The following is a 288,358-nucleotide window of genomic DNA, read 5'->3' on the forward strand; positions in this document are numbered from 1 at the left end:
ACTGCTTAAAATTGAAAAGTAAGTCTTGGTAATTTTTTTTTATCTTTTTCAGTCTGAAAAAAACATCATTATTCTGTGTCAAAGTAAAACAAACTAAAAATACAAGTATATTCATAAATAGTGCATATCTAGTGGCGTGTTTATTGTACAAAGGCCTGTCTTCATTTACAGTTTCATGAATGAACTAGTTGGCAGAGGGGAGAGGTCTGTAATGCAGGCACCAGTTTTTCTTTTGTATTTAGCCACAAGACTGTGCATTTACCTCCAAGCTCCATAAATTGTGTTGGGACTGTGCCAGTCCATGGCAATTACAGCCAGCCCTTGCTGTCCCCAGCTGGGTCAGCCGCTTCCATTAGTGCCCCTTCCAGCACTCTCATCCACCTCCACAGCATGGTCCACAGAGGAAGCTCTTCCTCCCACTTCCCAAGCAGAAAAATCTTCATTTTGGCTTCAATGCCACAATGGCATTCATGACCTCCAGACTGAATTTTTGTGTTTTATAATTTGACTCAGAGTCAGAGAAGAAAAAAAGCATTGAGTAATCGCTTCATGCCACGATGCGCAATAGGGAAGTCACTTGAAACTCTCTAGACAGATGATTTTTAAATGCCCTTTCAGTATGTATTAAATAGTAATTCAGTATGTATTTAACTTAATTCTTTCATTGATTGTTTTACTTTTCACTAAGAGGTCAGAGTCCTTGAAGCAAATATTGGTTTAAGCCATTATTTTCATAGTGTTAGAAACAATAAGGAATAGACAGGCCTAATATTGTCAAATTGTAGCTTGTTCTCAAATTTTCTCTTGCTTTGGATAGGAGCTGATTTGATTATGTATCAAAATAAAATTTAAAGATATTGCATGCTGTCTGCTAGCTCATACTTTTTCCATTTTGACCAGCTAAAAAGATGTTATTATAACTCCTGGCTGCACATTACATTTTAGTGTAATATGTACAACAGCATTTTACAAAATCTTGATTACTTGTTACAGAATCTACTCTTACTTTGTAGTCTCCAACACTTGAACTCTTCTTCATATAGACTGAAAATATTTCTAGTAACAATGTAAGGTCAGCTGGTTAGTACTGGGGGTTTGCTGGATAAGCTGAATGCCACAGTGAGAAGAAATTACACGAAACAAGTAATGTCAGATCAGAATCCCTGTTACACACTATAGCTAGTCCTATCATAAACAAGCTTGTAGAGTCCTGAGGAGCCTGTAAAATATTCTTGGAGCTCTGCCAAATATGTAATAGGTGCTGTCTGGACTTTGACCATCTGCAGATATTTTTTACAAGTTATTAGGTCATATATAGTGTCTGACCCAGCTGTGTTCTGCAGCAACTGTTTCTAACAGTAGAGAGTTTTATGTTTTAAAGTTAGGAGAGCTTTAAGTTGCATTGAGGAGAAAAGGGGATTGGTAAGCAAACTGAAGCAGTTTCTCCAGTTTCAGGTTCTGCCTCCTGGTTTGCAGAGAGGATCACTGCTGTCAGCCTTATGAGGTCATAAATGTTTCCCAACTGCTGGCATTTGGGCAGTTTATTTTCACTTCTGACCATTGTTTCTGTAGGGGTCATCACAGGCTCCTTCCTCCTTCTCCTCATCTGGTGGCTCTGCAATGCTGCCACTGCCAATTGAATTCACTGCTCCATTTTTTAATCTGGCAAAATATGCAAACTGCTGTACTTTTTATTAACTGACTGGTACTAAAGAAACATGTCTGAGTTGGAGTGGAAAAGACAAATTTGAAGTTAGCATATTGTATACCACATGTTGATGGATGTTAATGAGCTCCCTGTTCTCCTAGCCTTGTCACCTCTGATTCATTCATTAAATGAGAAGGCTCCAAAAAATAAAATAAATCCAGAGTACCAGCAATTTGTTGTCTGCCATCAGAGAGGATTAATCTCTAGCCATCTTTGGAAGAAAATCAACTCAAATTAAATTTTGTACTTGTCTTATAGGAGATAAAATTACAGCAGGTGGTGGTATTTTCAGGACAAGGAGAGGCACGTGCTCCTGCTTGCAGCAGATGTCTGGGAATAGGGCATGTGTGGGACCCAGTCCTCTGGGGGTCCATGGCCATTGTGGTACTTAGCTTCTCCTGTGTATCTGCTGCTTCCTGCCCTTGTAGCCCTTTAGAGAGGGGAGTAGGCTGTGTGGTTTGCTCTTTGTAGTTGAGGTGATACAGATAGGTCGTGGCTGGAATGATCCAAGACTTTTTTCTTTGTCTTGTGTGCTCTGGGTCTATCTCTGCTTCAGCATAGTTTGCTGGAGTTCCTTGTGACCAAAGACAGGACCTGGAAGCAGAAGCTGGCAGTAGTGCCCACGTCTGTCAGCAGCCTGGGCAGCTGTGAGTGTGGCTTGAAAAAGAGAGAAGCCCCTTCCCTGCCCTGGTGCCCCTGTGGGGACTGGCCTTCATATCTCATCATCTGCAACAACACAGGCAAACCTGTGCAGAGTCAAACACAGACACTATCCCACTAAACTTTTTGTTTTCCAGTCACTGTTGAACTTGTACTAAAATCTTAGGTGAGGCCAAGGCTTTCCAAGTGCTTTGCCTTATCCGAAAAGAGTGTTTTCTGGAAAGCTTGAGCTCAGTCACACAGCTGGTCAAAGTATTATTTTTTTCTCTTTAGTTTGGTTCTGCCTGTGAGTCTGAATACCAACTGCATTATTAGCAGCTCATATTAACACTATTTGTGGCTAATATATTATTTAAGATGAAGACTAGAGTAAGTGGTTATGCATTTCCTATAAAAATTATAATCCAAGTTTATTAGATTATTTCCTTGTTTTAAGAGTTTTGATTACTGTGAGATAATGATGTTTTAATGCAATGAATAAAACCCTAAGTAATATGCAAAATAAGTTATGTTATTTATTTTATACCCCTCTGATAGACACTTGCCATTATGTGGAACATAGCCCAAAGTAACAATTCTCATTCAGTGGTGGGAATTTAATTTCACATAATTTTTCAAGGTCACACTAGCTCTTTCACTTGGGATTTAAAAAAGAAAAATGATAGTGAGCTCATAAAATCATATTGAATTCACATATACAGTTTTTATACATATGTTGGATGACTCTATAAAGTAATTGTAGTGTTTTAGAGATATTATTCTTTACTAGTATTCATATCAAAATGGGGGTATCTTCAAAATATTGTGTCCAAATTCAAAATTCAGCCTTTATGGTGTGCCTGTTTTGGATTTGAATCTATTGATGCATAGCATCCACAAATCTCTTTACTTTGGTGCATGTCTGCAACTAATCAATATCTTAAAATTTGGCTCTGTTGCATTTTTTATACTTCCTCTTTGATGGAATGAAACTTTTGAGAAACACATTAAGCAGTCTCTCGTACTCCTCAGAAAGGCTTTTTCGCTAGATTTCTGAATAATTATCAAATTATAAAATTATCAAATTTTTTTTAAAGATAAATTCTCTATTAAAATTGTGAGCCGTTGGTATTGAGCAGTTAGTGCATTTCAAAGCAGGGTGTGCTCATGTGCACACGTACATGAGTGTCTCCAATAAAGACACGGGTGTTTTCAAAGGCACAGATGGCAGCTAAGCTGTTCAGTCTCTCTTGGCCCAACCTAGGACCAAATGTTCTGTCACAGATGTGGGAATTAATAATGTAGCAGGAAAATTGATCAAATGTTATAAATGAGTCAGGTTTTATTTCTAGGAGTCAAATAGGGAAGAGAAATGTCTTTGTGAGTACTGGGACTTCATCTGTTTGACTTGCTTTTTTACCTTCCTTCTGGTGATTTGGAGGAGGGTATAACTAGGTGCAAACTGTAGTTCCATCCACTTTTAGGTATCTTTCTGCAGATGAGGCAGGTCAAGGGGGATTTTAGTTAAAGGGTAATGGTTCTATTAATTATAATGTCCTGCCCTGTGTTGTTTTAATGAAGAGAAATTTCATATAGGAGTGTGAATTTGCTCAGCTGTAGGGGATGTCATCTATATTACCCTTTCTTGAAGAATAACCATGGCTAATGCATGTAAAGTGCTTTGATTAGGGAAGGGGCTAAACTTGGAAGGTGCTAAAAAGCACTCTGTGATGGATGTGGCAAGTGAGTTTTATGAAGGCACTTACAGAACATCACACACCTCATTGCCTTTGCATGCAAATTTCTTCTGTGTGAAAATTGAGAAGCAAGGGGGAGTAAGTGTAATTCAGGATCATTTCCTAAATCTGCAAGCAGGGAAGCACAGAAATCAGAGCGATCTAGTGATAGAGGACTGAGTGCTAACCCTGTTTTGATTCGGAACATCTCTATAATTGCATAGCTATCTTTTCAGACGATGTGTGTATAATTCTGCTGTGTCATCTGCATAGTGGTTTAGGGAATTAGAAATAGATTACAGTATTACAGGACTCAGTCCTGCAAAGATTTATGTGGAACATTTTGTTCTCTTTCATTACGGGGTCATCTCTGTCATTCTGTAGGAACAAAATTTACATTTGTTTTCCTTACGAGGAGACTACTGCAGGAACAATAGTGAAGAGTATAGTAAGAAAGAGATACTTAGTAACTGGTCTTCAAGTTTTGTTTCCACTAAAAACAGGCTTAAGTAATATGTTTGAAAATGAAGTTTTATTTTCTGATATTTTCTGTAAATGTGTTTGTACTGCTCTTTTTTTTTTTTTTTTTTTTTTTTTTAATTAAAAATAAAACCTACGGTTTCATTCTGGAGCAGAAATGAGTAACCCAAAGTTTCAATAACCTTGAAGTTAGCCACCCATCCAGTTAATTCTTCTCTGCAACCCTTTCTAATCTTCACTGTTCTCCTGCTCCTTCTCTGAGATGCCTGGAGAAAAATAAAAAGCAATACTTTCTCAGAGGCTAATAAAAAATTCTTTTCCCCTGACTTTCTCTAGCAAAAAGTCCAAGTGAATTTGCTGCTGGGTAGCTCCTAAAAGGTGTGGCATTGAGAAGAAATCAGTCTGACCTCCTGAGTGGGTGCTAATATATTTGTTGGTTTAGCAGTCTAGTAAAATTAAACTAATATTTAAAGATCCCTGTATTGCTTACAATTACCTCACTGAAAAGAAGTACATAAATCACATGGGAAATCCTTATGCTATTTTCTTTCTGTGATCTGTTTTGATTTTTTTTTTAATGAAAAACTGTAAGGAAGCTCCACCCTTTGCATAGAGACTTGCTGGTTGCATTGGCTTCCAGGAGGACTCTTTAGCTTCTGAACACAAGCATAATTTACCCTACATGCCATACCTTTTCTGACCTTGCGAGTTTATGCCCTGTTTTCCGAGCTGGGAGTGTGTCTTCCTCCATGGTCATCTGTCAATTAAGTGATTAGCATATGTCAATCTTCTGTGGCTTATAAGAGAGAGGGAAAAATGCTCTATATCGAAATTGCCATTCCAATGGAGGAAAATTTTTAGAAGACACTGCCTTTGGTACAGAATTAAGGCATTGCTTTAACTAAAACTCTCATTAAACTTGAGAACAATGAAAACCTTAAGCAGAAGTGATATTGCTTTCACTCACTTTCTGTCTGCAGCAGACCTTTGGGGACTGCAGGGCAAAGAGGTGTATTTGTGCATGGCTTTTCACGCAGTGACAATAACATGAAATTAGTATGTGTTGGTCATTCAGGAACAAAATTAGTAACATTAGTGCTCCCCTTGTATGTTGATTCATGTCCTATGAACATGAACAATGTCCTCCACTGCACTAGCTGACTTTGATTTCAAGTGGACTGGTCACAAAGTTGACAGAGTACTCAGAGTAAAGAATATAAAGCTGCTGCTTCTTGTGCATGCTTTTGAGTCATTCAGCCTAATAGATTCCAGTAGTGTTCCCAGCTCTTTATAGAGCCAATTCGTGTTAGTGAAAAGTGAAAGCTGCAAAACTTAGGAATTTGTCTTTGAAAAATTGTTGACATTATGCAAATGTTTAACAGTATCACCCAAATAGCGAGTGTGACAGCTGTACACTGGTCTAATGAAGTTTTTCAGGCCAGGTGTGCAAAAACAAAATAACAAAAGCTTGTGTCATCTTCTAATCTTGTGTTTACCAGTCCTGTGGGCTGAAATTAAAGGGTATCCTTTCTTTATTCTGGACTCTGTCTGATCCCCTCCTTGTTTAATTTGGACAAGTCTATTTTACACATTCAGCTGTTGCTATTGGACCACATGTGGCTGCACATACTCAGTGTCTGTCATATCTGTATCACTGGGCAGAATTTCCTATTAAAGGAAGCGTCCTTATTTCATGGATCCTTCACAACAAAACAGAGACTTCTGTGGGGACAGTAGCAGTAAAGTCTTTGATATGACAGAGAATGAGGACTCCACTCAAATCCAGCTTTCCCTTTGGAAAAACCTAGTTATACAAAGGGAAAGGATGATGCTTTTGAAAAATTGTGCTATGAGGCAAAGCAAGTAGTAACTGGTGAATGTGTGTGTGTCATGTTATCTGTTGTTTAATTATTGCTGTGGAAATATTCACTGCAAAGTTAGTGTGTGGCATCTTACCTAGATCCAGGAAAGAGTATGGAACAGATAATAAGGACAAAAGTAAAACAGGTTTTCTCCAAAAAGAATTTTAAACAAAAGGCTAATCAAAAAAAGCTTTAAAATGAAGTGTTACCATTCCATCTCATTCTCTAGGTATGAGAGATACTATTTATCACTTACAGTATTTTGTCTTGCTTTTTCTGACCTTTTTCATACCTAAATCCTTCTGAGCATTGAATCTTTAGTGCCTGGATTGTTAAGAAAGTCCCACAGGAACTGTCATGAGCTGAATGCTGTGATGACATGAGTCTGGCATGGCAGCTATAGAGTGACTCTGCATCTACTTAAACACGGTGGAGGTCATGTGTATGTATCTTGTTATATGAGGAGGTCATACACTAAAAATACAAGAAAACAACAGTCCTGCAAAAGCTAATTCTTTCACGAATTTATGTTAGAGTCTTTTTAGCATGTCCTGACAAACCTCTGTGAGCTGACAGAAGCAGTGACATAGGAAATCTTAAATACATTGTCGGACAATAGAAGTACTCATGGATAATAATTTCTCGTGGTAGACTTAGTATTTCTTCTTTTTTTTTTTATTTTTCCTTTTTTTAACTCATTAAGAGATTAGGAAACTAAAAGTATTATTTTAGAACTCAATCTTTACTCAAAATTTTTCTAGGCTGAAATGTAAGGATAGTTACTATCAGTTATTTTCTTACATGCGAGCTTATTGCATCCAAAACAAATTTTGGAAAATGGTTTACAATGAAGCTGAATCAGTCGCTTACATAAACCTCTTTTTTAGTATAAAATGTATCTATTGGAAAAAATATTTTTTAAGGGGCAGTGCATAAAGACAATGATTTTTGAGATTTGAGGGGTTTTTCAGCCACCTAAACTTTTCACTGAAAAAGGAAATCTTCAGTTGAAGCTATAATAAACTTCCAGTAATAAATGAGAAATGCAGTGATAGTTCTGCTGCTTATTTGAGCATTAGGTGTGCTTGAAAGCTCAGTATAGCTTACACTCAAGCATGCTTTCATTATCTTAGAATTCCCTGAATAATATTCAGTTGGTTGTTAACTTAGGTTGAAGAAAGATATTCATTAATTTGGGTTCTGGTAAGACTCAGATCAATGAATAAGACAAAAATGCATTTGAAAGCATAATCAACCATTATTCTTGTGAGTGGGGAAAAAAAAGGTCATGCTGTTAAATATAATGTGTTATTATTAGATATTCAATGAAACCAGGTTTACAAAATGAAAATTGTTGGGACATGCAGTTATTAAATAACCTGTAGCTGTAAATATGTTTTCCCATATTTGAAATAATTGAAAATTCTGAGTTCTTTATCTGTGCTTTTCCGCATTAGTAATAATCTTTGATTAGTTGTTTCTACATTTCTTGAAATGTTGTAGTTTCTCAAATTCGGTTGCAGTAATTAGAGATTTTTTCACTGTCATTTGTGCATTACTCAAACACCTAATATGTGCTTAATGCTTATATAGAGAACATGTGTGCTCTCTGAAGAGCTGCCTGTAAAAAGGCCTTGATCCTGGGAACACTGAATGATGCAGGTAGCTTTTGGTAGAGGAGTAATCCCTTCCTAACCAAAGTTCCACTTGCTGATATTTCACTCTGTAGAATTAAGTAAAAAAATGTCAGTGTGTTTTGCCATGAGTCCTAAATGAGAAATGAAAAGGCTAAATATTTGCATTTATATTATGTGTACTTCCTTTTCTGTCCACTTAATTTAATCCGAGATTTAAATCTGCATCCGTTTCAGGGAGAGGACACATGGTGGTGTTTGGTGTTGGTTGGTGTGGGTTGGGTTTTGTTTATTTGGTTTTTTGTTTGTTTGACTTTTTCTGCATACCCTACTGGACGTGGAGACTGAGAGAGATTTTGTCTGGTGGTTCAATTGTTCAAGTTTTTTGCAGATTAGTGTGTTTCTTTTCACCCAGTAATTCATAATATTGAATCCTGCAAATCTATATAGTGGTAAGAAATCTTAGGGAATTTCGTGGTGAACTTTAAGAAGGCAAAATGCCATTGCTGGATGCAAGTAGTCATTCTCCATTCCTTCTTTTCTGAAGAGGGGAAAAGGTGTATTGTCATTGCCTGTATCAATTGGTAAATTAATAGCTTCTCATCAAGTGTTTTGAATGCAGTAATTAATGTCACTTCAGGTCATGTTTCACAGCTTGGCAGCCCTGCAGTTCAATAATGTTTTGCAGCTGCCTGGGGTCACAGCAAAGGGGTATGGTGACAGAATGGATAAAAGAGGTTGCTGTTGGTCCTGGCCTGTATGCTTGCATGCTCTGGATCTCTACTGTGCATAAGCACAGTGCACCCACAGTGAATTGTGTGACTGGTGTGAGCTGCTGTGTGCGCTCACTGTACACAGGCACATGTGTGTATTTGCCATGGGAAATCCTAGCAGCAAGTGTGGTAGCCCCAGCCTTCCTCCCCTAAGTCAGCACTGGGATCACCAGGGCCACGGGGCTACTGATAACTACTGGCATTATCTGTGTGGCTCTCCTGTGTGCTGCTGGCTGCACAGGCTGGCCTGCCTTGCCTATGGAAAGCTTGGGATAGACCTCTGACAGCTCTGAAATAAAACACCGTGTTTTTTATCAGTGATACGAGTAATTATTTTCAATTCAGTTTAAAGAAGGCTTCAAGTAAAATATATGCTAAAAAGGTAAGGTCCTGTTTGGCAGTGCAGTTAAGGCCACTCCATGGGCAGCTGTTTTGAAAGGCCAGACCTGCCATTCTGCTCCTGCATACTGCCAGCATCTCCTTTTGCTCAGGTACTGAAGCTCATCCAGATCCTTGGGGGTCAGTTCAGAGGGCCTAAACCAGCAGAAACTGTGTATATGTAGAGTATCTCTGTTCCTTGGACCAATTAATTGTCAGCTCCCCAGCAAAAGGCAAGAGAAAGTGGAAAGGGAAAGGGAGAGGGCCGGTTCCAGAGTATGGGAATCCCTTTATCAGTAGCAATGGGTCATTATAATGCCAAACTGTACCACTGTAATGATCATAACTAAAGCAGCAAATGCCCATTGGTGTAGCAGATGGTGCTCTGTGATGAGGCATGGGGATGTAAGGGGATAATCCTGTATTTAAAATGAACCTAGTTCTGTTCATAACTCTATCACAGACTTACTGAGAGGCCTTGAGCAAGTAGCTTCTCACCTCACTGTGTGTTTCTCCAATTAAAGAAACAATCATATTCCCTTATTATCAACAGCTGCTATTCAGGTGCTTAGCTGTCCTCTGGTAGGGAATATTATGAAAGTAAAACTGAAGTGCAGCACTCTAAATATGGAAAATTAGTAAAAGATGCTAATTTTCTGTACTTCAATATTGCTTGGACCTACAGGCTAAAAAAAAAGGAACTTTCTTTTAATTAAAATTAAAGCTTCATTACTCCTGAGTACATAGGAGCTCAATATGAAAATATCATTGCTATTCAGAACTACGATAATCTATTGCAAGTCATCTGTGAATCATCTCTAATTAACAAGGTGCTCTATTACAGGGCTTTCTGAATAATAGCAGGCTATTCTTTGCTACCCTCTAAGCTAGAGCCTATTAGCTTTTCATTATCTCAATTGCTTTTAATATTCTGTAAAAACTGTTTGGGGGGCTTGCCTGATGAAAAAATCCAAAAAGCAAAGTTGGCACAGGAAAATATCGGCATCAAAGTTTGCTTCCCAACTCTCCAAGAAGGATTCAGGTTCCTTAAATGTCTAGAAATCAAAGTTGACATGAAGTTTTTGAGAAATCTTGGTGTATGAGCCATAGAGCCACTGTTTATTTTCAGACGGTGTCATCAGAAGGTGGGCTTTGGTCCCTGAAGGCTTAAGGCAGCTGCATACCCACTGTCAGATGTACCTACACTGGTTGTTCTTGTATTTTCTAAACTATGTTTGCCCAATCCTCATGTTGTTCACAGCTGTTCTCAGAGGTTTTCTGAAACTTTACAGGAAATTTTGCAAATGTCTCTTTTGACTGCCATGTCGTGCATATTTTTAAGAAATATCATTTTAACCAGCTCTGACTCAGAGTGTTCTACTGAGCCACTGGCTTTGAACCTTCCAAGTTTTAAGAGTGATTCAAGAATTGTACATTTATCTAAGTAGTACTGATGGTATTATCTATACTGTAATTGCTTAGCTTCATTCTATTTCAAATAAAAATTCCCAGGAAGTATCCAAACAAAACTCAAATCAGGGTTAGGGGAAAATTCAGTGGTTGCATTAGTGGTTGAGCAGGGGAATTTTCTCACAGATATATTGGAGCTGTCACCAAAATAAGCACTACTGTGTTCCTAGTCAATAGTATGCTGAAAAGATATGGTTATTTATCAAGGGAAGAGAATGGAATCATAGAATGGTTGGGGTTGGAAGGCAACCTAAGAATCATATAGTTCCAGCCCTCTGCCACAGGCAGCAGTGCCACCCACTAGGTCAGGTGCCCAGGGACCCATCCAACCTGGCATTGGATGCTTGCAGGGATGAGGGAGCCACAACTCTGGGCAAGATCTTCCTGTGTCTCATTACCCTTCAAGTAAATAATTTCCTCCTAACATCTAACCAAAATAGTCCCTCCTTTAATTTAAAACCATTTCCCCTTGTCCTATTGCTATCTGCTTATGCAAAAAGTCATTTTCCATCTTCTTTTATCCACCCTCTTTAGGGACTGGAAGGCTGCTGTAAGGCCTCCCCTGAGCCTTCTCTTGTCCAGGCTGAACAATCCCAGCCCTCAGCCTTTGCAGGAGAGATGCTTCAGACCTCTGATCCACTTAGTGGCCCTCCTCTGGACTTATTCCAAGAAACCCATTTCCTTCTTAAGTTGGAGGATCCAGGGAGGGGATCAGAGAGTTTCTGTCTTATTCCATTGAGTACACAGGTTTAGAAGTTCCAGTGAGAGTATTACCACCAAGGAAGTTTCCTGATTATTTACAGGGCAACAGTGAACTACAAATTTGAAATCGTAATGGAAAAATTGGAAGAAAACTAATTGGAAGAAACTGTAATGGAAAACTTTAGGAAGAAAATCTTAGAGTACTGCTTGTGATGAAGAATTACTAATTATTGCTACTACTGAGGCTCCAATAAAAATCCTTCTGTTCATGACATTGACAAAGAAAATAAACACAGACATGGTCAAGTCTAGGACCGGACTGTGGTTTGGGACACAAGCAGGGAGAGATGGTTGAGAGAGGAGAGGATAAAATCTCACACTCATTTGGCATAGCCAAGTCAAAACTGTGAGGAGATATGATTGCCCTTTGAAAAAGAATCTGCCTGGAAAGATACTAGCATAAGAATAAAAGATTTTAGCTGTGGTGCATCAAAGGCTGTGTAGCTTTTAGCTGTAGGCACTAGAGTGAATAGGAAGTTGAGTTTCTAGACAGCCTCCCAACAAGAACTGAAAACTTAAATAACTGTGTGATGATTTTGTGATGACATGAAAACAGCTTCATAAGAGTCGAAGAACATTGTGTTGACTGGTTGCCTGTGGTTACATCCGTGTTGCATTTGATAGTGGTTCTCAAATTCACTGAGCAGTGTGCATCAAACACATCCAAACTGTACAGTTTAGGTCATGCTGCTGGCATTCACACCCGTGTCTCAGACCTGTGGCACCCAACCTGAACTCAAGTTCTGCATATGTGCTGGCATAAATACTACATACCTACAGAGATTTGTAAGAGGTGCATACTTGTGTGTGCAGTTATATGGTTCTGGGAGAACATGGAGTTGCCTGACAGGGAAAGTATTAGCACCCACAGAAGATTAAATCAGATAAGTGCCAGAAAATACTGTTCAGAAAATCAATTAAAGTGGTGCCAGTTAACACCACTGGAACTTCTAGTCTCAGTTCTAGGAGTCTTGCTACACTCCCAGTGGTTTGGCTTCACCACTAAAGGGGAACCCAGTCAGTTCTAGTATGGCTCTTGGCTTTAAAGAGCCCTCTGAATTTCTGCAGTGCAGCTATGGGTTACTTTCTCACCCATTTTGGGATCTTTTTCCTTTCAAGCAATCCAAGAACCTTTTATAGATTCAGCTTTTTGGAAGGCACATTATCTCAAAGCATAATTCCAAGTTTTGCATGTTTTTAGCCAATTCCCTTTGGCTAGTTTTATAATAAAGAAAAATACTTCAGGAAATTTTAAAATGCCCTTTCTATACCAGAGCTGTTATTTTAACCTTAACTGTGGTCAAAAGGATAGTTTGAAGTGGCCTGCTCAGTGATTCCAGTTGTGCCAGGCCAGGTAGCTGCAGCGTGCCAGTTCTGTGTCTGGGAAGCCAGCAGTTAGTGTTGGCATTGCCCATCCCTGCCAACGGAGGAGGCAGAGCTGCCTCACAAGCACACACATTCCTGCCCCCACCACTGGCAGAAGTATTGAGTGGGCACAGATATTTGTTTATTGATTCAGATCAGGGAACTGAACTGGTTTAATATTAGCATTCTGGAGTGGTATTTGGACCAGTTCTCCAGTTGGGTTCATTCTGTGGCTGTGAGAATACTTGTGCCAATGGAGAGGAAGAAGAAAATGATGGCCTGGAGATGGCAGAGTGAGGCCACAAGTGAGGGTTTGTGCCAGGACTAATGATGTTCCTCTAATGAGCCAAGATCTTTTTGTCTACAATATGATGAACCTCTACTCAGCCTCCAAACCCATGTTTATCTCTGAGAAGCAGGTGGCTTCACTCCATTCCTCCTTCCCATGAAGAACTTTAGTTCCTGTTTCCCAGCATCTCTTACAGCTGCACCCATCTTCCAGCAGGTTAACTGGTCCAGGGCTGTTGTATTTTCTTCTTCAGTGAAATCATAGAATCATTTAGGTTGGAAAAGACCTCTAAGATCATTGACCCTAATCATTAACCTGGTACTGCCAAGTCTACGACTAAACTATGTCCCTAAATGCCGCACTTACGCACCTTCTAAGTTGTTTGAGCATTGGTGACTCAACCACATCTCTTGGCAACTTGTTCCCATGCTTGACAACAATTTTTGTGAAGAAATTTTTCATAAGAGCCAATCTGAATCTCCCCTGACAGATCTTGAGGCCATTTCCTATTGTCCTATTGCTGTTGTCCTCTCTATTTCCTGGGAGAAGAGACCATACAACCTCCTTTCTTCAGGTACTTGTAGAGAGCAGTAAAGTCTCTCCTGAACCCCCTTTTCTCCAAGCTGAACATCCCCAGTTCCCTCAGCCAATCCTCAAAGGAGTTGTGATTGTAACCCTTCTCCAGCTCTGTTGCCCTTCTTTGGACTCGCTCCAACACCTCAATGTCCTTCTTGTCCCCAACTTGAACACAGGATTTGAGATGCAGCCTCACCAGGGCTGAGTACAAAGCACTGCCCTTATCCTGCTGATCACCCTGTTCTTGATACAGGCCAGGATGCCATTGCCCTTCTTGGCCACCTGGGCAAATGCTGGCTCATGTCCAGCTGGCTGTCCACCAGCACCCCCACGTCCTTTTCCACTGGGCAGCTTTCCAGCCACTTTTCCCAAAGCCTGCAACAGGTAGGCTGGAATCCAGCCCTGTAGCACTGCAACAGGTCAGTGCTCTCCCCTGACTTGGTGTCATTTGATGTAAACTTGATGGGATGCACTCAATCCCTCATTGAAATAATCAATAAAGATATTAAACAGGATCAGCCCCAATACTGAGCTGTGGGAGATGACACTGGTGACCAGACACCAGCTGGATGTTTCAACTCTGATGTTTCCCATGCATCACTATGATATCAAAAGCCAGTAAATTTTAAAGCTTTGTGTGCTCAAAGGCACACAGTAATGCTTAAAAATTCAGCCATGCTGATAAAAGGATTTCTTTCCATCTATTACCAGTTTGTGTTACTACATCACAGGTACAGCCCCTTGAATATCCCTTTATGATTTGTTCTCTCTTATATTTCTTCTTGCTTGTTTTTGGATCTTCTGAAGTCCAGAGACATGCCATAAAATTGTCCCTAAAAATCAAGTAGCAGGAAGTAATCTGCTTTTCAAGCTCAAGTTTTGCTTTTTAAAATTCTTTTAAATTGCTATTTTTTTTATTTCAACTTTCTTGAGTTAAGAGGAGTGAGTCATGCATTTGAAGAGAAGATCTAGGGAATAGGAAGTAAGAAGAGATGAGGACTCTGGAGTGAAGGAAGGGACAAAATATGTAAATATTAGCAACACAGTAAAATCACGGTGGAAAAAAGGTTAAGCATTTTTCAGTCCTCAAGGCATACAACAGCAAGGCTCTGCTGTGCCTTTTGGAAATGCTCCTTGATGTCCTTGCTTGCAATTCCTAAGCAGCCCAGCTAGACCAAGATGCCCCTGAAAAGCTTTAAGGAAGCTGTAAAACTTCTCTTTTGTCTGTGGTGATGGGAGGGAGAACCTTGTTACAAGTCTGTGTAGTAGTTGCATTATTTCTTCCTCGTATCTGACATAGACATCTATTTTCTCCTTTGGGAGTTGAAACAAAAGAACAGTCTCAGTCTCCTAATTGGTTGATGCTTTGCTCCATATCACTGTGCATGGTAAGATTTCATGTGTTTCAGATGTTAAAGGAAGCATCAGAATATGAAATCAGATCCCAGTAGTGTATTAGGGCAAAGGTGTCACATTCCAGTGAATGTATACCATGCGAATCACACGCTATCCATTGCAAACTTTATGAATTTGAGATGACTGGTTTGTGACATTAACAGAAGTTTATGGTTCAAAGGTAAGTGGTCCTTAGAGGATTGTTGATTGGTTAAAAAAAATACTGGAGTCAAACATCAGCATTACTAGTGAAGTAACGGATTTAATATTTTTGTTGTATGTGAAAAGAAGTTTCATTTTGTTTGAAGAATGTCATTGTATTTAGCTAGATAATGTCACTTGGGAAGCATTTTATAATATCTTGGCCACAACTGTACATCTTCTCTGTATATTAAAGCATATGAATAAGTATTTGAACCTTTACTAAGTAGCACAGCTTACTTTCTGATAGAATTAATTGCACAATTTAATCTTTAGTTGATGAAGAACAGATAAAACTGCCAGTTTCGTGTTGTGCGTATGGGGAGTTAGATTCTTGTTTTGTTTGTGTTATACATAGTGTTGCTTATTTCTCTGTATACCTCATATTAAGGTTTTTTTTCAGGATTTGAAAAGATTTATGAAATTCACAGAAAGATGTCAAAGGATTAAATTGACTTAATATGATGAGTTGCCTTTTCTTTTTTTTTTTTTTTTTTTTTTTTTTTTTTGGTCCATTAGGTTAATCAAGAATTTGGATGTTGAATATTCCACATGTGCTCTTTGTAGCTAATTTCACACACTTGTCAGATGAGTAGGAAGACATATACAAGGTGTTGAAATTTCTTGCAGATGTTTGTTGATGCATCAGCCAGGAAGACTCACTTCCAGTGTGAGCAGGCTCAGTTATGCAGGAAGAAGCTCATGCAATTCCTGCTGCCTGGCGACGTAGGTGACAGAAGCAACACTACACTTAAGAGAAGGTGATACAGTTTGTGTATCTGAAATTAAGCAAAGAAAAGGTCATCTAACATACTAAATGTATCCAAATAATAGTGCATTTTGTGACAACAATCAGTCCTAAACCAAGACATTTTATGTTTTGTCTTTCATGCCTTTACTTTTCAGCAGTAAAATAGGACGTTGGACTATATTGTTCTGGATTAATTAAGAAATCATTATGTCTCTTGGTGAATATCAAATGGAACCTAACTAACTTTTTGAGGGTTAAAATAATATTTTAGGGTTTTTTCCTAGTTTCACACTGCCTCTGTGGCTGTATTAGACACATTAGACACAGAATTTAGATCTTTTCTTTTTTTCCTCTGACTGTTTCTTCAGCTTGTATTTCAAAAACAGGCAGGGATAGATGTGCCTGTAGTCTGGAGTTAAGCGTTGTCGCTACATTAATTTAAAGCAGTCCTTCAAAATTTGTGAAAAAAGCCATACAAGTCTAACAAGAAGGAAGTTAATGCTAAAGATTTCAAGAGTGATTAATGACTTTTTTATTTACAAATCTCATTTTTGTTGTGTCTAACATGGGGTAGGTGTTCATGCAACCTTAAGCCAAATTTTCAGTGTGTTAGGTGTGTAATATATTTTGGAAATATTCCATGTGTCATTTGTCCTACTAGATGTAATACCTATCAAGGTAAATTTGCATGCCCCATTGATTTATTCTTTGACATTACTCACAGTTAATCTGTTTCTGTAAATAAATCTAGCAAATATCTGACAGCCTTCAACTAAAATTTCAGCTGTGAAACACATAATATCAATCATTGTGTTTTCTCTGAAAGAGCTGTCATGCAGTGGCAGAATACTCCAGCCCCACTTTATGGAAGGAGATTTGAATGACTGTTTTTCCTCTGCATTGCAGTGCAGGTTCAAACCTTTAGGGTCCTGAGTTTACACACCCACTTGTCAGAGTGCACTCTGTCTTCCTTCTGGCTGAAAATACCAGAATATATTTTCTTCACTGGAGACAGGAGATGCCAGTTGGGAAAAAAAAAAAAAGAGGGAAATGGTGCAATCTGTACCCCCATTTTGACAGAGTCCAGGATGTGGCTGGATTTTGTACAAGCCCTGGAGGTAGGCATAGAGAGTTTAACATTCTTCAAGGTCGTACAAATAGTGTCAGATATAAAAGAATTCAGATATAAAAGTTTCAGGTATTAATTCAGGTCAATCAGTTCAATTAAATATGATGCCTTTGTATAGCTCAGTAACTTCTGTATCTCCTGTGTGTAGTTTTATTAAATAACTAAAAGGAAAAAAACCACCTAAAATTGCTACTTTCCTAAATAAAATTTGCAAGCCCCATTATGCACTTTTCTGTTTCTCAGGGTTTCAATGGCAAACAGTGGTCTGGTTTTTCTGCTCACTGCAGTGTCAGCTTGCTCTGTCAATGATTATTAGAAGTAGAAATGGGTACTCCAGTAAATGTTCTATGCACTATTTCTCCTCTTAGGTGTAGGATATCTTTCAGGGCCTACTGAGGGAAAATTGCCTATTAGCAGATTTTTAACAAATGCCCTTCCTTTTAATATTGTTCATGGTGAGTCTGAATAAACAGTAAACATATGCTGTGCATAATGAAATTCCTCCATCCAATTTTCTATTGTATAATGTTCGCTCAAAGTGATATTCATAAATATTCATGTGATAAGATGGTTCATACTTCAGTAACTAAGTCGCATCCTTCCTTCCAGAAAACTTCCAGTGCTTTATAGAACAGTATGACTTTCTGATTGACCAAAAGAAAGAAAGCAGAATTCTATCCTCCACCATTTCCTTCATGTTGGAGTAGAAGCTTATGTAAAGGATATTGGATTTTTGGGTTCTTTGTCTTATATGTCTATCTAAGCCACTAAAATCCAGCAAGACCAGTATATAAGATCAGCCAAGAATGTAAAATGCTCAGTGACACTGCTTAAAAGCAAAAAAAGGAAATTGAGGCTGATATTCTTCAATGCAGATTGCTAGACATTGTAACCTCCATCCTGAAGGTAGCCCACAGCTGACTGATGTGTGTGGGGCCAGTGAAGCTGCTACACATTCCCGTGAGTCTGTAAGGAGCAAAGCACATATGGGAGCAGTCAGTACAGCAGCTGTGACACTTGCCAATCTGATGTTCCAGCACTAACACAAGATGTTTCTGTGAGAGTTAAAATGTCTGTCATCTGGTGAAAACTAAATCAAATATTGTTTTCTTATTTCTGGAACTATTATTTCTGCGCCACTCCTGTGTCTCCCTATACAAATAAGAACACGCCACACATCTTCATAGTGCAGCTCATTTGGTAGTCTGAAAGTAACACTATAATCATGTGACTGGTGGGTGCTTGGGAGGGATTGAGGAAGATTTTTAGGCAACTGAACCAATGAGATCTCAATGGTATGAAGCTGTGCCAGGGGAGATTTAGCTTGTATATTAGGAAAAGGTTTGTCACCCAGAGGGTGACCCTCAAGGGAGGGGTCACAGCACCAATCCTGACACAGTTCAAGAAGCATTTGGGTGATGCTCTCAGGCACATGGTGGAATTCTTGGGGCTGTCACATGCAGGGCCAGGAGCTGGACTCAACAATCTTTGTGGGTCCCTTCCTACTGAGGATACTATATGATTGTTCTGCTCCAGCATGACCAGAGATTGTTCACCCTCTTAGTGCCACTGTGTAATTTTTTGGTTTTAACTTACTGTTGTTGTAGTCTATTGAAAAGACTTCAGGACTTTTGTCTCTAAGCTACTCGCATCTCTGCAAAATAAAGACTTCAAATCTATTAAGAACTTATTTTGATGCTAATTTTTAAGAATGTTTCAAGATGTTGAATGGAGTTCACTAAATGGAATATCACCATTAGCAAGCAAAACAGGTCTTTTTAAAGTCACTCTCCTGTGGCTGATGTACTTCTATTTATACTAGTTACTCTTCATATAACTGCCAGTGTGTTAGATAATGCTTTTAGCAACAAGGGAATTATATAGATGCGGGTATAAGAGGTATTTTGCTTTTGCCTTGAGGTTACAAGTGCAAGATTAAACAGGAATTGTGGGGCTGTTATGTTTTTCTTGGGATTAGAGAGGACTGTATCCAAGGAGCCTGTGTCCTGCCAGTTCATCAGACCCAGTTAGATAAGATGTATATGACTTTGCTTTCTCTTTCCTTCTGAGCAGTGATTTTAATTTGCAGGATGGCTGAAGGGGCCTGCACCTCCACTGGAACAATACATATACAGAAAGAGATCAAAATTACTGAAGCTTGTGATACACAGCCAGTAGGTGAGAGGGAAAAAAAAGCATTCTTTCCTGTCTATTCCTTTGTATCCCCATCCAGCCAACATGGCTGATCACTTGTCAATGTTGGTGAGAGATGGCAAGTCAGTTCCTGTGTTCTGCAGTGCTGGCAGGGCAGTGTGCCTTTTGGAGAGAGAAAACTCCAGTGAAGTAAGTCTGTGCTAAATAGGACGAGGTCCTTAACTATGTGCAGCAGCTGGAAAGGCTGAGACCCACACTGGTACATTGGCGTAATGAGAGCAAAGCCCAAGCACTTCCTTGGGCAAAGCCCATCATATATTATTGAAAGAAACATCAATAAGAAAAATAGCTACCTTACGTATTCATTGAGGAAACAAAAGCCATATGGCAATTTGTCCTGCATTCAAGATGAGGAAACAGCAGTCACTGAAAGAGTCATATACAATCTAACCACCGGGGGGAAAGTGTTGTTCTTTATTCAGCTAATTGGTGTCTCTTGGAAACATCTGCTCTTGCTCCTGAGTTTCTTTGATGAGAGCATAAATGGCACTGTGTAATTCACCTTTTCTGTAGCATTGTCTCTTGGGCCTCTATTGTGGGAGTCTCATTTTCCTTTTCTCTGCATGTTGTGTTCTGATAATCTTATTTGTGTTATCTGTAGTGTCTCTACTTCTGATGCTTTCTTATTTCTCTCTGGATTTTTTTTTTTTTTTTGCTTTCTGATGGACTTACTGAGGCAGGATTGGTAACACTGATTGCATTTGCAAGGATGATACTATCAATTCTTAGTTTTTACTTTTACAGTGATCGCTAAATTTACTTAAGTTAGCAGAGTCATTCTGGGTTTGCTCATAAATTGTTGATTCACATAAAAAAATAAAAGGCCTAATTTTGACATAGGACCTGATGTTCTGCGTGATGCAGTAACACAAAATTTCTCTTGATGATTATATCACCCAGTTCGTGGTAGATACCTTGGACTTGCATGTTCTATCATTTAGAAATTGATGACTCATCTGGCATTGGCTACTGGCATCCTTCTCACTTGGGTGCTGTTCAGGCTGTTCTGCTGCCCCCTGCTAATTTTTTAAGCCTGGGTCCTTCAGTCTGTTACTGCTCTTGGTATGGTCCATCTGTACATATGAGGAAAGAACTTTTGGCTTTCATTAGATATTAATTGGGAATTCTCCACTTGTCTCTTAAAAATTCAAACTCAGGCCACATAATATCTAATTTTTGTGATTCCTTTTGGAGATTTTATCTTGAATCCTGGCTATGAGCTTTTTGGTTTGGGTTTTTTTAAAGCCTTTTTCCAGCTGCAGTAAACTTTATTTTGCTATTATGCTCACTGGGAGGAGGGGCAGCGATAATATTGTATTTCTTTATTTTGTGTTACAGCATATATGATTCTAGTTTTAAAAAGCATATTTTAGAATACAGATGAGAGATGAGTGTTACTGGTTGATGCCAATGTGTCATATGTCCTCTCCATCATTTTTGTTGTTTATTGTTGCCTAAAGCAGAGACATTTGGAGATCTTTTTTTTTCTTCATCAAGTTCCTTAGCAGTTAAAATTGCTCAGAGAAGATAAATAATTTAAAGATGTGAATTTCTAACTGCAGTTAATATTTCACATTGTAGATTGATCTGACAGTGGTATTTTTATAAATGTTATGCTGAATGTTCCAATTTAATCTAATTTATTTTTTTGGCTTGCACCTCTTTATTAGAATCACTGTGAAAAGTGGTCATTGTCTGACTTATGTGAAAGTTTGAGCTAATGTTTTTAATGTCTCTTATTTGTTCTTCTGAAGAAAAGGGAAGTTCAATGTCTTGAAGCATGCTGCATGGAGTTGTAGAAGAATTTGCTTTTCACATATCTATCCTTGTGTTTAATTTTGCATGCACGTGTATTTTGGTTTTTATCTGCATTTGTACTTTTTAATGTACATTTGTATGTACATTTTGCATCTCGGTTGCTTTTGGTTTTTTGCAGAAGTTGGAATGTATTCTGTAATATCTCTGCTGCCCAGTAGAGTGAAGGTAGTTGGCTGTCCTGTATTTAAGCCCTAATCACCTTTCTGAAAGCAGAGTAAGAAAACAAGAAGAGCATGCCTATTTCCATGCCTTTGTCATGTCAGGGATGCAAGAGAGTTACTTCCTATCCCTGGGCATGGTGCTCAATGTTATAGTCTAACCTTTAGCATATAAGGCTTGTTTTTGCTCTGATGGGTACAATAAATTACCAATACATTGTGTAGGATTAAAAAAAAAAATTATTATTTTTGTGGTAAAGAACAAAATTCTGAATGTAATAAACATACCTGATAGTTAGGTTCCAAGTCATGGCCTGTGTAATTTTATTGGAAGTTTATTACAGCGCAGGCATGTTTAATGGAGAAAGCATGTCTCTGTATGTGAAATCACCACCGATGTAATGAGGAGAGAAGGCTGTGATAAATCTGCCAGTGTAAATAGTAACAGGCACTCATATACTTCATATCATTACACACAGCTTTTTTTATTCAAATCTGGGAAGTTATCACCTCCTCTGCATTAATGAAGATGTCAGTGACCAGGGATGCATCTATGACGGGAAGTGTTCAGGGATCTTACCCTGGACTTGTCTGGTTGCTGTTTAAGGCTCAAGTGGCTTACACAGGTGGGAAGGCTGCCAAAAGCCTTTGCCAGCACAAAGCTTGGTCCAGCTTGTGGCAGGACACCTCTTTGCCAGGGAAAAAGCAGGACAGAAGAAGCAGCAGCAGCAGCTGTGTGGTATGTCAGGACAGGTGAAGAGGAGGTCAAGTAATCAGCTGAGCGCCTGAGGCCTTTGTGACACTGCAGATTTTACTGCAGCAAGGTTGTCAGGAGACACAAAACCTGACTAGAGAAGATGCATCAGCAAGTAATTTTGGCATTGACCAACTAAATTGACTTTTAGCCTACTCATTGTTTCGTCTGTGTATAGGTGTATCTATACATACCTGAGGTTTTCTTCTTGGGCACTTACCTCTGCTCCAGGAACTTTAGTTAGGGAAGCAAGGGAGCTGTAATGGCAAAGGGCTCCTAGGCTTGACATGGCTTGCACTGGGGCAGCATAGTGCAAGCAATCCCCAGAGGTATTTTTGTTGCAGACCAGGAGAATTAGAGAGGCAATCAGAAGATGTGGTGTGAAGGGATAAGGACAAAGCAGGCTGTCCAGACTGTCACTATGTAACAGTTGTCTTAGGCTGGAGTAGCACCAGGGTCCAGGTACAGCAGAGTCAGGCTCTGTGAGATTATGGAGTCCAGCACTAGTGGCAGCCTCTCCAATCTATCCTCCTTTTAAATGAAGCCATAAATGGCATTTTGCCATTTTTTTTCTTGTTAATACTTCCCTGGGTGTGTATAGACCGTGGCAAGCTTTAGGCAGAAGAATGGGACAGAGAACCTGAGAAAAAAGCAGATACTGACAGGCATTGCTATTCAAGGTAGTTCACAGCAGAGCCCAGATATGCAAGTAAAGCAAAATGCACCTCTCTTTTAGAGCAGATGGACTTGAGTGGTGGTGTCATTTAATCTCCAAGTCTTCTCAGGCCGTAATGGTGTCCGCTCTCCCTGGGATTTTTTATCTCAGTCATTAGTAAGTCATCAGAGTGATTCCGTTTTCATGTGAGGTTATGGGAGAAAGGCATGTCTGGGTGCTCCTTAGTATTCAGAAATGGAAGGCTGCCGTGGAAAAGGAGCCTGACCTGTGTGCAATAGTCAGGGAAAGCTCTTTGGTCTTGGAACGCACTGAGATCTGTTAGTTTTTGAAGAAAAGCTGAAAAATGTGATTTTGTTGCGGCGAGGTGGGGGTGCAGCTCTAAGTCTGCATGCTTGCCGTGCAGCTCAAAATTACAGCCCGTAAATAGATGTACATACTTAACCTCCTAGAAGGGCTGTAGCTCCCTGCTGAAGTACAATAAGAATAGTAATACCATTTAGACTGTGCTTTCTGTTTTCAGAGCTGTGCCAGGGTTAGGTATTTCAATGTAAAGCGGGCGGGTGATTGTGAATAGGATGGTGAGCTTTTCAATTTCGGGGGCGGGGTGGGGTGGGGGGACGGTGTTATTTTGCATACTCCCCGGAATAAAAGGAGATTCAAACCCGTCTATTCTGGCAGTGCGGGCACGACATCTTTCAGCTTTCTTCCAGGAGCGACTCTCACAGGGGAGCTGATTTCTTCTCGGATCTGACCACCACAGCCCTCAGTAATTATAGCAGCGTCTGAATTCTGAGCTAAAAACAGAAGTGCAGCATGTGCCTATTCCCCATGTGATTCAGAAAGCAGGAAATTGAAAGAGCCTGACTGAGAGGAGAGGGAGCGCAGAGCAATAGACACATCCAATATTTGTCTGAAACCTGCTACGCCTGGGACGCAGGAGCTGTCATCCGCCGGCGCTGATTCTGCGTGCAGCCCGAGCGGAGCCTGATTGGGCGTAGTGGGACCGGAGGCGAGCAGAGAGGCGGCGGGGACGGAGTTGTGCTCTCCGCACCGAAATGTAAACACCGCCTTCATGCTCCGGGCAGCGGGCGGCCGGCCCCGGGCTGCCCCGGCTCCGCACCTCCGGCAGGTCTAGCCCTGCCCGGCTCCATGGACGAAACCAGGCGCTCCGGAGGCTCTCCTGCCTGTGGATATAAATAGGGAGCAACCGGGATGCGCTAGCTTTCCCCGCCGGCGCCCGCAGCTCCTCCGCGCTCCGCGCCGCAGCCGGGACGGGGCGATGGACATGAACATGAAGAAGTTCACAGTGCGTCGCTTCTTCTCGGTCTATCTCCGCAAGAAGTCTCGGTCAAAGAGCTCGAGCCTGAGTAGATTTGAGGTAAAATTCGCCTTAACTTTGTTAAAGGTAGCAAATGCTGTTAGGTGCAGGTAGCCGAGGTACAGGAGAATGCCTGCATTTACTGATGTGATAAGTAGTTAAAGGTGCTCTTTCCCTGGAGGTGGTGATATTCGCACCTAATGTTCTTTGTTTCAGTGTAATTCAGTGCGTTTTCTCGGTAGTATTCAATACATTGCATAATGTATTTAGTGTGTTGCCAAGAGTCCTTTTATCAGCCTTGCAGGGAGGGAGGAAGCTGCTTCAGGACATCATGAAGTTGTAGGAAATAATTACAGATCCACTTAAATTAGCACAAATGACACCACAGTTTGCAATAGCCTCGTATTTTAGTCTTCCCCTGCGCTCATACCGTTCTTTCTTAGTACTAGGTTTCCAAATAATTAATCAATTTGCTAGTGCCTTTCATACATACGTAGTATGTTAGACAGAGATTCTCTTGATTGTTTCTCCATAGGTTCTCATGTTTGCACATATTTTTTGCATTTGTCTTCTCTCCCATGCATCTCTCCTGGTTATTATTTTATTTACTTTATTTTAGGAGAAGTTGCTTTGGAAGCTGGGGGGGGACAATGTCAAATTAAACCTTTCGTGATTTAGTGGTGTGGGGAGCTGAAGGCAGTTCAAGTAGGAGGTATTAGCAAATTGGAATGTGTGAATGGGTTAGAATCCGGATTTCTGCCTGCCTTCCTCAAACCATTGTTCTTCAGCCCTGTATTTGGAGCTGTGAATAGTCGGCAGGATGTGAGATCAATTGAATAGATGTCAGTTATATTTATGTTGTTCACTTTATCATTGCAGATGATCTGCAACCTCTGCATTAAAAAAGAGGTAGATGGGGTCTGATTCCCTTCTGTCTCAAATTTATCTTGTGCTGGTGTACTTCAATTGACCTCTGAGGAGTTCCTCTGATTTGCACTGGTACTCCCAGGAGGAGGATTAGTCTCATGCTGTGTGAATACATTTTGAAATGTTATTCCCTTAGTGTCCTATTTAAAGCACCAGGTAATTGTTTGAACATAAAGTTCTTCATGTGTCATTGCTTAAACAGGGCATGCTGAAAAGCTAAGTTCTTGACCCGTGTGTTTTGTTGGTTTTTATTTTCTTTCTTAACTATTTAAAATCAACTTTCTTGAAAAAGGATTGTGTAAATTTTTATTTTCATCATCAAACAGACATGCTATGAATTTAAAACAAATTAATAACTCTCTCCTTGGAGCATCCAGTAGGGCTGAGGGGAGAGGTGGGGATACCTTTCCTTTCTCTGTTGTATAGTCAGAATCACAGAGCTTAAGCTAGAATAAATGTTCCTTGTAACACCTTTTAAATTCTCTAAGCTCATGCTCCAACAGACACAACGGGAAGTAGACCTGGAGTTACATGGAGGAGTTCTGAGACAAATGAGTGTCTTCACAGGCCACCAGTGTCAGGATGGGATGTTGGGAGGGGAGTTGATTTAGAGACAGCAGGGGCCCCCCCAGACCTCATAGCTATTCATTTGACAGTGCTGTAGTTCAGGATAAACAGATTCCACCATATTAATTATAAAACTTACTGGATAATCTGGTATGAAGGACCAGTACAACTCAGCATTTGTATCAGGCTAGACTCTTGCTTCACTTCCGAAAAAGTCTTTGCAATCCTTTTGACCACCAGTGTTAGATTTACTGGACTTTCTCAATAATTATGTAGTTTTTCCCTTATATGAGTTTTATTGCAGTGATTTTTTTTTCCTGATTGTAGATAATTTGCTTCAAGAAGCAACCTAATACGCATCCTGTTGCACGTGTAGCTTCAGAGCATTTCATCCAGTTCCCTCCTTTCTTCCCTGGACTGTCAGTAATGACCAACTCGATACAAAGTGACTCAGTATTATAATGGAGTGGAGAATAGGGGCTGTTCCAGCTATAAAGAAAAAATTGTTCATAAAATCTGTTCTGATATTTAAGTGTGAAAACCATCAGAGATATTTCTTCTTTGGGCGGGGGGGCGACGACCAAACACGAACATCAAGTCTCCTCCGCAGTTTTCTGTGTATAAATTTGTAATTGCAGGCTAACAACTGCTTATCAGACAAAGTGTGAGGAAGCTTATCATTAGATGGTTTTTTAGAAGTAAGAATATTCTTCATCCTAGTGGGTAGATATTTTTTAAGATGCAGTAAAAAGGTACAGGTTGTTATTATGGAATGAGTAAAAGGAAAATATAGGAAAGAAAATTGGAAAAAGCACATTGGGCATTGCTTTGCTTAGTGTGCATTAGCTAATGTACCTGGCAGAAATTGTGTTGCACGATGTCATTCGAAATTTGGAAGAGAACTGTTTTTACTAGGTTGTGTGGGATTTTTGTTATGTTGTTCTTTTGGCAAGTTGGGAACGAGGGTTGAAGCTTTTAAGATAGGTACTCCTAGGCTCAAGCATTTAATATATTTAAAACACCACTATTAGAGTAGATTCAAAAATAATACAATATTAGTTGTTAGTATCATGATTAATTACTTTTTCTACTGTATTCTACACTTCAAAATCACTTGTAATGAGAGTCATAGCTTACAGGGGCAGGATACAGCTGCAGAAAAGGACTTAGCAAATCACAGCTTCTAACCTGACCTTTACTTGATTGTTTCAGATGCCAATGTCATTGCTATACCTGAAACAACAAGATCATCACCTTATGTAAATAGCTGGATTTCACACTTTGTCCTGCTAAAAGAGGCAGAGTGCACTCTGGTAAATGAGATGGTATTAGGGTTTCAGTTCATCTTGCCTAAAATGCATGCCCTTTTTATTATTCTGGAAAAACTTGGCTGAAATTTGAATTTATTTGGCTACAGTTTAGGCGTTTCAGTTTATATTAGTTTTCAGTATGGCCTGCATTGCCCTTCATTTAAAAGTTATCTAGTGATGTAATTTTATTGAATGTGCAGAGCCAAGTTTTGCCCTTCTGCATGCGCAGAGTTCTGATTGAAGTCAGCTGAAAATCCAGCAAAGTCAATGGGAACTGCATGTGTGCATCTGAGAAAGGGCTTTGTTTATGGTTCTTGCTGAGTGTTGATGAACATGAATGTGAAACCATCAGGATAAAGTACACACAGTGGGGATCTGCTAAAGACTTTGAGACCCAGTGGAATGCATCTTATGGCAGTGAGCAATATCCCTTGATTTATAAATGAAAATTTAAATATGCCATTGGAATAAGCTAGGAAATACCTAAGCATATAAAGAATTTGATAATATTTATTCCAATGACAGGAGAGTCAGGAGAGTCTTTTTTTTTTTTTTTTTTTAACAACCAATTAAAACATTGCCTTTTATTCTTTTTGGAGATGTTTCTGACTTTTGTATTATTAACATATTTTTAATTATTCTTTCACTCTAATTTGTCTAATTAATTTTTACTCTTACTGGTATCAATGAATCCAAATTATGTCTAATCTATGCGTGGGGCTTAGAGCCTAGCAGAGTTCTTGGAGATGAATTCAGAATTAATTTGGAGCCTGGTGTGTCTCGGCATGGCCGGTTTGGGAGGCAGGATCTCCTGTGGATGATTCAAGTGTGGGTCCTCCTTTGGTTCCAGCACTGGCACGTAGGAAATGGAACTGAGCCTATGCAGGCTTGTAAGTCATAGTGCAGAAGGACTGACACTGGCTTTGTAATACTTTGTTATGAGAGATTTTTGGTTCTAATCTCAGGCTCTGATTCTGATTTCCTACAAGCTCAAGTTACATCAGCCTTAGGAAGGAGCCCAGAAAATGCTGACCTGGACTGGTCCTTTTCCACAGTGGGCAGGAGCAACAACGTTTCGCTTGCAAATGCTTGTGAATTCTTCTGCACTTGTAAAAAGAGCAGTTTTGTTCCTTACCAGCAGTATGTCCTTTATTCTGTCTTCTTTTATTTTTTTTATAGTTACTCACTTGGTAGAGGAATAAAATCTTTCTGTCAAATGTTAGCCAGAACAAAGGCAAGTTAAAGAAAGGAGATGGGAATTATCAGCCCAGGAACATCTCTGCAAGGTGTAAGACCTGAAGCAGCTTTAGTTTTTATTTTTTTCCCCCGTGGTAATGATTGTCTTTGTGATGTGTGTTCTTGTTAGAGCAGAAGGTACCAACACTGTTGGAGTGTCTAACTTCCCCCAGCTGCAGGCAAGACTTTTATGAGGAAATGCTGCAGTTCTTGTAGTCTTGCACGGCTTTCTGGGGGGAAGGGAGGCAGGGAGGGGAGAGAGCATGAGCAGGAGGAGCATGTAGTGCCTCAGATAGGTCACTTGAAGAGCCAGGAAATCCATTTTTCAGGCTCATTTTGACAACTTGCTGTGTCATTACAGATGGTTCAGACCTTTGTGCTTTGTATTTCCATTTGAAAAAAGGAAAGTTATGATAGATATTCACGCCCTTTGATACTATCCTACCTATTTACATTTGGTTTGGGGGCAATACTCACATGTGTACACTTTCATGATAAAGGAATTGCTCCCAATTCCCCAACTGCTTCTGACTTTATCCCAGATAAAGTCTCTTGTGCCTCAGGCTCCTTCCAGCAAGCCTCAAATTAACTGCTGAGGTACAGAAAGGGAAAATTAAGCAGGTAGATGTAAGGATAACTTGTACACAGGAAAATCACAGCAAATTGGGACTGGAAGGCATCTAAAAACCCTTAATCTGGACTCTTCTTCCTTCTTAGGCAGCATCAGCTATATCTCAACTCTTCCACCAAAGACGATTTTCTTACCTCTCATTGAAAGCCTCCAGTAGTAAATGCCCATAACCTCAGTACGTGGTGTATTTTGCATCATTAGCCTTAGCATCCAAGGGTTTTCCTAATATCTAACACATGTTTTCTTAAGGCAGTTTAAGCCTGTGTCGTCTTGTCCTCCCCACTGTAACTGTGAAAAGGAGTTTCCTTTTCTTTGCAGTGGGATTTTTATGCATTTGAAAGCTGTTCAGGTCCCTTTCCCCAGTCTTTCTCATAGGGTGGAAAAAATGTCTTTTCTCCTTTCTGAAAGTTAGGGATTTCCAGGAACAAGATCTGGGCCAGTCAGAGCAACATTGTTAGGGAGTGAGTATCTCTTAATTTTTTGTATACTGATTGTCACTTGTAAAAATCAATGACACCTCAAAGGTCCCTACGCTGCCAAAGACCAATCCAAATTGTCATTTTACGCTCCATTTTCACCGTCTCAGTGTCTGCATGATTCCTTGATCTAATGGTATTTGGCATCCAAGCCAGTGCTGACAGAGTTGATCCATGGGCTCTAGTGTCAGATGAATTCTGACACAGATCACACAACTAAACACAGGCTCTGGTCACATAGCCAGGGTACAGGAGAGTTTGGGCATAGAGCAGGGGCAGGGGATCATCATAAAATAGGAGAGATCTTCATTTGGTTGTGGGATGAGTTCTGTCTGATCCACAGATGGGACATACACATGCCTACAAGGCAATGATGGAATGACTGAAAGGGAGAGGGCGGTGCCCTGCCCCTCTCTGAGACAGTCAATGCCCTGGTTCCCTGTGCCTGGTGCATCTGTGTGTGGGTGTACAGGAGATAAAGAGCTGAACCTCAGGGACTGGTTGGAACCTGTGGGCAGCTGAGGCCTTGCCTAGCATTTATTTGGGGTAATGTAGCTTTATGCAAGTGAAAAATGTGTAATTTTATTTTAAGTTTTAGCTCATAGTATGATGTCCTGTCTGACCCTGTAGCACAAAAAGTCTGTTCTCAGAGGGTTTAGCTCTTCCACATCTATTTTGATAAGCAGTAGTATTTGCTTCGTGCAATTTTCTGCTAGTCTCAGGAGAAGACTCCTTTTGTGTGTGCTTTCTGCATTTGTGTCCTCACAGGTAACTAGAACTATTTCTAAAGTAAGACAGAAATCAGAACAAAAACCCTCCTTTATGTTGATTTACCGGTTACTCAAGTACAAATACTTTCTGTCTAAATAATTGCTTGTCATTTCCTTTTGTTTAGTTAACAAGACTTACTGTCCCAGTTCAGCAAGGATTCAGTAAAATGATTTGCTATTAATGACTCCCAAGTAATTCAGTGAAGCAGCAGCTGGTTCTGCACACAGGACACACTCTGTGTGTGTGTGTTACCATCAGCTCTTGCAAAGTACAGTTTTGCTTCCTGGAGAACAAAGTTTCAAGAAATTAAGAAGAACAGTTGGATCACTAAATCTGCCTTGAAAACAGCTTTCTGACTGAGGATGTGCAAGGAAGCAAGTGATCCATCCCTTCAGGGTCCTTGCACGACAGCTACAATTCACAGGCAGGGAAGTGCCTTCCAAGTAAACAGTTTGGGGTGCACATTCCCTCAGTGAGTGCATGGATGGTGATGGGTCGTCCTTTGCAGTTCAGTCTCTCTCCCTCTACTTTGAAGTGTACTGTATTTGAAATGCATCAGTATTTCAGCAGAGCTGCTTTTGCTGTGAGATCTGGGAGAACGTACTGCTTCTTGTAGCTGAGAGCCAGGAGTTCAAGGGTAGTGGAAATGCAAACCTTTTAGAGTACAGAAGACAAAACCACGAAGTTTCCAATGAAGAAAATTTTTTTCCTCAGATTGCAGTATATTATTAGGCGCTGTGTAGCAGTGCACAGGCAGGAAGGGAGGCCACAGTTTGCCAGCATGCCTTCAGGTATCCTAAGAAAGGATAGTAATTGGCAAAATGACAGTTAACTCATTAAACCTTAACATGTGAAGTCATATAAAGTCGAGGTGTAATTGAAGGGTGTCTCACCTCTTTCCTGTAGGGCCAAACCTGAACCTGTGTATGATTGGAAAAAAAGCAGTAAATACTTCTACTTTCATAAATGGTTATGAATAAATTGAAGGCTTTGCAAGGGGGGGAACTGAGGGTGTGGGTTTACCTATTGCATTCACCTTTCTTTTATTTTCTTTTAGTAGAAATTTCTGTTGCTTTTTCCTAGTGAGTAACAAAGAAAATCCTGCATCAGTTCAACTTTGTTTTCTCTACCTTCATGTTGCCGGCAACTAGTGGACAGGTTCTGTGACTCTGAAAGATATCTTAGCCTTAAACTTCTGCATCAGCAGACCTCTATGCTAATCTTTCCTGTATCATCCAACCTCTGTGACTAGAACATGTCTGGGACAGCAATTAAAAATTGTAATTGCATTAATTGAAAAGCCATCTCTCTAAATATCCAAAAGCCTGCTGCATCTGCTGCTAGTCTGCACAGTTCCTACTTTATCCCTGTATGGTTATGCATTGCAATTACTAAAGAGTAATCTGAAAGCGAGCCTTCATGTTAGATTATTCCTGTGATGCAGTTCAAGGCAAATTCACATTACTAGATTTGAATTTTTGTAGTACTTAGTGTGTGCAGATGTTAAATAAAACATACTTCAGAAGGTTTTTTTATAGCATTTCATTATGTCGTAAAAACTTGAAGTTCTTTTCTGGCAAGTAAAATCACTAATTTTTATTCCAGAACAAACTCTTTAATATTCCATTAAATCAACACTATTAAGATAGCTAAACCGAGACGTTTTCAAAATGCAAATGATTTTCATGTGTTGGCATTGTATGGCTGATTTCAAACACATTGCAGTGCCTAAATCTGAAAGAACAGAGAACACGATGTATCTGTTCTTGTTTTTCAGATTCTTGTATCCTTGAGAGTTACCTTCTTTGTATGTGGAAACCGGTAAAACAGGCATAAAAGGCGGGAAGGAAAGTGTGGTCATTAATCTTAGCTCTTACTTCTGCGTTCTGTCAACTTCTCTTCAAATTCTGCTTCCAAAGGAAGACCACATGGTTGGGTTTACTCAAGAAATGGATGAAAGTGCATTATATGAATCCACACAGAAAAGTGCTGTGTGTTGTAAAGGCAAGGAAGTCCCCACTGAAGTAGCCATCAATTAATCCCTCTCAGTCTCTCCAGCATTGTGATGATGCCTGTCTCTCTCAGTCTCTCCAGGTTTATGATGCCTGCCAGTCAGAAGTAATAATACTATTCTATTTTCGTTATTTAATCCTCTTTTGTTCATGGTGAAGTTTTAGCAGTTGTAAGGCAGAAAATACATACAGCTTATAAAACAGGAGTTGGTTCAAACTAAGCTGAGGAGGATTGAGGCGAGGCTTTGCTTTCTCCTTTAAAAAGTTTTAATGTGCATTATCCTTAGCTTTGTGGCTAAGTCAAGCCATTATGCAGTAAGGATGAGCACTTTGAGGGCACTTGGTCTGGTCTTAAAAAAGACAGTTGTGCATACCATGTTAACTACAAACTGATCCAAGAAAAAAAATTCACCCCTGTGGATTGGAGACAAGCCAATTTCCCAAAATCAGTTGCTGAGATTTTCCTCTCATGATTTCAAGTTTTTATCCATTTTCAGAATTGAAGAATCTATACTAAAAACATATTTCAAATGCACCTACTTTTTCTTGTCATAATTCTTTGAAAAAATTAATGTCACAACGTAATATACCGAGTGGCAATGCTGATAAGGTTGGTGGGCCACAGAACTTACTCAGTCTGCAAAGCAGTTAATATTTATTCACTTACTTTACCCTGTTCCACCAGTACAATTATGGCAGGATCCAGATGTCTTATTTTCCCTTCCTATGGGTGTGTTAATGCCATTGATGCTGCAGCATCCCTTATCACACAGCAGAGGAGCTCCATCTGTATTTGCTTTTCTCTGAAAGACTGTGTGCTCAAAGAAAAGGCCTAATGGCATCTTTTGCCTGATGGTATGAAATGAATTTCTGAAAGTCTTCTCTGCAACAGGGGTTTTTGTATTCCAGCAAACAATTTTTTTCATTTTTCCCTGACAGGAAAACCCATATGAGACATTAGAAGGAATACTGTTAATGATTCTGAGGATTGTCACTTCCAAAACACAGACCAGCTCTTGTGATTTTCTGCCAAAAGATACACGCTTTATCCCAATTGCCTTTTCCAAAATCTCTCCACACATCAGGATAAAGCTTACATACCAATTTACTCTTGGTGATGGGTATTCTGCTGTGCAAGGGTGTAAGTTACCCATAACAAAGATAATTACGTGAACGGTGCCAACTGCAATTTTTCCCTTGCTTGGTTTAAAAGCATTTTTTTCGCTCTGTAACAGGTTGTTGAAGAAGCCATAAAATAATTTCAGTAATGTTTGTATTGAAAGCAATGCTATACTAGGTAGACATTTGTGATGTTATGGGAGTTGTTTCCCTGGAGTTGTAAGGAAAGTTTTAAGGTTTTGACTTAGTATTTCTGTCTTTTTCATAACATGTGTCAAGTGAATGAATTAAAACTGTAATCTTTTCCAACACAGATGATCTGGGTCATTTCAAAAACAACTTCTTTCAAGAGCCTTATTAATGAAAAACACATCAGTCCTTTGCTTTTGCTCTTGACCACTTGTTCTTCTGTTGATCATTTTAGAGTTTACATTTTCCTCATTTTTTTGTGTTAATCTCTTCCTCCTTGTTGTTAACCACAGGCACAACCATGGTAATTATAACCAATTCCCAGGGAAGTGGGGACTTACAAAACATTTAATGGGCTGCATCCACCACAGCCAAGAGAAAGTTTGCCCTTTTACCCTAGCTTTTAAAATCCTTCTGCTGGTGTGAAATTCGTGGGACCAAGAGAGAAATAAGAATAGAGCTCACTCCATGGAGTACCACTATGGTCTTACAAGCACTCGTTTATCTTTCTGGTGATCAGAGGGCTGTGTTGTCTGGGATTTTGTATTATCTCTTCAGGGAGGCACATCAACTCCCCATTTTTCAGTTACTGAAGAGAAGAAATTAAGTTGTTTTGCCCTCCTGGGATATGATTCTTTACTCTTGTCTGCCAGATTTTCTTCCCTCTTGTAAATGAAGATTTGAATGTGCTGTGCCCTGGTGTAGAATCACACAGCTGGACTGCAGAAATGCTCCACACTCATGGAAACTGTGCCCTTGAGACCAGGCTCTTGCCTCCTGGTGTCTATTGAAACTCACTTTGCCTTCTCAGATGTTTCCCTTGTAAGGTAACAGTTCTGCTTTTTCCTTCTCCCTAACCCAGTCATTCATCTGATTCAGCTTTTTTGTTTTATGCTTTAGACTCAAACAATGCAATCACATGCTTTTGCTTTTCTTGTACTGCCTCTGTTTTGGTACTTTCCACCCTCACTTTACTGAGGTAACTGGACAGTCATTGGTAAAAACAAAGCTTTGTTAGGGGAAGTGCTGATTCAGAGATGATGCTCGTTTCTGAGGCTGGGCAATGGTCAGATGGCTCTGGAGCAATAAACTCCCAGATGCAGTACGTGCTACATATCTCAGAAGTGTCCCAGTCTCATATACATATATTTACAGTTTCTCAAGTTATTTTTCTCATGCAAAATAGTTGCTGTAAACGAGGAACTGGATGTTGCAGTAATCTGCTAGTGACGTGTGCAGCGGTGACCCGCACATCTGATCTACTTCAGCAGGGACACACTTCATTATCTACTGTCTGTTCAATTATGTGGGTAATATGCCTTGCCTATTTCTCCTCAAATGTGTCTGCATTCTGGCTTTCTGTAGTTTAAATGTCTTGTGATCACTTCTCCTTCAGGGGGAGCAGCAGAAGAAGCTCTCAGGGAGTGCCCTTGCCTCACAGCTCCCGAGTGTGTTGCTGAGGGTTTCATACCTGTGACTCAGCTCCACTCTCAGTTGAGCACAAGCGTCTGTCTGTCTGTCTGGGATTTTAGCTTTATATAGTACCATTTTCTCAGCACCTCTACTCTGACTTTAGAGCACAGTTACTATGGCATCTACAGTGTCTTAGAAAATAGTGAAAGGAAGATATCAGTGGTAACGTTCTGTGTTGCATGACAACTCTTGTTCCTGTTTTGCCTGCTTTCACCCTCTATGTTTTCTTTTGAACCTTGATGAAGAGCTCTCGGTGGAAATGAGATGATGATTTCGTCCCTTGTCATTCTAGTTATGTGAAATCATGCAAAGTTTCATGGTTTCTGCTCAGTCATCATGCACTTCAGCTTCCTGAAGGGAGTAAACTTGTGTAGTTGTTCATCTTGGGATTTCCACGGCAATGTTTATACTAGTCTGCATTAATTTAGTCATTTACGATAGAAAGATCTTACACTGAAGGCACCTTACCTTTGTGGTTAAGGGCTCCTTCTGTTAAATTTACAATGCCATAAACCTACATGATTCAAAGGAAATGAAAAACAAATCAAATTGCTCTTTTTCCCTCCTTGGAGCTGTAATGAATGTAATCTGAATTAGAAGAAAACTTTTATTTCTTTTGTTGGGACACTTAACACCATGGCAGGCTGGCATTATTGTTGATAGAATAGCTAGCATTCCTTCCTCATTTCCAAAACTTGAGATGTTGCAGAATGCTTTAACAACCTACTCTAGATAAATTTCCTTGGCTTCTCTGTCTTCTGGCTGGTAGCCTCAAGTTGCCAACAAGGACTATACAAAAAACAAACAAAAACCAAACCCAAACAAAACCAAACCAAACAACAACAAAAAAAAGCCCACCCACCCCCCCCAAAAAAAACCAACAATGACAAAAAGCCCCAACAAACAAACAAAAACCAAAAAACCACCACCACATCCAAAAAGACCTTGTAGTTTAATGTTTAAGCACATCTTGTAATATTACCAACTTTTGGGCTAGCACAAAATTAGTGTCCTCATAACTGAATGTGTAAAAGAGGGTTATCCCCTAGCCAAGCCTGTGAGCCTAGAAGGCTAAATTTGATAGTGTTGGAGGGTAAAGTGTCCGTGGGAAATATCTGGATCTGAAATCACAATATTTTTTCCATGTGGCTTCTAAAATATATGGAGACTGTCAAATCAGGAATCTCTGTTTTTCTCAGTGTAATTCAAACTCTTGTCTTGGATCTTAAGGAGTGCCTTGCTCTTTCCTCCTAAACTAAAAATTCCTCAAGACATATTTAATAAATAAAACCAGCAAAATGAATCTTGAACTGCTGGTATTCCTAGCTGGTAGTGGATAAATGAGGTATTCTGTTACTCCTGCACAGATGCAAACCAAAATGTCGGAGTATTACACTGTTTTTCCTTTACTTTTCTGAAATGGTAGTGTGTCAGTGTGCTGTGTGTCTGTCATGTAGTCATCTGTGTGAACACAGGAAATTTACTGAAAAACTGAGTTGTTGATTTGGACACATTTTTAGCCTAGGTTCCTTAAAAAAATGCCCCCATGGCCTTTTCTGGCCCTTTGCTTTGAAACCGTTGTCAAATTTACCAGAGAAGGGGAGAAAAATAGTTCTTGAAGGCATAATGTTCTTGTGGGATTCCTAAAAAGAGAAGCCTAGAGAAAGGGCAAGACTGCTACCCCAAAATGAAGGAACAGGGAGTAGGAGCATATTTCTTTGCCACTAAAGAAACCAAACATAGGGAGAGAAGGGGACAGCTTGATAAGAAATGGGGATTTCTCACTCCACTCTTTTCAGAACATCACTAGACTTTGATGCCAGGAAGCGAAATAGGATTTTTTTGGTGAGAAGTGTATTTGGATTTGCTGCAGAAACAAGTGGATTAGTCTATTTACCTGTGTAAATATTTGGGCTTTGAAATACTGTAGTCCCCAGTCCCCCAGATAAATGATGTCATTTATCGTTATAGTTTTGTCTTCTACTAATGTTTTTCCCTTACTATGAAGTAAGCAAGCTCTTTGGTTTTAGCAATTCCTGCTTCTAATATAAGGAGAGAGGCAGCAGAAGTCACTAGCAGTGCTCTTTTATCAAGGTTGCTGAGATGCTTTTGCTGTAAGAGGCAGGCAGTGCAGTATAATACTGGTTGTTTTCCCCTTTGGAATCCAGTGATCATCTTTGTGTGGAAAGGTATTAAAGATATTTGCTTGAAGTTACTTAAAATATTATATATCAAGGGGTAAAAAGAGGCAATTTGCTGCAATTTGTGGAGTAAAAAAACTCACAGAACCTAAAAAGATACTAATTTTTCAGTAAAATGATTTTAAAAATCCTATAGAAGTTAGTAGAAAGTATAGGCTGACAACAAATTAATCAGAAAAAGTTATCACAGTATAATGACCTATAAGATTTTAGAACCCTTGTTACAGAATTATAATAGAATATCAGCATTTGCTTGAAATATCCTGTCTTGCTGGCTCATTGTTGCTTTTATGACATGAATAATTAATTTCTTTGGATAAAAGTGGATATTTAGACTGGCAAGAGACGCTTTGCAGGTGCAATGAGGAGTCCTCAGGCAGGAATAATTTGAGCAAGGAAGTCTGGGAGGAATACTGATGTTTACTGATGCTGTAATTGAAATAGTAGATTATAATAATCACTTAAATTCTTTTGCATTTAACTAAACACTATCAAATTACTTAGTTTGGTGTCTCATATTTGCACGCTGGGCAGTCGAGAGGGTCAATCTACAAATTTTTGCATTTTCTGAAGTTTGCAGGACGTGTAAATAGCAAAGTAAGATTTCTGCTTGGTGACACTTCACTTGGTGAAGCTGCTACATTTCTTAGCCGAGACCTGACTACATACCTGTGCCCCCACAAGCTGGAGTTAGAACCAATAGCCTCCTTATACTTTGCCTCTGAATTGCAAATGAGACATCAATGCATACGGAAGAGTAGGGGAATTGTGTGGGCATGTATAACAAATGTTTTACACTAACCAGATTATGCACATCTTTTTAGCAGTCTGTTCTGTTGTTTGCAATAAAGGGAACATAAGCAAATAATGTCTAGTGGTCTTTGCTCTTTTTCAGGACAGTTTCTGAACAGGATTCAGATGATGCAATTTCTAAGGAATATGCTGTAATTACAACCATATTTTGTTTGTGTATGTATATATGGCATTTACATGAATAATGCATTTAACGGTGTAAATACATATAGTATGGCAGTTTTTCCATGGAAAATGCTACTAAGAAGATTAGAGTTTGATCTTGTAATACTGTACACAGGCTCTCATTGACTCAGAGTGGAGGATTGTTTAGTTCTGGTGGTCACTAAACAGATCAGCAGCTCACATTCCTGCTGCTTACATTCTGTTTGAACTGAAATTCCTAAAAAGATAACTTCTTTTTTTTTTTTTTTTTTTTTTTTAAACTCACAAAAATCTCTCCCCAGACTGATATTGTGCAACTTACGTAAAAAGATGTTTTCTTAAAATAATTTTCAGGGCCTAAATGGACAGCTTCCGACCTTATTCCTTCGCTTTTCTTCTCAGGGTTGAGCCATTCTCCTATATTGTCTCCTGTCCCCACAGGTGTAGATTTTTGCCTTTTGGTCTGTAAGAGGCTCTTCCTGTCCCTGAAAAGTGCTCCTAATGAAATCAGCTTTTTCCCAGCTGCTTCGGATGTATCTTCTGTTCCACTGCTGAAGCCTGTCCTGTAAGACTAAGCCACTTACCTCCCCCTGTTTAAATACCTTATAAACAACCATTCTTGCCACTAACTGAAGCAAACAAGCTCAGCAAATCATTTCATGCTGCAAATGTACTTTCCTTGAAACTTCTGAGGTTTTTCTGCTGCTCACTCCCACTTTGTAGCCCTTCCCTTCCTCATACAGCAGTAGAATGGCTTGGGTTGGAAGAGTCCTTAAACATCATCTTATTCCAAGTTCTCTGTCATAGCCAGAACACCCTTCACTAGACCAAAAGCTGTATCCAACCTGATCTTTAATATGTGCAGGGATGGGGCATCTGTAACTTCTCTGGCCAGGCTGTTCCAGAGCTTCACCACCCTCAAAATAAAGAATTTCTTCCTAATATCTTACCTAAATCTAGTCTCTTTCAGTTTAAAGTCATTATTCCTTGTTCCATCACCATGTATTCTCCCTTCTGGTGTTGTATCAAGGGCTGAGGACTCCCTTTGGCCAGGGAATGTCTGCAGGTCGTGGAGGGCAGCTCATCATTCATATTTAAGTCTTAGCCATGAAAGATGTTTTTGCCTTTGCACTGACATTTTTCTAATACACGCTGTGCACCATCTAATAGTGACACACATAGCTTAAATATGAAATCACCAGTTGCATACCCCTTTGGTTTTTCAAATATCTGTGCTGCTTTAAAAGGCCTTCCAGCTTTTCCTTTTGTAGTTCATCGCGCTAGGGAAGCAAATGGCTTGCACCCAAAATTTGCTCTGGGTTGCCAATGCATATATTAGCATAATGTTAAGGATGATGAGAGGTTTTGATTCTGAATGATAATCAAAAATATCTGCATGATTATAATGGTGAAACTCCAAGGCAAAATTCAGACATTTCTTTTGGTTTAAATAATAGATGTATGTGTTCTTCACTGGGCTCCATTTCTTAGTTCTCACTTACAGAGAATACCCTTTTTCTTAGAAACCTGATGATGGGAAACACTCCATTTATTTGTTGTGCAAGTGTTGCTCAGACCAGAGAGATGCTCCCTGGTCACTGCACTGATGTTCTGTACTGTGCTACCATGGTGAGCTCTTGTGGGCCTGGAAAAGTTAGCAGCTGCTAGCAGGCTAAAATCTCTCAGGCCCACACTCTTGTGCTCTTATCTGTCCTGATTTCAGTGGTACTGCGGCAACCTTCTAGAGAACCAGGTTTATGCTTACTACTCCTACACTAAAAGCACTTTGGTTCTGGGCCAACCAACACTGAACTCCCCAGCAGTTTTTAAGTACACTTTTCCTAGAGCTCACTTCATGTATGCACTCTGGATTGGTATGGAGAAGTTCCTGGTAGTTTGAGCAGAGACACAAATACTGTAAGGTTTTCAAACCCAAAGAGTTTTATCTTATGGAGGAAAAGAAAAAAGTGCAGTGTGAGAATAAAGTTTGCGTGTGTTTCCTTGCCTTTGTTTCTTCCCCTGCTTAGGTATTGTTGGGTTTTGGTCAAGATGCTCTAAGGGGATTTATGGATTTATATTCAGATCTCTGCATCTGATTAATCTTAAAAACTTTTTTATCCTACAAAGTCCGACACAACTTCCCATCCCAGATACTCCTCTGGAAGCATTTGTGCTCTGACCACATTGTTTCTCTTCCTGACTAGTCACATTCAACAATATGCTTCTCTGGAGGGGTGTATAAACAGGAAAACAACTAAATATAGATCACAGAGAAAGAAGGAATAGAATGCAACAGTGTGCATAAAGAGAAAGACTGCTTGCACAGATGGTGTAGGGCCTAGAGGAAATGTGGAGGGGGAAAGAGAGAAAGAGAGGATTGAGAATGAACAGAGATGAGGGAAAAAATTACCTGTGGCATAAACTGTTTATGGGAGAAAGGAGGCAGACAGAACATCCCTCTCTTGCCTGGAGCACTCTGTAATGAACTAGGTTAGCATGATCAGAGAACAGAGGCCAAAGAAGGCTTGAAATCTTGTTTCCTTCACAATTATCTGCTGCCTTGATTAGAAGCTGGTCAGCAGAGCAGTCTTGAATACTGCAGCCACCTCCTTGTGGGCAGCCTGCTTTGGTGGAGCAGAAGGCAGGGGAGGTTAGCCCTCATATTAAACAGAAACATAAATGTAATCCCATGGAATGGCACACATCATGAGAAATTTAGAGGGTGCTATTTCAGGCATCCCTCTGCCTGGGTCTATTACATTTTTTAGTTTTATTCTCTTGTGTATGAACAGAAGTTGCTGACCCAGAGCAGTCTGACAGCCTCTCAGTCAACAGACTGGCTTCCAGGAGAAAGAGGAACCTCACATTTGTCCTTCTCCTTCCTGCAGCCCTTACCCAGCTCTTACCCTTCCTGCCCAAGCAGGTGGGATGTGCCTGCAGCACATTGCTGTGCCCTTACGCATATGCAGCAGGACCCATCTGTATTCCCAGTTTCCACTTTCTCAGCAGGCATCCGTTGCTTTGAGTGCCTCAGTAAATGGGGAAGATGGAGTGCTTCTGTGGTAAATTACCCACTTTGCAGCAGTTGGCAGCAGGAGGAGATGGGCGGCCGTGCTCCTGCAGGCAGCGCCTTGGTGTCTTGCCTGAAATCATAGACAAAGCAGGGCTGACACTGATAGCCCAGGCTGTGGACTAGGGCAGCGGTGGGCAGATCTGTCTGGACTGCTGCCTCTCACACGGGAGCAGTACTTTTCAAGGGAGGTGGCAAAACATTTGATTGGGAAGCAGAAACACGTTAGATTGCCATTGCTAAGTCTGCCAAACCCTGATGGTCGGAGCCTCAATTAATTTTTGGAAGGGTACACAGAAATCTGTGTAAATTAAGGCTGGATTCAAAACCTTCTGCTGCTTCTTTCTGTGCACAAATAACTTCTCTACAAATAATATGTTGTCTGTCTTTCTCTTCCCCAGCATCCTTCCAACAGATCTGCACAGGCTAGACTGTTGCTTGCTGATTACCTCTTTTTGGAATTGATGGTTATGTGGGGCTTTTTATATTGCCAAGCAATTTTATACTGTTTTGTTTTCTGTTCTATGTATAAGTCTGCAATTACTCATATTTCCTATTTAGAAATACATTTGGAAAAAAAATTTATAGTGACAGAAAATAGCCATCCAATATCCCATTTAAGTGTTAAACCCATTCTTCATTCTACCTTTTATTCCTGAAATGGGACACATGTTCATTTGAGGAAGTTTTTTCTTGTTTGAACAAGAATGAGGAAAAAAAAGACCATTATAGCAAAGCTTTAAGGGGTCTAATTTTCTGGAAATTAAACAAACAGCACATTTTATAATGTTCCAAAATGGGGAATAAGTCAGGTTGTTTTTTTGGTTTTTGGTTGTTTTTTTTTTTATTTAACCAACTTGTTTAGAAGAATATCATTTGATAGTTTATTTTTACAAATCAAATATATCTATATTAGTATTGTTGGATTTAAAGCACCAGAGAGCTAAGTCTGATATTCATCTGTTTGTGGAAAGATCATCTTTGAAGAGATTATACTGCTAGTATTCTGATGAGAAATACTACTTAATATTGAGAAAGAGACAGTAATTGCATTTAAATTACAGCAGAAAATTACGGGGAGCCAAATCAATGTATATCAGTTGTTCAGCTGTCTTCAAAATACTGAGGACTGCCTCCATTCTGAATTCTCCTGAAAGATAAAATCTATTGTGTGTACCTGCACGGTTTTACTTTGTTTCTTTTTCTGACTGTCAGGAAAGGTACCTTACTGTTTGACAAGATTAGACTGATTACAGCAGAGTAATAAAAGATGATACATCTCACCCCTTCTGTCCCCAGTCAGACCAAGGTGGCCCAGCTGTAGGACAAGTGCAGAGAAGGCTGTACAGTGAAAGCTGTACCCATCCAGTGTCCAACAGAAATATGCTATTGGTCCTTTAGATGTGGGGGTCTGCTGCAGGCTCCAAATTGTTCTATGAGTTTTGTTCTTATGTGGTATTAACTGGCATTACTTCTCAGGTTGAAACTCTTTAAGGTCAATACTTGCTACATACATCTAACCTAATGCTGGTTAGACAAGTAACCATAATTAACAATAAGGTAAATGGTTAAGAATCTGTTTTGTATATGCCAAATAAAGGCTATTGTCAGTTATTGTTAACGGAGATCTGCATTCTTGTTGTTTTACGTATTACCTATTATTCTAATAGTTCCTAATAAATGTTCTGTATTTATGAGAAATTGCAATTCAAATGGGTGATTGGGTGGTGATGAGTTGAAGCCTTCAGTTTCTTTATTCAGCACATACAGAGAGCTTTAGATTCTCCATGGCCTCTTCCTCCCTTCCCCAGTTCTGGCCTCTGATGCCATCAGCAGTCCTACTGCAGTCCCTGGATGTACACAGGCGTGTGTGCACACAAATTAACACTCATATGCACACATACGTGTGCCTGTCCTACCTTGTCCATGCTCCAGACAGCTCATTTCACAGATTTCAGGCTTGTCACCACCTGGGGATCAGAACCACCACAGCCTGACCCCTTTGGTCCATACCCTGAGCCTTGGGTGTGTCTGAGAAGAGGCTGTGATGCCTTTTTGGGATGTTTTGCCACACCAGAGATGCAAGAGGAGCAGTGGCCTTTCAGTTCAGTTGAGGAGCTATTTCTGTAGCTGTGGCTGCTCTGTGTTGGTATCCACCAAGGGGGCATGGCAGTGCCAGATGCTTTGATTGTGAAGATGGAAAATGCTCTGTGGACTTTGTAAGGGCTGTGATGGTAGGACTGGCAATGAGGGGCTTTAGCAGAAAGTGGAGAAGTTCAGCAAAACTCAGACCAAAGATACAGTGATTCAGAAGGGAGGAAAACTCCCTTTGAACTCTAATTTAAAATGAGAGGAGAAGGGAGGAGAGAGGAACGTGGCAGAGGGAGGAGAGGAGGCACGCTGAAATGGGAGACAGAGAAACAAGGGTGTGGAGTTGATTGGAGTGAACACTCAACACAAGGCTGAGAAACTTGTCAGAAGCTTACCGAATGCTGGACGTCTGGAAAAAAGCAAAAAACCTGTTTTGACTGTTTCAGCAGCTGTTCCTGCCAGCTGGTTTTGTGCTCTGGAAGACTTGCCCCCCTCCCCCTACGCCTTCCCCAAAGTGCTCTGTGGTGAATCACAGCTGGTAACTCCTCCAGCTGTAGATGCAGTTTGGGCAGAGGAAAGCTAATATCCTCTGGTGTTTCCAGTTTTTGCTGGAAATCCTGTGAATGACAGACAATCTACAGGCTCCTGGTTTTTCTAGCATAGCAAAGTCCAGCAAAGAGCATGTGGATTGTGTCTGTGATATTACAGAGGAATTGAACAAAAATCTCCCTGAAAGAGGGAATCAAACCCAACAGAAGGACTGTGCCTGGTCAAAATTATATCTTTGTACCAGACAACATTTCTTTTTCATATTCACAAATAACAAAGCTAGGCCAGCAAAAGCTTGATGTTGCAGACAGACCTTAAATAATAGTGACATAAGCCAAGCAAATTCAATTTCCCATTTTCAATGTCATCTTTTCTGAGTTAGATACTGCTGTTCTGTAATGCCTTCAGCGAGCATCACAGGCAATCTGCAATTTAACATTTTGTTTAAGGGCTTTGCTGGAAGAATAACCTGTCTTTTACAGCATTCGCTGCATGTGCATGGTACAAAATACAGTCACGATCTGGAAGATACCACTATCATGTTACTAGGTTATTATACACATGTGTTTTCCTAGATTCTGTTGTTAACCTTCTGTAATACAAAAATGCTAATAGTACTTACATTCTCACTTGCACTATTCTTTTTGTGTCATTTGTGTCATGTACTTTGCATTCCCCAAAACTTGGATAATGAACCTAAGCCAACACATCTGGGGTTGGTTTTGTTTTGTTTTTCTTCAGAGTCAAGAGTTCCCCGAGTTAATTTTCTGGGGAAAAAATGGGCTCACAGACTGAAGGGCTCATTTGTCGATATATGGTCCATGCCAGTTTTTAAAAAGATGCTGTGTTAATTTCTGTAGAGTATATGCAAGTAGAAAGAAAAAAATATTTATATACCTCTGTTGCTACAAAGTGTTAAAGGAATGCGCACATGCCAAAAAAGGTCCCGTATTTAACTCTTCAATAATTATTTAATTTATTAAAATTACCTCCAGAACCCTGAAAAGCAATGCTTCTCCTTCCAAACCCACTTCTGACTTTAAAAATCTATTTTGATATAACTTCAGTTTATTATATGTTTAAGCAAGGCCTTCAACATATAATTTTAAATTCAAGGTGTAAGTTTTAACATGCATTTTCAAGACCTAAGCCAAAATTACTTGCTGAGACCAGACTGCATTTAACACAGAATATAAAAGTAGTACTGTAGAGTACAGTGAAAGCTGAAGTTCAAGCTCAGCTATTACAAATTCACTCTGAGGCTTGGACCAATATGATGGCCTTTGAGATCAAGTTTTCATCTGAAGGGAACTTTTTTTCCTACTTTTGTATAGTACTGCAAACTGTTTAAAACAGCATTAGTAAATTACAAATGCATGCTCCCTGTCCTGCATTTTCAGAGGCATGCAAGGCAATAAGCAGCTGATAGCAAATTGGACCATGTACCGAGTAACATTTGCAATTTCAAGTCGGAAGAATGAGTTGTTTTCAGAGTGCATGAGATGTATGCAGATGATCAGTTTTCTGTTGGGTTGGCAGGTTAAGGTGTAGTTGTTCACTGGGCTCCTGACATGTGAGTTCACTGCCATAGCTGGGCTTTTCTAAACCTCCTTCCTCAGTACTTCTAGAAAAATAGGATTCTCTTCCTTTGAGCTCTTACATCTGTAAGATCAGGAGATCTGTAGTGTCATGTGAACTAAATTAATGTGGAAAAACAAATCAGTAACACACAGCATGCCTGTGTAAGCAAATGACTGCCCAGTTCTTAGGCTGTTCTGTACACTAGTTTTACCACCAGTTAGTGTAAAACCCTAATGCATCCTCTTCCTGGTAGTTTTCTCCCTTCATTGTTGACAGGATGTGCTAAAAATAGTCTCCAGTCTATAGATATCTAAACAATGAAACTACAGATACAATTTTGGGAGTGGGAATGTTGCCACAAACTGTTTATTTATACTAAGCAGCAGTAGGAGGCAAAACTAGTTTTTGTAGATGTAGCTTAGTAGTAATGTCTCCTGAGGTTAGAATATAATTTCTTCCTCATTTTGTTTTCAGAGAATAGTTGGGATAGGGTAGAAATATACTTTCCCCCTGAGGAGTGGAGCAATTTATTTTAAATTTCCATGGTAGTCTGTACACAGCTCAGAAATTTATCGAGAAGACCTGAAGGATAACTCAGCTTCATCATCCAGAAATTCATGGAGTTTCAAGTTATGCTTTGGACAACTATGGCTTTTCCAGTTATGGTGCCTGATTAAAAGACTGTAAGTTTTAAGGAGTATGAATAAGTTAACCCTAGAATTAGGTGAGTTGTTCCTGGTTCATATTTTAAAATTAAATATGTTAGGGATGAGTACCTGGGCTCACCTTTAGACAGAGAATGAGATTCTGCCTTCTTGAATATGTTTCCTGTACCAGTCTCTGTTGAAGAAGTTTATACTCATTCCACTGTGGTATTCCTACTACTTGCAGGGAGCATGATTAAGGCTTGCAACCTCTGTGCCAATGCCCCCAGTATGGCTGCAGCTGAAGTCTTTGGCCATTTCCCACCCCTACTGTGATCAGTGCTGTGGTATGTCAAGCCATTATTAAGGAGTATTCAAAGGGGGAATGGGAATGGATGCAGTTATCTGCTGACCTGCTGGAAGGATGCGAGGAGTCCAGGCAGGACAGCAACATTGCCAAGCTGTGGTCATGGGACAAACAAAACCCATACTGAGAAGTTTATGAGACAGGCAAATTGGTTTCTTTCCCCATCATCTTATAAAAGCGGATATAATCTATGTTGGAATGTATAATCTGAACGGTATTTATGATGGTGAATGGGAGAGAGGGAACACGTTTTGCTACAAAAAGCAGTCTGTGATGGTGTAGTGCTATTTTCATGCTTATTATTAATGACAGAGCCTGTTGCATACTAGGAAAAGAATGCAGATTTTACACTGCTGCATTTATCATACAAATCATAATCCCTAGACAAGTCCAGGCAAAGATTGCTAATATTTTTATGAATAATGCAGAGATATATCTTAGTTATGTCTGCCTCTCTACAAAAATTTTCACTAGTTCAGGAAAGTGAATGAGCTTCCTTTTAAATAACATTTGCTGGCTCTCAGAAGGAAAAGGATTTGTTGGTCTGCACATCCTGTAGCTCTTCTTGCCACCACCCACTTCTTTGTCCAAGGGTTGCTTTGTTTTATTGTTGGTTTGGGTTGTTTTTTTGTTTTGTTTTGTTTTGTCATTTTTGGTTGAGTTTGGGTTTATTTATTTGGGTTTTGTTGAACTTAGGCTGTCTTTTCTGCTTTGTTTTCTTCCTCTGTTACCTTCTGAATGGTCCCCTGTGCATTCTCCACTGCTGATGTCTCTGTATTTCCAGTAGGTCAAATTTCCATCCTGTCATTTTCTCTCACATGGAGCTACAGACTGTTAAAGCAAGAAGACTGCCTTTATGGTGTGCAATCTTCTTACTGTCTGTACTCGTGAATACCAGTATTAGGCATGAGAGGAAAGAAGATACCTGAGAATTTAAGACACACAAGCAGTGGCAAAGTAGAAGCCTCCTCTCATCAATTCTGCTCCCAAATTCATTTATGTCATGGGGCTGAAGAGCTGCAGTGTCACGCTCTGCCCCAAACCCTGTCTCTAGCTATGACTGTGCACAGCTTGATGCCGTGTCCTGAGGAAATTTCAGGAGCCCTCCTTGCCCAATGCAGTAGGCATACAGGCTGACCTTAAACATTCTGAGCTTTCTTTTCAGGCAAGATAGTAGAAAACTAAAACTAAAGAGTTTATTTTAGCAATAAAACAGTAATCTGGATGTAAATGAGACTCAATTTTGAAAGCAGCCTAAAAAAGGGAATTTTACAAGAAGGGATTTACATCTCGATGTAGCATCTCAGTGTTTTCTCTCTCCTTCTTCTCTAGTTGTTTAAGGGATTTCCTGCAGCACGTGTCAAAATCGTGCTTCTGAGCATTTGGCTGGTGAATTCTTCCTTTATGATGAAGTGTGCCTGGAGTGTTTTACTCTTCTGCTATCATTAGACAGAATGGTGTTTCTGGGGAGTGGGTACAAATTGTGATGAAAAGCCAACTTGAGAGCATCTTGTAGTGTGTCTTAGAGGTGGTCTCACTCAACTTCATTGCCTCTGCCAATGCCTTCTGCAGCTCAGGCTTTTCATCCAGGAATATTTTACCTCTGATTCTCACATGCTTTGCTGTGGTCTCTCTATGGATTCTCTATGCTGTGGTGGAGTTCCCCTAAGGGATCATGAGGAAAGAATCCAAGTCATGAGTGACTTCATGCCTTCCACCCTGAGGAAAAGTACTCAATTCCTGGATCAAGTGACAAAAATCACAATGAAAGGACAGTAATTCCTATTGACAGGTTCCCAGGGACCTGGGATGAAATTATTTGCCACTTTATCTAAAGTTGTGTTCAGGACTGTCACTGTTAAAAAATCAGATAAACAAACTTTAAAAATTTGTTTGGGAACATCTTAATTCTGAAATGGTTAAATATTACTTGCAAGCCTCATCTTTTTTTCTGTATTAATGAAAACAGAACTTTCTTCAGTAATTGTCATGAATCATTGAATAAAGAGATTTGCCTGGCAAATAAGTATTTATAGTGTTTTCATCAATAATAAGGCTCATTGTTTTCTACTCTGTGTTTTTTTTTTCTTTTTTTTTTTTTTCCTCTTGTCCTTTGTGGAGGATGGCAAGCAAGAAGAAACATTTTAATTGAATTTTTTGAGTGCCGTGTCACATCTGACTGCCTTGCAGTGTTGGTTCCAATAGAATATGAGTAGTAGCATAGTTCAAAACTGCCATAACAGAATAAGACATTTTAATACATCATTTGGGAAGTGTGAAAAGGGCAGCAGTCTGTGGAGCAGACAATATAAGAACTTGGGGTTTCAAAGAAAGAATGACCTTTAGGCAACCATGCCTATTGTTCTTGGGAGGAGTTGGAGTGGAGAATGTAGCTATTCAAATAAGTTGGAAAGTGCAGGAGATTTTTACTCTTACAATTTCTTTTCCATTCTTCATCCCTTTCTTGGCATTTTCGCTCACTCCCGTCTTTGTGGTGCCTTTTACAATTGGTATTACCATCTGCTTAGTAAAAAAAAAAAAAAAAAAAAAGCTAAAACAGTGACCTCAAACAAACAGTTGCTGTGTGCACAGATATTGGGTGCACAAAAGCAGCACCTTCAGCAAATCCAGGGCACAGGAGACCTAGTACAAATGCGCAAACTGACTTGCATGTGCCTGGATTAGCAGGCTGGATCTTGTGTACTGAGCAAAACATCAGCGTGGCCAAGTGACCATTGGAGTGGAGGCAGCCTGTGTGTTCCTGTTAGAGCTCACACAAGTCAGTGCAAGTTGCCTGCACAGAGGCTGTTGTACTACATGGGTAATACATGGTTTAGAAAGCAACCTGGTGATGTTGGGGACTTTTTCTCTGCTTTACAAAATATCTGGCATGCAAAAGGCACTGGAGAGCTTTGCCAACTACAACAATGGGGAGGAATTGCCACTCAAGCTGTCCCACATTTCTGGAAGTGATGGATGAACATCAGGACATTTCGAATTGGCCTGTTTGTCTAGCAGAGGACAAGGAGGATGTTCAGGTGCTTTAAGCTGCCTTAGCTCACATCACTTCCCAGAGGTTTACCCAAGCCTTATGAACAGTGAGCATTTCCTTCACTCCTTGTAGGAACTTAGTATGGGGAGGAAAATTCATGGGTTCACAGCTTTGGAAACCAACAAATCATTTTTGTTTATGAAGAGCAGAAACAAGCATCTCTTTGCTATGTTACCATTGCCTTCTAATAGAAACAGGAAAAGATAGTAATTCCGTTTTTATGCCCAGTTGTATACCTGTTGATCATATGTCATGTGACACAGATTTACAGGCAATTCATTGCAGAGCATAAAAGCCATCTCCACAGATCAGTTTGTTTCTGATAACTACAATCTGTTGGCACTTTAATGACTGATAAAATTAATATTAACAGTCAGTTTTGTAGGCTTAGCCACTTAAGGTAGCAGTCTTGCTTTATGTATTATATTTCTATATTCAGAAAGGGGGAGCTTGTTCTGAGTCTCAAAAATAGACGGCAGCTGCAGCAGAAAAAAAAAATCAAAGTATTAAAAGTGTTACAGAGGTTTTTCCCTCCATTTCTTTTTTTCTTCTGTTTCCCTTTACCATGGTCTAGGGAAAAACCAGCTGCTTATGGTAAGCTGCGTGCAAACTGCAAACGGGACCTGGAGGCAGTTGCCCATAAACATCTGGGGGGTTCTTTTTTAATTTTCCTTCTTCCCCCCCCCCCTTTTTTTTTTTTTTAATCTTTCTGACAGCTTGAAGGTTCCAATTTTGTTTCAGAGGGTCCAGGATAGATAGTAGTTCATTAACAGGTTTTTTTTTTTTTTGAAGGCAAGTCATGTGCTGCTGGTGACCTCTGTCACAACACTTCTGTTGTTTTTGACTACTGTCTGGGCTTACTAATGAGATAAGGCCTTTGAAAGTTTATACTGCACTGCTAGCAGTGCTTCTAAGGTGGCAGCAATTACTCACAATCACAGAGCAACAGCAGCCAGAGTGCAAAATTAGGGTTTGTTTTTCATCCTTTGTTAGTGCCTCCTTAATGAAGTAGTCAAGAGAGACTCCTAATAATGAATGAGATTGTTGTATTTGGCATCAGGAGCCAAATTACCACCAAAAAAACCAAAAGACAAAACAAAACAACCCCCCCCAAAAAAAAACCAAAAACCAAAAAAAAAAAAAAAAAAAAAAAAAAAAAAAAAAAAAAAAAACCAAACAAACAAACCCCCCAAAAACCCCCACAAAAAACCCACAAAAAACTCCAAAACACCACCCCCCACCCCCCCCCAAAAAAAAACCAGAACAAAAAAAACACCATGGAAATACAGATCTTTCAAGTGGGCAAGAGCAGTATGAAAGATTAATAGAAGCCAATTGTGAGCCATTGGACAAGCACAGTCATAAAACTGGAGAGAGAAGGGCCCTCAGTTTCCTCTTGCGTCACTGGAATTCTTTATGTGCTTCATGGCACTGAAAAATAGTAAAAGGTCATGGAAAAAAACGTATCTCAGCTCTCTGTTTCTCTGTTCCATAGATGAGAAGGATGAATGGGAGGTGCCCTCTCGGAACTCATGACTGAATTTGACTCATTGTATTGACTTAATTTTTTCAAATGTTGGTTTAGTGGTGATTTTAACAGTTTACTTGAAGCATGCAGGGGCTAGAGATGTTCTGTCAGAATTGCTGAGCTGTGCCTCACCCTCTTGGTTCCCATGAGATTTTGGTGTGCTGAACATTTCTGCCGCTCAACTATACCAAATTAGGCAGAATTGTGGAACTGTTTCTCAGTACATTTTCTTTCTGTTTATCAAATTTATATTATAAAATCTTGCTTCAAGACTTTTTCTGACGTTTCCTTTTATGGGAGAATATACTATCATACTCTATTCCACGAATTGATTTGCAATTGATCACTTTCTTTCTGTGAGGCTGGAAAATAAACTTGAATACGCATGAAAGTAACATTTAAAAGATAATACATTTGTGTTTCAGTGGATGGGAAAAAAGGCTTTTGGTGAAATTACATAGAGTACCCCCTGAACATGTCTTTTACTAGATATAAGGCCTTTGTTTAGTTGCAACAAAGATGTGAATTTTACAGTTTCTTTGGTCTCTTGTAAAGGCTGTGGATGAGGAGGTGGGAGTTAGGCATTCTATTGCAAGACTGTGATAAATATTTTCAGGCATATATAGCAAAAAGCACAGTGTGTTACCATGTTCTTGTAGTGGCTGGAGTCTCAAGAACGCTATAAATCATCAGCACAGGCCTGCACAGTCTGGTATAGAGACAGGATTAATGACTCTGGCAAAGCGTTGGCAAAAACGTGATCTGCGTTTTTCAGGTCCCAAGCTGGTTTAGCTCTTGTGTTATGTGAGGTACTCATGTCCCTAATTGTCATCTAATTGTTCATAGAGTGATTTGGCACTCTGGTGTATGGTGAGTGACTGGAGTTATTTATTTTTGTTCCAAAGTATAGATGTGAAATATGAGTGAATTGAAAGGAGACTGGGAATTAGGCCCATGTCTGCAGATATTTCTGCAGATGTAGCAAATGAGTAGGCATGCTTATATATAATCATTGCATAAATATTTGTATGAATAGTGCTTCAGTTTCTATTTTTAAAGAGAGGAGGAACTTTTAAATTGTTACCTTTTCTTAATTCAATACACATATTACAAAAATGTAATACCTTTATAGCTTCTTAAAAAATCTGCTTGTAGCACAGTCAATTCACTTTTATTACAATATCGAAGGAACTAGAACAGAGCAATGAACATTGTATAGTTCTAAATAAGTAGTGGAGACACCAAAATTATCCAATATAGTAATTTTGATCAAATCAAAGTCAGAATTCAAATTCATTTCAAGTAAGAAAGAGTAGTAAGAAGTAGTAAGTAAGTAAGTAGTAAGTAAGAAAGTACAGCATGTACTTCCTAACTTTCTAGATGAAAGCCCTAAATACCTGCAGATACAGACAAGATGCAGGTAAGTTGCTCCCTTGAACTTCAAATTGCAGTCATTCGCTTTGAAAGAGTCAATTTGGAACATTACAAATATGTGAATGTGCTGGACTGACCCTGACTGGATGCCAGGTGCCCACCAAAGTCACTCTATTACTCCCTCCTCAGCTGGACAATTAAGAGAAAACACATTGAAAAAGCCTTATGGGTCAAGGCAGAGGCAGTTTAATAAAAGCAAAAGCTGCTTGTTGAAGCAAAAGGAAACAAAAGATGTAGTCTCTATTTCCCATCAGTAAGCAGTGTCCAACCACTTACTTCCTGGGACGCAGCGCTAGTGGTTTGTCTGGAAGGAAAACGTCATGTTACTGAATACCCTGGGACCAAAATTTTAGTTTCTTCTCTTCTATAACTGCTTTTACTTTTTAGGTAAGATTGCACGAAGTAAGTAGATAGTTCCATGCCTTCTTCTAATAGAAGTGATCCTAAACATCTGTCATTACTTGGATGAAAGGGGTCAACAGGTATGTTATTAGATAAGCATACCAGTTTTTCATCATATTGCATAAACTGACAAACTTGATGTTGTTTAAGCCTTTCTATCACAACTAATCGTGGGGAGTCACTTACTCTGCTGTCTTGAATCAAATATGTATGCATAAAACAGTCTCTAAACTTCATTTGTGGGTTGGTGGGCAAGCAAATATTTGTAGACTTTATTTGGTTTTAAACATTAGGTTTTAAATAGATGGAGTTGACAGCATGATTTGTTTTCCTACAAATCGTTTTTCAAAGATATGAAAGATAAGGGAAGCCAGCAAATTTGAAGCAGTAACAGTATGAGTAACACTACGTAGGCACATTGCCTCAAATTTACAGAGGACCACCAGGAATTAGCTAACTCCGTTGAAAATCCTGACCATTGTATTTATATAAGCTGTTGTGTATTATATCAGCTTTTTTTCCCCAAATGTGTCTTCTATGACTCATCATTCTTAAAATAGTTCATCCTGTAATTCAGCAAAGACAACACAATCACTGAGATTTTTTTTCCTGCAGGTCTGCAGGATGATAATGACAATATAGGGTTGGTTGAGGGAAATATGCAAATTTAAAGCTCTGTCTACAGAAGAGGGGAGAGCTCTGCCTAGCTGCAGGGAACAGTAAAAGTTATGTCTCTTGGCTAAAACACACATAGAAAAAAAAAATTACTGTTTCAGTATTTAAAAGAAGAAAAATGAATTATTTGGCCAATAGGAGACTGCCAGACAAATGAATCAATATTGACTTCTGGTATCAGTCCATCTAAAGGAATAATATGTGGCCAGAAAAAAGAAAGAGGACTTGGACTGTTTTGTGATTTTTAATTATCAAAATACCACTGAAGGACATGCTCAAATCTCACTGTACTCTAATCAACTGCAGAAGACAGCAGAAGCAGTAGGCGCGAGGAAAGCAAACAAGGGCAGAGAAGCAAGTTACAGGAATGAGAACTATTTTCAGAATCACATGTCCAGTGAATGAGTTCAACTCATAGAGGAACGGGGGAAACCGAAGGATAAGAAAACCTCTGGGTTTTTTGTTGATACTGTTCAGGATACTTAAGTTCACTAGCATGTAATAGGACCACAATCTTGACATTTAAAGCATGCAGTATAACAGATACGTCTATCAGTGTGTGTAACTTTTATATTTTGTTTTCGTGTTCTGATTTTACTTGGAAGGCCTTTTTTTTAATGAAATCTTTATGAAGAAGTAAAATCCGGATTAGAAGTTACTGTCAGCCAAATGGAGGGAGTTAACCAGATGTCCAGCTAAGCAAGAGGCTTAGAGAAAACTACCTAGTGTGCCAACTTGGAGTTCAGGGGTTGGCCTTTTGTTTATTTAAAAGCTCAGGAATTTAATTTGAAGTTACCTACTATAAATTAAAATAGTTCTGTTCCTGCTGTGAAGCTACTGTCAAATGCTATCTTTTCAATACCAAATTAAAATTACTACAGTCTGTAAATCATAATATACATTAAATATCTTAATTGGTGCTCTTTTCCTCCTTTCCCTAAGACGTAGAATCTGTCAAAAAAATCTTTGCTTGGAACTCAAATGAATGGATATGTTATAAGTATGGTCTACAGCTTCCTGTATTTTGGAGGTGGGGGGGGTTTAACAGTATTATTTCTGCTGTATTAAAGTATGTATAGTCTTCTGAAAATCTTCAGGGCACCTGAAGTCTAGGTAGTAGTCACAATCAGTTTCAACAGCACTTCTGAAGCTACAGTTTGAAAACCTATCCTCCCCTTACTTTTTTTTCTTGCTGCAGGTGTCCACCTGGCCACATTTTGAGATAGAGTGAGTAATTTTAATATAACAGAAGGCACATGTTGTTTGAAACCAAATAACATTGAACTGTGGACGTCATGACATTCAAGACTTGAACTTCCCTAGTCTGTGCTGTCTGTTTGGCCTATTGAAAAAGACCATGAGAAAGTGTGTATCATCCACACTTTGCTGTGATTGGCATTTCTCCAGAAAACAATGCAGTGAGCAGGTGTGTGTTAAGGACCAGCTGATAGTGGTGTGTTGTAACTGAGTGTAGTGTACCTGTTTCTAGTTCTTGTGAGCTTGAGTACTCCTAGCAGGTAATAATAGAGTCTTGGACTTCAGCAAGCACTGGAATCAGACTCTAAATTCCTTATTTAGGCATATGTTTAAAGATAGATTTGACAGTAGCAGCAGTTATCTCCATGTAGTTAGTTGACAAATGTATTTTATATTTGCTTGGCTACAAGTACAGCGTTGCACTACATATTGCTTCCTCTTTCCCCACCTCCCCACACTCATGAGAAGTGGCAGGCTAAGTTATCTGTCAGACTGTAAACAGTTATGACATTTTTGTGAAAAGAACTTGCTTAGCAGATGAAGCTGCTACTTCACAAAACAAAGAACTTGAGTTCTTCAGCGTCAAAATACTGGATCATTTTGTGGATTGACTTGCCAAATGCATTTGCAAGTATGTATTTCTTGCTAATAATTCAAGCCAGCCTGCTGTTGTAGCCCTACTCATCTTTGCTTCCAAGTGTACAGGACAAGAAGTATATGCACATCTCTGCTGAGGCAGTTTAGGTCTGAATCATGTGATTGTGTTTTCTTTGACTCTGTAGAAAGGTGTTGTTGGATAGCATACATGTAAGTGGTTTGTTGATTCTGCATTAATAGCATATTCACATATACACAGGGTGTAAATGACAGTTGCCTGACATCATTGTATGATTCTATAATTTCCCAGTCCAAGGTGGAAACTTTGGAACTGAGTTAGAGTTGGAGCATGTAAATTCAGGAACTCTGTATGATCCCCCATACAGGTTAGATTTTGTTTGTATACCATGGGATTTCTTTACAGCAGGGGACTAAAACCGAATTTAAGAGGTCAGCAACATGTGTCTTCCAAAGGAAGCCAGTGGAAGCCAAAAGGAGTACACAGTGGAGACTTCCAATGTCTTATATAATGGGAGGGTTTGGGAGTTTTTTACCTCACTGTGAAATGCAGTGCTTTACTTGGGTTTTAGTTCCTACAAGTCCTAAGGCTTGTTTGGCTTTCAGATTGAAGAACAATATTGCCACCTTTTTATATATCATTCAGAAGTGAAAATATAACTGATGTTTTTTCAACTGATTGTACTCTCTCCTGGATTACCTAGGAGTAAGGTAAAGCACTGAGGTTTTACTATATACATAAATATATATATATGTGTGTGTGTGTGTGTGTGTGTGTGTATATGATTATGGAGAAGGATCTAGAAGCTAACAGATGCAGAGTGCAATGGCAAAAGTTAGGAAGCGTTTTGCATGTGGTATTTTAATTGCTTAGATGGATTCTAGGAGCACCTAGTGAAGTACTTTGGTTAGGCTGTATAGCCAAAGCAAACAAGATTGCCAAATACAGTCCACCTTTTTTAATGCTTTTCAGATGAAAATCAGCAGAAAGAACACTAGAAGATTAAAGAAGACTATTCTAAGTTTTGTTAATCACTGGAAAAAATTTAATTTTTTAGTGGTTTAGCCTCTGAAACTACTTTCACCTTTTAAAGAAGGGGAGGAAATCTCACTGGAGCAGATACAGAATGACTCTGGCTTTCCATTTAAATATTGATATTTTCTCCCATTAAATCAAGACCAAGAGCTGTGCTCGGATCTTGATTTAAATCTGTATGTGGGTTTGAGAGGAAACAAACAAAATAAAAGATATTTAAGTAACTTAAAGTTTGATGATGGCCATTTGGGGTTTGGGCCATCAGGTTTTTATTTGAGAAAGGAGATGCACAGGGTTGTGGGAGGAGGAATAAATAGTAGTTGACCCAGCAATGACTGAAAATAAGCTTCATGGTGTCAGGTTAACTAAGTATATTAGTAACAGCTGCTTTTCATGTATGCCAAACAGGATCCCTGACTATCAGCTATCAGCTTTTCTAATGGGCATCTGGACTTCCAAACATGATATGCAGCAGCCCATTACTATTTTGAACAAGACCTCATATTTCTTCTTCTGGTGATATATGAGAAACGGCAGTTCTGGTGACCTCTAGGAGACCTGTATGACTTAAGCACCAAGGATCTCATTTCTTCCTTGATAATTGTTTTTCTGCTCTATATCTCCCTTGAAAATTGAAGGTATTAGCTTGTTTCAATCATATGTGACAGTGGTACTCTCTATGCTCTGCATTAGAATTCAGTGATGTGAAGCCAGCCTGGCCCATCACTTAGGAGGAGGTTATAGGGGATGGAAAGTGGAGGGGTCTTTGCTCAGAGCCCCTCCTTGATAATCCCAATTTGTAATGAAGAACTTCCTGAAGTGGAATTTGTGTATAAATTAGCTAAGTTTTTAGCATAGAGCATGTACAACAGAGTTATACCAGAATACTTAAAACAAGTAACTTAACAGCAAATACTTGTATTAATACCTTTCTTATTCTGTGCTGAAATAATGAGAGAAGATGAGGGACTTGCAGCAAAAGAAGGAAACATGAGTTGCTTTCCAATGGTTTACTCTCTTGAGGCAGCCAGTGAGCTCTCTTCTTGGGCCCAGACCCTACTCAGAAAAAAAAAAGTTATGTAGACTCTGGCACAGATGTGTGTCTGTAGCTTTGGGAATATTTTGTCCCTGAGTGGCATAGAGGATTTGCATTCAATTTTTATGAACCCTCATAAGGCCATTGTTCTCCAGTTTCTGATTGATTGTCTTTATGTAATAAGGACAACTAATATAGACTTGTCAGAGTGACTGAGGAAGGTCAGCTGTCACTGGGTCAGTTTAAAACAAGCTGCTAAGGTTGCAGGATGAATTATGTTTTGTTGCATGTTGCAAAAAGCACATTATTTAAATGGGTTTTTTGTTTGTTTGTTTGTTTTTTCCCCACTAATGTCTGATGACTTGTGTTTTCTCCCTCTAAATCTTATTCTATTGTACAATAGTCCTAATCACAGTTTAATTTAGGTTGTTGGATGTCCTCTAGCCACAGTCTCTCTGTCAGTTACAGAAGGCTGATGTGGAGTAAATGTTTTCAAAAGGCCTCAATTAGGGGTTCTCATGTAGAGTGGTGTCAATTTTCAGAGCAGGTAGTCACAGCTTTGAATGAACAAAATCCATAAGTATTCAGCATTCTCAGAAAGCTGAGCCCAAGTTTTTTTCTTGTGGTCATCTGATATTATTCATGATTTGTCCTGCCAGAGTGTAGGGGTAGGAAGGTTGAGAGACCGTAGACTCTGCAAAAAAGTTGTCATACGGACAGCAACAGAACTTTGTACAATCCCCATCTCAGCTGCATTGTATTAATTAGACGATAATGCCAAAGGGTGTTTTGATGTGAGTGTGACAGTGGTGTCTGAATCACCTGTCTGGACTTTGGCAATAAAAAAATTCCTCACCTCTGCCAAACTGCCTTGGTCACAGACCCAGAGCCTAGCCCTCCACAAAAACTAAATACAAAATAAAGAGTTCTGCAGGAAGTAAAATAGTTTTGGGTGCACCCTTGCTCCCAGGCTAGAATAGCAGAAGGAGGTACTGACTGCAGTTAAGTTCAGATGAGATTCCCAGATCTCTTTTCATGGAGTCCTTTCTGTTCCTTCCCTCGCACAGTTCAGTGAAGGCTCACACACCAGCCCCAGAGCCTCCCAAAACTTCCACTTGTTCTGGAGTTCCCCACTGATCATAGCATGAACCTACTCATAGTCCTTAAGCCACAAACCTCAGCCATTGTAGGTCCCTCCCAGCTATTTCCTCTTCCAGTCCCAAATCCCTGTCCACCTACACGATCTTCCGAATGCCAGCATTCCTCTTAGATTCCACTCCATCCTCATCTCTAGGTCTCTAGGGTGGTACACCCAACTTAACTGCCTGCTTCTTTGCTGCTGCTACTACTACACTTTCGGTGGCCCCTGCTAAACTGCTGTGGCAACTGTGAACTCTCTCTTGGCCACCTCCATTCTGGGCTTGTCTTTCAGAAGAAAACTCTGTCTCCTGCTGTGAGGCTGTAGAAAACCCAACTGCACCCATCAAAGTCATACAAGACAGAAGGCAGATTACTTGGAGATTTGCTGTTCTTTCCATTTGCTCTGCTTCCTGTTCATTATCTGCCTCAGAGAAGTTTGTTTGGTGAGCCAGTTGTGACTGTGGAACAGGCCATTTGATTCTTGAGGCTCTACAGCCATCCCGTAGGTCTCCCCAGTTTGTGAGTGTTCTTTATAGCCTTAGCCTTTCCACTTCAGCCTTATCTGCCTGTCCACTGGGCAGAGCCACCCCTTGGGCAGGATACGAGCCACAAGTCCTAATGTCCTAAAGGGAAGGGACTCTTCCTCACTGAAACGCTTCTTCTTGCCCTTAAGGAAAGGACTCTTGAAGACAACTTTGCCTTGGTGTTCTTCACAACAGCAGTGAAAACAGCAACTGTTCATGACTGGAGCACAGACAGAGGAGGCTTTGCTCTTTTTTTTCTGATTATGACTATAAATGTCATAGTTTTGTGGACACCACTCAGCTGTTTTTTAGCAGAAAATTACCCTAGATGTGGCAAAAAATACTGTCCATTCCATGCAGTTCCTGTTTTTCAAGAGTGGTCAGATAAATTTGCCTCTCCCAGTGCATAGGAATGGATTGCATTGCCTTCTCTGGTGACAGACTGCTAGGCTTGTGAAAAGCATAATAACTTTTTCTTTCCACACTTAAATATGTAGTTGTGAGGCTATTTTTGGTGATCTGATTGAGTTTCCAACCCTCAGAGCAGAGAAACTGGGAAACCATTCATGGAAATCTTGTCAGAGAAAGAGGCTTTTACCTGGACATGAATGAAGAGACAGTTCTTTATGAAAAGCATGTTGTCTCGTTTTTATAGCTGACTGGATCTTGTCTCTGTTCTAATGTGAATTACTGTTATAATCTAAAATCTGCTATTAGAGATGGGTGCTTATTTTGGAGTAAGGTGGCACTTGAGTTGGCTTTTTCTCTAGGCCTGTTTGTTGCAAGAATAATTTAGATTTGTTGCAGTGGTGGGTAGTGACTGGTACCCTGGAGTTTGGTGGCAAAAGGTTTGGGAATCTTCTTGGACTCTGCCTGTACATCATGGCTGCATTTTTTTTTTGACACCTAGTGACCACAGCATTTCTGTCTGGACAATTTCTCTGTCATTATAGAAACCTTTGGTGGTAGACCTAGTCACACAGGTAAATAAGAAGTTTAACTGCATAAAAGTGAACCATGAAATAGGTATTGCCTGTAAATGAAACATCTGTTAGAATAACGACATTGATAAATCCACGGATCGCATTTGCTTGCAAACAAAGCTCTGAAAAAAACTGCCTGGATTAAAGTACTGTTGCATAATCCATGGGTGTGTTGTGATCATTTTAGATTTAGAGGTGATGTGTTCTGTACTGTCCTCCTCTACTGTGTAAATAATGTACGAAGTTATGAAGATTGATGTTAAGAACAAAACATTTCTAACAGTAAGGGAAGAGGTTATTGTGTGGAAATTAGTGTAGTTTAGATGGTGGGTCTGGATTCCCATGCTTGTTGTTGGGACCCATACTAAGAAAAAAAAGAAATACCTATCTATCTATCTATCTATCTATCTATCTATCTATATGTTCCTGCTACAAGCCCCCTTTTTGCATTTCCAGAGGAATGTGATAAAACAGTGTATTATTAAACACTTTGAAGTAAAAACTTTCTTGTAGACATTAATTTTCATTTATATCCATAACCCCAAAGATATAAAACAAACAAATAAACAAATACCATAAAAATGTAACTGAATGTAATAGAGGAGTTGAGAAGCTGAGATTGGAAAAGGGAAAATTTATTTTAAAAATCTCTTTGCCTTACAACACTGCTGTCAGCATCATGTCTATTCCAGTCTATGATCCTATCTGGTCACAGTGAGTGCTTCAGTGGAAGCACTGTATTTTCAGCAGTATTTCACACCAGGGAGCTTTTTGGTTTTTGTTATTTTATATTTATTCTGCCTAAGGGGAAGTTTAGTTAAAATTCTGTTGATACATTTATTTTTAAGTTTTCTTTGAAATGAAGGTTCCTATTTGGTATTGTTGCACTCTTCTGTTCTGCCATCTGTAGCTTTTCTGTACTGGCAGGATAGAGGCTGTCTGGAAAATCTGATTTAGGATTAGGGTCAGTTTCTAGCTAAATTTGACCTGAACTGAATACTTAAGGATTCATTGTAAATAAAAAAAAAAAAAAAAAAAAAAAAAAAAAAAAAAAAATTTCTTTGCAGAATCAGGATGAACAGATGATTAATTAATTATTTTAGCTAAAGAAGTTTGTAATGGAAACTTTGAAACAAAAATTCAACTATGTTTTATGCATCCTCTATTTTTACAGAAATTTAAGAATTTTGCTAACCAGTAATTTTATTCATTCAAAAAGAAAAATATTTGATATCGACAAGTTTATATGAAGTGATTATTTTTACAGCTTTGCAAACCTATCTATGAAATATTTAAAAGGTAGAAAACTAAATGCAAGGCATATCAAATAGCCTGTCTCGTATTGTGTTGTCTCATTGAACAAAATCCACACATTTCAGAAGAATGTTTTGTCCTTTGATGTGACTGTTCCTTTGTGGCCAGAAATGCAGTTTCTGCAGCAGAGGGCCTGTTCTGCACATGTGACTGTGTAGTGTTTGTAGGTGTGTGTACTGTTCTCAGTTTTACCTCTGATAGCGTTAAGTGCCTTTGAAGCACAAGAGGAGTTTTTTAATGAGACTTAATCTCATTATTTTCTTTTATCTGATCCTATCATTGCTTGTTGCCCACATAGTAGGAAAAGAAAAGCTCCCTCGAAATCGTGTTCTCAAGTGTGGAATTGGTGTGAAATCAGTCTTTTTAACAGGAGCCTGGCAGGGAGGGAAGGGGGTGGATAGCAGATCAGAAGCAGAGTGCACCAACATTTGGCTTTGGTTTGTGGTTTGTTTGTTTACTTTGTGTGCTTTTCCCAAAGCTGCATGGGTAGAGGATTTCCATTTTGTTATAATTCTCATTAATTGTGTTGTTAATCTCTCCACTGTAATTTAAAGCTCTGTTTCCTCTAAAGTTACAAACCAATTTTTGATGTATCCATCGTGCCTGCTAAGGATCTCACTGTAGCAATTTTTGTGTGTTATTTCTTGCTCCAGTTGTGCTGAACCCTACAGTGGAACAGAGATATTGCTCAGCAAATGTCTGTGGCAACAGTGGTTTGTAATTGCTTAATTAGTAATTTAGCCAGTGAAATATCTTAGCCATCCTTGATTTAATTCTGTGCTGTATGAGTTTGAATAGCACATGAAGAACTAAGGGGGAAAGTGCATCACAAATTGATCAGAATGCTTCGTTAAACTGAGTTTAGATTTTCCTGATGATACAGCTGTAATAAACCAATTTAAGAAGACTATTTCCTCTAGAAATTCAAGCATAAGTCACTGTCAAAAAAAGTCATTAACTATTCACAGCAGATCTCAGTCATTGCTGCAGTTTGGTCCTTACTTAACAGGGTTCTCTCTTTACATGTGTTTGTATTGCTAGAATTCTGGCATTTTTTTTCTGCAGGCAGGGAGCACTGCATATTGGCTGAATTTATATATTGTTATTTCCTCCTTACATGTATAACTTGTGAAATACCTATAATCCATTTAAGTGGTGGGTGTATTCTTTTTTCCAAAATATATTCATTGTGTGTGGGAGGACAGGAGGAGGAAGAAGAGGAGAAAAGTAGCATGATCCATTTTTAATTCAACATTTAACATTTTTGAATATAGCGAGCTGGATACTCCAAGAGGTTTCTTTGCATGACACAACCTGGTGGGTAATGAATGTGGAAGTAAAGTGGAAATCTTCATGGAAAACTTCCCTTTTAGGGGCATGTCCATCTATGTAGGGTCTCTTCTATGGAACATCTTCTTTCCCTCTCTTGCAATAGACAAGGCAGAACATGTGATAGAAGGATATGGTTTCCCCAGTGGTGCTGCTCTCATATTTTGCCAAAAATGGTGTTTACAACTCAGGAACCTGCAAGCAAACCTTTCTGCTTCTGAGTCTGCTCAGTCCTACTCTCCTGCAGTATAGTATTGCTGCCTGGATCTAGTGGATAAAAACATGACATTTTAATCTTTGTTGCTTTTGCTGGGAAGGCACAGCAGAACTGAGCTCAGTGCCTCACATTCAGTGCCCCCACACAATGCACTTTAGGAGGTCCAAAGCATTGGGTTACGCATGGAGCCTGAACTCGGGGCAGGAAAGAGGAATTTGAGAACAGAGTATTGATTTTAAGTTGCCAGAAGGTAACAATATTTTATGCTACTAGTTTTATGTTCCATGGAACTGATGTCCTGTAAAACTTTGTTATAAATTATTTATTGCAGAAATCTGTTATCCCAGAGTTGTATTCCCTTCCCCTTTCAGAGAGTATCCACCTTTCTCTGCCTGATGTTTCATCTGTATTCGTGAGCAGTATTAATGAAGCAGATGTATAATGTAATTTTATTTGCACAAGAAATACCTGTCTATAGTATTCATAGTTCATTCCAGTGAGGAAGAGGCATTGAGGTAGATTGTTGAAAATTAAACCCATTCTCTTTGCTTCTGGAAGGTGTAAATAGGTTTCAGTATTAAAGAGAAGAACCTGATTTCATCAGGTTGTAGCAGTAAATAGTAGCAGCAATCAACCCTGAGAGGCAATTAATTTATACAATAATTAGGAATCACTTTCCTTTATGTGGAAATCAGATATGGAAATCAAAGGTGAAGAGCCTTTCTCAAACACTCAATGTCCTGAATCTTGGTTTCAAAGACAATTTCCATTGTCAGCATCAGCCAGCTAAAGTTTTCTGTAGCAGGTTTGCTGCCAGACACTGAGGCTGAGTGACAGCTCCTTATCAGCAGCAAGGCTGCAGATCTGCATCTTCTCTTTCTAAGTGTTTTCAGTCATACTTTTGGTTGTGCTTCAGCTCTCTGCCATCTGTTTATTCCTGCCTGACAGCATTTGTTTGTCTCAGTGGCAGGTCAGAGGTACAAGGCTGGGGTTACTTAAGTGCATAGAGCAGGCCACTTTGGTGGTGAATTTTAGGATTTTGAAAGGTGTTTCAGTACTTGGAGGATGAGAACTGAACTTTTTCAAATATCAATCTGTGAAAACATGATGCATAAAATCCTGTTTAATGATTTATAATTGCCAGGAGGTTGTGAGATTAAGATATAGATGGCTGTATATTGTTAAAATGTGTGCAATTTTTATAGGGAAAAACCCGACTAATAACAAGGCTAATAACAAGGCTTCATTCAACCTGTACTGGATAAATTCAGGTCACATTTATTTTAGATTGACTTCCAGAATGATGTCTCTTGGAGTGCTTCCAAAAGATAATCAATACCCATGATGTGATAGACTGTTTTTAAAATGTGCATGACCATTTTCCATTTTCAGATTGGTGATGACAGGCAGATTATCAGCTCTCAGTGAACTTCTAAGCAGACTAAATAATGTAGCACAATAGTGGGGGCAAATCCTATGGTTGGAGGCTGGCAAAACACAAAGGGGTTGCCCAGGACATTTGATGGGAATAAGCAAGAAGTTGTCCAACCTGACAGATTCCTTGTAGGGGCCTTCTCCCTTCCTGCTCCTCTCAGCTGTACTCAGAATGGGAGTTTGAACAGGGTTTTTGCCTGGGGAAAGAGGACAAATATAAACACAGAAGAGTAACACTCACTGGCTACATTGAATGGAGTGGAATTTTCCATAGTTGTTCTTGCTGACTGTCCATACTGCCAGGAGGAACAGCATCCCTGGCCAGCAGCCATGGTCCTGCACTCTGGTGCTCCCAGGGGACACAAGATGACCCTACCCAGGGAACTTGTCAGGCACCCACAGGACAGTGGAAAACAAGGCAAGGCAGACAGACACAGTGGCAGACAGGAGTAAAAAGAAACAGTGAGAGAAAATTGAGCAAACTGAGACATTGCCTGCTCAGCTGCCAATAGCTCTAGTGACGGACAGCTTTGATTTCTTCTTCTTCTTCTTCTTTTTTTTTTTTTTTTTTTTTCTACTTTTTTTCTCTTCTTTTTTTTTTTTTTTTCAACGTAAAGTAAGTGTTTGATACACTTCTTATTTTTTACCAGTGAAATGTTAATCCTGTCAGTAAATCTTTCTCTGTGTCAGTTCCTACTAAGTAAATTTCGGCACTTTTCCAGAACACAATGCATATGGTGGAAAAATGAAAGTATTAGTCTGGATGTGGGGAAAACTTGCATACTTGACCTTAACAAAATGAATAAGAAGATGAAAACCTCAGTCAAAAAAGGATATCTGGCAAGTTTCAGTAGTTTTCTCAGGAAAGGGTAAATGATCAAGAGTAGGGAAACAAATGTTTTCACCCTCTGCATCCTAACATTTTCTCATCAGTGGCTTGCTTGAATATTTCTCTACATGTGTGTGATGCTGTTAAGGGCTGCCAAAGTTGCAGAAGAGCTTGAGAGCTGTTCTATTTTGCAAGTAATGTTTAACAACTTTTGAAAGTCACACAGAACTTATGACAGAATGTACGGAATGACAATAGTAAATATTAAGAACAAATTTTGGGATATTTGAGGAATTTTCCTCTGGGAAGGGTAACTGCTTGCTATGGAATATTTTATGCCAACATTTGTGGGTAAAAAAATGAGTTAAATGGTTAAGAAGCATCATGCAGGTCTAAAAGACAAAGAGTTCCCGTTCTCTTAATTTGATCCTTGATGAAAATTGCAAATTCAAATATTTATTCTTAAACCATGTGAAGTTTCCTAGATCTTTAAATTTCAATAAAATATTTCTGTAATGTGCAGTAGAAATTTTCAATGGTAAATTTTTATTTCATGTTAAAAATTATAGTGACCCATATGAATGATTCACAGATCACACTGTGGATCTTTTCCATCTAATTCTATTTCAGTTTCAGTTAGAAATTCTTACTCAATATATATTTGAATATGCGTGTGTTATTAAAGCAAAACAGACTTTCCAAGATGCTAAGGACACTTGATAGTGAACTAATAGATATTGTTAGGAAAAGCATAGCCCCCAGTTCTAAAGTTTCAGGGAGTGATATGAAAAGATTATAATTTTCTAAAAATGAGAGATAAAACTTGCTCATAGCTTTCAGCTTCTAACACTGATGGGTACTCAGTGTGTAGGTGTGATTATCAGCATAATAAAAGTCCATTTTCTATGTAAAATGAAAAAGAAAGTTACTTTGTCCTTGATGATAATGCTGCTAGACATGAGTAATCTTTAGGGTTTTATTGAATTTATGAGCAATCATCTGAGGTAGCTGCACAGGGCTTTTAAAATTCAGTGGAAGTTTTTAATAAGCTTTTTTTTTTTTTTTTTTTTTTTAATTTTGGTCTTAAATTCAATTCCCTGTAGAGAAAGCTAACATGAAATTGGCATTTGTGTGTTATTTAAATGTTACTTTACTGAGAACTTACCAAAATATTTAATTCTGCTAGGGGTCAAGATAGATCAGTTTGATACTGGTTGACTGGAACAGATAAAGCCAAAGCATTACAGCATTGTGAATGTTGTGCAACTATACTTGTAGTAAAATTTAGACAACAATATTGTCATGTTATGCTTTGCTCTCTGCTTATTATTTCCTGCATACCATATAACTCATAGGAAAAATTAAAAGTTTGATTCTTCAGGAGCTCTGCTGTGTAGGAACCAGTGTAGCTTTGTGCCAGATTCTTTCCTCTAACTTCAGTTCATACTTTAATTCTCAGACAGTTTTCTTACTGTGATGAGCATCTGCTGTGAGCTGGACCATGGAGCATCTGCCTCTTGAAGCCCAGCTGGAGGGGATGGGCTGAGTGTGCCTCCTGCAGCCAAGGCAGCCCCTGCTCATCTCCCACTCATCCCAGTTTGCCATGGCAATGGGGAGGAGCTCAGGGGTTCTACCCAGCAACACAAGCTGGTTTGGTTCACGTTGCTGTCAAAGTGCACGTCCTGACTTTATTTACTTTGGGCCTAATGTGAGGCATTGCATAACTTTAATTTTGTTCTTTTTGCAGTGCTCAGCCAGTGGCACTTCAGGCTGGGCGAGGCAGTGTCCTTAGCTGCCTTTATATGTAGGTTTTAGGGCACTGGTTTATGTAACCCACTTAATGTTTTTTTTTCCTTTATGTTATTACCAGATGGCGCCCCTTGTATGTATTTGCCCTTTACAGATCACTGAGTTTTCCTTGGTCGGGGCTCTGCCTCTCTGCTGTGCTAGTAGGGCTTGCCCCCACGCAACAGAGGGCAAACAGCTCAGAAAGGGATGATCTGGGCTGGAGAGAGGTCCCACCAGCAAGCAAGGTCCCACCAGTTGTGGCAGTCATTCCAGAGCTCTGGCCAGTTTGTTCAGCTGGGAATTATGAGACTTGAAATCTTCTCCACACTGTCATGTCACCTGAGCAGGAAAGAGAGGTCCCGTGCTTTTCACAGGGGCTGTCGACCCACATCAGTTCTGTGGGAAAACCTCTGCTTATGAGTTTCTGAGTGCAATGACTCTTGTAAAAAGTGTGTCAGTTGTGATCAGTACATTTCATTCATTTTGAACAGGTGCATTGTCATGTCCAAGATGCTGTCACATAATTTTCCAAGAATTTGAACTTTACACAGGGCTTTCAGACTGTCCCTTTTAAAGTCCTTGCCGGGTGCCTGTCTCTCTGCCCTCAGCGTGCAGTGTTGCCAGGTGAACACCCACTTTCCCAGGACAAGTGTTCAGAAACTGGCACAATTCAAATGACTCTGTCAGACCCCAGGTGTCTCCAGCATCGTGACCAGCCTGGTCTCTGCCAGGGAAAGTAGCTTGGTCCAGTTTTATTTTTCTAATTTGGGAGTGAATTGGTCTGTACTGTGCTGTTTTATGTACAGAGAGGTGCTGTGAAATGATGTAATTTGAGGTAACAACAGACCTGCTAGGTTTGTGTATGTGTGCCTTCCATCTCAGCCTTACCCATGTCTCCTCATCTTTACTACTACCATACCAAACGTAAATTGCAACTATCTAACCAACATGATTTTCCATTCAGACATTTTTTATTTAACTAAGAGAACCACCAAATTAAAGCTTTTAAAGTCACCAAGTCGAAGTGTTTCTAACAGTTTTCAAAGTAACTTTAATTTTACAAACGCTTCCTCAGAATTTTTGCTTCAAAACTGTATCATGCTTTTTGTACATAATTCTTCAGTTTTTGTCTTAGGATGTTCTTGAAAAACAGCATCCTAGTTTTTTGAACTTATCTTCAAACTAAGATGAAAATGGAATTTTAAAACAGGAAGGAAAACAAGTTTTTGCAGCATCTTTAAAAGAATTTTTTATAAAACTGCGGCTCAAAAACTGTTCTTAAAACATGCTTGATAAAAGAATCTAGTTCTAGTTTTATATTCCATATCTGTATATCTCAAGCAACTTTCATAATGAAATCCAAGATAGTTAAATAAAATTTCCATCAGATTCTTAGTTGAATACAGTATTCTTTCCAGTAAGTTGATACGTCAAATTAAAAATGAAACAGGATGAAGTCCAGTAGCTGTTAAAGAGTGACCTTACATTAAAGTTGAGCTGGAGTTCCTCAAGAAGTCTTTATGTTAGTGCTACCCAAGTAACTGGGATGACTGGATACCTCTGGCTCCAGCCTTAAACACATGCATGCCGTTGTACATGCAGGTACTCCCAGACATTCATGGAGAGGTGATTTGCCATTAAAAGCATAAACTATTACTGTCTAAATGCCTTTTGGTTTTCTTTTACTCATACTAAGTAGTCTCTTATTCTAGAGCTGGTTAATCCCTAGAAGTGTGACATAATTTACATTTAGCGGCATTGCAGGCACTACTTTCACTGTTTATTTCCTGAAATACTGGAGTTGACATTTTTGGAGCTAGAGAAACCGATTTCAGTGTGTGTTCTACTTATAAGAATAAAATACTTTTTCTATGCAAATACTGCCTTCCTGTAGGATTACTGTAATTGATGGCTCTATCCATTGGATTTGTGGAGGTGGCTATTTTCAGAATATCTGCAGGTAATGACTGTTCTCTGACTTGTTAATCTCTTCTCTTCTGATTATCTGAGCAGATGTTGCTTAACCCCCAAAATAGCTAGGACCACTAAGAGCAACAAACCATGCAAGTCACGGGAAAATTTTGAATAAAAATGTGGGGAAGTTGCAGTCACTTAGCAAGAGAAATGAAGGCACAATGAAAACAGGGATGGTAAAAAGAAATTTTTGAAATTGTGTTTTTCATGTGTGAAAGTTTCTGGAATGGCAGACTTTGGTTTTGAGTGAGTACTGGAGGTAGCTTCTGGGCGCAGGAAGGGATTGTCTACTTGTATGGTGGTCTGAGACATATGCTTCTCTGTGCTTCTTCTGTGTGTGGTGTAAATTATGAGTTTCCAAAGGGTGGGTACCTGCAGCTTGTCTTATCTCTCCACATCTGGGTGCTCTTGCAACCACTGGAAAGAAACAATTTGGAGTTCTTCCAGAGAGACATGTTGGGCACACACTTGCATTAGCAGAAATGGGACTGGGGAGTTGAGGCAGTTGAGCCCTCTGACAGTTCTAATGAGCCACTGTTTGATCTTTTGGAGCCAGAATATCTTATGCCTGCCCTCTGCCAAAACACACTGGACACCCTCCCACCTAGTGAGGGTGTGCTGAATGCAATGGGAATGACCTCTCTTGGCATTTCAGGCTGTGCCAGCAGTGGTTGGGTCAAGGTTACACAGAGAGGAGCTGTGTGGAAATGTCCCAGGGCAGCCTGTGCAAAGCTGGCCTGGGCACTGCATTGCCAGCTCTGATGATGGGTGATGGAACCTGAGAGCTGCATCCTGGCTTTCCCATACAGTTCTGTAAGCATCAGCATGCTCTAAGCAGCTCAGTGTTTTGAGATGGGCTGGCTCATTTCTATTATCCTAAAAAAGCTTTAGTGTACATTGTACTTTTGAACCTGAAGTAATGCATTAATACCTGCTGGTACAAGCTCTGGAGATTTAGAAACATGAATTATACAGACCATTAAATTAAAATTAAGCAATTACATCAGTGTTGTCTTATGATAGGGCTGGGGAATCAGGAAATTTGGCCTCTCTTTCTGTCCTGTCAAATTGACTGTGTGACCATAGGCAAGCAGCTTAACCTCACAGCATCTGAGGTTAATACTTACCAAACTTGCAGGGTTTTCTGAGGCTAGCTTAGTGTTTCTGTTGTTTCTTTGGCATCCTGCAGTGGATGATGTTTGCAATACATATGCTGTTGATATTAACATAAAAAAAAGAAATGTAAATTACTTTTTTATTTGTTGTAGGTGAAAAATGCAGAACTCACAGCCCGTGCTTTAACATTATGAAGAGCTCTGCATAGGATTTGATAGAAATAATTGCAGATAATCAAGCAAGTAAATTTATATAACAATTTTTTGTTTGTTTGTTTTTAGGCATGTGATTAATCCTAGGTTTTTGATGACCCAGATTAGGTCATCGTTGCAGTTACTTTAGCAATGCAGTAATACAGAAACTTTCCAATGGAAAATTATAGCAATGGATTCCCTGAGGAAAGAAATGTACAAAGCAGCCATTTCTATGGCAGTCAAAAGGAAACCATCAATTTTTCATTGCTTCATAAATGCTGCTCCAAACTGCAAAACTTGTCTTCTTTCAGTGTAAGTGGTTTTGGGGCCTTTGGCATTAGTGGTCAGTGGAGTAAATCCTGCATGTGGATTGTTGAAATGTTTTTTCAGTGGCAATGGACGCTCTCAAGGGAATTCAATTTCTCTTTCACAGAGAGAAAGGAAGATGAGGGGACATTGCAGGACTAATGCACTGCTGGGCTCTTCCTCAGGCAGTTACCTTATGCATTTATAAATAAAGGTTTTATATTCACCCTCTATAGTCAAATGGTTCTTTTTGGAAAATCATTTTACGCTGGATTACTGAAGGTTCTGAGTCTTTCATAAACCAGGTGAACCATGCAGCTTCTCATTTGGCTTTCAGCTGAATTGATTTTGAATTACTGGATTTGGTACAGCTCTATATTATTGAAATATTTTTGTATAGTTTGCCGTGTCTACTGACATCCTTCACAAGGAGATTTCAGGTCTGGATGAAAACCTAGATTTTTGGTAGTTTTCTGTATAAACATATAGGCTTGGGGTTTTGTAGTTGTTTAAGTAATCATGTGTTCAGGACTGTATCATTTAAAGAAAAGTTTCTTTAAATACTTAGGCCATTTTTAATCCAGGTGGTTTGTGGTGGGGTTTTTTGGGTTTTGTTGTGGTGGGTTTGTTTTTGTTTGTTTGTTTGTTTTGTTTTGTTTTGTGTTTTGTTTTGTTTTTTGGGTTTTTTTTGTTGTTGTTTGTTTTTTGGGGGTTTTGGGGGGGTTTTTTGTGGTTGTTCTTTGCAAAGCATTATATTCTATAAGTGAAGTTTTTCACACTGACGAGTGCTAAAATATAAATGGATATGGTTCTGGAGCTCTTCTGAGGAGGTTGATATATTAGGAGCTGTGGGAATTCCCCCTTGCAGGTTTTAATCTCAGGGATACATGTTCCAAGCAAGGTGCCACCTTCTGAGTAGCAAAAGAGTTGGCATTTAGTTATTTCAGAGAAGATTTGCATTCTGGAGGAAGATAAGCTGATAAAATTCTGAGTTTTCATTCTGCTCTCTTTTACAATAAGAGGTGAAAATAACATTATCTGGTTGTTTAGTCAGGCAACAAGTAAAATAAAGGCCTAATTCCTCAAACTTTTCTTTCTTCATCAATACAGTGAAGTCACACTGTTGGAAATCCACAATTAGGATCTAATAATTTACTATTTCTCAAATAGCTTTTAAAAGTCAAGTGATGAATCTGCTCTTCATCCCTGACTTGTCTTCATGGAGTGATGCTATTTATGTGTTTCAATGATGCTCTAAAGTCTGTAGGAAGTCCTTTGATGGTCAAGCCAGTATTTTGTTGACAGGATGTTTCCATCGTCTTTTACCGCTTTAAACTTACCAAAAACAAATTTAGAAACCTACTGTTTATAAAGGAGATGACAGTGCTAGCTGATTAAAAGGGGCATAATTTGTTGCCCCACTTATCTCATGTTGTTGATTAGCTGCAACAGATATTGATGCCAAATTCTCTCTTTATATGAATAAATTTGGCACAGATGCATGACAGTTCTTCCTCTTGTACCATCACTAGCAGACTCTGACTGGCATTCTGCCACTGGGGAAAAGGAGAATTGTTTTCACTCAGTGTGCATCTTGTGTTCACCATCTGTATCCTCTGTTTTCAGGGCCTGGTCCTGCAAAACTGTTACCAGAACAGTTAGTTCTCCAACATCTACTTATGTTGCTGGTAATTAATTATGCCTTTTTCTAAAGAGAGGGGTTTTAAGAGCTGGGGCTTATACTTGTAAGGTGGATTCTGAATATCTGTTATAAATCTTGTAATCGTCATTATTCATTAATAGGATTCATTGTATTTACAGCCATGTGGAGATCATTGTGGGTTCTTGAAAAAACACAACAAAAGTGTGTAACATCAGAGGACAAAACAAAAAGGAAGCAGTTGAAGGGTGGTGGGATACAAGTTAGTAACATATTAAATGGCATCTGTTCTGATGTTTTTCTCCCATTCCCAGGGAAGGATTTTGCAGATGTCTAACCTGAATTTTTCATGCTGTGGTTAGGTTTATTGCCCCTGATTGTATCTATAGTAAAATTTAGGTTTGGTACATGTCTCCAGTCTTGCACAACTGGCAAAATACTGCAGGTAGACATTTTAACAGGCTTGGTTTAGGGCTTGTGTTTCCCTGTACACATTAGATGATAGAAAACAGCTTTTGTTTATGCCAGCAGTGTTATCCCCAAGTCCCGGAGTGGCCTGGGAGGGAGTTGCAAGACCAAGTCTGACAGTCTCCCATGTACCTGTCTGCAGTATTCACATGGGTTTCAAACTTGTTTCTTGCCTTTGCTCAGAATTTCTGTGGCTTTTATCCTGCGGTGCTGAGCAGTTGTGTGGTTGTGACAGGCTGGGAGATTGTCAGCTTTACCTAGTGTGACTTGCCACAAGCCAAACCCTTTTGTCCTCACTTTGACGGCTCACTGCTGGAATGTGCCCTGTGTGTTTTGCCTTAGGTCTCTCCCAGAGCTGGCCACAACTGCAAAACAACCTGGCTCCTTTCATTACACCTTGTGTGAGCTGCCACCTTGCTCACCTGTGGCTCGCTTTCAAGTTGGGATTTATAAGACTCCTTTTATAGCTTCCCAAGAGCAGAGCAGCTGGAGACCTTTCTGAGACTATACCTCTCTGGATTTGAGGAGCCAAGGATGGGCTGTGGGGCAGCAGCTCTACTCATGTCCCCATTATGCCCTTCATGGTGCTGGTGTGAATCCCAGGAATCTGCAGCTGCATCCCATCCTGGTTCCTGCCAGCCCAGCCCTGCAGTCCTCTTGGCACTCTCCCAGACTGAGCTTAGCACCCAAATATTCACGATGGGGTGACTAGAAGGCAGGCAGGAGTTTTTCAGGTAGGGGGGGCAATAACTTGGTTTGCAGGTTGGTTGGTGAAGAAAATAGTGCAAGGGATTATTGTTTCATTCGCTTTTCACAGGTGACTTCTGCGGGAGAGAGATTCAGTAGCTGAATCTCTGACTTGGCTGATAGGGGCTGTTTCAGGTGCAATCGACTCTGTAGGACTTCAGATGTACTTCTGTGGGGGGAAAAAAAAAAAGGGAAAAATTTTTCTTCTGATTTTGCTCCAGATAAAACATAGCATATTCATGTGGATACACGTCATGTATTTTTTTTCCATGTTAATAAAGGGAATAATGTTCTGCATTTTCTGTAATACTTGTTTGCACTTGGTATACCTCACCCTGGGTCAACTTGCAGCATGTGTATTAAAGACTCTTAGATTCTTCTGCTCTCTACAGTTCCAGGAATCTTAGTTATAATTGCACCTAATCAACCTTATCAACCTTCAGTGTCCTTAGAACATACAGTTACAGCTTGTTGGCATACAGGTTTGGTACAGAGATGAGAAGCTGATGTGAATTTTTTTATTCTTTACTCTTAACCTCCAAATGAAGGCTATTTAGACAGCAGTGTTATGTCACCCAGCTTAACTTGCTGCTTCATAGAACTGGAAGTTTAGATATTGCAACTATGCAGAAACATTATTCTTATGTTACTTGACTTTTTAGATGGTTTCAGTAACAGAGTTTAATCCAAACTTCACTGATGACATCCATGTGTATCTTCACAAGCATAAGGAGTTCTATGAAGACAAAAGATTTTGGTATTGACCTGTACAAAAAAGTTTCAGTTGTAAGTTCTGGATAAAATTCAAAGACAGCAGATGACAATTTACTCAGCCTTTGTGGGTGAAGAAACATTTAGAGCGTTGAAAACAAATCAGAAAAAGCACAGTCCAAAAATAATGTTTTTTTGACAACTGAGCTTTTAACAAAGCAAGCTGGAGCTCTGCTTTGGCATAGCAGGACCCTGCTGTGTAGTCAGCAAGAAAAAAGAATGATTTTAAATGCAAATAAATGTAAGAATACAAACAAAGCAAAATTTGTGGCAAATTCATAATCAGCTTTTCACTGTGTTTTACATTAAAGAGTTTTTTCCTTACAGTATTGTCTTAAATTGCAGAAACTTTACCTCCCACGGTGTTTTGGAAACACTGTGGAATTGCTCTTCTTTTATGACAAAATGAGGAAAACGAATGAGCATTGGAGTTGTGTATTTGATTAAGCACTTCCTTAAAGTAACACTTCTGTGTGGTTTCAGCTTTCCTCTTTGACTTTCACTTGTCATCTTCTGGTTGTGTTCTCTGTTTTCCCTTTGTCCATAATATCAATTTCAGCTTCCTGTCATTACTGGTTGATTGAGTTACTTCATTTATCACTCAGTTGTCTTCTTGCTGTTGTTTATAAAACATCACTATAGTTACATATGACACAGATATGGTTGGCTGGCTAGGGTTATAAAATAAGACTTACTATAAAGGCTGTAGTATACTGTGGGCACAACTGTTTTGGACTCCCTGAGAAGGACAATAAATGCCTTATCTGTAAAGGAGCAGGAATAGCTGTTGCTGTGTTTCATACACAATTACTGTATTCAAATGATTTTCAAATTTTTTATGCAGCAAAAAAATTATTGGCAATTATAATGTGTCATCAGATTCGTCTTCAGAATTCTGTCTCCCAGCTTCATTAAGGATTTCACTGATGTTGCAGCCCAGTGGAGCCAGCTGGTGATTTTGAGTGTCAGTGGGATAGCATCCTCCATATGGAGCACCAAAAAGCATTTTTATATTTTTAGCTGGATATTAAAAAAATTGAGTACACCTGTGTAAAGTGTGGCACTTTATTTTGCTGTTCATTTTTCTTTGTTTAGATTACTAATAGAAGCTGTATCCAAAATGAATGTTAGAAGTCGAATAGGAAGAACTCATTTAATCTGTGTCCATTCACTTTTCTCTAAATGGGAGGTTAGTCTTTTCCAGGAGTCCCAGACAGCTCTGGGGCTGCTCTGAGCATAGGAACAATCTCACAGTTTACTGCATAGTAACCTTTAACCTCTCCAGGTCACTGGGGATAAATTTGTGAAAGAGGTCATGATGTTGCACTCTGAAGGCCTTTATCTGTGCTCTGGTCTTTTTGTAGGTACAGTTCTGTAATCACTTGTAAGCAAACCTGTAATTTCAGTAAGACAGTAGATAAAAGTCTGTCTTCTCTCTCCACCTTGTCCCTTTACAGTGTGCAGCAAATTTTACTGATTTTCAGTAAAGCTATTTGGATTATCTTTTATTTAAAAAACCCAACAAAACAACAAAGCCTTTATCCATTAAGATGTCATGTGACTTTGTTTTCAAACAGAACAGAAAAATACTGAAAAAGTTACAGGTCAATGAAAACTACTTAGCAGGAACCTGGTAGTCTCCATCTGACCTTTATCTTGCTTTTGTCTATGTTAAAAAAAAAACCAAAAACTTGTAGAATGGGGCTGAAGTGATAAATTTGCTCTAAAACTGGTATACTCAATACTTAAAAACCCCAGAAGCTTCTACACAGAATTGCATTAAACAGAAGGAGCTGCTTTCCACTGCCTTACTTCTTCATCATCCTGTTCCGTTATTTGTAGTAGGGTTTTTGTGGGTAAGGTGGCTGAAGATAAGAACCAGGATCACTTAATGTAAATGTCCCTTTACACAGCTGGGCAAGTAGAAGAGCTGCAGGGCAGGTGAAAGCCGTGCCTCACAGTCTGCAGGAGTGTAGTGATGAGCACTGCAGCTTCCAGTTGTCTTGGCTGTTTCCTCACTGATGCCAGGTGATCTAATGGCTCAAATACGACAAGGACTGCAAACAAGTAAAATTTATTTTGAATTAAGGTACTGAAGAAACTGGTTTTCCCATACCTGTAAAAGTTTCTCCCAGCGTTAAAGTTTGGCATGATGTCTGACACAGGGTTGTAGATTTGCTTCCAGTTTCATGGCCCAGAGCCCTGATTTCCCTGACTTGTGGCAGATCATGGCAGTAGCCACACAGGGTAAGAATGTCTCTGCAGAAGGATATTGCAGTAGTTTGTACAAGTATACATCAGGCCATAAAAATGAAACAATGATACCATCATGCATTGTCTTCTGGAGACTGTAGAAAAAGCAGAGTGAAAAAGGTGGGTCGATCAAAAGTTGGCCTGCAAATACTCAGTATAATGCTGTGTATGTCCTTTGTGGAGTGCATATGCTCCATCTAATGCTAGAGGAGTCACTGAGGAATGAGGGAAGGAAAAATTAATATAAATCTGAACTAATTAGCATAAACTTGCTTTACAGTCAGCAGAAAGAGGCAAGCTTACGAAGTCCTGGTTTAGACCACTAGAGACATACTGTTGTCTAAAACAAAAAAAAAATCCTAAAAGCACCCATTTTTTTGTTTTCATCTGTACAGAAGTTTAGATAGCTAACTCAGACAGAGTTTGTTGAACAGAGTTCAGACATGTTTGGATGAATCCTGAAATCATTTTCAATAGACTTCAGTAGTGAAGTTTTGCTGCTGTGAGGCTGTCATGGTAAGTTTGTCAAGATCCCAGTCAGCTGACAACCAACTAATTTACCACCCCCCCACTTTGTTATGCAAAATCTCAGTATTCGTTGTAAATCTCTGAAAAATAGATTGGTGCAGTGGTTTGACCTCTTTGAAATAAGTCTTCCAAACAGTGTTGCAAAGGTGTTCTTTGCATCCAGATGGATTTTTTTTTTGTTTTGTTTATTCTCATTCTCAAAATACACATCTTTTCTGTCAGTGTGTGTACATAATGTATGCTTCTGTTTAGTACAGTAATTGTAAACAATTATTCCCTTCACAGAAGAGAGGATGTGTGATAATTATTTAGCAGCTTCTTCCCTGGAGATTGGCTGTGTGAATCTTTGAGGGACATGACCTAAACTAGAGGTTTCTTAGTAGTTAAAAAAACCACAGAATGTTATGGGCCTTTTCCTGAGCCACATTTTTAGTAGACTGCTGAAACTCTGTTTAAAGAGCTACTTATGCATGGTAACAGTCCTTAGGCACTGAAATATGAACATCTGCAAATAATGACCTGGGTCCTAGCCATGGTTACAATGAAAGTATACAGCTGAAGAGATAAGTTTTAGTGTCCCTTGCTAAATATTTGTCCATGAAACTGGAGCCAGCAAAAGATGAGATATTGTCAGGTACTTTGTGTAACTTTTTAATTTTTTTTAATCTTTGTGTTTTCATGTAACTTAAATTGAAGCTGAAGTCTGCAGAAATAAGCAGAGTCTGGATCCACTTCATTAATACTGTGTTTTGGAGGCCCAGTTGAGTTGCTAGAGAAGGCTGGATGCCCAAGGCTGTTAACCAACTGTGCAGCAAAGCACCTCTGGTCCCCATCACACTCTCACCCTTTTTTCTGGGAGCAGTTTTGAGTGTGCTAGGACTGACTAGCTTCCCCATCAAATCATTCCAGTGCATACATGCATGCCTGTACTTTCTCCTCATCCCAGGAAGATGGTAAGGTATTTAAATTGGATTAAGCTGCTGGATAAAAGGGGCAAAATTTGCATTTCAAATAATTTAATATTGCAGTTCTTCTCTTGGTTTAATTCTTTGTTGACATAGACACAAGCTGATTGTCCTTGTCTTGTGGCCTTTTTCATACCTCCTTTTCTCTCTGCCCTCCAAATCTTATTCCTTTGTCCATGTTGCTAAATTTGTCATATCATCTTTCAGAATTTCCTTTTGCCTCTTCTTCTCTCTTATTCTTCATTCTTCTCATTCTTCTCATTCTCTCTCATTCTTCATCTCTTCATTCTTCTCATTCAGCTGCTTCAGCCTCTCTCCTTCAATGCCTTCACTGATGCTCTGTGTTGTGAACAGTAGCATTAAAACTAATTTGTATTTGCTTTGATTCCATAATGACCTCACATTAGTCCATTTCCCTATTAATACTCTGCCTGTAAAATGCCACTGAGATAATGAACCTCATTACAGCACGTTTTTCCCTAACATAATGCCAGCAGGACTCCAGTTTGGGAAGCACAAGCTGGTTGAACCCTTAGTGGATGCTTGATTTAATTAACGGGAGGACGCAAAATGTGCAAGCAGGTCAGTATTCCTCTTGGAGACAGAATGATAATTACCAAACCCTACAAGTGATTTGCAAACAGCAGACGGGTATGTTTCCTAAACTGACTAATCCCACACTTCAGTAATGTGATTATCTCTTATTACAGCCTTTTGTCGACTCTGCCTCACATTTCAAGATAAAACTTGGTATTTTTCCTTTAGTATGCATATTAAGGATGATTCAGTTCTTTAAAATCACCATGAAAATGCCCCAGGGCTTTGTATTTTCTGTTTACTGTGTTGTGGTGCCATTTACACGGCTGTGGTGGGCAGTGTTTTACTTGGATCACGAAACAGTGAGGAAATGGTTCAAAATATGTTTTGCTTAAGCAGTTATCTTCCTAGTGCAGCTGGAGTTTTTATTTCACACTCAAATGCACTAGTAAAACATGAGGCACCTTTTTTTTTTTTTCTAGTTTGTGAAGCAGCTGAGTACAGCAATAAGGGAATTGGAGTAATTTAGCAAGTATTTATATTTCTTGAATAGTATCCTTAACATATAGACCTTTTTATTTATTTTTTTTTTGTCTCCCTTCTTTTTCAAGCCTAAAACCATAATATCTGAGCATTCAATATCTTTCCTTTTGGAAACCAGCAGTGGCTAACCATACAAAAGAGGAAGATGGCCTTACCTGCATTTTACAGATGGGAAGCTGGGACACGGGGATGTGGGGCATACATGTATTCTGGAAATGCACGGAGCACAGGTTGCCATCACATTAGAACTGTCCCATTAGGGCTTTCCTGTGAGTGCTGATGTGCTGCAGCGGATGCCAGGCAGCAGTGAGTGGCTGCACTGGTGGTGGATGGAGGCATTCCTTGAGAGGGCTCTGGCAGGAGTCACCCAGGCCATTCACAGACCAGAGTCCACAGGGAGCGATACTAACCTGGGAACCAGCCTTGAGCTGTGTAATAATGTGATTATTTTTCAATGCATATTGGCCTCTACCATTGCATGTAACCCTGTTAAGGTTCCTGTTCATATTCCTGTTCAGTGGTGTCATACAAACATCATAAGGAAACAAGAATACTTACCCTTTTAAGAGTCATGTTTTCTTCCATGCATTGGCTCCAGACACACTGGAAATTAGTTCCTTGATGAATGAGCACAAAGTGTTCTTCTTTTGCCTATTCTGCAGCTGAAACAATCAGCAATGGAGTTCACAACTCTTCGGAGATGTAAAGGCCAGTGGCACACCTGGAAGCCATGCCAAGTAGGATGTTGGTGAAAATGTTCCTGCTCTTATTTATTGTAGAAAGAGCAATATTGCTGAGTTCTTTGTCCTTTAATGGTGTGACTCATTTTGAGACTGTTTGGTAAAGTTCACAAATGTATTTGAGTGTTTGTAGAGAGCTGCCGTATGAGTAAGGCTGGCCAACTGTTTGTATTTTTTTTTTTCTTTTTGTGACCAGATGGTTCTGCCTTTTCTTTTTAACCCCTTGCTTTAACATTTTGTTAGGCACTTTTCTACTCGCGACTCCTCATAAACTATTGCAGTTTGCATAAGAAATAAAATAAAAATTAGAGTTACCCTGGCTAATGATTTGTGTCCAGGGTTGAAAGTTAGATCTAGAGTTGGTGTCTCCCTGTACTTAATGCATATCCGTACTTGGAACAGGAGGATTGTTCTCATCTAACTTTGCAGCCATAGTGTTGTATATATTTGTCCTAGTCAGGGACTGGGTCTGTAGAACACTGTAGTCATCAGATAAAGAGCACTAGAATTCAAAATGTTTCAATCTGAGCTAAAGGAGTATTCAGTTGTAGGCTGCCTCTTACGTCATGTATACTGGATGCATATCAGATCATTTGTCTGTCCCTTATTGCAGTATGAGAATTCCAGATTTTTTTCTGTGTTAATTCTTATGGTATTCCCACAGGATAGCAAAGAGCAACTATCCCTATTTTTCAAGTTAGGGAGGAAGTAGAAAAAATGCCTAATTTACAAAATGAGCTGCAAAATCCTGATAAGTGGACTATTTCCAATTAGAGTATTTTTTAATTGTCTAGATGTTTCAAGTGTGTAAGTTCTTTTGAAAAATCTTCCATTTCAATAGAAGTTTCATGGCATTTATCAGCAAATATCTTCCTTGCAATAGCATTAAAAATCTGGCCACAATACTTCGCTATTTAGATGTGTTTCAAAATCACATGGTAAATATGAATTCATCTCATGCAACTGCAGATGCGCACCCCCCCCAGCAAGTTATTATAGGCTTTCTTCAAAGTTATCAACAGAAATGTGCACTTTTTAGGATGTGATTTCTTTTAAGGATCTGATATCTTTTAATCATGGATTCCCTGCTTCTCTCTATTGACTGCAAAGTAAACCTAGTTCAAAGCATCTCCTGTGCTATAATTGCTTGCATTTATTTAGCTGAATTCAGCCTTTAGTGACTCATCAAAGACACACAGGATGCCTTGTAGCACAAAAGATTTTACCCAAATCTCCCAAATACTCAAGCCTTCACCTTATGGACTTCACCAGTCTATCCAGCAGACTGTATCCACTGCCTTTGCTCTCTGTGATTCATCTCTTCCCATTTATGAAGTTTGTTGGACTTCAGCTGAACCTCAACTGTACAGGCATATATTAGGGAGAGCAAACTAAAAATGTAGGATAAAATATTGGAGCTGGGGAGAAGTGTTAAAGTGTTTTAAAGAGAGATTAATAGTTACCCCGTCTAGAAAAAGGTCTGCTGAATTTAACAGCTGATTTCCACAGAAATTGCCCTTAAAGTTTTTGTTTTCCAGCAAGTTATGACATACTTGCTGGAATTCCAAATTCAAGATAACACATTCTATTCACCTTTGTGAAAAATCTGGGAAAGAAATCCCAATCACTCTTAAAACTGTAATGCGTTGTTTAACTCCATATGACCTTTTGAGAAAGTAGGTAAGCTTATGCCAGAAAGCCAAAGACAGCCCTGGCAAAATGTCCAGAGAATTCACTGTGAGTTCCACATGCTTCTTTAAAGCTCAGTAATTCCAATTCATTGTCATTAAAGCAAATGTTTATTTGACAGTAGAGAAAAAAGCAACTGGGCCCATTTATGGTATTATTGCTCTGTTTACATCTTTCCAGATGACAGAAGGGGCCAGCACTTGGATTAAAACCCGTTTAAAATGGAAGATTTCTTTCTCAACTTTTACTCCAGCTGCTGGAGACTGGCTTGGGAAGAGTCTAATGAAAATGCTCTAATACTTTTTTAATGTAGATACTTGTCCTCAAAGAACTGTACGCAGGCCAGCAATTCATTTCCTGCCCTAGGCAGCATTTGAATAGCCTATTATGTCTATGACATAAATTACTCTCCTATGGGCTGAGCTAGATTAGAAACTGTGAAACAGAGGTAGAAGCCTGGCCTCATCTTTATCAGACACATCCTGTCCTAACTATTCCCATATCACAGTTTTAAACACATCACATGCTAGTGATCACATGCTAGTTTATCACATGCTTTCTTAATGAATCATATTATTTTGAAATGTTGTATTGCCTATGATACTTGGTAGTTAAATAATTGTGATTCAGGTTTATGATAAATGGTAACTTGCCAAATGGGAAGATTGGTACCAAAATAAAGTCTGTATCCTGAGCATATGCTGTAGACAAATAATGATTATCTCAAACAAGAGTAGAAGTTATCATTATTTCTTATTTCCTCCTGCCACATTTTCATTGATTTCTTCATTGACCTCAGATCATAAAGCACGCAAGCCTAAAGACTGTAAAACTTGCACATCAAAAATGCACATATTTTTGATGGAAAATGAAGCTTACCTTTTATAGCCATACCTGTGTGCCAGTCTTGATCCTCTGCAACTGAGAAGATGACCAGGCAAGGAATAAAACTAGGAATCCTTTGTTACTGATTTTTCAAAATAATAATCATGTAAAATTAGCACCATGGCTTTTCTCATATGATATGGTAACATGATTTTTTTTTCCCATTGGTAAAAGTACCAATGTGATTATTCTTATTCTGGAATAATCTCCCCCTCCTGACATTTCAGGAAGTCTTGGTGAGGAAAGTGTAGGTGAAATATATCTGGCAGTTAAACTGATCTCTTTGTTTGGTGACCTTAGCTCTGCTTGTTCAGAAACTAGCTAGGGAATAGGCAGACGAGGCTCCAAAAGGTGTTAAACCTGCCATTTTCTAGGGAGTGTCCATAATGTTTACTGAGAGGCTGTGGAACAGGCAAGATAGCAAACTGAAGAGTTGCTCTCCAGGAAGGCTTGCCCTTTTGAATGACTTTTTGTACTCCACTGCCAAATCCCTACCCCTACCCTTCTTGATCCTACTCTGGCATGTGACAGTGGGTTGGGAAGTATTGTTGCAGTTAGAAGAGTTTTCTGTGGTTGCTCTCAAGCAGCCACTGAGCATTAGTGCCTCTCTTTCTCCAGGGTTGCATGAAGAAGTCTTGGAAGTGAGCTGACATCAGTGCTACAGGGAGCTGCTGCCTTCCAGAAGCACCAAAGCAGACGTGTCTGTGCTATCCACAGTCACAGGGCAAGAACCGAGTCTCTCTTCTCCTATGTCCCAGAGGAGAAGAGATCAAAGTAGTCTTTCCATTTTAATAGTGAGTTATTTTATGTCCAAACTTTCTGCTGGCTTTGGGGGAAGCCTATATGTGAGTAATGCAGTATAGAATTAGACCCGGAATAGGACTTTGTTGTATTAACATAGAGAAGCACTCTCTATTCCTCTTTTGTCCTTCTGGTTTATTGCCCTCCCTCGTCTAGTCTGTCCTGCTTGACTATATGCTTTCTTCAAGCCACAAAGAACATCCATCTCACTTTTGTCACAGGGTGATGTCTTTTTGTGCAAACATAAATATTTAGAGAAGTTTACAAAAGATTAAGCTTCATCAAGTTAAGCATTCCTGCTAATGCAGTGTGGGACAAGTCAGCAGGCAGCAAGAGCCTGGGCTGGTGTGCACAGCTGTTGCAAGATCAAACTGTGGTACATTCACTTTTGATTCTACCAACTTCACTTGATCAAAACCAGTTTTGAAGTTGGCTGGTTTTTTTTCCTCCTGAGTGAAATCCTTTCCATCCAAACAGCATCTTCAGTGTGCAGGCTTTGTCTGTAGTGTGATTCTCTTGTCCCTGTTTTATTGTTGTTATGCAAATTCCTGATGCAGATATGGTGCACTTGCTGGAACAGTGAAAAATAAATCTGTATTAGAGAAGTTTCTAGTATGCAACCCAGACCAAAATATTTGGGAGACCTGCCCACAAAATTTGTGCTTTGACAGTTTGGGTTTCATTCTGATCATCAATAGCTGAGAAAAATTGTGCCAGATTCCATATTAGCATAATATATGAAGACTTTATATGAGAAAGTCCCATGCAAGTAAGAATGTAAATAAAGAGGCTGTAAGACACTTTGGTTTGTGCCCTTTTTTTTTTTTTTTTTTTTTTTTTTTCTCCTTTTTTTTTTTTATTTCTTTTTTCCCTAGAAAGGCGAAACAAACAAAGAAGTTATTCTGGGATTTATGCAGCCAGTAAGTAATAAGATTATAGAAATACATTCAAGGCAAATGGGTGCGTGTGTGCAAGCACACCAGCATGTATTTCCTTTAAGGAGCTGTGCCTGTCTTCAGTCTCAAGCGCTGCCAGTTTGGCTTTCTGCTTCAGAAAGCCAAATATCAGGGGGAAGTGGATTTGTCATACCAGCTAAAATACTGTCTGCCTCTTGGACAGCTCACAAGTGACACCACTGTGGTGATGATTGGTGAAAAAACAACAGTCTGGCATGCTTTTTATTCAGTGCTGCCTTGCTGCCCCTTTCTAGCGAGGCAACCACAGGAAATCCACAGGAAATCCTACCTTCCTAGAAAAATATCCTGCTTCCTCCTAAGGGTGCATGGATCAGCCAGCTCAACTGGACTGTGGGCACATGGAAAGAGAATAATCTTTTGTAGGAAGTGGCTCAAGCTTTGGCCTTTGAGACACTGAAAACCACAGTGGACAGAAAACCACCTGGTTGGTCTGATCAAGTGTCAATGAAGTTTTGGGCAGGACTGTTGGACTAGATGACCCCAGTAGCCTCTTCTAACCAACGGTTTTTTTATTTTGATAATCACAAAATCGAGCATGTTTTTTTCTGTCTTCAAAATCCTGTGCTCTTCTAGTAAACATTGCTAGGCCTTGTATTTGGTTGCATTTTCTGTAAATGATCTCTTTTTCCCCCTGAGCTTTTAATTAAAGATGCTTATAATTAAAGTACTGTTTTTATTGCATGTTATAAATTATTTATGCTATTCTGTGGGAGTGCAGGAAATTTTTAAGCATTCTTCCAGCAAGCTGAATTTTCATCATTTTAATACTTTCAGTGTATTCCTGGAACTGAACATGTTTCATGAACCTAAAGAGGTTATATTAAATTTAGTAATACAATGAGAAATATGCTCAGGGTTGTAGGTCTTTGACTTTGATGAGTAATATGAATGGGCAAATTGAAACTCACTCATCATTTAAATTGCAGATGTAGCTGAAAGTGACTTCATGGTTCAGGCTGGAATACAAAATAATTGAAAAAAATTATATGTCTAATATCAGAAAGTTACACTATTTCGCACTGCAGTCAAAGTCAGAAAAATGAGAAGAGAGATCTTGGCAGTTCTGTACTTAGAAATCCTTTAAATCTCTCTGTGAAAACTGTTCATTGGTTTCAAGCATTTCCGTTCAGGCAAACCTGAAACTGTAGGAATTAGGATCAGAAAAAGGAGTTGCTCTGAGATGATGATTATTTTCCATGATTGTGGTAGCTTAAATGAACTACAGGAAACTTTCCAAACCACGAAGAGGATGTGGTCCACTCTTCCAAAGTTTGTGAGTGTAAAGAGACAGGGTAGGGAAGAGAGGGGATGAAACTACAATATAGAAAGCAGTCTGGGTAATGCAAGCCATGTATCTGACAAATTACAGCTAGTAGAAAGTGACAGCAATTTTTCTGGAGGAGAAGAAAATCAAATTTATTCTTATTTAGTACAGAATGTGTTTTGGCCAAATGTTTCGGGAGTTTTATGCGTTTTTATTTTTAGGATATTATTTCTATTTTCTCAGCATTAATTTTTAAAAGTGGGAAATAAATGTTATTTTTCTGGGTCTTATAAGGATTTTTTGGGAGAAGAATGGAAAATCGCAGGGAAAAACAAAATGTTTCAAACATAAAAATGTTTGTGAGATTCCAGTTATTTCTGCTGGGTGCAGAAGTGTTCAAGCTTATTTCTAAATGAGTACATGCCTTCAAACTGAGAGATGAAAAAAAAAGAAAGGTTTGTACTGAAAATCTTTACTTTTGTTGTGGAGAAGTTAGAACAAGTAGTTTAAAAGAAACCAAACCCAAACAAACCAAAAAGCTCAAATATAGGGATACAAAACACTAAAGAAATAAAAGGGTGTGTAAGTATTATCTTTCCTTACCTATGTGTCCTTGAGAAGCAGGTTCTTTCTTCCAGGTTTCTTTTCAGCTCAGTGACTTTCTGGGTTGCTGCATACTCTGTGTAGTCCCTCTGGGTCTCACATGACCCAGTTGCTCTCTTTTTAGAGGAACATGCCAAAATGACATGAAACAAACAACTGAAACTAATGCCATATGTCACAGCTTGCAAGATGAAGGTCTTGGTTCAACTGGTGTCTTTGAGGAATGGGCATCTATTGACAGAGGAAAGATTTTAACAAACACCTGGACAAATCCAAAGCACATCAAACTAATTCTTGCATGCAACAAAGTGTGTTAGTCTTCTCCCACCACCACCTCATTTTCCATATAATCATTAATTTGTTTTCTATTTGAATGTTTACCAGTAGTAACTTTCCAGTTTTTGAGGTAAATAGGAAAAGGCTCTTTAACAATGTCTTTTCTTTGTTGCCTACTCATTAGAAGAATTGCTGCTTAAGACTAAGGAAGCTTTTTAAGATTGACTTAAATGATGATTTGAGGGGAAGCTGCTAAAGTATGTGGAGAGAAGTGTGATGGAGCCTCTCTAGCACAAATTTGAGTACATGCCACTCTGCTAGCAAGGTCTCTGATGGGCACAGCAAGCTCTGCAGTGTATTTTTGGCTTCAGCTTTTATAATCTGTCTTTATCTCGTCATATCTTGCTCAATAAACACAAGTACTAGGTCTGGATGTCCTGACAGTTACCCTCCCAAGCTGGTAACAGGCACGTGGAATATTTAGACAAGCATTTGTTTCTCTTTTCAAAATTTTCTACATGACTGTAGCATCACAGAAGATGAGATTTTAATGAACAGTGTGTTTCCTTAGGATAACGGCTCTGATATGGGGGTTTGTTGTGTTTTTTTTTTGTTTTTCCCTTTGCAGGAAGAAGGTATCGTGAAGGAAATAGACATCAGTCATCATGTCAAGGAAGGTTTTGAAAAAGCAGATCCTTCTCAGTTTGAACTGTTGAAAGTATTAGGACAAGGTTCATATGGAAAGGTAATTTTTATTGTCATCTAATCACCCAGAACTACACTGAAAATATTGTGTCTTTTTCTCTGAGTTCATTTACACTGCTGACATTGTCCAAATGTAAACTACATTGTAAAGGCAGGTAAGGAAAGCCCTTCTATCTTCATTTTAGTAACACTGCAGTCTTTTAGCTGGATTCCTGCATATGAACCAATTTAGGAAGCAGCACCTATGGCTCTGGACCTGGACTAATGAGCACAAGTGATGGTTAGTAAGCATCGCTGTTTATAAACACTGATAAACAATATTTATGGAGTCTGACCTATGCACCAGGGAGGTGAGTGTATCAGTGCTACTTAGTTAGAGGAGTAAATAGGAGCATTCAAAGACTTCAAGAAGTTAGCTGCACAATTTCCACTGAGGCCAATCTCAAGCACATTTCCAAGTCCCAGACTTCTGTTTAGTTTACACTCAGAGGCCTTGAAAGGTCCTGGAGATAAACCCCAGTGCAGAACACAAAAATCATTACTGCAAGAGCGTGGGGGGAAAAAAAGCCCAACCCTGCCTATATGACCACAAGCTAATTTGTGGAGAAAAAACATTCTCCACATATCTTAAGACAAAGGATTTTCTTAGTTCCAAAGACAGTTCTTCAGCAGGGCATGTTGGTTGGAAATGAGAACAGGAAGGAAAGATGGAGAGAAAGAAGGAAGAGTCAATTCAGCCTCGAAGTCTTTCTGTGGTTTAAATAAGACATTTGAAACCTTTGGAACAGTGAACCTAGTTAAAACTAGATATTGAAGTCCTTATATTGTCCTGTGGAGTTTTAAAAGCATATTTTCCAATCAGAACCTTTAGTTCTGTTCCTAAAGGAAGCTATATTAAGAGTATGTATCAGCTTCCTGGTTCTTCTATAATTATATTGATAATTAAATCTATTAGAAGTTCCCTGAGATAAGAGAGATCAGGAAAGTTGACATTCAATACCAAGTCTAGAACACAAGAATTTCTTCAGAGCACAGTGTATTTAAGTTTTAAATATTAAATGAATATGAAAAAGCCAACAGCTCAAAATTAGTTTTACTATAGGACTCGGTGTAAGAAGGAGAAGAACAACAAAAAGAAACATCTTTGATAAAAGTAACAGAGGCAGAATAGTCCATTTTCGTATATAGGCCATAAAGATTTTAGAAATGGTTTGCTGGTTATCTTAGATTGTATTGATGTGTTTTCAGTACAGTTTGAGTTGGCCTTCTAGCCTTAAGCATTTTATAAGCAAAATGCCTGGTCTCTGCAACCACTTCCTAAAAGAAAGTGATTTCTGGGGCATTGGAATGTGTGTGGACAATGTCTGGAGCTGCATGTAATTACAAATCACTTTTCATATCTTATGTGAGAAACATCAAGAAACCCCCTGGAGCAGCAAAGGCATGGGGAAGAGAGGTCAGCTCTGTGTTTCTTATTCAGTCCCCAAGCACCTACATTTTCATCACCTTGGTATTTGAGCTAATGATTCAAATCCATGTGCCTGGAGATGCAAACCATTAAGTTTTCAAGTTGTCCAGCCAAGGCCTAAATAATTTCTTGCAGGATTAGAGAAGATGTCTTTGGTGTCAGAGGGAGTGCCCTCAACACTTTTGAGATGCAGAGCACTTGCTTAGCTTTATCTATCAGGTTTTGGCTAATGCACCAATTGCTCCAGCGAAGGGAGTTTTGCTAGTTCAGGTGTTTATAACCTGAGGCATTTGCCAACATATCAAACTAGAAAATTCAAACTCATGCTCAGCCACATGCTATTCTGACAAACTGGTATAGTCCAGCTAATACAACCTGTCAAGTAAGCACTCCAGGGCTACTTGGTGGTTTCAAGAATGATGTGTAGCATTACATTTAAGAATAATCAGAGAGGTGACATCATGACATACAATGCTCTTTCCTTTGTTCTGTTCCTTTCTGGTTTGGTGGTTATTTTGATGTCCTCTGAAACCAGTGTTCTTGACTCATTCCTTTTGAAGGGAATGCAGACAAGTGCCCTATCCCATGCCACAGTGAGCAGCTGACTGATGACTGGTAATGTAAATTGATAATTTTGCTTATTACAGCAATGTGGGTATTACAAGATTTGCAAGATTATATGGCAGACAAGATATTTCTAGAACTGCAGCCTAGTATTTCTGCAGATACAGTATGCTGTGCTGTTTTATGTGCAGTGCTGCTGAAAACCATTATCTTAAGGGTTTGGGGTTTTGTTTTTTTAGGGTAAAGAGCCCATAAATGATTTTTAAAGAAAAATAATACAGCTGAAAATCTAGTGTCTGGACAATATGGCTTTTGACTTTCTCCTCCTTTTCAATGTAATACAAAACTTCATTTTTTTACTTGACCTGGACAGAAAAATACCCCAACTTTTCTCTGTAAACTTCTAAATGAATTGACTTCCTGTTAATGCTGGAGCAGCTGAGCTTAATTTATCATGAATAACAACAAAAGCCACTTCAGAAAGTCTTACGTGTACCTGTTGCATCCAGATTTCATCATTTTTTCGTGCAGTTGTGGGCACTGGAGGTATTTGTGTGTTCAGCAGAGTAGGAAGCAGGAGCTGGGAGCAGGCAACGTGTGCCCCAGCTTGGCTGGTCAGGGCAGCCTGAGGAACTGTGCAAATCTCCTGTGCACAGGAAACATCCTGAGAAGGAGAGTCCCACCAAAACCCTATCAGGTCATGTTGTAGAAGTGTTGCAGCTGTGATGCTGTCAGATGTAAGAATCCTGATGATGTTGTTCAGAGAGAATTGAGAATTTACCTTGCTCTCCCCACCCCCAGCTTTTGTACCTGCTTGATAAATGTTATTCTCATTCCCACAAACCTTTCATCAAATGGGTTTGAGAAAATCTAATCCGTTTACAGGTCGGGGGTTTTTAGGAGGAAGAGTCTTTCAGCTTGCAAAAATTGTGCCAGAAACATACTTCCTCTTTCCTTATTTTTTGGATTTTTATATTTTAGGTGGACACAGTTAATAAAGCTGCATGGTTCCCAGACAGGCAATTAATAAAATAATTGCCATGGAATTTTTAATCCAAATAGACATTTGTTAGTTAGTTAATTTCACCTAGCCTTTTTTAATCTGTATATTAATGAATATATGGGACTGCATGAATGTGGAACTATATTTTTATTTCTACATTTGGCTTTACTTCAGCTTCTGTCCAGTAACATAAGTGCTGAAATAAAAAACAGAGACACTGTTGCCTGGTACTTCTTACCTCAGCAGACAGAGTGTGTCCTGGGAACCAGCTGAAAGGCTTGTTTATTTTATTTCCAATTATTAAAACACTGAAAGTCTTTTAAAGACCAAACTTAACCACTGATCCCATTGTTCACTACCCTTCCAGTGCTCAGATGCACTGAGGGCAGATAAGAAGTATTTGCATGTAGTACAAAAAAAAAATAAATACAAGTTTAGCGACAAATTTTATTTAAATGAAAATTTTACACTGTCAGAAGATGAAGTATAGACTATAAGAAGAAAAACTGGCTTTTTCATAATAACAAGAGATTTTCAGCTGTATGGACTTTCTGCTTCAGCTGCATTTTAGGCAAGTTGCTATTCATGACTTATGGCATGAATGGCACCAAATTGATTTTTTCTTTTAATATAATTGATGGCAATAATTTTAAGACACTGCACATTCCTAGACACAAATGAGATATCATTTCTTTTCATGTAAAGCTGGTCAGAATATGAAGAGATATGTGCACACTGTTTCTAACTTTTCACCCATCTTTAACTGAATGTATGAGGTCAATTAATAAGGCTGAAAAATTTTTTTTGAGGTGGTAAAGGCTTAAAACTGAGAATTTCCAGAGTTAGCTCAACCAATTGCAGGTGAAATAGATATGAAATGCTTTCAGCTAGTAATTTTCATTAGATTTCCTGAACCAAAGTATCTGCTCTCCTATTGAATGCAGTAAGTCTTGTAAGAAGAAATTCAGTACTCACCTGTACAAAATATTTGCTTTTTACAGGTATTTCTAGTCAGGAAGATAAAAGGATCTGATGCAGGCCAGCTTTATGCCATGAAGGTACTTAAGAAGGCAACTCTGAAAGGTAAGGATTTGGGACAGTGGCTGCAGTCTCTATTTCTGAGCTACATAGTAATTTGGTTTTCTTGCTATTTTTACATTGTTGCTGCCTTGCAGTGTATGAATGCATAAATATATCTCTGCCATCCTCCAAAATTCTGCCTCACTGTAGGTGAATGTTCTAAAAAGAACTTAAACACAAATATGTTACCTATACAGCGTGAGAGCAGGAAAACAGGGGTTTGCAGCTTCCCAGCTGTATGCTTTCGTTATTTTCTTGGTGTTATTTTTAGGACTTCTATTTGTTATATATTAATTTGTATTGAAGTGTCACTATCTTTCTGTGGCTGAAGTAAATCAGGATATTGCTGCAGTAAAACCTGGCTCCTACTGGGCAGAATGGCCTTCCCAGCTGGTGCTTCTCACTATGTGCCTGAAAATCCATGGGAACAAGTTTTCAAGTGTGAGGAGTCGTTCTGACACTGTTTAGATCACGCTGCTTCCTAGCTCATGGGCTGTGGGAGGCTAGGGCCAAATGACTGATGTTTAAAGCTGGTCATTCTGTTCTGATGCCACTGCCTGCAGAGTGGCAAAAAAGAAATTCATAGTCAAGCCCAGGACTGAAAAGCAAAGAGAGTAAGTTCAGTCTCAGTTGAAGTCCTTTCTGGTTGCTCCTCCTCAGAGTAAAGAGGATGCAATCATCTCCTTGTTTCCCCAACTTAGCACGGTTCTGATCTTTCCCTCAAAAGCCTGACACTTCTTGCAGATAAAGAGGAGAGCATTAATTTTTTCTGGAGCAGATATTTTGCTTTATCTTGGACAGTGTGGGTTTGTGCAATGCAGTGTGGTGTCTAATCCTCTGTCCTAACTCAAAGAATAATCATTAAGTGACCAGACAGTTCTGACCACTTAAAAATCCAGATTTCTTTAGCGTGCCTTGCTTTGGGGAACCAAAATATGAATAAAGCTACCAGTAATTGCAAGGTAGAGCTACTGCAGGTGGTGCCAGGCAGAGCCAGCACCTCCTTTGAGTACTGGTTAAAATGGGGAGCAGGCACACCAGACTGTGAGAGTCCTTTCCCCTAAGAAAGCCTTTTTAGGGAAACATGAGTTTGAGGCACTGCCGGCGTGCTTGTCTTTTTGTTTGGAATCTAGACGAGAATGTTTGTTCTAGCAAAGAGCCCAGTGTAAATAAACACTTAAACAGTACTGGACATAAGACATGCCAAGTAATAGGTCAGGCCTGTGTATATCACGTGTATGGCAGAGTGATTCTCCGACTACTTAACCAGGAGCAGGACCAAATTGAGCTGAACTCAACTGCTAGAGTCTTCCCCACTGGGGAGCATCACCTTCTGATGGTGTCTGAGCAAGGTCTGTGTAACCCCTCAGACATCAGGATGTACCAGAAACCTATTCCTGTTTCTTTGGAAAAGACAAACGTGTTTTTTTTTTTATCCAAAGGAAAAACTGGGTGTTCCCTCTTTTCCTATATAAATCTGAGGAGCGTTTAGCAAGAAGAGCTTTGGTAAGGGGGACTGGTTTTTTTGCATCCTCAAACACTTTATTGTTACTTAATTTTTGATGGTGAAATATGTAACATTAGATTCCACTGTAAAAGAAACAACCTTTATTGTGGCAGTATTTCAGGAATCAAAATTTAGGTTGCAATTTTAAAGTACCCAAAGTGTTCTGTCAAGTTTCTATTCTGTCAGAAACAATAGCGTCTTTGCAGATCTGTCGCAGTTTTTCATAGCAGAGAAAGGCTATTTTTTGTCTTCTCAAGTGTGGAGTCACAAGATCCAAAAAATTGAGGCTACTTTTTGATTTTGGTGAATTGCATTTCTCTCCTGTTCAGACTAGTTACCCCTCTGACTGCTAGCTCTGGTTTTCCCATTAATCTCAAGATAACCAGCACAGGAGCAGGAGCTAATTTGTCCACACCAGTTTCTACAAATAAGTTAAAATTGACAGCTGTTTACCTTGAAGTGTAAAAACAGACAGAATCCCATTGGCAACAGGGTGAGTGAGACAAGCAACAAGGATTGCTGTCAGTAAGCTTCCATGTAACCTTTGGTGCAGAGATAGTATTTCTGACAGCTTAATTTCATCTTTTAAGTGAGAGTGCTGAATTATTGCTGACTACACACACTCAAAAAGTCTGGAAGTCACCTCAGTGTGAAGTGTTTATTACCCTGTCAAGCAATGGGAGCAAAGCTACAGGTACATGTTAGCACTGTGTTCAGCATTTGCTGACAAAAGGGGTGCTATAAGACCAATTTCTGAGTGGTTTTGCTTTCTGACCTGCACTCTGAACAAGTACCACATGGAGCAGCAAAGTCAGAGCTCTCTTTGCCAATTCCATTGACAATGGTCAGACAGCCCTAAATGTTATAGAAGTACTTTTCTATGATGAAACAAATCTACGAATCGTGTAAATGGAGAAGTCAAAAAGAAAATAGAAGAAGATGGGATAGCAAAGCTGATTTCTTTCCTGGATTAGTCTGAAGAAATAAAAGCTGGATAAGTAAGAGGCCTTCAGGAGTGATTGAACTTGCTCTGAAGAACAACCCTAGTAGGTCCTGATGAGGGATTTCCTATCCTGGGAGCCTGACTGTGGCTATGCCTGGCTGGTAATGTTTAGGAACAAGCAGAAGTACAAAATTGTGCTCTCTCCAGTGAGCCTGCTGCCTCCTGCCGCTTTCCAGGGTAGTTGCCTCTTGTTAGCATGATCCCAACTTCATCAACAGCAAAGGTTAGTGTAAGAAGGGTACAGCAAGCAGCTGCAGAATTCTTCAAGCGTTTACAGTTTAGAAATGGTTTTTGATACAAAAGAGACTTTGTAGATCAATCACATATGTGGATTTGAGCTTGAAAAAGATCTGCTAATCAGCAGGACAACTCCTGCTGTGAAGGGAATATTAGGCTCCAGAGAATTGAAGTTTAGACTGTGAAAGTTTGCAGAGGCACATGCTGTACACATGAATATTTGTGAAAATCAAATTAATCTTGAATTTATGAAGGTTTATTTTAACCATAGGGTATATCTGAATAAGCACCTGTAATAGCATGCATCCTTGAAAGGGAAAAAGCCACTGTTGCTTTTTCTTGTAAATGAGAGCATCACATAAGTTTCTTTCCTTTCTGCCTCATTTCCTTTTTTTTGGGAGCTTGGGGATGTCTGATTTTAATGAATAAAGCTTTCTGAAGAAACTAGATAAGTGTTTCATTGTAATTATTAACCTTGGAAAATCTCATTCAAAATGTTTAAGGACATTGTGTGTGTTAGGTGCCAGATATGGAATACATCAGATTTTAGGCTGCATATATGTGTAACTATAACTTATCTCTCTTTTGAATGTTTTATATCAAATTACACTACCTTAATAGCTGCCTTTGCAAATATAAACCCTTTTGGGGGTATCTAGGTGCTCAGAGATATTTAGGCATTTAAATGCATTCCAGGAGTGAGACTTTTGCCCTCCAGAATATCATTAATTAGTACTTATAAAATACCATCTTAAAATGTTGCTTTCCTGTCTTTGTTATACTCTGCTTTTTCTTTAAAATCAGTTTTAGATAAAACCTCGAATAAAGTTGTTCTGTATGTTTAAACACTTACAGAGCTGTATCAGTGAGCATCTACTGCCCATCCTGAATACATTGTACATCTGAGGGAACCAGAAATAAAGCAGGGAATGTTTATTCTGTGTATATGTGTGTCTGGTATTCACCAGCAAAGCTGGAACACAGGGACTGAGCAAGCTGATTGTTCTGATTCATTCAGTATTTCTCTTGAGGTGTCTCAGGCTCCATCAGCTTTACTGAATGTGCTTCAGAATTCCATGATCAAGAGTTGTTTAGATTGGTTACAGTGTAAGCCTCATTAAACACCCATGAAATGCCCATAAATCCCCAGCAGGTTGCTATGCTGGAATGTAAGGAAGCTTGAAAATCAAAGACCCATTCCTCCAAGAGACATGCAATCTCAGAGAAAGTGGCATGAAGCCATAATTCACTGACATAATGCCCATGAACTTTATAAATATTGCAGTGATGATGTAGCAAGGGTTATGTGACGGATCATGAGGATGCAGTTTGTATCTGCCCATCTGGCTGGAAATGGGGTGTGTAAGTGTTGGCACTGGAAGCCATTTGACCCTGAGAATGCAATCTACCTTTTTGTGCTTATGGGGTTTAGAAATGATAATCTCTTTTGTCAAAACCTCTGAAGTGCTTTGCAGCTTATGATCCCCTCAGTTTAAGCCAGCAGGCTCAGGGGTTTGCTGATGTGTGGTGGTTATAGGTGCAGTAAGCTGTGAGAGCAGCTTTAGTGACTCCCAGAGAGCTTGGATGTTCTCAGGAATGTAGGATCGATACTATCAATTGCATCCAAAATTGAGCAACTAACTTAGATATTACCAGGTGAAGTGTGATTTCTGTCTAAACCACTGATAAAACTGTAGTAGTGGTTTCCCTGACTGGACGCCAACCAAAGTGGCTTCTTCAGGTTTCCTCTGTATGTGTCTCAGTTTCCCTGTAACGAATGTGTTTAGATGTCAGGTACAGAAGTGTAGTTGTTTGCCTCTGGTTTGAAATGAATAAAACATCAACAAAATGAGAAACTGTAGACAATTTAACCCTATAAAGACTGAGAAACAGTCATCACCTCAGGTAAAACTAGCTCTGTTGTGCCAAGGTTTTCAAGATTCTTTTTCTATTTTTTTACAGTCCTTGTGTTGGTTGAGAGGCCCTGGTACTCATCCAGGTTCACCATTTAAATTTTGGTTTATTATCTTTTCTTAAAGTATTCTGCTATATTTTTTTATATCTTCTTGGGCCTCTTATTACCTGCTTCCAAAAACTTTACTAGGGAAGTCTTGTCCACAGGACAGTCCAGACCCCACAGCAGAGGTACGCTTGCCTTGCAGTTTGGAGGAAAGGTTTTTGCTCTGCATCCTCAGAACTGCTGCTTATGCATGGATTCTTTAGTCTGAAAATTGTAACCCTCCAAACGTCAGGGCTCTGAGCTCAGAAAAACACAAACATTGTTGGACCTGGAAGTGCCCTTAAAGATCCAGCTGAGACACAGACTCACCCCTCTCCGCAAAAAGGCATACGCTAATTTTTCAGTCTCAGAAGGAAGTAGCAACTTCTGTGCGCACAAACACAAAATCCCTTGATTTCTCTGTATATTTCCCAGTGGCTCTAAAATGTAAAGATAGCTCAGTGAGTATGTGCTGAACCAGACAGCAATGCTCTTGGGTCACCTGCTGGACCTGTCCCGCTCACGTACATGTTTTGTGTGGGCCAGGAGTCAAGAAGTGCTACAGAACGTGCCAACCTTCCTCACAGTTTAGGAGCAGATTGGATTTAGTAGCTGTCATCTGAGGAAGCAGACCTTTCTTTCCTCTGTGGGAGTTTTGAAAATGAAACCAAGTTCTTCAACAACCAGTGCTTAGGGGTCACCTTTGGGCTGTGTTTTTACAGTGCCTTTGCAAATTTACTTACATCAAACACCTCTTCCTCCCTCCCCTAAAAAAGTCAGTTTGCCTAGGGCTTGCTTTCTGAAGGAAGAAAGAGTACAGTATGTAAGAGAAGGCTCACTAAGGCGGATTCTAATGGGCTGGGGAGAATAATGTGTATTTGTGTATTATAAAGGAAAATGAACTGTGTTTAGGCTACTCATTGTGTGTCAGTAAATATTATAGCAAGTCCTAGCCTGAATATACAGCAGACTGGACAGGTCAATTAAAAAAAAAGCATTGCTGGAAGTTTGTTTCCATAGCATTTGCTAAAGTGTTCAATGAGCTTGTAGCTTCTGGTTTAGATAGTACTCTTCAGTGACTCTGTACAGTGTTTGGATTCAGATTTGGACGAGAAGGGAAAAGTTTTGCCTATAAATATAAACTGAACATGCATCACTTAAAGATTTTATTATCTGTTTTATTCAAACCATGTGGGAGTTTGCATTGTATGAAGTCCTGATTAAATTATAGTGTCTTCACAATGCCAAGTGCATTGTGAAGATCCTGTTAGGAGGCAAAAAAAGTCCCACTGCTAAGGCTTTAAAGAAATGAACACTGAATGTTAAAAATGCTCTCTATTTTGTAGCAAGGGAACATTTTGGCTCATTTGTTTTTACACAAAAACCTGTGGTTCCTTATGGGGTTTTCCTAACTGCCAAAGAAAATTGAGCTTTCTCTTTGTGAAAATGTTGGCTCCTGAGTTCTACATAGGGTCCAGAGAGGGGCAACAAAGCTGGTGAAGGGTCTGGAGCACAAGTCCTAGGAGAAGCTGCTGAGGGAGCTGGGGATGTTTAGCCTGGAGAAAAGGAGGTTCAGGTATCACTCTCTACAACCACTTTAAAGGTAGTGAGGCCTCTTCTTCCTGGTAGCTCGGGACAGGATGAGAGGACATTGTCTTAATCTGCACTTGGGGAGGTTTAGGTTGGACATTAGGAAGAATTTCTTCGCAGGAAAACACTGGATGTGTCACTCAATGCCATGATCTGATTGACACGCTGATGTTCAGTCATCGGTTGGATTCCGTGATTGCAGAAGTCTTTTCCAACCTGTTTGGTTCTGTGATTCTATTAAAACTGCTGCTCACATTGCTGAACAGCTGGTTCTGTTGTCTGAAGCAGAGCAGAATCATTAGGTCTTTGCCTAAATATTGGTAAAATATAAAATCAACCTCCTTGTCTTTTTCCCTGTCATCCAAACAGATAGGATTTCAGGTAGGAGCACACACTCCTGTGCTTGTGATTTCTGCTGTAGGTAAATGCAGCAATATCGCCCAGTCCTTTCCTTTCCACACATTTCTTCCAGTGTAACTTTGCTGTTGCAATAATACCAAATTATGGCTCCCTGCAGAGTTGTGTGTGTTCACTTGGAAAGCAGCTTCAGACTCTTAGTATGCTGCGGCCTGAAACAGCTTTGTTTTATTCTCCCCAAAGAGCACACAGGACAGGACTCAGAAGCAAACTCCAGCTTTCTTCACGAGCAGTTCAGCAGCAGAAACTGTGGCACATGTCCTAGAACCCATCAGCATTGCTGCTTGGGTTTGACTGAGCTTTTGAAAGAATTCTTCCAATCATCTCCCTTTGCTGTGCCTTGGTTTGCCAAGCACAGTGATTTTGGAGCACACAGGGTTTCCTCCTGATGAAACTCACTCAGGAGCCCACCCAGTGCCCTCCAGCCTCTCCTGGCCATTCAGGTCATGGCCCCAAAGTGCAACATAAAGAGTGGAGCAACCTCAGGTCCCAGCACACACTGTTATTTTCCATAGATTGGAACCACTCTGCTTATTAGTGCACCCATAGGTTTAAGCCAAAGTTTCAGACTTTTCTGTGAAGACATTGAGTGCACCCATGTTTGTGTTTTTCACAAGGTATAGCACAAAGCTGTCTTAAATTTTTCCATCTTTTTGCTAGGTTAAGGTGCCCACACACTGGACTTCTAATGCTTGAGCAGTTCCATAGGCCTTAGCAGGATCTGAGAGTTGCATTATTCGGTTTTTCATGTAATGATTTTCTAGACAGAACAAAGGTGATTCAAATCTGAAGTCACAGGAAGAAAGCACTGTGAAAACCTGCTGGTTTCTTGGGCAGAAAATATATGTTCTTTGCCTGTGAAAAAATATATAAGTTTGTTCTAAATGTTGAGTCACTCTTCTGTCAGTGAAATACAGAAAGAATGACTTTTTTAAGTACAAGAACCTGCAGCAACTCATGCAGGTTGACTTTGAATTTGCCCCCTGGCTATTCCAGACAGTAAAGGAATAGTAGCTGGTTTGGTTGGTTTGTTTGTTGTTTTTTTTTTTTTTTTTTTTTTTTTTTTTTCTTCAGGAATGAGTAGTTCATTATACTTACAACCTTTCTGATAGTAGAAAGCAATTTCTCAAATCATCTTATAATTTTCAGTCAATTTGCCATTTACCTCTTTAAAGTTTCAATTGCTCTGTGTACTTGTTGTGGTGAATAAGCAGCAATGGAGACACTTGAAACTGCAGCTCTTGTAGGTACCACTATTAAAAGGTTTTCAGACCCAAACTCATTCTTCAAACTCTCCATCACAGACTTGATCAAGAGTTTCAGTAAAGTTTGATTTCCATTGGACTATTCTTTTTATCGTATTTACTGCATTGTATATCTAATGACAGATATTTACAGTTACTCCCAAACTGGTTATTGTTTTACAGAAAAGATCACATTTGATATTTTTTATTGTTGAGTAGCAGATTGCTGTTAATTGTTTTTGCTGTGGATTCAGGAATGGAAAGACTACATGGACAGTTGTTCTGAAGCCACAAGTGAAATATTTATCCTGTTTGAAAATGTGATCCGGTTTATCTGTAGAAAAGGTTTTTTTACCTGGAAAGAACTGGGAGATGCAATGGCCTTTGAGAGTCCTCGCACCCCTCATCAGCACTAGCTGGAAAGCAGAGAGAGGAGAGAAACACACAGCTTAGTTTAATTGGAACAGATCTGTGAAGACTGACATGGAGCTTCAGCTAAGAGAATGAGTCCAAGATGAGACTGTCACTGCTGGCCATGTACAGTGCTCTGCCTGGTCCACGAACCTGGGATTGAGGACCATCTGGACTTCAGGGCAATCACAGAGGCTCAGTGGTTCTGCTTTGGAAGCAGGCCTCGTGTTGTTGCCTGGATCTGTGCCAGGTAAACACACTGGTGTGGCACTCTGAGTGCCTCACATTGCTACTTCAGGCATCATCTGGAAGGCACCTGAAGAAGTCCTATGGCCCACCCCTGACATAGTGGGGTATAGTGCTGCTTTTGTGTCATTCCTCACAGATGTTTGTCTAACTCATTCTTAGACTGTCTCTATCAGTGTATTGTTACAAAATGCTTCCTAGCATCTGTCCAGTGTCTGCCTTGCCACAGCTGAAGCTGTTAATTCATCTCCTCTCTCTCAAGCAGTTTCCTCTTTACAGTTTCCTTCCCCATCTTGCAGTTTGCTATGTTCAGCTTCCATCTCCTGTAGGCTGAGTATCTTTCATGTTCCTTTTCTTCTTCAGTGTTTGTTTTTCCTAGATACTCATTTTGGAAGATTTAGCTGTATACTAGGTAAGTCAGAGGGGACGTTATCTGCTCCGGCTGCATGTCCTGCCATTCAGGTCCTCAGTGAGTGCTTTGTTATGACAGAGCAGAGGTACTCCTGCTCTGCCACAAAGATCATTGAAAATTCTGGGAGTGTGATTAAACTGGTAGAAATGTTTTGCTTCAGAAACAGCAGAGTGGTCAGGCTGTCAAGATGTTTGCTCCTTTGGAGGGTCCCATTCAAAGAAAGTTCCTAGAAAAAGGCAGCCCTTGGGTAGATGGATTCGTAAATGGTGTTATTCTTAGGGTGTGCTGTGCAAGGCCGGGAGTAGTTCTTGATAATCCTGATGGGTCCCTTCTGACTCAGCATATTCTGTGAGTCCATGATGCTGTGAGGATTTCTGAAGGGTGGTTGCCTGCAGCTGTCAACCTCCACACTCCTTCTCCCATGTGTTTAGTTCAAGAATTAAGTGCGTTATCAGTGGACAGGATGTTCCCAGGCTAGTCAGGCCTTACCAGTGACAACAAAACACTGGTCACTGTTTTACCTTCCATGCTGCCCTTTTTTTTCTCCGTCTGGCTGGTGTCCTATGAGCCAAATGGAAATCTTCATGTGAAAGCCTACTTTTCTGGTTTTCTTTTCCCTTAATCTTGAGGCTTGAAGTTTTTTGTGCCTTGTTTTTCTTGTCCTGTCTTAAAGTAGCTTTGTGAGCTTTGTGTTTGCTTGCAATGCTTCTAATTTTAAGAAACCCACTGCCAGAAGAGAGAAGCTGTTGCTGCCAACTCACCATGTCAGCTGTGCAGCATGTGAATGAACCTCTGGAAGTCTTTTAATCCTGCCTGACGTCCAAGAGCTTGCTGTTGGTACCACAAGGCTGCAAATTACAGGAAGAGAAAAACTGCTCTTTCGGCAGATATAGTCTCAGATGCTCTTAGTTTTCCTCTCCTTTGAATTATGTCACGTAGTCTGTTCTTTCATGGCAGGCTTTGTCTGGTACGGGAGCTGGTACCTCAGTTTAGGAATTACAAGACTAGCTGTGCATACATTTCTGCTGCCAGCCTGCTTCATGAACACAAACCAGCTACCCTTAGTGCTGTTCCTCTGCTCAATCTGTAATGCCAACTCAATTATGCCAGCCTGCTCTTCACAGTGCTTACTGTACTTTGGAGGAGTAACAGTCAGATATAAATGGAGATGTTATTAACACTCCTTCTTACTGAAAGTGCAATCTATTGCATTATGGAATTTAATAGCTAAAGATTCCAAATGAAGAAATTGTTAGGAAATGTGTCTTCTGTTTAATGGATTCATTATTTGAAATAGTCCGAACTATGAATCAACTCTGCTTTTGAATAAATTTATAGCTGTAGTGGAAAGCTAAATTGAAAATACAATAGCTAAAAAATCCCTGGGATTTTTAACCTCCCTGATGGACTCTGCAAGCCTTTGGCTGTGGTACAAATCCATTATCTATATGACAGGCATTTTTTTTGTTCTGTTCACTGAATAAGTTTCACCATTTGTAACAGCCAGGATAATTGCCATTTAACCAAGTTCAGCTGCCTGCAACTGCAGTGCATTTGTAGTTGGTTGGAAACCAGCCTCATAAACATCCTCTGGGAGTTGCATCCAACTGCTTCTATTGGTTCCCATAACACAGCAGAAAAATCTTACTTCCTTTCAAGCATGAGGACAGACTAACAGTGAGGTCATTGCTGTCACTTGATGCCATTTTAAGTCAGGGTGACAGCAGAGGACAGTGGTCAGTTGCACTGGTGGTGGTTTTCCTCACAGCACTGCAGTTGGAGCTCTTGTAGACTTTCCCCAAACAGCTGGCCAGGTGTTCTGTTCACATCTGCTCCTGGAGGTGTGCTAGCACTTAGCTGGCTCTCCATAAGAGTTAGATGGCACAATGTGGGAGACTACCATCTGGGATTTGTTTCTACAGAAGCAAAATTATTCTCTGTTTTCCCATTCTTCATTTAGGTCATACATGTCAGTCTCGGCTTCCTTGTGGCTGTGGTGTTTGCTCCAAGATGAAGCAATCAGCATCAATGACAGCCTCCTCTTTCTGTTTCCTCTACAGCATTTTCTATCTGCGTGCGGTAGTAATTGACACACTCAAAAGGTTTCCACGGCACAGTAATTTAACTGACATTTTCTCAGCAGCAGTAGATTATTTTTGTAAATTTGGGCAAAGCCTGAGTTGTTCAGACAATGGTACCGTGTCCCTTGTCATCTTTCAGATCTGTGTTTGGGCTGTGACATAGTTGCCATTGAGTGGGAATTGTCTTCATCAACATTGTAAACTCAGAATTGACTTCTCTGCTGAAGGAGAGCCTACATTTCCTCTTTTGCTGTTTCACATACATATTTCTATTTATATTCCTTTCTTTCTTTTTATTTTGATAAATAAATCTTTGTCCTACATTTTGATATCCTTTAAATATTTATCTTCTACATAGGTTTTGTCAAGGCTTGTCTGTTCAAATTTGGTTTTGTTATGGATATAGTAAGCTCTGCAATGTAAAATGTCAGTGTGATACAGCTAAGTACTGTCTTGATCTTTGTTTATTATTATAAGAAAGAAATACTTGCAAATGTACATTTAGAAGTACTGTTTTGTATTTTTATTTTTAACATGGTGTTTCCAGCACAAAGCGAGCAACTCCCAAAGCAAAGTTCTGAGGAAGCCTGAAAGTTTGCACTGAGTGTGTGAGGAGTATGACTTGCTAGCAGTCATTGGAAGGACTATCACAGGGCCGGGTGATAGAGGGGCTGCATTACCCCTCAGACTTACTCACAGCTATCACCCCCAGGGTAACAGCCTTATAGATCAACGATTCTTGATAAGGTTATCTGAGACGACAGAATTAAAAGCACTGCATGGAAACTAAACTCCCCGTGGTTATTCACAGGGTTTTCAAGTTCACTTCCAATATGAATATTTTTGGTTTCTGATTTCTTTTTTTTTTTTCATTTTGGTGGAATGTTCTGATATAATGCTATGGTCATTAATCCTGCTGTAAATACTGTGTTTCAGACAGCCTGAACAGTTGTGCATAATAATGAAATCTAGATTTTTTTTTTTTTTTAAGATGTCCTTTATTGAGGTGGAGTCACTGCAGCAAAGCAGCACTTAGTGAAAAATGCAGTCTCATTCCCCTGCCGTCAGGGCAGGCTGGTTTCTTGCTAAATAGGTATTTAACTTTTTCTGTTCAGTTTTGTTTTAAAATGTATCAGTAAGGAGGTTCCAATCCCAAGCCATTGCTCTGCTCTGTAGGGGTTCATGCAGTTACAGTTTGCCCAACATTGCCTATGTTTCTTCTTTTTCTGTTTCACTTACCTCCTCCTATTTATATTAATTTCTTTCCTTTTATTTTGACAAATAAGTCTTCTTTTTCCTCTGTGTTTATGTCCTTTAAATATTTATCTGCTCTCCTCCTGTCTCCCTGTAGTCATTGCTCAGTGCCATTTATGTTTAGCTTTTGGCAGTTACTCAATAACATAGGGAAAAGAAACAAGATTTCCTTTTCTGTTAGGTATTCTTTCAGAGCTCCAGCAGCTACATATATTTTTAGAGCTGTATATAGGGGCTGAGATGTAGATGGTGAGATCCTATTAATGTCAACAGCGGTTTTACTATTGACTGTTTTAGGGCCATGATTTCACCCAGAAACTCTCTGAACTTAGTCATATCTTCCACAACACTCCCTATACGGTAGTAGAGTCCAGGCTGCAAATCAATTCAAAATTGTTTGAGGACTGTGTTTCTCTTCTCAAAGGAGAAAACAATAAATCAGCCTTTGTTGTTGTTGTTGCTGTCTGTGTGACCAAGGCTTGCTGATTTCAAAGCTTTAATGAGCATGTTGATAACAGCAAAAAAACCAGGCTTTTTCTTATGCTCTAATTTAGGAAATGACCTTGCCTTGACTTCACACCCTGCTTGCTGGTGGGACTGGAGGCTTCTTCAGTGACAGACATACGTCTTTTTCTTGCCATGAAAAGCATAATTAAAAACGCTTTTTCATTTTTATGAGGCAAGCATATCAGCAGAGCTATATTAAGTATGTCTGCCTCACGTCAGGTCCTGGGCAAAGCAGAGGTTTGTTTTGTCTGAATGTTAACATGAAATGCCACCATTTAAATTCTAAATTCCTGTTTGTTTTGTGTGCGGTAGGATGGAGAGCTGGGTTACAGGTAACCTGATAAACCTCATCCTGTGTGGTTTACAAATAGAATCTGTTGCAGGGCTTCATATCTCCTTAAATGAAGTGTGCCCTCAGTGCTGGATGATATGCCACTATCCCAGCTTCCTCAGTGGTGCCTTAAATATACTAGTTATTTGTTTCAGAAACCAAAATTTTTGCAATTCAGTAACTGAAACACTCATCCAAAAAAATTTTGTTAGAACAAGTCAGATTGGACTGGCTCTGTGTTTACCACATCCAGGCAGCCTAATGGAAGGAGTGTTTAGAGTGAGAAATCAGCAAAGTGCAGTTGTGGTCAGGACAGCTGAAGGGAGAATGTTAACATTTGCCTTCTGTCCTCTGGCCAAATCCTTCCAAACTCTCTTCTGAGAAATGAACCTCTCACTGGCCAGCCACTGCCTCACGTTACCTGTGTCTGACTTAAGGTGGTAAACTCTAAGTAGGACAATCACAAAAACTTCCCTTCATAACTTTGTATGTTTACCCTAAACCTGGTTCTGTTTTAAAACTTCCTGGTGGGTTTTTTAATTACTCCATCTTCTGAATTTATGTTACAACTAATAAAGAAAAAATGAGTTTCTTGTATAGTGTCTATCCACAGGAACAGGAGAGTCGAGGGAAATTTTGCTTGACAAAATATCAGTATTAAGCATTTCAGCAGAATTCTTTGGTTTGATTGTGTACCTTTTTAAACAATATTTTATAGTTATACATTATAATTAGAGTTAAGAAAGAGGAGATTAAAAAAATAAAATAAAAACCTTAACAAAGAGTACTTTGATGCAGCCAAAATAATTTTTCTTAATTTAATTTTGGCAAGCCTTGCCAAATTTAGGCTATCTGTGTCAGTTTAGAGAACAAAAACCCACAGCAAAAACATCTTTGAGAATATTCAAAATTGCAAGTTTCAAGCGGGTCTACAGAAAACATTTACTAGGATTACTTCAGCCTATGGCTAAAGCATCCCAGTACATACATTCTATACAGAGAGGAAATACCACATTTCCTCTCCTTCCAGGAATTCTCACTTAATATTTTATAAAAGATTATCAGTCTCATCCCAAAACATCTGAACTGGACCAGGCAGAAGGTTTCATACCATGCCATTAAACAAAATAGCAGAGGCTCATATAAATAACAGAAGAGAAGGGGCTTGGGTGGGCTTTGAATCACTCTCACACGGGCACTTTGCCCGGAGTTGGTGTGCCAAGAACTCCCTGGGGAGATCCTGGGCCACCCTCACCCCCTTTCAGCTCTGCTAGGCTTTGCAAGCGAATTAGTAGTTGCTCAAAGGTCCTGAAGGAGGGGTAATGCCCCTTTCAGTACAACTGGCTTTTTAGACCTGGAGAGACTGAATAAAGAGGACAATTTTTTTTCCTGTGGAAGGCTGGCATGAGAGGGAATATCTTTGTATTTTCGCCCCTGGGCCAGTGTTCACTCTTCATACTTTTCAATCATAAAAGCTGTATTTTTGCCTTTGATGATGTGCTGCAGAAAGTATTTGTGGTGAATACCAAAGCACAGGCAGCTTTCACACTTACAGAGTAAGGTGATGCACCACCTTTATGCAGCTCTCCCTGTAAAACCCACCAAACAGGTGTGTTTTCAGGGCAAAGAGCAGCAGTGCTTGATTAAACCATGCTGGGCCTCAGGCTGAAAAGGCAAGCAGCAAAACCCATTACCTTGAGAGACCCAGCAGTTCCTGGACGTCTGGATCATCTCCACCTCAAGCAGGACAAGAAAAAAATAACTTCTTAATTGCTTCTGTTGGCTTAGCAACATCTCCATAGCAAAACACAAGGCAAGCACTCATTTGATACTGGAATGCTCCATGGATAGGAAATAGGAATCTTGGTGCTGCTTCTTCTTTGCAGCTGCATCAAGTTAGCCAGCACTGCAGCAGGGCAGGAACTGCAAGGGGAAAAAAGAGTCTCCCAGGAGATATGAGAGAAGTTTGATGGAAAGAGTTAGTTCCTCTTAAGACTGTATTTCAGAGGAGGACTGAGGACTCTATGTCCTGGTCATCTTTGTGTCATTGGTTTCTTGCATGCTGGCACATTTGAAATACCTGTTTTATGTGGGGAGAAAAGGCCAACTGTCTCATACAAATTTTAAACAACTTTTCTTTGTTGCAAAACTGTATGAAACCAGTTTCTTCCTTCAGTTCATCATAATTTCCAGAGTTGCTGATGAATAGTGTTTACTGGGACCTCTGAATTCTAAGGCCAGCCTTATTAATTTGTCATTTTGAAATTATGCCTATTCCTAGAGCATAGGTAATTATTGCCTGTCAGTAAGAGTTAGTAATGAAATTGTTATTGCCTGCAATAATAGTAATAATAATTAAAAATAGTTATAAGTCCCACTTCAGTACAACTGAAGCAAATTAAGTATAGGAGTGTGTTACACTCAAATTCAAGAAACAAATTGATTATTTCACAGAATATCACATCGATTAAGGTAAAGAAGTTTAAATCAAACATATGATTTTCATGAAAAGAAAAATAAGTTCCTGGTGCAACTCTGCAGAGGTGTTGAAGACTGTCAGTTTTGCACAAGTTGTGAACAGATGTATTTCCAGCTGTAGGTTTTGGATTTTTAGAGGAAATTCCCTTCTAGCAGATGGCAGCTTTCTTTTCTCTTCATGAAGCTGTTTATTGAGTCTGGTTTTAATGAATTTAGTTAGAACTGATTTATGCAGTCATGAGGGGTGTAATTCTGACTTTGCTGGTGATGTGCATCACCATAGGATTTGGCTTATTGGATACCATTTCACATCCGCAGCTCAGAGACCTTGGTGGGGAACGGTTCCACCTGGGAGTTATGCATAAGCACATCTGTGGATATTCAGTGGTTCAGTTCTGCTTAAAAACACACAAAAATTGAAATTTCACCTCTGCGTAAGGACGCGAGATTTATGTGATTGTTTGGCTGATCTGTCAGTCAGTATTTCTCTAATGATGGGGTTGAGCCCAACACCTAATTTCAGCCAGAAATCTAAAACACAATCTCCTGCAGTGTCTGTGGATTTTTTTGGTCAAGTAGAGAGATCCAAGTTGGTGTCCCAGAGAGGAAACAGCAGAAGTTGCAGCTGCCAGAGGCTCCATGGGGTAGGAAGGAGGCGACTGTGCAGCCCCTCAGCTCACCAGGCTGCTCCTTGCTGGCAAGGCTATGAGGAAAACATGAGAAGGGCTCAAGTTACTGCTCTGGGGATTTGTTTTCAGCTGAGTTTGTATGTCCTAGAACCTATGTTTGCTCCTGACAAGTCCCACGTGATTTTTTTTTTTTTTTTTTCTGTAGCATCAGACTTCATCAATCTGTTCTTTAATTCTCTTCGTTGGAAAATTGAGCAGAGGTACTTCAGAGGGATATTGCGAGATTTAATTAACTTTTACAAACAGAGGGAATAATGAATAGGTGATAAAGACTATAAATGGAAGTTCAATACTGGAGTGTAGTACTGATTTAGAGACATCTGTCATTCTGAATCTCAACACTGAAGCATCAAGGCTACTTTAAAATACAACAAACAGAGGCAACTCTTTGATTTTTTTAAAGCCAAATGTGTTTTCATGTAAAAGTAAAAAAAAAAAAAAAAAAAAAATGAGGAGGATAAAACGACCTCCCCCAGACCCTGGCCTCCTAAAACCCAGTCTGCATTCTTATTGATTTTTCAGACTGCCCTTCTACAAAGGAGTGTCTCCTGGTCTGTAGATCTGGTTTTTTCTACCTTTGCTGTAGAATCATAGGGCTGAGTGGTAAAGGTATGGTAAAATGGCTCTTTCCTCATCTCTAAAAGGTTCCATATTTTGGGCCACAGAGGGTCTTTCTTCCAGAAAAATGACCTTCACAGAAGGATATGCATTTCAGAAAAAAAGCATATGAAGTACCTATGTGAATTCCCTATGCTTCTACATCTAGTGTGTCAACAGGATGCTTTTCTGATTTTTATTTGTCTTATAATAATGCTCCGCTGATGAAGGCACAACACAAAAGGCTGCTCTTCAGAGGATTTGAGTGTAGTACTGTGTGGAACAAAATCACAGTAAAACAAATAGTATTTCCAAGCAGAACCATTGAAGTGAGACTATGATCAGTTTTAAAAAGCCTCTGTTTCTCCATATCTCAGGTAATTAGGCACTGCACACACACATATTTGTCTTCTGGACATAGGCAACGTGGATTTGAATTTAGAATTTAGCTCTCTACTTTTGCCTACAACAGACAATATTAAAAACAGATTAAAATAACAGCAATAGAATTGAAAAGGATGTTGCAGAGTTTTATGTACATACTCTATTTTCATTACTTTTTTTCTGTTCCCGTGCTATGTGGAGAATTTGAAATTGAGTTGCAAGTTCCTAAGCCTGAGTCCTATTTTGCATTTGTTCCACTTGAGGCAAAGTGCGGAGTGTTAAATAAGTGAGGAGGATAACAGATGAAATTTAAAGCCATCATTTTGTTCACTGATTTATTTCTCCTGTTGTGATACTTTTTGATGCTGGTTTAACTAAGTTAACTTAGTTTGTAGCTCCCCTTATTCTTGCTTTATTAATTAATTAATGTTCCACTCCTAATTAAGCAGTGACATTTCTTATTGAAAGGGCATTTTGAAAGGTAGAAATGAGGAAATAATTTATAATAAATAATGTTTTTTACCAAACATCTCTGGGCAGATTGCTAAATCTTTGACTTAATTTGTGTATTTCCTGCATGCATCTTCCTGCAGAAGCAGCTTTCTTTAAGTGGCAGATGATTTTGTCACACATGCTGGGGGATTTCTCTCTCTGATGTTTCAGGTCAGGGGACTCAGAAGCACTTTGGTCAAAATGGACAAAAAACCATTGAGAAATAGTCACTAAGACAGCAAACTGATCATCCAACAACCCATTCCTAGTTTAAAAAAAATAAACTTTCAAACATCGATTTCAAGACATCAAGAAGACAGTTTCCCAAATCACTGGGGAAAGATTGACCCACTCATAGAGCAACCAAATCGCCAGGTGCTGTCCTGAGCCACCTCCAGAGGACTGTGGGGAGGGACCAGGCTGCTCAATGCAGTCAGGAGATATTCACACTGGGGCTTTGCTGTTTATCACGTTTGCTTTGCAGCCCAGTGCTCTTGGCCAAGACAGTCCATTAAGATGTCTCTAATATGCCCTGTCTTGCTGGATCTTTCTCTACTGAAGATTTTGAAGAGGGAAGCTGTAAGTGGAAAATGGTATCTGCCATGAGAGTGCTAATTTAGAGCATCCATACCCTGACAGGATCCAGCTGGCCCCAAGGGAAGCACTTGGGGCCCATCTGGGGCACCAGGGAGTTCTCAGCCCAGGGAGCAGGGCAGAGCCATCCCACTGCCATGCACCCTCTTTAGTTGCCCTTGTCACCAAATGGTGCCTGAGGGGTCCTGGGCTGGCCCAGGCCGTGTGAGGACAGCAGTGCTCAGTGACAATGTGTGGTGCTGCTGAGCCTCCAGCTTCACAAGCCTGGTTTCTGCTCCCGAAAGACAGGGTTTCAAAAGGAAATGTAGCCCCATAATGCAGCAGCTGTAGGTTCAGAGTGGTTACAGGGCCATGACTGGAGCCTGAGATGTCTTCTGTGGTGACTTCACCTTCTCTTTGAGTCTGGTGTGCCTCTTGTTGCATGTGGGGAGAAGGGTGACTTGTGTGGTTACAGGTCCACACTCGGTTTTCACCACAGCAGCAAGCAGGGCATGGGGCTTTGGCAAAGCACTGGGCTACACAGCTGGGCCTTTCCCTGTAGAGAGGTTAAAATGAGGAGGATGTGCTGCTGTTCTGACAGCCTGTTCTCACAACTGTGCAGTGCAAATGCAGGTAGGCGCCTCCTTAGGCTGCCTAACCAAGCTTAATGGGAAACGTCCCATGTAGAGTGTCCAGCAATGCCCACCTGTCCAACACGAATTCCCACCTGGGATCCTTGCTGGTGGACAGCACAAGAAATAGTCTGTCTTCACATAGGTTAATAATTTTGTGAGTGTATGCTGTGTGATTTTTAGTTGAGGGATGAGATTGTGATTCTGCAATTCCCTTTGTTTTGAATTTATCTACGAGGTATCTTAGGCTGAATGAGCTAGTAAAGCTTATCTTGTTTTTGGCCTAAGTAAAGCATCAAAATAGCAAGAAATCCAAGAATATCACCAGTGCTGTTTAAGGTTTTCAGATCAGCTGGTTTGGATCTATATCTGTACATCAGTTTTTGAAGTACAGCAATAGACGGGGGTTTTGCTGTGGTATGTTCCTTAGTTGGGTGCTGAGAGTACTCAGCTTCTGAGCAGCTCCACAACACTTGCCTGCAATGATAGAGTGACTGAGATCTTTGCTACCTAAAATAGTTTCATAATATCTCTTGTAGATGCTTTCATCTGAAAAGCATATCGGCATTGTGAAGAGAAAGAAGAAAATGTCAATACTTTCGATAAAATAGTGATTGACTCAAAAGTGCATCTTTAGGATCAAGATTTGATAACATGAGGACTTGAATCCTCCTCAGTGTCTGAATATTCTGCCAAATGGCTTTGGTGTGAAATCTTCAGCATAAGCTTTGTTTAGCTTGAACTCAGCTCACCTCTGAAATTATGATCAACCACAAAAAGTATTTTTCCCACTGCTATCACACAATAATGTTATCTCTACACATAAAAATAATTAGCTGCTATTTTTACTTGGAATTTTTCTTTATTAGTGGTTGTTTGGGTGGTGGTTTATTGGAAGTTTTAAATATTGTATATATTATATAGCACTTCCAGAAAGTGCTATTTGGTGATACATCATAAACACTGCTAGCATCAGCAAAATACAATAAATTAATTTGAGCAAGATTAATCTGGCTTGCTCTGGGACTGGTACATTCTGTTTCATCTTTAATGAAGTAAAGTAATTAATTTTATGTCATTTTCATTTTCACTTTAACATTCTCTTCTGTGAAGTGTCTTTGCCCTCTTGTTTGTAATACTGTGGTCATTTTAGCTAGGGTATTTCTCTATTGGGAAAGACACAGAGCCTTCTTGGAGAACTTGCTGCACAGACCAGACTGTCAGAAGTAAAGGACACTGGAGTGGCCTGATTTGCCTAAGGTCATACAAGCCGTCAGCAAAGGGAGAATCAGAATCCAGATTACTAGATCCTTATTCCAGTACTGTATCCAATGACCATGCTGCCTCTTAATATGTGACTGTTCCTGTTGTTCTTTCTTTGTAGTTCGGGATCGGGTTCGATCTAAAATGGAGAGAGATATTTTGGCAGAAGTGAACCATCCTTTCATAGTCAAGCTTCATTATGGTAACTATAATAAAATACAATTCATGTTTGTTCTTAAATTGGTTGGGGAATTGTGACTAGATGTGTTACACTTCCATACAGATACTCCCTACCTACTTGTGACTCTGTTTCTAAAAAAGGCATAGAAGCTACCTGTGTGAAATTCTTAGTTTAAGCTAAAGGAGAAATCCATTATTTTTAAATTTCAGCCATTCCACCATCAAAATAAATTTGTCATAAAGTCTGATGTGGTAGGTAGTGCTGGTGGGGTAGCTGGTGAATTTACATCAGCCAGCACCTTACCTGCTGTCAGGTATCATTTAGAAAGACAGAGAATTTAAACAAAAGCTGGTTTTAATAATCAGTACCAGTCTAAATTTGTATAGGTGTGTACATTAACGTGGTGTCTTGCTGGAGCTGCCTCCTGCCACACCAGCCCCATTGTTGCTGTAACAGGTATTCTGAGGACATTTGGGTAGTGCAGAATCTCCTCTCAAATAAACGTGGTAACTTCTCTCTGTGCCTCACTCTTGGTCACTCCTGATACCTTGTGGTGTAGGAAAGATTGATAATTCACAGCTGCTTAGCATGGAAATGAATATATTAGTAATGCACTGTTGTCACTCAACAGACACTATTTTTTCCCATAGCCTAAGCTCAGTTGCCAAGTTCTATATAGAAATTTTTTTTTTATGGTTCTCAAAGTTTTGAAATTACAGTGAAGTAATGGCATGAATAATACATTGCTAGTGAACAGGACTTACTCGTTGGGGACTTTATCTTGATTCAAACTTCCAACATCTTTATCCTTTCCTAATGCAGCATTTCAAACAGAAGGAAAGTTGTATCTAATACTAGATTTCCTGCGGGGAGGGGACCTTTTCACCAGACTCTCCAAAGAGGTAAGCTGATAAATGTTTAGCTGAGAAATAAAAGACTGTCTTGGATTTTCAGAATTCAGATTGACTTTGTGGGAATGAAAAATGGCCTTGGGAATAGTTGTATATATATGCATGGTAAAGTGGGTTCTTAATAATTGTATTTGAATTTTTCCAGAGGTAATACAGCACATGCCATGTAGGCATCACTGCCAGAGAAAACTGCTAAGCCATTCCCATAGCAAAATAGCCCCAGACTCGATGTTTTCAGATTAAATCTTGGATGTGATAAGACACAGTCTGAGAAATCAATCCCCAATACATTTTACCCTTGTGATGAGCCACTGGAAAAACACACACACTGCCAGCAGAGGGAAGAGATGGCCATGGGTCAGGGCCAGCCCCTGCAGCTGCCGGGAGCAGGTCAAGGGCACGCACCAGCCCATACATCTGAGATTGACTATCACCTGCCCTTCTCCAGCCTTCCAGGAGCAGCTGCTGCTCCCATACCCTCCCCAGGCTCCCATCCCTCCCCTGTCCTCTGCCTGCCATGCCCTTGGAGAGGGACTGCTGCAGGCAGGGAACATCCCAAACCCAAGTGTCACTGGTGCCCATACAGAGCAGCCGCAGTAGGTTTTCTAGGTTTGTTTAGCTCTATGCTGTATCTCCAAACCTCTATGAGCCAGCAGTCCCAGAGAGGTCCCTGCAGAAGTGCAGGAGCCTCCAGTGAGGTTGAATGGCTGCCCTGCAGTTGTCTGTGCCCTAGTGTTCTCTGTCACCAATATGATGTCCCCAGCCCTTGGTACTTCTCAGGATGTGGGGAGAGGGGTACAGGCAACTGCTCAACATAGAGTCATTAAAGACAGGAACCTTTCAAATGCCATCTTGAGGGGAAGTTCTGTTGCTCTTCTTGGGTTTGGGGAGCTGCTAATGGACTTAAAAAAAGCTGTGAAGGCAGTATTTTCAGTCAGAAGTTTCCTGGCTTTCCCCCATTCAATTCCTGATTCAGCGACGTGCTGCAGGATGCTGTGTGCCCTGCAACTTGGGACCCCAAGCGTTTGCTTGTAAGACTTGTTTGCTAATGCAAGAAGACATTGGTAACAAGTTAATTACACTGCTTAGTAATGATCCTTGTATAAATATTCAGTCCCTGGTGGCAGTTATTTTAATGTGAGGAAAAAAGATTTTAAAAATTTAAATTTAAATTGTCCTTCTGTTATTGTCATGAGACCAAGCTTTACTAGCGAGGCAGCGTTGCTGTCTCATCAAGGCCCTCTCTGATTTCATGGAAGAAGACAGAAAATGTGGCTCTTGCCTAAGAGGGCAGGTCCCTGTTCTACCCAGCCAGGGAACTCAAAGGTGGAAGATAACAGCTCAGACCTTATACTTCCTTAAAGCTTCATGTTTTCCCCAAAGTTTGTCCAGGGCAATTCACCAACATCCTGTGTCATTCCATTGACATTAAAAAAATCTCCTTTATTCAGTGTTTGCAGCTCACTCTGCCTGCCTATACTTTGCAGCTGTTCAGGGGCAAGGTATTGCAAAGAAAGAAGTTGAACTGGGAAAAGTTGAACTGTTTGCAATTTGTTGTTATAAATTTGGTTGAAAAGTATTGATTTCAGTGGACTTTCAGTCAGATCCCATATACATATATTGCATGCATGCATGCATAGCTTGCCTATTTCTTGCTGTCTTTTGGAGACACCTGACTTCAACTAGATGTATATGTATATGAAACAGATTTTTTCCTTGATTCTAATAATTTCTTGCCTACATTATTTAAATCTTATAAGTAATTTAAATTTCTTTTAAAATTAATTTAATTTTTACATTCAATACCATTAAATTTGAGAGCTTTTGTTTGTGTATTTATTATTCTCCTTGTGTCTTTATTTCTATCCTTTATAGTAAAATTCTTAGTTAAATTATGTGACATCTGTTCTCCAAATCACCTCTTTTTTTTTTTTCAGCTGTCTGAAACTTCTCAAAGCACTCAGATATTTTGGCTACCCCTTTTTGAGAGCAGAGACTTAATTTTAAAATTAAGCTCAGTAACTTCAACTATAGAATTTACATTTACATATGACAAGTAAATTTGTATTGAGCTGACTCATTTTACTTCTGTCATGCATAATCATACTTGTGTATCCAATATATCAGCTTCTTTTTCTGCATTATTATCTTTGTGCACATTGAAATTTAATTAAATAGAACATCTGAGATATAATGGAAGTTGAACCAAAGGGGTTTCCTGCCATCTGGGTTTTTGAGAGCTTTTTTGATTACAGAAGTTTCTTCTCACCTAAAACACAGCTTTTGGTGTTAGCAGTATCCATATCAGCTACAGAAAACACTGTCTTCAGCTGGCACCTCATCAGGCCCTGGATGTTTGACAGCACATCACTGCTTAGGGCATTTGCACTGCTATTCCTTGAACCTCTAAGGCATGAGGTTTTAAATCCATCTCTGATTCTCTTCATACTGTGTATTTTGTTCAGATTTGGAAGTATTCCACTTACCCAAAAAGGTTTCCCATGCTTTGGAAATTTGGTAAGCCAATGCCAAAGTTAAGGGATATGAAAACAAAGTGGGCTGCACTGACTCTGTTTAATTTTGTTGTTCGTTTCCAAAGGCTAAGGAGTTACAATTTATTCCTAATATTGTGACATAATGTCATCTAAACAGGTCAAACAGATGAATGAGAGCAGCATATTTTAAGGAATAGATGTACTCAACAGATCAAGTTTTGTTTTATGGGGAGAATCTGCTAAGAATTGTTAATGTCAGTTCAGACAAATTATGGAAAATTGAACCTGATATGGTCCTTCCAGCATTCCCAGGTTACACAGTTCCTTCCCCGTTTCTGTTTAAGACAAGCCAGCCCTGCCACTGTCTAATAAAAAGATGTGGTCTTCTCTTCCTTCTTTCTAGGTGATGTTTACAGAAGAGGATGTCAAGTTCTACTTAGCTGAGCTGGCCTTGGCATTAGACCATCTCCATGGTCTTGGAATTATTTACAGGGATCTAAAACCAGAAAAGTAAGTTAACAAGGAAAAGTGAACAGAAACATAAATACTTGAACTTTTAAGTTGCTTCTGCTCCTTGTCACGTTACTGACAAGGTAACGTGAATGAGAAGCTGCCAGGGGCTCTGTCTTCCTTCCTGTGTGTGGGACTCACTTGTTTGTGGGAGACCATCACTTACAGCCTCATGTTACAGGGTTTTTCTATCATACCACCTTAGCATGTTTTGACTGTACTCCAGTATGATGGGACTCTCTATGCCTGACCTTCAGTTTTGTGAACGATTTCAGTAAAGAATTCAGATTCCTGTGCCTTTCACTTCAGTGGCACTATTCTCTGTTTGCAGCATTTAATCTGGCCTTCCCCCTGATGCAGTGTAAACCACTCAAAGCGACTCCATTTGCAGCTCAGATGGAATATGGCATGGCACTGTTCAGTTTCACTGTAGCCATTACCTAAAGTAAATGAACATATCTGAGAACTTGTGTGCCTGTTAACTCATGAGAGAAATGATAATCAAGACTTTGAAAACACTTGAATTATATGTGCAAAATATTTGCCAAAATATTTGTTCTCACTTATATTTGCAGCTATTTTTCATTCATAATCTGGTCCTTATTTTCCTTTCTCTTTTTTATTTGCAATATATCAGTCCAGTAAACGACGCCCTCAGTGCTATCACTGGAAGTGACGTGATACTGTTCTTATTCTATGCCCTTTACTTGGTGCTTTGCTAGATTCTGCTACAACAACTCAAATAAATCAGGCTGCAGCATTCCAAAGTTCCTTTTTCATGTAATGGTCACCTACATTTATAAAAGATAACCGCTGAGGGCAGTCTGTTTGGCAATTGCTTACATTTTTAAAGTCTAACAGCACAGCAACGTTTTCCTTCTGTGACATCAAACTGAAAGATACGCAGCTGTTTCTTTACAATGGAGTGTTATTGCTTTCACTCTCATGGGCAAAACATGAGACCAAAAGTGATGGAAGGTGGACTTTGTAGATGAGAAATTGAAGGGGAGAAGACTGTTTATCTCCATTGCAGTTCTGTGTGATTTAGATTTTAAGTTCAATTTTATGTTTTGATTAGAAAAATAGTAGTAGCAGTAGTAGTACTGTGTGAATTCAAGAGATGTACATGGCAAGGGCTCTCAGTCTTTTGGGCTAGAAGGCTTTTTGCAGTTGACCAGATTTTCCAATCTTGCCTGTTTATGCAACCAAAACTGGAAACCAGAGTCTTTGGCAAATATGGGAAGTCATCCTATAAATTAAACAAGTGGAGGGAGAAAAGTATTGTTTTGTTCCTGGTATGAAATGCAAGTAGGCAGGGGTAACACCTCAGCTGCCACTACTACAGGCTCTTGCATCATCTGCCAGCAGCTCCTCAGTTTCAGTTTCATTCTGAATTGCTGTTATATCCATTCAGCATCAACAAATATGTACACAATAAAATAACTCCAATTATAAGTTTTCTGTTTTAAACTTTGATTCTAGTGAGCATTCATATGAATCATGCACTGCTTTTCTCTCTGATGTTAGATGAGGGTTGTTTTTGAGATAACACATGATACATTAATCTGCTATTAGAAGGTATCTAGACACGAACTTGTATATTCAGATATGCCAAAATACCATTACATTTTTAGGCATATGCTGTAATTTTTTGCTTTAGAAGAAGTTTGAAACCAAGGAGGAAATTAGGTGTGTGTCAAAACTGTTAATTGTATTTGAGATACTGAGAACTGCATTTTTCTGAGTTCTCAGCAGGAAGTGTCACTTAGCATCTCAAAAAAGGTCTCTCAATTACTCCAGTTGCAAGTGAGAGCATTTTATATTACTTCAGACCAAGCTGCAGTGCTTCAAATCAGAGATCAGTGAATCAAGAAATTGGAACTCATCTAAGGAAGGAAGGTGTCACTGATTTGTCATTGTCACATAGAAGCATGTTGAAAAGGTACAGATGAAATCCAGTTTTCTCTGTATTTTTGTCTGAGGTGAGACCAGCCATCCCCTTCACTGTACTGCTCTGCTAAAATCCCTCCCTGAGTGTTCCCAGTCTGCCAACTGAGATAAGTTTTCTCTGTAAGAAAATAAAGAGTATCATCATGTAACTGAAGACCTTTACAGGTAGAGATCACTGTGTAAAGTTAAGGTGGCAGCCCTCACTCTTCCATTTTCTAACTTTGTATATATAGTTTATGGTCTTTGATGTACAGTTTAGTGGATTAATTGTAATACAGTTTATTTTGGATGCAATTGATGTAGTATAAAATTAGTTTGCATGAATATAACTGTTGTATAGGAAAGGGAGTGACCCAGAAGTTCATACCTGGAGATAAAGCAAGGCCTCTGATTGAAAACCATGTCCTCTAAAAATAGCTCTGTAAGTGTATAGCCTGTATATTGTCACACCTAGGAGAGTAGAGCATGACAGCCTATGATTTCTCTGGAAATTTAAGTTTGCATTAAAGAAGTAGATACAGCAGAATAAAACAATTACTCTCAGAAAAAAAACCAAAAAAAAAAAAAAAAAAAAAAAAACCTTAATTTTTGAGTTACATCTGGGAAAGAATATCTTCCTAAATAAGATGATAAAAGAAAATTAGGACCATCCCAGGATTGTCTCTTCCTCTTCTTGTCCCCTGCCAGGATCAAGACCATAACAGGTATGTTGCTAACCTAGGCTTAAAACAGCTAGTGGAGACTCCATGCTCTACACAGGAGGCCTCTTGGCAGTGCTCCAGCAGTGGCTCATCTAAAATGTTCCACTTAACAGCTAGTTTGAACTTTCTTTGCTGCCACTGCAGGCCAGTGCTCCTTGGCCTGTCCTCCTATAAGGCCCAACCTGCTTGTTCTGCTCTCAGCAGCAGCCTGTGAGACGATCTTTTTCCTTAGACCCTCTTCTGTACCCTGAATGATCCAGGTACTGAACTCTTCACTAGTCAGTCCTTACAGGGGTTCAGTCATTCTGATTGCTCCCTTTTGGTTTCTCTTGATCCTTCTCTCCTTTGAAGTGCAACATGCAGAATCACACACACGTCTTCAGCAGAGGCATTACCAACCAGCATGATTACAAGCAAAAGATTTGCAGAACTAAAGATAAATAAATTAATTAGTAATTTCCCAATTCTCTGTCTCTCTCTCTCTCCCCTTTATTAAAGGTGGCATTGCATTAGACCTTTCATTGTTCAATGTTTTTGCTCTTCTTCAGAAACTTCCAAAAGTAACTTCTGACAGGTTGGGTTTGTTTGTCAGCTCTGTAAGTATACTAAAATAAAGCTCATTAGAATTTTTTATGTTAAAAAAATAGCACTGTTCAAATCACTTGGAAGAACCCTCAGTACATTAAAATTTAAGGTTCACCTTTTTTTTTTTTTTTTTTTTTAAAGATTCTCTGAGCAAGCAGTTCAAAGCTGTGAGTTAATTTCAAGTGCAACTGGGAGTTGTTCTCAAGTCAGCTGTACTTAGTTCAAAAAGACAAGTAACTGAGCTTTCTGGTTAGTCTTGTTTAGAACAAGCAGATACTTCTCTTGAATTGTTGCTGACAAATTCTTCTCCGTGAGTTGTCTTGGTGATTTCAGTGGCATCACTTGTGGGACGAGGTATTGTTCAGTCTCACTGGAAGCCACTGAATTCCTGACATGGTGAGGCACATTTTTACTTAAGCACTGCACAATCCAGCTATAAAACATGGTATATATACCCTGGTATATATGAAATAGAAAAATGGGAACATATTAGAAAGTAGTATATGATGCATATGTTATTTCTTATTCTCTGGTTTAAGGGTATGAGTGACTTAGGAATAACTCTACCATCTGAAAATGGACAAGCTATTATTAAGCTATTATTTTCAGGAACCTAGATGCCCTTGAGTTCTGGAACAGGGGCTTAGGTTAACAAAGAATGATGTACATTGTAAGGTCCTCAGTTGTCTACACAAGGCAGTTCATATAAAAGCTCATGTAACAACTTTAGATATCTTGAACTACACGCTAGAAAAACCAACCACTTTTTAATGCAGCATGTTGCCACCCGTGACTATTGATTTATGAATGTAACTGCCCTATATGGAGAGGGAAGATCTGAGAATCAGTAAAATACAAAGGCTTATGGTGGAAAGCTTCCACTGATGTAAGCAGTCCTTTTTTCATTTCATGGTGTCAACAAAGCTACAGCAGAGACAAATTTGTGTTCAGCAGGGTGAGATAGCATGGGGTCATGCAAACACTGAAATGTCACAAAACACTGACAATTTGTGAGAATCTTCATGTCTTTAGTAGATATTTGACTACTTCATCTGATACTTTCAAAACAAACCATGCAATGAAGTAAAACACTCTTGGTAACGTTTTTTGTTTCCCACCTGAGAATTTTGCTACAGTTTCTGATTAACATAAAGTGTGGGTTGAATCTTCTGCAAAACTGCTCTCACTTAGAAAGACACTGAGATCATCCAGGGGGAAAAAAAAGGAAAAAAACAAAAACCCAAAACCAACCAACCAAAAAAAAACCCCTACCAAACCAACCTCAGAGTTCCAGCTTTATTAGATTTGGCTGAAGTCCACATTGATTTGGGGATTTGGGAGCTCAAAGTGAAGTCCAGAAGACGTGACTCAAAACCAAAAATAAAGAGTGAGAGAGAAATGGGAGAGAATTGTTCAGAGAAATGTCATTTTAGACATGATATAAAACAATTCCAACAACCCATAGCAAAAGCTTTTTTTCTCTGTGATAAAGTTGCAGCAGAAAAGTTGATATCGAGTTTGCAGTCCTAGCTCTGCTATGAGACTTCTGCTGTAACTCAGACTGTATCATTCCTCTGCTACAAATTTAGCTGCCCCAGCCTCTAGTTTGAATGTTTGTGGGATGATTCTGATGCTAAAATGTTCAATCATAGAATAATAGAATATCCCCAAGACAATCCCAAGAATCACACCAAGTGTCTGAGGGCATTGTCCAAAGGCTTCTGGAACTCTGTCAGGCTGGTGCTGTGACCACTTCCCTGGGGAGCTGTTCCAGTGCCCAACCACCCTCTGGGTGAAGAAACTTCTCATATCCAACCTAAACCTCCCCTGACACAACTTCAGTCCATTCCCTTAGGTCCTGGTCACCAGAGAGAAGAGAACAGTGCCTGTCCCATCTCTTCCCCACTTGAGAAACCTGTAGGCTGTGATGAGGTCTCCTCTCAGTCTCCTCTCAGTCTCCTCTTCTCTGATGGACACCCTTATTTTGTGCCATTTTTTGTTCCAAGCCAATGTGTGGTTCACTTATTTATGGTATTAGTTTGTTTTTCTAATAACTGTTATTACTGCTTTGAAGAGAAGGTTGATAATGACAGTATCTTGTAAAAGTACTCAAGCATTAGACTGAACAAATAAAATTTAAAAAACCCCTCCTAGCTGAATTTTATCACTCAGTATGATTGTAACCTAGTTTAGAAGTTAAAGATAGTCTACTTTTTATGTGTTTTATAATTTCAAAACATTAATTTAGATGAAAGATTATTCTCAAACCTGAATAATACTAAAAACTTCTGGTTCCTTTTTCCCTTCCATTGAGTAATACTATCTTATTTCAGATTAGTTTATCCTGCAAACAATAGCTAAAGTAATTGTGATTTTCACAACAGAATGTCTGCTATGGATATTGTGGGATAAAAAGGAATTGTAAAGTGATAAAGATAAAAAGAGAGTACAGAGTAGGATCAGATAATAAGTTTGCCTCTGCTGTCACAGGAAAACTATTTGTTGTTGTAATTTGCATTCTTAGAAGCAGGTACTTTGGTTTTTTCTTCGTAATTTCACTCTAAGATAATGCCATGCAACAGTTGCCTTTTTCCCCCCTCACTGTTAGCATATTGTTTTCTTTCTACATGAAATATAATCTTCATTTAGTAACTGTGGCATTGCTTGTGCTGCCAGATGGCAGATGTGGAGGCACCCAAATGTCCAAAGGCTGCTGCCAGGGGCCACAGAGGAAGCCTGCCAGCAGCTGAGGGCATGGTAGAAGGGTGATTAGGGAACGTGAGATGAAGGAAGGAACTGTAGATCACATTTTAGGGGCTATAGGATACCCATCCATTGGAAGCCAGGATCTATTGATTCTGCTTCTCTTGCAAACAGTGTAAGAAGGAGTTGCTGTGTGTTTGTGACTCAACCTCGGGCAGTATTATCTGTCTGAAAGCTCTGTTGGTGTTGCCTTATCCCTTTAACCCAGGTGAAGTGTGAACCCTTTAATCAGGGCAAAGTGTGGGAAACATGCATTGTGTACAATCCAAAGCAGCATGGATTTTAAATAGGAAATTATGAAATTTAGAAGCCATTAAATGTAAAATCAGTGTTTCTGGGGAAATCCCACAACCTTTGAATTGCATAGTTATTCACAGGGGCTTCCTGGTTGTGAGGCAAATTTTTGGGTGCTTTCTCTGAGCTCTATTATTCCCCCTGCTATTTTTCCATATCCAGGTCTGGGGAATTCATACATTTATGATCCCTTCCACACCAGCAGGTGTTTTATTCTGTTCCCTTCTGAAGCACAAGTTTAGGGGTTGCAGTCACAAAAATACATTTAAATATGCCTGGTATAGACGAGTACTTGAAAGTTATATGTTCAAGGAGACTGTAGAGAAAGAATAAAGGTAAGATGCTTTGATTGAGAAGAAAAGGCTTTAATTATTGGACACATGGTACTGACTTAGTTGCTGGCCTTTGATGACATACACAACAGCTTTTTCTAACACATGAATGACAGAAGAGCATCTTTTTTCAATTATTTCAGTTCAAATACAACTTTTCACAAAAGCATAGCCCATTATGTTTGGTTCAGTTTTATCCTATTTTCTTCCTGAATAATTAAAGTGGTTCTCTAAGAGAAAAGGAATATACAAATAGCTGGCACATGCTAGGTCAGTTTGAAAAGAGAAATATCCTAAGTCTAACTAGGACTGAAGAAAGACCACCTTCATTACTATGTCAGTTTTTATTTCCCGAAATCATTGTTTCTCAAATTCAGTCTTTCTTCTTGTTTCTGCAAAAACTAGCATTGGTTTTGGTGAACTACAGAAATGTTGGAGTGCCTTTGTGAAGAAAAAATATGTTGGCAGGTGGCAAATGTGAGAACACTTGAATTTGGCTTCCAGGCTGAATTTTCATCCATGCTCTGGACAGAAAAACTAAACAGAGGCTGAGATCCATGCAGTTAGGCTGTGACTAGTCACTGTGCTCCATGATGACTTTTATTACTTCAGCATGAACCTTTGGACTTAATTTTAGGTCCAGTGAGTCCAAGCCCTGATAATTTGTGTGATTCCCTTTTATTATGACAAGAGCAGGAAATGTGTAGCTCATTCTCCTGCTGGAAGCATATACTCTGCAGCTGTTGGCTTTGAACACCCTGTTCTTTCCAAACTCAGTTTGCATGCCCACCTTAAACATCCTATGGAGCACAGAGGAGGCTCCTCATGGAATTGCCTCAGGCGGTGCATGCTTCAGACATGAAATTTAACAAACCTTTGAGGTTCATTTTTCTTTCTGGAGCCATAGAATCCACTAAGGTTTTGTTTATGTAAGTATTGGGATCTTGCATATCTCCTTACCTGACTTCAGCATTTTTATTCATGTTTTTTATCTGCACTTTGTTAATGAATGAATGTTTCTTTTTTGCTTTATAGCATTCTTCTTGATGAAGAGGGTCACATTAAGATAACAGGTATGTGGAGAGCAGAAAACTTCATGCCTGTAAGCTGATTATTTTTGTGCAGGATATTGCATGCATCCTGGTCTTTGGTTGGAAGGAGTTTGCTTACAAAAACTAGAAGCCAGAAGAGTTTGAGTGTTGAGCTTCTCTGTCAATTTGTCAACCCCCATGCTGCACAGCACATGGAGAACATAGCATTTTCCTGGTAAAACTGTGCTCTTGACTGATGTGAAGCAGGCAGGTTTGGCTGCCTGCCACTGTGGGTGGAAGGATGCTTCCAATATGATTATTTAATCCACACAGAGGATGGCTGGAAAGACATCTAGAAGCGTAATTTGGGATTACTACTCCTAATACTTTGATTAGCTACACAAGAATCCCGTCTAGCATTGCCTTCACCAAACCTTAACTGTATATATATATATGCTAATTTAAACTCCCTTCTGCCTTGAGCCAGAACCTCATTCTGAAGAGGAAAAATGCTATGCCTATTAAGAGGTGTATTAACAGGTGCCAGGCACGCCATGTAGGCAGGGCTCCTATCCCAGCTGGTGGATGGGGTCCGCCGCTTGGGACCCAGAGAGCCACAGCCACCCCAAAGGATGTCTCGCTAGAAACACCTCCTTGGGGGGTCAGGGCGCTCCTCAGCTGGCAGAGGGGCTTCTCAGCATCAGGCAGAGATTTTTCAGCTCAGTGATTTCAGCTTTCAGTGATTTCAGCTCAGTGCTCTTAGCTCATGCCCTTGTGAGTTAGCCCCTCTTTTAGCTGGCCGTGGTGAGAGAGAGAGAGAGGTCTCGTGTGGAATTTCCGCAGGTGGTACTTTATTGAGAGGGTACCAGCGAAAGGGATCCAGGGACGAGGAACCTCTGCCGACCAGAGGAAACCCAGGGGTTTTTATGGGACACCAGGGTGGGAGGAAAAGGGTACAGAACCAATCAATTGTAACAGATCTACATAAAATCCCGAGGGGGCTTGTGGGTCTCCAGACAGGTCGCCGTGGCTAGGAGGTTTGTCTTTGTCTTAGGGGCTCAGGGTGAAGTTACGAAATTCTTCCTTGACTCCTCAGCTTGGCTCCCTCCAGGGCAAAGCAGCCGGGGCTCCGCCTACCCCCACAGGCTCCAGCACATGTGTGCCTGTGGCCTCTTTCTGCACACGGACAGCAGGGTGCTTCACCAGCTGGTTGGTGTGGGTTTTGCAAACAATTTAAGCGAACAAAAAGCATAAGTAATAATTTTTCGAGACCTGACGAGTTGTTTTCTGCTTCAATTTGTGTAGATTTTGGTCTGAGTAAGGAGGCCATCGACCATGACAAGCGGGCGTACTCGTTCTGCGGGACAATAGAGTACATGGCCCCAGAGGTGGTGAACCGGCGAGGGCACACCCAGAGTGCAGACTGGTGGTCCTTTGGAGTGCTCATGGTAATGCAGAAATTGTACTTTGTTTGCTGGATGGGGCGTGCTGTGGGAGGGATCAAGTTCTTCAGATAAAAAACTGCAGCATCAGTGAAGTTTTTCAGAGAGGTACTGCACTCTCCTCAAGCCAGCCTTTTAAAATTGTGTTCAGATGCTAACCTGCCCCTCCCACACCCTGCACCCCTCCAGCCTCTTCTGTCTCTGTGCTGTTGTTGCTGAGGTAGATGAAAAAAGATCAAGAAGCTCTTTGGTGACGCTGTGATTTTTTTCAAAGCTGTATGAACACTGTAAGTTTTTGGAAGCAGATGCTCACAGCGTTGTTTCATCAAGCATAGTGCTGTCCCTTGAGGCCAGACACCAGGCATCTGCTGCTCTCACAGGGATGTGTTTGGATAAGGAGGTGGGGCTGCTCTCTCCTGAAGGGTGCAGATCTACCCTATGCTCAGGGCATGGCCATCACCAGGCAGCTGTGGCTCCCAGGGCACCTCACCGTGGTTGTCACAGAAGAACCAGGAATTTAGAAATGAGCGTAGCAATGTGCTCTTCCAACACAACATCATTTCCTGTGGTATGGAGGCTATTTTTGGTAGCTATATATTACGCTACATATCAAAATCCGTAGAATATGTTTAAATTTTCTTAACCTGAAGCAGACCTAGCTGATGTCACCAGAGGAAGTATAGGAGGCAATGTGAAAAACAGTGAAAATTTGGGTTGGGGAGGGCCTACATCACTGATCTAACAGATTGGCAGCAGTTATCTACATAAATACTGTAATTCATTGCCTGAATTATAAAAGGAGTGGAACATCCTTATCTACTGTGGCCACAAATTTGTTTGTGGATGCTCAGCACTTCTGAACCATGTACATTTATACACAAAAAATCAATAGGTTATATCTCATAGAATAAATCTATCCCTACCCTTTAACTTTTTTATTTTTTATTTATTTATGGTGAATAGCTGTGTCTTCTCTCTTCTTCCTCTTTGTCTGTCATTAAATGATGGTGAATTTGGTGTATAGATTGTTCTTCTTTCACCAGCTAATAAATGTAATAAACTGGACTACTTCTTCCCTGGGTTTTGCTGGGCTTTTTTTTTTTTTTTCCTTTCCTTGCTCTTTTCAACCCTTCCCTAAGGATTCAGCATATTAGAATTAGAATAGATAAGAATCCCTATAAAAGGAGATGAATTAAAGAAAGTAAAACTCTTTTAACTCCAAGCTAATGCTTTAAGCCTTTAAGTGTTACCAGACATCTTAGAGAAAAATATGTCAGTCAGTTCAACCTTTTTGCCTTTTCAACATTTAGCTGGTTGGGGCTGAAAAATGTATATTTCCACACACTAAACATCTGGAAGGATTTTCTGATGCTCTTTCACTCTGCTCTTTTCTCCTTGTTTCCCTTGTTCTGTCATATGTATGTTGTATTACAGAAGCTGTTTTTCTATCAGTCTGAAAAACTGAAGAGAATTAAATGGTATTCAAATGATTTATTAGTATTTCTTTCTCAGCACTTTGCAGTATGATGTAAAATAAATGAAGAAAATATACCAGTTGATGAAATATGCATAGATTCAAAAGAAATGTGAGAGATAGTGTAATTTTTATATCTAAAATTCTTCGCAAAAAAGGGAACATATTAGGCAGATAGTTATAGCATGGCCTGTATTTTCCTCATCATCAGAGCAACCAAACACTCATTTGTTCTGTGAAGGGGTGTTGATGCTTCAGCATAAAGAGTCAGGTTGTGCTGGCAGCTTCTTGCCAACCAGCACTGACCAGGGCACAGACTGTAATCAAACTGAATGATCCTTGCACACTCCTTAAATGTGCCATGTTGTGGTATATTAACAGTGAAACAAACTAGTCTGAAAATGACTAAGTTCTGCTCTTATTTATTGATTGTGTTACTAAGTATTTTGTGAATTATTATTCACCTGGAGTTTTACTGTCAGTAAAACTGTCAGTACTACTGTCATAGTAAATACTATGTACATAATACAATACTGTCAGTAGTAAAACTTCATTTACTGCCAGCTAGGTCTTTGACAAAGGCCACAGAACTGAAACTAATACCTGCTCTGTTTGTTTGCTACTCAATTTATTTGGATTGTTTTTTGGTAGCTTGTTGTCTGTCAGCAGGTACAGTTGTACAAATCTTGAAATTCACCCTTTCCAGCATTCCAGAAGACAGTTCTTGCTTCTCATTAAATACATGGTGATGACTGCTGAAACCCAGCTATAATTTCTGCTGGTGAATTTATGTGGTTTATCATGACCAGACAGTTTGCCTTTTCTGCCTTTCTGTACCTTCTGTACCTTGCTCACTTCATTGGAGGTTTTGGATAGGATATATTCTGAAAAGCTTTGCATCAGGAGGTCTTCACTAACAAGTGTTTGGCCTACATTTGTTTAGAAGTTGGATATGTAACTAATACCTTCTGAACTGCACTGCAAGAGTCTGCAGTGCCCACACTGCCATCTCTGAAGCTCAGATAAACTGCTCTGCCTGATCTAACATGTACAAACCTCACAAAGGCCTCACAAAGCAGTGCTTTTGTAGTTCATCCTACAAGCTGATTTACAAGGTCACAGACCTTATGGAACTTGTATCTCAGTTCAGGAAAAAAACACTGTACACTTTTGAGAGTCATGTGAGCAGAGAGGGGACTATAATTAGAGAAATGGCTGTGATGACTTGGTAGCAGTCCCAAACAAGAAAAAATGTGTTCATATATGTCAGCAAGTAATTAAGTCTTTACATGAAAAGAAAAGGTCCCTTTGGTATCCAAAGTACTCAGCTCTGTACTAATTTTGTGGTAACTATACAGTGGCATTGGAAAAATCAGTGCAAGACAACAAAATACTGCAATCTTCTTTTACCAAGTCTCTTTACAATGCTTGTTTTATTCCCACTGCAAGAGGTGGTCTTCATGAACATTATTTTGAATGTTTTTGCTTGTTGCTATATTAAGGGATTCAGCCTTTTATGAGCACTAATTCATTATGTTTCACACACAGAGATAATGAAAAATATTGGATGCATTTTACAAGGATTAAACTGACTGCTTGAGCAGTTCTCAGATACCTGGAAAACAACTGAAGTGTTGAGAGGAGAACCTGACCATTCTGATGAGAGTGTGTCTCTCTGTTTGCCAAAACTGAGGTGTATCAACTTGCTTTGTAACTCTGAATTTTATCCCATGCTCACAATACTTCAGCAGACGGGCTGAAGTAGTTTGCACAACCTGCTCTCCTTCCATCTATCAGGAAAATGCACATGGTAGTTACCCAGGCCAAGGATTTTTTTCTCATTTATTATCTTCTCCATTAACATTCCTGGGTCACTTCTTGAATCCTGAATTTCCTCAGGAAATGTGGCACTCTTTTCCAAGGTCTTCCCACATATATATCTTCTGGGAAGTGCTCATGTTTTGCCTACTGCAGTTGGAGGCTGTTCTGAAAACCAGAGGAAGGAAGCACTGCATGTTATATTGAGACCTCAGCAGGGCTGGATTATGAGACTCCAGAGGGCCCCTTCCCATTAAGCCTAATTTTTTTTTTTTTTGGTAGTTCTCTAAATAGGCAGATGAACTGGTGCAAAGAATATTTGCCTTTCTTGCACTTTCTTTGGTACAGAAAGGAAGTCAAGGTTGGAGGGAGGTGCAGCCTTCTGAAGTACTGTCTAAGAAGATGGCCCTCCAAAACACCTGGGAAGTGAATCGGTGGGAAGGAGGAGCAAACAGATGGTTAGACAGATGGGGAAGGAGGGAGAATGAAAGTTGAGTCTCCCAGCAAAACTATAGGGACTGATTTAATAGACAAAAATACTGCAGAGTTCATTCACCCCTAGTCTCAGCTTCTTGTCATCCTGCTGTGACCCATACAGCTCTGTATTTATGTGCAAGAGTGTAAGCAGCATGTTCTCACTTCTGTTTTCATGTTCAGGTTTAGCAAGATTTTTGACTTTTTGAAAAAATAAGCAGGAAGACAGGTTTCTGTGCAGTGAAATGATAGCTTTAACTGATGAACAATTTCAATTTTTTTTTTCTCTCTTGTTCTTTCATTTTTAACCTTCAACACATTTCATCAGGACTGCAATTGAGAAACTAATGCTTTCTTCCAGATGCTGTTTAGCTAAGTTCATTGAAGTAAAAAGCTCTGGTACACTTAACTTACGTGGCTGCCTTTCAGTTTAAATATTGATGTTAAGTGCATTTCTTCTGAATCTGAATTAATCTCAACATTAGGCCTGTGCAATTGGAGATGTGGTAACAAAGTGCTGGCCCTTACACAGCACAGTAACTGTGTCCTGCAGCCTCCAGAACAGTCATTCCCCCTGCTCCCTCCTGCAACTTAAATTTCTTACCAATTCCTTCCTTCTTGTTTCTGTCCCTTGCAGCCACGGTGCATTTGCAGGTATCCCTGGGATACTGGGGTGGGAGGTAACTACAATCCTTCCCCACGTAGTCACTGACCAAGCAGTTGTTTATATCTCCATCATCTGCACCAGCAGTGTCAAGCCCATTTATGACAGTATAAATGAAATGTAGCAGCCATTGTTGGTGCCCCTAAATTAGATTTATTATAATAACAAGAGCAAGCATAAGTGAACACTAGGTACTTACTGTGAGCATAAATGCTCTAAAAATCACGAGGAGGGTTTGGTACAGTCTGTACCATTTCTGCTGCTGCCCTGGGAAGCAATGTTCTCTGCCCCTCATTCCCAGAATATCTGAGCACTTTTATCAGGACTAAGGCTCTGATAGGTCAGAATTACTTTGGAAGTAGTATTTAAGCTCCAGTGTTATCTAGGCAGGTTTAAAAATTCTCCCCCATTATCTTTCTTTGTAGAAAACGGGCTGCTTTCCTCCAGGTTTACCAGGCAACTCTTTCTTTCCCTCTCCTAACCAAAGCAGAAGTTAATATATTTGTTTTTCCAAATCTTGTTTATACTTGGCAGCCATATACATTTTAAGTGGTTTTATTTCTGTTTTTACTATGTGTTTTAGTGCCTTGAGGTAATTTGTTACTAATGAAGATTAATTCTTCAATTAATAATATTGAATTAGTTATTTGGCTTCTAAACTTCTCCTCTGCCCTTCTCTCAAAATTAGCATAGCAGTTTCACCCTTAGTTTTCTTCTGGTGTAGGTGTATTTAGTCTATGTGAAAGGAAGAGTCAGGCTGTGGGGCAGTCTGACACAAGTTTCGGTAATGAAAGAATCCTTCTTAGCACAAACATGCTTTCTCGGAGCTGTGCGGTTTCTTGTGGGATTAGGTACAAAAACTACATAAAGCTTGAAGAGTCTTTCTTGCCTTAACAGGTATTTGCTTATAGCAATGAGTATTAATTATTAGATTAATTAATTACTCTAATTAGTTTATTATAGTAGAAGATATCCAAAGCCTGAGTGACAGACACAAACAAGCAACAGTTCACTTTACCTTCAGTGGTCACTGTTTTCCTTGGTGTCCAAGCTGAATTATGTTCTTGGTGTCTTTATATTTGGTGATGCACAGCCTTCAGCCTCTCTTTAGTCAGAGAAAGCAGCAGCCATTCCATAAAACACCATGGCAAGAGCCGTGTGAAAGACCTGGTATTGAATCCAAGTTAGGCAAGCTTCTTCAGCTGGGGTTTTGTTGGGATTTTCACTTCTTACAGATACGAAATTCCTGTCAAATTTACTGAAAGCACTAATCTGTCTCCAAGGAACCATAATTGATTGATGTTTCAACACTTGATTTAGGCAAATAATTGATGATGACTGTTGAATTTTGCTTGGAGATTTGGGTTCAGTGAAATGTTACACTTAAGAGATTCATCACTGAGTACAGCCAGAGGAACCAAGGCAGGAGAGAAAAGGAACACTCAAAAGCTTTGAGAATGTGGGGTTTAGTCTTCTCTCTCCTGCAAAATATAATAGAGGCATCTTGAAGTGGTTCAAATATAAAATCAAAGAGGTGGTTTGACTCAATCTAAAAAGGTGGGGAGTGACATATCAAATCCATTTTCCTTGCATGGTAGTCCATGCCAAACACCTAAGAAGAGCCATATCCATGCTGGCTAAGGATCCCTCAGCCAAATACCTCATTGCCAGAATTGGTCATAAAACAACAGGTGCTGGAGGAAACACTGACACTTCTTCCCAAACATACAAAAACATGACAACAAATACCAGTGTAAACAGTTTGTAACACGTCTCTGGAATGGAACAGTCATCCAGACTCGCTTGCCCTATTTTTTTGAAGCACAGCTTGTTGGGTCATTTCTTTTCCTCTAGTTTTCAGTTGTGTTGGAAATAGAAAATGGATGTGGTGTCTTTCAGCTATGCAGACCATCAAAATGCACATTTGATTTACCATTTTGTTGCTACCCCACAGTTTGAGATGTTGACGGGATCATTACCCTTCCAGGGAAAAGACAGAAAGGAGACAATGGCACTCATTCTCAAGTGAGTATCAAAACTGCTTTCCTTCTTCTAACTGTGAGTTTACTCTCTGGAGACTCCACAGGGCCCAAGTATGTAATGGATAGAGAATAATGATGTGCATAATGAACTTTCCAAAGCCATGCAAGGTATGAATTTAGTAAGGCAGACATAGCTGCTGCCTGTGTTTAACTCTAAAATTGCCTTCAGAATAGACAGTAGAAAGTGAATTATTGAGAGGGCCTTAAATAAATTTATCTTGCCTTTTGTGAAAATGTCAGTATCCACAAAATATGGGAAAGTCACATTTCCGCAGGACATCTTGTATTTTGTTGTTGCCAAGTTTTAAACCTTTTAATTTGTGATGTGCCATTCATTTAATGTTAAATGCAGACAAAAGTATTTGAATCTTAGCTTTTGTCACTAAGGCATCTTCTGTGTAGTGGTGAGAGGTCAAGAGAAGAGTTTTGTTCTCTTTAAACAGCATGTGGTTTCGTATATGTTTTTTTCATTAAGTTTGATTGTTTAAATTCCTCTTTAATTCCAAAATTTATTCCAGCAAATAAAAAAGTGAAAAAATTCTGTAGGAAAATGACCTATTTAGGTTGCAAAAGTTTTATGAGATTCATTAGATCTGCTCTACCTCTAGTGAAGTCAGTGGTAAAATCTTCCTTAAGATCAGCAGAAATAAGATCAGCTTCTCACTCTGCATTGTACTGTGCTTAGGTAGCCTTTGGTCACTGATTTCATGTGTCTGTCCATCCTGACTGCTACAGTTCCACTGTTTCAGCCACAGTGGGATGGGAAAAAAGCCTGAAAAATCTATTTTCTTTTCAAGTGTTGTGTTCTTTCAGAGCCAAGCTGGGAATGCCACAATTCCTGAGCATAGAAGCCCAGAGCCTGCTGCGAGCCCTCTTCAAAAGGAACCCCTCCAACAGATTAGGTACGTGTGTTTTTGATCAGGACATTCATTACATGCTCCGTGCCTTGCCAGGTGGTGACTTGTACCTCTCAGCTCATCTTCTCCAGTGCTTATCCTCTTCATTAGGTGGCATTTGGCATTCTTTCCCAGAGCACAGTGAACCTTCAGCTTCACTAGAGAAATTTGAAAGGAGTACAGGCAAAGTATTGAAATCTCAAACACGATTAACTTGTGTTTCTTTTTCTTTTTGATAAAGAGAGTGAATGAACTTTTATGCATAATTTAAGATACCTGCCGTGTATGATAATATAGGGAACTGAGAAACAAGCGTGGTTTAAAATCTGTACAATTTAGCTGCAAATCTCAGGTTTCATTTCTCTCATTCTCAAATGCATTTCAATCCTGTCTCATTCTGTTCTTTAGAGGCAGTCTTGCTTCTTTTAAAGTCAGCCTTTATTCTTTTATTACCCAAATACATCATCTCCTTTTTACTGTGGATGGATGCCTTGCAGTGGTTACCTAGAACAGAGGCTAGAGAGAGTTAAGAGAATAAAGTGGATATTTATTAAAGGCCTTTAATAGATACGTTTTGGGTTGTGTACAGAGGCTACAGCCAAGATGGACGATGGTCACGAGTTTCTCAGACAGATATATGTTTGGTCTATTTGCATATCAGGGGCTAATTCTCCAATTATAGCTTCAAGTAATGAAGTCATGTTCCCCCAGCTCGCTCCCCCACAATTCACTTTTGTTTTTCCTTTATGGGGCCTGAGGCTGTGGTGTGTCCTTGCATCTCAGGCCCACAGGTATTGCTTTGTCTAACCAAAACGTGAAGACAGTTAACTACACTTTATATGGAGATTAGAACTATGCACTAATGCAATATAGGATTGAAAAATATAAAAGCTAAAATATTAAGGCATCAATGTGTCTTCACCCTTTGTTAATAATCTTCTTTAGATTGTGATAAACTAAACGTATGTATTGGATAATGTATCTTATATCATCAGTACCTTTGTTTACAGGTTTTATTAAGAAATTAATTGCATTTGATGAGGTCATGGACAATGCCTATGGCATGATTGCCACTGCAGATTCTGTCATTGTTCCCCACAGACACATGGGGACAACCCAGTGAAGCCCAGTGCTGGGTGGCAGTGGGAGCCAGTCCTGCAGTGTGTCTCTGGGACCCCTCTCCTGCCAAGGGGATCCCATATAGCCCACAAAGGGAGTGCCTTCCCTTTTGTTTTACCTCTTGATCTAAATGGTAGCCTTGTAGTCTGATACACTGTAAACATGAGAGTAGAAAAACACATTTTCTCAGCAGGTTTCAATTGCTCTCAAGCAATTTGTTTTGCACTGGAAAAAGGTAGAGTATTGGGATTTCTTGGTTTAATCTCTGTTCAGAAAAATTAGGTGCTGCACCAAGTATGAACTTCTTCCCACTCCCTACCTCTGTTTCTTTCTGCTGTTTCCTCTGTGTCTCCATCTTTCAGTTTTATTCTGCTCTGCTCGTTTTCCATCCTCAATGGAGCTTCAGTGAAGTCAGTGGGAGTCTCTGGATACCAGTCCCTAAATAAAAAGCTACTCACTGAAACTTGGTTTTAGTCATAACAATTCTACCCCTCATATATTAATAATGGGGAATTGATAGGGGTCAAGGTTTTAAAACCTGAGGTTTATTGAAATACTGTGAAGGCTTGGAGACAAAAAAAAACAAAAAACAAACAAAAAAAAAAAAAAAAAAAAAAAAAAAAAAATTAGTCATAATATCATAATACAAACATCCGAGGAAATAAAATCTAAAAGAGTAACAGAAAAATAGATCTTAACATTTCAGGGAAAGCTCCTGAAGGCATTCTCTGTTTCAGCTGATGGAGAATCACCACAAAGGAAGACAGAAAGGGAGCTGTTGATAATGAGAGAAAAAAAGCTTGAATGGTTGGCCTAAATACTGAACAGAAGTCAGTAGATAAAAGGACTGCTTCAACCTGGTGGGTTTTAGCATTTTCAGGGCAAGGAATAATAATATTCAAAGAAAAGTAGGCTTAGACATCCAGTTTTGAAAAATCTTTGGAAAATTAGTGACACATGCTAAATAAATAAACCATATTATGGATCAAACGATTTCAGCCATTGTTTCATAAATTTGCATATACAGAAAGTGCATTTAGTTCCAAAATCAAATTTTAAACATTTACAAGATAAAACATGCTTTTTGCCATTTGATTTTAGTATCTTAAAAAACAGAAGTAAAGATTGATGAAGTATTCTGAAATTTTGCTTTGACATTTTGTTTTGAAGCTTTGGATTATTAATGGAAGAAATATTAGGGTTGAAGCAAGTTAGACAAGACTGAAAAGAAATTAAATAATCTGATTTACCTGCTTCTATTTTTAAGTCTGATGCCCATATTAATATTTGTGACTAGTTTTTAAGGAATGGAAAGTCTTCCTTTGGTATCCCGGGTTTTGGGCACTGTCTGTTCTTTTCTGAGCCTATTTGCTGTACAATTAATCTGCATAGCACTGCTCTGGTAGTATTGCTCTAAGTACAACAAATTTTAGATCATGGATAAGCATAATTTTAAATTCTAGCTAAACTGAATACCCAGGCAAATAAGAAGTAATCACTCAGAAGTAATACTTTGTGATGAAAGTGCTAGTTCATTACATTTCCAGGAACTTAGCAAGGTCTTGCTCTAAGACCTGGATCTCCTCAGGTAGCTAAAAAAAAAATCTATTATTTAACATGATTATTTATCAAATACATACTAAAAATTATTTAATATAAAAAACATTGTGCACTGCTGAGTAGTATAAAGTGTCCAGAGTCCTAATAATTGAGAAGCTCAGCCAAAAAAGTTTAAAATGAAAGCATATGGGCTCAGAGTAAAAGCCAAGGAAATCATTACTATTTTCTTAATCCCATGTTCTCAGGTAAGATACATTCTGCTTTAGCACACAGAAGACTTTGGGCTTTAACTTTATAAAACGATGAGTTTAAACAAAAAAACAGCTTTCACCTTTGTCAGAGTGACTGTAAAGTTTTCTTGTAAACCTTGGAAAAATACCTTAAAAATTCTAGCTCACTAAAGAGATTCTGAAACTGTAGAGACACTAAAATTTTATTATCTGAAACTAAAAATCTGGAAACTATTTTTGATGAATTTGAATATCTAAGTAATCAACTTTCAGGTTTCTTAGGTCTCCTTTCTCCCCCTTTATGTTTCAAGGCTCGTGTTGTCCATAATGATTCAGTAATCAAAACCAATTAAAAGTAAAACATTCTACTCCTACTGTTTGCAGGCACTTTCATTGCAGGCATAAAACTTAGATAATTAAGTTCTCACTTACTAATGTGAGCCTGCTTTTATATAAATGCATTCTATAATGTGTTTAAACTGGCAGTTTGATTTGAAAGAATTATTTATCTTCTTGGACCCTCATGGGACTGGATGGCACATATGAACATTTGCAGGCAATAGGTTTGATTGTGCTGATTATTCTTGACTGATAGGTCTTACTGCTAAATTGAAGTTGAAGTGAAGCTAGAAAACCCAAACTGACTAGAAACTAGAGGAAGGTGAAAGGTTTGTGGTCGTACAGTGCACTGTTCTGAGCTGTGCTTGAGATGTTTGCTGAATGCCCATCTCTGTGCCAAGAAATGTCCATCTCCATGCAGCAGGCCTTTCCAGTCGTGACCTCTGCAGTGCTTTTCTCCATGAAAGCACATCTCTTTGCAGTACCTACCCCTGCAGATTTGCAGGTGGTAGATAAATGATAACAACATGCTGAGCAAATCCAGAGAGACTCCACCATAAGCACTGATGCCTAATGTCTCCTGAGGACTTCTGCAGTGGGGTCAGAGCTGTCTTCCTGCCTCCCTGAGCTGTTCCTGAATGCACCCTTGGGCTACTTCCCTCCTCCAGCTGAGGAGGGGACCAGGCCAGACACTGTTGGCTGCAGCCACAGCACACAGTCCTGCAAGGGGCTGTGGGCTGCACCAGCAATTCTCACGGCAAGAAAGGTCAGGGAATAAAAACTGCAGGAAGTGATGTACCTTCCCCATAGCATAAAATCAGTTTTTAAGAATTGGAAGTAAGCCACATCCTAGATCTCTTTAATATATTAAGCTCTTGCACTTTACAACATACTCCTGCTGTGCTGGAGCTTAGGTGGCCCCAACTGGAAATGAAACTTTTTCAAGCAAAGCCTGCCTCAACTGCATGCTTGCATTTTTTACCAAACACTGCAGCCCCCACTAAAAGAAGCATCTGTGGGTGGAATTTTTTTCTTGGTCCTTATTTCTGTAGGTTTATGGAAAAACGAACAACAACAGTAGCAAAAAGTGTGGCTTTTGGATAGATAGTCTCTAAAAAAGCGTGTCACTCCCAACACACAATGACATATCCATTAGGCTAAGCAAGAGGGAAAACAGAAGCAGTGGAGAAGGGGCAGAGTGGAGAAAATGGAATGCATTAGCAATTATCCTCAGTCTAGGATATGCTACTAATGTCTTACAGTGTCTGAGCATTTATCCCAGTCCTGCAAAATCAGTCTGGCACTTGAATTTCATCCTGATGTGGTAAAGAACATTTACTGCACGTTGCAGTTTCCAAATGCCACCACTGAACTCAAAGCATTTTTCACAGATACTTCTTTTCTGAAGAATTGCTTAATGCAGTTCTCTTCAGAGTAACTCTGTTGGTTTAGTGTTTCTGTTGGCATTGCTAAAATCAGAATGAATCTGCTAAGGGAATCTTGCAGACTTCAGACTGTGCATTGAACAAAAATATGCTAGGCAAGTCATAGAACAAGTCCTACTCTAAGACTTGTTATTTTCTTTTTCAGTACCCGTAGACCATAAACAACTGCCTACGGGCATGAAAGAACAGGATAAACATATGTTTCTTCACCCAAATTTTCTCCTACCCTATTCCTGCTTCAAGGTCAAGCAGGGGGTTTCCTGAGCCTCTTGTGGTTTTTCGATGAAGTAATCATCAACAGATTTCTTTTCAACAGACTTTCCTGGCCTCCCCATGAATCCATATAAGTATTTTGCACCACATCATCTTTTCCAAGGAATTCCACATCACACAACTGTCTGTTTCCTGAGGAAATATCTCCAGGTTCTGATTCCTGCTGGGAACATTTAGTGATCTATTTTATACTTCCTCGGTCATCTGTTTCCAGGCTGAAAAGTCCTGACCTACTCAGTCATTCCATAACATTCCTTGTTGGCCCTCTTTGATTTTCCTAACTTTAATAAGTTATTATATTAAGTTATTAATAAGTATACCCTTTTACAGGGGAGCATGTCAGCTACAATCCATACTCCAGTTGCAGAAATGCAACAGGCTTAGACAATGACAGTGCAATGATGTTGTCCCTTTTATCCTCTTTTCTTTTTCTAACATTTGATTTCATGTTCTGTTTGCCTAGAAACATCTGTCATAACCCACAGAGTCCTCAGGAGGGCTGATCACCTCTGAGCACATGATTTTGTATTGCAGGCTACCGTTGTTTACCCTCGTGTGCATCACTTGCATTTGCCTATACTGAAAGATTACTGGGGTGGGGAATTAATCAGGAGATCATCCCTCTTCGCTGTTTTCCAGCAGGACTGACATGCAGACAGCCCTGCATGTTACATTTACAAAGTGCTTCCCGTATCCATTCATCAGTGAATGTTGAGCAGGCTGTAGGAAGCTGTTCCTGATCATTGCATTTTGACAAGCATCGAAAACGGTCTTGTACACGAGGAGAGCAGAGAAAAAGCTTTAGTTGACCAGGCCTTTGTAAAGCTGCTTGTAATGTTGATCTTCCCAAAGTAAAAATATTTTGTGTATAAAAAGCTTAGTCCTCTGAGGTGCTGAGTGCCCCTTGCAAGGTACTTAGGAATCCCAAATGCATTTGGGAATCAAGGTTGCTCAGCATCCTTGTAAAGAAGTAGGCTGAGTACCCTTCAGGAGCTGATTCAAGAATTGCAGTGCAAAGCCTTTGCTTCCAGAGTTTAATTCTCCTTGAAATGAAAATGAACAGTGCTATTAATAAGGTCAAATCAACCCCAAAAATGGCATTCTAAATCCTCTCCGACAGTTATTTTAATTATTACTGAGTACCTGTTTGGTTCTATGATAGCATTGAAGGAAATAAATTAAACTAGGGGAATAAAAAAGTCAAACTTCAGTGAGAACATAAGGCAAAAGTAATGAAGGAATTAGACTCATTACCAGACCTCAGAAGACTTTCCCTAAATTTCCTAGAGTAATGTAACAGAAATTTAATAGTGAAGGAAACATAACACTGAGAGTAATGATTTTGGTACTCACAGGAATCTGAAGATGGTATGTGAAGAGGAGGAACCTAAAATCCTGGCTTACCTCAAATAATTTTGCAGCCTTTTGGCATTTTGAGTTTATTTTTGCCTATAGTGCAGCTTTCTGTGCCTGTGGAGAACACTAGCTAGTCAAGATTTGGAAGTCAGTGTGGATAGAAAACATGCCAGTGGTGGAGCCTTGCCAGAGTATTGGGATATCCTGGGGCCTTTCCTGACCTTGCTGGTACAAGGCTGTGGCTAAAATCCCATGTCTCACCGAGAGCCTTGGCAGCAGGCTCAATTAGAGAAAAGTAAAAGACTTTTGGAGTCAGAGTCTCATTAGTGAAGTGCCCTTGTGTGTATCTGTGGCAGTTTATACTGTAATGGCAGCTGCACCATTCAGAATTCCCTGACTAGAACTGTTTTAGATGGGGACTCTCACTTCATCAGAAGAGAAGTGGGGATGGGAAGGGAGAGTGGAGAAGAGACTTGCAGCTGTCTTATAAGCATGACTTCATTTTGATTCTTTCATTCTCAGGTGCTGGATTTGATGGAGTGGAAGAAATTAAACGTCACCCTTTCTTTGTTACTATAGACTGGAATGTAAGTGGAGCAGCATTATTTTCTTCTTAGCTACATTTTTGGAATGCCATGCTTAAATTGCCATGCTTAGGAAAAGATTTAACTTTCTCTAACACAGAGAGCCTAATTTCTCTAACACAGAGCAGTTAGAGCCTTTTCAGTGGGTGGCTCTGTCTCTCTTGCATGCATGTTGGCATCAGTACTCAAAATTGGAACAGTTGGTCAAATTAAGCATGATTCAAGTAAAACATGTCAGATGTGATTAACAGAATGGTAAATAAGGATTTATTAGTATCAGGTACAGCTCATAAAGGTGGTGGTGCAGATTATCTGAGTATTTGATTTAGACTTGTAAGAGGTTCAATCTCACATTTTCAGAAACGTAATTGCTCGAATTAACGAATTCTTAGACAAACTTGGAGCCAAACATTTTTCATTCTTGATCTGGACATCTGCCAGTGCATCAGAGCTGCTGTTTGCCACACCCTCTAGAATTTTCTAGTTTAGTTTTATCCAGCCTGTGTTGCAGTATTGTTGTGACTTTTCTGTATTTAATGCATTCACTCATGAGTGCTAGTAAAACAGGTAACATTGAAGCAGTTCTTAAGAGAAATTCTGGTGAAACTGTATGAATCTATGTGACAGAGCCATTCTCAAACTGCTGCCCGGGACTTTGAAGTAAAGCTAATTCCTCTGTGAGAGAACATTTTGTGGTGCCCAGGTAGCCCTTGAAAGGCCCACAAACCCATTAGAAAAATCTCGCTTGAGCTGCATGTTGAAGAGTTGGTATGACATGTAAACATATTAAAACATAATCATTGAAGGTAGATTTTGAGACTTTCCTTTATAGTCAAGCTGATGTTTAGTCCCATTAAATATGTTCTGGAGTCTAGAGTGTCTTTCTGCTTCTTACTAATTGTGAGATTCTATATGAAGACTTTACATTTATGAGAACAGTAAGTAAAAATAAAAAATAGAGAATCCAAAGACTTGGGCTGTTGATGATGATTATAATTGTGAAACAATAATGTTAATATCAATAACAATAATATTTTGTGTATTCCCCCAACGTCTCTGCAGTCCTCAGCTTTGCAATCAAAATATAGGTCAGATGACTATGTCTTGATAAGAAACAAGTAATAGTGTAATAGTAATAGTGTAAGAAACAGTGTAACAGTGAGAGGGTTTTTCTTCTGTGTTTGCTAGGGGAGCAGCTCACCAACTCATCATAAATAAATGAGGCTCTGCATCTTGGAAGGGTTTTCAGAAAAGTCAGTTCTGTCCCGTGAGAACACCAAAGACCACCTTCTGTCATGATAATTGGTGATTGTTTCAAACTCTGTTCTTTAGAGAACAATTTCATGTCTGTCCTAAGGAAACTCTACAGTCCTCCATCATTTGAAAAAGCTCTTATGGACAGGGAAATATCTACCACGAAGAAGATAGGTATGCTTGAACATGCCTTGGAGCTAGAGAGGAAGGTGGATTTAATTGCCTTTTGATGTGTTATCCAGCCTTCTAACTCTGCTGTGAAATATAGCTGTAAAAATCCAATTTAATCCAACATAATTAGTGCTTATTGCACTCTCTCAGAGACAGATCACTATTACACCGATCAGCTATCATCTTTGTAATATATTTCCTCATTTTATCCTAATTTTGCAATCACGCAAGGAGATCTTGAGCGGCTTATCTTGTTCCAGCAGCTACAGTACTGTATGTATTTTAGAGCAGTGTGAGCCTGACCCTGAGCTGAAGCCAGGACTTTGACTCTGAATAATCATTCAACCAGTTATTAACGTGCTCTCCATGGGTGTAAACAGAACAGGGTCAGAGAACAGAAATGGATCAGACATAGATGTCCAGCACTGATCTCTGAACAGTTGCAGGAAAAGAGTCCCTGGAGCCCTCATTTTGTTCTCCCATAATGTATACAGAATCTCCCACATCAGTTAACATAGAGTCAGCAAACAGCACTGTTGAGATGGGACAGAAATGATGATTTACTTTATGCCTTGGCAATATAAAGACCTCAGAGAGCAAGAGGCAAGCTCTTTTGGAGAAATTCTGTGCTACCTTGGCAGCTATGATAGACAGGACTGCTGTGACTGACAGCACAGAAAATTTCAGCAACTGTAGTAAAACAATCCTCCATCAAAAGCCCCTTTATCATGAAGGGTAAGAATAGGTTAGTGTCTGCTGGAAATGCAGTGCGAAAAAGGTTTGCTTTTAAGCATGATTTTTCTTACAAGTGCAACATGATAACCAGGAAAAAAGCACCAAGTTGCGTCATCTAATTTTAAAGAGAGATTCAAAAGAGAAGTGAGGTAGCTTCTTCCTTCTAAGCTGTGTGTGAAGTCTTGATGTTGCAGTGAAACTAGAGCTGCAGAAGGAACCCTATGACTCAGGCTTCCATTTCACAGTATTTTCACACTGTTCCCTTGGGGTTTTGGTTGGAGCTGGTTATTTTCTCTGTCCCTGAAGTGTTTACCTGTTGGGGCAGTCATTTCCCATCTTTTACTGTCCTCAAACAGACACAACCAGATATGATGTCTGGTTTGGACGAACACCCAATGGAAATAGCATACACAGGGCAGGAGCAGCTCCTGTCCTGATGGTGCAGATGCTGCTGCCAAGCACAGCAAGCTGGTAGCATATGACCACTGGGTGCAGAGGCAGTAAGGGCAATCCTGGAAAACATCAGTGTAGCCAGAGAACCCTCCTCGCTCCCAGCCTTTCCCAGAAGCCATTCCCATCCTTCAGCAAAATCTCCAGCCACCTTAGGTTTAACTTCTGGCTAACTTCCGCACAGTGATGAATTTGACTTCTGAACAGTGGACAATCTGATACAGAGGTTTTTATGCCCAGACTTATATGGTGGCATGAGACTCTGTAAGAGTCATATTTCTACAGCTAAAATCTCACTTTGCAGAGTGAAGAATAGCTGGAGGTTTCTGCAAATATCAGTCTTGCTGCTCTGAGGCATTTAGCAGGCACCATGACGCAAATCCAGTAGATCTGTTGTTAAATGGATAGACTGCCTTTCATGATCAAGGCTGGGGTGCTCAGGAGAGAGATTAGATGTCCAGCTCCTTGACAGTTTTACCTGCTTATTAACCTTGCACCTCCTGTTCTTCTTAAGACAAGCAGACCCAAAAGGAGTCGACCTCAGATAATTTAAGTAATTGGCTCTGAGAAAAAGAACAGTCTGGTTCCTGATTTTTTTTACTACTGTTTCTTCTGTCCAGGTCATGCATAATGAATTTCTGGCTGTTCATTGAACTTGAAAAATGAAATCCCTTTTTGAAGACTGCTGTTGGAGGAGTGGGCTATAAACAATAGTTTTTGTTTGGATGACAGACTATATTGGAACTAGAGCAAATGACATGCTTGAAGATGAACTCAAATACAGCTGAGGAAAGGAGTGGGAAGAAAGTGGATCCCAGTTCTTTTTCCTTTAATATTAATCAGAGATCAAACTGAACTGAAAATGTGAATTATTTAATTGCAGATTTTACCAACAGCAAAAAATTAATCCTAGGGTCTGATTTCTGCTAGTTTTTCTATCATTTGGAGGCAATAACATTGAGTCATTAATCTAAGAGAGGACAAGCATTTCAGAATGTAGTTCATCCTTTTGTCTGCTTATTGGATTTGCCATGACAGGTATATGTATCAAAGGACTTTATTCTCACACTACAAGTGCACCACTATGGAGGGTAGCATCTTTCTATTTCTAGAAGGTATCTAAGGAGTAATTCAATTCTTCATCAGAGAAACTCAGTTGAGGAAATGGCTAAATAATTTTTAATGAAATGAAACCATTTTCTTTTTCTTGATATTTGCCAGGCACATGTACAGAGCATTTACATCTCTGGGGTTTTTAGGAGTGTGTTTTTTTTAAAGATGATGAAAAAATTAACTCCTTATAAATAAGAGAAAGAAACACAGTGTTGCAGCATTTTATAACTAGTCTCCCTTGTGTATTACTTAAGTTCCAGCTGAGGAGGTGTTCAGATGAAGATCATACTAGGGATGTGGCAACATATTTTAGGAAAAGGTCCATGGCACTTGGATGAAAATTAGTTATTTCAAATAAAAATGTTTTTGTCTGAAATCAGAAAGTTAACAGAAGCTCATAGCTTCTCAAACTGCTACAGAAATGATTTCTACTTAATTTGTAGGTACTTATTATGAAAGTCTCAGGAGGATGTGAGGGGTTGTTAAGTAGTCAGAAGCATGGATATGTATCCAAGCGTGAATATCTAAATCAGTGTTTCACACTTTGGATTCCATCTCTGTCATTCTGTGGATTATGCACTCTCTCAGCACAGTCTCTGCATCCAACAACACTGTGTTATGCAGTGATTCTTCATACCTGCCAGTGACATTCTTCTCTGCTGAGTCAATGCTGTGGCCAGTTGAAAAAACTTTGGGAGCTTATTCTTTACTGGGAAAGAGAAATAAATAGAATTCTCAATAAAACATCAAGGGCTAAGGAGTGCAATTCTTATTTATGGATGTGGGAACAATGTGGAAGAAAAAAAAAAACCTGTGTAAGATAAAAAACTGCCTAATAAGATGCCCCAAAAGAAAAACTGGGATATCAAAACTGGAATTTAAACCAGGAAAATTGAGACCCTGTTCCCATTTAAACAGATGATGGAACTCACTGTAACTTTTGCATAGAGTACTAAGACTACCATGACTTAGAAAATACATAACCGCTTAAGCTTCACCAGAAGTTATGGACAGTCTGATAGAAATGGTCAAAGGCATGATTTGAAACTTAACCTGCTGTCATTTCCCACTCTGGTTGGTTTCTGCCAGAAGAGGTCACAGTCATGATACATCATCTCTGAATAATTTGGGGACCATGGTAAGAGATAATATATTAATACATTTCCTAAAATTAGAAATATTCTTGAAAAATCCAGAAGGATCTCAAATCCTCCAAGAGATTCACTCTTGATGTCTATACGAAGCAATTGCTGTGATTCTTACTGTTTTCTTAGATCAGCTTGTACCACATTGAGTTTCGCAGTCTACAGGATGCAGGTTTTTAAAGGAAGAGGTGTTCTGCCTGCAGCAGGCCTTCGTGTTTCACTGTGTTGGGCTGCCCTGTGGTTTAGTGATTGGCTTGGATTGTAGTGGCTCCTACAGAGAACTGGAGCCCGTGTGAGATGGAGAAGTCCTTAGATTATACTGCTCTGCTTTTCCTGGTCCTCAATGATTTCATTTAGTTATATTATTCAAGAGCTTGGGGGCTGAGATTGTTTTAGGCAGTTGACCTTTTGCTGTTCTGTTGTCCAACTTTTATCACAAGTGGGTAAGGAAATGGAAGAGGAGGTCCTCAGGGTTGTGCTCAAAGGGTTGTTGCTTCACTCACACAAGCAACTTCTTTGTTTTCATCCTCTACCCGAAAGACAATTTGTGAGTATAAATCTTTAGGTGGTGTGTGACTTACGATGAATCTTAAATCCCTCCCTAGTAGTGGAGGATGTGGGTTAGGGACTCAAAATACAAATGTAGCTCCAACAGCACTTAAGAAGCTACAGATGGGGGAAGGAATTAAGGGGCCAAAGAGAATATGGTTATAATAATGAAAAGAGAGTGCAATTCCTGAATGATGTACAGCTCTGAAACATTTTCCAATTTTTGGACCTCACAGGATGAGCAGTGCAGTTAATTCTGTGAGAAGCATGTGCATGTGACCATATTGCTTTCTGCAGTAGAGGCACTGCAGTTGTGAATTAAGACAAATAAAGGGAAGCTGGGAAGCAAATAGCTTTCTCAAGGTGAAATCCTAGCAACAGAAAAACCTTCAGTAGGTGCTGAGTTCTCTTGTAAAGTTCGGTGCAGGCAGAAAAAGATGTATGTTAATTACTAGGTTGATACTGTTCAGCTGATGAGTGACACTTCCTGCTGAAGATTGCAGTTGGCTTTTAATTATTTGGAAGACTGGCTTTCCATTGTGGCTCACAGCAGTTATTCATCTCCTTTCGTCTCTGAAGATACGGAGCAGTTTTACGCAAGCAGGAACTTTTTATGGTGAAATGGCCATTAATTATTGCAGAGTAATTTACAACCTCACTGTTTCACTTTCCCAAGGAATCACAATTCAACCACATATATATCCTTTATGTTAAGACTAATACTATGCTACAGAATGTTCTGCTTCAAAAACCTTTATTTATCAATGCAAAATCAAATTCAAACTATGGTGATGTATATATATCTTAGATTTGACCACATGCTTTGTATTACAGAAGTTAATTCCCCAGAAAACACACCGTTAAAAAGAGTCTTCCTGTACAGAAGGAGCTGGACAAGCATTTAGTAATTCCATTAAACATTTTGAAAAACCAGCTCATTAGGAAATCGTTCTTAGAGCTAACCTTAAAATACATATTGCAAATAGTCATAAAGTTAAGCTCTCCACTTCTTATCATGACTTGAAAGTTTGCATTAAATGTTATATTTATGCTCAGACATGTTAATTATGGGCAACTGTCTGTGGCCACTAATTCAGCCCTTTGAAAGCTGAGAACAAAAGTATTGCTAGAAAGGAAATGCAGTCTATGGACTGCAATACAGGGCAGGGAATCAAATTGGAGCTCTGTTCCCTGTGCTGCCATCAGCATGATGTTCAGTTTTGGCTATTTCAGGCAGAGATGATGCAAAGATGTCCGAAATCAATAGGGCTCTTTCCATTAACCTCTGTGGGCTTTGGATCAGATCCAGACATCCTCACCTCAGTGTGTGTCTGTGTGTGTATGAATGCTTGCAATGGAGCATGGTGTAGCAATTTCTTAAAGATCTGAGAATGAGTAAAAAGGCCCCAAAGTCCCTCATAATAAAGGCAGGATGTACTAGGATGAACTTACAGTGCCTGTTACTTAGGTGATCCCCTACGTGATTCCTCAGTCACCAGCAGAAATTTGCACATCTGGCAGTACTTACCTGCTGTATACCTTTCCTCTCTTCCTTATGTTTTTCCTTTATCTTGTTCCTCAGTTGAAGCCACATGTAGAGCTTCAATGTGATTGCCCGCCCATCTACAGTGCTTTCTCCCTAGCATCTTTTGATGGGAATTTCATGTAATCATCTGCTGCAATCACCCTTCCTTTTCACCAGATATGCTAAAAGAACAAGTCTCTTGTTTAGATTGTAAGGACCAGGCAGCCAAGCCTGTTGCTCAGCTCAGTCTGGCAGCACGTCAAACACATTGCTGGTTCTTGACAAATAATAAATGCTAAAGCAGTCATGGCTTCCCAACAGTTTTTTGTGCTGATTGCCATTGCTGCACTGCTGAAGTCACCCTGTTTCCTGCACATTCCAGTCCTGCCCTTAGACCAGTGAATTTCCAGATGCCCCAGCTGGAATACTGTTTCAGTGTATGGGCTAAATTTTTGCCAGGAACATTTGTGTTTATATTCAGGATTCCGGTAGCTAAAATATGCAGTGACCATCCAGGACACAGATTTTAAGCAGACCAGTAAAACGAGAGCCAGAACCACAGCTACCTCATCCTTTTCTGTCAGTCCAGCAAGGATAGCATGGAGCTGAGAGAGGACACCCTAGAGAAAGCAGGGGAGTCTATCTCCAGATGCTGAGAGTGTACACGCTGATGCTGACTATGATCTGTTTTCCTCCTTGTAGAAACTGTACAGAAAAGAAATCAAGCCGCCTTTCAAGCCCGCAGTGGGGCGGCCAGAAGACACCTTTCATTTTGATCCAGAGTTCACATCTCGGACCCCCACAGGTTAGTAAGGTGGCACATGGGTAATAGACCTTTTAAGTTAGTCAATTTATTCTTCCTTTCCCCTCCCTATTCCAACACAGTCTAAAAGTCTGATCACCTGTGGCATTACAAAGTTTAGCCATATTCAGCAGGAAGCAATGACTGTTTCTGCCTTTCCAGCATAAGAAGCTCATAAGTATTTCACCAGTTTCATATTAACTTGTCTTTAGGAAAAACAATTTCACATTCTTTAAAGGAAAAATAACGAATCTTTTGCTATTTTATTATTATTTTTTTGCTTACACTAGCTGAATTTAGCTATTTTAAATTACTCTGGTTTCAAAGAAATTTGTATCTCTGCAAATTAGTATGTAATTATATATAATAGATGTTTTATTTAATTATGACGTCCCACAGACTGTAGACTGTTGGAAGTTAATGTGTGGTTGAAAGCAGTGAAGAATCATCAAGTTCTCAGGGCAGCAGAGTTATGCCAACAGGAAATTTGGCGCACAATATTTAGAAAATGCTTGCAGAGAGAATGTGTTTCCTGTGACTTCTGTTTCCTAACAGAAATACCACACTTGTGCACTATATATCTAAAGGTGACTGTTGCACAAAACTCAGTCTTTCCACTCTTTTAAGTGGAAAGCAAGAATATCAATAATGTCAGAGTGGTAATCCCACTATCTCACTTGTAATGTTGCCTCCTGCTAGACATGGGCAAGTTACATTACATTTCTGCCTGTGATGTACCTGTGTAAAGAAGTACTTGTGTATACTTTCTAAAGTGTCAAAACTGAATTAGTTGGTGTTTGTAAAACACTTCAAAGATGGTAAGTGCTGTAAATGTCACATACTATCATGGTAATAATCAAGTATAAGGTCTCAAGCTTCAATCCTTAGATTGCCCCAGAACTGTTGCAGTGAGAGGGAAAGATCTGAACTTTCATTATGAAAACACCTATGCTATAGCATGTGAATCAGAGCTGAGATTTCTTGCAGTTTTTGTAGACTTATCATGACCTACACAATTTTTTCTTAAAACTAGCCCAAACTTCTATTCAAAGCCTTATTTCAAATTGCTTTTCATTGTTTTGAGTTTTTTTTCAAGGATGTGCTAACTTTTAGGAACTATAAAAATACTACATTCTTATTTTTTCAATTGGAATATCCACCTGTCTCCAGTATATGTTGGTCATGTTCTGAAATTCATATTCAACTGCATAGAAACATGATCTTTGGTTTCCAGACATTTCACACATCTGATCTTAGCTTTAATTTAGATTTCAGAGGCACTAACTTCTCTGAAATATTTGAGACTGCAAGTTAGTCTGGTCTTGAGGGATATGTGCTTTGTAGCTGCCATGGGAACTTTCACTGATGTGCAAAGCATTAAGAGTTTGGATTGCTTTGGAAATTCACACTTCATTTCTTGTACTGATGCCTGGGGCCATGTTTTACACTCTACATGTGACCACTGTTGCCTAATTAAATTTGTTATTTTGTACAAGACACTGACTTGGAAGATTTGTTTCGGGGTGGTGGCTGGGGTGGTCTGCCTCAGTTCTGCTTTGGGCTCTCATGGATAGTGGCCTGAGGAGTCAAACATTCTTGAGAGTTGTAATTGGAAGTGTGACTCCATTTACACTTTCAGAATTAAGGAAAAGCCCTTACAGAGTGGTAGAATATTTTGCTGCCCCTGACTGTTGACTGGTAGGGTCAAACAAATAGGGGATAGTATCACAAATGTGTTTAATACTGGCTCACATTGCCAGTGGAGTAGAGCAATAATGTTTTCTTATTTTGTGGATTTTATATCAGGACATAGACCCCAAACAAACTAACCTTGTTGCTGAGAACAGCCTCAGATAGAAAGCACTGTAATAATTCCTGCTTCATGATCATGTAGTTCTCTTTTAATGAAGCTGTCAGTCACTGCCAAGGAGAGGATAGAGAAACATATAGTTATTTTACATTGTCTTTATGAGTGAGTTCTCCTGTCTGAAAGCAGGTTTAGGTCAAAGTTTTGGATGCAGTAAATCTTGTCAGTCCAGTGATTTGCTGTACCTCAGAAACTTCCTTTACCCTGGAGGCTGAAACCTCATTCTGTGGATTCTTAACTTCAGATCTAAGTGTGCCAAAGATGTGGTTTTTGACGCTAATAGATAATTTATGTGTGTATAGTTTCACATCACTTTTTCTCAGATATTTGTCCAGGTTGGAGCTGCTTTTTCTGGGCATTTGCTTCCTGAATTCACCACTGTGGACTCACATGTCATTTGTGGTGACTCAGCTCTTTACAGGGAGCTGGAGGCTGAAGCAATCTAGGTTAGAAATGGTGATTTGAACAAGGATCAAACCAAGATCATTCTTGTGACCCAGCTTAGATTTCAGTCCACAAGTGTTTGTACTGTTGTAATTGATGGGACAGCAGGCTGTAACCAGCAGGGATGTTTTAGGCTGGCTTTACTTCTGAGAAAAGAGTATTTAAATTTTCACCTGAAGTATAGAAATATCCTCCTTTGCAAATAAGCTGTTTGCTAACTCCAGTGAAACATAATAAAGGAAATTACTTAAGAGTTATGAAGCCTTTGAAAACCCTTAAACTTAGATACTTTACTGGAACAAAGCATTATTACTTTTTCGCAGGAAGAAAAATAACCATTATACATGATCAGTGCTTATAAGTGGATCTAATTCAGATCTATGAAATGATTCTGATTTATAAGGCCTAGAAAAATGATTTAGGTTTCTGAGCTATCAGTTAATCAACATGATTTATGCATAATTTTGCACTTAGCATGAACATTTTAATGGGCAAATCAGTGGTCGGTGATGAATATTTAATAGTGAACCCCAAATCATCAATAGTTCTTCTGCAGTATTTGCTGAAGTGATTGGCAGTGAATTATGAAGGAACAGTTATTTTTAAACAGAGCTGACCTACCACTTTAGTTTTAGAGCTGGATCACAGCTTTTCTGAGGTTCGGAAGCGTTCAGATGTGAATTACTGTCATTCTTTTTTTTTTTTTTTTACACAAAAAGTCTTTTGTCTTAATTAATCCCTTGTGTAAAAACCAGTTATAGATATGCCATGTTAGGAAATATCCAGTGATGCAAGAGGTCTGGTGTGATTCATCCAACGTATTTGCAAGGAGAGTGCCCATCCAAAACACTGAGATAAACAAAAAACCCACGTCACTTTACCAAAAGACAATTTTCTCCATCTGAGCTCCACTTGCTGTGCAATAAGAACAGACTGACTCCTGACTCCTGTCAAAGCTGAGGCAGCTTTGTGATGAGAAACGGAATTAGTGGGTTTGTTTATTCCCAAGCATTTATATATTGGCTTTATCAAATTCTGACTTCAGTTCCTCTATTCATTTGACCAGTAAATTTATACAGGGGGTGTACATGCCAAGAAGTACACATTCTCACATATTTTCAGGGCCTCAAGCAGGTAAGTCAGATATAAAGCTCAGTGGGGATGTATTTTCTTTAGATAACTGGGTATTTACACGCTTTACTACAAGGAAATAGCTTTCTAAAGAAAGTTTAGCTCTGTGACTTTGTCTGTAAATCACATGGTCCATTGGAGGAAATGTGAAAGGAAAAGGAGAAAAAAACAAAACAAAACCACAAGCCCCCCCAAAAACTAAATAAAAGGTTAGCTAGTTTTAGTAATACAGGTTTTATAATACCCAGCCAGTTGCCAGGGAATGGTTTACAAAGTGATTCTTGTTGCTGAGGAAAATACCTGTGATAAAACATATGCTATGAAGAAAGATCTTTTTAAAGCTTTTCAGAATTGTAAGTGAAGCATAGCTCTGCTTGCGTTGTCATGCTGCTTCTCTCACTGAGCAGTGGTGCAGGTACAAAGAATTGCATTCTGCTTATTTAATTCTAAAGGTAGAATAATTCAGGGTTTTTTGAACTTTAACCATTCCTTCCCTCCTTTTGCCATGCCAGGGAAAGGAATGGGGAGAAAATCTCCATGAAGGTTAGTTAAACTAATCCTAGTGGTTTTTTCCACCTGAAGACAAATCTGCCACTGTCTTCACTGGAGTAGGTCCCAGCTCCTAAAGATGCTCCAGAAGATTCCTATAAGGCCACAAACCACCACTACTGGAGTATTGTCCTTTTACATTAGTTTCGTGCATTTTCTATATTCTCCTGTCCCACACAAGGTGCCATTTAGATTTTGTAATAATCTGTAGCCAAGTTGTGTTGCAGAGTTCAGATATAGCAGCCTTTAGCTTACTTCCACTCCCTGGGGAAGCTCTGCCGAGCCCTGCAGGGTGCCCTGCCCTGAGTCTCCTGTCTCTCACTGAGCCTCTCTGCCCTGTGCCTTCTCTCTCTTTGTGCACTCTTGGCACAGGCAGTACTCTGCCTAAGAATGAACATGCCCTGTGAAAAAATCCCTGTATCCAAGAGGATATTGCAAACAATACCCCTGCACTGTTCAAATCCAGAAGAAAGGAATGGAGAAGGCACACCAAAGCCTCGATATGGAGATGAATTGTATTCCCCTGTGCCTGCCAGTTTATCAGATCCACTATTCACTGGCAGGGGTGACTTTGTCTGTTGTGGTGCCGTGCTACTCCCTTCTGTTTCTTTTGTCACGAGGCCATTTTCTTCTTTCTCCTACAGATTCCCCAGGTGTTCCTCCAAGTGCCAATGCTCATCATCTTTTCAGAGGGTTCAGCTTTGTTGCCTCCAACTTGGTGCAGGAGCCTGCCCAGCAAGATGTGCACAAAATCACTGTTCACCCAATTGTGCAGGTACTGATGCTGGTTACACTTCACATCTGATGTGCAGATATGAGTGTGTGTGTTCAAACTGCCTAATCTTCTCACTGGTATTTCACAGCTACCTAGTGTAGGAAGGAGGTGTTTTACATGCAGCATGTAGGTGTTGGAAAATGAGAATTTTTTTGCAATGGCTTTTATGCATAAAACCCTCGTCACCACCTTTGCAAAGGAAATAGGAACTGCACTTTGTCCCAACTGAAGTGAAAAGTACTTCTCAATACCTGAAACAGGATTCCAGTTGTGCATGCAGGGCGGGTAATGAAATACTGGTTTTTCACTGAATGCATTTCATTCTCAACAGTTTTGTCTTGGATTACATGATCCAGTCTGTGCTGGCAAAGAGGCTTGATGAAATTTGATGAACTACTGCTGTAGGCTCCCAGAGATAGAGAGCCCAAGCTCCTGGGTCTAAGAGGCCACCATATTCCTGCTGCTATTGCACATGAACCTGGGTGTATTCACCTAAACCAGGGTGCTTGATGGGAGAGTGTGTCAGACACTTGGTTCTTTGCTGACATTCCCCTAAAAAATCTGTCCAGTTGTGCTTAAAACCAGAAATAAATTGCTACACAAGGTTCAGTACATCAGAGGAGAAGTGGACAGGGAGAAAGAACTTAAAGGGCAGCTTAAAGATGCAGCCAATTTTCTCACTAGGAAAAAGCTCCCTCTCCTACCCTGTATATGCCTCAAGTGGGGAGACCCTGCCTGTGGTTTTTGTAGGTCTTCATCTCTATTTTAATTATTTATGGTGGAATGTGTCATACTCTTAAAGATGCTCTTATGCCACAGTGAGTTAAATGTTACCCAAGCAATTACATGCCAGAAATGTTATATATATTCCTGTGATTTATTTTGTAAAAATGTATTGAATATTGACATATGCATGACTTAAAATTTAGCACGTTCTGTGTGGACTTTGCTAGCAAGGCTATGTGTTTAGACAGAGGATTCTGGAGGATTTTTAGAGATGCTGGTTGTTTCTTGAGTCCTGGGATGGAATTTGGAGCAAAGCCTTAGATTTGGGGTTCACCATTGAACCAGTCTACCAGCCAGACATTTTCCAAAGAGCATATGAATTAATGTCTTAAAGTATTAACTTCTCTCTCACAGAGAAACTGCAGTTAAACACATTCTAAACAAGACCTCCAGTATCTGGAGGCATTCCCCATATATGGGATATCTCTCTTGAACACTGTGAAGCTATTAGTATTTTATATGTTATCTGCCCCTGAGTAATTAGAATTCAGTTTATATTGTCAAGATACGTGGATTTGTCAGGAGATTTGGGCCCGCAGTTTCCTCTGAATTTCTAATACATGCCAATTTTCTGCGTTCCAAAAATAGTTTAGAAAATCACAGCAGTTTAGCCACTACTTCTACATGGACAATTCCAACTAACAGACTGGAAAAAGGTAGAAAGGAAAAAGACACATTTATGTATTTAAGTAAAGAGCTTCAGAATTTTTTAACTGGATTAGAAAAGCAACTAAAGACAAGAGAGCTCTGTGTAGAAGAGAAGATCAAGCACCTCCTTCAAGAGGAGGCTCATCCTTGCTTTTACATACCCATGTCCTGATTACCTTATTTCTTTTGTCTTTCCCTGTAGCAGTTACATGGGAACAACATTCATTTTACTGATGGATACGAGATCAAGGAGGACATAGGAATTGGCTCCTATTCAGTGTGCAAGAGATGTGTTCATAAAGCTACAGAAACCGAGTTTGCAGTGAAGGTAAGAAAGCCTCTGATAAATGCCAGAAATGCAGCTGAGACTGCTCTGCCAGCCTGGGCAGCAGTAGGGTTAGTCGATTTTTTATTAATTTATTTCTCATTGCTGGGTGTCACTTGGGATTTTTTCTGTTTTGTAAGATGGCAGGTTTCATGATAAGTCTTTCATATTTCTTCACACTTCATCCCACTACGTAGAATTCCTCAGTGGAAAAACCTTTGTTGTCTTGCATGGAAATCCTGTTAAACACTTCAGCCATGCTCCTTGCAAACTGAAGAAAACTTTTAAGATATCCTACACTGAATCATTATAATTTAAAAAAATTACATATAAAATCATTGCAAAGTTGAAACATGATTTATTCTTCTCTCTCAATTTGTTTAGATCTGTCTTTCTTGTCATTAGATTTTTCAGTGAAGACGATGATCACATAGAAAAAACGCAGATTTTCCTGTGTCTTCTTCACATTCAAAGAGAATGCTATCAAAATGAGCAAAAGCCAATCTTCAGCAGAGATTTAAAATATTGATTTAGTTGGGCATTAGAGACAGGTCAGTTAATGTCAGACTTGGTCAGGCAATGGTGCATAAAACAGAGTCACCTTAGCCACAGAAGCCAGGGAGCTGCTAAGGTAAGGGAAGAACCCCAAGAGAACTATTTTGGAAGGCCATGCTCAGAGAACTGTCATCATCTCTGTTCAGTGCTGATGAATAAACAGCATGCAGCCATTTCAGGGGGCAGTAAAGAGCAGTGGCTGTGAGATAACAGCTCAGAGGAAAAGTTTCAAACGTGCACTTTTCTTTAAGGAAAAGTTTAGCAATGGAAACACTCATATGTTAGAAAAATATGTCAGGGTTTTGTTCTTGTATCAAAAAGGAACAAGATTAGATTATAACATGGAATTTGAAAAGACAGGGGAAGTTAGGTCAGATCCTTTCACTATGTAGCATCTCATGGGAAGAGATTGCAGTACATAGAGAAGTGTATTTATCAAATTTGCAGTGAATGAGGGGATCTAGCCAACTGACACTCTAGTTTTGCTGGTTTAAAATTTTGGAAAGGAGATGTAAATTCTGCTAATAAATGAGATTGTCCTTGCTGTTAAATGAGATGATGAGAGCTTAAGGAAGTGATCCAAACTGTAGTTCTTGAGATAAATGACCTCCAGATAGTCAATGGAATAATATTAAACATTTTATTCAGTCTTATTTTTCCACTACTAATGGCAATGTGGTATCCATGAAAATCCATGAAACTTTTCATGTTTCTTCATGATGGCCACAAAAATCTGGAAACCACTATTAACCTACAATCTGTTGATGTCACTTTTCAAACAATGGTTGATTTTCCTATGCTACACCATAATTAGGAGCATGGACTTACCAGCAGATCTGTGGGCTTGCATAAGAATGTGTTACTGTTTTCATTTCTAATGAATGAAAAAAATCAGAGCTCTTCAGTGCCCAAGTCATTTGCCAACAGATGGCATTATGTTATGTAGGTGTGGGTTCTGTATCATTTAAATACAGAACCCACATTAATATCCATAATGAACAAAATGTATACTAAATTTAAATAATAGCTTCAATATTTCATTTTTATCAAGTACTGTGGACAGATTTATTGGTGTAATACAGCCAGTCTGAAACCAAAACAGAAAAACCTCATCCCTTGAAGATGTCCAAGTGCCCGAATCTGACAGGGTCCAGCATGCTCAGCAGGCTGGGTGTTTGGAGTACCTTAGAGGATCCAGAACAAAGCCAAGGCATGGAGACATTCAAAGCTCCAGAAGAGTTCAGTGCTGTGATTGCTAGGTTTAGGCTCTTCCCATTTTTTTAATATTTCCTCTTTTTACTCCTTTCTTCCTCCACTTCTTACAACTCCTTTCTTGTCATGTAAATATGTCTTGATTTTGACTGCCAGTGTAGGCAACATGTGCAGCATCTCCGTTTCTGACACAGTGTGAGTCAAATGTGTAGCACAGATTTGGGGCTGGAGACAGTTGGTGCATTTGTTCTGTCTTTCCAGCACATTTAGTGCTGCCTCTTTGGTTATTACTCCTACCAATATATCAATTCTACTTTTCTTTCAATTTTATTGTAATTTCATAATAAGATTATATCATTTTGTTGTCAAGAGTAGCTCACTTTTCAAAAAAATTGCACAATGCCACCCATTTCAAGTAATTAGATAGCACAGGAGTTGCAAGTGATATTATCATAATTATATATCAGTCCCTTTTGACATGCATCCTTTAACTCTCTTTATAAAAAAATCACTGTAATTAGGCTCTTTTCATTTCTGTTAGTAAGTATAATTTTCTCAGTGTTCTCTAGTACATAACATTCACTAGTTAAAGTATTCTGCAGTGATAGTTTGTGTGATAGGCAGCAGCCCCATTTGCCTTGCACCACCTCATTAAAAGCTCCCTCTTTCAGAGGAACTGCCAACACGTCAGAGAACATCATCCTGTCTCCCTCAGGGGAGGCTGGTGATAGGGAAGGAGTGAAGGAAATTACCTGGTGGCATCACTGTGGGAAGACACACACCCTGTCACTGTGTAAATAGGTAACCCTTCCATGGAGCCTGCTGCTCACCTTGTTTAGTCTTGTTCTGTGCTCACTGAGACAGGAGATTACCTGGCCACAGTAACTTAAGACAGAGCTACACCCAGAAAAGCAAAACCTTTCCTAGCCCAGAAGCAGAATATATTTATTAAAATGCAAAACACTTCATCCCTTTTGCTTTTGCTGGCCATCTGCTACTAATTGGGGGGCAGCATCTTGTAGAGGTAATTAGATGCCTAGCAGTGCAAAGAAGTTCTCTGCTGGTGTTGTAAAAGCATTTGAACCGATCTGGGATTTCACTCTTTTCAGAGCTCACTGAGATTAGGGCACGTTGCTCACTGAGGAGCTTTCGGAATTTCCCCCAGACACCTCTCTGCACCTGTAGGCAGCTGTACTGCCTCTGTAAATCCAATCATGGGGCCTGCTGAAGAAGAGAATTTTCTTGCAACCTATTCCCTCTTCTTCCATGTCATCTGTAAAAATGAAATGCTAATAATAAACTCTAAGGCTATTTTAGACATGCCCTAGGGCTCCTCAGCACAATATATCAGAATTCAGACATATCCCCAGTTCTAAGAGCATTTACTACCCTGCAACAGAAAACCCTGTAGACAATCAGATTTTCTGCCATTTGAATCTACTCTGAGACTAGTAATCACCTATCTAGGTCAGTGCAGGTAGATGTTGTTTTAGCAAGTTCATGTGTCATATTCTACTTGCACGTACGTACTCTGAGGAGCTTTTAAAGTTTTACTCTATACTTTCTTTCCTTCTCATTTCCAAGTGAAAAAAAAGTAAAAAGCTCTGAAATACAAGTAAGGATTTGTTCATTCTTCTGAATCACAGAATATTCTAAAGTGGATGCTTCATGATACCCTGGCAGAAAGAAGAGAAATTGGAAAAAGAAGAGTGTTTTTCCTCTGATGGACCTCTACTGTGTTTCAGATTCTTCTGCTATGATATTGATCATCTTGATTACAGCAGGCCTAATGATTTTTAATTGCAAAGAGAGCTGGCATTGTCAGTGATAGCTACAAACTTCACATGGGTATAAATGTAACGGTGAGGTCGGAAGCAAAGGAAAATCAGATCAAAGTATTAAGTCACATTGGTATCTATAGAAAACAAGTTAATTAAGTTAAATAATTATGGTAGGGGAGATGGTAGGGGTTACTGTGGGTGGAAGAAAGTTTGCAATAGAAGCCTAAACAGATTAAGCAGAGTTCTTGGTGAATCAGATTTTTCAAAACCTTCCAGAGAAGTGATGCAATTAGCATATTCCAAATGTTTTTCTTCTGTTGAAACTATAGCACAGCTTTCAGGCTTGGAGTGCTAGTGATGGTTTCAAGCTGGATTTTTGGATGTGCTTCTTACTGATGCCTGATTAAATAAATTAAAAAAGGACTTGAGTTCATATCCCTGTTTCTAAAGGTTTATCTATTCAGATCGACTCCTGACCTCCAGGAGATAATAGCCAAGTAGAAATTTCTGCTTCTGGGCCAGTTCTACCCCCAATTACGTCTCCAATATTGTAGAGGTAGCTGGTTTAGATGTCAGATTCTACACCTTGATGTCAACTGTCTTTTTCTCCACAGCGAAAGAATATCCAGCTGGTTAAGTCTTGTGGGTTTTTAGTCCCTCCATGCTGTTAGGGGGAAGGCAAAAAAAAAAAATAGGTTGTATATCCTAAACACAGGATATACATTTTTCCCTCCTTTGAAGAAGAAAAATACAGTAGACATAGTCCCAACTGACAAGTCCAATTTTGCAGATGCCAATATTACAGTGAAATTTCGATGTTGAAACACATGTGAATCTCATGACTTTATCCTGTCGCTGTAATGTACTAACCAACTGTTTGGCTTCAGATGTTCCACAGTTGTGAGCAAAGCCAAAGTTTGCAGTCTGTGTCTGCCCCTGGGATACAAATTAGTTTATGCTAGAGTCCGAGTGAATCCTACAGCTCATGTCTAATTCTGGCAACTGCAAAGCACTGAAAGCACATCTATCTAGCATGTTTTGGTATGTGCAGACTGGAGAGAAGGTGCATTTTAATTAGCCACAAAAATTCAATACTAGCAGAGAAGTTATGTCAGTATGCTCTCAATAAACAGAAATCAGTAACTCGTGAGTACTGATTATTAGCAGGCCTGTGTAATCAAAATGGTTGTATATGTCTATTTATTTGCTAATAACAGTGAATCACATAGTCACCAAAACACATTTAAATTCCAGTTTTTTTCATAATTTCCTTAAACTTCATTTTCCTCCTCCAGTGTTGTTCATGGTCTTAGTTTGGTTGTTTCTAGGTGAGTGGTGTAAGTAGGTAAAATTGCAGACTGATCTGAAGGCAGGAGGTTACACAGTAGTATTTAGTGGCTTTATATTTTCTCCTTAGCCTGTACTATGGTTAGGTGAGGAGTTTAGTGCTGAATGAAGTAAAGAAAATAGGAATCTTTCTTAGAGAAACAACACCAAGCCAAAACAAAAAACCCCAAACAAACAAAAAAATCAGTCCAAACATCATTAAATCTCCTTGAAAGTTAAGGTGCCTGTAAATCTAGAGAGACTGGCTTAAAATTCTCTCTCCTTAACCATAGAAAATTACTAAAGTGAAACAGACAGTGGAAATTTCAGGGAAGGCTTTGTATCTATTTTTGTCTGTTTGGGAGGTACTTAGTGTCTGGTGGAAAATGGATAAATATATCAGTATTTAAATAGGAAGGTCAATGGAAAGTTTGCTAGATGACCTCAGATCTCTTCGCCCTGAGTCTGCCAGCTTGTGAAACCAGCAGGTACTCACCCACTACTTGTCCAACCTTTCCCCACTCTGCCTGCACCAGAACATGGTACAGAGGTCAGGCCCCAGGGTATGTGCACCAATCTCCAGGTCAGAGCCACTGAGACAAAAGGTAATGCATCCCTTTTAAATTTAGCTTTTAAATTTAGCAAAAGTTACCTGCTCCTGGAGCAGACCACTATCAGGACTCTGGCAGAGAGAGGATGGGCTGAATGGGCATGGATCAGATGCTGAGGTCCTGTCTCAGTTCTTGTTCAGTCCTGAGTAATTCAAACCCCCCTTGACTTTGCTGGGTGGCTGTCACAGTCAGGTTTGTATGGGTAAGAGTAGGCCTCTATCACATCTTACACTTGGGGGGAAAATGACACCAGGAAGAATATAATGTCATGCAAAAGACCTCATTATAAAACCAGCTAGCCAAGTGAAGGAAAATACAAGTGCCAGCTGTGCTTCAAGAAACCTCTAACTGTCCATGCTCTTCCCCAAGATGGCTTATCAAATTAGCTATGAAGAGCATATCTTTTGCTTCTGCAAGTCATAAGAATGAGACTGAAAGATACTTTCTAATATTTTATTGAGAAGGTGTCTCTGACTGCAGTCTTGCCAAAATTTTCATTCCTATTTGCTTTCCTTCCCTGAATACATAATGCAGCCATTCAGTGGTCTCAAATAATTCAGAGGACAGAAATACAAATATTTGAATACCAGCATCAGACAAGCATTTCATAAATATGTTGATAGTGTAGTTACAGCTTTATTCATAAAATTCATATGCAGACCTATAGATTTCTATCTTACTAACTTGCATATAAATGAGGTTTTCTTGTAGTACCTGAGTAGGAATATTAAACCCTGGGAGATCATGAGTTCTTTTGACATCCCTGGTTGAAGATAGAATATAAGTAAATTAGAGAAAATCTCTAGCAGAAAATATGCAAGAATTACAAGGCAAGCTCTAACGAGAGCAACAAATATGTGCGATGTAAGACAGACAAGAGCTCGGTGGGATGCGATCAAAATCTATAAATATCTCTAAGGTGATATAAATGATGGATGACAACCATTTGGCTGCTAAAGACAGCAAGAGAAGACAGAATGTCTTGAAGCTAAAAAAGGGAGTTTCAGGGGAAGAAAAAGGTCTGATTGTGAGAGCAGTTGGTAAAGCAAACTCTTCAAGGAAGTGACCGAGATATCTTCCCCTCCACAAGCCAAGTAGCTGGGTTTGTCATATTAGTGGAAATGTAGCCTTAAAAAATGCAGGGTCAGAGGTAAAAGACCCCTTCTTACCTTGATAAACTACAGAGAACATTTACTGGGTTTTCCCATGAAATTTGGTTTATAAAGCTGGCCATCAGGAAATAATGTGCCCCAGTTACTTAGGTAAAAGATGGGTTTGAGTGTCTGAAGCATACTCAAGCTTTTTGGCAGTGAGGCACCAAATTTGGTAGCCTGTAGGGTGCCATTTAGGGGATACCAGCTTTAAAGCATATTTAAGCACAAATCTTTGTCCTTCTTTGAATTGGCATAGGGGAGGTCTGTTTTCTGGAGTGCTCTGCAAAGAAATCAGCATTAATAGCCAGCCTCCATAAGGGCTAGTTACCATACTAAGAGTGATTGCAAACAGCATGGAGGGTGTCCTCTAGATGTGATGGAAAGAGAAAATTATTTACAATAAAATGGATGAAGCAGCAAAGGGTGATAGGTTATTGTCTTTGAGACAATAATTATTGTCTTTGAGACAGTAATCTCACTTACTTATGTCACAGATCTTACATGTGATCTGTGAGGGTATTTTTGAAGACTTTCTTGGTTTTGCCATTTCAAAAACTTAATCGAAGGGCCTGACTTCTACCCTGGACAAGGGTTGTTCTGTACACTCACCATAACAGGAGGCAGCACAGCATATTTTGTATGGCATCCTCATTTTTCAAGATTTGGGTTTTCCAGAGTACCTGCAAAAACTTCAGTGGGTCTCACCTTTCAATTGTTTTGCATGTGTTCAGATAGGAGTTGGACTCAATGATCTTGATGGGTCCATTCCAACACAGCATATTCTGTGGTTCTGTGCTTTCTGCCAGATAGTCTCCCCACAGAAATAAGTCAGTTCTCCAACGAGACATTGCTTGAATAGGCAGAGCCCTGCAGCTACAGCTTCAGAAAGACCAGTACAGAGTGCTGGGCTCTGCTGGAAGGACGAGGAAGAAGGCAGGGCAGAGACGCAGGAGTGGCTTGATGAGCATTTCTACATTTCTAGCCAGCTTTTTTCTAGCAGCAAGCGCCATTGCTGACTTTTGAGGTAAATGGGGTCAAAACTTTGCTTAAATTCTTAACAAAATAATAAGAGAGGGCAGGTAGAAATACAGAAATGGGTGCAGGCCACCTCTTAATCTCAGCTTCGAAGCAAATCTGAAATGTGTAGTGGTTGTACATCTCTGGTTTAAGGATTCCTGCAGCCTCCTTCTCATTTCGTCACAAAGCTCTCAGTCTCTCTTCCCTTGGCATGGCTGAACTTCTGAAGAATGTGAGAATATGGTATTTCTCTCTGCTAACTAGAGCTTTTCTGAGACATATGATCAGGGAGCAGTTTTTCTACAGCTTAATAATATCATGTTTCTCTTTGTGAACTTGCTTGCCAAATACCTAAAGTATTTTGGATGGAATTTGGTCTTTTGTGCCTCTGTTTCTCTTTTGGGGCCATTCAAACTATGTTTCTTGTATTTGTCTTCCATACTGATGCAATAATTTTTTCCCCTTTGTAAGTACTGAATATGATACACTGGTTTCCATCCCTGAAGCTTTTTGTAGAAGGTGAGAGCAGCATTGCAGTATTTTATGGACTGAAAACTCACCGGTCTGATCCAAGGATGTGTGCTGAGCAGAGTCTTTCCCACCAAACTGTTCTGCTTCCAAAACTGAAGATTTCTCCCTAAAATGAGCTTTTCTGTTTCATGGGTGCTGTAGAAATAACTTTGCTAATCTTCCTGCTCTGCTCAGAAAATATGTGCTACTCTGTAAGTGCTAATTAACAAGAGCAGTTAATTAACAGTTCCAGCTGACAGCTTAGGAGTGCTAAGTCAGCAAACAGTGTCAGCAAGTGGGCATGCTCTGTATGCAGAAATATTTGATGTCTCTCCTGCACAGCTTGATCAGATGGGCAGTCCTTATTTTTGAAAAGTATTCCTAATTAGGCCTGTTTCTTCTAATAGTCATTTTTCACTATTTTCCTGAAAGATTTAAGCATGGATAGAGGGAATGAATTTCTGAAGCTAATCAAAACTAATAGCACAGCAAATAGTCCCTCAGAAACTATTAGGCTTGGAAAAGTTCTCCTTGGAGATCTCTTAAATGTAAAATTATACCATGTTCTTTTGAATAATATTAGCCTTTCTGCAGTGATTTTCATCCAACTTGAGTTATTTGACATCAAAAAAGGAACCAAATTAAAACAGATGCTTGGCATGAATAGAGCTTATTTTTAGAAGGAAATATTACTGAAATGGAAACCTGTACAGTTTCCAGCAGCACAGAACTGCAGAACTCTCTCTCTCTCTGTGACACTTTCATTGGAATTAGTATTGTAGATGAAACTGTCAAGTTAAAATCTCTGTGTGCTGTCACACCTCCTTTTTTCAGAAGAGAAGCAAATCCCGCCTGTAGTCAGTTCCACTAGTGGTGCTCTGAATTTTCAAATACATCACAACATAGATAAAATGTGCAAAGGGACACAAAAATTAATTCTCCTTTTGCTCATCTCTCCCTTCCCAGAACAGGAAAGGATTTCTACAGAGGCTATCATATCACACTATGTAATAAATCTGTTCTTAAAGGACATAAACCCATGCTTACACTTCAAAGAGACTACAGAAAAACCTCTATTTAACAGAAAATAATGCAGATTTTAAAAGCATATAAAACTCTCTTCCTCCTCCATGCTTTGTTCACAAAGCCATTCAAAGTTCCCTAGCACTAGTCAAAAGGAGCTTTACATCATCCCACTGCCTAGATACACTGGCAGCCTTGGGTGTGGCTGTACAAGGTATGGCAATGCTCAGGTGTCTGTCCTACCTTCTGCTGGACTTTGTGTTGCTGCAGCTGGAGCAGCAGATTGGGACTGTACCAGTAGCTCAGCTGCCCCAGTTCACGCTCTGGTATCTCAGTTTCAGCTGCCAGGAAAGGTCACTTGGAGCAGTTGAAGACAAGGTGTACCTTCAATGGTTCCCCGTGTTTGTGGGTTTTGTTGTGGAATAAATCTATAAAATAAAAAGGAGAAACTTTGCTGCAGTTCATGGCACACACCACGTGGTGTTAAGGGTTAAACTGCTGTGACAGTGTTAGATGCATTCAGCTTCCCCAGGAAGGGAAGTGGTGACCATCACCCATTTCAGCGGACATGATCACACATCTTTTGAGCCCTGTTCCACTTAAAAAGAAAAATCAAGTCAGAGCCAAGCAAATGTTTTAATACAGTAATGTTTGGTCATTAAAGATGCACAAGGTGCTTTCTCCCCAGCACAGAAAGACCCAGCAGAGCAGTTTCGTTGCTGCTAGCTTGAGCATAGCCTGGCCAGAGCCCCATCCTTCCTCCTCAGGCTCATATATCACTGCTCTTCCCATCAGTGCATCTCGTGTTCCTTTTCTGTCCTTTTTCTCACTCTTTCTTCTCTCTCATCTTTTCTTTTATGCTGTTCATTTTCCAGACAGCAAAGGCAGTTAGACTGTCTCCTCCAACCTCTTGCCTTTTTCCAATCTCTCTGTAGTAGTGGAGAACTCCATGTGAAAAACATGGCCATTCTCCATTCTTCTCATGCACAGTCATTCAGGTTAATTTCAGTGCTGGAAAAGGCAATTTGTATTAGCAGGGCTGGTTGACTGGAAGTGGATTAAGGAGTGCTCACATGCACCGTTCCTTTGGCAGGGCTGTAAAGGCTGTAAGTCCCAGCTGGTGAGTGGTATCAAACAGCTGAAGGCTCCAACATCTGCTGGTGACATAACTAGGTCCAGAAGAAGAGATTTATCTACAGAGTTGGAAGCCTGCAAATACCTTCACAAAAAGGCAATAATATATACCGTCTATTTAGTTGCTGTGCCAATTTCAGCAAGGCTTAACCCACACAGAATTTTATTGATACTCTTTTTTATATTCATCAGTCTGCTCTGGCAAGGCTAAATCCATTGAAAACCTATTAGTAAAAGAGAATTAGATGTTTTTTTCCATGCAGAAGACTTGTAGAAGGACTTGTAAAAAATGGACAGATGCGTTAATTGGGATTTTGAAAATACTTTGTCCTGCTCCTTTCTTCCTTAATAGAGAAAGTGTTCACTATTGTTCTTTAAAGAAGCTTGACTCATTTTAAAATATCATGAGGTTATTATCCTAAATCCCACTGAGAAAAGAAAATGCACCTTTTCCTTTCAGTTAGTTGGTTAGTCACACAAAGGATGTGATAGTTAAAGAACAAACAAATCCTCTATCAGATCAAAGGACACTATTGACTCTGCTGAGCCCATTTTACTCTGAAATTCTTTCATATACTGGCACAGACGAGTTTCTGAACAATCCCTGGGTGTCCAATGCACAGAAAAAAGTCTATTTGCTTTATGGCTCAGTTTCTTTCTCTTCTGAAGGGCAATGGATGACCTCCATAGCTCTTCTGGGCCAAGGTACAGTAGAGCTCATGCTACATTTTCAGTTAAGTAATATATACATTATGCCGGCTTTTTGAGTTGTTCTTCTTCACCACACATCTAAAGAGAGAAATAGAAAAGTAGCATCATTACATATTACTCAAATTTTCAGGACTAGTAGCTGAGATGTTCCCTTAATTCTGTAATAGAAGAGTGTTTATATGTTGAATTCAAATCAGTCATTATTTAGTTGAATTATCAGTTATTATTTAGTTGAATTCAAATCAGAATGAGTTTCCTAAAGAAAGGACATCATTGCTTGCACAGGAAGAGCTACAGGAGGTTCATGGGCTCTCCCACAGAGGAACAGAGAAGAGTTTGTATTCATCCAAAGTACAGTGTCTCAGAGGAAACAGGGACCCGGGTGGCAAATGCTGGTTTTTACCACAGGAAATTCTGGGTGGATTTAACAACCCACCAAAAAACTCTCTGAAAAGGTTGTAAATCCCTGCACGGACTGCCCAGAGAAATTGTGAAGTCACCATCACTGGAGGCATTTAAGAGATATGTAGATAAGGCACTTAGATTTAGTGGTGGACTTGGCAGTGCTGGGTTAATTGTTGGACTTGATGATCTCAAGAGATCTTTTCCAACCTAAATGATTCTATGACTTTGTGAAAAGGAAGATCAGGAGAACTGAGCATCACAGTGGAGCTATGGGGCATATTTGGTGGACTGCTGTTGCCATTGCAACCTACCAATAAAGAAACTCTGCATACTGCAGCCAGTCTGAACTGCAGAGGGATTTCTGCTGAAGTTGCAGCAGACACCTCCTCTGCTGCTTTAGCAGTCATGGGCCAAGTGTAAGTCACAGGCACACTAGAGAAAGGCACTGTCAGGGTGACAGTCTCTTGCTGTGGAGGAGAAAAATGGTTTTGGTCTGTCCAATCAGACTGCCCAGGGACTGAGAGGAATTGTGCAGGTCCCTCCACAGCTCTGACAGTGATTTGTAGTGCAGTTTGGGGCAGCTTGTCCATGCAATCAGTGTATTGCAGGTTGCACATACCTTAAAACAAAAAGCATGCATATTTAGTGGGACTATCTTGCGATTTGTATTTACATAGCATATTGTGAACTAGAAGCATTCAATGTCATCTGTTGCTGTTACTACTACAACAGTTGCAGAGTGCTTGGGGTTATTCTGGTTTTAGTTTTGTCAATAGCCGTGACTATTTTTGGTTGGGATTTTTTTTTTAGGCCATATATATGCATTTATAGTCCTGCATTATTAATAGTCACTTAAAATTTTCCACAGCCCTGGACATTTCCTTTCACAGGGAACTGCAACAGAGAAGGAATCTGGAATATATAGCTTTCTACAGCAGCATAGTGATAGTGGTACTTCACACTGGTGGTAATACTTGCCACAGGCAGTTCTGCTGGTTTGTACAAGGCAGGCAGATGCTAACAGGGCCACATGTGAGTTACTCCAGTAACTTGACAAGAGGTTTATGAGTGTAGCCAAGGAAGTGGCCCTGAGGGTCTTTTTGTGTGTTAGGCTTGCTGTTTGAGTGGGACATGTTCAGTCACTGTGGTTGTACTCATGTGGAGTCAGTTGATCAGAACTTCATTGGCTTCTTGATAGTATCTCAGCTAAACTGGGAGAACAACAGCAGAAATTTTTATTTTATTCACCTGTTCTTGAGGTTTTCCATTATTTATTCAAATGTGGACAACAACCATTTACCTGCATCAGCTGCCTGTTGCACTTTCATTTGTTATACTTCTGTTAATTCAGAATCAAATCACTGATTTGCCTTCAGAGGCATACCTGAGCCATGGACAACTACTGACCACCATTATCACTGCACGTACGTGCCAGTCATGACAACTGTGAAACCCCTGATTTATATTCAGTTATGCATTATTATGGCTAATGCATAAGATTCCACTCATGTACTTGAATTTCTATCACTATAATTAAACCATGAAAAATGCATGCATTTTATAAAAAAGCAGGCAGGCATTTATCCTCATTATCAAAAGAGGTTTTTAAAAAGCTGGACTTTTTCCCCTGCTTAACACCATCATCTAAAATCTGTGCTCTATGCCTAGTTCTTGGAGAGAACTAACCACATTTACGTTTGGAAGTCTTGAAATACAAGGCAATAATGGAAATTATTTTCTGAAAATGCCACCCATTCCACTTTGGTCAGCCTGTTATTCAAAAGTACTGCTGTTGTTTTCTGGTAATAAGAAATAGAGCTGAAATAGTGTAGTCCTTACGAGTTTCTAGTAGAATGAGTCTTTCACCATTTCTTGTGCAGTTACTTCTGAGATTCCAAAATGCAGAGATTTCCTTAAGGTTATTTTTTGTTCTATATTTATCATTTAAATCTGCAAAGTGAGAAACATTAATTAGTGCTCTCAGCTGGACAAATGACTAAAGCTCTTTGCCTGACATGCTAAATATAGGTTCCAGAATAACTGAGAAGAAACCAGTGCTCTCCTGACACCTGTCTTTCCATGCAGTGATGCTCTCTAAGCAGCATGAGTCATGTTTTTCTAAGACCTGTTGCTACAAAACTAAAAAGTTTGCATGTCTTACTATATTTTCTAACAAGGCAGAAGACACTTGACTACATAAAAGTGATCTATGAAGCAAATTTCTTACTAGTTTAGGAATGGGTAGAGGGTTTGGTTACATGGCCAAGTACAATGACTGGTTACTGTGTTGTTCACTACGAATGTTTGGCCCAAAGAGCCAAGTGATTACCAATAGTTTTAATTCAAATCTCCCCTGATAGTAAAGGTACATACATTTTCATTTCTGACAAATACATATGACAATTAATTTCTATTAAATTATCAGCATATATACAAGCATATGCCAATATTATGATTCTATCAATTTTTTAATGTCAAAGAGGTCATTTTAAAACTATGATTATTTTAAAACTCCCAATGTTGTTTGATTTCTAAATGACACTTCTTGTAACTGCCATTATTTATGGGTAAACAGAACTGTAGGCATCAAAAAGAGGGCCTACGCCTCCAGAATCTAAACTAATTATTTCTCCATCTGGCTTTGGCAGACAGTCAGCATGGCTCTCATTTGCACATGGTTTCAGCTGTCTTCTCCTAGAATAATGATTAATAAAAGAATTTTGAATAGTAATTTGTTTAAACTGTAGGAATCTGTTGATTTGTGCTTAGTGCTGCTAACTGGTTTTTGACTACACTGTCCTTCATTTATTCCAGATAATTGATAAGAGCAAGAGAGACCCCTCTGAAGAAATTGAGATACTCTTGCGATATGGACAGCATCCAAACATCATTACTCTTAAAGATGTGAGTACTCTTTGAGCACTTCAGAATTAAATGATTTTCACCTTAGAGTCCGGATCACTTATTAGTCCATGTCTGGAAAATTCTTCATTTGGAGATCTGAGCTAAAACCAGACCCATTGAAATCAAGGACAAAAGCATGACTTAACAAATTACCAGATAGCTCCTCAGGTTATGCATTCTCCAATCATTGTGTAACAAACCATAAATAAAACCAAAGGGACACAGTGCTGGAGAATGAAAAAATGCGTTTGGGTTTGCAGCACTATTTAGTGTTTTAATGCCAGGGACTATTTGGCTTCTACTCCAGCAGCCTGAGAAGTCATTAAGGTATTTTTCTTCAGCATTTTCTATGAAAAATAATCCTTCACTATGCTTAAATGAAGCAATGGCCTTTAGTCAGAGGTGTTTTACTTTAGCTGCCTGAAGTCACACCTCAGATTGTCCACGCCATGTCAGATTCAGAGTTTACAGAACAAAAGCCTGTTTGTGTCAGTGGTCATTACATTATGGTTTAGACCTTAGAGAAGTGTATAAGAATCTCCTAATCACATGCCCTCAGGAAAGTCTTACCTAATTCCTAAGTGTTAAGCAGTATCTCAAAATCTGTGCAAAATAAGATTTTATATTCCTTTCCAAAAACATATAGTATTGATAACTGTAACACTGCCAGTCCAGGTAAAGGATGATGACATGAAAATGGATGTCCTCCAATTTAAATGATAAAATGTCTTTTACCAACTGCCATTGACATTGAATATAAATATATCTTGCAGCTGATATAAACAATATATTCAACAGAATTGCAAATATAAACTATATAATACCATTAGATGTAAATTTTGGCCAACAGCTTTTTAGCTGATCATGAGTCAGAGGGAAATATTGATATTTGAAATGGCAAATGTTACCCTGTGGAAGTGGAAAGAGATAACGCTCCTGGGAAGAATGCTTGGGTGAGAGCCAGCAGACATTTGAAGCTGTGTGGAGTGGTGCTGTTTTTTAACAGCTGAGCCTGCTCTGTTGGCATGATAGAAAACCAGAAAGCTACATTTCTGTGTGGACAAATCAGCAAGCTGCTACAGACACCAGAAAAAAAGTGATGATTTAAATAATTTTATAAAGTTTTCTTTTTAGTTGTTGAACATAAAAAGCCCATTTCCCACACATTTGCTGACAACAAATTTTCTTGTTTGCAACTTCACACCCAAGCAAGCCAACACTGCGATTAGAGCACCAACCTTTACCAAGTTGATGGGTCTAAGACATGTGTTTATTATGTTACTGTTCCAGGTCTATGATGATGGGAAATTCGTGTACCTGGTGATGGAGCTGATGCGGGGAGGCGAGCTGCTGGACCGCATCCTGCGGCAGAAGTGTTTCTCGGAGCGGGAGGCCAGCGCTGTGCTGTGCACCATCACCAGGACTGTGGACTACCTACACTCTCAGGGCGTAAGCATTGCATTTTTGGCTTAGCTGCATCAGCCTTCTTAAAATTCAACTTCTTGAAATAGCAAAGAGTTGTGATCTTTCTTCTCTGAAATGTAAATATGTTCCCCCCCAAACAAAAACTATCTCCATATTTATAATTACATTTGGTTTGTGAAATAGGGTTTTTTTATCCATTTTCCACTGAAGCCTGTCAAAGTGGCATTTTCTTTCCCACACTACAGTGATTTTCAAGTTCACGTACCTTCTTGAGATATTAGTTGTTTGCTTTTTATCACTATCATTACTGCAGGACCTGAACTTTTAGCAACAATTCAAATAGGGTAGCTGATTCAGCTGATAGGTAGAAAATCCAATGCTCAGCTCTCCAAATCAAGTGGCAGTTTCAGCAGCTGATGGAAAAGACTTCTGACATGGTGTTAAATTCTGACTTCTAAAGTCTAAGCTCTTTATATATAACAGTTTGAAAATCTCTCCTTTTTCTGGTTTTCAGGGGCAAGCACTATGGATAACTAGTCAAATATTTACTGCTTTTCCTGCTTCATGGTTAAAACAAAGTGCATTTTGTGCTTTGGCTTCTCTGCTTTCATGGTAATTTTTCAGTCTTGCTGTAACAAATAAAGGCTGTTTTCCTGCCACTGAAATTCAGCATGTCTGGTAAAACACACAGTCACATGAAATTGGTGAATACATTTTAAAATTAGGAAAGAAATTAATCCCTCCTTTCAGGTGTGAGCCACTCCCATGGACAGTCACAAGAAGACCCTTACACACTTTCCTCCACAGATGGGATTTATTTCTTTCACCTTTCAGCTGAGTATTCAGAGCCATCAAGCTCCAGGAGACTCTGCCACCAAGATATTTGTACAACAGCCCACTTTGACCACCCTCAGGAAGTTGTGTCCTCTTAGAGCAGCAGCCTCCATCTTAATACAGCCACAGAGGCTGTCAAACATTTTGTTTCTCATTTTAACAGACTTTAATTTTTTTCCTTTCATTTGTCCAAGGCTTTTAAGTAACTTTTTTTCCAAAACTTAAATATTTTCAGCATGAGCTCTTGACTTACCTCGACCAGCAGACCAGAAATGGCAGCCAAGCCCCAGTGCTCCCTGACCTCCTCTTCTCACTTGTTTCTCACTGTTCTTTCTTAAGGTGGTGCACCGAGATCTCAAGCCAAGTAATATCCTCTACATGGATGAGTCAGGAAACCCAGACTCTATCAGGATCTGTGACTTTGGGTTTGCCAAGCAACTCAGAGCGGAGAACGGGCTGCTCATGACTCCCTGCTACACAGCCAACTTTGTCGCTCCTGAGGTAGGATCATATTTCAAAGCCTGCAGGAGTGAGCATGTCCTAGGAAGCAGTCCTTCCTCCCTTGACGCCTTTACAAGAGGAACAAGGCACAAACCAGGCTACTGGCACTTGCACAGCCTCTATTACCATAACTTTTCTGTTCCCAGTCCTGTTACGGCAGTTGTTTTTCTCCTGACAGAAGCTGGTGTCTGTCTTGGACTGCTGCCCCCAATGCTTTGGCTCATTACTGGGATAAATACCGTTTTTTTCTCTAGCTGCCTCTGATCAGACTGCTTTCCCTCTAGTGCACTGCAGCAGAACAAGGCTAAGGCTTATAAGAGGGAAATCTTGATGTCAGGTTGCCCAGAGGTGTTGTGGAATCTCCTCTGGAGATACCAAAGGCCATCGGGACACAACCCTGAGTGTCCTAGGGGACACTGCTTGAGCGGAGAGGTTGAACTATATGACCCTTCCCAACTTAACCATTCCATGATTCTGTGATGAAACTAAAAAGAAAAATCCTTGTACAAAATCCTTATTATGCTGAAATCAGTGAGAGCTTTATTGTTGGCTTCACTGAGCTAAAGAAACATCTCTCCTCTTGGGCTCTCCTAATACCAACCCCTCCCCATTCTGGGGGATGTAGGAAATGTTTTCTCATTTTTGCAGACAGCAAAGTGGAGGAAGACCAGACAGCTGGTCCCAAGCACAGGGAGAGTTGGTTCTGCATCACTGGCAAGTCCTGCTCCTTTCATGCAGTCCTGCAGGAGTGAGCTTGGGTTATATGGCTGTCCCACAGTTTGAACTCAGCTGTATTTCACCCATAAGATGTTCATACATGCTTCCTCACAATGAAGGAGCAAGAAATTAATTTCTTGTGTAATTAGCCATTTCTTGGAGTGATGGAAATGAAAATACACTACTTTAAATGAATGACTTCCTTTGTTTGTTTTGGTCCTTAAAAGAAAAACAAAAAACAACTGTCTATCAATACTTCATCTGTTATCTACTATCAAATACCAGTGTCTCTCAGTTGGTATCATCTAGCAATCTATTTTTCTCCCTAAGTCTTCTCTTTCTCCCATGCAGTGTTCATCTGTGACTAGGAAGGGAAAATTAGGATGATCTTTCTGTACAAGATCCTTTCATAATACCAAAAGTTACAGGAATCACAGCCTTCCAGCATCAGAAGGAGAATTTGTCATATAAAGACCATTGCTAGGGCAGTATAAATTCAAAACAGATTTTTCTTAAGAAAAAAAAAAAACAAAACCCAAACCCAAAAAACAACCCTTCCAATGCCAAGATAGATTGGTTTGCAGGTTTTTTTGCAGTTTGGTTAGGCTTTCATTTTAGAAATGGGAATGAGCTGTTTAAAATTTGTCAAAGCAGATCGAAAAACTTGCGTGGCACCACAGCCATTCAATTTCTAAACCACAAAAATAATAATATTTGCAAGATTTGAAGCAGTCAGATTTCCTCCAAGGCAGAAGATGCTTAAAATAGGTGTAGCTATTTTTCATGATGAGTTGTTCTGTATAGTGTCTGTAATCACAAACATTGCCAGTTTCAGACCAGACTCTTATGATTTGAACTGAAAGCAGAAATCACACTCCCAGACATTTGTGATGACTAAGACAGGTCCTGCTAATGTAGGAGACATTGGAGATTAATTGAAACATTACTGGCAGAGAGCTTACATAAAGCCTTAAGTGCTTTTACGTTTTCCGTGTGATATAATGCTGCCCTCCAGCCCAGGTTTGACTTTCACATTTCCTGTCTGAGTCCTACTACAACGTCTGCCACATGCTCATGAAACTAATTACGGAGGCAGAAAGTCAGCTGAGCTGGTGACAGAGAGGGCGGTGACGAAGGAGGAGGACATGTTTGCCCACGTGGAATCTCCCTTTGTTTTGGAAACAGTTCATTTGGGGTTTAGGTGATAGCAAGAGCAAAGATGAAGGCTATCTGAAAGAGGCACGCTGCCACCTAGTGCGCGTCGTGCTGCATGCGAGGAGGAAAGAGCCAGGCTGTTTTACTGCTGATGCAGTAGGGTGCTTCTGAATAAAGTAAAAATACTTATTCTGCAGTTTTCCTACAGAATTCGTGAAGAACTACTGCTTTCTGATTTAAAACTATGGGATTTTTTATTTGCTTTTGTATCCATTTGCATCCCTACTTGTTACAACTGAGAAAAACCCCTCTATTTGTAACACTGTTAACCCACAATGTCCTGCTATGGTGTGGCACTAAGAACCAGTTTCTGCCTCTATTTCAGATCCCACTAAGTTCTGGAAGTGACCTGATCTTGGGGTTGTGTAACCACTTGCTTATTAACCCACTCCACTAAGTATCATCACTGCCCCATTATCCTGTCACTTACCTTGGACTTGATTGTCCTTGGTTATTGGAGCAAAACAGAGAAGGAGTGAAAATGTTACTGTTCAAAACACAATGAGAATGACCAGAACAAAAGATGAGTGTTGGGTATTCAGTATCACAGGTGAAGCAAGAAGCAACTGAGTTTGTTAAATAGCAAAGAAGGAAAGGTTTTCCCATAAAAACTCACATTATAGAGGAGGCGATGAATGAAGGAACTAAAGAAATAGAAATAAATTAATCAACCAGAAAGCCTCTATATTATGTGCAGGAGAGAGGGGCAGAAGCACAGAGAAGCATGATTTTAGCAGCTTTGTTGAACAGGAGGAACTGTGGCTTTTTCTCTGACCTTTTTTTTTTTTTTTTTTTTTTTTTTTTTTTTCCTTCCTTGCAGGAGGTGGGTGGTTTTTTTGGTGGTTTTTTTGTGGTTTTTTTTTTTTTTTTTTTTTTTGTCCAGGTAGCAAATGTTCACTCAGCAGCATACCTGACAGATGGTTGCTTTGCCACTCATCATTTATAAAATCTGTCGAGGCAACATTTTCTCAAACTGTTTTTCCTTAGCAGAATTTGGTCTTTTCTGTGACAGACATCAGATACTTAAATCACTCCTGGGCAATAGGGCTATAAGTCAGAGAAAGACTTGCTGACTTGGTACATTCCTTTCTCATGTGCTTTGCAAAAAGATCTATCTACTGGCCCTTCTAAAGAGGACAAAACTCCTTGTGTGTCAGAACTGATTAAACAGAGGGTAGTTTGCTTTTGTGGGAAGATATGGAGGTGATCCCTGAGCTTAGTTGGTGACTTCACTTTCACTTGGACCTGCACTGACCCAAACAGGCATTTCTTCTGGTGTGCACTAGCACAAATGAAATCTGGACTTTACCCTTACTGCTGCACCTTACTATCCTGTATCAGTATTGAACCAACCTCTGCTGACTACCACGGGTCTTGCTTGCCCCATGGGAGAAGGGGGCCAAGTTTTAGCCTGCTCTTAATTCCAGTTTAAATGTACTCTCTTTTCTTTATGCAGAAGTAAGAGAAGCCTTTTAGCATGCATCTTCATTAGTCTGGCATTAGATATGTTTCGGTGTGCATCCATTTGCTGTGTCAAATCCAAACTGAGCTCTGTTGGAATACTTATCACTGTCATTTAGCCCTAGGATGCATCCACAGTGTTGTTGGTAACCTTCATGTTAGGAGGATATGTTCCAAAGTATTAATGAGCTTTTTTTTTTTTTTTTTTTTTTTTTAATGAAACATTTTAAAATAGTGTAATACTGTTCTGCTTTGCTGCATGTTGGATGGTCAGAGGAGCTCCCAAACTCCCCAGCTCCAACAAACTGCCCTCATCTCTCATTGTGAAGGGGAAAGATGTAAAGATGTGCTGAGTTTAACCAGTTCATTTCAGTCTGCACTTTGCCTTGCTCCATGGCACTACCCATGGATATTTTGGTCCCAAGGCAGCCACCTCTTCAAGGCAGATACGCTGCTAAGCCCTGGGAATGTCAGCAGACACAGCCACTAATCAGTGCTTTTTGTAGATCAGAAGCTAAAAATTCAGGAATGCAGATTAACCTGTTTTCATCTCTCTCCTTCCTTCCCACAGGTCCTCAAACGCCAAGGTTATGATGCAGCCTGTGACATTTGGAGCTTGGGGATCCTGCTGTACACCATGTTGGCAGGGTGAGTGGCAAGGCTCTCCTAGAGCAGCAGTCTCCAGTGGGCTCAGCACTCAGCACTGATTAAGCCTGAAAGGAGCCACAGATAGGGATTCTGGCCTCCTTGAGAAGCATGTTCAGTTGTAAAAAGCAAGAAAATTGATGTCAAGACTTAAAATTAGAATAAGTTTTTTCTAGAATGCATAAATATCTTTGACATTTGACAGATTGTTTAGGTTTTTAACAGAAAGTGCCTGTATGCACTGAGACCAAGACTCTTAAAGGGTTCCCTCACCACTTAAGCAGTGGGAAAGTTTTCTATTAGGAGAGATGCATAGGAGTATAAAGAGCCTCATCATGTTCACCTTATCCATGGAAGAGTGTTAATTCATTTTATTGTTACATGTATTCTCTTCAGCTTCATTACTCTTCATTTGTTACTGTCGCTGAAGTGTCTGAGCACCTCTAAAAGCTAAAAAAAACCCACTCAAACATACTTTTTAGATCCTATTTGAAAAATATGATTCACAAAGTAAACTAAGATGTAAGAATAGCAACAGGCAGCAGAAACTTTTGAGAGGTAATGTGTTGGCTAAAGTGAAATACCACTGTGTTGGCTAAAGTGAAATATTGAAACAAGAAGATCCAGGGAAAGACACAGATTGAAATAAGCAATGAAGGATAGGAATAAGATGTGCTGAGATGATTGGGAAACAAAGTGTGCAAACCCAATCTAGAGTTATCAGGCCTCTGAATTTCATTTCTCAGACTATGATATGTGCACATTTATCATACCTAAGTGCAGCTTGCAGCTTTTCAGTGACCTCTCTAAACTCTTTCATCTGATCATTCAGCTGTGACAAGAAGCTTGGATTCATTCCTAGGTTTCATACAGAAAACAGAGTTTGACTCTGACTTTCTGTTATTTGCATCTCTTGCCTTATGGTTTATAAAGAAGGTGCCAGGGGTTTCTATCTCATCTATTTCATATTTGACTACAGATGTGTTCAAGATCAGCTGAAATATATCAAGTTTCCCAGTCTGCTGGAGCTCCAAGAGTCTGTTTCTATCTGGCTGATGCCCTAGACTGCTACACAGCTGGAATCAGTAAAATAAAATTAACACATTACCCACAGTTACATTTGTTTGGTTGATTATATTCAGAATGCTTCTTTATTGATTGTGAAGAAAAAAATCCAAATACACTTGAATCAGAAATACAAATAGCACAATTTAGTGGATATTCAATTTACTGACATGTGCCAGAAACCTGTATCTCATTTTTTCTGCACTTACCAGAGAAAATAATAGTAACACAATCAGTTGAGGAATGTTTTTTTAGGTGCCACCACTGCATTTATGAATGGTCTTGTTCTTCCTCACCAGAGGAGATTAGTAGGAACTGATAAGTATTTACATCCAGGACTTTCTTCTCCTCCTATAATCACTATGAGCAGAGAGGGCTCAGACAACCAGGACTAGAGCATAGGCCAGGGATCATGTTAATGGAGCTAGTGATAGACCTCAGAGTTTTTGCCAGTCCTTAACTCTTACTTGCATCCCTCCTGATAGCTATAGATTTCAATAGCATTACCTGTCTCTTTGGGCTGAACTGCTATGAGAAATATTTCTGAAATATTTTTGAAAATGAGAAAATAGAGCATGAGGAATTGAATTTCCTACCAGAAACCAGGTAGGATAGGAAGCTGTGGCCAAACCAACTGTTTAACAATCTAAAAATCACTCTGGCAAGTTTGAAGAGAAGACAGATTGAAGGAAAAACATAAAAAACCAAAAATACCTACATCTTCTAAACCTACGCAGCTGTTCAAGATTGCAGGGTAAAAACAGGCCTGGTAGGCAGTAGTCAGCTGCAAAAACTTTTATCTCGTTGCTTTCTGAAGACAAAAAGTGTACCCTCTGCATGTGACACTGATTTTGTCACAAGCTGGGTGTGTGTTACAAGTCATTTCTGACTGGCTGGACAAGGAAGTAACCTATTACAGGTAATTTCTTTTGCCCAATTGACTTGCACATTATGGTTAACAAAGCATTGCAAAATAGATTAGAAAGGGTTCTTTTTTCTTTTCCCTTTTTTCTGTTTCAGATCGTATTACTTCTCCTTTATAATGTTTGTCCTTTCTTGCTCTTACCAAGATACTGGTATTGGCAATAAAGGTTTTGGCAATAAATCAAAGTTAAAACAAGAGGTAAAAACCTGGCTATTTTTACAAAGAATATTTAACTCCTAAAAAATTGTAACAGAACAAACATTTAAAAACCAATTATGGAAACTGTCTTTTCCTCTACAGATCAGTATGAGGAACCACCAGCTTGTATAGTTTGATGAAGATGAAGCAGCAGTATCAGTGGTACATTCTGGAACCAAATTCCTGTTGTAATTCAGTGGCAATTAATACTTGAACATAGAAATCATGTACTTGCAAATTACATAGTTCTCTCTCTCTCTCTCTCTCTTTTTTTTTTTTTTTTTTTTTTTTTTTTTAATAGATTCACTCCTTTTGCAAATGGACCAGACGACACCCCAGAGGAGATTCTGGCCAGGATTGGCAGTGGCAAATATGCTCTTACAGGAGGAAACTGGGATTCAGTATCTGATACTGCAAAGGTCAGTGAATGCTTTCTCAGGTTTTCTCTCAAGATTAAAATACACAGAACTCTTTTTCTGTTTCAACTGCACTTCTAAAAGAAGTGTAAGTTTGTCAATGCCACAGATATATAGTCTATGCGTGAATCACCTTTTTGCCTCTCAGTTAACCAGGAGCAGGCAGTTTTATTTCCTGTACAGTTCACAGTTTAGGCCGCCCATCTATCACAAAGCAAGGAAAAACCCTTGGAGAAAAAAAATCATCTGGTGCTGAGATCTTTATGCATGAAGCTGTGCACTAGTCTGTGAGACAGGTAAATTGACAGGAAAGTTGCAAGGTGCCAGCTGCCCAGCACTAACCAGAAGCTTTGACAGGCTTTTAAGATTCTTGCAAGAGATTGCATTTTAGCAACTGTTAGTATCCAGTGGAAGAACATCGATACTTTCCACCACAAAACTGCAAGCAATCATAGCAACATATAATCTTGCTACCAGCACCTATGAGCCTCACAGTGGATTTTTTTATCAGCTGTCCTGTTTCGAAATTAAAATGTTTAGATGTTGTAGAACTAACTTAATTGTACTTTAGTTACCTGAGTGCTGAATTTCTATTCTAAGTTTCTCTTGTAAGCATGCCTCGAGGTCAGGGAGGAGACACCTCCAGAGGGCATCCTCTCCCTAGGTGTTTATCACTCCTATAAGGTCACCAGTAATTAACAGTCATTCAGTAAGATGAATACCCTCCACATTATGTTTTAACTGGATTATTAGCTGAGAGTTGAACATTACACTTGAAAATTTTGAAGACCTGACACTTAAAGAACATAAAGCCTGTCTTAAGTGCATCACTCTCTCCATTGGACGTGCTAATGATGACGCTGTCAATAGGAAGATCTTACTAAAACCTGAACTGCTGTTAATTACTTTCTTCCCTGTACTGTTTTCTTCCTTTTCTACTCAGGACATTGTGTCTAAGATGCTTCATGTAGACCCTCATCAGCGCCTCACAGCAGTCCAAGTCCTGAGACATCCATGGATAGTGAACAGGGAGTACCTGTCTCAAAACCAACTCAGCAGACAGGATGTTCACCTGGTTAAGGTACCTCCTACACCCTTCCCTCATCCTTGCTTGCAGAATGAGCTGTCGTTTGCATAAATAGTCTGAAAAGTGACAGAGGAGTTGGGAAGGCTATTTGCCACAGAGGCTAAATTTATTATGGCACTATATTAACTGTATTTTTGACTGTCACCTGCTCAGTATTTTTAACTTCAGGCTGCATTGTAATAACCTGATGGCACAATATTGCTCTTCACCATTTTGAATCTGAGATACTCTGTCTGCCAGTCTGAATGGTTTAATTCCGTGGAAATCTTGCATGTGTGACAGTTTTTTAGGATACTGAATAGGGGAAGGGAAAAGCATCAAAGAATTGAATTTCAGCTCAAAGTTTTCTCTTTCTCTGTTTTACAGGGTGCAATGGCAGCCACTTACTTTGCTTTAAACCGAGCACCTCAGGCACCAAGGCTGGAGCCTGTATTGTCCTCCAATCTGGCTCAACGGCGAGGCATGAAAAGACTAACCTCTACCAGATTGTAGCAGTACCCCCAAAAGGCCTCCTTGAAAACCCACAGTTTATTATTTGAGAAATTCATCTTTACTTGGCTAGCAGAACTTTTTTGGACAACCTGCACATGAAATTGCCAGAATTAGCAGAAGCCGACGTAAGGCAAAGTTCTCATTTGCTACATCTTTTCTTTTACATTCCAGCCAGGGTCTTGAGTTTAACAACCTCACAAAGATGTGCCAGTTTTGCCAGTAGCTCTGTTTCTTTACTGAGATAAAGCCAAATAAAATAGACGAGCTCCATCCTTTCCACCCTAGGAAAACTATTTTTGAGTCTGTAAGATGTCCCATGGGAACAGTTTTCACTTTGTTTCTGAAGAAAAGCACTTTTTGCTACGAAGAACACAGTCGGGTTAGAATGCTGTTCCAGCATGCATCATGATGAAATGGCTTGGCTGGTCACCAGTAGACATCTACTGATCTCCATTCACCCCAGGAAGAGTGAAGGCTGCAGAGACACCTGAGTAATACCTTATCTGAAACAAGTGCTATACAACATGAGCTTGAGAGAGCTGCTGGTGGTGGAAATACCTTCTGTTTTTGAGGAATCTTTTGCACTTTGCCCCTGTCTTCTCTGCAATGAAGCTAGCACCTCTCAAGGAGAGTGTGCCACCAGCTCTGACTTGCTCAGAAAAGTCTCAGAGAGCAAAAAAACCTCTGAGAAACTCAGTCTTCTGAGGAAAAGAATAGGTCTTAAGAGACTGTGGGAAGTCATTCATGTAAAGCAGCATGAGAAGGAGCCTGTGGATCAGGCAAGAGGTGTCTGGTCTTGGCCACCAAGCAGGTCTGGGAGGGTTAGGTGAGGGGGCTGGGGAGCCGAACAAAGGCAGGGAAAGGTGTGAGTGGCTTTAAGGACAGTAGGCAAAATAATCCAAAGGCAAGTAGTGTACAGGTGGCAGAGGGGCAGACTGTGACTCCCTCTCAAAGCAGAGGACAGTCCCCCTTCAGTGAGTGGCACAGAAGAGTGGGTGGCGGGGCTGCCCCGGGGGCCAAGGGGGTGGATGCAGCCGTGCTCCCACACCATCACCCAGTCTGCTCACTGAGAGCCAGAGTGCCGGGCTGGAGCCAGAGAGGCTGTTTCCAGTCATTGCTCCCTGCTCTGTCCTGGCTGTGCACCCAAGCCTGCTTCCATCACCCAACATTTCATGTCCCTGCCTGGGTGTTCTGCTCTAGCAGAGCTAAATTCCCCATGCCACGTGTGTGCAGAGAGTACCCACTTCTGAAGAGTTCAGCCAACTCTGTTACAAGCTTTAATAATAATAAATTATGAGGAGAAATGGGAGGATGCTCTGCTTTTATATTTATATGAATATGTACATGTGTATTTATATACATATAAAACAAAAATTCTGTGCCCTAACACCTGGATTTTCCAGGTCCAGGGAAAGAAAACTTTTGTTGAAATGGTCTCTGCAAAATGGACATTTTCTCATTCCCTGGTTTCAAACAAAGCAAGCAAGGTTTGTGGTGCCAGATGTGAACTATTTTTTTATTCTTTTTCTTACCCATCTTGGCTTATTGGTGGTCACAAGCCGACCGAGATTCTTCTTTGTACCGCTTTTGTTAATTTTTATTTTCTGAGTGAATTTTGTCACCTCAGATGCTTTGGGGGAAAAGCTACTGTGCTGTGATGGCTTTTTTCTGTTGTGACTGGGAGAAAAAAAAAAAAGAAAAATGTGAACATGGAGCTTCATATGCTAGACATGGTAATTTTTGCTTGCTGGGTAGTTTGTGCATCTTGGTGCTGAACTGGAATTACCAGATCACTGCCTCAGAGTGTCCAAGGGGTTTCATTTGCTATAGTAATATTCTTCCTAAAACTGTCTTTGCTTCAAAGTTGATTGAAGTTTGTTTGTTTGCATTAGTCTATTTTTAAATTTAAATTTATTCTTAATAATTTAAACTGATATTTAATGTTCAAGTTTATGTGCTGTGCACAGAGGATTGCTGCAAAGCAGCTCTTCTTGAAGCCCTTCTCTTTTCTAAAATAAACAGTGCTGTGAAACTTCACACAGAGGCTGAATTGGCTGGGACTGATGAGTGCAAACGCTCAGGTGGGTGTCTATGCTTGTGTACACAGCAGCCCACATTCTCTCCTCTGGCTAAGCTGTGCTCAGTGTCAGCTTTTTGCTGCCTTTAGAATTTTCTGTTTGTTAGAAGTCTCACACATCTCTGCTAACAGTACACCGTGAGGATATCCACTGGCAGGGACATCCTGGCCAGGCCTTGTTTCGCTTGAAGTGACTTCTGTCCTGGAAGAAGGCAAGATGGGCATAAAGATGCAAAGGGCAACTTGGAGGGAGGGCTGAATTTTCTGGGGTCCCAGCTGTTGTAACAAAATGTATTTTTAATGGTCAGAGTAATTGTGTGGGGCACAATTGAAAATATTACGTACCTTTTCTGTTTCTCTGAAATTTCCTGGTCATCTTGCATTGCTTCAGTTTGCTTTCTCTCATAACCATTGGAAAAAGTCCAATTCCCTCTAGATATACTCAGTCTTAATTCTTCAAGCATTTTTTCCAACTGAATATTATTGTAGGCCTTACAATAAGCTTACAGGATGTTGCTCTTCCCAAAGTTTAAGGGTTTTAACCTCTTCCTGACTTACCTCTTTCTAACCCACCAGCTATTACCACACAGACACATACGGACTCATACATCTTAATGCTCATTAATTACATTATAAGCCTATAAATAACTATAAGCCCATACATATAGTGAGCTTTGTTTATTAAGGTTTTGTTGTCAGTGCATCCAGATGTGTGCACATATGTATCTGTATGTAAACACATGCACAAAAAAGTTGCTGTCCCACCTTATCCAAATAAGGGTAGAAGTGTAGTCTGAGGTTGAGGTGATACTCAGAGTTTTGTCTGCAATGTTCTTTAAAATCTGTCATTGATAATGGTAATGATTACTCTGGTTGCAGAAAAAAAGGCTGTGCCCATCCATGGAAGAAACTGCCCCATCCAGCCTCCCCTCTGTCCCAGATGTGCATCCCCATGCACTTCCAAAGGCAGATCAGCCTTCCCTCTGCAGTCCTGCCATGTGAGCTGCTCTTCTGAGGGTTTTCTGACCTGTTCCAATCAAGTGAACCCAATTAAACCTTTTCCACTGTCAGTCTTGCTGATTTAGTTTGCTTGGACTGGAATACAAGAGCCTCCATCAGCAAATCCAAGGGAGCAGAAGGGGAGGAATATGCCACTGGCAGTCATTATTTCAGACTGATAGCACCCACCACTTCCCCTGGCCCAGCTGGATCCAGGAGAGGATGCTAGACTGTGGCCTAATTACTGCAATGGCTGCTTGTACACCAGCATCTCCTTTCTAGACTCCTGGCCATGGTACAGCTCAGCAATAAGCACTTTTTTTTTTTTTTTCCCTAGGAGAAAACTGAAAAAGGCTTAGCCTCTCTCTGTCTCTCTTTCTCTTTATGTAACCTTAAGAGACTTTTACTAAATGTTATGTTTAACTCCTGAAAGTCTAAAAATCTCTTCGAATTAGAACATACCATCTTGCAAGTTTTTAATCCATAAAGTGACGTAGTGCCTTAGGCTAGTACAAATGTTATCTTGTCCAACCACCCTGCTAAAGAAGGTTCACTTAGAGCAGGTTGCACAGGACCATATCCATGCAGGTTTTGTTGTTCAGTCCAGAGAGGAGTGTCTGCCCAGCAAGGAGGAGGCATATCCCCACATTTTGCAGAGCTGGACCCCACCTCTGCAGCTCCAGGACTCTAAAGAAGCCAGATGCCCCTGATGAAGAATGTCATGGGAAGCATTAACCCAGTTCTTACACAGCATCACAGCTTGTCTATATGGCAGAGGTGCGCGAGATGCTGCTCAAAGGGAGAGCTGACCCCTGCCCCAGCCCCTCATGAATTTTCACTTATTTAAAATCTGTTTAACTTTTTCTAAACAAGTTTAAACAGCAGATAGCATTTATAAAGCCTAACTACTTCAGCAAATGACAAGTGACCTGCACAGACACGTTTTCATAAATCTCTACATTTGAAAAAGAAGTCTACCTGAGAATACATTCTGGTTTGTTTCCTCAGGAAAAAAAGTCTTCAGTTCCCTGAGAGCCCAGGGTGGTGGGGATAGCCCAAGCACAGAGAGCTGAGTGAAGCATATCTTGTGTGACATGAGGTCATGACATCACATGTTACACTCTTACAAGGCACAGACCGTGTCTCTCTGTACTTCATCTAACCCTGCATGGAATACTGGGCTCTCTTTTCAGCCAGATCTTTTCAGCTCTCTCCAACAACTTGTACCCAGCTCTGGTACCTCTGAATGCATCCAAACCTCTGTCAAGTATGCAGTTGCTGTGTGTCTGTGATATGAATTATGACAGGGTTTGGCTCATCCCCTAAGCCATGGATGGTACAAAGGTTTCTTATGCTGCTGGTCTACTGAATTTGCACCAGCATATGCATGTGCTGACACTAAAAATGGCAGGCAGTCACTTTCTCTTGACTTCAGCTGCTCATCTGTCCTTTCACACCTCCCTTAGCCAAGTCACTACGGGGCAAAGCAAATGTTTGTGCCTCAGAACAAATGGCTGGGGACAGCAGGAAGGCAACAAACAGAATTAGTTTAGCTAATAGTGCTGTCTACACATTGGAGTGGCTGCAAGTTCAGTGTCACCTCTGTCCCTCTGTTGCTGCATTATGCTGAGCAGAGCCCAGATGTGGCTCAGAGTCAGGGCTGTAAATGATAGGATGTTTGTACAGCAGCAGGTTCCCAGTGCCAAGCCCTGTGAACAGAGAGTTGGAAAAGTCCAGGCTTCTGAAAATCAGCCACAAGTTCAGACAAACTCCCTGTAACCAGGTGTAGGGCCACAGATGGCATTTTGTGGGAAAATAATGTTGACTATGTATTTTTGCTGCCATCCACTTAATAAGAGTGATAGAAAAACCCCAGGGTTGGTTTTTTTTTTTTAATCATCCATTTTTACAGAGGAATTTCTAGATTTTGGGCATGCTACAGCTTTCTCAGTCCCTAGAAGGAATAGGGCAGTCAAACACAGAAGATACAAGAGATTACTATAGCAGAAAATATATTGTAGCTTTCACTGGAAAATTATTTTCAGGCAGGTGTTTTGAAGCTCTCTCTTAGAATGTGTGTATCAGAAATGCCAAAGCAAATATGGAGAAGCAAAGTTCTCTGGTTGAACATCGAGAGATGACACTTCTAAGCAAGAGCTAGGTGAGCTCCAGGTTTACATATCTGAAACCTAAAAGACAGGCAAGCATCACAACCCTTCAAATATTCCTTACATTAAAATAAAAAAGCCTAAAATAATGTCAATAAGATGTTTTAGTATAGTTCATAAAAAAATAAAATTGAAATGTGCAAGCCAATTGTTCTTTTCATCTTTTCAAGTATACATTATTTTCCTTTAGAAGTGTATATTCTTACCTCCTAGCTGACCCTGATCCTGAAATCTTGTGTTGCCTGCAGCTAAGCTGCTTCTGGTACCTCAGTTCCTGTGTGGACACAGTCCAAACACTCCTCCCTCCATGTCTGTCCACAGCAGACACGCACAATTTTACACGCTCTCCTATTCTGAAAGTTAGCAAAAACGTGAGAATTTAAACTCAGAAGATGAGGTGAAGTTAAAAGTAAGGTTCTCCATGTGTAGAGCAAACCTAAAATATGTAATATTCAGGTGAAGGGTGGATTGAAGCCTATGCAGAACAAAAATGTTACAGAGTAAATAAAGTTACAGTAATTCTTAGAGTAAAATTTTATCTAAACTCTCTTCACAGATTTTCATGAACCTAGACCTTGGATTTCCAGGTGCAACTGTGTGACAACCCATGTATGTCAGCCAGCATCTGATCATGCATGCCATCACAAAGCTTGCACATGAAAATATTTTGCAGCCCAAAATTTGGAGTCTAAAATTAAGAATTTGGCCCTTTTTCATCCCGTATTTTGCAAACCATGATGTTCAGTGTTGCACTGTTCAACCACTACTTCTTGCTTTGGTACACATAGTTACAGAGACTTGTGCTCCAATATGTCTCTAAAATGTTATGGACATAATTTTCAGAGATGCTTTAGCCTGAAAGGAAAATGCATGCCCTCTTTGATGAAGGTAAATTTTGAAAGGAGAGGCTGGAAAACATGCATTTGAAGTGCAGAGAGCAAAAACAAGTTGCTAAAAGATTATTTCTGATTTGCTACTCAGAGCCAAATTTTGCTGCCTTCATTTCTGTGTTAATTCCTCAATCCATGTGCACCTTCAGTGACTCTAGTGGGAGAGCTCAGAGTCAAGTTCTCTTTCTTTTTGCAGTAGTGGAGTCTGGCCATTAGGTAATGATGTGCGTAAGGGGTTTACTTGGGTAGTATTAAATTGACAAAATATGAACCGTGATCTAGCACTTTGTTTACAGGCTCCATATTCATGTTTACAAAATGATGATTTCTGAGGTTCACGCTTTTTATGTTTCCTGTATGTAAAGGGCAGCCAGTGTACAGATATTTGTTATGTTTACCAGCGTTTCTGAATAGATTTTTTTTATAGTACATGGTTTTATGAAGTGTAATATTTTTATAGCAGAATGATGATCTTTGGACTTTCTATATTATTACCTACAATTGTTTGCAAACAAGCTCTTTGCTCCCTTTTTTTCTGTGCACTGTATCCCATGTTGCTGCTGCTAATGTTGCTGGCCTCAGCTGCTGCTGCCCCACCATGATGTGGGCTGACGGTATTGTGAAACTGTGCAAACTAACTTCAAAGAGCTGTGATTGTGCTGAAGGGCTGGCTGCATGCTGGGTTCCTCCTGGCAGGAAGGATGGGGAGCTGTACCCTACCAAGGCAAGAGTTTACTGTGGGTGGTGCCCAAGGAGAAGCCTCAGTGCTCACCTTTGTCTGTATTCTGCCATTTTGGTTTGGCATGCCCATCCTTTCCTTTCTTTATAAAGAAATAAAAAGAAAAGAAAAGCAAAAAGGATCTTGCTTGTTATTGCATAATTCCTTTTTGTCCAGTCCCCAAGCACTGGCCATGTTTGAATGCCATGTCTTGGTCACAGTAAAAGCACACAGTTGCCTGTTCAAATTATACCTGGAACTGTTACCTCTGTGCAGCCTTAATACTCAAACCTCTCTTTTGGGAAGCAACAAGTAAGCCTTTAATGCCCATCACTTACACAGTTCACCCACTACACAAATTTAGGATTTCAGTGCCAGACAAATGAGTGCTTTCACACAAGCTGCCTCAGCAAGAATTTCCCTTGCCCGCTTGAGATCTTCCAAGGTACCATTCCTCTGGAAACTGCTGGTCTCTGGCAAGCAGCCGGCATAGCCTTTTCTGTTTGCTGGACTTAGTAGTTACCACAAAAGCAAAACCAACCACTCCTACTTTGAGGGATTGCTTCTGCCTCCCTGGCATTATATCTGCACCTGCACACACTTCCACTGGTGTTCACATCTGGATTGTCATCAGACCTGGCAGCATCACAAGGATGGTGAGCCTTGCTTGGGTTCCTTGCAGGAACAGCATGTGGTACCAGAGATGAAGAAACAGTGTGTGATTTAGGTCCAAGCAAGCATAACTGAGCAAACTTGGACTTCAAAAATGTTTGTAGGATTTCTGCTCTGACCACAAGCAGTCTCATGCCTGTTTTCTCCTGCCAGCTATAATTATCCTACTCCCACTTCTGTCCTTCCTTTATTTTCTCTGTTCATGAAAGAAACTTCGTACTCCTTTAGTCCTCATGGTCCTTCATCACTGGGACATGCATGTCCCTCCCCATCCTCTTCCTCTGCACCTCGGAATCTACCATGAGCTATTCCACCTTTCTCTTGCCACATTTCTGCCCCACAGGTCCATCTTGGGGGTTTAGAGCCTCTTCTGGTATGAAGGCAAATAAATCCAGTACACCTGTCTTCATAGGCCCAGCAGTTAAAAAAGGAGGCTTCTCTGGAGACCCACAATCCTATGCAAGAACATCCAAATAGGAAAACTGAAGGAAAGAAAACCTAAACCAATCCAGGCTTTTTTCTTCCATTCCCACTTCTAATTCCTCTTGTAATATGACCATGACCATGAGCCAAGCTCATCCAGTGTTGGACACAAATTAACTTTTCAGAAGGACCTGGTTAGGAAGCCATGGGTTATGCCAGGCCCTTGGCAGGCAGTCTTTCCCTCCAGTACTAGAAAATTAATAAATAAGTTCCCTGAGAGGAAGGCTTTCCAGAATATATTCCAAGTGCCTAATCAAGACACAGCTCTTCTAGGAAACTTGCATTGGCAATCATCTTAAATCTCTGCACATAATGAGAAAATAACCATATTTTTTTCCCCTTGAGGTACACCCTTGTTTAAAATTTTAAAAAAACCAAAGCAGTACCTCACAACTCCCCTCCCACTTGTAATTTTGCTCTTTAGTTAACATTCATTTCTTTCTTGTATCTTTCCCCTCCTTTATCCCATCCCAGTTCACTTCACCCCCTTTTTATGTCCCACAACAATGTATCATGGGAATTGTCCTGAGGCTCAGAAAGTTCTGTTATATGCCTAAATAGCATCAACAGCAGCTCAACCACTGGCTGAGCGCCTCAGGCAATACAGCAGGGCAAACAAGAGGCAGTAACAATAACGACTAATGTCTGAAGATCACAAGAAGCAAAGATTTTGCATTAAAAGCTGTGAAGAAGAGCTGAAGACAAGGATATTAGGCTATGTCTAGTTTTCAGGTTACTCATAGATAACTTCAGTGCATTGTCTATTAAAGGTGCCATATTCCAGCTGTCTGGAGACAAGATGGAAAAAAAGGATTATCTGTCCATTCATCTAGACGGACAGGAGTTCTTCGGTTTTTTTCTAAACAACCAAAGCTGGCCTGAGATCAATTCCATTTTTTGTCGAGGAAATTAGTTTATTAAGAGGCTGGTGACTCACCATCTGTGGTAAGCCTGTGCATTGTTTTGGCTTGGCACACTCCTGCCTAATTGATTCTTCCCATCCTTCAGGGTCTGTGGTCACTGGTAAAAGCAGCTGCAGCTGCAAAGCCTAACTCTTTCCCTACTGTAGAATTTTGCAGCTTCAATTTTAATAATAGTCTCCTTGCAAAGGAAGACTAGCGATTTCCAGTGCATTTACCCAGACTTTCTAATTGTCATGTTGTTGTCTGGGCTCTTGTCTCTGTTGTAAATTCTGTTATGATCAGTTATTTGCTTTACTCATCTATTTATTTATTTCACCTGTTGGTACTAAAACAATTTACTCTTTAGGAACATCAGCTGTTACAATGGAGACAAACACAGAGAATAGAAACAACCTGCCTTTCACTTTAGAGAATTGACAAGGGTGACCCATCAGCTTTAAGAAACTCTTGGTAGTGCTGATCTTCTGCTGTCTGGTCTCACTTCAACCACCAGTCTGCTGCCAAGGTAAGAAAATGTCATGCAAACCCCACCATTCAGGCCTCAAGTGTCATTTCTAAAATGGCACCAACTAATATAATATATTTAAACGCCTAAAAAAAAAAAAAACAAAAACCAAAAAAAAAAAAAAAAAAAAAAAAACAACCACACAAGAACAACAACAAAAAACCCAAATGCCTGTCATGGAGATTATTAAAGACCCTGATCTGTTCAGCTTAGCTTGGAGATGGATGAGAAGTGACTTGATTATTGTCTACAAGAATCTTCCCAGGGACAAAAATCACATGTTCCAGAAGCAAAGAAAGACAGACCAGAGCACAGAACCAGGCAAATTTCTGGGTGCAAAATTCATGCAGCTGTAGAATGGAAATAAACTAACTGTAGTTTCAAAAATGAGGCTGTTATTCATTGGAATAAAATATAGAAAGAGCAAAAGGGCTTGTCTTTCTCCTTGTATCACTTTTAGTAGTGTCCCTTAGCAGACAAAAGGTTAGTGCAAAGCAAGTGGATGACTCCAATAGCCTGCAGCAATCTGGAAATCAATTTTAAATGCTTGTGATGGTCTCTGTGGGCCTCAAATATGACATGCATTCATATCACCCTACCACAAGCAGATGGCACTGAATGAGCAGATCAAGACTGATTGGTGAACTAACTCCAAAGATTAATTCAAAGATTTTTAAGCCACAAATGACTGGAACAATCAACTTTCTCTGTTTAAATTTGTATCTTTACTATCATACATGTGGAGAATATTTGCTGTCTTTTGACAATATAGAATAACAATGAATGTTTGTGATGTTTATGATTACCTACATTGTTAATTTAGAACAACCTGTTCCCTACAGTTGGTGCAACATGGTTAAAATCTGTAACCAGACCAGGCAAATGGTGTTCTCTAAACATAGTAAAAAACCTCACTGCCTTAAAATCCAAATAAATTATTATAGCATTAATAGTGCTCAATCCTATGACCACAGGAGAGTCTTACAGAAATAGATGTCAAACATGAGTGAAACCTTTGAGAAAAAAAATATAAATAAGGCTTTGATTTCAAATTAGATCTCAAATTTTAATTAAGCTTTCAAAAGAGAGTGAAAATTAAACCACAAAATCTTGAATTTTTACATTACTGAGTGGCAACTTGTGAACTGATTGGCTTTATACAACTCCTGAATAACTATGAGATATGCACTGAGAGAGATATAGAGGGTGCAAAATTTTAATGGAAGGAAGTATTATCAAACACGATTATAAATACTGTTCCTAATAATGCATAGTGACTGTTAAAGAACATGCTTCTCCAGGGAAAACACTATCTCACTCCTCTCTTCAGCTTCAAGATGGTGAATATTAGCAATTCCCAGAAGAACTGTTTTTGGTAAACCTAAACACTAAGGATTACATCTAGTGAGACTTTTTCCAGCTCTGTGACAAACACTGCTGTAGCAGCCTCCTTGAGGAATGATGTATCAGAAATTTGTGCAGAGCAGCCACTCAGTAAGGAAATGCTGCATAGCAACCTCCTTCAAGGCACCCTCCTGCAAAGTGACAGTCCCTTTTTTAGTCCAAAGAGCATTAAATAAGTCTACACTGCTGGAAGCTTGCATCATGCTCCCAGGAGGAGCATGTTGTTGTGTGGGTCTGACCAACACCAGCCTAAGGAAGAAGCTGACAGGGTTCCCTGCCCACATCTGCAGCACTCATAGTGAGTACTGGGATCACAGGGTTTCCATGTGATGCAGAGATGATGCTCCCACTGCCTCCCCCTGAGCTTTCAGAGAAAAGAAGGAACTGCTTTCAGCAGGTTATAAAAATGTATTTCTGCACAGCCTTCAAGAGGGACCATCTAACCAAGAATACAGCACCAAAGTCATAGAGGGGGGATCACAGTAAGGGCATTGATCTACTCCACATATCTTCTCGGTTTGGTTTCGTTGCACTTCCTCCTGTATGTGAAAGGTTTGGCTTCCACTCTGCAAGGGCTAACACCCCCTCTGTGTGCAGGGCAGACACTACTGTCCAGCCTGGTGCCAAGGATCAGTAGCTTTTGGATACAGTATTTAATTTATAAGGCACTTGGTGCGGAAAACACGCTATCTCTTGTAAAAAACAAGATAGTTTTTGTGAACTGAAGCTGCAGTATCACCAGCTAACATTAATGTCTATTGGAAAGATCAATACCCACACAAGGATGAATTCAGGTGTCTGTGGGACACAGCATTTCAAAACTTTGTAATAAGATCTTCTCTACATAGTTTGAAGGTTGTCTATAACCACCTAATTCAATCTGGCACATGCACATTTGGATACATGAGTCAAATGCATCCATTCTTCCACAAGTATACGCACTTGAATATTTACTTTTTAATTTTCTCTCTTAGGCCTTGTGCAAACCTTAATGACTTTGTGCTGAGTCCTGAATGACTTTGTAGAAGTCCACTAATGACCTATTGCTTATTTCACTTTGATCACAGTAGCGTTGGAAAGGACTTTGGCATGTTTACCTTCAAGTTACTCATCCTGTATGTATGCCCATGGTTTGTTTATACACTGTAGTCTACTGAAATTTCCCCCTTTTCTTTTAGTCAAGGAAATAGGCCAAAGGTGATTTCAGGGTCCCTGTTTGGATATGCATCACCAATTCAGAGACCTTTGGCTTCTAGTAAGTCAGGGGCGTCTTGTATACCATCTTGCTCTCACATTTCTCCAGTGAGCCAGAGAAATGTCAGTCCACAGAGAGAAAAACTGACCTTAAGTTTAACACAACTGAGGACACTGTAATTGCACTGAAGTGAGCCCTGGTGTAATCATGCATTTCTGTCTCAAATGTAATAATCTATTTTTTTTTTTTTTCCCCTAGAATAAGTCTACCAATATTTGTGTTCAGTTTTCCAGTGGCAGTTTAGGTGGTTGTTCTTTAACTGGGGAAGGGCTGAAAGAGCAGAAAAGCACAGAATTGTACTTTCCTATCAGGAATGATCCCCTGCTCCTGGCCATCCTCCAGCCTCGCTTAGGTTGTTTAGGCTGAGGAGAGCAAAGGTTCCAACAAACAGCATATGGTAAGTAAATCTATTAGTAGCAAACCATTCCAGAAACCTATATTTTTATCATTTTCTACTAAATTTATACTCTATCCAGCTCAAAAAAGACCCATGAGTCCTGAGGGGAAAAAATTACATAACTAAAATGACTGTCATTATTTACTACTGTCTCTCAGCTTTGACACCTCATTTTCTGCCACCAGTCATCACCCTGACTCTGTCCTTCTCCTTATAGTCAGTGGGATATTTGTAATGGTTAAAGCATTGAAGAAGGACATACAAATCTTGGAAAAAAAATCAGTGATGAAGTTCCCTCATAAAGCACTAGTGTTCCAGCACATACTTTGCTAGGCAGCAATGGAGGAAGCAAATCTCCTCCCAAACTTACTTGAGAAGTTCATGTCACACCACTGATAGTCCTTCCTCAGAAACTGGAAATAGTTTTTAAAAACAGGACAGAAAAGGGTTTTTTTTTTTGTTTTTTTTTTTTTTTTTTTTGTTTTTTTTTTTTTTTTTGTTTTGTTTTGTTTTGTTTTGTTTTTTTTTTTTTTTTTAACTCTTGTTGGATTCATCACCAAGACAGGTATTCCAGGATGAGAAAACCTGGAATACCAGGTCTGCTCTGCAGCCCAATTTGACACCTGCTAGGATGCACAGCCTGCTTCAGAGAGCATCACCAGCCCTCCCATTCTGCTCCTCTGGACATGATAATTGCAGCAATGAAGTGATTATATGTCATTTAACTCTAAGAAAAGTTTCCCCAGCTGAGTGAAGGAGGTGAATTTTCAAGGCAATTTTACAAGAAAAGCCTCTCTTACCCCAGCTGACCTTATTTAGGAGTAAAAAGTACAGAGTGCACCTGACTGAACAAGCAGCCCTCATCCCTTCCTTCCCAAACACAAGATAATCCTCCACAATTGCTTCAGAGATAGCAGTAATGCAGTAATGTGGTACTAGAAACAGCAGTTTGGTGCTTCTCACAGGGAAGTGGGCATGTGACTATTAAAAATGATCATTTGTTGTAACAACTTATTTCCTTAAGAAAATGTTATAAAGTAAAAAAAACAAAGACACTTTTAAAGGTCCATTCATTGAATAGTAATCAACATACCCATGTAGCCCAGTACCTATATCCACATTACCAACTGCAGTATAAACAACTTGTGAATAAACCCATTAATCAGATTTTTCCTCATGTTCAAAACCTGATTTCTTCTAAACAACCCTAGCAATATAGCTTTATGTTTAAAATCAGAATCTAAAATTATCTAATTTGAAGCAATATTATATATGAGTAAACTGCAAGATGAACTTCAGCCCAGAAAATGCCTTTAAAACTTAGTATCAGTCTTCATGACAGTAAAACACACATCAATATAGCCACCACTTGATGCTGTAGTACACCACAACGACAAAAAGACTCCAGAAGGCTGAAAAGTGACTTCTTAATTCTCGGGAAGTTTCTTCTTTTTTATACTATTCTACGTAGACTAGTTCAATTGGTGACAAGAAGACGAACTTCTTCAATCACATTGGTCAGACCAGAGGGACATCAAGAAGTCCCTCCTAGGGAAAGAATGTAAACATGTCTCTTGTTTACAGAAAATTCCCTGAGAAAGGAATTTCAGAAAACCAAACATCTCAGGCACAAACCAAAGCTACAACCACTGCTATACATATTTCAGCAGGAAGTTGGCTTACACAATTTCAGTTTCAATTTTGTCTGTCTCTTTTACTATATTGACTGAGGACTGAAAGCAGTCTCATCATAGAAAGGCCTCACCCTTCAGCTGCCTGAAGATTCTGCTGAACTGCATATATGCAGTGCTACTCATGCAAGGGGTTTCCTTCATCTACAGCTGGTTGACTTCTAGGAAAAAAAATCCTAGGAGAAAACTTGCCCTAAGAATAGCTGTACTATAAGTTAAAGCAGGGGAAGATACTCTTTGGGGTTTTTTTGTTTCTTTCAGGTTGGTTTGGGGTTTTTCCCATCCCTCACACAAGGTTTGGTGCTGGCAGTGAGCCCAGCAGTGGGGAGCTGCCCCACCCTTGAGCAGTGACCTCCAGCCCTCCAGGCTGCTTCTCAAACACCGAGAAAAAGAACAGCCTCACTACAAGCCCAGCTGCTTCTCTGCCAGACTGTTGTACTCTGCCTCTCCTTGTCTAGACAATTTTGGACATGACAGCTTTTCACAGCACAGAACTAGCTGTTTCCTATACAATACAGACCAGAGCCTAGAGCTTGTGTGTTTTCTACCTACAGAGTTAATAATAACAGGAATAACTGCTAATTAAAGCACTTATGCTTTTATTAGTTTATGCTAATAAAAGCTTTAAGTATTAAGCCCCACCCACCTGTAATCTAATCATGACAGGCAGGCCTTTTGGCATGTAAGGCAGGGGAAAGCAATGATAATTGTGACAACTGCCTGAAATGCTTGCTTCCATGCTGACAAAATACTTTCATTTTTTGTTGTTATAGGTAGCATCCTTGCTTTAATTCCTGCTGCCCAGCTGCTGCTTGACTTGCCTACAATCATTGTTAATCACAATAGCTGCTAATTTGCTAATATTTATGTCCTGGCAATCAAAATATTTTTCCTGGTCCATTCTGCACCTTTTTTCCCTTTTCACTTCTTGACTCTGTCCATTGCAATGCCCATATCATAGCGTTCTTTTGGCCATTCCTAAAGGAGAGTCTTTTTCTAGTGATTTTGTAAGACTGCTGTCTTATTTGCAGGGCCTCATCTGGACATATGTTTTATTTTGCTGTTAGAACCTACTCCAGATCCAACCAGAACTGCAGAAATGCCTCTAGCTCCATAATGTGCTAATTTATCCTAATTGATCAGGTTTTCCACAGAAACTATGGATCTCTCAAATTATATATGCTGACTTTGCGCAATAGTGTCCTCCACGGTCAGTCACAGTGAGAACTGTTACCTCTAGAAGCTGCAGCTATATATTTCAGCACTAAGTACTTCTGAATTTCAGAATATATTTTTTTTAAAAAGGTATAGCTTCTTCTTGGATTATTTGGGGTTTAGGCATTTATTTCAGGTTTTTTTAGACTAATACTAAAATCCTATTTCTACTAAGATGCCTTCACAAATGTGTCAGCACTGAGCATGCATTTTACAGATGTTATTCATTATTTCTGTAACACAGACATCCTTCTTAGGTGTTCAATCTACTCAGTTACCGCTGTGTGTTCCACATGGAATAAAACTGCTCAAGCATCATGCCAGCATGTAGGGATAATGTATCCATAATCAAAGATGCAAAGAGGAATGCAAGTGTCACATCAAGCCGTGCTCTCACTTGGCTCAGTTTGAGATTGCAGCTGATTAAATGTCATAGTGGCTCTAGTCAATCCTGTCTACCTACCATGAGATTTCTGCTCACTTTAATGAACAGGTATTTCACTACAAGGTCTAGGAAGACCGTCCAAGCAATCTTATCTTCACATTTTTCTGCAACTTTGGAGCAGGGAAATATTAACTCCTTCAGTCCTGAAGTCAAAGTTTCTTCAACAATCTGTTTAATTGTTGTTCCCTTGTCTGTCAAGCAACATTCCAAATAATGTTTTATTGCAATTCTTCTCACAGATGGGAAAGGGCACCACTCTTCTCCCCCCGAAGATGCTTGTTAAGAATTGTATTAGGTACCTGAGCACTGATTAGAATCCTTTAGATCTAATGTATCTAATGTATCCTTTGTATCTAATGTATTAGATTCTTTAGCACTGATTTTATTGTCAAGTTTAACTACTGCACAGCATTAGCAGATTGCTCTGCAATGTCCATTATTGCCAGGCAGGTGGAACACCACCACGCATGCGCCTTCAAAGGCATGTCAAGAGGAAGAAGACAGGGGATGCCTGAAAATGAGAAATATTGCAATATTGCAGGCTGCTTTATTCAGCAGCTGGATCTGAATTCACTGAGGTCAAGAAGTACTAATTCCTGAGGTGCAGTTCTGTGATGACAACAGGAAGTGCCATATGTCTCCTGCAGACAGGAGGATTGTCCCTGCCACCTCCACACCCAGAAATGGGGAATGGGATATGGAGGCTCCCTTCTGAGGGAAACACAGCATTCATTTGCTGAATAGACCAATCATCCAACAGCTCACCTCCTCAGATGGCAAAATTTAAGATAATACCAAATATTATTATGTGTCCTTGTGGGCAAAAACACCAGCCCTGTGTGCACTAGCACTGATGACTTGTGGAGTCAACGATGAAGGAGTCAGGAATGCTCTCCTCCATCCCTCCAGCTGCAGGCAGCAGTACAGAAGAGTCCAGATGTATGCTGGCAGCAAGGGATGAGGAGCTGCAGAACTGCCATCTACATAAAGCCTCTGTTGTTAGAGTATCTCATGCAGAGGAACTGCTGCACAGCTGTAGAGTCCATCAGCTAAAAACCCAGAAGGGAACTCAGGCACACCAGCTTTCAAATCCAGTGAGGAAAAGTTCTAGCTTAATGACCGACAGTAACAAAAGTCAGTCAGTGAGTTAAAAATTTACCAACCTGGCCAAAGGCTGAGGGAAAATAAGGAGAATAATTGGACAGCCAGATAAACTTCAGAAGTATCTCCTTGCAAAGGTCAGAAGTACAAAGGCTAACAAGAAACAAAAGAAAGCAATGAGAATGTCAGGAAGAAATTCCAGGAAATGGCAGGCAGGGTATTTGTGAAGATAGAATCTAAGGGATAAAAGATTGAAGGAGACCTGTCTGTTCGAAAACCAAACCAGCTACAATTACTTGTTCTGATTAGAAGAAACACAAGAGCCATATTTTGACATACATGGTTTGTCTTATTTCCAAGCACATAATGACATAAAAATTTAAAGGGAACAAGTAAATAGTCAAAAGGATATATGAGTAGATGAAAATAAAGAAATGGTGTCAGCTTGCATAAGAATCAGAAAGGCTGAGATACAAAATCAGTTTCAACTATCATGAGACATAGAAGACAATTAAAAGAGTTTGATAAAAGAATTAGGAAATAAAATGAGACAAAGGAAGTTGCAGTTACTAAATAATGCAGAAAGAGTCCATGACAGATAAAAGCAGAAGTGTGGTAATAATAACCCAAAATACTTATGAATTTGGCATGAAAAAAAAAATAGGAAGAAGCATCATTCAGACTAGGGAAAAAACAGGTGGAATGTATTTTAGAAAAAAAATATGTGGCAAAAACTAATGAAACTTGCTCTGAAATCCACCAGGCCCTCACAGAAGCAATTTGAAATGTTCAGTTTGAGATGAGCAGTGATTTTCCTCTAGGTCATGGAAGCACAGAGCAGTCCCGCACTGGAGCAAAGCACGTGTCTGAAGGGAAGGGGTTCACAAAAACTCAGGAAATGGCCTAATTCTGACATTAAAAAACCAAAACAAAACAAAACCATAAAGAAAAACCTGCTTCAATAATTTATTAAACTACCAGTTAATGTTCACTCAGGGAACAGGCTTAAAAAGGACACCTAACATGGACTTCTCAAGAGCAACTCATGTCGAATCTAATCTAATTTCTCTATTGAACAGGCTAAAAGGGGTAAAAGAAAAGCTGTGGATACATTAAAGGGATCTTTTGTACAGGTTTTGATATCCTTACAAAAAGCCTAAAAACTCTATGCAAATAAAAGCCCTATAAATACATACAGAACAAAAGCAAACTTCAAGTCCTTGCTAGCTGGTTTTGTTGTATAACTGGTAGAGCCTGTCATGTGGGACTGCTTTCTTCTGGACACGTTTCAGGTTAATGATTTTTCCATTAACTACTTTGAAAACAAAACAAAAAAGTGAGATACTCTCAAAATTGGAGAAGAGTACTGCACTGCTGGTAAGGCTTTGACTGAGACATGGTGACCCTTTGCTATGCCTTAAGAAAGCTAAACACAAATGGAGTAGGCAAAAGTTAAAAAAAATGTAATAGGCACAGCCTGTGAGAAAAGGCTAAAAGAACTTGTTTACTCCAGGAAGAAAGACTGAAGAACAAAGCCTCCCAATACAGACAGATGCTTGTTTTGCTCCCTACATGGAGTTAGGAAAAAAAAACCAAAACAACACATTTTCAGTAAAGGGGAATAAGACTACATTTTTAGCCTTATTATGTAAGGATAAAAATTAGTTCTATAATGGTAGCTGTAAAATTAACGACTGAGCCTGGCCATCAAGGATATGTGGAACCCGACCACATAAAGATTTTGTTTGAACATACAGGACTGATTTCCATAGACCTTCCTTGTGTGAGTGCATAACAAATTAACTGGAATAAATGATTCCTTGAGATCTTGTTCAGATTCACATTGCTGCTTTTAATTAGGAGTCTAAGTGGCCCACAGAAATATGCTGGGCTACATTTTGGCTTCTCATAATGCAATCTGCCAAGGGCATTAAAATTCTTCCACTCACACAGCAAAGCAGGGCATTGTTGTGGGGTGTCGTATCATAAGTTGAATATATATAGACTGAGAGGTTACCCAATGCTTTTCCTCAAACCTGCTGCTCTCTAAGCAAAGCAGTGAGGGAAGAAGTGTGAAGAGAAGCTTTGTGTTGGGACATGTCTGTACAGTTTTTGAGCATTTTGGGTTCGGTGTGTATGTTTTGTGGTGTTTTGTGGCTTTTTTAGTTGGTGTTTGTTTTGGTTTGGTTTGGTTTTTGGTTTTGTGGGGTTTGTTTGTTTGTTTGTTTGTTTTTACCTGAGATCCTGCAGGGAAGAGGGAAACAGGGAAAAAGAAGGAACCAAACAGCCACGGCGTCCAGGGCTTCTTGCAGAGCATAGCTGTGTAGCTGTGCCCCTGGCTGCATTCTCAGCCTAGCTGTGGACCTTAAAAAATGGAGCTCCAAGTCTTTGGAAAGCACAGGAGATAAACATCCATCTTCACTATCTCTAGTGCACTGAGCAAAGACATAAGAATTTGTTTGGCCCAAATTTTCTAGAGATAGTATTAGCAAGGTGAAGAGTTTATCTTCTAAACATAAGTAACCTCCGCTCAGGTATGAAATAGAAAGTGCTGGCGAGAGACAGGATCTTAGACCGTTCCAAAAAACTTATTGAAGCACTTATCACAGAATCACAAGATAGTTGGGGTCAGAAGGGACCTCTGGAGATATTTTAGTCCAGCTCCACTGCCAAGGCAGGGTCACCCAGAGCAGGTGAAACAGGGACGCGTCCAGGTGGGTGTGGAATGTTTCCAGACAGGAAAACTCCACATCCTCCCAGCCCAGACCGTCCTGGATCTCCGCCACCCTGACGGCGTCACCGCGCCCCACCCGTCCCGTATTCCCCCCTCACGCCGCACTCGCGCCACGGGGGGCGGGGCCACACGCCCCGCGAGGGGCAGCGCGCACCAATGGGGAGCCACCTGCCGCGGCCCCGCAGCCAATCGCGGCTCGCGGAGCCGCCGCGAGACGCTGCCCCGCGTGCTGCGGAGGAATGCCGGCGGCTCAGCCCACGGCGACCCCTCCTCGCCGCGCTTTGCGACGCTCTGCCCCCCTCCTCCCGCCGCGTTGCTTTACGGCCCCCTGCCTTTCCCCCTGCCCGTGAACGTCTTCCCGGGCCGGGCGCGCGCCGGGGGCGGGGCCGCCCCGGCCAATGGGCGGTGAGAGCGCCGCGGTGACGGGGCGGGGCGGGGGGGCGCGCGCGCTGCCGTAAAGCGGGGGGCGGGTGGCGCGCGAGACAGTTGTCACCGGCGGCGGCAGCGGCGGCATCTCGGCGTGAGGCGGCCGGGCCAGGCGAGCGCTCCCCACCCCACTGCCGCCGAGACGCTATGGCGGCGGCGCTGGGCCGCAAGGCCGTGGACTATGTGCGCAGCAAGGAGTTCAGGGACTACCTGATGAGGTGAGCGCGGTGCGGGGGGCGTCATCGTCGCGCCCACCGCTCTGCCCGGGCGGGCGGCAGGGACCAGCGTCCGGTCCCCGAGCCCCTCAGCCCCCCGCAGCCTCGGGGCGCCCGGGTCGGGGTTTGACGGTTGGCACCGTTTGACCCCTGGCGAGCTCGCCCTCGCCGGCGGCTGGGCGGGGAGAGAAGACAGCGAGGAGCCGGTCCGGAGGTTTCGTGGTCCCGTCGTTCCCCTTGTCTCGCCCGCCGTCACCTCGGCCCGCGGGGGCGGTCGGGGCTGTCACTGTCCCGCCCCGGCCCGAGCAAACCGGCCTTGACCTTGAAGTGACGCGGCGCGCTTTGAAGCTGCCGCGGCAGCTGCGTCCCTCTGTGACCTTCCCGTGCCGGCTGTGACAGCCGCGAGTGCCGCCCCGCCCGGGCTGGGGCTCGCTGCGGCACAAAGGGGGCAGCGGGCACAGGAGCGGGACAGGCTGAGCGCTGCCTGCCACAAGGGCAGAAAGAGCTTTGCTCTGCCGTGGGCAGAAGCGAGCTTTATCACGAGCGTAGTCTGAAGATCGGTTATTTGAATCTGAGTACCTCCAAGTAGGTCTCTCTTTCCAGAGGCTTGTTAGAGCCCCGCTGTCGTGGGAATGTGGCTTAAGTCACCTCCCAGACAGCTCAGTGCTTGCGCCAAGCTTTGCCTTGCGTGCTGTGCTAAGGGGTATGGCACTCTGGACTGAAACGACAAGACTGTTAAAGAACAGTTTTGGCATATGTAAATCTTGTTGAACCACTGTGCAGGACAGTCTCGGGTAGGCAGGCTGAAGTTTCTTTGGCTTGACAGGGTGTTTGACAAACTAAACAAATAAAAATGGTCTCTTCTAATAAAAAGGGTTGAGCAACCTTTCGCTATAGCTGTTGGTTGCTATTTTACCTACATCTATTGCAACTGATGTTTGATGTTGAGCAAGCATGTAGGAGGACATCTGTTAATCTGAGAAACGTAGTCTTGGTTAAAGTAGCAGGAGATGGTGTAAGGTTGGGTGAACAAGGGATTATAATATAAAGTCTCAGTAAAGCCTTAAACTTCAGGACGACACACTTAGATTAGATATGAGGAAGAAATGCTTTACTGTGAGGCTGGTGAGGCACTGGAAAGTTTGCCCAGTTTGTTTGGTATTCACAGAATCAAAATCCACAGAAACAGTGCAATAAAAAAATGAGAAGGAAGAGAACAACCCTGAAGCAAAACAAAAAAGTTCCAAGCAGGCTTCTGTGATTTCTTTTGAAAGTCTTCAGGATGCCATGTAAGCTTGATAGATGCGTATTAGTGTTAACATTTAGTTAATTGTAACAGGATTCATGTGAAGCATGTAAATGGCCATTAAACCAGTAATCTGCTTCATAATTAGAAAAGCAAACATCCAGATGAGATAACAGCTGCTTCCTAATGTCATCACAGTTACAGGAAGTATCTCTATCCTCACCCGAGACTGAGAAGGTTTTTTTTTAAAAAAACCTTTCAGAGGTATTGCATCTAGTCTTCAAACAAGCTGTATATGTGACTGTATTGCAGTAGAAAGAGCATTCCACAGGTTTCTGCCATTGGGGATGGAATGTGTTTTGCTTTGCTCTGTACGAAGATATCTGCTTAATTTGTACTCCTGTTACTGGGTGTGTCTTCATGAAGAGCTGAAGTCAGTTGCTCCATCTGCTCTGGTCTTTCAGCATTATTTCTTGCTCACTAGGATATAAGTGCCTAAGTTATTGGCTTTTTGTTGACTTTAAAATTTAAATTGCTGTCAGTAAAGACTTGTCTGTTGTCTGTATAGAAGAAACAGAGAGTTATCTCTTTGCATTTCTTCCTGAAGACAATTTCTTCCCCAGACTACAGGACTCTACCCTGAAAAAAAGTCCTTTCTTTGCTCAGAGAGCAGAAGTGTCCATAAAGCTCTCAGACTGTGGTGTCTGTTTTAAAATTCAGCATCTAATCACAGCAGGGAATCAAAGCTTTATAAGCTTGAAACTTGTTTGTTGGAGTTAATGACATAAGGCATTGTTTGGGATACCAGTGATAGGCTTTAGATTACTTGACCCTCAGTAGAATAACTGAAGTTACCCAAAGTGGTGGATTAAGTGTTCCGTTATTATGTCTTGGGGCAATCAAAACTTGCAGACACCTATTGGAATAAGTAGGTTAGATTTCAGCTTCATAACCTGCAAACATGAAAGCAAGTGTAATGAATGCAGCTGCTTTGCTCAGGTGGATATATCTGGCATTAGAATTGCATTATGTCATGGGTTAGCTTTTGGATCATGCACAAAGGAACAGGAGAAATGGCTTTTAAACTGTCATTAAAAATGAATTGTTCTGCCAGTTTCATATCAGGCTTTTCTCTAGTGGTGATTAATAGGGATCTGAATGACTGTAAATCATATAAATACAAATTTACTCTAACTGTATCCTAATACTTCAAAATAAGCACAGTAAGAACATAAGCTCTAAGTAGACTTTTCCTGCTTCTTGTAAAATGCAGCAGTTGTGTTAATTTAAAACTATCTGATTAGCATATTAAAGCCCGGTAGCTCTACGTATTGTGAACCCGAAGTTGCATTTTTTCTGAAGATTCTAAAAATGGCAGCTGTCACTATAGTCATATTAGCTAAGCCACTCACAGTGGCAATTGTGGCAATTGCATCCTCTTACTTCCTAGCCCATTGATTTAAAACATTTTCTGAAAAACATCTAATAAAACAGCTCCCCTCTTTTAAGAGAGGGACATCATTCTAGACAGGCTGTCATTTTCTTGTGGTAGAAGCCTAAATTGCTTTCATCGCACAAATGAATTCCAAGGAATCCATAAATCTTCTGATAACATAAAAATAACCTTGGACATTGCAGTGTGCTGGGGCACTGCTAAACGTCTCTTCCTGATGACTCAGCACTAATGCCAGTGTCGGGACACTGTTAATACAGAGGGCTTTGAAATAGAGATGGTTCGTTCCCTGGAAAGCTTGAGCGCTTACACTGATGTGAGCTGTCTAGGAACTTTCTTTTCATTTAAACAAACTTCAGAGGAGTTTGCATCGGTAATAAAACTAAAATTAGCTGATCTTCAGTTCTCTTTAGTAAATCTTTAAACATGAGGACATAAGAACTTTAAGAAGTCCTCTGTGATGTGTGCTAGAAACTGAAGGACACAGCACCTGCTTGTCTTGTGTGTGCTGAGAACTGAACGATCTGCCCTTTTGCAGAGTGCCCTTTCCACTTAGGAGATGGCAATATGGGGAAAACACGTAGTGACAGTTCACCTATATTTACAGAATGGTCTCTGGCCTATTAATATTCTTATTGCCAGAATGAGGAAAATACATGCAGAGATTTTGGAAAACAAAGTCTTTCCCACTTTAGCCTTTTTGGAATGAACTTAGTACTGATACAAGGTATTGAGGAGCCCTGGGTTCCTCTTTTCATATCTAGATACTTATACAGAAAACTGACGCTTGGAAATTGAGTGAGTAAATCAAACAGTTGTTGTCCACAGTTCTGAAAATATTAGTGCAGTGTTCTCTTTGTCAAGAGACTGAATTTAGTTCTTTAGGTTCTTGGAAACTGCTAATTTGGAATGGAGTCACTTGAGAAACAGATGGGTGCACATGGTGCAGAATCCTCACTGTTGGATGTGGTGCATTTGTTGCTACTCTCTTGGCTGCAGAGCTTTGGGGCTGGATGCCTGTTTCCTGGAAGAGTCAATGTGCCCTTGGTTTGCCCTATTCTGAAAGTCAAATATGTGTTCCACTCCCGTGTGATTGGAAGGACAGCCTTGTGAGACCTTAACCAGAGCTGCATACTCTGTTAAAGGAGTATCAGTTTGATTCTATTTTAGGCTTTCACTTTGCTGGAAACAACTTACATTTTAAAAATTAGGGCTGACTTCTGTTGGAACAAAAATGTGGTGCCAGAAGACACATATGAACTTGTTTAGTTAAGGTTTTATGTGAAAATTTAAGTTGACATTTTTCTTGTGAATTTGAATTAACCGATGCTGCAGATCAGTTAGAGAAAACAAAACTCAAGTGGTTACACTAGTCAAGGGTATCCAAACTAAGCACCTTGAAGCAGTTTGTAGCGAAGACTCACTGAAACCCACATCCTGTGTGATCTCCTGAGTAGACCTGACTGTTCCCTTACCATGGCTATTTATAAAATGGTGATCTAAGAACATGGAAATCAGTGTGAGGGAAGTGATAATGACAAAATGTTCTGCAACTGAGAGCAGTTCTATGCTTTCTATTAGCCTGTTTCTCATAAGAAATGCCTTCTTGTAAGTCATAATTCAGAACTAAGTCTTATCAATATCTTTGTTAAAAAGAAGTTTAAAAGTTAGTAAGCTTTTGTTACAAGCAGTTCGTAACAAGCAATCTTAAATGTATGCTGTAGTCTAACTTCTTTGCATAGATCATTAAGTTATTACATAAACTGGTACCCAGATAATCACTGAAATGAGCCGCAGACGTGACTGAAATTTAAGTGCATCCATGACTGAGAATGTGTTGCTGTTCATGTTTGGTACAGCCACAGTTGGCCCAAACCTAGTGACAGGACGGTATCTGCAATCTTTGGTTTCACCTACTTACAGAGATATACAGAGAATTCCAAGCAAGTTCAAAGCTTTCACTGTAGAATTTTACTGTTTAGCTTTGTCATGACAAAGCTTGATGTCTTTTGGCGTCCTTTAAATTAGCTGGGGTGGATTTTTGGTGCTCTGAAGGGTTGAATGTCTTCCACTGACCATAATGGGGTTTTATGTAGTTGGGAAAAAGAGCAGCAAACACTTGTCACAGTGACAGCTCTTGTGGAAAATGGGATTTTTAAAACACTAATATGTTATTCAAAGCTAATGCTGTGACAGCTTCCTGACAGTGGTATGCTTTTGTATGTGTAGATCATGAAAGAAACTAATGTGAGGTTTTTTTCTTCTTTCTTTCATGTGCTTTTTGAATGGAAAACCACGATGGTGCACTTGAACAGTACGGTAAGAAAAGGGAGGGGATTTCTGGTTTCACATTCTTCTTAACTTCAGTAACTTGCTGCTTTTACCCTTCGTACTGTTATGACACTGTCTGCACCTGAAAGGATTACTGCAAACCTCCAGGAGTGATACGCTAGGAATATTTAATTGCAAGTTTGAGGTTAAGGTGACCAAGTGTTAGCTCCTTCAGAATGCCTTAAATTAAAGGGGCTTTGTTTTTTTCCATACTCCTTTGCTCAGGAGATCAGAGCAGTTTGAAACCCCTTCTTCTACAAAATAGCAATACTGTAACACAACCAAACTGCCTGGCTTATCTCTAATGGCCTTCAGGCCAAACAATAAATGTACAAAACAACTCACACTACTCTTCTGTCCTGGACCCTTTCAGTTTGTCCCTGAAACTGGAAGTGGGAATTTTATGCCTGTTGTACTGTGAATCATAATGTTATGGAAGATTTGTTCTTCTACCTAGACAAAAGACAGACTTAAAAGTTTACTTTAATTCTTGGGAGACTTCAAAGGGCTGCCTGCCTGGAGCCTCTTAAGCCTGATAGCCATCTCAAGGTTCCAAATGAAACCTCTTGTCAGCAGAGAAAAGCTACTGCTACAGTACTTTTGTTTACTGGTATTCTTTGGTTTGCACAGCCTGGATTTGAGTGGTTCATAATCTTAGGGTGTGTTATTTGGTTATGTTCTAATGGCAATTGATCAAGTAAAAATGCCAAGTTGATTTAATTTACTTTTCAGAACAGAAGTTGTCACTCAGATTTTTAAAAGTTGTAAATAGATACAAAGAAAAGCTTATTTTTTCATCATCTACAGTTGTTCAAATGAGACCCCTGAAATGGCTATAAAACCATCACCAAGTACAGGTAGTGTCTCTCTACTTGCAGTTTGCTTTGGTGGGTGGTACAGTGTAAATACCATTGAGAGTTGCAGTCACGCAACTTTCCTGTTATGCCATGTTACCTCTGACATGCTTGAGAGGCTTTAACCATCACAGATGTCAATTCTTCTATCCCTACGGATACAGAAAAAAAAATGTTTTTATTCTGTTCTTCAGAATACTGTTATAAATCTGAATTTGCAGAAGTATTGTATTCTGCATATTGCACTGAAGTTGCACTATCAAAACTCTGTGTGTAACTTTTTCCTATTTAAGTTTCTTCTAATCCAACTGCAGGAAGCAAGTGTGGCTTTTACTCTGACTGTACTGTTACAAGCAGGACCAGCAAGGGTACCTTAGAGTTAAAATGGCAAGAAATTTAAATACCCCCTGAGAATTCCAAATCATTAAACATGTTACCGTTACAGAAAGTGTCAAAAGAATGGATATAGCTGGTATCTACAAAGCTGTTTTTCTTGTGAGCTGCATCTCTTTTCTTCTGCCAAGTTACTTTTGAGAATGAGTTTCTACTTCGAAGAAGCTGAGGCAAATACTGTGTGCATCTTCTGTGCAAAGAATTCTGGTGAAGCCTTGTTGCTTATAACAGTAGTGGAAATTGAATTTATGACACTATTTTTCACTATTTTTCTCAGTCCAGAGTCTTTTAGATAATGGCCATCAAAATAAACTCATCAGTTTTTCTGATTTGATCCTTTCCATTTCTTGTCCGTGGTTTTTTTTGTTTTTTTTTTTTTTTTTTTTTTTTTTTTTTTTTGTCTGTGCACACACCTGTTGCTAACTGTTCTCCTCTGACGTTTGTTGAGTTTTAAGTAATCACCAAATCCTTTCAGCAATTGCAGATGAAGCTCCGGGTAACAGTTTGCTTTGCTTGCTGGCCCTGCTCTTTCAAAGAGAGGGTGTAAGCACTCACAAGATGCTTGTTGAGCTTTTCTTCATCCTCAGCAAAAAATGAAAACAGCTTCAGTTCTTCACTTCATTAAGTCCTTACATTTTCATTATATTTTTGAGGAGTCTTATTTGAAAAAGGGAAATTCTAATTCTCTGCTCAGAAGTGAGCTATAAATCTCAAGTACCTGACAATGCTAATCAGATGCTAATGACTGCTGAGCTAAATTACACAAAATTCTTTTTCAATGGCTTTAGATAGTTCCTCTCCAGTCTGAAAGCAGATCCAGAGTAGGTTCCTTTACTTTTCCTTCTGATGAGTAGATCCCACTAAAAGAAAGGTTTAGTTTTTCTCTCGTAGATTAAAAACAGTCTGTCTTTTCTTGGAATTTTACCCATAACCCTGCCTTCTAGTTCTGTGTGGCTAAGAAAAACCTGTAAGAATACTGCAGGAGATTTTTGCTTCTGTTTAACTTCATTTTTGTTTTCCCTCCTCACAGCACTTTTGGGGGCCCGTTGCCAACTGGGGTCTTCCTGTTGCTGCTATTAATGACATGAAGAAGTCGCCAGAAATTGTTAGTGGCCGAATGACATTTGGTAAGACCCGAGGCAGACTTTTTGTTAGGAAACTGACTCCAGAGCACAGTTTCTGTCTTTTAAGCAGTGATATATTATTAGTTGACTGCAAACTTTTTATCAAAGCAGAAGTAGATATCAAATATCTTGTTACGTAACTTCAGAGGCTTATTTAAATTGAGGTACTGAAAAACTTCGGGTCTCTTTTTTGGAAAGCTTTCCACTAATTTGGTAGGGGAGAATGAGACAGTTCTTGACTCCTAGTTTTCAGGACCAGACTGTCTTCTGAAATATAACTCTTGTTGTCTTACACTATTACACACACTTGCTCAAAATGTATCTCCTTAGTCCACTTTAATCTTTGTATAAAGAACAATGATCCTTTGTGATTAGTGTAATATTTAAATATTATCAATGCTGACCAAGTGAAGAAATGGTAATGCTTGGTCAGCAGGGTGCAAATAGCAGCAAAGATGACTTTAACTCCTTGCAAAGCAGTTGTCTATGAGAGACTATTGTGACTCTTAATGAGAAATCCTTTTTTAATGAGAAAATCTTTTTAAATGCATAAGCAATATTTTCCCATTTCTCTTGGGACTATTTATAGTTTTTGCCTGGATGTCTGTCTCTATGTTCAAATTTGTTTCTAGGGTTAGAAATCTTGCTGTTTTAATTTCTTAACTTTGGCATTATGTCTCTTCCTTAATTCAGTTAATAACTTAATTCTGAGTAATTCTTCCCACAAGAAAAACACCTTTGGCTTAAAGTTTATAGCCTCATTATCATTAGGCTCTGCTTAGAGTAAGTCAGTCCCTTAATCATCTTCCTTGAGACAGAAGACTAGTTTAAATATCTCCAGTACAGCAAAACTGTTTTGCAAATAGTGTTTTGGTAGTAGCTACCCAGCTCAGCAATGTTGAGACACCTTTTGAAATTTTTGCAGATATGTATAGTTTGGTGTGTGTACAGAACCTGGGAGATGAAAAAAGAATATTTGTGCTGTTTTAAAAAGGCTGTTTTCCTTGAACAGTTAATTTACCAGTTTGTTTTTTTTTCTTTTAAGCCTGTCAGACTTTTACAAAACTTGGGAATTCTTGGGTTGTAATTTCCTGTATTTAAATTTAATTATGGTACCAGAGTAGATCAGAATAGTTTCTCATCTTTTGGGAAAGCAGGTAACAAAGCTTCATGTTTCTGAGTGTTCATGATTTCTTGGACCTTCAAAGCTCCTGATCTGAAAGTCCATTTAAAAATGTTCCCAGAAAGAACTGTATTTCAGTGATTGGTGTCTTCAAAAATGCTTTGTCTTAGAAATTGTCAGAATAATAGCATAGGACAGACTGTGTCTCATTGAGATAAACTCTTATTTTCTGGCTGAGATAATTTAGCTAATGCACTAAAAAGTCTTCAGTTGCCTCACAGGATGGTGTATGAGTAAAATGAATTTTTATGGAAAGCTGCAGCCATGTAGATTTTCTTGTGTAGCAGAAATGAACACTGTTTTGTGTTTTCTTGCATTGGATCCTCAAAGTGGATATGTTTGTAGGGCTGTTGGAAGACTCATAAGCAGCAACAAATCTTCCTGTCATTACATTTTACTAGTAGGAAAATTATGACTCAACAAAATCAGATATTTACAGTCTCCTAACAAGATCTATCCTATTTTGCAGCGCTGTGTTGTTACTCCTTGGCTTTCATGAGGTTTGCCTACAAAGTGCAGCCAAGGAACTGGCTTCTTTTTGCATGCCACTTCACCAATGAAATTGCACAACTTATTCAAGGAGGACGACTGATCAAATATAGGCAAGTTTTTAAATGGGGAAGTCATGAACTGATGGCTCCTGGAATACTGTTAGTGATTTTAACTGTGATGCAAAGCTCTGCATGGTTTCTGAACTTGTTTACCTTCCTTACCTTTTGCAAACCTGTTAACAAGCTTGTTGTCAGTAGGCAGAACTTTCTACTTTGCACCTCCTTCAAACCGTCTGAGGTCTGCACATAGAAAGGGCAGGAAGCCCTTATGGTCATGAGAGAGTGTAGACAGGGCCTTCAGCAGCTGCTGGCTCTTTTGGGGATTGTTTTCCGTTGGTTTGTCTGTGTGTGTCCATCTTGGTAACCAGTTCCTGAGATGGAAACGTCCATAAAACTGTGAAGGAGTTGTATGTGTGAAAGAGGAGTCACCCCAAACCTCTCAGAGGTGACTGTTCCATACATGAGGTAGAGCCAGCTGAGTGTGCCTGGGGAACAGACTGCAATCAGTCTCACACCCTCATTGCACAGCAAGGAGTGCAGACACTGCCCCAAGCAATCCTGGTGAGTCAGGATTATGGCTTTTCTCTCTTCTGCCCCAAGAAATAACTGTGGGGCGATAGAGAATGAAATCTACTGAATTATAAATGAAAAAATTACACTGTGCAAAACTGCAAGTGGACTTCTCTGTGTAAATTACTGACCAATGTCCTTCATTCATAAAGTTCTACTCTAAGTTCAGAGTTTTTTAATAGCAATTGTATTTCAATATTCACTCTTACAAAAGCTGTTTTTCTTTTGGCAGGCTGGAGAAAAAGAACTAAATGTATTACTTGAAATAAGCCAGGGAATGTATTCATCCTGAATGACAACCAAGGGAAGACATGCCATCTACAGTTGCTGTGACAATTAGAGTGGGGATGAAACAGAAACACCTATTATGAATATGACCCTACCAGGAAGTCTTCTAATAATTTTTTATCTTGCTTTTTAAAAGTACTATTCAGCAAAGTAAACCATTACATTTAAAGTCTTGCTGCCTTACTGATCTTTAATAACTACCCTTTTAATAAAAAGTTAGCCACCCAAATAACAAGCAATATTTGAAAACCAACTTTTTTATCTAACAGTCTACAAAAGTGGCCCATGATGGTTTGACAAAACTCATTTAAAAATCAACATGAACAGAGGTCAGTAAACAGAACTGTAGGTGGTATTATTGTTTATGTATTAACATATTCTTAAAAGCCATTTAACTTGAGTGCATTCATTCCTATTCTTGTTTTTTTTTTAACTTAAGCAGTGGCTTGCTGATCTACAAGAACAAATGTGTAGATAAGCAGCCAGGAAGTGAGCAGCCATCCCTCTTCCCTCACTGCATGCCTTGTCTCTGTAGAGACTTCATTAACATCCATTTTTGTGTCGCACAATATTTAAAGAAGGCTTGGAAAAACAAAACCATAGCACTGAATGAAGGAAGGCAACAGAGCCTGATACTGTTCTTCAAGAAGTTCTATGAGGGTTTTATTTCTTTCCTACTGTTTGAGTTATTCTAGATGTATGTAATTCTTACACAGGCAAAAACTAAACTTGTTTGGAGTTTATGATCTGAAAGACACAAAGTGCCTTTCAGTAATTTCTGACTTCATAGTGAGAGTGGTTTTCCTGCATGATCTGCCTGAAGGTTACATTGCTATAAAGATAAAATTGACTAAGAATGTGAGAATATATGTTACAGACTTATTTTCAGTGCAGTGTTTTTGAACAATAAACATGTTCCAAATGGCAATAAAACTCTTGAACACTTGGAAAAGTTTTGTTTTCCATACTGTGGTAACAGACCCAAAAGTGAAATTTTATTATGGAGTGTCACTTTATTACTGTAACAGCATGAAGAAAAAACAGGCTGAAAAAGGAAATGGTATGTACTGAAGTTAGGTAAGTGGCCTCTGGATCCTAATCCCTAGAACTAAGAGTGTAAGGGTACTTAGACTGAATAGTCCTGCAGTGATAGGCAGAGTTGAACTCAGAGCTCTCATTATGCAGTTAAGTCAGTATTGCATATTGTCTTCTAGCAACCAGAGCAAGTCTTAATTGGCCTTTTTCTGTTGTGTTGGCAACATTTTTTTATGGACATAGAAGAAAGAGGTTAATAAGGCATGTCTGCTGCGTGGCTAAAGCTGGTACTGCTTCTTGCTTTAGAAAAGTTACTGCATAAAGCTGCCCTGTCAGTACTGCTATCTTGTCACAAAAGTAGTCACCCTCCCTCTCTTCCTATCTCCTGGAATAGAAGCACTGTTAGACTTTTGTACAAATGGGTAGTGAGACATAAGCAGATAAGGACAGCTGATTATCTTGGCACCTTATAGTTTGTTGTATTCTGGAGAGAAAAATAAGCAACAACTGAGTTTGAACATTACTGGTGTGAAATGTGTTTGCTGCTCTTGCATGAAGCTTGCAGTACAGGCTCTACTCTACTCTCACCTGCTTTGATCACTGTTCATTAGCTCTTGATTGTCTTTGCTTATCTACCCAGAGAATACCATTTGCAAGAGTTCGTTCTCATTTTCATGGTAGCTGCACCATACTTTATTTCCTTCAACCTTTCGCTTTTTTTTTCTTCACCTTATCCATTCACTATGCCAAGGCTCAAATTCTTTCATACTGGACTAGAGCAAGAGTGAATTGCAGGTGGAAAGTGGGCTTTACCCTGCTTTGATTAGATGTTAAGCCAGGGATGCTTCCTGCAGCCCATACAGACTTAAGAAGGGGGAAGGAGTGGCAGCAAAGCATTTTTCATGGCACTTGGAGGGACCAGGCCCTCTTTGGGAAGGGAAATCCAGTCTGGGCTGGATTTCCACTGCCTGTCAGTCTGCCTAGTGACAAAAATAGTTTATATGGGCAGAATGCTACCAACTGGTTTGTGGCCTGTGTCAGTCAAAGCATTATTTATCAAGCCATTGCCATACCATTTTTTTGTTTAAAGGTGCTGGGAGTAAGGAGATTACTGGAATATTATTAAAAGGAATCATTGCAGTAAATAATTGTATGATTAGTCTGCACCCTACTCTGGCACAAAACACTGAAACACACTGGCATATTGCTCTTTTAGGATGGGGCTGATTGGGATAATCCAAAATAGGGAACAGTAGCTTAGAAATGACTGGACATGGTGTATTCTTGAGTTAATACCTTAATGGTGCTAATGGCATCCTTTTGTTCTTTTCTTATTCTACTCAGGTAGCACTGGATGAAAGAATGAGGCTATGTGACTTTCACTGATAAATTATAAGTTAGAGCTCAGTATTTGCATTTGATTTATAAGATTATAGGGCTTGTCTGTACTTGCCATTATTCTGAAAAATCTACTTGGTTTTAATTTCACAGCTTGATTTAATAACAACTTTATTCTGTAGGGTATATCCTGTCACTAGAAACCTGTACTTCTCTGCTCCCTGTGTCTTTTGCTTCTGTTCCACCACAGTAAGACTGGGAACCACGTGGCCTTTCCTCTCTTGCTGCAGTGGTTACTGCTATAGCAACAGCTGCTGTTTTCTTTCATGTCTTCCGCAGAAGAGAATTTCTCACCTTTCTGAGCAAGTCTTGCTACACTGCTGGTAAGGAATGCAACACCCTTAGGAATTCAAATGGGAGGGAGTACCGGCTAAGCTCTCAGTCTGTCTTCCCCCTTTCTCTCCAGTTTGAGCTGGAGATGTCTCGAGTCACCTTTTAAAGGAAAGATGTAAGACTATAACTGTGGCATCAAAGTAGCTCACAATCTTTTCTGCTATTGCAAGATTGAATGTCCTTGGTCTGGAAGCTTGATGATTTATGATTCAAATGTGGAAATCATTTGGTAGCATGGTAATTACACAACAGAAAGCAATAACCATAATGGTGTGGTTGGCAGAGAAGGAATTACTTGCAAGGATTCTTTAATGAGTGCAATAACACCTACTGATAGTGAATTTTGCTCAACCTCACATAACTGTCTCATGCTTTATAATAATTTTAGCCAATGCTGCTATGAAAGGGGGGTGGTTTTGAGGGGGGGTGTTTTGGTAGTTTTTTGGAGTTTGTTTTGGTGGTTTTTTTGGGTTTTTGTTTTTTTGGTTTTTTTTTTTTGTTTTTTTGGTTTTTTTTTTTTTGTTTTTTTTTTTTTTATTTTTTTTATTTTTTGTTTTGGAGGTTTTATATTTCTAAGACTTCTATAAAGTGAATGCTCCCTACTCCAAAACCAGCAGAAAAATCTCTTGGCTACAGGGCTACCAATACAGCCTGCCAGTTCTCAGAGAAAACACACCCATAGTAAAATGATCCATAGCATCGAGGGTTACCTTTTGTTATCTATACACAGCACAATAGTGTCATCTGTGCAAGGACAGCACAGCACAGAATTGGGTGTGGGGGGAAGTCCACTAAGTTTAGACACAGAGAAGGCATCAAAAAAGGGGAGAGTTTTCTCCATGAGACCAAGACAGGTTTTGACATGGAAATAAAGTGCTTAGAGAATATGGTCCTAGACTAGGACAGACCAGTCTTGTAAATAAATACTCGTGTTTTCCCTGGGTTCTTGTGTGAATGCTGCTAGAAATTGTATCATGGTCCAACTAATACATAGAACATCAAACTACCAAATGCATTTACTTTAACTGTGTGTGTTTCCAGGGTACATGAATCTATTACACTGCTACAGGTGCAGACACAGGTTATTTCTTTACATGCCCGTTCTAAGAATGTGAAGGCAGTCAAAAACAGCAGGAATAAAAAGATGAGATAGAGACAAGTAATAAAAAAACCTATTAGTGTGATAGGTTCGTATCACATAGTCCAAAGCCTTTAATGAATACAGTCTGTTTCTTCATGCTCATGTGACAGACATTAAAGTTAGCAGTAGAATATAAAACAGTAATATAGGAAATATTCACAAGCACAGTTACCAGCTCTCCTAGGTTTTCAGCCTGTGTCTCACAGGGTGCGTTGGTCCTATCTGCATTTGGGGAAGAACAGTGCTCATTGCATGATGCAATATGACTGCAGTTCTGCTTCTACAGAGCTGGAGTATTTCTGCTGCCAACTTACACAAAGGCTAAAAAGCTTATTCTGATTGAGCAAGACATTGATGCAAATTTTACAATCTCATAAAGTAGAAAAGCTATCAGTCTTTAAAGTTAGGCAATTTCTTTATTAAATTAATTGTGGAGAAGTCTGTCTCTCCCCACCCAATCCCTTTTTGCCTTTGCATATCAAGTACCTACCAGTGCATTGCATTTAGTCACTGTGGTAACCACTTAAAAATAACCAATGTCGATGGAATCAACTGAATAGCAACCAGAAGGCAGAAATACTGGTTTTCTGGATAACCTCCTCTGAGTGTCATCACTGTGGTCCTGATCCTTCCAGATCATCGCCTCTCTTTATCACATATCCTAAGCCTGATCATGATACTGCTCTCTTCTTTTTCTACTTTTCATCCTTTTCCCTTTCTTCCTCCCTTCTTTAACAGCAGGTTTCAAGTAACTATGGCAACAAGGCTAGGAATTTTCCGCTTATTCGTTTTGTCTGAAATCTGGGTCATGTCTTTCTCATTAAGTGAAACTTGTATGGAGAGAATTGGTCTAAGCCCAGCCTTTGGTGCAAGAGAGGGTAATGTCAGTTATGGCAGCACTTACATAGTGGCTCTATTTGGTCTATTGTTTTAGAAAAATGTAAAGGTACAAAATAAGCCACTTAAAATTTGTAAAGTATTTCATAATTTCAAAAGCATTTAGTACATAACTTACTCAGGAGAACCATTGCTGTAACTTGCTCTAATTGTCATTGATTTATAGGCTGGAAATAATTGTATATCATGTTTCTTGTCCTAAGATATGTATTAACTAAAGGGGTACCTTCTCAGAATGGTATCGAGTGATGTAAATGATACCAGCAGCCTCTTTCAAGAGGAAATTTGGTAGTGTGAAACCTTAAAGGTGTCTCCTGACAGGATAAGATATTAATCTCCTCTAGTCTGTCACTGCAGTCTGACTGGATCTGAGATCACAGTTTCAGGACAGAAAGATCTCCAGATTTTAACTTGTTTCAATGCCAAGGGAGTAGCAAGATATCTCAAATGTTCCTGTCTTACGGATTTGGATATATTGCATCTAGGATGACTTAAAATCCTAAAACAACTGTTGTGTTTGTTCATGAGATCCATGTAAAGCAACAATTACAAGGTATTTTTGTACACACTTGATCCTATGGGTCACCTGCAAGCAAAGCAGAAAAAGCAAAATCCAGCAGTGTAATCAGTAACCTATCCATTATTTTGTGTGTCATATACTGTAACTTGGTAAATAACAGCATCAGCTGTCAGCCGGATTATTGTTAGTAACAGGAACAGGCTCAGATTTGGCAGGGTATCCAGCAGTGTATCAGCCGACCAAGTGTCTGCACTACCTGATCTCAGTGTATGATGCCACACAGAGATGAGCTCACAAGACTGGTACTTCTTGCATATGTGTTGTTCTGGCTACAGTGAGCCAATAAAGGCTTTTACCTTTCCCTCCACAGCTTTGCAATAGCTCAGTGTTCCTGTGAATCACACACACACCTGGCTACTACCAGGTGCCTGCCAAGCATACAGCTGGTTTTTGTATGCCTGTTTTCTAGTCGGAGACCTATGAGTGAGGTTACTTTGTGTCACTAGAGAAGTGATGACTGAATGTGGAAAGGTTTGAGTCACAGCAGAAACAATTAGTATGAAGCTGGATGAAGCCACCATGTGGTCTGTGACTTAGACTATCTGCAGATAAATTAGAAGAGATGAGTTTCCTGAACTGAGGCATAAGAAAGGGGATACCTTTTTCAACTTTTGCTTCCTTGTTCCTTGTTTTTGGATCACCACTACCTGTCACTGTCAGCAATGCAGGCTTGTTGGAAGATGTTCATAGTTGCATTTTCAGGAGCACAGGGTCTTCTCAAAAGATACGAAGGGCATTCCCTGCTGTTCCCTGCTGTTCCCTGCTGTTCAGCTCCCTTACTTTCAGAGACCTTCAGAAGCTGCTGCTTTGTGTGAGATGTTTGCACCATACAGCAGGATTCAGGTGGGATCTCATCAAGTGGAATAGGCAAGTCCCCAAAGCAGTTCTACATTTTGTTTTCTACCATACTCCCAATAGGTCTCTGTAAGACCATTCGTTTAACATTACTTATAGCCCTTGATCTTAATCTTTCAGCAGTGTTCATTCAAATACCCATTTCCAAAGGTAAAGAATGCAAAAGTGGGGAGGGATGCAAGACATCAGAGCCCTACATATGACCAGAGCAATCACAAAATTTATTTTTGTGGAATAAGTGTTTACATGTTCAAAGCTGTTAGAGCTACAACACTGAAGGGTACAGATACTGCTCTATGTACATTAAAAGCATGCCACCAGCTGCATCAATTCAGTAAGTTGGCTGAATTCACACATTTTTCAGGAAGACACCATTACTTAGCAGATTTTCTAGTTAGCTTCAAATTTAGGTGCAGATACGTGCAAACCAGTAAGGTCAAGAACCAATGAAATTTGTAAGCAAACCACACCATCCCTAATGAATAGAGAAAGTGAGGCTTGCAAATCCTGTCATCATAAAACCAGAAAATATCTTCAGATGTTGTAGGTTTGTGATCTAAAGGCATAATCATACTTTGTACCAGCTATTTTGACATGTGTTAGCAAAAGAATTTTTACCTTTTTAGAAAAGCAGAGTAATTTTTTGATCCTGCTGCCTTATCAGCCAAAGTTCATCAGCACAGGAACACTGAACAACATAGGTCTTGCGAACTGGCTCTTTTTCTTGGCAAGGTAATGACTGTCTCATGGTATTTCATGATAGTACAGAGAATTAATAATTGCTGTTGAGCAGAGAAATTAGAAGAAACACATTTGGGCTGACTATGACAACCTTTTGCTCAAGAAAACAGCAAGGAAACAAAAAAAATGCCTTTTGCCTCATTCAGGAGTGAAAGAGCTGTGGGTTGCAGGCAGGCTGCACAGCCCAGGCAGCTGCAGGTGGGAAGAGGGGACAGCAGTAAGATGCAAGCTGGATGCCCAACACTGGCCGGGTGTGCACTGTTCTTGTCTGCTTTCTCTGTGCACTTGTTCACACAGAAACAAAAGAACAGCTTCAGCTTGCTCACTGCCAGGTGTTTAACTGCCTGTACTCCCAGAAAGCCATTATCTAAGGCACAGCCAACCACTCCTGCTTGAAGTCATGAAGACCAGAAGGCTAGACTCATATTTAAATTGGTTGCATCTATCTATCTATCTATAAATTGGGAGAGGGGAAAAACAAACAAAATGTTCTTGGTTTTATGTTTTTCTCTCACATATACTTTGGAATTAAAACACTTCTGTAACAAATCATTTTGTAACAATTTTGGGGCCTACAAAGAAAGATGATTTGGGCACACTCAAACATACCCTCATATACCTTCTCCATTCTTTCTCCCATTTCTCCTCCCCTTTTTGCAGGGTCATGGTTATGTTGATCCCTTACACACTGCTCTCCCTGTGCAGGTCCTCACAAGGTATGGGCAATGCTGCCTGGCTGAGGTGACATTTTGCTGTTGTTTGGTTACTTTCATGCAGCCATGTCTGCAAGTGTTTCTTCCATTATTAATTTTAGCCTTGACCTGAAGCTTCCTGAGATGCCAATGGCCTGTCATCAGGCTGGAAAGCACAGTTTGCGTCCAAGTGTTTTACCCGAAAGCCAAGGTAGAAGGCACATGGGAAACTTCCTCAGTGTGTGTGGGGAGGGGAGGAGGGAGGGAAAGGGCAGGTTTCTGTCCCAAGGGCCTCACTGGGGGCTCTGCTGCCCCGGCTTTTATCAAGTTTCATTCACACAGCAGCAGGTTACACAGCCCTTATCACCCATCTCTCTCTTCTGCCCCAGCCCACACTGCTGCCTGCTGTCACTTTGCATGTGACACCTCGATCCTTTCCTCCAGCCACCAGCCTTGCTCCCCGTGCAAACGACCCAGGCCAGTGCTGAGGCGTTGGTCCAAGGGCCGGTGACACAGCAGACACACACAAAACAGCCCCAGACGACACACAGGGTCAGCGCCTGAACAGAGCAGCACAGGGAAGACTTAGATGGAATGACCAGGCTTGAACATGGCAGATGGAGGGTGGAGTGTTGCTGGGACGAGCCGGCAAAGCTAAGACACAGGGCAGCGGGACGGCCTCTGCCGCACCCCTTCCTACAGGGGCAGAACTTAACAGTCCACACGAGGCCACACAGGGAATCTCTGGGAAAAGGTGTCCACACCTAATCCCATTTCTCCATACCCCACTCTTTCTAGCTGGAAAAACGCCTGGCTTGCTCACAAGTGGGCGCTGGACGCCTCGGGCCCCCCAGTCCCAGGAGGGCCGGAGGTGCTGGCGCCGCGCATCGCAGCGTTCCCGCCGCCCGGGGACGGCGGGCCGAACTCCGGCACCGCGCCCGTGCCACAGCCGGGCCCAGCCGGACACCGCCGGCTGCTCGGAACCACGCTGTGCTCCCGGCTCATCCTACAGCACACGGCACAGGATGGCAACAGATGCTTCTTGGACACATCCAGTGAGGCAGACTACACAATCTCTCGGGACAATCTGTTCCAGTGCTAGGTTATCTGCACAGCAAAGAAGTTCTTCCCTGTATCCAAGTGGAACTTCCTGCGGATCATTTGAAGAGCCAGGCTCTGCTCGGTGGTGCCAACCAATAGGACCAGAGGCAACGGGCAGAAACTGATGCTCAGAAAGTCCCATCTGTACGAGGTACCCCAGCACAAGCGCGTCCCAACGCGGTTCTGCCGGGGACCTGCCCACCCTCAGCGCTGTGTCCTGTGTTCTGTGTTCATCGCAAATCACGCTGCTGTGCGGAGGCCGATTCCGCGGGCGGCGATGAAGCCGAGCTCAGGCTGAAAAAGCCCTCCTTCCACCCCGGGGCCTCCAGGGAGGGCTGCGCCGGCGCCGTCCCAGGGGGAGCGGGGCACCGCCGGGAACGCGCAGGCGCGGCCCCGCCGCCGCCTCGGGGCGCGCGTCACTTCCCGGCAGGGCGGGCGGCCCGCGGTGGAGCGCGGCCCCGCCCCGGCCCGAGCCCCGGCGCGGCCCTGCCCAGGGAGGGCCGGCATGGAGAAACTGCGGCGGGTGCTGGCCGGGCAGGACGACGAGGAGCAGGGGCTGACGGCGCAGGTACGACGCGGCGAGACCCCGCTCTTCCTTCCCCTCCCCGGCGCGGGGCGTGCGGGGCTCGAGCGGCGCTGGAGGCTCCCCGGGCCGGGGTCCGCGGCTCGGGCGCTGCCGAGCTCCCCGCTGTGCGTTCCCCCGTCCCCGGCCTGCGCACACGCACACCCCGCGTCCCGGGCCTGCCCCGCCGTGTCGGAGCGGCGCGGAGACGGGCGGCCAAAGGAGAGAGCAAAGTTTGCGGCGTGCGCCGAGGGACGAGGGCTGTGGGCAGCAGGCGCTGCCCCCGGGATGAGTTTAGGCGAATTACTCTTGTGTGAAACTTTTTGCTGTGGTGGTGGCTTGGGGTCCTTCGGTTTCTGCAAGGTTTTCTTGTGCTTAAGCAGGGAGTTTCGACCAGATAACATACTATGCTTCCTTCCACCATGACTGTAGTCTGCGATTCAGTGTAAATTGCTTCTCCATTCTCTTATGTCCTTAAATTTGCAGAAACACAGATTTTCTTTACACGAACATCGTTTTGTCTACATTCTGCTGAAGCTTCTCTTTGCCCCTTGCTCCTTAAGTATGGCTTGATTTTTCTATTTCCTTCCCACTGTCTTCCTCATCGTCAGCAGTTCTTTTTGTTTTGTTTTTGCTGTGTTTGAACACCATGCATTCCTGAGAACTAATCTCTAGGTTGAAGCAAAGCTGAGCATGCTTACAAAGAGCCATTTATTCTTTTAGCTCCCTCTTAATTCATGTGACTGCAGGTCAAAGTGCCCCACATCAAGGAATATCTTGCTCCTGCTTGCTAATTCCAGGGTGATGGAGCATGGTGGCGGAGGCTGGAATGTAGCTGGGGTCTGAGTTGTGCCTAACAAACCCTGGGGAGCTAGCACAACCTGAGCACAGCTGGCATCATACTAGTTCTAGCAGCTTGCTGCTGGCATGCTTCACTTGATTTTGCACTGAGTTGTCGTTGGTCTTCATGGTTCATGAATTTGGCCTCTCTGCCACAGCAAAGCACCTAAATTGTGTCCACTGAATCTGGAAGCAGTGAAGAATCTGTGCCCTTTCACACCAGAACTGGCTGCCAGCATTTGGGAGGGTTGCTTCACCTTCTGCTCTTCTCGGGATTATCAAAGAAATACTTACATTTCTGTTAATCTCAGTTCAGTTCCAAGAGAATTGACGATTCTGCCATCACAAGGCACGTGATAGTGACATAGTTTTCCTTTACTTGATGCTGTGATAGTTGTTTTAAGGTGGCAATCAGTAGATAAATACCTACATATTTAATGCTTTTATATTTGGATTTTATATCCTGAGGAGAGAACTGAGCTAAGAATGTGTTTAACTTGTTAAATGTCAGTAATTAAGCTATGTAGGATTTCACTATTACATGTAATGATACTGTTATAGCCAGAAAAGACTTTAAGTATAGGCAGATTTTTTCTCATTTAATCTGTCTATACTTATACTAGCCTGACCAGTACATGATAGAAGAAAACTTATAAATAAGGCTTTGGTGCAGTGTGAAGGAGCTTCATGCTGACATGAGCCAGAAAGACCTTTAAAATAAATAATTACCCCTAGACTTTAAAAAAGTCAAGCATTTAGGTCAGGTAGTTTCTCAGCTGTGTTTTTCTCTCAAGGTGACAATATATTTGTAGACCAGTGGAAATCAAACCTCTTTTTAGAGAGGAAATTCATACGTGACATTCACTGAAGCTGGAGCTGTGTGGTGCTGACTATTTTTAAAGTGTGTGTATTAGAGCAAAAAAGTATGTGCACCCATGCAGAAAGGAACACTTGGTACGAGGTGGGGCTGTGAAAGAAAGCCTGAGGTTATGCATTGTGTGTGTAAAATCTTCAGCTGTTTTCATGATCTTTCTGGAGGAGAGTCATGTGTTTGGCTGAAAACAAAGGCCCTCTCTTTGGAATATCTGATATTTGTGTAATAGCCATCATATGTCCATCGATATCTCTATATTCTTTCCCTTGATTTTTGCAGAACCATTATCATGAAGTCACAAGTCATTCCTGCAAAGCAGAAGACAAGTCTATAATGAAAGAACTGTGTGATGATTCAGTGAAGTCTTTTTGTACTTTCTAAGCTTTTCAGATAACCAGCTGTTGTTTCTTGCTGCAATTAGATCCATTATTCTACATATATGGGAAAAAAAGTAATTAATTACCAAAAAGATCTATAATAAAAAATAATTGTATCAGTGTTATGATGCTTTCAGAGTACCATTATGCTGTTTAGATTTATCACCACCAAAACTAATGTAAAATCAGTCTGTGTGACACATTGAATGTTGCATGGCAGCTGACAGCTGCTTAAAGCACTCAACAAGATTTCAACAAAGATGAATGGACCAGGTATTTCTTACATTTTTATAAGAAATTTTATATTACATTTCTTGTATTTTACTCCCAACTGATGATAGAAATACATACAAGGAGGCCTGTTGGGGAAAGATGAGAACATATCTCTATAAATATTTTTTTCACTGTGGCTTAGAAACTCAATTCTACTTAAATTTACTCAATGTTTCTTTGAATTTTCTCCATTACTTACATATTTGCCATCGAGAAAAGAGGTAATTGTTATCTTCTGGAATAGTAAAATAAAGTGGTTCTGTTTTCTGTTTGCCCACACACAAGACTGTTGTAAGATCATTAATATGTGAGGGGAACCTAGGTGGATGTTCAGAGCCACAAGAAATATTTTTGCTCAAAAGCAGCCCTGTGGGTTATCATTCATATTGTTTATTATGAGTCCATTGCACTGTTTGGTAATGATGCTGTTACCAACCCTTGCAACTTGTGTGTCAGGCTATTGCAACTTCCCATATCAGTTCCTTATGGTTCAGAAAGTCTCCAATCCAGATTCCAGTTTCCACTTAGGGTTTCTTCTTGATTTTTGGATGTCTTGGTCATTTCTTTCATTTACTATTAGCTTGAAATAGCCTGTGAATAAAAAGCTTTGCTTCTTGCCCAGGAGTTTGCTATGAAGTTTAGCAGTAGAAGACTAAGGATTTCCTTTTGATTTCAGTTTAATTTGTCTTTTACTTGTTAGAAACAAGCTGATAAGCAGTATAGCAAGAAGGGTGTGTTTTACATTAACTCCCTTGCCACCTCTGTTTTGTAGTTCTCCACATGGAACATGCCTGGCAATTTTTTCAGTCTCCTAAGTAAAAGCTTTTGCTGATACAAATACCATAGACTGCAGTGACAACTGTTTATATCTGAAATCTGGAATTAGCTGTATCATTTATGTCAGACACACAAAAAGAATCTTAAGGGCCTTTGTGTTGTTTCCTGCTTTTGTTGTAAAGGCAGCTTAGCTTCCTTTTCCTTAGGGTTTATAGTCTCTGAGAACCTAAGCTGTTACCTCAGGGTGTCTCATGGTCCCTAGTATAGAAATTACTGCCTGCAGCACGTGTGGTGGGATATGTGCAGTGTCAGAACCTCAGCTTCTAGAGTGAGCCTGGCATTTTAGCACAGGCTGGTGGCTGTGGTGAGCTGTAACTCAACTTTTGCAGCAAGGCGCTTCTCTGCAGCGTTGAAACAGGCGTCTTGGAAAGACAATGACTTCCATTGCTTCTATGAAACCCAAAAAGTCTAAATTGTAGAATATCCTGACTTAGAAGGGACCCACAAGAACCATTGAGTCCAGTTCCTGGCTCTGCACAAAACCATCCCCAGGGTCCCGCCATGTGCCTGAGAGCATTGTCCAAATGCTTCTGGAACTGTGTCAGGCTGGTGCTGTGACCACTTCCCTGGGGAGCTGTTCCAGTGCCCAACCACCCTCTGGGTGAAGAAACTTCTCCTCATATCCAACCTAAACCTCCTTTCACAGCTTCAGCTGTTTCCTCACGTTGTGTCTCTGGCCACCACAGAGAAGTGATCAGTGTCTGCCCCACTGTGCTTCCTCTCATGAGGAAGCTGTAGACAACAATGAGGTCTCCCCTCAATTCCCTTAGGGACTAAAAATGCATTCCCAGGTCCCCAGTTTCAGAATTTCACACACTGAATTAAATAGGTTCAACTTGACTGTATAAATGGTGGCATCATTGGGAGTGGTTGGAAGGATGAGCCTTCATTTTAATACCATTTAATGCATTTATTTTATTATTATACAGGATGGTCTGCCAGCCCTCATGCCACAGCTTATATTCCTGTAGCTCATGTGCATATATTGTCAAACAGTTTTTAAGAGTTAAATCCATATAATGTATCAAACTTTTTGGGATTTGTGGTATTTTTTGCGCCAAGCCTTTATGTGGTTCTCTTATTTCTTGTGCTTGGGATTTTTTTCACCTTTTAACTGTTAGGGATTTAAATGAAGATAAAGCTGTTTTCAAATTTATTTGAACGATGAAATCTGGTAGTCACTTCAGGAGCACTGTCAGATAATAAGATTAGAAGAGCAGTAAGTGGCAGCAATGAGCCTGATGCACCTGAATAAAGGATTTATCTTCATCCTTTTCCAGTTTTCTAGGCATTCTGAAACGTGTGTGTTTGGTTTACTGATATTATTGGCCTATCTACACTTCATTTCTGAACACAGATGGAAAGGATTTTTCTCTTTGTGTGTATGTGCTTGTGGTTAGTTGTATGAATAGGTGTAACTAAAGGCATGATTGAAATGGGTACCTTCAGCTGTGTGCTACCAGCTATTCCTACTCTTCTTAAAAATGCAGGCATTCAGGACTCTGACTATGAAATATGATTTAAAATACTAAACCATCGTTCAGTTACTGTTTTTATCTGTTTCCTTAATGCATACATAAGGACAAAGTGTTGGACCTAACAAGGTAAGCTGTGTCTTCTGACCTTCTGACCCTGTCATCACAGCACCTGTATGTGTGCATGCATGTGGCAGTTTTTATTAAACTAGGTACAGATTCTTCATTTGTACAGATGTGAAATTGTTCTAAGCAGTAACTAGATTTTCTTGGTTAGCTTATCACTGCCTGAAAGAGAAATTTCTCACGAGATAAGGAGAAATATCATACTCATTGGCTGGGAGAGGTCTATCACGTATATTTGGTTAATAAGACTTGATTAAAATACCTGTTGACTAAATAACGAGAGCAAGTTTGCCTGTGACATCTGAACAAATAGGAAAGTTGTTTTTTTAAAGTAATTTTGTGAAGCAACACTTGACTTAATAGGCCAAATTAGAGCAGAAAGTACATTTAATTGTAGTGACCTGGAGTGAGATGAAATGCATTGTTCTTACATCGTGGGTGGAGATGAGCTGAGCATATCTAACAAATCACTTCTTCTGAAAGGGGCCTTTCTGCCAGATACATGGCCCTGCCTCTTTCCTTACATCAGCCCTGCTGCTTTTCTGACAGCTTGCAGAGCTGGCTTGCCTCATTAGCCAAGTCATCAGAACAAAAGCAACACTAATCCTGTTCTCTTGTCAGGAGTTGTGTCAGGTAGCTCAGCTCACTAGGTTCTGGAGGCACTCTGGAGAAGCAGGAAGTGAAATATTCCCTTTCAGCAAGTTAGCTTAGTCTGATAAGACAAACTCTGTTAATCTGTCTACACCTTCAGGAAAGTAATTGGAACTAATTGGAGTTGTAATGCTTGCAGTGGATACTGGCATTAATATGTTCAAGGGATCTTCTCTAGTAACAGGAAAAAGTGGTAATGTCTATAGGAGCCTACAGTGTCGTACAAATGGATTAATTCTTCTGCAAATTGCTGGAATGTCCATTCATTCTTTGATTTGGTACAATTGTGACTACTTTCAATTGTGTGGTGATTAAAAAGTCTGTTTGAAAGTGAAGCAACATTACTTGCATGCCAGGGCATGCCTTTATGGGTTTTATCTTTTTTTGATTGTTTGTAAGTATGTTTCCATGCGTTCCAGATTGATAATATGATTTTGTAACGTGAAAGAATTAATACACAAGCAACTGTTAAGTAAGGTAAAATAAATATTTTTGGCTAAAAACGATTTTGTTTGAAATTAAGGACTTTGTGATAAAGAAAAAAATGTCCTTTAGATTGTTATAAACTGGGTTTGTAATGTCCTTTTTCCCCTTGCTTCTTATTAAGGTCCTTGATGCCTCAACACTCAGCTTTGGTACTCGAGTCAGATGGTTTGCCATATGCTTTGTTGCTGGCATTTTGTGTTCTTTTCTTGTAAGTAAAGCTATTTTTTTCCTTATATTTTCTTATTGTTCTGCAATTGAACCTCATTCATATTCCTACTTTATGTGTGATTCTGTGTTTGCTTTATGCTGCATTATAAATTTTAATTTATTTACCTGGACATGTTGATCTCTAGATTATGATTTTAGCAATTTTTATTCCAGTTACAGAAGGGAGCATTTTTACTGTAGCATAATACATTTTCTTACTAAAAGGTTTGAACACTGACAAAATATGCTCTATTTTTCTAACTGATGTATTAGGAATGAGGTGTGTACCCATCCTATTTTTATTCTCTCCAATGAAAGGAAAAAAGAGGGGGAAGCTTGAAAGGTTTTTAAAGGCTGAAGAAACCGCAAGTGTAGGATGTCACACTCAGCAAATCAATAGGTGATGACTGTGGTTTGGTGTTGACACTTGAGAAACCTGCTACACTCCTGGTGGTTTTACAGTCAGCAAATCATTTGTTCATTCCTGAACTTTAGGGGCTGGCAGGAGTCTGCAGCCTGCAGTTTAGAGTTGAGATCTATTAATTGCTTGGCTCTGTCAAAATCTGACACAGGTAACTAGAAGGCAGTTTTTCAGCTGCATGGAAACTCCCAGAAGCAGAAAAAACATTGGGGAAATCCTCCCCTTTTCCTCATACTCTCTTGTCCTCCCTCCCTCCCTCCCTCCCTCCCTCCCTCCCTCCCTCCCTCTCTTTATTCCTCCATTTTTTCCATTCTTTTCACCACAGATTTCCACTGAAATTGCAATTGAGCAGAATGCAGTTGCTTTTTTGTTTGGTTGGATATTTTCAGGACACAGTGTGCAGATCAGAGTTGGTTTTGCTTCTAGTGGAGGTTTTATTTAGGCTCTGACAGCTGAGAAAGTTGAGTCTGTACAGCCTGGGGAATAGAAGGTTGCATGGAGACCTCATAGCAGCATTCCAGTATCTGCAGGGAAGCCAGGAAGGGGCTCTTCGTTAGGAGCTGTAGTGATAGGACAAGGAGTAATGGGTACAAATTGAAAACGGGGATATTTAGGTTAGATACAAGGAAGAAATTCTTTACTGTAAGGCACTAGAACAGGTTGTCCAGAGAAGGTGCGGGTGCCCCATCCCTGGCACTGTTCAAAGCCAGGCTGAATGGGGCTTTGAGCAGCCTTGTCTAGTGGGGCATGCCTCTGCCCATGGCAGTTGTACCTTGGTGATCTTTAAGGTCCCTTTTCTATGATTCCTTTTCTCGCTAATCATCACAGGGAACTGTGATCAGCAGAAGGCTTTGGATTTTTTAAGTTTAGTGGAAAGAAGCGATACCTGGAAGTAAGATTCTAAAATTTTTTTTTCAGCCTCAGTGTGTATTTAAGCTGCAAGTCCAAATGGGTGATTGGAAGAGAAAGGATATGGTGAATATTAGTTCACCTGTAAGACATTTTATCTTGTGTGCAGAGGTGTAGGATGTACAGTGGGGCATTGTAACAAAAGTAATAGTGGTGTGAAATAGTATATAAACATTACAAATAAATGTGTTCAGTAGTAGAAACAAACATTGCCTAGTTGTAAAAATATCTGGAAATCCCGTGAACCAACACATTGTTTGCCAGCAGGTGGCAGTAGAAGTGTGCCGAGTAGTGACTGCTGCAACTCTGCAGCAGAGCAGAGTGCTCTGCTAGTGGATGTCAGAATGATGTTCTTCATGGTATGAAGTTGTATTTATAGACTGTAAGAATTAGGTAATTGTAAATATACCAATAACCTGTCTTTTATAGGGAACAGCATTGCTATGGCTCCCAAAGGGGATCAAACTTTTCGCAGTGTTCTACACCCTGGGAAATATTGCTGCGCTCGCCAGGTACGATTTCTTACTTATTGGTTTTAGACAAGTACCCTCCTTTTCACCTACATTTCCATTTGCTTTTACTCTGGAGTGATGTCTATGTTGTGTGTAAGCAACGTTGTTTTATATTGAATGCTAATAACAAAAACTTGTTTGTTTTCCAGTTTTATTCTTTATCAGTTATCTTACACACCTATTTGTGGGCACATCACAACTGCTATCTGAAGTATGAATAACAAATTGCTAGCTGAATGTTCTGTACTTTTTGCAGCTAAATCCTTGTGCCAGGTACAGAAGTACCTCAGCTTCAGGAACAAACTGGTAGTCTGCTCTCTATATGGATACTTTGTTAGGAGTTTTTTGCTTTTAACAGAGAGATCATCCTGTTACCAAGAACGCTTTCAAAAAGGAAACATTCAGGAAATCCAGACTGTACGGCTGAATCTAAAATTTGCTCACAGTATATTTTTAAACTGATTCTTTGAAGTGTTCCACATAACAATTAGTCCTAAAAGATTTGCAGAAGGGGGCCTCTTAAAATTCAAACTGTGAAAGGAAAGTTTTCAAAGACACCTAAGAAACAACTTAATGTCCATAAAGTATTTTCAATTTCTGTTTATCCTCCTTCTTTTATTATCTTAGTCTAGTTGAGGCAGGGTCATGGGACTCAAAGCCCATGGAATCTGGTCATGACTTTCATGGAGTCTGACTTTAGTCAGGTAACTTAACTTTTGAGTCAAAGCATTGTTAATCTGTTAGGATTCAGGTAATGTGACATTAACATTTGAGAAATGTGAAGGTACTGCTTTTCCTCAACAAATTTGTTAGGATACAGTAGTGTTTATACTGACATTGAGTCTCAATTGTAGAACTATTCCATTTCATACTAATACAAGACAAAAAGTTAATACTGGAGATAGGCAAAGGTAAGTGTTTGCCTTTCTCTCCCTCATCTTACTATTTATTCTTTGTTGTTGATTTGGGGTGAGGTTTTTTGGTTGTGTTGTTTTTATGTGGTACTTTGAGTGTGTCTTCATTTCTTCAAATTAAATGAGTATTTTAGAAGCTTAGTACTAATCAAATTTAATCGTGTTAAGAGGAAAGTTTTTACAGACTAGTATTTCTTCCAGGAGAATGCTGAAAAACTTTAGTCTGCACTCCAGCTAAAATTAGAAGAAAAAAGATGCCCATTTTTCCTTCAGTAGTCCTTTTGGATATAAAAAATATAGGCAACTGTGTTCTAAGAACAGTGGGAGATGACAATGAAGTCCCAAATTGACAAGCAGATAGAAACTTTTCTGGGCTTGTTTGCAAGTCTGTATTTAAACCAAAATGCAGTTACTGCTCTTATTAGCCTCTTCAGTTCCCTCTAACTTGTTTTATTATCGTTTTCTAACCATGAACATGAAAACAATGATACTTACTGATTATTCTCAGGGATGATGAGTGTATCTCCTACAGAATGGTGTATCTAAAAGAATTATTCTGTTTAACTGGAAGATGTCTAGAATTTTTTTCCAGTTTTTCTTTCTGCTCTCTATGGAATCTCTTCTTGTCTCTGTAGCAGCTCTTGTGATGTTGGTCTCCTCAATATGAATCAAATTACAGACAATACGTTTTGTGTTCTATATTTTTTCCTGCCTATTTTATGTGGCCAAAATTTAGCTCCTTCTTACCACTGTATTTTCCTCATCCCTATTCTTTCACTAGTTAACTAATATTTTCTTCTAGTTCTTCACGTCCCCTTTTTTTGTCTTAATTTAATTTTATGGTTCAACAGACAAGATGAAAAAATACCGAGAAAAAATTAGTTTGGATTGCAGTGAATTTAAAACTTTTCTTTTTCTATTAAATTGTGAAACCTTATTTCCATTTAATATGGACATTTGAGGTCTGTCTATGTAAGATAAAAGTGAGGGAGATACATGTGCAAAGCTGCTGGTAGAAGAACATTTGGATGTGGAAGATTGAGTTCTATTTACTGCATGGAATGTGGATGTCCATATTTCTTCAGTCATAGAAGGCTTATGATTGGTTTCAGGAGGAAGCTCAATCAAACTCTTCCCTGCCTGCTTCATTTTCATAAAAATGAATGACTAGAAAAGGAGTTAGACTAGGTTTTCTGCTCTGTAGTAAAGCATTCAGACCACCTACAACATTACAGGCATTTTAACTCTCCCATTAAATTGTGTTTTCTACAAAGTAGAATGACTAGGAAGAAAGAGACTCATCTCAAATATTTGAAGCCAGAGAACTACTCCTGAGGTTGTGAGTTCTTAGTTCAGATGGCATTTCTTTGCATAAGAAGGTACAGCATGTCGTGTTGCTGATGGTTTTCATTCTCCCTTCAAGTTAATTACAGAGTCTAAAAAAGCAGGAGGATTAATACAAACTACTGAACTTTTTCCTGCCTTTTTGCTTGCTGAGTTTGATTAAAAGATGTAGAACTTCCCTGTAATCTTGACTGTAGCAACTTGCATTCTGCCTGGATAAAAAAAAAAAATATTGTTAAGCAAAAATTTTCTACAGCTGGTTGGTCTTTGTAATCTTGACATTATTTTGGCACGTCAGTTGTTATAACAGCTTCAACACAAAATTCACTAGACTTCAACTTGATAACTCTGCTATACTCATAATGTTTTGTTTTGGTAATGTAAAAAGCTCTAACCGCTATATTTGTTCCCATTATCTTTCCTGAAATCTTGGATATGGTCTCATTTACTTCTGAAGTTGAGTTTTGTAATTTTTTTTCCCTATCTGTTATGGTGCTTGCCATCTTAAAATAACAATCAAAGCATCTTTGACCACCCACCCATCTCTAAATTCATATAGAGCTACTTATAGTCATTGTTCCATCTCCTCCCATTTTGTATCTCCTAATGTGATTTAAATTTAACTGTAACTGCACTGCATTCTTAATTGTCTTTATTTATAAATGGCATTCAGCACCATCAGACAGATTATTTGTGGAAATGTGTTTTTTCTCATGAAAACTGATTTGCTTCTATGCCCTCCTGTTATTCCTTAAGTATATCCTTGTCACACTCTGTCCTCTCTTCTCTCAACCAATATAAGTGTTCTTGTATTTGCCTGTTACTTTTTTTTCACTATGGCAGTATTTTGGAAAGAATTTCGTGACCAAGGGTGACTCATAAACTGTTTGTAGGGCTAAATTCATGGAGTTTCACCTTCTGTTCTAGCGAGTCTCTGTTGCTAAGCACTGAAATATCTTTTTTTAAAGACTTTGTAGTCATCTATCTGTTGGAAAACTGGTTAATTACCTACTGTCTTTCAGAAAGAGTTATTAGAATGTGATTTACAATTTATTTTGTTTTTTCTCTCTTATTAGTACGTGTTTCCTGATGGGGCCACTGAAGCAACTGAAAGCAATGTTTGATCCAAAACGATTAATAGCTACGATTGTGATGTTGGTAAATATACTGTCTTTGTTTCCTTTTATTAAAAAGTTTTCCTTTAGCCTCAAAGCTAAATTTGATGCTTTTCTAAAAGGAGGTTATTTCTCAGTCTGCCTCTTCCTTCTGCAGAGAAATGACAAGCTGTTAAGCTCTCTATGTCATAAAGATCATCTAGCTCTTTTCTATGAACATACATGTTTTTGTTGTTTATGATTTTTTAATTAATCATTTGGAATAAAATGTTCCTTATGAAATACTTCTTGGTAAATGCTAATAGCAGGTTAATTATTTTTAATTTATTTTCTAAAATATTTTCTTCAAGAACAAGGGGAGCAACTTACATAGCTACTGGGAAAAGTCAGTGGTCAGTGGCCACCAAGTGTAGCTTGACAATTGTTTTTTGGCTGCAGCTTGGTCTGTAAAGGTCAGTGGTTCAACATTTTCAAAACAATGGAGAAAATTCATTTATTTCACCAAAGTCTGGGGGGCCACATGTTCAACTTTGAGATTCTCCATTATGACATCCGTGGCTCCTTTACTTCCATGACCATCATGTCTTCTTCCAGGAGGATGGAGAAAAACCTTCTCCTCAGTATTAGAATTCCTATCCCAAAGCTCTATATTGGGTAGTTAAAACAACTTTCTCCCCTTGCTGGTTCTCTAATACTTTGCTCTTTTGTTCCTACTGATTTGCTTCAACTTTTATTTTTGAAATGTAGTTGGCTTTCCTATTCTCCATATCATATAACTTGTTTTTCTAGTTTAATGGGAAGAAAGTCTTCATAAATTCTTGCTGGATGGCTGTCATATGGAGATTGCATGTTCTTCCTTTCTCACACCCACATGAAAAAATAGTTATAATCTCACTTGAGAAGCTTACATTTGCCCCTGTCTTCTGGGGAAGTCACTTGATCATTGCTTGAACTCCAAACTTTGTTCAAGAGGTCTATTTTGGTTTGTTTTGAGTGTTTTTGGTTTGTTCTGTTATTACTTTCAACTCATACCAAGTTACAAGTCCTAGGAAGGTAATGTTTTGTAGGCGTGAATTAAAAATGTCCAAGAATATCTCCAGTTCTCCTGGAGTCTGTATTTGCCGAGCATGAATTCTCCAACACTTTACAGCTGTGGGCTTTTTCCAATGAAACTGAGAGCCTAAGCCATATTCGTAAAACAACAGACACAAAAATCATTTTGCCTTGATGATCCTGTCATCCACTGCGCTCAGACATGGTGACAAAGAAAATAACTCACTTTGAAGGCTGTAAAAACAAAACACATCAGGGAAATGGAAAGAGAACAGAGAGCAGAGCAAACATCACAGACCTACCTGTGCAGAGAGGCTACCAGCAAAGTTGAGAAAATGAGAACAGAAGGTTTCATCTAATAGTGAACATGAGCAGTGGATGAGAGTTAAGACTTTTAGTATGGAAACTTCAGTAAAACAGAAAAGGTAAATTTAAAGTTTTGAAAACTTCGTATAAATTTGGCTGTTTTAATCCCCATCCTTGCACAAAACTAGAATTATAGGCAATTCAGGAGTCACAAGCATGTTGGAAAATTTTGAGAGTGTTACTTCTCTTCCTTTCAATGAAACACCAACAAATCTTTTTCAGTGAAAATTAATTTGTAGTTTTGTTCTGTTTTGTGCTCTGTGTATGGAAAAATGGAAGAAGCCAGATAAGATCAAATGGTGTGATTATTTGGTGTAGTAAACCATATCGTTGTAATGTTCCATCCAAAGTATTTAAATACCTGAAACAAAGCTTCATGTAAGCTTTTTCACTGTACCTGAGGCAGCTGCTCCCTAGTGGACTCTTCATTAGTGTCAGAAGATGAAAAAGCACTGGCAGATGAGGAATGACCTGTATTTGCCAGACCCTGTAATAGAGAATGGATGTTTTTAATAGAGAGTTGTTGGTAGCAATGCACACATCTTTCTTGTCAGAGACAGGTGTTATGAGTACCAGGTTCAAAATGATAGTATGTACTGGAATAAGAGAGTAGCAGTTACCAGATTTCTCAATTCCTTTCAATAAAGCTTTATCATCTAAGCCCACCTCTTAATAGAACCAACATGTAAGGGTGCGCACAAAGGCTGATATTCCTGCTGATTCCTCAAGTCAACTCCTGCCTAGTCTTCCTTTCCAGACTTGTCCCAGCCCTTCTGGCCATGCATACCTCATATTGTGCTTTGAAAGACACCATGGTGTTCATCATATAGTCACTGTGCAACAGTCTTTGGTGCTGCTTGTTTCATAAGTCAATTATGAAGTGCTGATTGCCCATGTAATATATGGAAATGGTTGCTGTACTTGCTTCATTGTGTATTTGATCATTCATTCTTTTTTTTTCTTTGTCTCTCCTTCTCACCCCAGCTTTGCCTAATACTGACTCTGTGTGCTGTATTCTGGGTAAGTGAGAATACTTTTTTTCTAAAAAGCAATCTCAGTTTATTAATTGGATTTTAGCTTTAAGAGGCAGTTCAGTGGTGGAGGAAAGGTGAACTCATGTGCGTGTTCTTTTTGTCTGCTGCAGTCGAGCTTAGGTTGAGTGATGAGCCTGCTGGCTGTAAAGCAAATACATCCTTCCACCTGCATTTGATGTAGATAAGAATGCAAAATCTAGAGCATCAGGTTCGGTCTGCAGACCTCTAAAATAAAAACCAAGAATAGCAAATTCAAATACTGTTTTGTTTCAGTGATGCATAGTTATGTGAGAAAATACCAGAGAGTGTATAGCCATCTTTAGACGCCATGGATACAGAATATCAAGCTGGTTAGGACTATAGGGAAAAAACCAGAAGTATCTTCAAGCATCTTGGTTGAAAACTAACTGTAGTTGCATTCCATAGAAGTAAGTATGTCACTGGAATGAACTTCCATATTTGCAGTACAGTGACATGAGTGAGTGTTAACACTGATGTTGTTAGGTGTTTCCAAAGCTAGAAAAGCTTACATGGCATGATGCTAATGGAGTGATGAATAAAATGAATGGAGAGTTGTTGGGACAGAAACAGCAAATTGAGACAAGGAAATTTAGGCATTGTCAATTAATTCTTGATTGAACAGTCTGTGTCAGTTGTTTGCTGTATAGACTGATATGGTGCAAAATGAACTAACATGCGGTATTTGCTTTACTTTTGCTTAGTGGAACAAAAAAGGTTTGGCGATGTTATTCTGCATATTGCAGTTCTTGGCAATGACCTGGTAAGATTCTTAAAATTCCTCTTAATTTCTTCTTCCTGCCCCTACACTCGCATGATTATAAGCCTATATATATATGATTCACATCTAAGTGTGCCCAAATGCTAGCCTCAATCTGTTTTACTCAGCTAGGTTGTGTAACTCCAGGAAAATCTATATTCAATCATCTTGCAAAAATGGTAATCTGAAGTGTATTCTGCAACGTGTGAACTTATCTGAAGCCTTATGAAAGGAGTATATATGCAAAAAAAAAATTGTCATGCTGCTTCTGTGTTGTAAAAGTAACAGTATAATCTCCTCTCTTTTGAATTCTAACTAATTTTTTCATTTTTGAAGTGAAAGAAACTGAAAAACATTTTCATAGGATATGTGCTGCCCCAGGAGTATACTGGGTAAAGAGTGGGTGGATGTGAGAGGGTGAATTTAGTGCAGCAGGTGCTGTGATGACCCTGAATGTGCTCAGGGTTTGGGTTTGGCACTGTGTGAGTGCAGTCAGGTGAATGCTTGCAAGCTTGGCAGAAGTTCTGCAGGTTACTGATTTTTCCACAGAGATACACACTTTGTGTCCATGTCCCAGGTGAATTACTTGCTCACTCTCAGGCAACCCAAGGTCACCACAGTTCTTGTTTGAACTTGCCCTGAATACACAGAGTGTGTACTGAACGTGGGTCTGAGGACAAGGAACCATTTGTTCAGGACAAGGACTGTTTGGTATGGTGCTAGATAGAGGGAAGACCTCTAGCTAAGACTGTGCTCCGTGTGTTTGCAGCAGGCAGTTCACATTTCTTAAGTGTCCTGGGGATTGATCAGGCTGGGCATGAGAACAGAACATTAACTGTGGAGGATTGTGAGAAGCAAGTTTCAGAGAAGAATAGGATTGTCAGCTGTCTGAGTGTCATAATTGTGGAATATTATTCATCCTACAGCATGTATCTGTATTTAGTTACATAAATAATATGATTAGATGTATTTGCATAGTAATTTAGGTGGTCTTTTAAACTGGAGAAAGTTGTCTCTGTTGTCTGGAATACCGTTTTCCCAGGAATCTCTATTCCTTTTGGATTTGGCAATGATAAGGGTTATTTTAAGTTCATGTGCAATAGAAGTTATTAACTACATTGAAAAAAATCATAAGAAAGAAAAAGTAAATCACCAAATCCATGTCACTATGTTTAGTTCTTGGCTCATCTTTTCTCAGGTAAGCATTAAATTGAATAGGTAATCTTGTTTAAAATTTTGTTACAGCAGATTGCTTTTTATTAATGCTGGGCTAAAGTGAAATAATTTGGTTCTAGGAAAGATGTGAATACTCTGCAAATACGCTTTCTTCTTTTTTTCAGGTATAGTCTGTCCTATATTCCTTTTGCAAGGTGAGTGCATAATTTCCATCTTAGCAAAAGTCAATTACCTTTATGCTGGGGAGGGGCAAAAAGTACTTTATGTGTGTGGAAAAATATAACATCCTCCCTTTTCTCTGAACTTTCAGAAAATGGCATAGCTGAACTTAAAAGTCATGCTTAATATAAGCTCAAAGTAGAAGTACAGTACGTAGTAATTCTCTTTAATAAATTTCTCTCCAGCTTCCACCACTGGAAATTAATTAAAAATTAAGGTTTTGTTTAAATAGTATCTCCAATGATTTAACAATATAGTGTTTCAACAGTAACTTTTCTGGTACTAAAATTAAAGGTAACTTATGGATCTGAAGTCCTAGTTAAAAGCAAACAAACAACATAGTGGCAGCTTCTGTTTCTATTTCTGAATTCCTCTATCATTTGGGGTGGGGGGGGGCAAGGCAACACTTCTTTTCGTTCTGCCAAGCTCCTCTCTTCTTTCATTCTTATGTGTACAATAAAGGAATGAAAGCAGACAAAACACATAGTGAAAACACATGCAAACAATCAAATGTAAGAATCTGTTTTTTCTATGATTCGTGTGAAATGCATTTGGTTTTCCTGACAGTGGGCTTTTTTAAAAAATTTGAGCACTTCCATATCATTTAATCAGGTTTGCTGTAGTAGAGGTGTGGGGAAAATAATAGAAAGCATTGTCTATCCCTTTCATCTGATAGTTTCCTGTAGCATTGCCAAAAAATTGGTACTGTTTTTTTAAAGCTTCAGATTTCATCTAGGAAGTATTTTTTAAGGTAGTTTGTTGATAATTACAGTGAATAAAATAACTGAACTTGGGCTTCAGACTGTCATTTTACTATTTTTGACAACCCAAGCTAACTCAGTCTAAAGTAGTATGCTGAATTGTTATAGTTTCAATGGCCATGAGACAGTCTCAGTAGGTTCATTCTTTTTTTAATGGCTTTCTCTGGAGAGAAAGCAAGTTGAGCTTCTGGTCTCTCTGAGTTTTTCTTTCCTACCAACAGTACTTAGATGTTCTGGGCAGAAAAGCATTAGGTTATATGCATCAGTTAATTTCTTTGGGTTTATATATCTGTTAGATTTTAGAAGCCAGAAAACTGAATTTTATACAGACTGCTTTTAGTAATACTGTGATTTCTTTAGGGAATACTGAATTATTTACTTATGTGGAGTGGTATAATAAATGTGTTCTTAAATATATTTCCTTGCCTTATTGTATAGACTGCCTTTCTTATGGGAACAATGATCTAAACCATGCTAAGTGCCAGAGAATAGTATTATGTCATTTGTTTAAAGTATTCAGTTCTCTTGATTTCATGAAATTATCATTCCTTGATTTAACTTTATGAACAGTTTGCTCTTCAGGACATTTTACTTGTTCGTGGGTTTGTTGGGGTGGAGGTTGTTGGTTTGTTTGTTTTTTCCTTAATTAATGGTAGCTCTCCTGTTGGCTTGGCAACAGAAAGCCCCACCAAACCAGACTCAAATCAAAACTAAAACAAATGCAACAAAACCAAATCCTATACAGCTAAGTGACTTTAAAGGAGCGATGATAGTATGTTGCTTTATTTTTTTTTGAAACTGACTAGCAACAGAATACAAATTCTACTCCTTAGTAAGTTGTTACTTTTCTGGGAAAAGGAAAAATAAAGGAGACTAAAGCAAGTGATCTGAGTGTAACAGTCAGAAAACAGTTTACTCTTGATTGAAAAAATGGAGCCCTCCAGATCTTCCAAACCTCAAAGCTGAACCAGCTCTCTCCATCCAGTGGACTCTTAAACCCTTTAGCCCGTGTTTCATTTCCTGCCCTGTGATGATCCAGCTCCAATGTGCCTTGGAGCCCTGGCAGCTGTGCCTTGCTGGGGTTTGGGCACTCTTCAGCTGAGCGCTCCTTGGGCAGCCTTTGCCAAATGGGGCCATGCCCTTTGCTCAGCCTCCCACTGTGCTGCAGAGCATTTCCTAACGCTGGGTCTGCATTTCAGCATGGCCTGCAGTGCAAACAGCAAGGGAAAAAACCTTGGTACCCACCAGGCTTGAGCCTGGGCTTTAGCTGCTTTGGTGGAGGCACTCACATACAGATCCTGCATTTGATCAACTACTGATATATGTCTTTAGTTTCTGCCAGATTTGTATTTGGAAAGTTGTAATGGTTTAGATGTATGTAAACAAAACAACAAATATATTAACTGACTCTTTATTTTTTTTTTTTTCTTTTTTAAAGGGATGCTGTGATTAAATGCTTCTCATCCTGTCTAGGGTAAATTAAAACCAGGAACCACTGTCTGCTTTAAAAGGCAACATTTTTCCTCTGTAAATTTTGCTAAAAAAACTCTACTTTTCCACTTCTGAAATACCCAGTAGCAACTTAGTGTTTTCCTTGCCTTTTGCACTTGGGAGATTAAATAATTTTTCTAGAAACTATTTTTAAAGTAAATTTGGAGAATTATTTGTGTTTACCCTGGAACTTCCAGGCCTTTTTTTTTTTTTTTTTTTTTTTTACAAGAAAGTACATTTAAATATTTCATGCAGAGTAGTCTGAACACTGCTTTGCATCCAGGAACAGTTTATTCCCCAGTGGAGGCAAGTCACTAAGGTCTGGGTGGTATGCATAAAGATTTCATTTACAGTTCTGTCTAAAACTTGCAATGTGCCACTTATGTTTGTATATTATCCATTGTATGCTTTTCCAAAGACAGAGTTTTATAAGCATTGTAAAGATTTGGGAAGTTGTCACTAACTGCTCCTTTGAAATGTCTATACCTGTGCCTTATGGAAAAATCTCAATGAGAATGTGAAAGGTATGTTTAAAACCTGTTGGATTTTATTAAAAAAAGTTGTATTTTAAATGGTTTTTTTAAATAAATTCATACCTAAATACTTTTTACTAAAAGAACTTATGGCTAATGTATAAATGAGACTTGTGAAATAAATTCATTTTAAAAGTGCCTAATACATTTTTACTTACAAATCAGTTATAGAGGGCTGAAAATTTCGGCATTAGACTTGAATAAATAGGAAAGCATAAATGTGTATATATGACTGTATCCAAATTTTTTTAATAGATTTGCAGAAGTGACCTTAAAGGTTCTTTTAGTATTTAGACAAACTGTTCATTCTGACTTAATCTGGTAATTGATGGAAGTACTCTAACACTTTGCCTGGCTCTAGTAAGAGGTTCTTATTTCTAGAGAATAATTTTTTCAGCTAAGAACTATCCAGTCTTTCTGGAGTAGAGTTAAATCTGTAATGTTTGATGCTTGATATTATATTGCAGGAGGTTCTTTTTTGCTCAGGATGGATGTGCTTCCTTATGTGTGTTCAAAACCGAGTTCATTTGGATTTTTTTTTTCTGTTGATCCACAAATCTAGAAGAAGGAATGGCTTTGAAAGGACGTGATCTGCAGTTTCGTGGTCTGCAGTGTCAGGATGGGGAAAACCTCAGTGGTTTTAGTATTCAAAGTTCAGGCTAAAGAGACAATTTGAGGTACAGTATGTTCCTGTTGAATCTCAGTGTGTCGCAAAACATAGCAACAACTTTTGGGGAAGCTGTGTACGGGGTGATTGCATTATTTTGCAGCTAGACTTTCAACTAAGCCACACCTTTTAACCAGTTATTAACAATAAATTGCCAGGGAGGCATCCTCCCTGCTGGTGATAGGGAGGGCCAGATAGTCCTGGCCCCACAGCAGGATCTTGGGCTTACTAGTGCTGTGTGATGTAGGGACAGCTCTTCCAGCTCTGCCCACAGCCCTTGGGTGCTGGGGCACCCTTGGGTGAAGTTCTAGTTCCTTTTAGTTTTCAGCTTGCATTGAAGATGAAGTAGGATGTGTGTAGGCAGTGATGGGTGTCATCGTGGAAGTTGCTGCTGCTGACCTCAGCTGACTGGAGAGGTCCCATCCCACCCCACTAGTGCTTCAGAGCCTGGCTTTCATTTGCTCCAGAGCTAGTTTTGCCCGTCACCCACCAGTTCTGGTGGTACAATCACCTTCACTGTAGTCCTTAATTAGAATTACATTGGTTATTCAAAATTTATTTATAAATATTTTTTATTTATTTATTTATTTATCCACTATGGTAAATGATGAAGTTACCAGTCATCAAGAACTCCTGTATCACCAGGAGTGAATGGGTTCAGAATTAAAGGTTCTATGTACTGGTATGCTTTCATATGGACTTTGGTCTGTTAGTTACATCATGTGCCTTGCTTGGGTTTTTTTGGTTTGTTTGGGTTTTTTTGGTGTTTTGTTGTGGGTTTTTTTGTTGTTTTTGTTTTGTTTGTTTGTTTGGTGGTTTTTTTGTTTTGTTTTGTTTTTTCCTATCTTGAACATGTAAGGGTTTACTTCCTCCATCTGCACACAGAGCACACACTCTGTGTTACTTTGCCTGTATCATTTCCTCCTTTGCATGCTGTCTTTGTTTACTGTGTATGAATATTCGAAAAACTGAAGCTGGGAAATCTTCACAGTATAGTAATACTAGTTATGATAGCGTGGAACCATAGGTGTGAAGATCTGTATTGCATACATGCTACCCATTTTTTTATTAAGTTTTGGTACCCTAATTAAAACAGTACTTTGAAGTAAATGCTGTAGAAATTATATGCCATGACTTCTAAGGCTAAATTTTAGAGTGATGGTAATCATCTTGGATCCATAGGAAATACATGGCTTTTTATTACTGCTTCATGAAATCTCTCCAAACCTCTGTTGTGGGCTAGGGTACTTTAAAAGATAGGAAATTGCTGTCTTGGACATCACAAAAACCCAGAAGAAACCTCCAACAGGGGAATGTGCTTTAGCTTTGTCAGAGAAGAAGACATTGACGCTAGAAGAAGGATCTCTGGACTGTACTCTTCATTACCAAACCAGGCAGCGCTTGTCCACAAAGTCCGAGTCAGCTCTAGGGCTGACTGTGTCTCTTGTCCTGTCTGCCTGCCCTTATTCACGATACTTCAAGTAATCAAGGAGCTCAAAGTATCATTCATGTTTCTAAGACGGCAAGAGAGTTTAACATGATTTTAAAATACTGCTTTTCACGATTGGGCGCTTGAGGATTTCGGGAGGAAGTGAGAGTCTTTTTGCCCTCGGGGCGTGAACCCCTCGCATCCCCTTCTTTACTTCGGCTTTGCTCTAGGGCGTGGGGGAGAGGACTGGGAAAAGGCGCCGGAGTAGCTCCGCACCGAGCCTCACCAGTACCGGCACGACCCCCGTCCCCGCCCGCACGCCCACCCCGCGCCGGGGAAGGGTGTTCCCGGGGCGGGCGAAGGGCGGGAAGGGGGACGGGTTATCGAGAGGGAAAATCGGCGGCTGTCGGCGCAGAGCGAGCTCGCATTCCTCGCCGGCGGCTGGGTTTCCTCGTCCGCTTCTGGCCATGGGGCTGCAGCCCCGGCGCGCCGCGGGGCCCTGCCCGCCCGCGGGAAGAAGCGCCGCCCTGCCCGGAGCGCGCTCCGCTCCTCCCTGGGCCCGCAGCGACGAGCCCGAGGGAACTCCGGGGCGCCCGGCCACGCTGCCGCCCCTCCTGCCGGCCATCCTGCCGACCCCCGCCGCTTCCCCCGCTGCCGCCCGGGCGCAGCCCAAGAAGCCGCCGGCGGCCGCCTCGGCCCCCAAGAAGGCAGCGCCTCGGCCCGCAGAGGAGAAGGCGGCGAGGAAGGCGCGGGGGGCGCCCCCGGAGCGGCCGGGGCCCCTCTCCAGCTCCTGGCCCTGCTCGTCCCTGCAGCGGCCGCCGCCGCGGAGACCGCCGGCCGAGCGGGCGGCGCGGCCCCAGCCCACCCCGCCGCAGCCGCGGGGCCGCCCGGGGGCGCCGGGGGCGGGCAGCCGCTCCTGCGAGAGCCTCGGCGGGGCGCCGGGGGAGACGGCGGGGCGCTTCTCGCTGAGCCTGCCCCCGGAGGCCATCCGGGTGCTGCAGCGCCGCAGCCTGGAGCGGCAGCGGGGGCAGCCCGCACCCTCCCCCGCCGGCAGAGCCGCCCCGGCCCGGCGCGGCGACCTGCGCGCTCTGCTCAAGGTTTCGCTGCTCAACGACCGGCACCGCTACGACGACGAGGAGTACGAGGAGGAGGAGGCGGGGGCCGCGGCGGACGAGGGGCTGGTGCGGAAATGCACCGAGTGGCTGCGCGGCGTGGAGAGCGCGGCTGGCCGCGACCACCCCGACCGGCTGGAGACGCTGCCGCACTTGGGCACCCTGTGAGCCCCGCCGGGACCGGGGAGCGGCACGGCGGGGCTGCCGGAGCGGTCGGACCGGGGGGAGGTGGGGCCGCCATCCGCGATGTCGTGTTCCGTGTGGTGTCGGCGCCCTGGCAGCCCGGGGGGGTGGCGGCAGGGGCCGGGCAGCGGAGCCCCTGGCCCGGAGCCCATCCTCGGGGCGCCGCCGCCGCCGCCGGGGCGAGGGACAAAGGAGCGGCGCCGGCCTCCGCCCGCCGGTGCCCGGGTGCTGGGAGGGCGGGCACCGGCTGTGGGTGCCCTGTCTCCACCCTCGCGGTTTTTTTAAAGATTTCTGGCTACTTTATAAAATGTGCGTAATGGTTTTGTATATTTGTACATAAAAGTTCATTTTTATTTATTTGAATAAAGGACTCATGTGTTGCGGTAGCCTTTGCGCCTTGGTCGCTTCGCGTTGGGCTGTCCCAGCCTGGCGGTGTCCATAAGGTAAGGAGGGCGGGCGGGTCACCGTGCGGAGAGCCTGTGCCGCTCACACGTTCGCTCCTCGAACAGCCGCCGACACCTCGGCTCCGGGGAAAACGCAGAGCCGCGGATTCGGCCAGGCGGCGGAGGCAGGGGACCGAGCAGGCGGGGGCGAGCCCGGCGCTGCTGGGGCCAGATGGCAGCAGTGCCGGCCGCCGCGCCGGCGGGGAGCATCCTCCCGGGGACAGACAGGCACGGCGGGACGAGGAGGAGGCGGTGCGGGCGGCCGCGGCGTGGGCACAGGTTGCTCCGGTTCCCTGCGCCGGAGAGGAGCGGCTGGGTCTGCGCATGCACTTGGCGATTTTATCCCCTCCCAGGCAGTAATGTAGATGCATCCGAGCTTTCGCTGCCAATGTACGAGGTGGAATAAGAGGAGGGAGGGAGCACAGAGACAGCATCCTTTGTCAGTGTCCCCATGCCTCCCATCCCCGAGGCCCGCTGCAGCCCTCCCCGCTCCGGGCTATGGCCATGCCTGCTGCTCTTCCGAGCTTTGTGGGTTGGGAGAGGCGAGGAGGCGGCTGGAGAGGCCAAGCGTACAGAAATCAGGCGGAAAGGGAAGGGTAAATCTTTACCAGGCTTACAGCGTCTCTCGGCCACCTACTGTTGCTCTTGTATTGTTGTCATCCAGCCTCCCAGAACAACAGCCAGAACTGAGCATTTACTGTGATTCTATAAGTATTTTGCAAATGAATGTTTGAACACGTTCAGCAGAATTTGCTTAGCAGAGTAAAACAAAGTTTAGTGCCACAAATTGGGTATTTCATCAAGACGTCAGTTGTTTACACCAAATGATGTCTGTGCTGACTTCCATTAAATCATATGAGATAAGCCTTTCTGTATATTAGTTGCTCGATGTAGTCGTGTGCTGCATTTTGTTTTGCTCCATGTTTGTTCAAGTACCGTTTTTTTTTCACCTGAAATTTAAGGAACGACTGGGGAGATGGTTTGAGAAAATACTTATTGATTAAATGCATTGATACTGCCATTGGAAAAAAAAAATAGTGAACCAATATAAGGCAATTGTGAAATAGCTATGCTCAAAGACCAAAGACAAAAGAACAGGGCATGAAAAATTATGGAGATTAATTCTATTTCATTTTAGCAAATGTAGAGTCATTTATAGGGATAGCTATAAAACACATGCATTTTCATATAATTATAACTGAGTTTGCATGTAGTTCTGTCATATTACCAGTTTTCATAAGCATCTTCAAGTAAATCTGCCTCAACAATTGCAAATTTCCTGACAAATTTAATATATGCTGGATTGATGACAGAACCACTTTTTGTTGATGTTTTTCCCTCTTCTTACAATGATGGAAATGCTAGTAGTTGAGCTGTTAGGTGTTTTCCTTTTGTTCCACTTTTGGGAATGTGTGTTTATAAATGAGCTTCCTGGACTCCTAACATTGTTCCTTAAACTGCTCCATGGTTTCATATTAACTACAGTCAGTGTCTCCAGTTGCAATGAAATATGATTTACTCATTAAGGGCTGAAGTGTGTTAAAGCTTACTTGTAAAGCTGAAAGCTGCTTTGTTTCAGTCTCAAGTGTGGCAAAAAATTCAATAAATTTGAATGCACAGCTGCAGCAAATGCAGTGTGAACTGGGGGCAAGAGGGGCTGTGATTGAAGGGCTGCTACCTCTGAAGAAGAAAGAACCTGCTCCTAGAATGAAGAATTTGAGAACTTAGGAATTACCTGGATAGATTATTTATTTATTTATTTCCTTTAAAGGATTTAGTTGAACAAAGCTGATCATGCAGCTAAGATCTTTTATGTTAGGTAAGTCATTGTGCACAGCAACTGGAATCAGGCCTGAGATGAGCTCATCTCAAAATGAGGTTATTCAGTCCTGATTTTGGGTTGGATGCTAAGAGCCACTGGACTCTCTGGAGTCATATAACTAATGTCTGCTTCGAATATAATCTCCTTCACAAAATGGTAACATCAAGATTCATTGTTTTCAGTATTGCCGCTTTTCTGCTGTCTTTGAATGAGAAATTATGCCCTTAATCTTCTGAATATTTTCAGCTGAAATGCCCAGAAATCTTACAAATGGTAATAAAATAGATAGAGGAAGTTAATTCCTACAAACCAGCAGTAACTTCTGCTCCTTTTGCATGTTGCTTACCTCTCCATGCTTTTTTAGTTTAAAAGAAGATTCTTGGATCCCAGCATCTAAAAACTGTTGCTAAACATAATAAAACTGCTTATTTTTCATTAATATGTGTTATAATAGGCAATTGAGCCCAGGAGCAGGTTCCACAAGACACAAATGCAATGGAAATCCTCAAAATAAGTCATTGCATTGTCTTGGTGCAAAATGGCTACTGCTGTCTAAGATCCATTATTAATTGTATGTCAGTAGGCATCACGTAATAAACAAAACACTCTTCCTTTCCTTGATGAGAGGGCAAAAGCCTAATGAAGTATTGAGAACCAAAACTTCTATCCCACTGATCCCCAGTCAGCCTGGGCCCTCCTCAGTCTCACACACATGGGATCAGGACAGGCTGTGGTTGGCATGACTGGAAAGTTCAAGTGGGATGCTGTGAAACAGCATCTTTTCTGTCCCTCTGGTGCACTGTGCTCAGTCAAGATGAGAGCTTTCCCTGGACAGATAAGGACACTGCCAGCTCTCCCCAGTTCTCAGCTTGTGGTGCTGCACCCCAGTGTAAGTGCTCTGTAAGTAAAAACCCTTCTGGTTCTGTACTGGTGAAGAGAACAGGGGTTTTCAGGAACACTTTTCAGGTGGTATAGATCTGATTTTGTCATAAGAACCAACAAGCAGCCTGGAAGTCACTACATTTGCTTTTTACAGTATATTAGCCATCTTCAAATTGCCTCAGCCTAAGCCTCCCACTCATAACCCTTTTAGCTGTTTGAGAGTTAGGAGCAGCTGGTGCTGTGAACGCTTAAAATAATCAATAATTCCTTTGGGGTAGATAGCTTCTTCCTCCAAACATATCAGCATGATTTACAGTGGAAAAACACCAAAAAGGAACACATATTCTGGGTATTTTTTTAAAGGTAGCTAATAAATAATGTTGCCTTCCTGCTGCTCCTGAGCAAGGCTGAGAGGCCAAACAGGTGAAAACCCATGTTTTTCTAACTGAACAACCTCAGTCCTGCGCATTGCTGAGTTTGCTCTTGGGTTCTAGCCCTACTCTTGGCTTTCTCACCCCGTAACACAGTTAGTACAAATTTTTTTTTTTTTTTTTTTTTATTTCAAACCTTAGGGGAGAGCATGTTGTTGCCCAGCTTTTATTTTCTTTTGTGACCTTCCTCACCAGAACACTTGTAAAAAGCCCTGACAAACAGTATTCCCTTAGCTGTTGTCAAACATCTCCACCATCTCACACCCTTCCCAGCTGGTGCCTAAGGGGTCTGACACACAGCTGGGTGAGGGCATCAGTTTGGGGGCTGCTGTCCTGAGAGGTAGCATCTATCTCGACCACAACTGTTCTTTAGTTTGGGGGGGGCTCTTTCTTTGGTTTTGTGGGTAGTTTTTGTGAGGTAAAGGCACATTCTGTTTTGTCTCTTAAGAAAAGCCTCCTCCCATGGGTGGTTTTGTGAAGTGAGGAAGAGATTTTTGAGAAGGTTTGGCTCTGGCACTTTCTGGAAGAGTAGTCACTGTTTTGCAATGACCAGGTGTGGCAAAGTGGGAGCTCCCGGCTGACACTGCTGCAAGGAAGGCAGTGCCAAGTCACTGCCATAACCAAAGTTACTGCACCTCACTTCTTGGCCTTCAAGAAAGATGTGAATGTTTCTTTTCCTTTCCTGGGGAGGAAAACCTCCAGCCAGAGTGTCTGGAAATAGTGCTGATAATTTGTTATTCACAGGTGCTCTTTCTTCTGAGAGCATGGGAGAAACACTGAGAGCCTCACTGAATAAATGCCTGCAGCTGATGGGCCCTGGTCTGGATCTCACCCAGCTGTAGGACCAAGCCAGCAAATGGATGTGTCTATGAGTTAGGAGCCACTTCCAGAGAAAGAAGCTGGTTCCCAGTGATAACAGTAAGTTGAGTATATAGCTGATGCAATTAGGTCTTTTAGTCCCTTTTAATTTTATTCAAAGAGTCATTACAGGTTATGTTTTGAAGGATATTATTTTAGAGCAATTTTTCCCCTTCTTTGCAGTGTACAATGAGGGCTTGAGAGTTCTGGAATGGCTTAAAGATTTCTTGGCTTTTTTGTTGTTGTTGTTGTTGTTGTTGTTGTTTGGTTGCTTTTTTTTTTTAATAAAATGGGAAATATAAAAAAGTGCAGTCTGTGTTTTGCAGTCAGCTGTCTTGAGTTAATGACTGTCCTGGTTTTGGTAGAGATAGAGTCATTTTCTTTTCAGTACAGCACTGTGTTTTGATTCAGCATGAGAATAACATTGATAACACACTGAAAGCTTTTTTTTCTTTTTTGCTAGGTCGTGTTCATCCTAAAAACATTTTTTTTGTGTCTCGTGCCCTGCCAGTGAGGAGACACACAAAAGGAAAACTAGGAAGGAACATTGCTGGGACAGGTGACCTGAACTGACCAAAGGGATGTTTTCATACCCTAAAACATCATGCTCTTAAACTAGGGGATTTACCTGGAAGAAGAGGTGATCTGGGTTTGGGGATGGAATATGACATTGGTCAGTGGGTATGAGCAATTGCATTGCGTATAATTTGTTTGGTTTGGTTATCATTATTACTTTTTTGTTGTTGTTGTTGTTATTTAACTCTACCTATATCAACCTACAAATTCTACACTTGATTGTCCTCCCCACTGCACTGGTGGGGCAGGGAGAGTGGTGTGCTGGTGCTTCATTGCCAGCTGCACGACAGTGACAATAGGTCATTCTTATTGTGAGGGCTCACATTTTGGGTGGAAGTGTTAGGTGTGATAAAAACTCTAAGAATTATTTCTACACCCCAAATTAGTTTTGCTTTTTGGTTAAATGACCCGTTCAGTGAGTGTCAACTGGGACGTTCAGCTCTCAGCACTCTGACTAAAAGGAATGTAATGCTTCCATTATTTTTCCTGTTGCCATCACAGTTCTGAGTGGTGGTAAAAGCTGAGTTTTGAATGAAGAGGATAAAAAGGTTCATAATTAAACATAAAGAATAAATTAGCACTGAAGCTGTTTCCTTCTTATCAATTAGCACAGGAGAGGGCATATTGTGGTAAATTCTGGTATTCCAATTTTTTATTGTATTTTTTTTTTTAACATTCTCCTGGCTGCCAGAGTTTCACCCGCCAGCACGGTCCCAGCAGCCGGGCAGGTGCGTCACCCAGTGAGGGGCTGGGAAATGAATCACAGCCCTTGCTTTGCCAGGGAGTTTTCAGAACAGCGAAACCCGAGTGGGAACAGCGCTGAGCGACCCAACTTCAGATGCTTTAAATTAAAACTAACAGAGGCTCTTTGGAACTGGGACAGAAACAGGAGCCAATAAAAGCAACATTCTGCAGAAAAGGCTCTCGGTGCATGAAGCACCTGAGAGCAATCGCCGAGGGAAAAGCCGGTGTGTCCCGGGGCGGTGCCGCTCCCCGGGGCCGGAGAATCCGCGGAGTGGCCGGGGCTGTCGCGGGCACCGAGCGGGGAATGCTCCGCCTGAGCCCGCCCGGCACGGCAAACGGGACAGTCCGCAGCAAGCGCCTGTGGCCTCCTTTTCTCTCTGGGATTTTGTTGTTGTGAGTAGTTTTGGTTTGTTTTAACAAAATCCGTGCAGTAATTAACTCTGAAAGCGTTTTATTCGCTTTAGTGCCTAGTATATGAAGGTATGTGAGAGTATTTTGTACTGCTCACTGTATTCAACCGTGTGGCCTATGGAAAATGGAGATTTTTCAATTCAGAGTGGTCACTGAGCTTCTTTAGCTTTGAGGAGAATGTCCAGCCATTTTAATAGATGCTCATATAATACAGTCCTCCCTGTGTTTTTGTCCTGCAGCAACCACTATTATAACTTCTCATTTAGTCCCTGAGAGTGAGCTAAAGCTCTCTCCCCTTCTCACCCTCGTCCCCGAAGTGCAAAGTTTCGAAGCAAACAGAAAAAGAGCCAGCAGTTAAATAAATGTTCTTTTGAGGCTGTTGTGTGAGGCTATGTGTCACTGGGATTTATTCTTTTACCACCATGTGAAGTGCTGAACAGATCTGGAGAGTGAATTTAAAGCCTCTAACCAAGTGGTCGGTCTTACACATCCACGTGCCTTCCCCATGTCAGTTTGCAGTGCCTGGAATCTCTTCTTGGGACAGGCACAAATGCTCTGCAGAACCATCACTAAGCAGGAATGCTGATGATGCCCTGGTGTTAAGGACTTGTTATGAGGATATTTTGTACTGCTCACTGTATTCAACCGTGTGGCCTATGGAAAATGGGGAGAGTTCAATTCATAGTAATGGCTGAGCTTCTTTAGCTTTGAGGACAATGTATGTAGTTTTCACTCTGATCATTTTAGGGTAGAAATAATTTGGCTTGGCAGTTGTATCTGAAGGATAATGCGCAAGATGTCATTAGCAAGCAATTCCTTTAAATTACAACTACATGGAAAACATTAATTTATTGTTTTCAATCTCATGGCTTCTTATTTTTTTCCCAGTGAGGCTACAAAAAGGCTCTGTGAAAATGGGAAATAATCTGATTGAGATACTCTTAATGATCACCATGACATCTTTAATTTAAATCATCTAATTTAAACTGGCAAAATTGCAGGGTGCAATTACTGTGAAACAGCAAATATTGAATTCATATTGATGCTTACAATGCCTTTTGGACTGATTTTTTGTTCCTGGCACGTTGGGAGAATTTAGTGTGCAGAATATGTTATTCACATGCCTACTGGTAACCTTGTTATGGGTCATACTGACAGTTTACTGCTGGGGTGTCTTTTTTTTTTTCTTTTTTTCTGTAGCTCTATGGAATGTGTGCTGCTACATTACTTCTCTGAGATGTCTGAGATAAAAATCTTGCAATTTGTGGATTATTTGGAATATGCAGGTTATGTCTAAGAGTTGAATGAAATTTTCTGAAAGAGTAAAACAATGGACTATAAGCTTAAGTGTGGTGATCAGGAATCTTTACCTCCACTGGCAAGATATTTTAAAAATGCTGAAAGCCAAAGGAACATACATTGAGAATGCGTAGCTGTCAGAACTATAGACTGGGACAAAGAAGAAAGAAAAATGGGTTGTCCAGGGCAGTACTGAAGTGTTAGTAGAACCATGGATTACAGAAAATTGTCTGCCAAATGGTGCTTTCACCGGAATGAGAAACTGGAGTGTATCATGTTAGAAATCCTAAACATACATTTCTTAAGTTCTAAGAGCTGATTTTTTTAGGGGAAGATTGTTCCCTGATTTTTTTTTTTTTTTCTTTTCGATGAATCTGAAAAGAAATTTGAGGGGAAATAGCTGCATCTCTAACCTCTGGTGGAGGCATACAGATTGCAAGCAAAACAAAAGGAGCTCAGCAAACTGTTTGCAGCCACCCTGTGGCACCACTGGCTGATCCCCAGCTGTGGCAAAGCTCCCGCCTTGGCTCATCTGCCTGAGCTGCTTGACATGCCTGCCTCCCAAACCATCACAGCCCGGGAGCTGGAAACCTTTCCTCACCCGGTTTGCTTTGACTGAAACGACCAGGGAGAGCTTCCACAAGGGGCGGAGTCAAGGGATGCAAATGAGATGTTTTGCTGTAAACCTTGAGAGGAATTAGAGCCGAGGGCTTAAACCATCGCTGGTTAGAAACAAATGAATAGAGGTAAGGTGGTGTTAGTAGTCATGCGGGAGCCTGTTTCTGTCACCTCTTGGATGGAGTCACATAAAAAATGGGATTTCATTGCAGCTGACACAGACAAATGTGTCTACATTGACTGGTTTAGTTGTTTTCAGGGGAAACAGCCAGTTGTGTGAGTGATCCTTGCTCTCACTGTTGCCTGCGTACAGCTAAAGAGCAAAGGGGTCCAGCTTTGCTTGAGAAGCAAGCAGAGAGGGTAAATAAGGCTTCTCGTTTCTTATTTTTTCAAGAAAAAAAAAGAAACCACTTTGTTTACAAGAACATATCTGAAGGTCTTTTGGTGTTTATATCTCATTCATAAACCTGTAATTTATCCTTGGTTAACATAACAACAAAGTTAATAAAATAACCTCTGTTTTGATTCTCTGAATGGTTCGCCATTCTTTGTGGCTGTTTTGTTCAAAAATAAAGGAAGGGAGGGGGGAAGTGAGCATATTCTAGGTACAAAGGGAGAAGATAAAAGCATCAGTCTGTTTCTGTACCTCCTATGTAATATTGCCATAGTAACGAGGAGCTGACTGTGGCTGTTCATCACTGAATGCTGAGGTAAAGCAGGCACTTCTTATTCAAAGGAATATTAGTAAAATACAGATTCTTAGGGTGTCAATAAAGAATCAGGAAAAAATTATCTGCCTTACATAGCACACTCTGAAAGCTAATAATAAAGTGCCACTTTGAAAGAAGACGGCAATTAAGGCATTTAGCAAACATCCATAATGCTGTAAATCAGAGTATTTTATCTTCCACACAAAGCCATGCTGAGGTGTGATGTGCAGTCACAGATGATATATTTTGACATGAAATGTGCATGAGATGAGCAGCTCTCTCTTTTCTTCTGCCTAATACATTTCTGGCATGGCAGTTGGCTGTGGCTATTGCCAGATATTTGTGCTGCAGCATTGACTGGCCATGCTCTAATCCGGATTAAAGTATAAGTGGGTAAAGTATTTTATGTATTTAGAAGTGTGTGATGTCTCCTAGATTCCGGTGCTGTTTTTTAACCATTAAGCCACTTCAAGAGAGAATTAAATCTCTTCTTTTTGAGGCTGAAGCGTGTTTAAAATGAGGGCTTGAAGCATGGAGCAGAACCCTGCTAGCAGCCACTGCTGCCTTCTGGGATCAGATTTTCTTAGACCAGCAGTGTTCTCTGCCAGCCTCTCATGCCTCTGGTCAGAGTTCCAACAAGGACAAGAGCTCGAGACTACAGCTCTGGGGAAAGTGATCTGTGCTCAGATGCCTGGGAAAATGATAGAGATTCAGGTCAGAGCCGGGCTGAAGGGATGGAAAGACTTAGCCAGGAGGAGCAATATAGCTGGAGGCTGTCACTGTTGGAGCTTGCAGAACAAGTGATTGAGCTGAGAATGCTGGCCCTGTGAATCCCTGTGAAATCCCTGTGAATTGTCAAAGAAAATGGATGTCCCAACTCTTCCCATGATTGACTCAGGTAGCAGGTGCTGCTCAGGTAGCTCCTCAGACAGAGCCACTTGATTCACTCAGCTCTGTACTGGCAGGAGGAAGGCTGGCAGTCACTTTTTCCTCTCTGAAAAAAGCACACGAGAATCTTGGTGACAAACACCTGCACACCATGGTTGTGGGGACAATCACACTGAAGTCAGGTATGAAGTAATTCATCCATCCCCCTGGTTGTGGGGACAATCACACTGAAGTCAGGTATGAAGTAATTCATCCATCCCCCTTTATTTATATACTCATACAGCCTTTTTAAATGTGATTTCAACATCACTTACTGCTCAGGATTTGCTCTTCCTTGTGCAGCCTCGTTATATTTCTAGAAGTTTGTTATGCTGCGGGTTTTACGACAGCTCCCTGCAGTGGCCACTGGAAAATGCTGGAACCTGCCTAATTATGGCAGCCTGTTGAGCTGCACGTTGACACGTTCTGGTTGATGTTGGCTGTGTTGCCTGGTAAAAGGCTGGCAAACCCAAGCTTTCACCTCCTGAGCATACTAATGGGGTCTTTCTTGTGTTTCATCTGCCAGGGAAGCCTGTGTGTGGGAAGGGTGCAAATAGAGATCATGTAACTTGGTCTCTTTCCACAGTTTGAACAGTTGCCTGAATGGCGTTTTTATTGCTTGGCCATGGGTAGTAAACACTTTTTTTTTTCTGTGAAACTGTGTCCTATCTAACTTGTGGAGCTCCAGTTTCAAAAACAGCTCTTAGGGTTTCAAGGACAGCTTTGTGCTTGTGAAAAACTGTGTTTTCATGAGGAGGTAGGAAACAAGGACTTGGAAGAGGGAAAACTAGTTTGTGGATTACTGTTTCTTGACAGACTACTGTAGTTAATAAAAAAGCTGATAGTTTTAGGAACAAATGAAGTGCAAGATTTCTCTCTACTTCATGCCCTTGTCTTAGAGAAGGGTTACTGCATCATGGGCATCCTCTTTGCCTTGTCTAGTAGGCTCAGAGGAGAAGTTAAAAATTCTCCCTCAGTGTCATCGACAGCCTTGTTTTTACATACTGTCCAGGAAGGTGGTGAGATGTGGGTGTGAACTCCTTCATGCAGAGGGTGAGTGCAGTGACCACTACTTTCATGCCCTGCAAACTTTGACACATTGTAGGAGAGTATTCACCGTCAGAGAGATTTCAGTGAAATGTTTCTGTTTGTAAAAGAGCCCAGCTCTTATAGATAGTAACAAATTAATAGCTAATTCACTACAAAAATGTTGGATGCCACATCTGAGTGCAGATATGAGGAACATTTTTCTTGGGTACTTCTTTGTTACTTTGAGAGTTTTTAAATTATTTCCTCCCCACTACTGCAAGCAGGGTATGAAAAAAGTGCTCCTGTGTGAGGGCAGATCTTCAGCCCTTAAGGCTTAGGCTCTGTTAGATTTTGGTTTCTGGCTTGGACTTATGAATGCTGTTCTGTGAGCTGAATACTCAGCAAGATGGGGCAGTGCCAATTGTTGTCTCACTGCAGCTACATCCCTCCTCTGACTGCTATGGATTCAGGCCCTTGTCTTAATTTATATTGTGATGCAGGTGCTTTTGCACAACAAAAATATTTTTGTATAGGGCAAAAGATAAAGTACTGAGGTTGGGACTATAATGTGTGCTCTCTGTGTGTCTTTGTTTAAATTCTTTAGAAAAAGTAGACACTGCATGATCTAACAGAAGGATGAAGCAATATTGACACAAGAAAGTGTTTTTTCAACACAGATCTCATGCACAGCCGGCAATTAATCCAGCAAGTGAATGACCAGTTGAGACCATCAGCACACAAACAGGCAGATCTGAACTTGGATTTAGTAGTACATTTACAGTGCCTTCTCAGCAGTTGTGTTCAGTTGGAGTAAAATTTGGGTCAGACATAAAGGAAACACTCATAAAGGGTATGCCAACATGTATCCTTGTGGGTCCCTTCCAACACAGCATATTCTGTGATTCTGTGATATGTCTTTGATTGTTCATCTGCTAAATAATTTTTCTGCTTTTCCTTGTGTACATGCCAGGATGCTGCACATATAACTCTTGTGTGAGGCCAGCCTTGTATTACTCATGTAATTTCCTCTTTTTTCAACAAGCACCTGTTGATTTATTCCTTGCCTTTCTCAAGGCTGAGTTACCCTCGACAGGTGCTGCAGGAGGGATGGAAACTCATGGTGCAAGATACACTGCATACAAACTCTTCAGCTTTGCAAGTGGAGAGTTGCATGAGCTTAAAAGGAGTCTTAGAGTGTCTTGTATCAGAAAGTTTTCTCATGGTAGTTTAATTTCTTCTTTGTTTCTTTCTGCACTTTTTCTATGCTGTATTCAAGCCCATTTGCGGTTAGATCAGAAATAAACTTCAGACCTGTGTTGGTAGGGAAAAGGTGAACAGCCACTGACCCACAACAATGCCTCTTCAGCTTGGCTTATCTATATGTCTGTTCTGTGTGTTCAGGGTAGACAGAGCTGTGAGCTCAGCTCCAGAGAGCTTACTGAATTGTCTCAGAGTGGTGCTGCTGGGGAGCTCCCTGTGGAAAAAGGCAAATGGGATGTCACCAGGGAGCTGCTGCAAGATGGAGTGGGGGAGGGGGAGATGGAAAAATGAGGTTGATGTGAAGAGGAGTAGACAGGAGCTTAGGGACATGGCAACACAACAACATACCTCAGTCTGTGGCATGGTTCCATTTCTCTCTTATAAATCTTGCACTGCAGACACAGTTCTCAGTAGCATCATCTTGCCTCTAGAGAACATAAGCATCTGCACCATCTGTCAGCCTCGTCCTCTCTGAGGCAGGAGATCCCTGTGCTGTTCACTGGTACCTCAGGAGTACATTCATCTGAAACCACAGCGTAATCTGTGCCTTCTCCCCCTGCTGCTTTTGACAGAACTCTGCTCATGATCCTTCAGAGGTTGGATTTGAAAATGAGAACTGGCATGGGTGGAATTACTGCAGCTGATTTTAAGTTTCTCTCTTTAGCCCTCTCCCTTACAGAACACTGTCAGTGCCATAAGGTGGTATTGCTGTGGCTCTTCCCCCAGGAAATGTTGCTGCCTCATACTTGCAGGGTGAGGGCTGTGAGGTGTGTGCCAAAGCTGCCTTCCACTCTTCTCCACACAGTGAGTACCTGCAGGCCGTCCTGCAGGGTGGGAACCACCAGGATTATGCACATTTGCTCGTGTCCTTGGTAGCAACAGATTACTTGCAATGAAAGCGGGATTCTTCCCACTACAAGCAATGTGCCTCCTGAGCAGTGCTTTGGTGCTAAACCAGGGAGATGGATTTTGCAAATAAGCTGGAGGAGGAAACAGTGACACGTAATGCTTACATTTTTGTGTTTTCTTTTTTTCTTTTAACGAAACTGAGCTTCTTTTTATATGTCAGTCATTTTTATTAGACTGTGGTTTTGCTTGTTGTCACGTCTGCTCCATTTTGCTCCTTATTAGATGAACATTAGATGTTCACTGACTTTGAAAATCAATCACTGGCATTCTTGAGATTTCATAGCAACAAATTGTACTACAGAGAGAGAGAGAGAGAGAGAGAGAGAGAGAGGGAGAAGCAATGTTGTACAGGAGTCATGTCAGTAATGCCAGGTATTTCTGTGAGATGGCAACTACTTTCTTTGCAGTTGTCAGTCTCCTGCAAACAAGAAAGATGTGGTCAGACTTGATCTCAAATAGCACTTGGTATGGGTGAGTGAATGTGCATGTTAACTGTTCTGTGTTGCCTCTTGACCTTTGGTGAGGGAGCATGTGCCAGCTCAGAAGCTTTGCCACAAGCACTATGGCTTCTGTGATTTGGATTGAGAGGATGCTTCCTGTATGGTGTATTTCATGGAATGGCACTTAGAAACTTGGTGAGCTCAGAAAGGTATAGGCTTAGCCCAAGTTGGATGCTGAGCATTTGATAGTTAAAATAAACCAAAAAGCCTCAACATGCCACACATAGAATATGCTAAATAGAAGATTTTTCTGTGTCTGGTACATGAATACTACTTTAGTTCCTCAAGCCAGATCTGAGGTCACAGGTCCGTGCAGGACAAAGAACTAATCTGTTTTGTGCTCCTGCTTGCCTGGAATACTTGCCATTTCCTAAAGCTTAGAGAAGTCTGACAGATACCCTCTTCTGTCAGGTCATACAGCTCTTCTAGAGCAGTCTGATTTTAGTGAGACATTAATGAAACATTTTTTAAAACTCTGTGGGTTTTTGTTTGTTTGTGTTTTTTTTTTTTTTTTTACATATTAATAAAATGGCTTTGATTCTTTGATATCCCAATAAAATCCTGTGTGTTTTTAAATATGTGACAGACACTCAACCAATTGACATAGTTTACTTCTTTGTATCAAAACCTTGAGCATGTCTTGCATTCCTGTGAGCCACCAGAGCTGCTCTTCTGCCACGGGCCATCCCTCCAGACCTCAGCTGTTCTCCATGACCTGCACGTCATGAGTTACAGCAACCTACCTGGTATGGATGTCCCTGATACACTAATTGCATCACACATGGAACAAGAAACCTTGCCTTTCAGCAGAATTTATAGATTGTTTATGTCACCTTTGTGGTTTGCTGGTGCAGCCTGTAGGATTTGGGCCAGCCAATTCTGTTCTGTGCAGCAGAAGATTGTGTGTGCTAAGTATTGTCAGTAAGGATGCACAACTTACACTCCAGTTTACTGGGGATGTCTGAGAAGCAGATGCATGTTCTTGGTGTTTAAGTATGTGTAGCGTGGATAAGTGTGTTATGGCCACTTATACTCCAGTTTAATTAGGGTTTGGATTATATACTGGCAAAGACAACCCGAAGGTATCCATTGCCACAATTGCGCAGCTTCTCCTTTTTGGCACCAATTTATCTTAGTAGAGAAGAACCCCAGAAGGTGACTATCAGAGATGGCAAACAGAGAGGACACATGTCACATCAGTAATTAATGAGGAAGATGAAGAAGGTGTGATGAAACAAACCCTGATGGATCAGGTAATGCCACTATGGAAGGCTTCCTGGTAACAGACAGCACTGAATTTCAGGACTTCTGATGAAGTAACAAGGAAATCATTCAGTTGCCCAAGGGCTGATACTCTGTTTTTAGTACCCAGGTGCCAAGACAGTTTCTATATTGGTGGAACACCTTGGTTTAATTGGTAAGAGAACAGAATCTGACATCACTTGTGGTTACTCTACCAGTATCTTTAATGGATTTATTCTTATTCTTTGTTTACGTCTGTGTGAGCAAGAACAAAAACTGATGATATAGCCTGAAATGCTGAAGGCAGTCTTCGAAAAACCTCCCATGTACTAAGGGAAATGAGATTTTTTAGATGTGGTGTTTTGCTGTTACTGGGCTGCAGTGCCTATTATTTTCATCAGCTAGCAGGGGAAAGTCTGCAGAGCAAGGCTGGGAAGGAGTTCTTTGGTAATTTTTAGTATGGAGTATTCCCTTGTGCGTCAAATGAAAGTCCACCCTGGTTAATCTAGACATTAGAGGGATGGCATGGATTGTATTCAACAGTATTTATTTGCATAATGGCATATGAAAATACATGCAATGTCAGAAGACTCTTTCCAATAAGGCTTTTGTTGTGACTGTTGTGAGATACTCTCAATATTTTCTTACAGCTTTAGTGTTTACTCCATCAGGGTGCAGTTTGACTGGGTCTCAGCTCATGCCTTGCTGATAACTGAAAGAGATTTGTTTTTACTTCAGGAGCCATCATGTCACTTGCAGCACTCTGCATGCAGTAGTGTGACAGCTGTAATTCTGCAGTGCCAGAGACAGCGATTGCACACGGCTGAAATGACGCCTTGTATCCAAACCTGTTAGCAGGACTGTTGAGATAGACAAGGGCTAATGGTTGCAAACTGAAGGAGGGTCAATTTAGATTTAGATATAGGAGAATTTTTTTTTAACAAAGATGGTGGTGAAACAATGGAACATGTTGCCCAGAGAAGCGGTAGATGTCCCACCCCGGAAACATTCCAGGTCAGGCTGACCAGGGCTGGGAGCAATCTGGGCTGGTTAAAGATGTCCCTCGTTGCAGTGGGGTTGAATGAAGTGACCTTTAAGGGTCCCGCCGACGCGGACCATTCTGTGATTCTGCAATTCCGTCGGTAGTTTGAATGTACTTTCCTTTCAGAAGGCTGGCTCCTGTGGCTTTGCTTTTCCTCCTTTCACGATATCTCTGCCCATACGTGGCTGCTCGGCGCATTCCGCAGCTGGCAGCGCTTCTCTGCGCGCTGGGGCAGCTCGGGCAGCGCATGGAAACCAGCGGCTCCCGAAGCCCCTGCAGGGACTGCGGTGCCCAAGGACACTCAGGTCAACGTTGCCATCTACTGGGGCTCTGCAGGAGCTCCAGCTGCCTGCAGCTGGGAAATCCTGCCTTCTGCTGCTCCTTGGGCTGGGGCTGGAAAGGGTGCGGGTAATACCGTGTGCGTGCCAGCAGCTGGAAATGACAAAACTCCCGCCAGGGTTGTTTTAAGACGAGTTTAGAAAAGAGGCTGGGGAAAGAAATTGGAGGAGGAAAAGGATTCTTAGACTAAATCTGCTGTTGCCTTCTCCTTTCCCCAGGGAAAAAAGCTACCACTGCTATGGACATTTGTTTCAAGCAGTTACTACTGGCCTGTACTTCACGATAATTGTATTTTGTACAAGGTAGCATTGCTCATATCCATTCCTCTCTGCCCTAAATGTCTCAATGTCCAATTTAGCCAACTCGTTCTTGCATCAAATATAAGTGTTAGCATGTTTGTGCTCCTAAGAGGTCTAGAGCACTCTGAGGAAAGTTAAGCATTGTCTTCTTTGTTGCATTAATTAATTTCCTTTACCTATACAATACAGGTAAATTTCTTAGGTGTATATCAAAGACTAGACTGTCTCTTCCATTTTAAAGATTAACACAATAAAACAAGTAGGTGAAATGACATTTCAAAGGGCTTATTATTTAAATAGTTTCAACTTGCTAAACAGCTCGAGTTCCTTTACTTTTCCTTTTAGTTTTCATCTATCCAGGAAGGATATATATACGAAAGATGTAAACTACACTTTTTTTAAAGAAAAATAATCTGCCAAGTGTAAATTAGTTAGTGTGACTTCTCCTTTCTCCCATCCCCTCAAGTGCCAGCTTAAAATGTAATAGTCTCTACAGGCACAGAAATGTTATTTATGCTCCTGGGACTTGCTGAATAGGCAAGTTCAAAAGCAGATAAATCAGATCTCAAAGTCCAATTTTAGCGTCAAACAAAATCTTGAACAGCAAAAAAAGAAAAAAGCTGTGAAGTTGAGGAGCAGGACTATGTTGGGAAGAGGGGATAGCCAATATTTATGTATGAAATTATTTTAATTACAAAAAAGATTTTTTTTTTTTCAGAAGGATTTTATTTGTATTTTCTCTGAGAACTTTCTTGGTGCAGGAAAGGATTTTCTTTCTCCAGTTCAGCTATAATAGACCACTTGGTACTGCAGGCTAGGATTATTAAGGTGCAACTTCAGCATAGATGCATTATTACTATTATAATCCACGAATTGTTTCAACAATTCATGCATTATAATAGTAACTCACAGGTTTAAAAGAGGAAACCTGAGATATTAAAACCACTTTTCTAATTATACAATCACTGAAAAAACAACCTAGTAAGAAGTGTGATTTGTTGTTTTCTTGTTTTACTTTGGTATAGGAAGAAATTCTGAAACAAAGAATATAAATAAAATAAGATCTTTTAGTAACAGACATAATTAAATTGCTGTCCTCAGAAACTGCAGACAACTCAGCCAATCTCCAAACAGTTTTTATAGCTTGCAATTCACCAAATGCCAATTGTGGAAATCTCCTTCCTGTCTGTCACTCAGGCTGCTAACAGTGACATCCCCTTTATGGACTCTTATCCTTTGCAGTTGCTATTTTTTTTTTTTTTTTCCCCCTCAGCAGATGAGAAAGCCTTCCAAAACTTTTTTCACGGGTTAAACATGCCATATTTTCAGGAAGCACTGGGGAACAGTCCTGCCTGGAGTGAAATAACACATCTATTTTGGTGACTTGCCAGTCCTCAAAAATCCCTGTTGGTATCGATATCTAAATGTTAGGGGATTTTGTAGAGGTTTTATAGGTTTGGTCTGTCAGCTTGGCTGTACAACAGCTTTGCTACATGATAAGAATTCTCACCCATGTTTGAATCAAAGTTTTTGCTCCTGATGGTGTTATTTTGTTCAGCTATGGATTTCCACATGCTGTCTTGGTCTGTTATTGCCCAGCTTGCGATTCTGTTTTTACACAGTGTTGCTAAGCTGGCTTACTGACAAGAATATAGTCAGAGCTGCGAGCTGAATTCTGTTCCTTTACTACTAAATAGTCTGCAGGAAGAAAAAGTTCTCATCCTCTCCTCTCCCTCATGGGCTGTGGCTTCTGTCAGCTCGAGGATATTGTGATGAGGTGCCCTGTTGCCCCTCAGCAAAGCTTTCCCTGGGGTATCCTCTCTTCCTTACACTATTTATTCCTCCAGCAGAATCCGTGAAGACATGAATGTGTTGGTCTCTGGAACAGATGCCACAAATCAGTCTAGCACTTCTTTCTAATTTTAATGGAGATGAGCTACTTGTTGTAATTTCTTAAATCTCTCATTTAGGATGTAGAGAGACCATAAATCTTAAAGCAACAAACATTCCTAAATCCTACACTTTGAAGTGAATGGGAGCTCCTGGGTCATCAGCACTTTTCGGAAATAAGCTGCTTAACTAGGTGTCCGAAGTCATTACAGTCTTTTCTTTTTTTCTTTCTGAAAACTTTGTCCTCAATATTTGAGGGAATATACCACAAAAAGTTTGCACAGTGTGAGCAGTGCTTCCCTGAACAGCCTCAGACAAAGCTGTTGGATACTGTAGCATCCAAACTCAGCACTCCTCAGTGCCAAGCCACGAGTTTGGCTTGAAGATTACATTACATATATTATTAGACTTTGTTTGGTGTGAGAGGGTTTTTTTTTGCTTTCAACACTGTTATTAAAAAACCCAAAACAAAACCAAGAAAACCCAACCCAAATATTAGGCTTGTTGTGATTTTTTTTAATTGGTTGGGTGTTTGTTTGTGTGTTTTTAAGTATTCTATCAGTACTTTTCATTCCCTATCTTACATCTTCTCCTTTGAAAACTTACTCTTACTTGGGTGTGGTGTGCGATAGTCTAAACAACTGCTACAAATATTTGTTAAAATATATTTCTCTACAGAGTATAATATAGCAAAATGTTTGCAATATACTACGTTCTTATTCTTGCTTCCTTATTTTTGTCTTAAGTTGAAAATTCAGTTTAACTCCATAGTCTCTCTAGATGAATGAGTTAATCAAGCTGCGCGCTGTTACTTGAATTGGAGACTATTTTTAAAGAACAAGTACGTTTTTCCAGTACATAAACTATGTAGCAAAATACTGAAACATAGATTAAAAACCAGAGCAATTGCAGAGAAATGCTTGCAAGTTGGTGTAGGAAAGGAGAGGAAGAAACATGAAAGTAGCCCTATTGCTTATAGTCTATTAATGGATCATATCTTGGCACAAATGTTTACATTTACCTCAGGGTGAACTCTGCAGCCTGTTGGCTGACTTTAGAGGGTTGACTCATCCTGGCAGCAGCCTTCAGCAGCCTGGCTTGTTGGAGTAGCCCGTGTGGTATGGGACTCACATTTATATGGCACAGGAACACTTCCGTGACAGCACTTCTGTGCTGATCTCAATGATCTCATGGTGGGCAGGTGCTCCTGTTTTCTATTGGGGGTTATTCTGCCAGAATCACCTGGTATTATTATCTGTGTGCTCACAGGAGCACAGTAGTTTAGGGGGCTCACAGGTGCCCAAGAAGTTAAGAGCAAAGAAGTAGATAAGAGCTGAAGTACCCTAGTGGAGGAGGTGAAGGGTATTCCCTGTGCTGGAAGTGTAGTGCTCTGCTATTGCTTGTAACCCTGAAGCATTATTTGTGTGTTGGGTCTTTGACAGGCTGCAGCAGAGCTGTCAGCGGTGTGAGTTGCCCTTTTGTATCCACACAGTCCAGAGTTTTATTAAGTGGAGACCCCAGGCTGGAGCAGCTTGTTCCTGCAGGACTGTGCCAAGGCCCGTGCTGAAGCAGTTCATGAAGGACTGCAGCCCAAGAGAAGTACCCAGCTTGGGGGAGTTCACGGAGGACTGTCTCCTGAGATGGGGATCCAGGGGAGCAGAGGAAGTGTGAGGAGCCCTCCCACTGAGGAAGAATTGGAAGAAGCAGTATGTGAGGAACTGACTACAGCCCCCATTCACCAACCAAGAGTAAAGCCAAGCCCAGGAAGGAAAGGTGGGTGGGGGAAAGGTGTTCTTAAGATTTGGTTCTATTTGCCATTATCCTACTCGGATCTGATTGGTAAGAAAATTAAGCTAATTTCCCCAAATCAAGCCTGTTTTTCCATGACAATGGGAGGATTCAAAAATCAAAGGAAAGACAGTCAATGTAGGGGAAGATAGACAAAATTCATCTCTTCTCACTGTCAGCCTTACGGTGGTCAGTAAAACATGGTTAATATCTGTGGGATGCAATAAGACAATTAAATAGATTTAGGATTTGGTTTTCTGTTTGAATGTTAGATTGACATGTGGATGGCTGACACAGAAAAAAACAATTACATTTGTGGGTTTCACTTATCCACTATTCCCACAAGGGAAAAAGGTACTTCCATGATGCAGGTGAAAGCAAGAATGTTGTTGTAAACCTAAACAGCCCCAGATCAAATAAGATAAATTGTTGTATCTTGGGGTTCCCTTTTCCCTCCCCCCTTTTCCCTCCCCCCTTTTCCCTCCCCCCTTTTCCCTCCCCCCTTTTCCCTCCCCCCTTTTCCCTCCCCCCTTTTCCCTCCCCCCTTTTCCCTCCCCCCTTTTCCCTCCCCCCCTTTTCCCTCCCCCCTTTTCCCTCCCCCCTTTTTCCCCCCCCCTTTTTCCCCCCCCTTTTCCCCCCCCCCTTTTTCCCCCCCCCTTTTTCTCCCCCCTTTTTCCCCCCCCTTTTTCCCCCCCCTTTCCCCCCCTTTTTCCCCCCCCCTTTTTCCCCCCCCCTTTTTCCCCCTTTTCCTCCCTTTTCCTTTTTCATTTTTATTTTTTAGCTTTATCCTAGAAAGAACAATACAAGAAAGAATGGCTCCTTTAAGATTTTTCTTCTGAGCCACTTTTTTCTCCACCGGTTAAAAAAGTGTTTATGTCAGGGCAGTTAGCAAACTTACATTGTCTTAAGGTGCTGTGAAGTGAATTTGCCAAGTTTAGTTTCCTTGCTGACTTAATCATGTTGACCTCAGGGTAAATCAGCATCTCATCTCCCCAAAAGCAATTGTTTGTTATGACCTTGGGGTGGGCCCTGTATGTGGTTTATGCTGAGGGAGTTCTGCTCTACAAACCAGTTCTGAGTAGGCTGATGGAGGGAGGAAGAGGAGGGTGAAGATGGCTTGCCTTAGGTGTCAAAACTGGTGAGAGGCAGCAGAGCAGGGCTCAGGTTGTGGTTAGTGATGGTAGGATACACACAGCGCTGCAGAGGAGCTTTCACAAATGTCCACAGTGGTGGAATTGTTGCAGCCACTCTGGTATCTGGGACCCTGACAGCAGAGATCCAAATTAGCTTGTGTTTTCACAGAAAATCATTTCAGTTTTGACTGCAGGGTTGGCCATCATCTACAGATAATGTGCACTTCCTAATAGTTCAAATATCTTGGACCCCTCCCAAAAGGCATTCAGTGGATTCTGTGTAATCCCATGCGATCTTTAACAGATGCCACGCGTCAGAATTTGAACTGAGCCTGTCAAGGTTGATGTAAATGTTTGGTAAGCCACTGGAAAAAGGCTGGATTGATTTTACACATGTAGGAAGCTCCTAGGCAGAGGGTCATAAATGCTCTACTGGTTTCAAATACAGTGCTTGAACCAGGAAGACAAAGCAGCTTTGGAGCATTGTCTGAACAGCACCCAAAAGGTTGCAGGACAGCTGCTCAAGGGTTGCAGGCACACACACCCTTCACATATCACAGCCTACAGTACAGAAAATTACCAGCAGTGCATTTATATGTTTTGTATGTTACACCAGCATGTATATGTGCATATATATCTGTGTGCAGCCTGCATAACAATACAATAGATTGAGCTCTGGTTTGTGGTTTGTCGGCTTTGTGAAGATTTAAATGTTCCTCTTTTGACCCTGGCTTTTTCAGTCTTGCAGCTAGGAAACCTGAGTAGATTTTGCAAGAGGTAATAGTGGTCCCTTGACTTGTTGCTGTTCTTTCAGTGTCACTGTAACCAGACACACCAACATCAAGGCATAGCCTTCAAGACACTGTGGAGGTCCCCTAGACTTCCTCCCTCTGCAAGAGAAGCCAGTGCCTGAAGCTCTGGACCTTCCTACTTGTTTTCTCAAAGCTGGATTTCCACCAGAGGAAGGTGAGAGACTTGTGTCCAGCGCAGAGATCAGGTGGGCAGGTGAAATTTACAGAACATCTCTGTGTGAGCTGTTGTGTCACGGTGGCTGCCGCTGTGTGAGTGAGTGAGGAGCAGCCCCTTTGGAGAAGCACAAGTGCCTCACTTCAGAATGACCTGGGTTACTTTCATGAGAGCCCTCTGAAGTCAGTTGCACAGATACGAGGGCATCTTGAACCATATGCAATGCAGGCATGGGGCATCTTTGGGTGGCACTTTGCTTCTGCTCTTCTCCTTCCCTTGAGGAGAGGGTCAAGTGAACAGATGAAACTCCCTAAGCAGAAATGACAGGAAAGCGGGGATATGCCATTTAGTCAACTTTCAAATTAATCAACTACCTTGTAATTTAAGAACAGTACTCATTTATTTCACATTAAGAAATAGGCTGCAATAATTTCTTCAAGCTGGCAGATAAGAGCAACTGATGAGTGGCAATTGTTTTTTTTTTTTTTTTTTTTTTTTTTTTTTTTTTTTTTTTTTTTTTTTTTTTATGGCTGAAGTCATTGTCAGTAAAGCCTTGAGATGATGCAAAGAAGTTTGAAGCTGAGAATCATCCCAGGATAGAAGATATTTGACACAGTTTTACTAGTAGCTGTATACATACATGCTGGTCAACTGACCAGACTGCAAATACAAATATACTGAAAAAATATATATCTATATCTATCTATATGTTTTTTTAAAAATGTAAAATGCTTAAGCCATATAGAATTTTTTTGAACAACAAGAAGACTTCCTGTTAGAATTTTTTTTAAGTTTCATCAAAGCAACAGTTAATAAAAGGGAGAAGCTTCTGTGTCAACAGGCTAAGAACAATCACACTTTTCCAGAATTTTTACTTCAAATTAAAATGAAAATCACTTGTACATTTTGGGGGTTTTTTAGTTGCCCTTTTTTTTTTTTTTTATTCCATTTTGCGTGTGCTGTTCAAGCAAAAGGCTTTTTTTTTAGTGTCTGATGATGAAAAAGGTTTGTCCAAAATATTTTTCTTGTTCAAGAAATATTAAAAAAAAAAATCCCAAGTTGAAATGGTGACACCAAAATTTGTCTGGGGGAGAAAGTATATGGAAGCCTTGCTTGAATGTGTGGTTAAATTAAATTCCAGGATATGTGGCACCAAATATAATAGACATAATTTCTGGATAATTTTTTAAATAGTAAATAGAAATCAGGATATATACATGGTTGAGATTAGTCTTACCTACTATTTTTTATTATTCGTTTTATCACTTTAATAAATTTTTCAGTGTTGTTTTAAGAAGACCTAACTTTGAAATATCTCTGCAGTTTACAGCTAGATAGAATCTCTCTCCAAGTTTTCCATGGGATGCAGCAAGCTGTTGAAATAAATGCTGCCAATTTCTGTTCTTTTGATACCGGGGTTATTTCATGACCTAGTAATTCACGAGGGTTTGCAACTGAGTGGCCTCATTTTGCATGTAAGGTTACCAGTGAAGAGCAAAAGCTGCTCTTGGATAGTCTCAAAGGCTTTGGGTCTATTTCGATCTTTTGAAGGCTTACTCTAACTGAGCAACATTACAACAAAAAAAAATAACAGCCTAACTTGGCATGCCATTTTCATCTGAACTTGTCATTAAAAAAAATGTCATCTGATTCACCCCATGTGTGAGAGGGAGATAAAGCTCCTGCTTAAGACAGCTATTATATCTGGTGCCACATATCAGGTTGTCTCTACAGGTCCCTGTCAAAGTAGAGTTGTAGGCTTATTAGCATCCTATTAATATGTGCATAAAATGTAGTCTGTGTCTGAGCCCAAATACACAAGCTGGGAAATCAAAGAGAAATCCTTCACACCTTTTGCTGGCTTCATCCTGAACTTTTATTTAGCTTAAAACAACTTCCTTAAGAGAATTTCCTCTTCTAAAGGAAACACTTTTCTCCATATTTAGCAGGGGAATACTGCACTGAATTATTTTTGGAGTGACACAGTCACCATTGGGAGAGAATTGCCTCAGTCGTGACATATGAATCTTAATTTTGTCTTGTGCAAAGTATCAATTAGAAAAGTATTGACCCATCTGTGCCTTTTTTTCTTTATAGGTAAAGGTTAGGGAAGTGCTGAGCAGGGAGTATTTTTGCTTCTATCTTACCCAAGTCTTACTAAGAAAGGGCTACAAAGGCTGCTCTGTTTTATTTTATTTATGTCAACAATAAAGCATACTTGTTTCTGAGTACTTCAGGGCTTTATGTATACTACAAAATTACCTCTAAAACTCAGGTGAGTTTCATACTGACTTAAATACTGCAGTGGGAAAACCTTGTCTTTAACAGTCATTGTAATTTAGAATTCCATTTATTTAGCTAAAGTTAGTAAGTAGTGGATTTAGACTGAATTAATATAAATCACACTAAACTGACAAAAACGGTTTGTACAAGTTTAGAATTTTAGAATTCAGTATTTAGTTTAAGTGAGAGTTGCAGGTGGGGAAGGAATTGGATAGATCCTTGCATGCACCCTTGTGACTGGGGCTTAGTCTCAAACGTGCCTCATGAAATGTTAGGAATTGTTTAAAAAAACCTGAGGTGATTCTGTTACAGTCTGAGGCTTAAGAAAACCTTAATTTGATAATGGAGGCTGAAGTACTTTTAAAATCAAACCAGCTATTTACATTCTTTAAATAAAACTAATGAAACAATTCAGTTTCCAATAGCTTTGTGTTGTTCAAACCATCAACAGTCTATTTTTATATTTGGTCCTTTGAGATTTTTTTTTACCCCAAAGTATTTTTCCCTTTATTTTCCTGACCTGCAACTGTCAGTGAAAGTGTCCCCTGAATTGCCTGCAGCTACTGTCCTGCAGAACCAGCAGCCTCCAGGCAAGCTCTTCCCACACTCATGTGCCAATAGGTCTGGAAAAGTTGCTGTATCAAATTACGAAGTTGTCATAACAATTTGTAAAAGTATGTTAATGCTTCTTTTTACAGGAGTGCCTCGCACATTATTGCTCAGGGCTTCCACAGCATTATTTCCCATTATATGTTATGTCAAATAAACACATGGGTGACCAAAAATTCCAGATCTCCTCTACCTGGGCCTGCACACGCAAAATGGTTGAACTTTTGTAGCCTTGTCAAGTGTGTCATGTGGGCCTTGAAGCCTAAAAAAAGAACAACAGTTCAAGTTTCCTACTCTTCTAGTATCTTAAGGTTGTTTAAATTGTATGTTTTCCACACTGAGTTATATATATGGATTTAATATAAGTATGGAAATTAAATTACATTTAAAAATAAAAATGAGCAATTTCTTTTCTGCCCAAGATCTACCTGTGAGGGAGAATACACTTCTAGAAATTAATAGCTTAGCTCTTTTGTTGTAAAGGCCTGTAGGTGTCCAATTTCACTCATGTTCATTTGCAGGCATGTCTGCATGGCTGTGGTGTGCCCTGGAGTGTTTTGGGTGTAAAGCAGGAAAACAGCAGCAGTGATGAAAAAAAGCATATTTAATTAAGTGACCATGGTTGCTGACAAACTTCAAATTGGCTTTATCCCAACCATTTTTAAACTGGAAGTACTTGAGATACATTAGAATATTACTGTTAATATTTATGTAGCAAAAGTCTTTAGAGCTAATTGCCTCAGACCTGCTTTGAAGTGAGCCTCCAGCTGCTCCCCTTTGGCACTTGGAGGCTCACATCGTGACGTGGGGCTGAGGTTGGATGGATGAACGTGCTTTGCCTTGCGTGTGCCAGCTGCCAGTGGGTGTTTTGGCTCACAGTTCCATATTAGAGGAAGCTCAGAGTGAAAAAAACTTGGGTGAGTGCTGGGTTCTCAGCACTGACTTTCATTCTGCAGGTTCATCCTTCTCCATTCTGTGCTGTGCTAATGCAGATGTGGACAGAGATGTGCTCCCAGATTCTGATGGTTTCATTAATTTAAATGAGTCCATAATGCATCTTATGAGATGTGAAACTCCTTGTCCTCTTGAGTCATTTGTACTGATATAGTCTGTAAAACTTAAAATCTTTAGCTTGGTTATGCAATTCATTGGTATATTAGCAGATAATCACTCATTTTTAATCTCAACAGCAAAAAAATTAAAATAACCTGAAGATTGCAGGCTTGGTTATGCTAGACTGTATTAAAAAAATGGAAGTGTGTAGGGCTAAAGGATGGTCATTTTGGAATTTTTTTCAGATGCTTTCTCCAGAAGAAGAAAAGAATTTGGAGAATATTGAAGAGGCAGAGGGGAAAAATGACTGCAGGAAAAACTGAGAGCTGGATTCTCATCTAATGGAGGACCTGCATCTGCTGCTCTGTTGGATGTAGCAAGTAGTACAAGAAAAACTCCATAAAGTATGTCTGCAGTGAACCAAAAGACATGCTTTAAATGCTTCAAATTCACCACCTGTGTGAACTCAAATCTCCCAGCTGCTCCATGTGGGAATGGACATATGAGGTAGATTATGAACAGTGGAGCAAGTGGATGTATCTAGTGGAGCCCCTGTTTTGCTCCTCTCAGTGCCTGCAGAAGGCCAGGCTTTGGCTGTCTGAGCTAGTGTGGCTGCAAACTGGGGCTGTAAAACTGTAGTGTGTGACCTGATGATCTCCGTGGTGTCTCCTGGTGTTTCTGTTTTACAGTCCTTTCACACCTCTCCAGCCTTCCCAGTGCTTGCATTACTGGAATGCAGCACCAGACTCCAGGACAAGACAGGTGAAATGGTTGTAAAGCAAGTAGGAAATGAAAGCTTTTGCACCCCTCCTCACCCACTCTGGATTTCCATGGGATTGTAAGCATGATAGGGTTATAGTTATATTTGAAGGAACAGAAGATGTGAATCACTATGTAGGCTGATGTTTCAGTTCTGACTGTGACAGTTGCTTTTCGACATCTGAATATCAGTATGGTGCTGGTAGAATCTTTTCAGCTGGCCACAGCAATGCAGAGAAAGACAGATCTCATGCCTATGTTTTACTTGCTTGCTGGCATCAGGCTCTGACTTCTAGAATTTAGAGCCACTATTAATCATATGCTCATTTAATCGTGTCTTTATGCTTTCTCCCCATTTTGTAAATAATTGACATGAGAAGGGAAAATCCTAAAGGGGGTGACAGTATAAAATGAACAGAGAAAAACAGTAATGCAATGTCTTCCTCTTTCTCAACCTATTTCTGAGTTTAGTTTATTCAGGGCTTGTGAAGTAGCACATTGCTTTTCCATGTAGGGAAGAACTGTGACTGGAGATTATATATGTTACTAGTAAGAGCCTGAATTTTCCAATTTCTTTCAGAGTTAGCCTTGCAAGAATGCCAGGTGTGAATCTCATCAAAGTATCAAACATTTTCCCCTATTTAATATAACTATTAGTGGTTTAAAAAAACTTGCAAACCATGCCCAGTTGTGCTGAGCAGGTTTTTGTTCTGAGATATTTGCCTGTGTGGAATGGCCTGCATTTGTAGGCAGTAAATGCTAACACAGGCTTAGCTAGCATGGAGAAAAAGAAACAGTGCCACTGGTTTCAGTAGTGCAGGAGGCACCATTGAGAGATACTACTGATGAGAGCTGGTTTTACTGTTTGCATGGATGCTGTGCAAAACTGAAATAGAACCTTGAACTCCTGAAGAAGAGCAGATGAGGAAAAACTGTTGTCTCTAATTGACACTGCAGTGTTAGGTGAATGGAAGCTGTGAGCTAAACAAGTTCCTTCTCTGGGTTAAGTTTAATTTCTGATCTCAGGAAATAATAAGCTGATTACATGTTCCCAACTTTTCTCTTTGGCAGCACTGACATATATGTCCTTTACTTGGTAACATACACCCACTATTTTTTTTTTCTACATCTCTGTGATATTTAAATGGTTAACCAATTTGCAACAGACAATTTCTTAATATTCAGAACATAAGCCTCATTTTCTTGGGAAAACATAACAACATGATTTCTTTACAAAAACACACAAAACTTCCACGCATCTGTGACTCTAATAGACATAGTGATCTACAGTTAGAATGATGGAGAGTGTAAGATGGTTTTGTTTGCAAGGGAAATTTAAATTTTGACTTTCTTTGTAAACCCAATATAATGGGAATTTTCACAAGTGTGTGAATCTTTATAATCCTCCCTAATCTTGTAACATGGGATTCCTCTCAACATTAGCTGCTAAAAGTTAAGTATCTCTCCTAAGGGAGTAATCTAGGAAGTAATTCCTAACCCTCCCCCAGCAGATACCGTGCCAGGGATTCATCTCACCTGTTTTACTCACCTATCCTAGAATGGGATAAACGACAATCTGGAGACACTTATCTCTCTTGCTTGACTACAGAAGGAGCCTAGATGACTGGCTTGGACAAGCCACCTGATTTCTAGGTGCCTGTAAAGCAGGGGCACTACCTCTTTCGACCTTAGAATACAAGTTGTAGTTTTCAAAGATGTATTCCTAATGCTGAAAGGGTTGCTTATATATACACACTCGGTTGTGCAAATAACACCTTTCTTATTAGTTGGTGTTTTGTGTATGGATTTGTGTGCACTTAGATGATCAGTATTTAGGTGTGGTTTTCTGTGTCCCAAATTTCTTGCTGAGAAGTATCAAGAGAAAACTGAAATCTGTGTATGCAGATAAGTCACGCAGGCACAACTGCTCTCTTCCAACAGAAGAACAGGGAAGCCCTCATGGTAATGGGTGAAACTCCCCAAGCAGTTTGAGAAAGGCCAGTCTAGGCTAATCTGAGATGGAATAAATAAACCTGATTCTGAGAATTCTGTAAATGTCCACAATAGTTGTAGTCTTTTAGCTGTGGAGGAGGATGTTTGAGTTCACATGTATTCATGGAGCAGCACTTCAGCAGAGACCACTCAGTCCAGGTCTTTGATAAGGCTAGATCTGTGGAAATGGGCAAGCTGGTTCGGCTTCCTGTACTCTGCCTTCCTCACCTGTCATTTTTCTGTATTGCTGAAGAATATCAGTGCCTGGATTGTTTCATTCACTTCTGTCATGCAGTGCTCCTCTCCCAGCATGCCAGGAAACAGTGATGTGAAGCCTTCAGCTCCCTTCTGAGCCAAGAGGAATCAGACAGGTACTGAATTTCTCTGCCTTGGTGGCTGCATGGTCTCCTTGAAGTGCCCTGAGCTGCCAAGTAGAAGCGGTGAAGACTCAGGGCTGATGCAGTCCTCAGTGAGCTCTGTGAGGTCAGGTGAGGTCTAGGGACTGTGGGTTGTTTGTCAATGATCATTCTGGATTCTAGGTTGCCAATATCTGAGCATGATAAGGACACTTCTACACCCCACACCTGTATGGCAGTACTGAGACACAGGACACAAGGTATGTATCTGCTTATTCCTCAAAACTCATTGGCTAGCTGTTCTGGGAATTCTCAGTGCTGGTTGTGGGGGCTGTTGCATGTAGAGGCTGCACAGCTCTGTCATGCTGCCGGAGCAGCAGGAATTGGGAGCTTTGGTGAGAACTGTCAGCAGAGGCAGTGGTGGGAGCAGAGAGATATGTGACTGGGCACACCTTTGCCCAAAAACTGGGAATTAAACATTTAGTGCAACTGGAAAGTAAACTACTCATTTGCTGATTTGCTTTGATTTTTTGAAATGGTAAAAAACAGTGGAAAAAATTCATTACAAATGAAGGAAAGTCAAAGAGAAACATGGAGAGCTCTGAATTAGCACAGTTTTGGTCTGCTTTCCTTGTTGTATTGTAATGCCAAAAACATCAAGAAACCATTGAACTTCAACTGATGATGTTTTGGTTAACTTGCATCTAGCAGTGATGATAGAAACAGAAATGGCACATGAGAGGACCCTGGCTGTGGATGGTTGTAAGACAAAGATTGATTTAATGGAGTTGAATGGGTTGTTTCGCCCATATTGTTTTATATTGACACTCACTAAGAAGATCTCTCAGTTCTCTGGGCTGGACTGACTTTCCTTTGCTTTTTGCAGTGCTGTAATGCCATGAAAGTACCTTTTCATTTCAGAAAAACATTGACAAGCTGGTAAAATCTTGGTTTGGGAGATGGCAACCTGCTTTGTTGTTTTCTATCTTATAATTTCAATGTAAAGATGAGAATCTTATTTTGTGTCATATTTCAATAAAACTCTGCTTCCTAAGGGAAGAAGCACAGCACAATCTATGAGTGATTTTAAAAGGCTTGGGTAATTTATTGAGGTGTTTTGGATAGGAGATACAAAGTATTTTACAGTTGATATAAGGATCTCAAAACTGTATATATTTTGTGCAATGGTTTTGGCTGAAGTAGAATTTTTTCTTTGCTCTTTTTAAATTCTTGCAAACTTTGACTTACTTTTGAGAACAATGTGTTTTGAGAACTCTGTCCTACTGGAAAAATTGTGGTTTGAAAGAATAATGTCCTTGTTGCAAAAATCTGAGAATTCACACTTATTTTTCTCAGTGAGCCCATTTGCTTGTTATCAGGCATTGTGTTATGCATTCTCTTCCAAAAGAAAAAGTTGAAAAGGAGTGAGAGAGAGACAAAGAGGAAAAGGATCACAGTATCTCAATTTTATTTTCTTTCCTGAAGAGTATTCTCTTTGGACAGACAGTAATTGTAGTTTCTAATGACACAAACTTGAAGGGAAACAGAAGAAGACTACAAACAGGTTTATGGGCCTATCAGCAGGAATATGTGGCTACAAATTGCAGAGTAAATGAAAGAGCCTGTTGTTTCCTAAGCCTGAGTTTGTGAGTGTTATGCCAAAGTATTTGAGGAGGAGCTAGAGCACCAGGCGGTGTAAAGGATACCTGCTGGGCCCTAATTGGTGCCCACTGTTGTTAATGGCTTCCTGTGGCTGAATGTTTACTTGTCATTTGTTTTGTGCTTTGTTTCCCAGCTACTGGAAGGAAAAAAAAAATACTGACCAAAACTTTATTTTGCTTTTAAGTGGACATCCTTGGACATCAACTGCCACGCTACAAATTGTCTTGTACTTGAGACTATTCCTTAGTCCTCTTAGGCTTCTAAAGTTGCACTTTCTTTGAATATTGTTTTTTGAATTTAAAAATTCTACAGCTTTTTTTTAATATATATGATTTTTATATAATATATAATAAATTATACCTTATATGAAGTGTATATTTTTTAGCTAAGAAAATTATGACCATAACCATGTCTGGGACTTTTGCCTGCTGCAAGGCTTTGCATGGTTGAACATGCATATTTGAAAAATACTAGAGATAATACCAGTTTATCTATAAACATTTGTTTTCCTAAAATGCCCATTTCTCTTATAAGTCTCAGGGTTTTGGGATGTCTGTTGAGGATGAAGAAGAATGAAACCTTGCATGCTCAGAACTTCCACACAGAAGAGTTCCCTTTCTGTATGTGATACAGCTGCTGTCTGGTTTAGTGGTTTTTGTGGTTTTTTTCTTCTAATCCAAAGGGCCTAAAAGAAAACTATCCAAGTCTGTGTCTCAGATCCTTTGCTTTTCCTGTTCTTGGTTTCCCTAGCAAGTGAAACTAACAGGTTTCCCTGTTAGTATCAACTATGGTGTAAACACCTCCCTGCTGGGAAAAAGGAGTGAAACCGCTGTTTTTAACTAGGACAGAGAATAGTTTGTGGTGAGTATCCACATATACACATTACTGATGAAGAAGGAATTAGAATAATGAAAACATCCTAATCCTTTAATCTTAAATCCTCTGCTTCTCCTACAATGGGTTGTGATGTTGGATTTTCTCTTGAGTGGTGTCAACAGAAATTTAGTTTCAGTATTCCCAGAGAACAACACAGACTTCAGAGAAAAAATACCTCTATCTCAATTTAGCAATTAATTATTACTGTAGGAATGTTTAGGTATTTGTCCTCTGTTCACACAGTTGAACAGAGTGTACAGTTTGATACAAGCAAACATAACATGGTTTCAGAGTCCTCAATCAGTTTGTGATAAGGCTGGGTTTGAGAGCCTGTTCTTTAGCAGGTTTCAGACACTGTTTGGGATGCCCTCAGAGGCAGACCAGACAATGTGGGAGAAGCTTTCATTGAAGTGCAGAGCACTTTGTCTGGAGACATAAATCTAATTCCTTGATGACCACCAACTCTTTTCAGCTCTGTTTCACCTACATATCTCTCCCATATGCATTTGGCTCATACACCTTGCGGTGCACTGTCCACAGAGTATTATCTCATGTTATTTTGTGTTACCAACCTAGATAACACTGTCTGGAGCTCTCCTTTGTCAGGCATGGAGTTTGGAAGCTACTAAGATCTGAAGGAAACAGTGTAGAAGACCAGGATTTAGGTATGGAGTTCCAAACATTTAATCTGTGCTGACCTAGGTACTGGAGAGAGGGGGAAGGAAGATGGTTTCAAAATGTCTTTACCGTGTAGCCAGGCAGATCTTCCACTTTGCAGACTGACCTCAGAAAAAGCACATCTAGTCAATGTGGGAGCCCTTTTCTGTAATTCCTGAAGGCTCTTCATCAGTCAGAAAAAAGAGCTGCTTTCCTCTGAATGGAAAGATGACACTCAGAAAACAGCAAAGGGAGGAATAAACAGATTTGTCCCATCTTAAAGGGGAAGCTTAGTATATTTTAGGGTATTCTCATTCCTGATTATATCTCTAGAACATCTTCTAAGATTTTTCAAGGTATTTACTGTATTTGGTTTGTTCTTGGGTTTGAGTATTGACTAATCTAATATTTTCATATCCTCTTTTTAAGACTGGAAGGCTGAAGAATAAACTACAGAACCAACAGGATTATGAAGGCTTTCAGCTGCTGTTTCCAGTGGGCCTTAACAGTTAACAGCTCAAAAGAAAACCTGTGGCTATAAAATCAAAAGGTTGAGTTTCTTACCTGCTTGGTCGTAGCTGAATATTTAGGCAGTTTAGTTGAGGGGAGGAGGGAAAGGAAGGCCCAAACCAAAACTGATTGCAAAAAGTGACAGCAAGAAGGCAGCAAGAAAAGAAGCCAGATCTTTAAGTGTTGTAGGAGTGTGTAACTCATTAGCATCAATGGATCAGTGCTCATGTGTGTCACTGAGAATCAAGCCCAGTAATATGGTGTTGTCCCTTTAGTGTAATTCTTCCCTCACAGTTTTTTTTTTCTGCTTGTTAAACCAAAAGCAACCCAGTCTCTGGAAAAAGGAAAACTGAGCTACATTTTGAAAAGACATATGAAATGCTAAAATCCAAGGTAAACCTTTCAATCATTTAAATAAAAAAGAAGTCTCTATGCCAGAATATGTAGAGAGTCTGATTAATTTCCCCGACATGTGAAGAAGTGGTTTTCATGACTGACTATACTACAGCATGATTATTCAAGGGCATTATTCTTTGGCTTAGGATGACAAATATCTTGATTTTTGATTTTGAAAATTTATGTATCACTTGCTCATTTTGATCCTCTTAAAAGTCATTGAAATCAGGAGATCTTGTTCTTGGCTTTTTCTAGCTTGAGCCTCTCTTAACCTTTCCCTATTTTTTTCACACCTGTATGTTGGTTTCTACCCTAATTTTTACAGCACTCCTGCAAATATGGACTTGGTTTGCTACAGCTCTTCCATTAATCTGCCTGTTGAATCAAGTTAGATGAAATAAGGGAAAGGAGTATTAGTTTTAAAACTGTTTCTTTCATGTCTATAGGGGTGTCTTAATTGCCTTCAGTAGATTTGGAGCATAGATTATTCTGTCTGTAGAATAAAATGTCTTACACAAATATATGAGTACTGTGATGCTAAGATTGTATTTTTTTAAAAAAGAGATAAATATTGCTCTGCAAATGGAGTACCCAAGTGTTGGAAAATTGTTAAAATGGAACCAATTTTATTTCTTTCACATGTTACCAGTAAAATTCTGATTATGGTTTATCTTTGACTTCAGAGTGGTGTCTTCCAAAAGTCTGCCTTCTGGTGCCTTTGTAAGAACCATTATGGAGCAGCTGGCACTGGTTTCTTTAAGCAAAGGATTTGAGCAGCTGAAAAAGGCAAGCAACTTCTGTTACAGTGAAACAAAACACTTGTGCTTTCAAACAGAGCTACCCAGACTGTGCCATCCAAAGTGATTTCTCCCTAAGCTATGCTTCTACAGGGCAACAGTGGAGGCAGCTGCCGTGATCTGCTCTGGCAGGAGACCTGCTGCCTCATTGCTTGTGGTTGAAATGCTTATACGAAGGCAAAATAATTCTTTTACTGATAGATGTTCCCTGAAAAGAAACATTCTTCCAGCAGAAAAGCGTTTTTGCCTGTCAGGCTGTGGCTTCAGTGTGTTTTTTCTAGACTAGTTGTGCCCCATGGTGGTGGGATTGCTCCTTGCCTTCCCTGCAGTATTCTTCAGCCAGATGGCTGCCTGGCAAGGTTTAAATTTGGACTTAGGTTTAGAAACATGCTCATCCAGTGTGTCAGTTCTTTGTAACTTCTCAGTTGTGAAGAATGATGTTCAACACCCTTGTAAACACAAGAAGAGCTTGAGATGATCCTTTTGTTTTACTGTAAATTTGAGAAGGATCTCATGTACACCTGTATACCATGGGAATAACAGTGTGGAAAGGGACCATAGAAAAAGGAGAGAAATTTTAATTATTCAGACAGAGTTTCTAGGCTAGGAAAGATCCGTGTCAGGTTGAGGGACCTGCTGCTTCTGATAAGGAGGAAGCCAAAGAGCTAAAAGAAAGAATTCTGGTCAAGGTATCCAGGTTTTTGATGTTCCACACAGAAACTAAGTGGCATGAAGGCAGTGAGAATGTTTGGGGGGGTGTAAGTTGAAGAATGACACAAAGATAAGGAGGATGAAAATGCTTAGAAGAAACTTCATTGATGTTTGCCCCAGTGTTGCTAGAACACCTTCCCTTCCAGCTCATTGTGTCCCTGTGCAGAAGTTCTGTAAACCAAAAATGCAAAAAGGGCAGGTTTAAAGGATGATGATGAAGAATGCTTGAAAAGACTCAGTAGCACACCTAGTTTTAATTATATTAATCAAAGGGATTGATTCTGACATCTGGAAACTATTTTGGTAAAACCCCACTTTTCATATAAGTTGGCGATGAAAAATGCTCGGCTGAAATAGCATCAGGACACAAAGTATCTCCCACTTTTGCTTTAGGCCCCTTCTCACCTCCTCCCCTCAGAGCCCCTCGTTTCCCCTCTTTGTGTACAGTTCCCCTTGCAGCTGTGCCCTGCGGGATGAGCCGGGGTGGGCCACGTTCCTCACACCTCCGTGCGATACACACAGCGCTCTCCCCATCTGCCACACTAAGCACTATTTCTTGGGCCAGACTGTCAGGTTGTTGAGGATAAGTGAGGGTTTCATTTGCAGTTTGCATTCTTTTCCTAAGTAGTACATGCTCTGGAGAGAAGTCAGAAGGGGCCGTATGATTATGAACTCAGTGGCTCCATCCATCCATCTTTTCATAAAGTCAGTTCTGTCCAGAAGGTATTTCACATGTTGGGCCTACAGAGCTCATTTATATTGAAACGGACAAAAATATCATCCTTCTTTTACAGCAGGGAAAAATGTGGTGACCCTTGCTCTCTTCTAATCTTAAATCCAGACTTTTTTTTTTTTTTTTTTGCACAGGAATACCTGTGATCATTTTATCTTTGAATTTACCTATTCTGGGCATGTAAGTTGCTGTCTAAATTGCTGTGTTTGTTATATAAATTAGGACACAGTTCCATACTAGAATTTTTTATGTAATATCTTTTACAAATATAGAGCCTATTTACCAAGTGACAACCTTGACAATGAAACTATTTGAAAGAAAAAAGTAGTAGTATGCTTTTTTTGGTGGCATTACAGAATAGGAAACTAGGACTTTTTCCTGTATATTTGAGAATATGGCTTAAAGTTTTATTTGTAAATACTCGAAGTGTATTACCTGACCCCTAACTTTAAACAACTTAGAAAAGCTCAACATTAGTAAATTTTGACAGTATTACTACAAGTTAAAGAAGTAGTTGTATAAATGAGGAGTGGTCTAGCAAGTCCTCTAAGACCATTTTGTAGTAAATTAAGATGATGAGATTTTGATCCTTTTATTTTCCCACATTTTTTCCCCATTATTCTAGTGATGGAACAGGAATCAGATGTTAATTTTTCTTTCAAAGATGGCTATTAGGCTTGAAAGGAAAAAAAAAAATGTCTAGGGAGTGTTTTGGGATGAAACTTTAATCCTCTTTCAGTTTAATTTTAATATATCTTTTCTGGTTTCCTTGCCATGAGGCAAGTGTTCTTCAGTGATACTCCATTTGATGCGACATGATACAGATTTTTTCCTCTTCTCAGAAGAGCTTACACCCAACATTCAAGTAATGGATCATCAGAACCACTTTTTCCCTGTGTCCAGACTCATAGTTGTATTCATCACATAGACAGTGTAACATCATCAGCAACTTTAATAGCGTTTGTCTGAAGGACTTTTCTCTTTCCCATCACTCACTCCTAATATGTGGGCTGCTTTCTGTTTTGGCTCAAGAGAGAAGGTGCAAATTTTGGCCCCATGCCACAGAGGTGGCAAAGCTCCCACACTTGTCTGATGTCCTCATCTCCAGTGGTGAAGAATGGGCTTGCCAATGCCCTTGGGGCAGCTCTTCCTTGGGGCAGCTTCAGCTTTCAGCTGAGATAATTTTTGAGGCTGCACATTCTTCCTGTGACAAGCAATGCAGGTGACAAGCTAGATTTGAGTTAAAGGATTTAAGCTATAAGGCTGAGGCTTTTAAGGTGGCTTCTAATGTGAGAGGAAGAGATTTGATATGACAAATGCTTTTCTTTTGATCAAAAGAGGGGTTCAGCCTCCTGTCCTGTGTCAGACCCAGTCCTTCTCCTTCCAGTGAGATCAGAGCAAAATGTGCTGTTTGGAACTCTACAGTACATAATGTGGAGCTCTCGCCTCTGGCCCACAGCATGCTGGATGACACCAGATGGTCTCTTTTGGCTGTAGGCTGGAAAAGGGCTTGGATAAGCAAAATTTCACTCTGCTTTCTCTCTTTGCACCTGACAGCTACATTCTCCAAGCTGGAGCCAGGAATAGTGCAGGGAACCTCTCTCATGAGAGGACATCCTGCACAGAGGAGGGCAGCTTGGGCCTGTTTCATGCTTTTGTGTAGGCTGACAGGAAGGCTTGGCACCCATGTTTTACTAAAATAGATTTATTCTACTACCATTAAAAGCATGTTCATTTCTACCTTTACTGTCTGGGAAGACATTGTCTCTATAAACTTCATTCATTCTTAAAATTACTTTTCCATAGAATTCAGCCACCAGCTGATGCCTTTTGGAGGATTTAGGTTAACTGTTGTGCAGTGTGCAGAGCTGGCAAAGAGAGCATGAAAGAAAGTCAAAATTACCCATTAACAAAGCAAAAGTGAAAACACACAAGCATAATTGTTCTCATTCTGTATTTAAGATAAAACCCCCACATGAACAGTGGCCAGGTTAGCTGCCAGGAAGCCAAGTCATGCACCCAGGGAAAGTCCTGGGTGATTTCCCTCCGTGACAGTGCCCTGGGCCCCCACCAGTGTAAGTGAGAGCAGAAAACAGGTCCTGAGCGCTGGATGTGAGAAAGCAGCCTCTCTCTCCCCGCTTATGGAAAGAGGTTTATTTGTAGCCACTTTTGGGTGACTCTCTGTAATTGTTCCCAAAGGAAGGGAGGGTTGGCTGGGGTGTCACCAAACCGTGAGGGGGCCTGGATGGCCTTTCATCCTGCCCAGACCGAGGGTGGCCACACAGACCCTGTTTGCCTGACCCAAGGCAAATATGCCTTGGCTCAGTGCTTGTTTCTGTGTGCTTGGCTGAGGCTGAAGTGATTGTTCACAAAGAGGTGAGAGAAATGAAGGGGCAGCCTTTAATGCATGAAAAGGGGAAAAGGCCACTTGAAAATTACTTGAAAACCCCTGAGCCTTTCAGGCTATAGTACTGGCAGGAGGAAAGATGAGCAAATGACATGCAGTCAAGGTGTTTTTAGAACAGTTATACTCTATGGAAAATAGAAAGTTCAGGCCTTGAGTTTAGATGGGATGGTTGCAATAAGTTGGCTCCTTTTGGCATGTCCAGCCTGGAGCAGCTTAGCTGTGGTCTCAGGAGAGGAGTGGGGAAGGAAAAGCAAGAGGGGAACATGGCACACATGCAGATTGGCTTCTGGATGCTGGCTTTCCCTCCTCCTAGTATTTTGCATTTTAGGAATATATTTCTAGTCACACTTATGATACTGAGCCACTCTATAGTGATAACTTAGCAAGGCAAGTGTATAGGCAGCCACCTGGGTGCAAGTCTATGGAGAATCAGGCCCAGAAAGCTTTTGTTTTTCTCTATGAAATGCAAATGGAATTCAATCAAAGGCCTGCTCACAAACTGACACTAATTTAAATGTATCTCTGTTTTTTAACTGATACAAGCAATTGATGTTTGTTTTACATAGACATTGCCTACAGCATTTCCTGGTTTTGTATTGTTGCCCATCAAAAGTTACAAAGATATAGTCAACCACTGTATTAATATTTGCTTGCACTCTTAGATGCTTATGCTCACAGTGCCAGTTTCCATAAATGTTAGTTCCATTGCATTTTCCTTTAATTCCCTGCTCCCATCGTAAAAAGACAGGCAAGTTTTCTTTCAGTTTTTATTTGATTCAGCTGTGCTCTTCAGATTTGGTTAAATGAGGATCCTCTGCTTCATGAAGTTAAAAAAAATAATTCTTTAAAATAATTTTTCTCTCCAGTTCTTGTTCTCCAGCTCTAGTTTACAGAAAGGCAAACATTTTGTTATTCTGAGAAAAGAGCATTTTTATGAGATTGCTGCCCAGAGCAACCCTAGACTAGAGGAGGACGAGATCCAGAGTTCACATTTCAATACTTCTTGAAAATAAAAGACAAAACAGAATAGAATAGTTCAGCTGAAAAGGACCTACAGTGATCATCTGTTTGTCAATATGAATAAAAAACCCATATGCAAAATATTTTACAAAAAAGCTGTAATTCTTGCAAATTTGTCCCAAATAGCTATTAAAACAATTACAAAGTAGGTAATGAGATATTTTCTTTTTTCTTGGAAGATGTCACTAAATCTAATAAACTGTGGAAGTGGATGACATTTGGCTGAATAGCAAGAAAACAGATTACTTTTTCAGATGTTACACTTGGAACACTGTTTATGTCTAAGCAGAATTGTACGATTTCAACTGCTGAATGTTGGAGCTTTAACAAAACCCATCTCAGGCACAGGAGTGCAGTCTGTAATCTTGGTTTAGGTGAATACATCGACATTCTGGGAGACTGAAGTGTGCCAGACTGTCCTGTTGTGGGGAGCAGTGGCTGCAGTGCTCTGGGAAGGATTGCAAATCAGCAGCTTGTGTTGGCCTGGAGGTAAGAGAGGTCCCTGGCATGGGCACCAGCTGCTTCATGCTGCTCAGCTTCTGTGCTAGAAAGCTGCCCTCAACACTTCTGATTTAATGGTGTTGGCAGAGCATCAGCAGCCCCTAAGAAATGGTTTGTGGGTCTGGCAGGTGAAGAAATGGGTGAGAATGCTGAGAGCAAACAGGTGTGTCTTGGCTTTCTGAAATGGCAGAGTATCCTGCATCACTGGCATTTGTTTCACTCCTTCCTTCATTTCACACCTCTCAAAAAACAGATCTGAAACATAACAACGATGTTTTCAATACAATGATTGTTGCCTCTTCCATTGTAATTATTTTAACTGAAATATGCTGAAGGAACTAGAAGTGTAAGTTAATTGTGTAAATCTGTAAATTGATAATTTCTTCACCCTTATTATAAGGAAATTAGGTGTGTTTGTAGTTCTGTTGTCTTTTTCTGCCCATTCTTCTGGGGGCACTGGATGGATTTGTATCCCAAAAGCTTTGTGTAAGAACTGGTATCTGGGAACAGGAGTGGGAATCAGGTGCAAATGTGAAGAGGAGATTTTCAACACAAGGCTGAGTTGCTTTTTAAAATGTCAGTTTGAGGATGTGTTCATCATTGGCACTGCAAGAAGCCAGCAAGTGAGAGCTTTTACCCAGCTTTGGCATGGAACTTAGGTATAATGGGGCAGGAATTGAAAATTCAGCAGTACAGGACAGGATAGAGGAGATAGAGCAACAACTTTTGTTACTGCTGCTGCATTTCATATTTAATGTAATTAAAGTTTCTGTGAAGTGATTACCTTACTACATCTAAGTGCAGCAGGTCCTGGGAGTGTGATCTATTTGTATCATTCAGTTCATCACTGGTCCAAAAAGACAGAAACAGTGAAGAACTGGAGAAAAAAAAATATTTGTAGTAGACTGAGATGGCCAAAAATATGGATAAGCATGTCATCTGGATTTATTTCTTTTATTGTGGAGGAGAATTCGAAAGGCAGGAAATATTTCAGTGCTGGTAGGTAGAAAGAGTAGGTATTAAAAGTAGGTATTGAAAATTGAAGTTTTAGAAATGGGAAGAATTTTGCTGCTAACAGCAGTGGAGAAGAGGAAATAACATAAAAGGAAATAACATCAAAGGAAAGAGACAAGGTGCTCAGTAATATCTGCAAAGTTTAGTTTTAAACAAATAGTCATCCTTCCAGGGCAGCAGATCAGAAGTGTTATTAAATGTGTAGTGCTAAACTGAGGGAGATCACTTTGGTATTGAGATGCAGATTTGTGAGCCATTTACCTAAAGGTAATAGTTATATCAGTGTGAAGAGGAGAGGCTCCCTGAGGATAAGATACAGAAAATAACACCTAGGATAGAGCTTTGAAGAGCTTTCACAGACAGGACAAGAGATAGTGGAGAATGAGGAGCCATTCCACGGTGATGGGAAATCCATATATGTGCTGGGCTGCAATGGAACATAGAGAGTGATTTTTTTTTAGGACTGAGGGGCAGCAGAAGTGCCCACAGTCCGCTCCTTGCAGCCTAGACCAGACTTAGAACTGTTTGAGCTTGCATGTTAAAATAAATAAGATATCTCTTCCTTTCAGAATAGACATAAATCCAAAAGTAGGAGCCAAAGCCAAGGTAAGTTTTAAAGGAGAAGAAGGGTGATAAGGAAGGGTTGGAGTCAGGGAGAGAAAATTTAGTGCAGACTGTCACAGAGCTGAGAAGGGGACAAAACTGAGTAAGGTGCATCTAGTGTTCAACATAGCAGAGGAATAAGAAAAAGGAAGGGACCAGGATGGGTGAGGAAAGATGATGATTGTGAATAGGAACATTAGGCTTCAAAGGGATGAGGCAGAAGTTTAAATACTAAGGAGGGCCTGGGACCTGGGGTTTTGTGTGTATCTCGTGACTACTACAGTACTTGGATCTTAGTGAGTGAAGACTATGACTCCCCTCTCCTCCCTCCCACATTAGTTTCTAATAATAACAAAATAAATCCCTCAACCAGTCCACTTCATGCTTCAGCAAGCCTTTCTTTCCCAGAGCAGTACCACTTTATGTGTGCCCTGAGATGTCCTAGAGACCCTGGCCTTTCCTCCTCCCAGCCATGACTGAAATACACTTGTCTTAGGAGAAGTGAGGCTGTGGGTAGTGGGGCCTGGCCCCAGTGCACAGACAGGAAGAGAGACTGTGCCTCTTGATGTGGAATTTTGAGGAATTGCATTTTCTGAGGACACCAAAATCCTTTCACTTCTTGGTAAAGAAATCTCAGAAAAGCAGGCCCTGATAGGCAAGAACTTGTCATCAGTCATATAAACAAACTTCCTTCTCTTTCCTGTCCACCTTCCACTGGCATCCACAACTCTCAAACCAGAACCTCCTGAACACCAGCTGCTCCTGTTTTAACTCTATACACAGAAGCTGAAATTAATGTGAAATTCTGCTTTCTGAAGTTATATGTGTTAACGTTCATTTCAATCTAAAGTTACTGTTAACTCTAGCAGCAAATAGAGTTGGATACGGAGTGGGAGATGCCAGAGAATCTATGTGAAAATCAGGTACCATGTATAACTTCAGGAATGAGAAGCAGGTATATAAGACAAATCTCTTAAAACAGAGTTTGGAGTTTGAGAATTAAAACATCATCATTTGCTTAGAACATTTAAGGGCAGTTCTTCCTAAAACAAAATGGTATTTCAGCAGAGATTTATTTGGTTTTTCTCCCTGTATCAGAGGCATGGATTTGAAATTAATATTTATTCTTCACTAGAGCATTAATGTCTTAATGTCAACTTCTTAGTAAAAGTACTCAAGGGGGACCCCACTTCAGTGATTTTCTGGTTATTATGCAGGTGGTCTATGGATGGGAAACATTCTGTGTGGAAACTGGAAACTGGTACAACTGCCTATTTTAAACAGACAGATGACTCTTCTGACAGGGACTTTTCCTTTCACACACCTAGCAATGCTAAGGAATAAGCTTCTTTACACAGAGTGGATACAGGTAGATAACCTGAATAGATGTTCTGTAAGACTGTCAATTAGGAACTCACTTCAAATGAAAGATCTCTAGTTATCTCTGGAGTGAAACTTGATAATCAGGAAAACATCTAGAGTTCTTAAGCACAAATTCTTTCACGAGTGGAGTAGTCAGATACGATATTGGTGGTCTCTCGACATCCCAAGTGGGGGTGATTGATATGTAGCATGATCCGTGTCAGTTCATTTTTAGCAGCATAGATAAGGAAGGCTGGAAGCACCATGGATCTTCGTGCTTTTCAGCAAACTCACAGTGAACCACAGTAGCACTCCTCCCTTGGAAAGCCTGGGGTTGTTTAGCCATGTAGTTTACAAATAAAAATGGCTGAGGTTGTGTGCCAGTGGGATCAGGGAGTTTAATATTTAATCTTACAGCTGTCTGTGGTGTGCCCTTGAAGCTGTGTCACTGAGACAGATACCTGCCTGTGGGAATTAGAAGTGCTCTCCAGGAACTGTGATGCCTTGTGCTGACAAGTCCTTGGTGAGTGTGAACTCTCACTGTTTTTTTCATCAAGGTGGCTGCTGGGGAAGCAGATCCTTGCATCAGCTGTGCCAAAGAACAAATCCTAATTTATTTTAAAATGTGTTTAAAATGTAACATATGAACAGGGCTATTTCAGTGTTGGTGTATATATTGGTCAATATGAAATCTCTAGTAAGTCCAGTGTACAAAATGTGTAATATTTTACATATAATTCCACAGAGTTTATTAGTGTTATTGTAGTATACAGTAAATTTGACATAGTGCAATATTTAGTTTGCTCTGTGAGAGGGTTGCTGGTTTGTTTGACAGAAGCTAGATATTGCAGACCTGTTTTCTATCACCTTCCTCTTGTGTTGTCGTTTGTATCAGTGCAAGTAGGTGTAAACTGTGGCTAATTCAGGGAGGTGGCAATAACTGCCCAAAAGCAGAGACTCAGACTTTGTATCGGTTATAGTGGGTATTGTGCTGTGAATATATATTTCCTGTTAATTTCTCTTCCAGAGCACATTTCTAAAAATACCTCAGTTTTGGGGAAAGGGATGGTGGTGTGTGTTTTTCATTGTTTGAGTGTTTTGTGTATTTTTTTTCTTTTTCTTTTTTTAACAACAGAGAAGCATACAGAGTTGCTTTATCAAGATTTTTTTTTTAAATTTCAAAAATAGTGCTGAAGTCATACAGAAAAAGGACCTTTAAATGAACTGATACTAAAAGTTGTTACCGCCTTTTTAATTCCTCCTTGAAAGCATCCTCAGTTTTGTCTGACACGGACCTAAGACCCCCACATCCCATTGTGAAAATATCCCTAATGATGTGCTAGTTCTCAAGGATGTATCAGAGTGCTGCAGCTAACACCCGATAACACTGCTCACTCCAGTGCTGGCACACTTTGCCTGATGGGTGCAAAATCTCTCCTGAAACAGATCTGAGGAAAGAAGCCAGGGTCTGCATTGACTTGCAGGACCATGCAGCAAGCAGCAAAAAAATCGATTCTCACTGAGACAGGAGGTGAGGCTGAATGCCTGATCCTTTCCCTCTTTGGCTCTCTTCTTTCCCTCTTGGTTTTCTTCATGCAGGAAATGGAAGTGTTACTTGTCTTACACAAACTTAGCAATTTTCTTTTGTTTTAGACTGTAATAGTTAAGCATTGTGGGAAGGTTTTCCTTTTTTTCTTTTTTTTTTTTTTTTTTCCTCTCCCCGGGACTGAAATGAAAGCAGATCTCCTATGTTTAACACATTAACAAAGACTAGGGGAGTTTTGATGAATATCTTTGCTCTGAGACTTAACCTTCCTTAATTTTTATTTTATCAAAATTAATGCATCTGACCATGGGATGAACACATTTGTGGAGGTTGCTGGAACTAACTCCCTTTCCTTGCTTTAACTTGTTTGCAGGGTTTCTGCAGGAGGAGAGCTCCAAGGACTTTGTTGTTTACAAAGTACAATGTATAGCTTACCTCTGGCACCAGGTCCAGGCGGCTGCTCTGCTGCCTTCTCTCTTTGCTCAGCTGGCCTCCTGTCTAATCTTCCTGATGTAACTGGGATGTTTGCAGTTACTTTTCCTCTCAGTAGCAGTTTGTGCTGAATTGTGTGGTCAGAAAGACACAGACAAGATTGTTTGTAGGCTTTTTAAATTAGACCAGCTGCAAAAAGGAGGTGGTCTCTGAGGTACACAAGCTCTTCTCCAGGCTAAGACTAATAATCATGTAGTTTGCAGAATGCTAAGTAAGTTTCAAAGGGTGTTTTCTCCCTGACATCTCTTCGTATTTCTTCATTACATTTTAAGGCCAGGAGGGCCCAACTGGTTATTGACCCTGTTCAAGGGTCCATTATATTTCACCCAGTTGTCACACAGGGCAGTGACTGGAATTTGGCCAAAGCAGGTAGTGAAGAGAGGTGTTCAGTTTTGATAACGACTATGGCTGTTACTATTTGTTAAGTGATCTTGGTTAACTACTCAAGTGAAGTAGGATGCCTCTGTTAAAGTGGCTGGATCAAACCTACTGCTATAAGCACTTAAAAGCATTAAAAAGACTAGTTGCAAGGGATATCTGGAGGTTTCTCAAGCAACTTCTGCATCAAATGTAGATCATGTTGGTCAGGATCTTTTTTAGTTGAACTTGGCCTGTCTCAGTGTACTCATTCTGAATTTTTCTTTGCTGCCAAGTACAAAATCTCATGAGAAAATTTTAGATCAGATCCATTAAAAATCCAAGTGTATCACATCCACACAGTTGTCATTGCCAGTGTAACCTGTCAAATAATAAAAATCTGCTGATGGCAGTCATTGTTTTTATTCAGTAAATCATTGTCATAAGCTCTTTCATCTAAGAGCCTGACTGAGGCATTGACATGAACTTTTGTGTTAAATTTGCTATCAGTGGATCCAATCGAGCCTGCCTCACAGCTGAGGTCTCCTTTTCTGCCTCACTTGTGAACCTTTGCACCTCTGGCTCATGCCTGGAAATAAAAATGTGTAAACACCTTACACTTACAGTGATTCCAGCAGAGGCAGGTCCAGGCATTTCTGAAACACCAGAGCAGTGCAGCTTGTGTGCTGCTCCTGGGAGCAGTGTCTAGCATCTGCTTCATTGCCAGGGGCTGGAGGAAGATGTAGGAGCAAACAGGGAACCAACATAATTGCACTTCTCTAGGTCTCATGGAAGTATAATAATAACAGCTTGAAGTAAAACCACTGTGTTGAAGGATTCATCAGAACAGCCTTTGTGCAAAACTTAGAAGGGTCCTCTCCATTGGCTCTTTTTATATTGAAAGATGGGTTAGGTGACCTGAGCAAAGCTTTAAATCTGTTTCAGTTCTTGGTCTCTGAGAAGGATTTTGTATTGTCATGTATAACTGCCTTTTATGACAGATCTCAGAAAGAGCCACTGCAACTTTTCTACCAGAAAGAAAAAGAGATAAAATAATTTCAAGAGTTTTCAAGTTTTACTGTTGCTAATGATCAGCTTGCCACAAAAGCTCTAAATGATGTGTTGGTGCTACAACTAAGCTGACATAACAGCTATTGCTGCTAAGTCAGCTCCCCTCCCTTCCCTGACCTTGGTCTCCTGCTAGTGCTTCTCTGACACTAGAGTGAGCCAGCTCACAGACCTCAAAAAAAAAAAAAAAAAAAAAAAAAAGAAAAAAAGAATGTGTTGGTTTTTTTGTTTGTTTGAGTGTTGGTTTGTGGTTGCTTTTTTTTGAGGGGGAGAGTAGGTGTTTGATTATTTTTGTTTGCTTTATTTTTGGTGTCTTTATTCTGAATTGTGAACTGCCAGGACTTTAGTTTCACTTCAATAATTTTGGATTGATGAAAATGTGCTGCGTGAAGTTGTGAACTCCAGCTCTTCCTGGCTTGTGCTCCTGCTCCATCTCACATCCCCTGTGTTGGGAGGCAGATCTTGGCTCTGATCTGGAGGAAAATCATCTCCCCGTTCCACTCCCTAATTTTCCTTCAGGTTAGTTTAGAGAGGCTTTCTTTATATGGCTGATTACATAGCTGTACAAATACTAGGAGGAGGGGACAGGACCTCCTGTAGCTGGTAATTTCCACTAGTTTTGGCTGAGACATAACACGGAAGGGTTACTTCATATATATGCCCAGGACCTGTTTTGCTAACACTAAATCTTTTATTCTTCACTTCCATTGAAGATAAATTAGTTAAGAATACAGCCTGATAAAAGGAAAATGCATAGGCTGAAAAGAGAGTGAAGCATGGATAAAACATAATGTGGTCCTCTCAGAAGTCTTTTTTCTTTCAAAGGAATGGAGATTGGCTTCATTAAGGAAAATATAATCTCTAAAACATTCCTACATTTTATGTTAGTTACCTTTTCCCAGGGGAAGATGAATTTTAGGATGGCCCATCAAGGGGCATTTAGAAAATGGGTCCTTCTGATTTTTTTTTCTTTTTTCTGCCCGCAGCACCCAGACAGACTTCTGGGATCAGCACCCTGCCAATGGCCACCTCGTTCTCACAAACACACAGAGCCCCAAAAAGAAACTGAGCAAATATTTCCTATGGTAAGTGTGAAAACCTCAGCCCTTGCTGGCTCCTTTCAGCTGAATTTTGCTCTATAATTAGTAAGCTGAGTGCATGAAATTAAAGCTGTATTTTTCAGCAGCTTTTTCCAGTGGCCTTAACCAGAACTGCACTTGGTAGCCATTTCTACAGAGTTAATATTATTGTAATGCCAGCATCACCAGAGAAAGGAGTAGCGGTGCAAAAAGACTCTATAGCATGCACGTGGCTAAAGAGGAGTCCTAGGGCACAGCAGATAATTCACCATGGTACTCGGCAACATCTCCCCCCTCATGTCCACTCTCCCTCAGGTTTTCAGTTTCTAATATGCTTTTTTTAAAAGTTTATTTTCTTGTGAGACCACTGACTCATGACCCTCCAGAGCTGCAAGGTTAGAGCTTCTTTCTTGACAAGCTGATGGCAGAGCAGTTGTCATAAACTATGACACATACAGTTGGGAAGACATTTCATGGCATCACAAACATAAGGAGAAAGGGCAGTTCATGTTATGAGGTGACTTGTGAGTGCAGCACAAAGGCTATCAAGATTGTTTGGTTTTAAAAATGATTTTGTTTCTTGTCCTTTGCTGTAAAAATCTATCTGCTGACACAGTGGGGAGGTTATTACAGACTGCTGCAGGATGGATAGCTACAGATTAGTCTGGCGGTCAAGGGAACCTGCAAAAGCAATTATTCATGAGCTCACCTTACTCTGCCTTCTGACAGCTGGGAAATAAGTTTCTAGTAAAAAATAGAGAGCGGTTACCTCCTCTGCGTCTCTTTCCATATTTCCTTGTTCTACAAAGAATATTCTGACAGTTCTGTTCCTGGAGTTAGGTTTCTGAGCTTTGGTTGCTTTTTTAGGTCACAGACCATCTCTGTTGAGTCCTGGCTTGGACAGTTTGTGTTATATTTCCATGCTGAAGGTACTGGCACTGTTTCCACAGTAGTTACTGGAAAATAGGAGAGGCAGCATCATATGTGCACCAAGTTTCCTCAGAATTCTGTTAACAGAACTGAATTTAGGAGCAGCATGAAATCCATGCATTTAATTCCATGATGGCTTTAGAAAGGGCGCTTGATTCATTTGTTTGACAGCAAAGCCATGCCATGCCAGCTCTGACTTCAGGCATGGATAAGACCACACTGCATTTTTTACTGTTGCCGACAATAAGGTCCATTCTGGTTCCCACTGATCTCTTTTGAAGA

The 288,358-nt window shown here is 40.2% G+C and overlaps 4 protein-coding genes across 4 annotated transcripts; all 4 read left to right on the forward strand.

Moving 5' to 3' along the window:
* Positions 1-23,982: 23,982 nt before the first annotated feature.
* On the forward strand, positions 23,983-179,373 carry RPS6KA2 (ribosomal protein S6 kinase A2). The gene is made up of 21 exons (XM_066315833.1): positions 23,983-24,146; positions 86,776-86,892; positions 90,889-90,970; positions 111,436-111,516; positions 112,318-112,397; positions 115,305-115,411; positions 123,072-123,109; positions 124,373-124,515; positions 130,894-130,964; positions 131,795-131,883; positions 138,722-138,786; positions 146,428-146,530; positions 151,163-151,293; positions 152,930-153,055; positions 167,306-167,395; positions 168,686-168,844; positions 169,994-170,155; positions 174,120-174,196; positions 176,683-176,800; positions 177,741-177,878; positions 178,251-179,373. The coding sequence occupies exons 1-21, from the start codon at positions 24,048-24,050 to the stop codon at positions 178,374-178,376; spliced, it is 2,202 nt and encodes a 733-aa protein (XP_066171930.1). The 5' UTR covers positions 23,983-24,047; the 3' UTR covers positions 178,377-179,373.
* Positions 179,374-198,290: 18,917 nt separating this feature from the next.
* On the forward strand, positions 198,291-209,639 carry MPC1 (mitochondrial pyruvate carrier 1). Its single transcript, XM_066315836.1, has 4 exons — positions 198,291-198,697; positions 201,160-201,163; positions 206,002-206,098; positions 207,748-209,639. The coding sequence occupies exons 1-4, from the start codon at positions 198,627-198,629 to the stop codon at positions 208,077-208,079; spliced, it is 504 nt and encodes a 167-aa protein (XP_066171933.1). The 5' UTR covers positions 198,291-198,626; the 3' UTR covers positions 208,080-209,639.
* An 8,222-nt stretch (positions 209,640-217,861) lies between these two features.
* SFT2D1 (SFT2 domain containing 1) lies at positions 217,862-236,937 on the forward strand. The gene is made up of 8 exons (XM_066315837.1): positions 217,862-218,028; positions 224,083-224,169; positions 225,928-226,010; positions 229,345-229,426; positions 231,787-231,822; positions 232,559-232,617; positions 233,955-233,984; positions 236,209-236,937. Exons 1-8 carry the CDS (start codon positions 217,966-217,968, stop codon positions 236,246-236,248), a joined length of 480 nt encoding a protein of 159 aa, XP_066171934.1. The 5' UTR covers positions 217,862-217,965; the 3' UTR covers positions 236,249-236,937.
* Positions 236,938-239,138: 2,201 nt separating this feature from the next.
* On the forward strand, positions 239,139-240,571 carry PRR18 (proline rich 18). Its single transcript, XM_066314366.1, has one exon. It carries the CDS (start codon positions 239,358-239,360, stop codon positions 240,168-240,170), a length of 813 nt encoding a protein of 270 aa, XP_066170463.1. The 5' UTR covers positions 239,139-239,357; the 3' UTR covers positions 240,171-240,571.
* Positions 240,572-288,358: the final 47,787 nt, after the last annotated feature.

The sequence above is a fragment of the Sylvia atricapilla genome, chromosome 3 (assembly GCF_009819655.1).
Source record: "Sylvia atricapilla isolate bSylAtr1 chromosome 3, bSylAtr1.pri, whole genome shotgun sequence".
In the NCBI taxonomy this organism is placed as follows: domain Eukaryota; kingdom Metazoa; phylum Chordata; class Aves; order Passeriformes; family Sylviidae; genus Sylvia; species Sylvia atricapilla.

Excerpts from the sequence above, each read along its gene's own strand:
- PRR18 (XM_066314366.1), top strand. The coding sequence starts at position 239,358 with ATGGGGCTGCAGCCCCGGCGCGCCGCGGGGCCCTGCCCGCCCGCGGGA.
- SFT2D1 (XM_066315837.1), top strand. The coding sequence starts at position 217,966 with ATGGAGAAACTGCGGCGGGTGCTGGCCGGGCAGGACGACGAGGAGCAG. Across the intron at positions 226,011-229,344 it reads AATATTGCTGCGCTCGCCAG|TACGTGTTTCCTGATGGGGC; the intron begins GTACGATTTCTT and ends CTCTCTTATTAG. Across the intron at positions 229,427-231,786 it reads TAGCTACGATTGTGATGTTG|CTTTGCCTAATACTGACTCT; the intron begins GTAAATATACTG and ends TTCTCACCCCAG.
- RPS6KA2 (XM_066315833.1), top strand. The coding sequence starts at position 24,048 with ATGGACATGAACATGAAGAAGTTCACAGTGCGTCGCTTCTTCTCGGTC. Across the intron at positions 130,965-131,794 it reads ACAATGGCACTCATTCTCAA|AGCCAAGCTGGGAATGCCAC; the intron begins GTGAGTATCAAA and ends GTGTTCTTTCAG. Across the intron at positions 176,801-177,740 it reads CAGTATCTGATACTGCAAAG|GACATTGTGTCTAAGATGCT; the intron begins GTCAGTGAATGC and ends TTTTCTACTCAG.
- MPC1 (XM_066315836.1), top strand. The coding sequence starts at position 198,627 with ATGGCGGCGGCGCTGGGCCGCAAGGCCGTGGACTATGTGCGCAGCAAG. Across the intron at positions 206,099-207,747 it reads TAGTGGCCGAATGACATTTG|CGCTGTGTTGTTACTCCTTG; the intron begins GTAAGACCCGAG and ends CCTATTTTGCAG.